Source organism: Panthera tigris, chromosome D1, assembly GCF_018350195.1.
Source record: "Panthera tigris isolate Pti1 chromosome D1, P.tigris_Pti1_mat1.1, whole genome shotgun sequence".
NCBI lineage: Eukaryota > Metazoa > Chordata > Mammalia > Carnivora > Felidae > Panthera > Panthera tigris.
The window spans coordinates 39,004,129-39,292,486 of record NC_056669.1 but is presented as its reverse complement, the minus strand read 5'-3'; the positions used below and the strand labels follow the sequence as shown (position 1 = coordinate 39,292,486).

The 288,358-nt window shown below is 42.9% G+C and overlaps 3 protein-coding genes, 2 long non-coding RNA genes and 2 pseudogenes across 9 annotated transcripts; 5 read left to right on the top strand and 2 right to left on the bottom strand.

Annotated features, from left to right (window-relative positions):
- Positions 1-25,022: 25,022 nt before the first annotated feature.
- Positions 25,023-27,687, top strand: LOC122231473 (annotated as a pseudogene).
- A 5,470-nt stretch (positions 27,688-33,157) lies between these two features.
- On the bottom strand, positions 33,158-33,999 carry LOC102955503 (annotated as a pseudogene).
- A 27,313-nt stretch (positions 34,000-61,312) lies between these two features.
- Positions 61,313-143,629, top strand: HEPHL1 (hephaestin like 1). Its single transcript, XM_007079029.3, has 20 exons — positions 61,313-61,482; positions 76,053-76,297; positions 83,431-83,643; positions 84,326-84,505; positions 87,054-87,308; positions 90,629-90,797; positions 93,558-93,697; positions 93,851-93,982; positions 95,830-96,041; positions 102,156-102,306; positions 105,396-105,608; positions 110,280-110,493; positions 115,476-115,615; positions 119,049-119,189; positions 122,776-122,882; positions 134,461-134,683; positions 136,210-136,349; positions 140,654-140,816; positions 141,513-141,575; positions 141,672-143,629. The coding sequence occupies exons 1-20, from the start codon at positions 61,313-61,315 to the stop codon at positions 141,872-141,874; spliced, it is 3,474 nt and encodes a 1,157-aa protein (XP_007079091.1). The 3' UTR covers positions 141,875-143,629.
- Positions 143,630-148,111: 4,482 nt separating this feature from the next.
- PANX1 (pannexin 1) lies at positions 148,112-193,198 on the top strand. The gene is made up of 5 exons (XM_007079030.2): positions 148,112-148,453; positions 175,958-176,097; positions 190,604-190,827; positions 191,904-192,562; positions 193,111-193,198. The coding sequence occupies exons 1-5, from the start codon at positions 148,273-148,275 to the stop codon at positions 193,188-193,190; spliced, it is 1,284 nt and encodes a 427-aa protein (XP_007079092.1). The 5' UTR covers positions 148,112-148,272; the 3' UTR covers positions 193,191-193,198.
- Positions 193,199-193,880: 682 nt separating this feature from the next.
- LOC122231122 lies at positions 193,881-198,772 on the bottom strand. The gene is made up of 3 exons (XR_006208282.1): positions 198,512-198,772; positions 195,026-197,894; positions 193,881-193,967 (listed from the first exon to the last, which is right to left on the bottom strand). It is a non-coding gene; the product is annotated as an uncharacterized LOC122231122 (long non-coding RNA).
- A 26,035-nt stretch (positions 198,773-224,807) lies between these two features.
- Positions 224,808-241,195, top strand: LOC122231205. The gene is made up of 3 exons (XR_006208398.1): positions 224,808-224,958; positions 238,064-238,213; positions 241,073-241,195. It is a non-coding gene; the product is annotated as an uncharacterized LOC122231205 (long non-coding RNA).
- A 10,554-nt stretch (positions 241,196-251,749) lies between these two features.
- On the top strand, positions 251,750-261,657 carry IZUMO1R (IZUMO1 receptor, JUNO). Of its 5 annotated transcripts, none has more exons than XM_042958583.1 (7): positions 251,750-251,832; positions 252,828-252,922; positions 258,206-258,349; positions 259,109-259,297; positions 260,186-260,321; positions 260,454-260,554; positions 261,302-261,657. In XM_042958583.1, the coding sequence occupies exons 3-7, from the start codon at positions 258,212-258,214 to the stop codon at positions 261,491-261,493; spliced, it is 756 nt and encodes a 251-aa protein (XP_042814517.1). In that variant the 5' UTR covers positions 251,750-251,832; positions 252,828-252,922; positions 258,206-258,211; the 3' UTR covers positions 261,494-261,657. The 5 variants fall into 5 exon arrangements, with proteins under 5 accessions (XP_042814517.1, XP_042814515.1, XP_042814519.1 ...); XM_042958581.1 differs by lacking the exon at positions 251,750-251,832 and adding an exon at positions 252,218-252,460; XM_042958585.1 differs by lacking the exon at positions 251,750-251,832 and adding an exon at positions 252,218-252,460 and having other exon boundaries at positions 260,454-261,384.
- Positions 261,658-288,358: the final 26,701 nt, after the last annotated feature.

Below are 288,358 nucleotides of genomic sequence, written 5' to 3'. Positions count from 1 at the left end.
TTTGTTCTCAGTTTTTAAGAGTCTCTTATGTTTTGGCTCCCTCTCTCACTAACCCTTTTTTTTTTTCTTTCCTTCCCCTCCCCTATGGTCTTCTGTTAAGTTTCTCAGGATCCACATAATAGTGAAAACATATGGTATCTGTCTTTCTCTGCCTGACTTATTTCACTTAGCATAACACTCTCCAGTTCCATCCACGTTGCTACAAAAGGACATATTTCATTCTTTCTCGTTGCCACGTACTATTCCATTGAGTATATAAACCACAATTTCTTTATCCATTCATCAGTTGATGGACATTTAGGCTCTTTCCATAATTTGGCTATTGTTGAAAGTGCTGCTATAAACATTGGCATACAAGTATCCCTATGCATCAGTACTCCTGTATCCCTTGGGTAAATTCCTAGCAGTGATATTGCTGGGTCTTAGGGTAGATCTAGTTTTTTTTTTTTTTTAATTTTTTTTTTTACATTTATTCATTTTTTAAGAGACAGAGACAGTACACAAGCGGGGGAGGGGCAGAGAGAGAGGGAGACACAGAATCTGAAGCAGGCTCCAGACTCTGAGCCATCAGCACAGAGTCCAAGGCGGGGCTCAAACCCACAAACTGGGGGATCATGACCTGAGCTGAAGTCGGACGCCCAACCGACTGAGCCACCCAGGCGCCTCCTATTTTTAATTTTTTGAGGAACCTCCACACTGTTTTCCAGAGCCGCTGCATGAGTTTGCATTCCCACCATCAGTGCAAGAGGGTTCCCGTTTCTCCACATCCTCGCCAACAGCTATAGTCTCCTGATTTGTTCATTTTAGCCACTCTGACTGGTGTAAGGTGGTATCTGAATGTGGTTTTGATTTGTATTTCCCTGATGAGGAGCAACATTGAGCATCTTTTCATGTGCCTGTTGGTCATCTGGATGTCTTCTTTAGAGAAGTGTCTATGCATGTCTTCTGCCCATTTCTTCACTGGATTATTTGTTTTTTGGGTGTGGAGTTGGTGAGTTCTTTATAGATTTTGGATACTAGCCCTTTGTCCGATATGTCATTTGCAAATTATCTTTTCCCATTCCATTGGTTGCCTTTTAGTTTTGTTAATTGTTTCCTTTGCAGTGCAGAAGCTTTTCATCTTCATGAGGTCCTAATAGTTCATTTTTGCTTTTAATTCCCTTGCCTCTGGAGATGTGTCAAGTAAGAAATTGTTGCGGCTGAGGTCAAAGAGGTTTTTTCCTGCTTTCTCCTCTAGGGTTTGAATGGTTTCCTGTCTCACATTCAGGTCCTTTATCCATTTTGAGTTTCTTTTTGTGTATGGTGTAAGAAAGTGGTCTAGTTTCATTCTTCTGAACGTTGCTGTCCAGTTCTCCCAGCACCATTTGTTAAAGAGACTGTTTTTATTCCATTGGATATTCTTTCCTGCTTTGTCAAAGATTAGTTGGCCATACATTTGTGGGTCCAATTCTGGGGTCTCTATTCTATTCCATTGGTCTGTGTCTGTTTTTGTGCCCATACCATACTGTCTTGATGATTACAGCTTTGTAGTAGAGGCTAAAGTCTGGGATAGTGATGCCTCCTGCTTTGTTTTTCTTCAATATTGCTTTGGCTATTCGGGGTCTTTTGTGGTTCCATACAAATTTTAGGATTGTTCCAGCTTTGAGAAGAATGCTGGTGCAATTTTGATTGATATTTCACTGAATGTGTGGATAGCTTTGGGTAGTATTGACATTTAACAGTATTTATTCTTCCAATCCACGAGCATGGAATGTTTTCCCATTTCTTTGTATCTTCTTCATATTCCTCCATAAGCTTTCTATAGTTTTCAGCATACAGATCTGTTACATCTTTGGTTAGGTTTATTCCTAGGTATTTTATGATTCTTGGTGCCATTGTGAATGGGATCAGTTTCTTTATTTGTCTTTCCGTTGCTTCATTATTAGTGTATAAGAATGGAACTGATTTCTGTACATTGATTTTGTACCCTGCGACTTTGCTGAATTCATGTATCAGTTCTAGCAGACTTTTGGTGGAATCTGTCAGGTTTTCCATGGATAATATCACGTCATCTGCAAAAAGTGAAAGCTTGACTTCATCTTTGCCAATTTTGATGCCTTTGATTTCCTTTTGTTGTCTGATTGCTGATGCTAGAACTTCCAATGCTATGTTAAACAACAGTGGTGAGAGTGGACATCCCTGTCGTTTTCCTGATCTCGGGGGGAAAAAACTCAGTTTTTCCCCATTGAGGATGATATTAGCTGTGGGCTTTTCATAAATGGCTTTGATGATGTTTAAGTATGTTCCTTCTATCCTGAGTTTCTCGAGGGTTTTTATTAAGAAAGGATACTGAATTTTGTCAAATGCCTTTTCTGCATCGATTTACATCATCATATGGTTCTTATCTTTTCTTTTATTAATGTGATGCATCGCATTGATTGATCTGCGAATGTTGAACCATCCCTGAAGCCAAAGAATGAATCCCACTTGATCATGGTGAATAATTCTTTTTATATGCTGTTGAGTTGAATTCAATTTGCTAGTATCTTATTGAGAATTTTTACATCCATATTCATCAGGAATATTGGCCTGTAGTTCTCTTTTTTTGCTGGGTTTCTGTCTGGTTTAGGAATCAAAGTAATGCTGGCTTCATAGAATGAGTCTGGAAGTTTTCCTTACCTTTCCATTTTTTGGAACAGCTTGAGAAATATAGGTATTATCTCTGCTTTAAATGTCTGGTAGAACTCCCCTGGGAAGCCATCTGGTCCTGGACTCTTATTTGTTGGGAGATTTTTGATAACTGATTCAATTTTTTCACTGGTTATGGTTCTGTTCAAGTTTTCTATTTCTTCCTGTTTGAGTTTTGGAAGTGTGTGGGTGCTTAGGAATTTGTCCATTTCTTCCAGGTTGTCCAGTTTGTTGGCATATAATTTTTCATAGTATTCCCTGATAATTGCTTGTATTTCTGAGGGATTGGTTATATTCCATTTTCATTCATGATTTTATCTATTTGGGTCATCTCCCTTTTCTTTTTGAGAAGCATGGCTAGAGGTTTATCAATTTTGTTTATTTTTTCAAAAACCAACTCTTGGTTTCATTGATCTGCTCTACCATTTTTTTAGGCTCTATATTGTTTATTTCTGCTCTGATCTTTATTATTTCTCTTCTTCTGAGGTTGGGGTGTCTTTGCTGCTCTGCTTCTATTTCCTTTAGGTGTGCTGTTAGATTTTGTATTTGGGATTTTTCTTGTTTCTTGAGATAGGCCTGGATTGCAATGTATTTTCCTCTCAGCACTGCCTTTGCCACATCTCAAAGTGTTTGGATTGTTGTATTTTCATTTTCATTTGTTTCCATATATTTTTAAATTTCTTCTCTAATTGCCTGGTTGACCCATTCATTCCATAGTAGAGTGTTCTTTAACCTCCATGCTTTTGGAGGTTTTCCAGTCTTTTTCCTGTGGTTGATTTCAAGTTACATAGCATTGTGGTCTGAAAGTGTGCATGGTATGATCTCAATTCTTTTATAGTTATGAAGGGCTGTTTTGTGACCCAGTATGTGATCTATCTTGAAGAATGTTCCATGAGCACTCGAGAACAAAGTACATTCTGTTGCTTTGGGATGAAGAGTTCTAAATACATCTGTCAGGTCCATCTGATCCAATATATGATTCAGGGCCCTTTTTTCTTTATTGATCCTGTGTCTAGATGATTTATCCATTACTGTAATTGGGGGCTCCCATATTTAGCACGTAGACATTTATAATTGTTAGCTCTTACTGATGGATAGACCCTTAATTATTATGTAATGCCCTTCATCTCCTGTTACAGCCTTTAATTTAAAGTCTAGTTTGTCTGATATAAGTATGGCTACTCCAGCTTTCTTTTGACTTCCAGTAGCATGATGGATAGTTCTCCATCCCCTCACTTTCAGTCTGAAGGTCTCCTCAGGTCTAACATGAGTCTTTTGTAGACAGTAAATAGATGGGTCCTGGTTTTTTATCCATTTTGATACCCTATGTCTTTTGGTTGGAGCATTTAGTCCATTTACATTCAGTGTTATTATTGGAAGATATGGGTTTAGAGTCATTTTGATGTCCGTAGGTTTCATGCTTGTAGTGATGTCTCTGGTACTTTGTGGTCCTTGCAACATTTCACTCACAGAGTCCCCCTTAGGATCTCCTATAGGGTTGGTTTAGTGGTGATGAATTCCTTCAGTTTTTTGTTTGTTTGGGAAGGCATTTATCTCTCCTTCTATTCTGAATGACAGACTTGCTGGATAAAGGATTCTCAGCAGCATATTTTTTTTCTGTTCATCCCATTGAAGATTTCCTGCCATTCCTTTCTGGCCTGCCAAGTTTCAGTAGAGAGATCAGTCACGAGTCTTATAGGTCTCCCTTTATATGTTAGAGCACGTTTATCTCTAGCTGCTTTCAGAATTTTCTCTTTATCCTTGTATTTTGCCAGTTTCACTATGATGGTGCAGAAGATCGATTCAAGTTATGTCTGAAGGGAGTTCTCTGTGCCTCTTGGATTTCAATGCCTTTTTCCTTCCCCAGATCAGGGAAGTTCTCAGCTATGATTTGTTCAAGTACACTTTCAGCCCCTTTCTCTCTCTCTTCCTCTTCTGGAATTCCTATGATATGGATATTGTTGCGTTTCATTACATCACTTAGTTCTCTATTTCTCCCCTCATACTCTTGGATTTTTTTATCTCTTTTTCTCAGCTTCCCCTTTTTCTATAATTTTATCTTCTAATTCACCTATTCTCTCCTCTGCCTCTTCAATCTGAGCTGTGGTCGCCTCCATTTTATTTTGCACCTCATTTATAGCACTTTTTTTTTGTTCCTCATGACTATTTCTTAGTCCCTTAATCTCTGTAGCAATGGATTCTCTGCTGTCCTCTATACTTTTTTCAAGCCCAGCAATTAATTTTATGACTAGTATTCTAAATTCTTGTTCTGTTATATTGCTTAAATCGTTTTTGATCAATTCGTTAGCTGTCGTTACTTCCTGGAGTTTCTTTTGAGGAGAATTCATCCGTTTTGTCATTTTGGATAGTCCCTGGAGTGGCATGGAACGGCGGTGCACTCCCCCTGTGCTATCCCGAGTAACTTATGTTGGTGGTCAGGGCCGCAGTCAGACCTGATGTCTGTCCCTAGCCCACCGCTGGGGCCACAGTCAGACTGATGTGTACCTTATCTTCCCCTCTCCAAGGGGCGGGACTCACTGTGGAGTGGTGTGGCCTCTGTCTGGGCTACTTGCACACTGCCAGGCTTGTGGTGCTGCTTTGATGGGATCTGTTGTATTAGCTGGGGTGGATCTGCAAGGTGCACAGGGGTGGGAGGGGCAGGCTTAGCTCACTTTGCCTTCGGTCTTCCCCTGAGGAAGGGGCCCTGCAGCACCAGGAGGGAGGCAGACCCGTCAGAGGGATGGATCCACAGAAGCACAGCGTTGGGTGTTTGCATGGCACAAGCAAGTTCGGTGCCGGGAACTGGTTCCCTTTGGGATTTCTTCTGGGGGATGGGTGAGGGAGATGGTGCTGGCCAGTGCCTTTGTTCCCCGCCAAGCTGAGCTCTGTCTTCCAGGGCTCAACACCTCTCCCTCCCGGTGTCCTCTTGCCCTCCTGCTCTCTGAGAGCAGAGCTGTTCACTTTTAACATTCCAGATGTTAAGTCCCGCTGGCTGTCAGGACTCACGCAGTCCAGCCCCTCCGCTTTTGCAAGCCAGACTTGGGGGCTCTGCCTTGCTGGGTGGGCTGCCCCTCCACTGCCCCGTCTCCCTCCTGCCAGTCTGTGGAGCACGCACTGCCTCTCCGCCCTTCCTACCCTCTTCTGTGGGTCTCTAGTCTACGCTTGGCTCCGGAGGATCCATTCTGCTAGTCTTCTGGCGGTTTTCTGGGTTATTTAGGCAGATGTGGGTGGAATCTAAGTGATCAGCAGGATGATGTGAGCTCAGCATCCTCCTACACCGCCATCTGCCCCTCTTCTTCCCACATTCTTTTCAAGTGCACATGGAATATTCTCCAGAATAGATCATGTATGTCACAAATCAGCCCTCAACAAGTACAAAAAGATTGAAATCATACCATTCATAATTTCAGACCAGAATACTAGGAAACTTGAAGTCAGCCACAAGAAAAAATTTGGAAAGACCACAAATACATGGAGGTTAAAGGGCATCCTACTAAAGAATGAATGGTTTAAGAAGGAAATTAAAGAATAAATTAAGAAGCATATGGAAGCAAATGGAAATGAAAACATAATGGTCCAAAACCTGTGGGATGCAGCAAAGTCAGTTCTAAGAAGAAGGAAGTATAGAAAAGTCTCAAATACACAACCTACCCTTGCACCTAAAGAAGCTAGACAAGGAACAGCAAATAAAGCCTAAAGCTATCAGAAGATGGGAAATAATAATGATTAGAGCAGACGTAAATGATATAGAAACAAACAAAAAACAGTAGAACAGATCAACAAAATAGGGAGTTTTTTGAAAGAATTAATAGAACTGATAAATCCTTAACCAGACTTATCAAAAAGAAAAGAGAAAGGACCCAATAAATAAAATCACAAATGAAAGAAGAGAGATCACAACCAACACCACAGAAATACAAACAGTTATAAGAGAATATTATGAAAAATTATATGCCAACAAACTGGGAAATTGGGAAGAAATGGACAAATTCCTAGAAACTTACAAACTACAAAAACTGAAACAGAAAGAGATAGAAAATTTGAACAGACCCATAACCAGCAAGGAAATTGAATCAGTAATCAAAAATCTCTCACCAAACCAAAGTCCATGGCCAGGTGGTTTCCCAGGGGAATTCCACCAGACATATAAAGAAGAGTTAATATCTATTCTTCTCAAATTGCTCCAACAAATAGAAATAGAAATAGAAGGAAAACCTCCAGACTCATTCTGCAAGGCCAGCATTACCTTAATTCTCAAACCAGACAAAGATCCCACTAAAAAGGAGAATTATAGGCCAATATCCCTGAATAACATGGATGCAAAAATTGTCAACAAGATACTAGCAAATCAAAATCCAAGAATACATTAAAAGAATTATTCACCACAATCAAGTGGGATTTATTCCTGGCCTCAGGGCTGGCTTAATATTTGCAAATCAATCAATGTGATAGACCACGTTAATAAAAGAAAGAATAAGAACTATATGGTCTTCTCAATAGATGCAGAAAAAGCATTTGACAAAATACAGTGGCCATTTTTGATAAAAACCCTCAACAAAGTAGGTATAGATGGAACATACATCAACATCATAAAGGCCACATATGAAAGGCCCACAGCTAATATCATCCTCAATGGGGAAAAACTGAGAACTTTTCCCTTACGGTCAGGACAAGACAGGGGTGTCCACGCTTACCATTACATTAATAATACTGGAAGTCTTCGCCTCAGCAATCAGACAACAAAAAGAAATAAAAGGCATCCAATTTGGCAAGGAAGAAGTCAAAATTTCACTATTTGCAGATGACATGATACTCTATGTAGAAAACCCTAAGGACTCCACTGAAAAATTACTAGAATTACTACATGAATTCAGCAAAGTCACAGGATATAAAAGCAACGTGCAGAAATTGGTTGCATTTCTATATACCAATAATGAAGCAGCAGAAAGAGAAATCAAGGAATTGATCTCATTTACAATTTGCACCGAAAACCATAAGATACTTAAGAATAAACCTAACCAAAGAGGTGAAAGATCTGTACTATGAAAAGTATAAAACATTTATAAAAGAAATTGAAGAGGACATAAAAAATATGGAAAAACATTCCATGCTCATGGATTGGAAGAACAGTGTTAAAATTTCTATACCACCCAAAGTAGTACATACATTTAATGCAATCCCTATCAAAATATCACCAGCATTTTTCACAGAGCTAGAACAAACAATCCTAAAATTTGTATGGAACCACAAAAGATAGCAACAGGCAGAAGAATGAAACTGAACCACTTTCTTACACCATACACAAAAATAAATTCAAAATGGATGAAAGACCTACATGTGAGACAGAAAACCATCAAACTCTTAGAGAAAAACACAGGCAGCAACCTCTTTGACTTTGGCAGTAGCAACTTCTTACTAGACATATCTCGGGCGGCAAGAGAAACAAAAGCAAAAATGAACTATTGGGACTTTATCAAGATAAAATTTCTGCAGAGTGAAGGAAATAATCAACCGAACTAAAAGGCAACCTACGAAATAAGAGAAGGTATTTGCAAATGACATATCAGATAAAGGGTTAGTATCCAAAATCTATAAAGAACTTATCAAACTCAACACCCAAAAAACAAATAACCCAGTTACGAAATGGGCAGAAGACATGAATAGACGTTTTTCCAAAGAAGATATCCGGATGGCTAACAGACACAAGAAAAGATGCTCAACATCACTCATCATCAGGGAAATATAAATCAAAACTACAATGAGATATCACTTCACACCTGTGAGAATGGCTAAAATTAACAACATAAGAAACAACAGGTGTTGGTGAGGATGTGGAGAAAGGGAAACATTCATGCACTGTTGGTGGGGATGCAAACTGGTACAGCCACTCTGGAAACAAGTATGGAGGTTCCTCAAAAAGTTAAAAATAGAACTACCTTATGACCCATCAATTGTATTACTAGGTATTTACCCCAAGGATACAAAAAGATTAAATTATTATCAACTATTAATGTCAACAATAGCCAAACTATGGACAGAGCCCAAGTGTCCATCGAGTGATGAATAGATAAAGAAGATGTGGTATATATATATAATGGAATTTTACTCGGTATTCAAAAAGAATGAAATCTTGCCATTTGCAACGATGTGGGTATAGCTAGAGTGTATTATGTTAAGCGAAATAAGTCACTCAGAGAAAGACAAGTACATTATTTCATTCATATGTGGAATTTAAGACACAAAACAGATGAACATAGGGGAAGGGAAGGATAAATAAGATAAAAGCAGAGAGAGAGAAACAAACCATAAGAGACTCTTAAAGATAGAGAACAAACTGAGGGTTGATGGAGGGAGGTGGGTGGGAGGTGGGCTAGATGGGTGATGGGTATTAAGGAGGGCACTTGTTAGGGTGAGCACTGGGTGTTGTATGTAAGTGATGAATCACTGAATTCTACTCCTCAAACCAATATTGCACTGTATGTTACGTAATTAGAATTTAAATGAAATTAAAAGAACTTACATGTTAACTGTGAATTAACAAAATGTTCTGCTCCTGTAACATTGGTTTTCAGTGATAAATAGAAAAGTTGCAACCTCGTCCTTCTGATATGGATACTTTCCAATTCAAGAACCGAATCATATTCTTCACATCAGTATATTCATCCAACTCTTAAGCAAAATGTTTGTGAGTATGCATGTGGGCTTGTCACTGTTGTCCCACAGGGGATGCTGTCGATGTCACCTGGTACAGGAATTTTATCATGAGCCCGTTTCCTCTTTAAGTATCACATTGTTTCTCCGAACTTTGGGGCTGGTTTTGGAAAAATTTTGGAAATATACGATTTACTCCTGTCGTGAGGAGCACAAATCTGAGCCAGGCGTCTGTAGGTTTTGTCTCTTCCCCAATGACTCAAATGACCAATTTATTTAAAAATAAGCCCACCGGGTTTTGTTTAAACATGAAACAAGAGCATCTAATGGCTTTGTATTTGAGAGGTTCCATAACAGACAGGACACTGGGCACCAGAGATGAGTGGATTACCCCATCATTAGATCAACTTTTCTGAAAGTAATGGTGGTATTTCACATAGGTAACTTCCTTGTTCAGCTGCTGTGGAAAATTGTCACATTCAGAGAGTCACTTATCCCAGTACAGAATCACAATTTGTATGTATACTAGCATCGTTTTCACTCTTTATGATTTTATTCTGAAATGCATTGTTGCTGTTCTTATTTTAATCCTGACTTTTGATACCTCAGGGAATCATATTTGAGGACGTGATCCAATTTCCGAATTGGAAGCATAATATAATACCGTAGTTAGAGTAAAAATGCGAATTTAGTAAACAGGAACAATAATCTGTGAATGATGTAAAGTGTGTAAAACTTTGCTTTGCGAGCATAATTCATTCCGGAAACACGCTTGTAATCCAAAGCACTTGTATATCAAGGTGAATTTCAAGAATCATCGGCTCAATTGTGATCATGTGACTTTTGGGGTCAGGTATTACGCGTATTGCAAGATATTGCTCATTTATCAAGTTAAAATTTATCAGAAATGTTTGCTTGTCTTACGGAACACTCGCAGAGCAAGTTACTCGCAGTCCAAGGTTGTACTGTACTTTAGCTGAGACAAGCCACCCCTTGTGGTGGCTCTAGTCACAGCAATACGGAGTCCTTAACTTATCGAAGGCTGTTCAAGTCCCCATTGCACCCCTGCACTCTTTCTGTTTCCTCTCTTTATGCCTTACCCTTCACGTTCCAGTTTTCCATTTCATACCCGACACTTTCTACTTCACGAGTATAATAATTAAAAAAAATTTTTTTTTTTACATTTATTTATTTTTGATAGAGAGAGACAGAGCACAAGTGGGGGAGGGGCAGAGAGAGAAGGAGACACAGAATCCGAAGCAGGCTCCAGGCTCCGAGATGTCAGCCCAGAGCCGACACAGGGTTCGAACTCACAGACCGCCACATCATGACCTGAGCCGAAGTCGGACGCTCAACAGACTGAGCCACCCAGGTGCCCCACAAGTAGAATAATTTTTATGACTATATTGCTTTTACCTACTCTCCCTACCCTCCATTTTATTGTTGTCGTGACTTTTGGTTGTATATATTATAAATCTCTCCTTACAATGTTATTAATTGTCACTTTTAAATAGTTTTTAAGGAACGTTCAAGACGAGGAAAAAACCACAGCATTTTATATTTACCCACAGTTTCTGCCATTCTTCTTTTCTTTCTGTAGAATCGAGTTTTTATCTGGTAGTATTTCCCCCAATCTGAGCAACAAGCTTTAGCATTCGTCAGACAGTCACATTGAAAGGGTAAACTGTGGTATGGGAAATTCCCTCAGCTAGCTTTCGTCTAAAAATGTCTTTATTTTATCCTCATTTTTGAAGGTGATTTTCACCGTGTGTGCTTCAGAGGTTGGGAAGAATGTTTCTGGCCTGGAATTTATGAGCAGCTTTTCTTCTGAGGCTGTATTAGCTCCCTGGTGTACTTCCAATAAAAAGCAAATTACAAAAAGTCCCAACAATGAGAACTGATGAGTTTGTGAGAGCACTTGTAAAGTAAAGACTGCTTTTGACACAGAGAAATGCTAAGTAATCTTTTAGATAGAATGCTAGCAGCTCTGCCTGGACAGATGTCTGCTTTAAAACCAAGGGGCCTTTATTGTAAAATGCTTTGGGCAAAGGAAGGCTTTGATGAAGGTGTGTTCCTTCTACAAATGACATGAAAGATGGCATGCCAGATGTGGTCTCACACCACATCACACGTAAAACAAGTCTGCAGGAAGAAGTATCGATACATGAAAACCCTATTCTCTGTCTATACACCTCTTTCATTAGGGCTCATTAGAGCCCGGGCTGTTCAGTCCTAAGCATTCACCAGCCACAGCGGAAAGTGGTGCTGGGCGCAGGCACACAGCTGTTCTGTGGAACGTACTAGTAGCTGGGGACACAAGGCCCGGGCCTGGGGCTGCTTGCACGAGAACTGTGGTGCAGAAGTCGGTGGCATCGACGAGAGCAGCAGCTAGACAGGACTTAAAGGCCCAAGGAATTAGGCAAGTGAGGGAAAGCGGGCAGGACTGACATTGCTATGGGAAATCTTTCCGGGAGAGCTGGATTTTGAGACCCATCTCCAAGGGGTAGACGCTGTAGGCCAGAGGAGTGAGGAGATTTAAGGAAGGAGTGCTCGAAAAGGAACAAAAGCATAACGACCCTGATATGAACTTGGAGAAACATTTGTTTGGCTCAAGCACAGATGGCACAGCAGGAAATGGGTACGAGATTGCAGAGGTACAGGCTGTCGGGAGGCGTGGGCTGCATGGGACTGACTCGTGGCTGGGAGCCGTGGCTACAAACGGAGAGGTTACAATCTGATGTGACAGGTAACCGGGGGGCACTCGGTGGAAAACTGGCATGTGAAAAACAGAGTTTGAGAAGGGACTTTCCAGCACAGAGAGATGGTGGAGCAAAGCTCGGAACCACGGGGGCGTTGGAGACTGACTAGGACACTGGAATCATTTTAGAGCTGTGCCATCCAGTAGAAATAGAATGCAGGCCACATACGGAATTGTAAATTTCCGACAGTCACGGCGAAAGAGTGAAAAAGAAAAAGTCAAGTTAGTGCAAATAATATGCTTTATCCTGATGGATTGAAAATGTGACGCGTCAACACGTAACCAATATACAGATTATCAGTCAATACACTACGGGACAGCTTTTGCATCCCCAGCCTTTGAATTCCAGCGTGCATTTAGGTTTATGGCACATCTCAATTTAGATCTTAAATTTTCATGGAAGTGTTTGATCCGTATTTAGATTTTATAAAAGTTACAGCTGAAAAGTTGATGGGCGTACTCAAGTTGTTCCAAACACATTTAAGCGTTTCCCAGTAACTGAATTGAATATCAGTTATGAAATTAAAATGAGTTAAAAGTAAATAAAAGTAAAAAAAAAAATTCAGTTCTTCCACTGCACCAGCCATATTTTTTTTAAGATTTATTTTGAGAGAGAAAGAAAGCATGAGTGGGGGAGGGGCAGAGACAGAGAGAGAGAGGGAGAGGGAGGGAGGGAGAATCCCAAGCAGGCTCTGCACTGCCAGCATGGAGACTGAGACCGGCTCGAACCCATGAACCATGAGACTATGACCTGAGCAGAAATCAAGAGTCAGATGCTTAACTGACTGAGCCACCCAGGCACCCCTGTACCAGCCTTATTTTAAGTGCTCAATAGCCTTATGTGGCTTGTGCCTACCCTACTGGACAGCCGAGGTGGACAGATCAGAGGCCTGATCACTGAGAGAGGACACAGAAGCACATTCCTGCCTGCCTGTCAGGGGCTCTGAAATAGAGAACATTAAACAGAGATTCAGAAAAGTGAGCTCAACAGAACTTGATCTGAGAACTCTCTCCCTTTTCTTCTTTTCTAATTCTTCTTCCCTTCCGACCCCTGTTTTTTTCTTCCCTTATATAACGATTAATCTCTGAAGTAGGCACAGAGAGTTGTCCCACAGTATTATAAAAGTCGAGATTTCTGACCTTGTGCTATGATTTCTGCGGAGAGCCTTGGTCACTGCTCTGTGAGAGGGCAATGGTCAGATCAAGACCCCACAGAAGGTGCCCCTGACTCTCATCTCGGTGAAGACAGGAGTGAGGGGTGGCCTTGACACCACCTGCAAGGCCATTCCCATCACTGGTGGGCCCAATTAAATCACTGTGCCACCTGGAGCTTCCCTAACTGGTTTCCAAACAGGCTTCATGTGTGAGATACATTTTTTACACCTCTTTAAAGATCTTTTTTAAAGTACAGTTTTGGGGGATCCCGGGTGGCTCAGTTGGTTAAGCAAATGACTTTGGCTCAGGTCACGTTCTCACAGTTTGTGAGTTCGAGCCCCACGCTGGGCTCTGTGCTGACAGCTCAGAGCCTGGAGCCTGCTTGGGATTCTGTGTCTCTCTCTCTCTCTCTCTCTCTCTCTCTCTCTCTCTGCCCCTCCCCCACTCACACTCTTTCTCTCTCAAAAATAAATAAACACACACACTAAAGTACAGTTTTGGATTTACAAAGAATAATTGAATAGGTAGTACATAGAGTTCCACGCATCCACCTCCCTCACCCCGCCACACCCCAGCATAGTTTCCCCTGTTCACATCTTGCATCAGTGTGGCAAGTTTGTTAAAATTAATAAACCAATATTAATACATTTTTCTTCACGGAAGTCCATAGTTCACATCAGGGTTCTCTTGGTGTTGGACACACTATGAGTTTTGACAAATACGTAACGATGTGTAGCCACCATTATGATATCGTACAGAATAGTTTCCCTGCCCTAAAAGTTCCCTGTGCTTCACTTATTTAAGAAATCAAAGGGGCGCCTGGGTGGCTCAGTCGGTTGGGCGTCCGACTTTGGCTCAGGTCATGATCTCGTGGTCCGTGAGTTCGAGCCCCGCGTCGGGCTCTGTGCTGACGGCTCAGAGCCTGGAGCCTGTTTCAGATTCTGTGTCTCCCTCTCTCTGACCCTCCCCTGTTCATGCTCTGTCTCTCCCTGTCTCAAAAATAAATAAATGTTAAAAAAAATTTAAAAAAAAGAAATCAAAAAGACAATAATATTTCACTACATATGAAAATTGTGTGAAACTCAAATTGCAATGTTCATGAGCAAAGTTTTATTGGGAAGCAGTCACACCCATTTGCTTACATATGATCTATGGCTGCATTGGCTCTACAGTAGAGTGGAGTAGTTATGGGGGGGGCACGTGGCCTGCAAAGCTGAAAATATTTACTATCTGGCCCTTTACAAAAAAAGTCTGCTGACCACTAATCTAGACGATAAGTTCTGGAAAGTTTGAATCGTCACCTCTCAGCACTTAGCAAGTGGATGTGAACCTAGTAGCTTTCTGCTCTAACCTGACTTTTTTAAGACAAAAATGTCCTGTCTGGAATGTTAGCAATTCTTACCACAGTCAATTTTCTCCCTAGAATCCCTTCTGCCATTTTGTTATGGGTCTTTATCACTTATGTCTGGATTTTTTTTTTTAAGGTGAATCTCTGACAAGAGGTGTTCATAAGTTGATATGTTCATAAGTCATAAAATTGTGGATCAAAGAATTTATTCATTTGCTCCTGTGGTGTCCTCCCTCCTCCCAACAAACATTCACTTCGTATTTGCTTTCTGTTGTGTGCAGTCCTGCTTCGTAAAGGTTAAAAAAAGGAGCCCCAGTCCTTAGGGAGGTCAGAAATGACGCCGGATAACAGATAAAATAACTCCAACACAGTGTGGTAAGTGCTGTAATAAGCTTCAGACACCAATAACAGAATCATAGGCCCAAGAATCAAAGAACCACCAATCATTTATTTAACAAATGTTTACCAGGTACCTGGTAAATACCAAGTACTGTGCTAAGTGTTGGGAATATTATGGGGGCAAGACATCTTAAAGAGCTCTTAGTCTACCTTATATTTATCATAAATATAGGAGGGATTTTTGAGGCCATGTGATGCAACCCTCTTATCTGATGAAAGAATCCTCGCGATAGCTATCTTGGCAAGTGTCACGGACATTAATGTGGTCTATTCCAGTGATAGGAAACTCATGGACTAATTTATGTCTGATGATAGACAATTATAAATGTTGGTCATTATGCTTTATTTGAGTGAAACTGTGCCTCGGTAGAAATTGTATGTTTCAGGGCTCAAAAGCACCTGCTGAAAAAATCTATTCTTTTAAAAATATTATTTTATTTTTTCATCATGATAAGTGTACCCTTTAATCCCTTCACCTATTTCGCCCATTCCCCACTCCCCTCCCCTCTGGTAACCATCAGCTTGTTCTCTATAGTTAGTTAAGAGTATTTCAGAGCACCTGGGTGGCTCAGTCGGTTAAGAGTCTGGCTATTGATTTTGGCTCAGATCATGATCTCACGGCTCATGAGTTTGAGCTCCAGGGAGGACTCTGTGCTGACAGTGGGGAGACAGCTTGGAATTCTCACTCTCTCTCTGCCCCTTCCCCACTTGTGCACGCCCCCCCCCCATCTCTCTCAAAATAAAATAAACATTAAAAAAAAAGACTGGGTGGCTCAGTTGGTTAAGCTTCCGACTTCGGCTCAGGTCATGATCTCACGGTTTGTGGGTTCAAGCCCTGCATAGGGCTCTGTGCTGACAGTTCATAGCTCGGAACTTGCTTCAGATTCTGTGTCTTCCTCTCTCTCTGCACCTCCCCCACTTGTGCTCTGTCTCTGTCTCTCTCTTTCAAAAACAAATAAACATTAAAAATTTTAGAAAAAGACTGTTTCTTGGTATGCATATGTGTGTCTCTCCTTTTTTTCCTTTGTTTTGTTTCTTCAAATCCACATATGACTGAAATCATGGTATTTGTCTTTCTCTGACTGACTTATTTCACTTACCATTGGACTCTCTAGCTCCATCCATGTCGTTGCAAAGAGCAAGATTTCATTCTTTTCATGGAGAGTAATATTCCATTGTGTGTGTGTGTGTGTGTATTACATTTTCTTCATCCATTCTTCTGTCGATGGACACTTACACTGCTTCCATATCTTGGCTATTGTAAATAATGCTGTTGTAAACATCGGGGTGCATATATCCCTTTGGATTAGTGTTTTGTACCCTTTGGGCAAATAGTAGTACAATTGCTGGGTCAAAAAGTAGTTCTATTTTTAACTTTTTGAGAACACTCCATGCTGTTTTCCAGAGTGGCTGCACCTATTTATGTTCTCACCAACAGTGCAGGAGTGTTCTTTTTTCTTCATATACTTGCTAACAACTGTTGTTTCTTATGTTGATTTTCGCCATTCTGACAAGTGTGAGGTGGTATCTCATTATGGTCTTGATTTGCGTTTCCCTGATAGTGAGTGATGTCGAGCATCTTTTCGTGTGTCTGTTAGCTATCTGGTTGTCTTCTTTGGAAGGATGTCTGTTCATGTCTTCTGTCCATTTTTAATTGGATTATTTGGATATGCTCTATCCAACAGACAGAGTATCCGACAGATATGTCTTTCAACAGATGGAATTTAATATAAGGAATTGGTTATAGAAAAGACGAAAGAGCTTAGAAGCCAAACATGAGATGAGACAATCCCATGATTAGTAACAGGATGTTTAGCTCCATCCCTAGGCCGAGCTCGACAACAGAACAAGGCAGCCTTGTCAGAGTGCGATGCTGGAACTGTGTGGCCGGAGTCAGAAGCCATTCAGAGGTGGGACCACAAGAAGTGACAGAAGCTGGGGTTCAGAGGAGACGACCACTGCCAGAAATGCCACCCAATGTAGACTGGAAAAGACACCATTATCTTGGTTTCTGCTCTCCTCTGCCAGGGAATCCAACTGGCCTCACCACCCAGAAGCCAGGAGACAAGGGAGTTTGTGAAATGCGGAGAACGGGTCTGAGAGCAAATCGGGAACTGGCCAGCTCCCTTAGCATTCCTCCTGCATGCTGCATGCTTACAAATGGTGCCGAGGGAGTGCCCCTGGGCTCAGTGGTGCCACAAAGCTTGTTCCAGTTTCCGCAAGGTACCTTTGCCCGTCCTTATCCAGTGACCCTCCTGTGCCAAGAGAGACAAGCCTGTGGAATGCCTGCACACTCTAAAGTCTCCAGAGTACAGGCTGGAATGACAACTGGCCACAGAAGGTATGAAGAAAGCTTTAGCCCAAGTTTTACCCCTAAGTCTATTAGCTCAGCAAGTTATTTAAGCAGTTGATCCACCAGGAGGATAAAAATGAATAAACACTCTCGTCTGCTTGCAGGAAAGCAATGAGACAATCTGTGTAGAGTCTGATACGTGCTCTATGTGCAGGGTATGGTAACTATTATCATTCATTTATTTACACACACACACTTAGTGCCTATCATGTGCCAAAGTCTGTTCTAGGGTAGATGTTGTGAATAAAGTGATAACCAAAAGACAAGATTCGTGTCCTCTTGGAGCTTACATTTTAGTGAATGTTAATACCTTTTTCTTTCACTCGAAAAAGAAAATGAATTTAGATTTGCTCTTCTCATCTCGCCTTGTTCACACATCGTTCAGTTGAAAGACTTATTGACACCTAGCACAAGGTGATGCCTACTCTCTGGGCGTGGGGAGGAGGGCATATGAATACGTTCTGAACCAACCAGTCAGACCACAAAATGGCCCTCACGTCCCAGAAATTGGTGCCTGGAAGTAGCCATGGGCAGACAGGTAGTAACTGAACATTCTTTCATAGACTCCACAGATGAGGCTAAGAATTTGCCCCCCCCTACACGTTGGTGTGGTGTACCCTTTGCTGCTCCACGATCCCACCAATCAGAACCATCAGCAAGCTCTGGGAGTTGGTTAGAAATGCAGAATTTCAGGCTCCAGCCTGGCTTTACTGAATCAGAACCTGCAATTTAACAAGATCCCCAGGTGATTTGTATGCACATTAAAGTTTGGGAAGCACTAGTGTAATTCATGAAGTTAAGACTTTGCTCAGCTGGTATCACAGGCTTCTATGTGGGATTTCTGATCGTGAGGCACAGTGTGCTGTTTTCTGGCGTGGAGAAATCTTTCTGGGTTCCCATGGAGTGAGCTCATCCTGCTTTACCTCTCAGACAAGCTAAGAAATTGGACAGCTGGAACATGTTCCTGGTACTTCCAACAGCAATGGAAAGAGAAAGAAAGAAAAAGAAAGAGAATGAGAGGAAGAAAGAGAGAGAAAGAAAGAAAGAGGGAAAGGGAAGAAGAAAGAAAAGAAAGAAAGGGAGAGAGAGAAGCAGGAGGAGGAAGAGGAAGGAGAGGAAGAAGAGGAGGAGGAAGGATGGAGGTAGGGAGGAAGAAAGAAGGGCCACGTTTACCTAGGAAGAGAGGGCTCTAAGCCAGAAATGCCCACACTGTCCAGGGGTGAATCTTACTGGGTAGCTGCACAGTTCTGACACCAGCCTTTCCTCTAAAGCTAATGTGGGCCCAGGATCTATGTATAAGCAACTTAAAACTGCCTCTCTCTTGCTGTCAGATTTGGGCAGTGGGCAATGGGTCAACTCTTAACAATCTTTGAAACAGTCAAACTCTGATTTTAATTCCTTCTTGCCTTCTCTGACAGCATGGAAATTACTATTTATTCCTAAAACTGAGCTTAAGTGCCAACTCTTCTGTGATTCCCTGAATATAAAGCTTACCCCAGGCCTTCAGTACCCTTCTAGACTGACCTTCCAGGGCATGAAGCTATGGTAACTCTTCCCTTGCCAGCCTCCTCTGCTCCCTCTTATAACTCAGGCTAGCCTCTTATCCTGGCTGCTCTTCCCAAGGAGTAAGGTGCCAACTAGATCATCAGATAAATGGGTCATGCTTCGATGCTGTGGGAGAGAATTAAGGGTGGTTCAGGTGTTTATACAGAGGCCTCCTTGAGTCCTTAATGAAGTCTACTAACTACTTGGAGGAAGGCTTCTGTCCAGGTAGAGAGAAGCAGTAAAAAGAGAAGCAGAGAACTTCCTGTGTATGCTTCTGGACAGCCATGTTGCCTGCATGCAGGGCTTTGTTACAGGCAAAATTAATTTGGCAAAGATGGGTTGTTTCTTAGCCTGGATCTCTGCCAGGCAACACGGGGCAATAATTCATTTATCCCATAGCTATGTGCATGAAGGGTGAAGAGATCCCTAAAAACTATAGCTTTCCAGCCAGGGATGGGTTGGGTGTTGCAGAGGGGGGCTGTGCACACATGTGGGTGCGTATTTCAAACCTTACGGGATGCACAGAAGGACAAATGGGCTTGTATATTTGGGGAAAGTTTCCTGGGTGTTTCCCAATCATTTACCCAATGATAACCACCTAAACCAATCAGTTTCTCTCGTTCATTGCGTGATTCGTTCATTCATACAGCAAACATATTATGATGCACACATACAGAGGTTAATAAAACAGTCCCTGTCTTCTGAGTGCTTACAGTCCTGCTTGCTTGGACCTCACCCATTTATGAATGAATTCAATTCTTGTCTGTCCTGCCTCCATCGCAGTCCTGCCCTGGGAAGACTCCGCGGTCCCCTTCTCTTGTTTCTAAATTCATAGACTTTATCTTATTTTTTTTAGCAGTTTTAAGTTTGCAAACAGTTGAGCACAGAGTATAGAGAGGCTCCCTCACTCCCCACCCAGCCTTCCTATCATTAACATCTTGTGTGCATTTGTTGCAAGGGATGAGCCAACATTGAAACATTATTACCTAAAATCCAGTTTGCATTAGGGTTCATTCCTGGCGAGCATCCTATGGGTTTGGACGAATGTATAATGACATATGTTCCCCATTACAGTATCATATAGAATAGATTCACTACTCTAAAAATCCCATCTGCAGCCCTTTTTCTCACCCACCCTGTTCTCCCGTCTGCCTCCATGCCTCCCCTGCCCACGCAATAATAAGGTAAGATTACACTCACTGGGATTGTAATCAAGGTGCAGAATATATTCAGGTTACCTTGTCCCGCCCCTGATTTACCAGCCAGACACCACTAAATCTTCCCCAAACTTGACAGGAAAGATGTGTCCTACCCAGATCTCTGCCTTTCCACCCTGCCTACCCAGTGGAAAGATCCTAAAGGAGATAGGAGGAGGCCATGTCTCTAGGCACAGAAAGTTACAAAGAATCCAGTCGGCTAACAAGACAATTTAATTTCCTGCTGAGCAGCCTCGGGGAATTTCCCAAGAAATGCCAGGATTTTAGAAATGGCTTTTCTTTAATCTGGATGACTCATTCCTCCGGAGCCAGCCCCAGTTCTTTAATGGTGCATTTTGCAGATGTAACTTTAGTGGTGCTACAACGTGTCTAATGAAGTGATAATTTATGGATGCGCAGAGTATACGAGGCAGCAGTGGGGGGGGGGGGCAGTTTAGCCAGTGCAGAAAGGAAGCCAAGGAATCAGCCCTGCCGAGAAGCTGCCCATGTCCCAGGTCCCACTGGCTTTGCCGCATGTTGGGTGCTGGGAAACCTGTGGCTGGGAACGACCCTGACAATGTATTTTATCCTTTATTTTTAGAATCATTGCTCCAGGAAGGCTGCAGGGCAGACGGTGGTCATTCCAGTTTGCAAGATTATATCTGAATCTGGGGGCAACAGGTTCAGTAGGGTTAGGAACTGTGAAGTTCCTCCTTAGGACACTGATCTTTGGAAAACAATGATAAAGTGACATTCCTCATGGAGGAATGATAAATGATAAGTGGGGTTTCCAGGAGGCCAGGACTGTCCCCAGTTCTCTCCCAAGGGCTCTTGATGATGCTTCTCCTCTATTCCAGATTGCAGTGAACTGCCATCTGATCCTGTCTGGCAACCTGTCACTCCTTACAGCCGGTGGTCCCGCCATCATGGAACTCTTCATAACCCTTTGTCCCTGTCTCCTTACTTGTCCATAGGCCCCACTAGACTGTATGCTCCCTTTTTACCCACCGAGGTCCGGACAGGCCACACAACAATGTCAGCAAAGTATACAGGTTACTGGTACCAATGAATGAACTGAATGGTCGTGGTGGCTCTCCATTAATGGCACCTCTGTGCTGTAAAACAGAAGCCCCTTTGCTGTTTGAAGTTCTTCCCTTTCCAGCATGTGCTCGTTCCATTTGGTCACCAAGTCCTATCAGTGTCAATCCTGAAACATCTCTGGAATCCTCTTTCTTTGTTTCTACTGAAGTTAAGACTCAGCATCTCTTGTCAAGGTTGCCAGATAAAATGCAGAATGCCCAGCTACATTTGAATGTTAAAGAAACCATAAATTTTTTTTTTAGTGTATGTCCTAAAAATTGCATATGACATACTTATGTTAACAAATTCATTGTTCATATACATCTCAAATGTAATTGGGTAGTCCTGTATTAAACTCTTTTTTGTTGTGACAAAATACCCACAAAATTTAGCCTTTTTAGCAATTTTCAAGTATACAATTCAGTGACATGAAGTGTATTCACAATGTCGTGCAGCCATCACCACTATGCATTTCCAGAACTTTTGCATCATCCCAAACAGAAACTGTACCCACTGTAAAAGAACTCCTCACCCCCCTCCCATATGCTCTAGTAACATCTACCATATTTTCTTTTATGAATCTGCCTCTTCTAGGTGCCTTATATCAGTGGAGCCATACGATATTTGTCTTTTTGTGTCTGTCTTACTTCACTTAGCATAATGTTTTTCAGGATCAGCCATGTTGTGGCATGTATCAGAATTTCATTCCTTTTCAAGGCTGAGTAATTCGATTTTATGTACCACATTTTGTTTATACCACCTACTGATGGACATCTGGGGTGTTTCACGTTCTTGTCTATTGTGAATAATGCTGCTGTGAACGTTGGAGATCATAACTACCTGGAGTAGTCTCAGCTGTAATTGTTTTTGGAATTCACTAGAAGTGGAATTACCCAGTAATTCTATGTTTAACTTTTTGGTGAACCATCAAACTGTTTCCACAGCAGCCACATTATTTTATATTTCCACCAGCAATACACAAGGATTCCAATTTCTCCACATGCTTGTCAACACTTGTTATTTTCTGTGCTTGAAAAAATTTATTTTTAGAATAGCCATCCTAATGAGCGTGAAGAAATACCCTGTTGTGTTTTTTTTCCATTTTATTTTATTGTTATTGTTTAAATTGTAGTAAGAACATTTAACATGAGATCTATTCTCAACATTCTATAAGTGCATAGGTCAGTATTGTTAACAATAGGCACAACGGGGGCGCCTGCGTGGCTCAGTCGGTTAAGTGTCCGACTCTTGATTTTGGCTCAGGTCATGATCTCACACTTCATGAAATCGAGCCCCGCATCAGGCTCTGTGCTGACAGCATGGAGCCTGCTTGGGATTTTCTCTCTACCTCTTCACTTGTACTCTCTCTCTCAAAAATAAACAAATAAACTTAAAAAAAAAACCTAATAGACACAATGTTGTACAGTGGATCTCTAGAACATATTCATCTTGCATAACTGAAACTTGGTATCTGTTGAATACCATCTCCCCATTTCCCCCTCCCGCCCCTGGCAACAACCATTCTACTCTCTGCTTCTGTGAGTTTGTTAATTTTAGATAACTCATCTAAGTGGAATCATGAGGTATTAGTCCTTCTGTGACTTATCTCACCTTACATGGTGTCGTCAAGGTTCATCTATATTGTCACATTTCACACAATTTCCTTCTTTTCAAAAGACTGAATAACATTCCATTGTATGTACATTGCCATATTTTCTTTATCCATCACGGATTTTAGGTTGTCTTGTCTATGGTGAATAATGCTGCAGTGAACATGGGAGTGCCAATATCTCTTCAAGATTCTAATTTCAATTCTTCTGGATAAATATGTAGAAGTGGGATTGCTGGATCATATGGTAGTCCTTCCTTCCTTCCCTCCCTCCTTCCTTTCTTCCTTCATTTCTTTCTTTCTTTCTTTCTTTCTTTCTTTCTTTCTTTCTTTCTTAATCCCCATGCTGTTTTTCATAGCAGTGGCAACATTTTATTTTCCCACTAACAGTGTGCAAGGGTTCCATTCTTATATCTTTGCCAATATGCATCTTTTTCTTTTCTTTTCTTTTCTTTTCTTTTCTTTTTTTTAAAATAATGGCCATCCTAACAGGTGTGGGATGATATCTCATTGTAGTTCTTATTTGTATTTCCCTGATGATGAATGGTTTTGAGTATCTTTTCCTGTGTCTGTTGGCTCTTTGTGTGTCTTCCTTGGAGAAATGTCTGTTCAAGTTCTTCGTCCATTAAAAAAATTTTTTTTAATGTTTTTAATTTATTTTTGAGACAGAGAGAGACAGAGCATGAGCAGGGGAGGGGCAGAGAGAGAGGGAGACACAGAATCTGAAGCAGGCTCCAGGCTCTGAGCTGTCAGCACAGAGCCTGATGCGGGGCTCGAACTCACGGACTGTGAGATCATAACCTGAGCTGAAGTCAGACACTTAACTGACTGAGCCACCCAGGCGCCCCTCTTTGTCCATTTTTTCTATTGTGTTATTTCTTTGCTCTTGAATTTTAGGGTTGCCTTATGTACTTTGGATATTAATCCCTTATCAGATATGTGGCTTGTAAATATTTTCTTCCATCATTTCCCCCCATGCTTCATTGTCATTTTGATTTGCATTTTCCAAATAGCTAGTGATGTTGAGCAGCTTTTCATGTGCTTTGAATGTTAGAAAAACAATAAATAAATTTATGGCCATCTATATGCCTTTTGTGGGGAACTTTAAGTCCTTTGCCCATTTTTGAATTTGTTGTTGTTGTTGTTGTTGAGTTGTAGGAATTCTCTGTATACTTTGGAAATTAATCCTTGGTACCGTATATCAGATATATGATCTGCAAATACTTTCTCCCACTTTATGGGTTGCCTTTTCAGGGCTCCTGTATTTTTATTTGCTAAATCTGGCAACTATGTGTGTGTGAGTCCATCTACCCCAGCGTTTCTCTCCTGGGGGTGATTTTAGCCTCAGGGACAATTGGAAGTGTCTGGAGATATTTTTGGGTGTTGCAGTGGGGGAAGAAGTGCCTCTGGCTGCTAGTGGATAGGGGCCAGGGATGCTGCCAAACATCTCACCATGCGCAGACAGTCCTCAGTAACAAAAAAACTATCCAATCCACAATGTCATGGTGCCGAAGCTGAGAAACTCTGTACACCTCTGCTTGTCAGCTCATCACTGTCCGGGATACTTGGAGTGGCAGCGTCAGTGATGATACTGCTCTCGCTGCTTTTCTCAGGGTCCTTTGAGACTTAGTTCTGCTGCTGTGGGTAGGGAAGGAGAAATTGGGACAGCAGAAGGAACCAGATCACCATGAGGAGTGTTTAGAAAAATACCCTGCTCACTTGTTCCATGGAGATATGATGGCTGTGAAACTTACTTCCTTGACTCTCAAGGACCAGATCAAGTTTTATTTCTGATAGGAAGCATCCCAGACAAAAGAAGTACAGTGCTTTCCCCTAACACATGGGGGATATGTTCCAAGACCCCCAGTGAATGCCTGAAATCACAAATAGTACTGAACGCTACCTATTCTGTTTTTATATAGATAGATATAGATATAGATATAGATATGATAAAGTTTAATTTATAAATTAGCCACAGTAAGAGGTTAACAATAGCTAATAATAAAATAGAACAATTATAATAACAATACGCTGGAATAAAAGTTATGTGAATGTGGTCTCTCCCTCTCTCTCGAAATATCTTATTGTCCCATACTCACCCTTCTTGTGATGATGTGAGGTGATCACATGCCTATGTGATGAGACAGAGCAAGGTGAATGTAGCGTTAGGTGACCTAACACCTGGTAACCTAGCGTTAGGCTACTATGGGCCTTCCGACAATAGTCAGAAGACGGATGGATCATCTCCTTCCAGACCACGAATGACTGCGGGTAAGTAAAACCGTGGATTACTACTACTGTATTTATTGAGCACCTGTTCTCTGCACCAGGTACCGTCATGGTCACTTTCATAAACAATTATCTAATTTAATTCTCACAATGATCTTGGGAAGTAGATATCTCTTCCCTTTTACATGTGAATAAATTTTTAGGAAGGTTATAACTTTATGTATTTATATTGGAGTGCATTTTTTCCCACCTTTGTACCCCCGTGCATAGCTTCTAGATTGGAGAATAGTAGAAACATAATGAACATTTGTCGAATAGGTGAAAGTTACATGGAGGAACAAGGCTTTGCCTTCCCAGTTCAAGTGTAGGCTCTTCGCGAGCTGGGATCATTTGCTATAATTTTAAAACTAGTTCCTTGACTGCTTCATGTGCTAGTAAGAATATCATGGGTGTATAAATACTTGGTTCTTTGAACTAAAATGAACTGAGTTCATTTGGGGCGCAAATTCATCTCTTTGGAACCTGAATGTTTGTCTTGTTCTATGGGCTTTCCATGGATTCATAGAATCCCAGAGCTGGAGGATACCTTGGAAGTCATTACAGCAGCCAGCCCGATGGTAGGAGATCCTCTTTAGCAGTGGTTCTCAAAGTGTGGCCCCTGGATTAGCAACACCAGCAGCACCTGCGAATTTGTTAGAAAAGCAAATTATCTGGCTCTGCCCTAAGCCTGCTGAATCAGAAGCTCTGGGATGGAGCTGAGCAATCTTGTGGCTTAAGAAGCTTTCCAGGTGTTTCTGAGGCAGAGGAGGTTTGAGAACTGCTCCATTGCAATCTTGGCGGTGTGGTCTCTTTCTTGGACACGCCTACTAATGAGTTTCACCATATTATCAGATTGTCATTCCATTTTCATGTCATTTTAATTGCTAGAAAATTTCTTTTTATTTTGAGCCCAAGTCTGCAGCGGATCCTACACGTTGCCTGCTTCTGTATCCTGGAGCTAAACAGAATGAGGATGAATACACTAAAATTTTCTCTATCCAGATGAAGATAGGTATCATTTATGAAATACAAATCTGGCATTAGAACAATGGGGGTAGGGTGGACAGCAACAGCCTCAGTTGCAACTCATCATGAGCGATTTGGAAAATGGCCCAATCCCCTAAGGACTGCCTAGGCTCAGATCAAGGCTCCAACAGCTCGGTCAGGATTAAATTACTGGCTTCAAAGCCTTTTCTTTCTTCTCTTCCATTTGATTCAGGTGTCTCTCTCTAACAAAGCAGTTCACGGGGATCTCTCAAGGGGATTTCCCCACCACCTGCCACAAACATGAAGCAATCAACCCTCAACCCTCGACTTTTCATAAACCTGAGCTTCACCTTCAAGCAGCCCAGAGAAACCTGTGTTGATGCGCTTCAACTCTGTCTTGTGGGGAATCTTGTATTCTTGCTGCTGGAAAGAATCCTACGGGTCATCTAGTACATCTTATAAACATAAAAACAGAGGCTCAGATGACCAAACTGGCACTTGGTCCTGGGATATCCGGCTCGAATCAGTTTTATTTTCAGGCTACCACTTATGATCATGATTTCCCAAAACAGCCTTACGCAGAAAATAATTCACACACACGCAGAAAATAATTCACTCAAAGTGTACTGCTGGGGTTGGATCCACAGCGCGAGCAGAGACCCTGGAGACCCTGGGCAGATACACAACCAGTGCCGGCCTAGTTACATTCACGCCCGCCCGGGGTGAGCCACAGGGGCCAAAGGCAGCCAGTCACCGCAGCCGCCACCAAGCGCCGCAGCAGCTCACAGCCACCTGCCTGCGGGCCCCGCCCCAACCTCCTGTCGCTGCCCAGGGAGCAGCGGCCCAGAAGGACTCACCCGGAGGCACCTACCGGGATAAGAAGGTCATTGCAAGGAAGGTTTTGGAAACAGTAAAATGGTTCGATGTAAGAAACAGACAAGGTTTCATGGACAGGAACGACACCAAGGAAGATGGATTTGTACCCCAGACGGCCACAAAGAAGAATGACTCCAGGAAGGACCTTCGCAGTGCAGCAATTGCACGGACTGTGGAGTTCGATGTTGTTGAAGAAGGGTGCGGAGGGAGTAAACGCTACAGGTCCTGGCGGAGCCCCAGGGCCAGGGAGGAAATATGCCAGGGGCGGGCCGCTCGCCACCGCGCGGGGTCCTCCCTACAATTGGCTGCGTAAGTGCCAGAACAGAGAGAGAGGGAAAGAAGGGGAGATGGGAGAGTGCTCCCGAAGGCCAGATCCCTCAGCACCCGCCCTTACTTGGGCCACGGTGCCCGCCTGACCTCAAGGAGACCCTATGGGCGGGCATCAACCGCTGTCCTCACTCCTCCCGTGCAGGGAGAAGGGATGGGGGTTGCCGACCTGGGGGGTGCAGGAGAACAAGGTAGACGCGTAAGACAGAGTATGGACGGGGGTAGAGACCGTGATTCCGTAGGAGTCCCCCGCGGCAAGGACGGCCTAGAGAGGAGGGCAATGAAGAAGGTTATGGAAAATCAAGGACCTGAGACCCAAGGTCAACAGACACCTAACGCCGATAGTACTGCGCCTTCGAATACCAACACAGACACCCAGGACACCCGAAACCACAAGATGGCAAAGAGACCAAAGCCGTCCATCCACCAGCTGAGAATGCGGCCTCTCCAGAGGGCGAGACTGAATAAATGCCAGCTTACCCTTTCTACTGTCAAGTTTAACTACCCAGCAAGAAGAAATGAATTTGAAATCCCAGCAATAATAAATGAAGGAGGGGTGCCTGGGTGGCTCAGTCGGTTGAGTGTCTGAGTTCGGCTGGGGACGTGATCTGGCTACTCGTGGGTTCAGCCCCAAGTTGGGCTCTGTGCTGACAGCTCAGAGCCTGGAGCCTGCTTGGATTCTGTCTCCCTCTCCCTCTGCCCCTCCCCTGCTCATGCTCTGTCTCTGTCTCTCTCTCTCTCTCTCTCTCTCTCAAGAATAAATAAACATTTAAAAATTAAAAGAAAAAGAAAAAGAAAGAAATGAACGAAAGATTGGAGCGGAAGACCTTAAATGCTTGCTTTTTACCTGTTGACCAGGTAGCTAGAACAGTCTGCATTATTTATGCAACATGGGTTTTTTTTTTACCTCAAGATGTATCTTTTTGCTAATGACAAATGTGTGGGGTTTTTTTTGTATTTGTTTCATTTTGTTTTAATTTTAATTTAATTTAATTTTATTTATTTAAAAAAATTTTTTTAATGTTTATTTATTTTTGAGAGAGACAGAGACAGAATGCGAGTAGGTTGGGGGAGAGAGAGAGGGAGACACAGAATCTGAAGCAGGCTCCGGGCTCCGAGCTGTCAGCACGCTGCCTGACGTGGGGCTCGAACTCAGGAGCTGTGAGATCATGACCTGAGTGAAGTCGTTTGCTCAACCGACTGAGCCACCCAGGTGCCCCTTAATTTTATTTTTTTTAATGTTTATTTTTTGAGAGACAGAGAGAGACAGAGCAAGAGTGGGGGAGGGGCAGAGAGAGAGGGAGACAGAATCTGAAGCAGGCTCCAGGCTCTGAGCTGTCAGCACAGAGCCCGAAGCAGGGCTGGAACTCACAGACTGTGAGATCATGACCTGAGCCACAAACCTTAAGGTCATGAGCCGAGCCTGAGCCCAAGTGGGAGCCACCCAGGAGCCCCAGTTTTGGGCTTTAAACCAGTTTAAAGTCTGGTTTTTCTCAATACACCTTTAAAGGTTTTAGTATTGTTTCATGTCTGGTGGAGTTGAGATTTTAAGAACCCTCATTTTTAAATTTTGTGATAAAAGCTTACAACTTGATTTTTTTTTTTCAAAAAAGTCAGCAAACAGCAAGCACCTGTTAATACAGGTCTTAAATAATAAACAAAAAGCCCCAAACTATTCAATGGTTTTTGACATATTACTTTATTATTTTTTAAAAAGTTGTAGTAAATAGATGTAACAAAATTTACTATTTTAACCATTCAAAAAACATTTTTTTTTTTGAGAAAGAGTGAGAGTGTGAGTGGTGGAGGGGCAGAGGAAGAGGGAGAGAGAGAATCCCAAGCAGGCTCCATCCCTGTGTGGAGCCGGGAGTTTGACCCCGGCGCTTGATCTCACTAGCTGATCATGACCTGAGCTGAAATCAAGAGTCCCACGCTTAACTGACCGAGCCAGGCAGATACCCGTATTTTAACCATTTTAAAGCGTAGAGTTCAGTGCATTAATTATATTTACAACGTATGCAACCATAACCACTCTTTCCAAAGCATTTGCATTACCCCAAACAGAAACTTGTAACCATTAAACGATAACTTCCCATTCCCCCTCCCTCAAGCTTTGATAACCTTTAGTCTAATTTTTGTTTCTATGAGTTTTCCTATTCTAGATATTTCATATAAATGGATCATACAGTATTTGTCCTTTTGTAACTGGCTTATTTCACTTCGCGTAATAGTTTCAAGGTTTATCCGTGTTACAGTATGTATCAAGACTTCATTTCTTTTAAATATTTCATTGTCTGCACTACCTTTTGTTTATTCATTTATTTGTTGGTGGACACTCGGGTTGTTTATACCTCTTGGCTATTGTGAGTAAAGCTGCAATGAACATTGGTGTACAAGTATCTGTTTGAGTCTGCTTTCAATTCCTTTGGATACAAACCCGGGAATGGAGACTAAAACAAGATTTTAGTGAAACACTTTTATTTTAAATTGGGAAACATTGTAAACATTGAGAAAAGTAGAGAAATGATAGGGATTACCAACACCCTATGAAGATAAAATAGATATTAATAGTCTACCATGTTTGGTTTAAATATTTTTTAAAAGAATCAAAACATTATAGAAATAGCAAAAGCCCTACCCCCTCATTCATTCCTTTTCCCTAGCATTACCACTTCTCTAACCACTGTCTCAAAGTTTCTGTGTATTCTTCCCATGCACTTTTGAAACAATTTGACTATATAAATTTTTGTGTGTAGGTATATAAATATAGAAAACAATATATGTTATAATTTGAGGTATTTAAAAATATGCATAAATGTTATAATGTTGCAATATTGTTTTACGTCTTTTTTCCCCCACTCAACATTGTGTTTGGGGCTTTATCCTTGTTGACACATTTGGTGCATTAATTTTAACTGCTGTATGATATTAAACAATATTTAATTAAATTTTAAAATATTCTGGGCTTTCCTTGTAACTGCTAAGTTTAACCTTCTCGTGTGTTTATTTTTATTATTCATATATGTAGATTTCTACTATCCTGTTTTGTTCTTTCTAATTTCTGTTTATTTTGAGTTTCTTTTCTGCCCCTTTCTTGTCTCCTATTAGATAAAATTTTCTTTGTTTCTGCTCTCTCCTCTATTGCTCCTTCTATTTCTTTTATTTTAGCAATTACCCTTAAATTTTTAATATGAATGCTAAACATAAATTCTACAATTGTTCAGTATCTCTTCTTTTGTCTCGAATAACACAAGGACAGTAAGTGGCTTTAACTGATTCCTCCCTCCCATTTTGTTTTATTGTTTGCTAGTATTTTAGTGCTATATTAAAAAAATACCTCCAAATTACTTTAATTAGTATTATTGTTGTTTTATTATTATTTCATTCAAACAATGCATGTTCAAATTGATCCTTTTTTCCTCTTAATTTTGCTTCTTACATCTCATTCTTTCTACCTGGATTCAGTTTTTTTATTGCAGAAGTGCATATGTTAGTAGTTCTTATTTGCCTGAAAATGTCTTTTTTTAAATTTTTTTTATTTATTTGAGAAAGACAAAGAGAGAGCATGGGGAAAGGGAGAGAGAGAGAGAGGGAGAATCACAAACAGACTCCACACTGTCAGCACAGAGCCTGATGCAGGGCTTGATCTCACAACCTGCTCACATCATTACCTGAGCAGAAATCAAGAGTTGGATACTTAACCAACTGAGCCACCCAGGTAGGTGCCCCTTGTTTGAAAATGTCTTTATCCTTATGTGATAGTTTAGCTGGAGCTAATAGTCTAGGTTAACAGGTATTTTTGTCTCAGTATTTTGGAGACATTTTTCTAGCCTCTGTTGATGTTATTAGGAAGTATGTTGTTAGTCTAATTACCATTTATGGTGACCTGTCTGTTCTCCCAGGCTACTTTTAGAATCTCCTTTATGTCTTTGATGTTTTATGATTTTGTTACCAATGGGAGATTCTGTGTTGTGTGAATAGAGGTCTTGGTTCTTGGATGCCCTATGCTAGAATAAAGGCATCCAGAAGGAAAGCAGCAAGCCCAAAGCAGTTTCTTTGGGACAGTATACTCTCAAGATGGGAGAGTAGGCAGGAAAAGAGGTGGCAACTTCCCTGAGGCTACAGGGGTCGTGGACAGGGTGGTAGAGGCTAGTGGAGGCTGCCTCCAATCATTTGGAGGGGGGGGGGCTCCTCCCACTGACTGGGGAGGAGTTTTTGACCCTACAAGGTTTGTACCAGAACATTATGGCAGCTTTTCCCCATGCAGAGAGGGAACTATAATTCAAAAGCATTATAATGAGCCTAGGGGTTACCCTGGGGCAGAGGTATAAGAGGAGGGGGCTTGTTCTGCACCTATGGTTCTTGATCTGTCAGCCCCGGGATACTGGAAGCCACAAGGCCAGGATGATGAGAGCCACAAAATCAGGATGTGCCCTGGGGGTTCTAATGTATAACCCATTTTTCCCCACCCTTGTCTCCAGCTCTAGTCTGACTGCCTACTCTATTAGTTTCAATACAATTGGCCAGGATATGGACTTCTAAAATTCTGTTTGGAAATGTAATGCTCTTTTTCTGGATTTATGTCTTTCATTAATTGAGGAAAACTTCAGCTATTGTAAGTCAAACGTTTTTATTTCTTTCCTTCTAGAACATCTACTAGATATATATTAGACCCTATCTTTCTATCCCAACCACTCTTTCATATTGTTCATTTCACTATCATTTTGTGCTGAATCTTGTAAATAATTTTTACTTCCAACTCTCTTATTCCTGTAAAATATTGACAAAAAGACTCTCTGAAGTTTAAAACCTTTTAAAAACATATAACTTCATATTGTTTTTATATCACTTGAGTAGAAGCTCCAGTGTAATGTAAACTGACTCTGCAAGAGACATAGTATAAAGGCGTGGTGTACATCATTGTCTCCCAAACAGCAAAGGGTAATGGACATGCTCTCAAATTCCAATACCTGTGCTAATCGTTACCCCAGTACATACACTGGTAGGCACCCTAGAGTTGGAGGAGTTTTCTGAGTGTAAACTTCAACAGCTTCTATTTTGTGTTTCATCTTATTTATTGTTTTCAAAACTTCCTGCATTTTAAATCTCTTTACAACTTTTCTTTATCCATAGCTAAACTTCCTTTTTTCTCTCCTTATCCTAAGCAATTAGATAACTGAACTATCGATGTCCACAAATCTAAAAATCAAACACAGAACTCTTCAGCCAGGTTGCATGAGATATATATTTAAACACATAAAATTCCCTAGTGCTTTGCGACTAATTTCATTTAATTTTTTATTTTAGAAAGAGGGAGAGTGCAAGTGAGGGGGAAAATAAGCTTTATCGTGAGGATATGCAGAACTTCCAATGTATTTTTAAATACAAGTAGAACTTAGCATAGCATTTTTTTATTTTGGGGTTCTTGTTTAATTTACAAAACAACAAGTATTCCAATTATTATCAATCATTTTAAAATACATTAAAAAGAACACAGAAACTGAAATCATCACCTGTTTTAAGATAGAATTTAGAGGGGCGCCTGGGTGGTTCAGTCGGTTGAGCATACAACTCTTGATTTTGGCTTAAGTCATGATCCCAGCATCCTGGGACTGAGCTCCGTGTCAATGGGGAAAGGGAGAGAGAGAGAATCCCAGACAGACTCCACACTGTCAGCACAGAGCCTGACACGCTCAGCGTGGAACCTGACACGGGGCTCAATCCCACGATCTTGGGATCATGACCTAAGCCAAAATCAAGAGTTGTATGCTCAACCAACTGAACCACCCAGGCACCCCTCTAAATTCTATCTTAAAACAGGTGATGATTTCAGTTTCTGTGTTCTTTTTAATGTATTTTGAAATGATTGATAATAATTGGAATACTTGTTTTGTGAATTAAACCAGAACCCCCAAATAAAAAAATGCTATGCTAAGTTCTACTTGTATTTAAAAATACACTGGAAATTCTGCATATCCTCATGATAAAGCTTATTTTCAATGCACAGTACTTCAATTTTGATGACATGGTTTTTTATGACACGTCCTTTTTCAGGCTGAGCACTCAAATGGGAAATTCCTGTAGATTTCCAAGTGGCCTTGGTGCCAGTGACGCATATTGCTTCCCTCCTAATGATGATGGATAACTTTCCTCGACATTTTTTCACCTGATAAGCATTCGGAGCATAATGCTAGTAACTAAGCTGAGGCAGCTGTGCTGCAAAATATCAAACACCGCGTCTGAAGATGAATCCTGTCAGCATAACTGAACAGCAGAGGTGCCAAAGAAGCTGCCAAAATCAACCGGGCTGCGATGTTTACTTTGCTGACGAACGTTGGCTTTAATTTCGCAGTGACACAGCAAGGGTTGAAAAACTTAGCAACTGTTCTCAGCATTGGAAGAATTCAATAGCAGACAAAAATATTGGTAGCCACCAATATTACATCTGTGACGTTATCACATAAGCAAGTGAAACTGGAGTGAGACTTGCATAGATCAAGCTAATATATAGGGTGCCACTGGGATTTTACCAGCAAGTGGACCAAGAACGTTTCCCAAATTGACTCACAATTGTCCCAATTTCAAGCAATAAATCCACCCAACAGATCAGTGAACGCAACTAACGCAAAAACTCCTCGGGCAACACCAAAATCTTCTCCAGTAATCCAAGAGCCCCAAACCGGGGCCAAGTTGATTCTCGTCATTGACAACATACATGGAATTGTCCGTGGGTTTTCTTACAGGCTTGGTGGTGCTTGCCAGGCCCCATCGTCTGCCTGGAGCCTCAGTGGCAGTTATGAGGACCACCTTTCTTGTGCCCAAGCAAAGGCCCCTCCCAGGGGATTAATATCTCTCATCTAGTTGACTTGTTTTCTCTTCGGGTGTCTAACACCAGGTGTCAGGTGTCTGCCTCATCCACTGTTTACAGCTTCAATGACTTTTTTTTTTAATTTTTAGAAATTCTATTAAAAAAAATATACCCATTGTTTTTCACAGTGACACCTTTTTATTAGGGTTTATTTCTTCATGAATTAATTTAAATATACTTATGTCCTATCTCTTAGATTTCAATCCCATTATCTCACGTTTTTAAAAGGGCTCAAATCCTGCTATTTACTGTCTGCTGACTTGGGCACGTGGTGATGTTCTCCTCATGTGTTTTGAAAATGTTGATTCTGAGCTCATCACTGATGAGCCTTGCTTGTTTTTCCTAAGAGAAATTCTTGTGGCCTGGCTTGGCCTCCCTCCAGAATTTTCCACTTAATTCTCTCAGAATTAAGTGAGCTATCACTGGCTTGGGATCAATTATTAGAATTCCTTGGCCTGGAGTTTCTGGGACCGTGAGAATAACCAAAAAGAAATACCCAAGAGAAAATCAAATACAAATCCTCATGAAATAAAGCTCCAGGTTTGCATATTCTTGACTGAAACTATTTTATTTTTTTTTTTCCTCACTTAGTTTCTAGGTGAAAACAGAGATATTCTTTGCTATCATTCAGTGCTGGTGGATGGATTTTGTTTTTCTAGTTCACCTTTTTACTGAGCCTTTTACTTGTAGACGATTCTGGCAGTGTGTATAGGCCTCAGTGCTAACTTCTATTCTTTGCAGGACCAAGAGCTCATTTTCAGGGCTCACCAGGTGGCAAAATCTAAGTGCCCAAGTTACTGAGTTCTAGCATCTTCCTCAGGAAGCCACAGGCTTTGTTCTCACTACTTACTATTCTCACTACTCTCCTTTATACCTTTCTCTTGTTACTGACATCTATATATTTCTTCCTTTTTCTTGTGAATTCATCTATGCATTTAAAATGCTATATTTTTGGTCATAAATACATTCAACAGTTTCCAGGGTAGAAGAGTGGAGGGTTTTCAGGTAGCTTACCTTTTTCTTCATATTGCCAGACTTGTAAGCCACTAGCAAGCTCCTTAATCCTTTGAACCTCAAGTCTCTCGCCTTTGAACCTCAAGTCTCTCACCTTTGAAATGGAGATAAAGATACCTATCTCAGCACCTTGCTCTGAGAGGGAGCTAAAACACCTGAATGCCTCATCTAGATTCTGGCATGTGAGAAGTACAAAATGGTCAAATAAGGTTCCTTTGCATCCTTGAACCCTAACACACTATGACTACTCTGCACAAGTAACCCAAGGAGAGATCTAGGGTCCTAAATACCAAGACCTCTGGAGGATTTATATTGATTCTGCTGCTGATACAGGAAGTATTTTGAAAAGATGTATTTTTAGTCCATTCTGGCAAGTAACAAATCAGAAGAGTTCTAGAAAGCCATTCTATTAGGCAGAGCTCAATGGTGAGAATAGACCAGGGACTACATCCAAGTGAGAATTTTTTTCTGTTCCTCTTCAAGCATTTCCAGGCTGATTTGTTCCTTGAGCCCTCAAGGCAGAAGGAGGTGTTTCTAGGCACTCTTAATCTTATCTATATACATTCCTTTATTCAAATTCAGCATTTAGGGGAGGGGAGGAAGAGGGTAGGCAATTATTGCCTAATTATGTTAATTGACATCAAAAACATTGTGCCAACATTATTAAAATTATAAATAAAAGAAAGAAGATATTCATACATAATCCTATGGTCCTAAAATATACTTTTAATTTTCCATGATCCTTTCTAATCCTTTTTCATTTGTGTAGATTTTAGATTCTTTTAATTATAGTATAGATATAATTTTACATCATGCTTTTTCTATCAGAAATATTTTTTATGTCATTCCTTACTCCTTATGTTTGTAATTCCTTAAATCTTTTTGTTGTGATAAAATATACATAACATAAAACTTTCCATTTTAACATTTTTAAGTGTACAATTAAGTAGCATTAGGTGTACCCATATTGTTGTACAAACATCACCACTGTCCATTTCCAGAACCTTTTCATCATCCCAAACGGAAACTCTGTAAAGCCCTGAAATGCATTACCCTTGTCCTCCATTCAAAGTAAAACTGTAGGTCAGGTGGGGTAGCTGGTTTCTGAGGTCTGCTCTCTACCATTACGGCCATCCAAAGTCTGCAGATAGGAAAGAAAGTTAAGGTTCCCTGACCATCCTGGCTCTCATTGTTCTTACTTCTCCACTCCCGAAGGAAGAAATGAGGGCAAAACAATTTTAGATTGATAATAAGTTTCCTATTATCCTGATGGACTGTACAGCATGTTACAAAAGTAACAGTGATTGGAAATAAACACAATAGAAACTAAAACAACAAAAAAACACATCAATGAAACCAAGATCTGGTCCTTTGAAACGATCAACCAAATAATTAAACCTTTAGTCAGACTTCTTAAAAAAAAAAAAAAAAGGAGACAGAGAGAGAGAGAGAGAGAGAGAGGGCCCAAATAATAAAATCAGAAATGAAAGAGGAGAAATAGGGGCACCCTGTGGCTCGGTCGGTTAAGCATCTGATGTGGCTCGGGTGATGATCTCCCAGTTCGTGAGTTGAGCCTTGGCGTCGGGCTCTGTGCTGACAGCTCAGATCCTGGAGCCTGGTTGGGATTCTGTAACTCCTTCTCTCTCTATCCCTCCCCTATTCACACTCTGTTTCTCTCTCTCTCTCAAAAAAATAAATAAATAAAACTTAAAAAAAAAAAAGAAAGAGGAGAAATAACAACCAACACCACAGAAATATAAAACATTATAAGAGAATATTATGAAAAATGATATACCAACAAATTAGACAACCTAGAAGAAACAGATAAAGTCCTAGAAACATATAACCTCTCAAAACTGAATCAGGAAGAAATAGAAATTTTGAACAGACCAATTTTCAGCAGTGAAATTGAATCAGTAGTCAAAAAAACTCCAAGCAAATAAAAGTCCAGGACCGGATGGCTTCACAAGTGAATTCTACCAAACATTTAAAGAAGAGTTAATACCTATTCTTCTCAAACTGTTCCACAAAGTAGAAAAGGAAGGAAAACTTCCTAATTCATTCTGTGAAGCTAGCATTCTCCCAACACTAAAAGCAGGTAAAAGAGAACTACAAAAATGGAGAACTACAGGTCAATATCTCTGATGAACATATGCAAAAATCCTCAACAAAATATTAGCAAAGCAAATCCAATGATACATTAGAAAAAATCATTCACCATAGTCAACTGGGATTTATCCCTGGGATGCAAGGGTCGTTCCATATTTGCAAGTCAATTAATATGATATATCACATCGACAAAAGAAGGGATAAAAACCATATGATCATTTCAATAGATGCAGACAAAGCATTTGACAAAGTACAACATCTATTCATGATGAAAACCCTCAACAGAGTAGGTTTAGAGGGAACATACCTCAACATAATAAAGGTCTTGTATGGGAAAACCACAGCTAACATCATACTCAATGGGGAAAAACTGAGGGCATTTACCCAGGGTCAGGAACAAGATATGGAGGTCCACTCTCACTACTATTGTTTAATGTAACACTGGAAGTCCTAGCCACAGCAATCAAACAAGAGGAAGGAATAAAAGGAATCCAAATCAGTAAAGAAGTAAAACATTCAGTATTTGCAGATGGCATGATACAATATATGGAAAACCCTAAAGACCACCAAAAAACTACTAGAACTGATAAATGAATTCAGTAAGTTGCAGGAAACAAAACCAATGTACAGAAATCCATGGAATCTTTTAAAATATAATTTATTGTCAAATTGGTTTCCATACAACACCCAGTGGTCATCCCAACAAGTGCCCTCCTCAATGCCCATCGCCCACTTTCTCCTACCCCCCATCAACCCTCAATTTGTTCTCAGTATCCAAGAGTCTCTTATGATTTGCCTTCTTCCTTCTCTGTAAATTTTTCCCCCTCCCCCTCCCCCATGGTCTTCTGTTAAGTTTCTCAAGATCCACATATGAGTGAAAACATATGGTATCTGTCTTTCTCTGCCTGACTTACTTCACTTAGCATAACACTCTCCACTTCCATCCACATTGCTGCAAATGGCCAAATTTCATTCTTTCTCATTGCCAAGTAGTTTTCCATTGTATATATAAACCACATCTCTTTATACATATATCAGCTGATGGACATTTAGGCTCTTTCCATAATTTGGCTATTGTTGAAAGTGCTGCTATAAACATTGGGGTACATATGCCCCTATGCATCAGTACTCCTGTATCCCTTCGGTAGATTCCTAGCAGTGCTATTTCTGGGTCATAAGGTAATTCTAGTTTTAATTTTTTGAGGAACCTCCACACTGTTTTCCAGAGCGGCTGCACGAGTTTGCATTCCCACCAACAGTATAAGAGGGTTCCCGTTTCTCCACATCCTTGCCAGCATCTATAGTCTCCTGATCTGCTCATTTTAGCCACTCTGACTGGCATGAGGTGGTATCTCAGTGTGGTTTTGATTTGTATTTCTCTGATGAGGAGCGACATTGAGCATCTTTTCATATGCCTGTTGGTCATCTGGATGTCTTCTTTAGAAAAGGGTCTATTCATGTCTTCTGCCCATTTCTTCACTGGATTATTTGTTTTTCAGGTGGAGTTTGCTGAGTTCTTTATAGATTTTGGATACAAGCCCTTTATCTGATATGTCATTTGCAAATATCTTTTCCCGTTCCGTCGGTTGCCTTTTAGTTTTGTTAATTGTTTCTTTTGCAGTGCAGAAGCTTTTTATCTTCATAAGGTCTCAATAGTTCATTTTTGCTTTTAATTCCCTTGCCTCTGGAGATGTGTCAAGTAAGAAATTGTTGCGGCTGAGGTCAAAGAGATTTTTTCCTGCTTTCTCCTCTAGGGTTTGGGTGGTTTCCTGTCTCACATTCAGGTCCTTTATCCATTTTGAGTTTATTTTTGTGAATGGTGTAAGAAAGTGGTCTAGCTTCATTCTTCTGCATGTTACTGTCCAGTTCTCCCAGCACCATTTGTTGAAGAGACTGTTTTTATTCCATTGGATATTCTTTCCTGCTTTGTCAAAGATTAGTTTGCCATACATTTGCGGGTCCAATTCTGGGGTCTCTATTCTATTCCATTGGTCTGTGTCTGTTTTTGTGCCCATACCATACTGTCTTGATGATTACAGCTTTGTAGTAGAGGCTAAAGTCTGGGATAGTGATGCCTCCTGCTTTGGTTTTCTTCAATATTGCTTTGGCTATTCGGGGTCTTTTGTGGTTCCATACAAATTTCAGGATTGTTCTAGCTTTGAGAAGAATGCTGGTGCAATTTTGATTGATATTTCACTGAATGTGTAGATAGCTTTGGGTAGTATTGACATTTAACAGTATTTATTCTTCCAATCCATGAGCATGGAATGTTTTTCCATTTCTTTGTATCTTCTTCAATTTCCTTCATAAGCTTTCTATAGTTTTCAGCATACAGATCTTTTACATCTTTGGTTAAGTTTATTCCTAGGTATTTTATGATTCTTGGTGCCATTGTGAATGGCATCAGATTCTTTATTTCTCTTTCTGTTGCTTTATTATTGGTGTATAAAAATCCAACCTATTTCTGTACATTGATTTTGTACCCTGTGACTTTGCTGAATTCATGTGTAAGTTCTAGCAGGCTTCTGGTGGAGTCTGTCGGGTTTTCCATGTAGAGTATCATGTCGTCTGCGAAAAGTGAAAGTTTGGCTTGATCTTTGATAATTCTTATGCCTTTTATTTCATTTTGTTGTCTGATTGCTGATACTAGGACTTCCAACACTATGTTAAACAACAACGGTGAGAGTGGACATCCCTGTCATGTTCCTGATCTCAGGGGGAAACTCTCAGTTTTTCCCCATTGAGGATGATATTAGCCGTGGGCTTTTCATAAATGACTTTTATGATGTTTAAGTATGTTCCTTCTACCCCGACTTTCTTGAGGGTTTTTATTAAGAAAGGATGCTGAATTTTGTCAAATGCTTTTTCTGCATCGATTGACAGGATCATATGGTTCTTATCTTTTCTTTTATTAATGAGATGTATCACATTGATTGATTTGCGAATATTGAACCTGCCTATAGCCCAGGAATGAATCCCACTTGATCATGGTGAATAATTCCTTTTATATGTTTTGGAATTCGATTTGCTAGTATCTTGTTGAGAATTTTCGCATCCATATTCATCAGGGATATTGACCTGTAGTTCTCTTTTTTTGCTGGGTCTCTGTCTGGTTTGGGAATCAAAGTAATTTTGGCTTCATAGAATTAGTCTGGAAGTTTTCCTTTCATTTCTATTTTTTGGAACAACTTGCAAAGATAGGTATTATCTCTGCTTTAAATGTCTGGTAGAATTCCCCAGAGAAGCCATATGGTCCAGGACTCTTATTTGTTGGGAGATTTTGATAATGGATTGAATTTCTTCACTAGTTATGGGTCTGTTCAAATTATCTATTTCTTCTTGTTTGAGTTTTGGTAGTGTATGGGTATTTAGGAATTTGTCCATTTCTTCCAGGTTGTCCAGTTTGTTGGCATATAATTTTTCATAGTATTCCCTGATAATTCTGGGAACATAATTCCCTTGTATTTCTGAGGGGTTTGTCATAATAAATCCATTCTCATTCATTATTTTATCTATTTGGATCCTCTCTCTTCTTTTTGAGGGGCTTGTCTAGAGGTTTATGAATTTTGTTTATTTTTTCAAAGAACCAACTCTTGATTTCATTGATCTGTTCTACTGTGGTTTTTGGATTCTATATTGTTTATTTCTGCTCTGATCCTTATTGTTTATCTTCTTTGGCTAGATTTGGGGTGTGTTTGCTGTTCTGCTTCTAGTTCCTTTAGGTGTGCTGTTAGATTTTGTACTTGGGATTTTTCTTGTTTCTTGAAATAGGCCTGGATTACAATGTATTTTCCTCTTAAGACTGCCTTTGCTGCATCCCAAAGGTTTTGGATTGTTGTATTTTCATTTTCATTTGTTTCCATATATTTTTAAATTTCTTCCCTAATTGCCTGGTTGACCCATTCATTCTTTATTAAGATGTTTTTTGGAGACTTTCCAGACTTTTTGTTGTGGTTGATTTCAAGTTTCATAGCATTGTTATCTGAAAGTGTACATGGTATGATCTCAATCTTTTTATACTTATTGAGGGCTGTTTTGTGACCCAGTATGTGATCTATTTTGGAGAGTATTCCATGTGCACTTGAGAAGAAAGTATATTCTGCTGCTTTGGGATGTAGAGTTCTAAATATATCTGTCAAGTCCATCTGGCCCAATGTATCATTCAGGGCCATTTTTTCTTTACTGATTCTCTGTCTAGATGATCTGTCCATTGTTGTAAGTGGAGTATTAAAGTCCCCTGCAATTACCACATTCTTATCAATAAGGTTGCTTATGTTTGTGATTCATTGTTTTATATATTTGGGGGCTCTCGTATTCGGCGCATAGACATTTATAATTGTTAGCTCTTCCTGATGGATAGACCCTGAAATTATTATATAATGCCCTTCTTCATCTCTTGTTACAGCCTTTAATTTAAAGTCTAGTTTGTCTGATATAAGTATGGCTACTTCAGCTTTCTTTTGACTTCCTGTAGCATGATGGATAGTTCTTCATCCCCTCACTTTCAATCTGAAGGTGTCCTCAGGTCTAAAATGGGTCTTTTGTAGACAGCAAATAGATGGGTCTTGTTTTGTTTTTTTTTTTATCCATTCTGATACCCTATGTCTTTTGGTTGGAGCATTTAGTCCATTTATATTCAGTGTTATTATTGAAAGATGTGGGTTTAGAGTCATTGTGACATCTGTAGTTTTCATGCTTGTAGTGATGTCTCTGGTACTTTGTGGTCCTTGCAACATTTCACTCACAGAGTTCCCTTTAGAATCTCTTGTAGGGCTGATTTAGTTGTGATGAATTCCTTTCAAGTTTTGTTTGGGATAACCTCTATCTCTCCTTCTTTTCTGAATGATAGGCTTGCTGGATAAAGGATTCTTGGCTGCATATTTTTCCCGTTCATCACATTGAAGATTTCCTGCCATTCCTTTCTGGCCTGCCAAGTTTCAGTAGATAGGTCTGCTACTATTCTTATGTGTCTACCTTTGTAAGTTAGAGCCTGTTTATCCTTAGCTGCTTTCAGAATTTTCTCTTTATCTTTGTATTTTGCCAGTTTATGATATATCATGCAAAAGATCAATTCAAGTTACGTTTGAAGGGAGTTCTTTGTACCTCTTGAATTTCAATGCCTGTTTCCTTCCCCAGGTTGGGGAAGTTCTCAGCTATGATTTGTTCAAGTATAACTTCAGCCCCTTTCTCTCTCTCTTCTTATGCAATTCCTATAATATGGATATTGTTCTGTTTGATGGAATCACTTAGTTCTCTAATTCTCCCCTCATGATCCTGGATTTTTTTTTTCTCTCTTTTTTTCAGCTTCCTCTTTTTCCATAATTTTATCTTCTAATTCACCTATTCTCCCCGTGCCTCTTCAATCTGCACTGTAGTCACCTCCATTTTATTTTGAACCTCATTTATAAAATTTTTTAATTCATTATGACTATTTTTTAGTCCCTTGATCTCTGCAGCAGTAGATGCTCTGCTGTCTTCTGTGCTTTTTTCAAGCCCAGCGATTAATCTTATGACCATTATTCTAAATTCTTGTTTAGTAATGTTGCTTATATCTGGTTTGATCAATTCTTTAGCTGTCACTTCTTCCTGGAATTTCTTTTGAGGAGAATTCTTCCATTTCATCATTTTGGCTAGTTTTCTGTCCCTTATGAGTTCTAAAAGCTTGTTATGTGCTCTGCGTCTGAGAACACTGTTATATTAAAGGGGGGTCATACACTGTCCAGGGTCTGGCCCTTCAGGAGGTATTTTTTTTTTTTGGAGAGTGTTACTTGTCTGTTGTTTTGACTTCAGTTACTGTATCTCCCTACTCATAGTGATGTTTTGGACCCTCCACCAGGTGTGCTTTGATTTGTTCCTTGAAGTAGCCCTGGAAAGGAAAACAAACAGACAAAGAGGAAACCAAAACATGCAAACACACAAACCAAGAAAACAAACAAACAAAGAAAAACAAAAAACCAAAAAACTAAAAACAATCCAAAAGCAAAAACCAGAAACACGAGCTACAAGCAAAGAACAGGGTAGAGGCAGTGCTGATGGAAGAGTGCATACAAAGAGAGAAATGACAGGGGCGGGAAAAGTAAAAAATAAACATTGACCAGGAAGAGAGACTAAAGGCCTAACCCAGAGAGAGAGAAAGGAAAATAAGGAAGGGGGCAGGAAAAAGAAATGAAGATAAAGTTACCCAGACAGAGAAATGATATGGCTTGGTTATTCCAGAGAGAGAAGGGAATGTAAAGAAGGAGGTGTAGAACATGTATCAAGAGAATGGATTAAATATGTCTGTTTAAACAAACCAATAACCACAGTAAATAGAGGGAAGAGATAAGAAGAAGAAATGGAAGGGAGAATATATCCAAATAATAAGAATAGTCCTACAGTTAATCCAGGCAATGCAACAGTGCTGGAATGGAGAAGGGGACTGTCTGGTTCTACAGTGTCTATCCAACTTCAGTAGATATGCAGTTACCCATGGAGAGGGGGGTGGTTTGGTGTAGGCTGGTCCCGCGTCCACTGCGGGCCCCACCGACCAATCCCTGAGGCCCTGCCTTGGTGGTGGTGGGGAGAAAAATGGCAACCCCCCAGTCTCTTCTCCACCACCCAGTGTCCCAAATCACTCCTTTGGAGCTGTCCTCACTGTGCTGCAGGCACAGATGAGGCTGTCTGTCTCACTCCACTGACTCCCTTGCCCCAGTGCTTGGCTGGGAATTAAACTCCCACTCCATATGCCCCGGTACTGGGAAAGCGCCTCCCGATATGTGGTCCCAGCTGGTTTTGTCCTGTGTTGCAGCACTTCAGGGGAGGGGACCGGTTTCTCCTGCTGTGGACTGTGCCCTTGATCTGCCACTGAACCTGGAGGTGGCTCCCCTCCTCCCCAGGTGCGCGAACAGAGCAGCCGGCCCCAGTCCAAAGATGGGATCTGCAGTTAGAGATCCTCCAACCTGCAGTTAGAGATGAGATCCCTCTCTGTCCTGGTCCAAGGTTTTTTCTCCTGTCCAGATACAGTCCAACACTTCCCCAGCCACTCTTTGTCTTCCCTTTGTCTCTCTGCAGAAGGGGATCCCTCCCCTTTGTGCCTACGAGGCCTGTTTTATCTCCCCCAGTTCGAAATCACCCACCTATGGCCCCTCAGATTGTCCCAGTTTCTCCCCGGTAGACTAGTCTCTTTTCCTCCCAGACTCTTGGGGTTCAAAGTCCTTTAGCTTCAGTCCTTCTTTGTTTGAGAGATGTGGGAAGTACGGATTCCCCTACTTCTCCCCCATGTTGACTCCAGTCCAATTACATACCAGAAATCTGTGGAATTTTTATGTACTAATAATGAAGCAAGAGAAAGAGAAATTAAGGAAGCAGTCTTGTTTACAATTGCACCAAAGATACTAAACTACCTAGGAATAAACATAACCAAGGAAGTGAAAGACCTGTACCTGAAAATTGTAAAACATTGATGAAAGATATTGACAATGATGCAAACAAGTGGAAAGATATTCCATGATCATGGATGAGAAGAATAAATATTGTTAAAATATCTGTACTATCCAAAGCAATCTACAGATTCAATGCAATCTCTCTCAAATTACCAAAACATTTTTCACAGAACTAGAACAAACAATTCTAAAATTTGTAGGGAACCACAAAAGACCCCAAATAGCCAAAAACAATCTTGAAAAAAGAAAAATAAAGCCTGAGGTATCACAATTCCAGATTTCAAGTTATACTACAAAGATGTAGTAATCAAAACTAACATGGTCCTGACACAAAAATAGGCACATAGATCAATGGAACAGAATAGAAAACCCAGAAACGAACCCACAACTATATGGTCAAGTAATCTTCAACAAAGCAGGAAAGAGTATGCAATGGGAAAAAGACAGTCTCTTCAATAAATGGTGTTGAGAGAACTGGGCAGCAACATGCAAAAGAATAAAACTGGACCAATTTCTTACACCATACACAAAAAGAAACTCAAAATGGTTAAAGACCTAAATGTGAGTCCTGAAACCATAAAAACCTAGAAGGAAGCATAGGCAGTAATTTCTTTGCCATTGGCTGTAGCAATATTTTTCTAGATATATATCCTGAGGCAAAGGAAATAAAAGCAAAAATAAGCTATTGGGACTATATCAAAATAAAAAACTTCTTCACAGTGAAGCAAACAACCAAGAAAACCAAAAGATAGCCCACTGAATGGGAGAAGATACTTGCAAATGACATCTCTGATAAAGGATTAGCATCCGAAATATATAAAGAACTGATACAGCTCAACACCAAAAAAACCAAATAACCTAATTAACATATGGGCAGAAGACGTGAATAGACATTTCTCCAAAGAAGACATACAGACGGCCAACAGACTCTTGAAAAGATGCTTAACATCATTCATCATCAGGGAAATGCAAATCAAAACCACAATGAGATATCACTTCACACCTGTCAGAATGACTAACATCAACAACACAAGAAACCACAGCGGTTAGAGAGGATGTGGAGAAATAGGAACCCTCATACACTGTTGATGAGAATGTAAACTTGTGCAGCTCCTGTGGAAAACAGTATGAGACTTCCTCAAAAATTTAAAAATGAGGCCTACTCTATGATCCAGTAATCACACTACCGGGTATTTACCTGAAGACTGAAACAAAACAAAACGAAACACTAATTCAAAGGGATTCATGCACCCTTATGTTTACTGCAGTATTATTTACAACTGTCAAGATATGGAAGCAGCCAGAGTGTTCATCGTTTGATGAATGGATAAAGAGGATGTGGTATATATATATTCAATGGAATATTATTCAGCCATAAAAAGACTGAAATCTTGTTATTTGCAATGACAGGGTTGGAGGTAAAGAGTATGATGCTAAGTGAAATAAGTCAGTCAGAAATGGACTCGTATGTGGAGTTTAAGAAACAACAAATGAGCAAAGGAAAAAAAAGAGACAAACCAAGAAACAAACTCTTAACTATGGAGAACAAACTGGTGGTTACCAGAGGGGAGGTGGTGGGGGGGATAGGCAAAATAGGTGATGGGGATTAAGGAGTGCACTTACCATGATGGGCACTAAGCAATGTCTAGAATTGTTGAATCACTGTATTATACACCTGCAACTAATATCACACTGTATGTTAATATACTGGAATTAAAATTAAAAACAATAAAAAAGTAACAGTGATTGAGACCATATAGCTTGCAGTTTAAGAGATTCATCAGTGCAGTAGAGTAATAGAAAATTCAGAAATTCAAAATTGTATAGAACTTTATAACATAGTAGAAACAGTATGACTGCAGGGAAAAGGATCATTATTCAATATGCTTTGTAGAACCTGGATCTCAGTAAGGAAGAGAATAAACTCAGAGCTATACCATAGAATAGACACTCAATAAGTCAAAGAACAAACTATTTAAAACAACCTGTCAAAAAAGGAGCTTGAAGGAAAAAATTCACGTAACTGAATACTATGGAAGACTGTCATGGGACAGCTTGAAGGTCCGTATCACTATGTTGCCTGACTACAGGGGCACCATTCATGTACAAAGTTCTGTGATAGCAGAAGATGTTGTAAGTACATATTGAAAAGAAAAGACATAGGTTGGGGAAATTTTATATCTGAATAAGTGTAAAAATTTTGTAGAAATGTATAATGTTCCCATTTGGATACTACTTTGAATGTAGTAAAAAATGAATAGATGTTTTGTTGCTGATGGAAAAGATGTTGTATCTTATCATGTGATAAAATGTCCATCCATGCTAGTGATTAAAAACAGACAAATAAAAACAACTCAGAGATACTATTATATCCCCATTAAAGTAACAAAACTAGTGATAAAATCCAATGATGACAAGGTTGGAAAGAAATAGTTTCATGAGAAATTGTATATTAGCCCGGTCTCTTTGGAGATCAGTGTGGTAATGCCCCTAAAAGGTTGTAAAGATGTTTATAAGTTTTGACCAGATAATTGCTTGCTGCCACAGGGAAGCACTTATTGTTTAAGGCCAAAGATGCTCATAAGAAAATCGATTATAAAAACATAAAGGATAATGAATAGGCATGTCTATAGCTGTTAAAAATGGCAAAAGCCTAGATGATGTAAAGTGAAAGATGAGAACGTGAATGATTGTTCTCTGCTGGCTACTATCATATAAAGCTATGTATGGACATTGATAGATATCAAGAGTTAGTTCAGTTTACAGAGTACTTGCTAGGAGGTATGCTAGGCTCTCAGAGACAGAGGAAAAAGACAGGCATAGATACCCAGGTAAGTGTGCAGATATTTTCATTGTAGTAAGCGATACCAAAATAAATGTAACAACTAGCATTTAGGGCATAGTTAATACGTCCCACGTATAATTCTAAGCACTTTACATAAACCTCAAGTAATTATCCTGATAACCCTTGAGGTGGAAACCATTCTTCTTTTACAGAGGAGGAAACAAAGATAAGAGAGGTTAGGTCCTGTGCCCAAGGTCGTATAGCTCTGAGAGAGGTCAGCCTAAGGTTTTGCCAGAGCTTCAAGGTGGAACAGCTAATCCAAGCTGGGGAAGACCAGAAGTGTTTCCGGAGAAGGTGATACGTGCTCTGAGTCCGGCAGGACAGGAAGACATGGGGCAAGGGCATTGCCAGCAGAGAAACTGAGTGAATCAAGGCAGAGAGGAGAGGCGGTGTGGCATGGTGCATCCATGGACTGCTGGCAAGGTGTATTGCTGGAACACAAGGTTTCATGGGAAGAGGGGCAGGTATCAGATGTGGGCATGCATCAAATCAGTAGGGCTTTATATGTTGTGATGAAAACTTTGGACTTAATTTTGTCGAATTTGACTTCAATGATGGAAGAGAAAAGTACTAGCATTTATTGCTTACTACCATGTGACAAACCCTCTTTTATGTGTTTGACAAGGGTTATTTCAACAGATCACATTCTTTCTACAAAACTTTCTGTGTTAATAAGAAACAGAGAGCACAGGTTATTTTCATCAGCCCAAAGGCTCTGTGACAACCTATCCCATTTCATGTTGACACCATAAGAAAGATACTGCCAGAATTAATGTTACAAAGTACTGTTTTAAATGGGAAAGTGATAAGAATAATGTCCATGTGTTATTTATACTAGATAAAAGCTTCATAAATATTATATTATTAACCTTAAAGTGACAGGAACAATTAACCAGAAACCAACATATCAGAACTACAAATCATCTTTTTTTAAAAAAAAGTTAATTTGTTTTGAGAGAGAGAGAGAGAGAGCAAGCAGGGGAGAGGCAGAGAGAGAGGGAGGGAGAGAATACCAAGCAGGTTCCATGCTGTCAGCCTCACTGAGAGGCTGGAACCCATGACTGTGAGATCATGACCTGAGCCAAAATCAAGAGTTGGGTGCTCAACCAACTGAGCTACCCAGAAGCCCCACAACTCATCTTTTTTAAAGGTATTTTTTCTATTTTTTTATTAAGTTTTTAATTCTAGCATAGTTAACAAATAGTGTCATATTAGTTTCAGGTATAGATTATATGATGATTCAATAATCTATACATTACTCAGTGCTCATCATGATAAGTGTACTCTTGAATCCCCATCACCTCTTTAGAAACATAAATCATCTTGCTCTCACCCTGTGATTCCAGTTTGGACCTTCCACCAGGTGTGTTTTAATTTGTTCATTGAAGTAACCCTGGAAAAAATGAAAAAGGGGGAGGGTGGAAGAAGGCTTACTCCATAGAAAGACAGAAATGACAGGGGCAGAAAAAAAAGACCAGGCAGAGAATCAAAGAAGCCATAGGTCCCACCAAGCTGCCTCCGTACACTCGTGGAGATGTTTCTGTCACTCTGTAGCCTGGATTCCTGGAGTTCCAAGGGTTCTGATCTCAATACTGCTGTGTTCCAGGGACCATGTTAATTCTGGTTCCCCTACTTCTCCGCCATCTTGGTTCTCCCCTCTGTGATTCCACTTTAAGGAGAAATAAGCAAAAGACAAAAAAAAAAGTTGCTTTAGACATATTAAGAGAAAAACCAACTTCTGAGTCAAGTCCTAAGGTCAACGAACATTCATTCTGACTCACTGTCTCTACCCTGCAGTGTGTACAATGAGGCCTGGTGTCCAGAGCAAAGACCACTGACCCTGCAGGATGGCAATTATCAATTCAGTTCATTGTGCTATACTTAATAAAGCAGGGGAATTTAACAGACAGTATAGAATAATTTTTGTATGGGGCCTTTCCAGGAGCTGGAGTTTTCTCCAGAACAAGGGAGTTCTTGAGCTGAGACATGAGATATGGAGTTTGTCAGGTAGATAAACAGGAAGGAAGTATATTCCAGTTTGGGGGCCCTGAAGCCCCACTGTACATGGTGGGTTTGCAGACATATAAAGAGTTTTCCACAGTGGAGGGTAAAGTTAGCAGGAGGTGTATGAGGCGGTGAGGCTGGTTTGTCCTCAGGGACCAGATTACCAAGGGCCTTGAAGAAGGTTGAACAGGATGGATCAGGATCAGATTCATGTAATCGAAAGACACCTGCAGAGGCAGAGTGGAGCCACCATGGAGGGGACAAGAAAAGCCCCGAGACCAGTGAAGACATGAGCCATCTCCAAGTATGAGATCACAGCTGTCTCAACTGTGGTTGTTGAAGTGAAGAGGAAAGGTAACAGTTGTTTAGGGAGATGGTAGTGGTGAGTGTGGCAGAAAGTGAGAGGAGGGTGTAAGAGGAATCCAGGTTTCTGGCCTAGGTCCCTAAGTGATGGCGGGACTTGTAGCTAATATGGAAGCAGGAGGAGCAGGATTGGGGGTTGAGATGTAAATCCTGGTAACACTAGTCCTAATTTCATACTTTAATAACTACAGGGACAGGTTATTCCTCCCAGTCCCTGGTGATGGAACAGCTCAAGTCAGATCAGTCCTTGACAGAACTGAGGGAGTCGTGGGCCTACCACATGGCAAGACACCATTTTCCATTTCTAAGAAGCAAAAATGGATCCCACTCACTTTTTTTCCTTTTTAAAAAATAATTATACAACTTCTATGTGACCATAGGCCTGTTGGAAAAATTCAAGTTTTGTAATTTTCCTTTGCTAGGTTTATCAGAATAAGTCAGCAGTCCTCAAACTTTTGAATTCAGGACTTCTTTATACTCTCAAAAATTATTAAAGACCCAAAAAAGCTATCATTATGTGGATTATATCTATTGATATTTACACATTAGAAATTAAAACAGAAATTTAAAAACAGTTAATTTATTTTAAATGAATAATAATAAATGTTAACATAATACCTACTAAATGTTAACATAAATAACATATTTTTAAAATGTTTATTTATTTTGAGAGAGAAAGAGCACATGCACATAAGCAGGGGCGGGGCAGAGAGCTGGGGAGAGAGAATCTCAAGCAGGCTTTGTGCTAAGAGCACAGAGCCTGATGCAGGGCTCAATCTCATGAATTGTGAGATCATGACCAGAGCTGAAATCAAGAGTTGGAGGCTTAACTGACTGAGCCAGCCAGGTGCTCCTAAATAACATATTTTTAAATAAAAATATATTTCCCCCCAAAATACCTAGCGAGAACAGAGGCATAGCTATATAGTTAGGCTAACTTGTTCAGAGACAGATTGATATTCTCATACATGCTTCTGCCTTCAATCTGTTGCTATATCACACATCATGCACCTCCATAGAACTTCCATACATACGTGACAGGATGAGAGTGATAAAAACATAGTCTCGACCTCACAGATGCCCTGAAAGGATCTCAGGGACCCCAGAGGCCCCTGGACTACACTTTGAGAATCACTGAACTAAGCACATTAAGGGAGGCATCACAGCTGAAGTGTAGTTGGGTTTCAGTGAGGTGCCTGGCGGTCTCAAGAGAGACATCTACCTTCCGACCACTCAGCTTCTCATTAAATTTAGCTCTGCCTTGGAGGAGCTTTGGGGCATTACATGAGTCATGCAGCTCTCTGTGCCTGGCTTGCACCACCTGTGAGATGAAGTGGTAAGACTAGAACATCTCCAAGGACTCTTCATGCTCTAAAATTCAATACATTTATAGGGCTGCCTGTAGCAGGTGCTCAGTACACATATTTTGAATAAATATGTGAAAAGTTGAATAAAGAAAGACTGCATGATGTTGTTGAAAGGACTTTGCGTTGGGTGGAAACTTGTACCAGAATTCAAGGGTCACAAACACACACACATTTTCCAGCCAAGTGTCCTGAACAGATGAAGTAAACAGATGCAAGACAGTGAGGAATGGTTAGATCTATGATTAACTGCAGGGCTCGTATCCTACTTAGATGAAATAAAGTTCAGAATTTGTAATAGGCACTATTCTAGACCAGCTACACAGGCTGGGTGTGGCCTGTGGGCTGTGGGTTATAACTTCTGAACCAGATGGTCACTTGGATTCCTCCTGATTTACTGGACCTCTTCCTGGAAGACCAGGTGCCTTGTGCCCCCTCCCTTTTTCCTCCCAATCTAAACCTATTCATGGGAAAGGACCTAATAAACTCATTCATCGAAGGCAACCTCAACCAGTGAGACCAATACCATGAGATATATTTACATGTTTACAGTGTTAGTCTTAAGCCAAAATCGGGAAGCTCTGATGGTGGAGTTGGAGCATCAATGATGAGACCAGAGCAGGGAGTCTTGGCCATGGTCCAGAATCCATGCTGCATGTGCCTACATGCCCCAACTTGGGAGCTGGAGCATTACCTATAAAGATCTTCTCTACAGAATCACTAGGTGCTTTGATCGTCAGAGACATTTCTCCTGGGAATCTATGTCCCAGGGAGGTCTCAGGTGAGGTATGCCTCACCTGGAGCCAGGGCCCTCCTTTCTAGTAGGAATTCACTTCCTGAAGCCACCCACACCCAGACATTTGCTACAGTTAACCAGCATCTTTGATGCCATATACTAGTGCTTCCTGAATAGGAATCTTCAGGTGGGGTTTTTCAGAAGTGTTGAGATGAGCAGTCTGCTACCTTCTCAGAAAACATGTTGGAAAGTGGATAAACCCCTTTCTGAGTGCCCTTCCCTGCTCCTCTGCATTCCATAGAGCCAGGTCACCAGAGGTATACTAAGGACAGCCCTACTGAACCATTACTGGAAGAACAATAGAAGGGTAGGTGAAGGTAAAGGGGCTTTTCCATCTCCTAAAAACGGGGGAATCTAGAGTCTGGATTGACTTTCAACCAATCAATCCTATATAGCAGCTTGATTTGCCAAATGCCTTCACACAGATATCACTCTGAAACCCTCGGGCTTCAGACAAGAGAATTCTAAGTCTCTAAGACTTCTTTGGTCGGTAATGATTCAGGGAGTTGGTGTTTTCTCCACTGGTATAAATCAAGACCATCACAACCAAGATTATTATAAAACGAGCCTCAAGGGTCAGGGAGGACCCACCTATTTTAAGAGAGTATTGGACACACACAAAAATTCTAGGTCCCTCAAAAGAATCCTGAGACTTTTGTTGCAATGGAATCTGTTACCAACCACTCAGCTAATTGTCAGACCATTGTCTTCTTAGTTTATGAATTGTGCACACACAGGCAGTCTCAAGAATATTTAGAGATTAACTTACAACAGAGCTGGCCATGAGATCTGAGCATGGAGGACAGCAGGGCACAGTTATGATGTCACAGAGATGGTGAAGGATAATCCCTGACATGGAAAGAGACAGGGAGTGGGTCTCTACCAGCTCTTTGCTCTTGGTTTCCTCTTTGAATGAATTACCTTAAAGGGCCTAGAAGTGTCACTGAGATGTTATGAAAAAACCCTAAGTCTAGACCACAACGGCCAGATTGTTCCACTCCACTCCCCGACACACACACACACACACACACACACACACACACACTTGGAGCTGAGGGAGAACTGAACCCAGTATTTCCTTAGACCTGGCAACAGAATCCCTGCTCTGAGCCCTGGCCCTTAGGAAGTTCCTTGTTTTCGAGAGACTTCCTCAAAGGTGGTTTCCCTCTGGTGTCTGAGACTGTCTGGGCCTAGCAGTGCCATCTGGACAGGGCACCTTGAGCCCAGACAGGAACCTACATAGACTTTGGTCTGTGGTCCCATATCACCCCTTTGGGTGTCTCCAACCCTCTAGCTTATGCATGGGGTTGACCAGATGCCACCACGGGCTCTAGGATTTGCTTTTACACAGTTATCCCATGTGGCCTGGTGGGCAGATTGCTCCTGTTGGCAGATGTGACATTTCTTTTGTGGGATTGTGTAAGATTGGCTTCCAGAAGGGTGCTAACACTCCAGTTCTTCATATTGACTTCCTCCCTACCCTGCCACACACACCCGAGGGGCAGCCCTGTGTGAACCCATCCATACATCAAAGAGGCACTAGGGGATTGAATCATCTCCTCCATCTGTGTTTGTTTGTGTGAAAAAAGGGGAAGACAGTGGAGTCTGAGGAGAGAGCAAAGGGAAGTCCATTTCCTCTGCTTTTCCTTTGACTGTATCTGTGATTGAAGGCTGGCTTTCTTGACTCTCTGACAGCAGGGGTTTGTCTCAGGCCTGTGGGAAGTGAGGTATCATCTGGTACTTCCCTAGTGGAGGAAGAAATGAGGCCCTGAAAGTGAAAGTTCCCACTGGGCAGGTATGTGGCCCATTAACTTTCCTCCCAGAACTCAACCAAAGTGTCTCTTAGGTCTGACATTGGGTTTTTTATTGTTGTTGTTGTTTTGTTTTTTATGATGGCAGTGGGTGCAGCTTCTAGGGATGGGACTTCGATATGCTCTATTCCACCCTATAAAATATAAGCATGCTTCAAGAACAAGCTACTAGGCCACCTCCCCAAGCACCTCACACACCTCCTGGGTGCGGTCCTGATATGCTCCCCACACTATTTGTACTGAATTGAACTTGAACCTCACTGAACTGAACACAATATTTAGTTAATATTTTGAATTAGTATTTTAAAACTTACTTCTTTTTTATATTCTGTCTCCCTCACTAGAGTATAAACTGGTTGAGGGCAGCAACCTTGCATGTCTCATTTCTAGTTGACTAGAACAGTTAACAAGGCAGATGCTCAGTAAATATTTTCAAATGGTTGAATGAATGATGTTATCACTGGACTTTTGTGGACTAATTGTCCATGTACATTCTATACCCTATTCTGTTTAAATTCTTAGGTGGTGTCTATATATGAAGGAACTTCTCATATATTGCTAATGTTTCTTTCCTTGAAATGGTCTGCTGACCTTGCCTTAACTTTCAGCCCAGTGCAGTCCCACTAACATCTATTGAGTTTGGCTGTCTGGAATGGAAGCTTCTGAAACAGGCAGACTGAGGAGGGTTTGAATCCTGGCTCTGCTATTTTCTACTTATGTGCCCTTGGACAAGTTATTCACCTTACCAAACCTTGGTTTCTCCATCTGAAATACAAGGACAAAAATATCTACCTCAGGGAGTATCATGGTATGATAGATCTTACTGCTCAGTAAGTGAGCACACTGCCTACCATATTGGAAATACTACAGCTGTTAATACTGTTTTCTCCTCATTGCCTACTGCTAACCACTGGTCTGTGCTAACCACTGAGGATGCAGAGATGAACAAGATGCCTTTTAAAGCTCCCAATCCAGACAAGAAGAGGCCTGAGCAGCAGACCGGGGCATGAGGGTGAGGCAGGACTGGCTTTCAGGCCTCAGAGCTTGGAGCAGAGGCATGAGTGAAAGATAGCACTGTGGGAGGGAGGCAGCAAAGAGAGGGGGAAGGCCAAAACCCCAGCCTAGGTGAGTCAATGGTCCAGAAAGGATGGGTGGGGTGAGACTGTTGGAAGAGTGAGTGCAGAGGCTGGGCACCCTGGTGGTGGGGGGGGGGCAGGTGGAGGCTGGAGCTAGTCCCTGAGCTGCAGGTTCTTTCCTTGATACCTCATGTGTAGTGTGAGAGAGGTATTAAGGGCTGGTTGGACATTGCTGTCTAGGAGTTTAGAGACTAGTAAGGAAGACCGACACGTAAGCAAACAATATTACAAACAGTGTTATTAGAATATTGTATGCGCGCCGTGTCCAGAGGAAGCACATCGGAGGGAGTGGCTTATGCTGTGGCCTGGGAGGGAAGGCGTGGTGCTTGTGGCAGCAACCAAGGAAGTCTTCAGAGACAAAGAGCTTAGGAGGATTTGGAGGATGAGAAAGAATTCAGTGGGGGTGAGAAGTGGAGTTGCTGGAGGGTCGGGATCTAAGATGGGGGAATGAAGCAGAATGGTATATGTCTGGGTGTTTTCAATGTTCTGTAACAAATTAGGACTTTACCTGGGCTGTCGGGGGTGCATGGATGGGGCTGGAGGCGCATCTTGGGATCCTTTTCCAATGGACAGGTTGGGCTCATGTTTCCTTACAGAGAAAGGGTCCCACTCGGTATGAAGCAGGCCACCATGATCGCTGGGGCACCCCCCCTCCTGTTCTCAGTCTGAGTGAACTGGGTAGGAATACTGGCTTCGGAGTCTCACAGAACTCTGCTGTTCACCAGCTGTGGGGCACTGAGCAAATCATCTCACCTTTCTAACCTTAGAGTTTCCTCATTTGGAAAACAGGGATGAAAATGGTGCACCCTTAATGGGGTTGTTTTAATAATTAAATAATTTAATATTAATTTTAATTAATTTTTAATTTAATTTTTTTAATTTAAAATTTAAAAATTTTTAAAAAATTTTTAATGTAATTTTTAATTAAATATTAATATTTAATAATTAAATGAGATGGTGCATGGAGAGGGCTTTGTATGGAAACCACTGCACAATACACCTGGGGTACATATCGGTAAGCATCCAATCATTCATTCACCCATGCATTGGTTCATTTAACAGCAGACACAGGGAACACAAATACGAACAAGGCCCAGTCCCTGCCCATAAGGAGCCCGTGCTGAGTATTTATGTGGGAAGGCAGACGAACAAACAGGTGATTACCATGTGTGTGATAAGTGCAATGGCAGAGGCACCCACAGAGTCTTGACAGAAGCACAAATGAAGGCACACTCGTTGCCATGATCACGATCATCATCAGAGCATGGATGAAGTGTTGAGGAGAGGTCCCAGTCCCCAGGAGTCAGATCAGGACCAGCCTTGAAAGTCAAGTCAAAGCTGCCAGCCTTATCCTGAAGGCCACAGGAGCAAACTGAAAAATCTGAAGTGGTGGGGGGATGTGCTGCTATCTGCATTCAGGAAGGTCACTCTGGCCTCAGGGAGAATGGTTAGGAAGCTATAGAATTCCAGGTGAGAAATAATGAGGTGCCGTCCAGGAACTGAGGGTCCTGATGAGGCCCGAGAGCCACAACCTGGCAGGGGAGTAAGACTGATGGGAATTTTCAATCCGAGTTTAGGATATCAAGAATCACTTAAGGAATATTTAATGTAGTTCCCAAAACACACACAAAGCCAGAGAAGGACAGGTATCATATGTTTTCACTCATATGTGGATCCTGAGAAACTTTAACAGAAGACCATGGGGGAAGGGGAGGGGGAAAACTAGTTACAAACAGAGAGGGAGGGAGGGAGGCAAACCATGAGACTCTTAAATACAGAAAACAAACTGAGGGTGGATGGGAGGGTGGGGGAGAGGGGAAATGGGCATTGAGGAGAACACTTGTTGGAATGAGCACTGGGTGTTGTTTGTAAGCCAATTTGACAGTAAATTATATTAATAAAAAATACATTTTCCATTGTCATATTGTAACTGGTTTATTTATAGAAATTTATAGAAAAAAATATTTATAGAAAAAAAATAAAGAGTGGGATAGCCAACTTTGTCTTTGACCCTTTATTATTTAAAATGACACCTCAGCTAAGGCTAGCTAGAATACTATTTCTCTGAATTGGTTTCTCCCATGAACGGTTTTGTTGTTTGAATATCCTGTACTCTGTTTCAGAGAAATCTGATTTGATGCAAGACTATATTTCTCTTCTATCAATGCATGCCATCAAATTGGCCGTATCTCAAACCTGGTGAATGTATTGAGGAAATAATGGACTGTCATCTCACACAGTCAATGCTCTATAAACACTGGGTTTCTCTGCTTTATTTATGTATGATTTGTGTCCAAGGGAGTTGAAAATACGTGTCAGTGTTATCACTCACAGATTTCCTAATCAAACGCCAGACACTGCCCACCACGTCTTGTATTTAACTTCGGGTTCTCAGAAATGAGTGTTATAGGAACACTGCATTCACTTACACCAGTTACTTCCCTTTCTTCTAGCTCTTATGCAATTTAGTTCCTTGCTGAGCATCTTCGTTGTCCCAGGGTAAAGAAGAATTTCAGAGTGTTTTCCAGATGCGACTTCACTGCTTTCGGTAAACTGTTTCCCTGTCTCTTTTGCCCCTCAGGAACCACACTCTTAGCTCCAGACAGATTGAATGCCCCGGTCCGCTGCCGGAACTCTGGGGCTTCGGGTCTCTTGTATCCTCTGTCAAGCCTTGGTGTGAATCAGAAGTTAGGTGATGCCTTCTTCAGGGATTCAATCGCATGCATTCAGTGTCCCAGGTAGGAAAGTTAACTCTTTTGTGTTTTTGATCCGTGCCATTTATACCTCTATTTCTTCTGCCCACCCCCACCCCCCCCGCAAATTGGGGTGGACTATATCCTAATGAATTTTTTGATGCCACATCAAGCCTGTTTGACCTAAAATAATCTGCTTCTGGGGTGCCTGAGTGGCTCGGTTCGTTGAGCATCTGACTCTTGATTTCGGCTTGGGTTATGATCTCAGGGTTGTGAGAGCGAGTCCTGCATTGGGCTCTGTGCTGGGCATGGAGCCTGCTTGGGGTTCTCTCTCTGCCTCTACCACTTATGCCAAAGAAAGAAAGAAAGAAAGAAAGAAAGAAAGAAAGAAAGAAAGAAAAAGAAGGAAGGAAGGAAAGAAGGAAGGAAGGAAGGAAGGAAGGAAGGAAAGAAAGAAGGAAGGAAGGAAAGAAGGAAGGAAAGAAGGAAGGAAGGAAGGAAGCAAGGAAGGAAGGAAGGAAAGAAAGAAGGAAGGAAGGAAGGAAGGAAGGAAAGAAGGAAGGAAAGAAGGAAGGAAGGAAGGAAGGAAGGAAAGAAAGAAAGAAGGAAGGAAGGAAGGAAGGAAAGAAGGAAGGAAAGAAGGAAGGAAGGAAGGAAAGAAAGAAAGAAAGAAAGAAAGAAAGAAAGGGAGAAAGGAAGGAAGGAAGAAACAAAGAAAAATAATCTGCTTCTCTAGGGTATAAACACAAAGATATTTGGCCCAAGACATATCCAGATTCCAAGAACTCCTGAAGCCCGATTTCTCTTGAGGCCATGCTCAGACTCACCCTCCTTCCTCTGTAGTAGCTATTAGTGACAAACTCACGCAAAGCTTCCAAATGCATATTGAAGAGTAGATTTCAGTTAAAGGGAAATGTGCTATGGCAATTACTCTGTAAGTGTCTTAACGTAAAAACAAATCAATATGGCCAAGATGTTAAGAGTCTGGTTATGAAACAGAATACTCAGCATGTATTTTATCAGCTAATATGGATGTTAATTCAAAACTCATGCTGCAGCACATCTCTGAGGTATCTATAATTTAAAGAAAAGGGACTCTCTTACTTGAGGCTTGTGGGAGATATGGTGGATGGGACTCCTGGGAAGAAAGCAGAAGATTGGAGATAGCATCCTGTCATCACAGAGGCTGAGGGAGTCTCTCTTAAGGGGGTGTGGATGGGGAAGAACGAATTGAACATTTATTGCACACCTACTCTATGCTGGAGCCATGATAGGAACTTTGCAGACATCTTTTTAAATATATATATATTTAACATAGATTGTCTTTTTTAGAGTGGTTGTAGGTTCACAGAAATGTTGAGCAGAAGGTACAGAGCTTTCCTACACATGCTTAGCTTTCCCTATTATCCACATCCCCCACCATCATGGTTCAGTTGTTATAACTGATGAATCACATTGACACATCACCCAAAGTCCATAGTTTACATTAGGGTTCACGCTGGGTGTTGTGCTTTCTATGGGTTTAGACAAATGTATAATGACATGGATCTATCATTATAATATCTTATAGAATATGTTCTTATATTCTATAATATTATATACATAATATAGTATATAATATAAATTATATAATATAATAATTCTTATATTTTATAATATTCTTATAGAATATTAGCTTGTTTCCTTTTAATGCTGCATAATATTCCAGTGTTGGGATGTGCCATAGTTTATTTACTTACTAACCTACTGAAGGACATCTTGGTTGCTTCCAAGGTTGGACGATTATGAATAAAGCTGTTGTAAACATTCATGTGAAGGTTTTTGTATGGACATAAGTTTTCAGGTCCTTTGGGTAAATATCCAAGAGCATAACTGCTGTGTCATATGGGAAGAGGTTTTGTTTGTTTGTTTTATTGAGGTCTAATTGACAAATAAACCTGTAAGATATTTAATGTGTGCTGTATATTTAGGTTTTTTAAAAAAATCTTTTTGAGTTTCTTGGGATTCGTTTTGTGGCCTATTCATGTACTCAATTCTGGAGAATGTTCCATTCGTATGTTTAGTTCCGTAAGAAAATGCCAAAATGTCTTCCCAAGTGGCCGTATCATTCTGCATTCCCACCAGCAATGAATGAGTGTTCTTGTTGCTTCACACGCAGCATTTGGTGTAGTCAGTGTTCCAGATTTTGGCCATTCTAATAGTTGCGTAGTGGTATCTCATTGTTGCTTTAATTTGCATTTCCCTGAGAGCATGTGATGTGGAGCATCTTTTCCTATGCTTATTTTCCATCTGTATATCTTTTCTGATGGGGTGTCTCTTGAGACCTTTTACCCGTTTTTTAAATCAGGTTGTTTGTTTTCTTGTTGCTGAGTTTTTAAAAGTTTTTGTATATGTTGGATAACAGTCGTTTATCAGTTGTCTTTTGCCAAAATATTTCCTAGTCTGGAGTTTCTGTTCTCATTCACTTAGCAGCAACTTTCACAGAGCAGGAATTTTTACTTTTTGAGTCTAGCTCAGCAGTTGTTTCATGCACTATGCCTCTGGTGTTGTATTGAAAAGCTCATCATCAAACCCAAGATCATCTAGATTTGCTGCTCTGTCATCCTTTACATCTCCTTAACAGTCCCTCCATCCCTGTTTTACTTAGAGAGGCTTAGAGAGGGCGAGTGATTCTTCAATGCCACTATGTGCTGGGACTGGATTCAAACACAGGTCTGCTAATCTCAAAGCCAAGCCAGAAGGCTGTCTTCTTATTCCATGGCTGCTGCCTCTAGAGCAAGTCTCCATGGCGATCAGATTGGCCCTCCTCCAGGGTTGGACAAGGTCTCTGTCAAGATTCTAGGTCACAGATTAGAGCACACAGAAGAGTAAGCCTTTTTGACTCAAACACCTGCTACAGAATTTTATCTTCATGTGCCTGAACGGTATTCCTCCTGCAGCATTTTCATTCATCCTTACAAAGGCAGCTCACTGAGGGTGATGACCTCTAAAATTTTAGCTGAACTGAGTAATTGAGCTCCTCATTTTTGCTGGTAAGATTTGAGAGAATTTGGGGGAGATGGTGCATGACCAAATGGAGAATTAGTGAGGTTTTACAATGTTGTTATAAACTTTATGATGTGAGTTGATTGTTTCATGTAGCCTCATAAAACAAGTTGGAGATGGCGGAGGGGGATTACATCACTCCCTCTGCCCTCCCATCAGAGATGAAGCTTTCTTTAGTGCTCAGGAACTTTCCTGATGGTCCACTCAGGCCAGCCCAGTTTTCAGATTTTAATATGTTCCTATAATAGGTGTGGAGAAAAAACGAGGAAGAAGGGAGGAAACCCATTAGCCCAACTTGTTGCACTCCCATTCCTGGCAAAGATGAATGACTAATGTCACAGCCGTGCACCAAAACTTACAGAAACAGGCCTGTTTGGCTTGGGTGCTAAATAAATAAGCCAGCTACACATTTCTTGGATGGCAGGCAAACGTTTTGTCATCATCGAACTCCCCTCATTGTTCGCGCGACTTACACAAGTTGTCAGTCTCTGTCCCAACCCCAAGCCACCTGAGGGGGAGGAGCTGGGCCTCGTTCATTCCTTATTTATAATTAGCTTCAAGTGAGGGGGAGGGACAGGCAGGGCTGCCTCCTGTGCAGGCTGCTTGCCTGAGTTACATCCACAAATGCCTCGGAAGCAGCAGGCTGACTGCGTCTTTCTCTTCACATTCCTGGGTCTGTCTGGGCTGGTTGGTGCAGTTACCAGAACATACCACATTGGGATTGTGGAAGAATACTGGAACTATGTGCCCCAAGGAAAGAACGTTATTACTGGGGAAAGTTTTTCAGAAGACAAGTGAGTAAAGTTGGGGTTCCCGTAGACTCCTAGGTTTGGCTTTTTTCTTGCCTCTGCATGGAGGTTATAGTCCTTGGGTGGTTATAATGGGGAGGGGTTGATCTAAACTAAGTGAAGGGGTTTTGTGTTGGTCTGGAGGGCCCTCACAAGGGTGGGCATGTAATGTAGACATTCTTAGCCCTACCTATTTGTTGAGCTGTCTATTCACAGCCTTCTCTGTGCAGCACTCGCTACACAACCAGGCGTTTTCAATAATGGCTCACTCTATAAAAGGACCATTTTCGCTGAGCACTACTAGGGACTTCCAGGGGGTTCTGGGCTCAGTATGTTAAAAAAAAAAATTAACAGCAACCCTTGGGATGAGCATTTGAGAACTTTTACGAATTCTTTACCGTTAAAACAGTGTTTTCTAAGTTTTTATTTTTGGAATGAAGACTGGAGATAAGTAAAATATGCCAGAGGTAGTTATGTTTTGTTTTTCTTTTGCAACATTTAAAAGAGGGGCTGGGGCGCCTGGGTGGCTCAGTCGGTTGAGCGTCCCACTTCGGCTCAGGTCACGATCTTGCGGTCCGTGAGTTCGAGCCCCGCGTCGGGCTCTGGGCTGATGGCTCAGAGCCTGGAGCCTGCTTCCGATTCTGTGTCTCCCTCTCTCTCTGACCCTCCCCCGTTCATGCTCTGTCTCTCTCTGTCTCAAAAATAAATAAACTTAAAAAAAATTTTTTTTAAAGAGGGGCAGTTACAATAGATTTGGCTGGTATTTTAAGAGTTTCCCTGAGGCTTTTAGAAATGGCTTTTTCACTGGTGAAAGGTTTGTTACAGCCACCTCAGAGAAATATTCTAGTCCCCAGGCCTGTGGCATAGCTGCGTAAGATGGTAACAGAGTGTTGTATTTCTCTGGTTTTTAATTTTTTTGCAGAAAATAGCCCTCGCCCTTCCTTTCTCTCTCAAGGTCCAGTGTCTTATATCTCTTATTTGTTCCCCGGAGCTCCCTCTGAAATTAGCTCCTGGCTTTAGGAGCTGTAATTCATACTTTCAACTTCGTGGTTCTTGGAACATCTTATGAGATGTTCTGGCAACCACTGTTGGATATACAGACATACTGGCTTCTTTCTGATAGGCAGAGCTCAGTACGCTCAACATGCAAGTTCTACTTTCTAAGGATGAAGTTAGTTGCTAACATTCAGGAATACCATGGGGTCTCCCAACAAGTCTTTAAGGCTTGAGGAAAGACCTCCCAACAAGGCTCCCAACAAGGCTCCCTGCCTTGAGGAAAGACCAAAGAGCCAGTTGGCTTAGACACACATCTTCCGGGTTTTCTAACAATACAAAGGGGGCCTAGTCATGTTTGGTTGGAGAAGGGTAAAACTCATGCCAGCCAGGCTGCCGAGAAAGGATCTTCCTAAAGCCTTGAAACAGGAAACTTCATGTCCAGGGGGCTGTTTCCACAGAGAGCTCTTGACTTCCTTCAATCTCATATCTGCTGACCATTGGTTGTGGTAGTGTTTACTGTGACAAATGGATATGGGAGTGAGAGGTTACCCTAACTGCCAGTAACCTTTCCCAAAATAGAGCTCTGCTGTCCTCAAAAAGAACTCAATAGGAAATCGTCATTGTGAGCGGCTATTGAACATGAGACTGTTCAAGACGTGTACAGTGAGAGTAGTGAATATAGTCTTTAAGCATGATGTGATATTGGATTGCCTTTCTACATGGTTGAGTAAAAAGCTTAGAAGTCTACCTTTCTCCTAAAATGTCAGCAGAACTGTTTGTGAGCATTTATTCTGACAGTGGAATTTCACCAGAGACTGACTTTCTTTCTTTCTTTCTTTCTTTCTTTCTTTCTTTCTTTCTTCTCTTTTAATTTATTTTTGAGAGAGAGAGAGAAACAGAGTACTAGTGGGGGAGGGGCAGAGAGAGAGGGAGACACAGAATCTGAAGCAGGCTCTGGGTTGGCAGCATAGAGCCCAATGCAGAGCTCGAACTCAGAAACTGTGAGATCATGACCTGAGACGAAGTTGGACGCTTAACCAACTGAGCCACCCAGGTGCCCCTCACCAGAGACTTTCAATTCATTATTGCTTGCAAATGTTATTATTCCCATTTTACAAACTGAGAACTGAGGTTCCGAGGTTAAGTATTGTTGGAGTTTACAGAGTGAAGGCAGCACCAAACTCAACATTGCTCCAGAGCTCGTTTTTTTTTTTTTACCATACAACCTGCTTCTTGGTAAAGGTAATCCTCTCCCGCTGAATTAAACTCAGCTTTGATGGCAGCCGGGGATTCCAGCAGAAGGAACTTTCTAGAAAGTCCCAGTTCTTACCAAAGGTAGGTTTAGTCCCATGGGTTACTCTTCCCAGAGAGATATTGAAATGATCACTGGTCTCGGTGGCCAAACTGGTTACCTGGGTTCATTCAAAAACCCAAAGTACTTTAAATACCCAAATACTGCAATGCTATTTCCACTAAAGCGGAGTGCGGGAAGACGTTAGGGACTCTGTTGATCATTTCAGCCAGAAGATGGTGCTTTGAAGAACATACCATAAAGCGTTTGAAAATAATTATGGTGAAAAAGAAAAAAAATAAGGCATGGCTAAGTCATGGTTCGGTATCAGTTTAGAGTGGGGTGGTTTAACAAATGCTGTGGCCCCCCAGGAGAGGACTCTTGCCCTTCAGGCACAGCTGGCTTTCTAGACGTCATGCCGAAGTCCCCAGATATATCCTTCTCATGGGTAAAGGGGTGGTGTTTGTGCAGGGCGGCTTCCTGATGCTTAAGGGGGAGCCTGGGTTACACAGTGTATACCGGCTTTTATTAGCAATCATGTCCAGAGGCCACCGGTGTGACAGGTGGCCCAGGGCAAGCCCCTGACAGGGAACACTTGGAGTGGGCTGCTGACTCTTGCTTGAAGAACACAGGACACATGTCATGATTCACATGTGTCACAGCTGCCACAGGTGTCACGTGTGAAGATGCCACAATTGTGGGACATAGGGAGTTCAGTACACGTATTCTATTTTGTGCCATTTCCCCAGAAGCAAGGAGTCATCTTGGATACTGTGACCATGCCTCTCACTCAGCCTCCTGCACTTCTGAGGACAGTCTGCTGTTGAAGATATTCAGATCCAGACAAATGCCTGATATTTAGGGGTCCAGGAGAGCCAGGGGTCTAGGTCCCACTTTGAGTGGAAGGATTCTGACATAGGAATCAGGAGACCTCACTTCCAGTCCTTGCTCTGCCCCCAACTTGCTGTGAAACCTTGAACATCTCACATCATCTCTCTGAACATCAATTTCCCTAATTTGTATAACCAGGTAGTTGAACTATAATCCCTAAAATCACTTGAGAAGCGTAATTGTAAGGAATCAAAAATAATTTTTGAAACCGAATGAGAAACATCTTACTTGGCTCACTGGTTCTAGAAAGATTTTCCCAATGATGAAAGAGAGAAGATTTGCATACATTCAGTCTAGGAATCAGAGTTGGAGAAGGTCTGAGAGTGCGGATGTGTGACAAATTTTGAAATATTGTATATTTTTATTTCTCTATCTATTTTCCCCCTGTTCTTTAAGAACTATCTTCACTTTTTTATGCAAAAATATTTCCCTGCAACCCTGGCTTATTCTGATCTGTTTCCTTCCTCACCGTTCACGGAGCTTGGTGTCTTTCTTAAGCCTGGGACACAGCGTTTTCTTCTCCCTGCATTGCTGTGTGGGTGTTTGAGGTACGCTGGTCACCTCTGCAGCTGAAAGAAAAGTGCCACGATGGCTCAGAGGAAGGCCTAGAGTATATGTAATAATGCCCCTCACCCACACAGAGCTTTGCTGGTGACAGTGATTTATGGAGGACTGAACACAAGGCTATTCCTGTGGAATCATTAAAGTAAAAACTAACCCCTTTGTCAATTTAGTTATTGGGTTGCTTGATCTTTGATTACGAGGATGGGGAAAATTAGGGGGATAGAATGGTGAGTGCCAAAGTTTCAGTGATGTGAAAAAAGCTTGGAAACCAAAATTAGGCAGCGCCAAGAGCCTAATAAATCCTGATTCATAAGGATAAAATAGTAAATACACTGACATCATTTTTTCCAAGACTCCATAGAAGTCAGATGGTACAATTTCACTTCCCTTCTTGGTACTTCTGCTTAATCATAGAGTTCAGAAATACAACAGAGACTGTAAGCACTAATATTTTCTAGAAAGCACAAAATTTAGGAGTTATATTCTATTTAGAAATATTTTATCCAGATGAATATATTTCCCCTGTTCCCCTTTGGGCCTAATGGGGACACCGGGCTCCTTTGATTTGCCTGGGGATGGTGTCAGCATTTGATCCATTCGTGCCCGTCCTGTTCGGGCTCATAAAGCGCTTAATTAAGGTGTACCTGTGCTTCGGTGGTAAAGCCTTGTCTTTAATGGAACCAGAGTGGGGTCACCTTATTTAAAGCTGCAATTCTCACCAAAGACCTCATTAGGCAACCAACACACATGCAGGATTTTTCTTCCCAGTAACGTGGGGGTTTTCATGGGTGCTAACTCACAGGCAGAACCCATCCTTGGCCATGAATGAGGTTGACCACTGCTCAAACCCCATCCAAGTTAGTTAGCATATAGTGCAATAATGATTTCAGGAGCAGATTTCAGTGATTCATCCTCTACATATAACACCCAGGGCTCATCCCAACAAGTGTCCTCCTTAATGCCCCTTACCCATTTAGCCCATCCCTCCACCCACAACCCCTCCAGCAACCCTGAGTTGGTTCTGTATATTGAAGAGTCTCTTATGTTTTGCCCCCTGCCTGTTTTTATATTATTTTTGCTTCCCTTGTGTTCATCTGTTTTGTATCTTAAATTCCATGTGAGTGAAGCCATATGATATTTGTCTCTCTCTGACTGACTGATTTCGCTTAGCATAATACACTTTAGTTCCATCCACGTTGTTGTAAATGGCAAGATTTCATTCTTTTTGATTGCCGAGTAATACTCCATTGTATATAGATACCACATCTTCTTTATCCATTCATCTGTCGATGGACATTTGCGCTCCTTCCATACTTTGGCTATTGTTGATAGTGCTGCTGTAAACATTTGAATGCATGTGCCCCTTCGAAACAGCACACCTGTATCCCATGGATATATACCTAGCAGTGCAATTGCTGGATCGTTGGGTAGTTCCATTTTTAACTTTCTGAGGAACCTCCATACTGTTTTCCAGAGTGGCTGCACCAGTTTGCATTCCCACCAGCAGTGCAAAAGAGATCCTCTTTCTCCACATCCTCGCCAGCATCTGTTGTTGCCTGAGTTATTAATGTTGGTCATCCTGACAGGTGTGAGGTGGTATCTCATTGCGGTTTTGATTTGTATTTCTCTGATGATGAGTGATGTCGAACATTTTTTCATGCGTCTGTTAGCCATCTGGATAACCCATGATCCTTAGCGTGTGACTTGATTCCTTAAGGTAGTTCATGGTCACAGTATGGCTGCTGGAACTCCAGCCCTCATGTCTATGTTCCAGGAAGGAAGAGAGGAAGGGAAAAGGTAAAAAGGGCACAATTCCTGCTGCATTATCCTATTAGCCCTTTAAAGGGCTCTCATGGAAACCCCAGACAGTCAGTTCTATGTACATCTCACTGGATACCCAAAGCCACAAAGGGGGGTCATAAATACAGGCTTTTAGTTTTGTGTTTTTCTTTCTGAGTGAAAGCAGACTTTGATTCTGTTACTCAGAAGGAGGGGAGCATAAACATTGCAAGGCAGCAGGCAGTCCCTGCCAACCTTCCCTTACCCCATTTCTCCCTGTTTCCTTCCCATCCATCACAAACACCCTCTTGGTCCCCCTCTGCCTTTTCCCACCTTCAGATAGGGGGGTTCCAAGGCCTGGTTAGTGGGATTTAAGAGAACTCACAGACAATATAGTTGCTAACCGTCACTGCGCCCTCACTAGGTTCCAGGCATTATCATAAAAGGTTTTTATGCCATGCAGTGGGGTGACCGATGTCCTGTCTCAGGTCAGGGGGATCAGGAGTCCCAGGGTGGGTTTCCCTAGCCAAGTGTAGTCCAGCAGTGGTCTAACAGAGATGCCAAGGCAGCCTGGCTGGCTGGGGAAGTGTGCTCCGGCATCACCTGGCAAGCTTACAGTTCTTGTTTCACCAACAGAGTAAGTATCTGAATCTCTCCTTGCCTCAACATGCTCATCAGTAAAATGGGGATAATGATAGCACTTGCTTTGGGGGTATACGAGTTCCCTGTGGCTGCTGTAACAAATTATCACAAACTAGGCGGCTTAAAACAACAGAAACGTGTTCTATCCTACTTCTGGAGGCAGAAGTCTGAAATAAAGATGTTGGCAGGGACACACTCCCTCTGGAGGCTGAAAAGAGAATCCATTTACTGACTTTTCCAGCTTCTGGTAGGAGCTGCTGGTGATCCTTGGTTGTGCCAAGGTGCCATGGCTCCGGCTTCTGCCTTCCTTTTCCTATCACTTTCTCTATGTGTGTCTCATCTTTCTCCTCATCTCAAAATCCTTAACTTGATCATATCTGCAAAGACTCTTTTTCTGAATAAGGGAATCAGGACTGGGACTTGTCTCTGGAAGCCATTATCAGCCCACTCTGGGGAGGAGGGGATCAGGAGGCTCAGATGACATAGGATCCGTGAATGTGCTCAGAAGCGGTGCCTGGCACTGTGGGTTTGCGTGCAAGAAATGCTAGCCATCATGGTAGCTCTCCTATCTTGAGGGGTCTCTGGAGAGCAGGAGTTTTGTGGGAAAGAGACTGAAAACGGTCACGTTTCCCTCTTTCTAATTAGAGCTTTGCCATAACTCCCACCGACTGAGCACCCCCCTCTCCCAGATCCTCTGCAGGGGGCTCCATATCGCCTCCTTTTCTCCTCATGATGGCTCTGTCATGGTCACCAGTTTTCAGCCAAGGAAACCGGGGTTCAGAGAAGTTGCTTCCCCAAGATCTCACAGCATCGAGTAGGGACGCTGGGATTCAAGTCTCCTCTCTTTTCCCTTTACTGCAGAAATCTGTTTTTAGCCCACCTGTGTGTGTTTTGAGGGGCTTCTGGGGACATGAAGTGGGAGAAGGAAGAACTCAGGACTTGAGTGGTGCCAGGGGAACCAGGGTGAGAGACTGTGTAGAGGAACGCATTGATTGGATGGCTTAAAATACATTAATTAGGGAGGGCGTGGCTGCATCCAAGTGTAAATGCGCATGGTCACCATCATCACCCTTCCTTTGCCAAGTAGCACTTGCCCCAATCTGATCCTGTTTTCTCAATGTCCCTTCTCAAGCTCAGGCAACAACGTTGCTCGTCCTTCTTGGGATCATCACGGTCTCCCGCACGTTTGCTCTAACCACACCCCCTGCTGCTGCTCTGACCACACCCCCCCCTTCACCCCATCTCCCCTCCACACACTCACACCTGCAGGGTCTATATGGTGCAGCTGTCAATATAGAAAACTGGGGGTTGCTATTTACTCTCCTATCTACGTTTTGGCTTCCCAGCCAGATGGTAAACCTCTTGAATGCAGAGACTGACATTCACACATCTTTGCCCCAGTTTCTAGTGTAGTGTCCCATTTAAAACGGAGGTTTATGGGGCGCCTGGGTGGCTCAGTCGGTTGAGCGTCCGACTTCAGCCCGGGTCACGATCTCGCGGTCCGCGAGTTCGAGCCCCGCGTCGGACTCTGGGCTGATGGCTCAGAGCCTGGAGCTTGCTTCCGATTCTGTGTCTCCTTCTCTCTCTGCCCCTCCCCCGTTCATGCTCTGTCTCTCTCTGTCTCAAAAATAAACAAAAAACGTTAAAAAAATTTAAAAAAAATAAAATAAAACGGAGGTTTAACAATTGCTCAGTAGTTGAATGGATGGGGGAAAAATCTGACTGAAAGATCCAGGTTGTCAGGGACAGAGGTGCTGGTGAGGTGCACATATGCTGTGAGCTACCAACTCCTCAGAATCTAACCTGGAAGCCCATCTCTGCACCGGTTAGATGGTTCTCGAAGTCAGGTTCCTTCTCACAGTGGTTAATCTCACCTGCTCCTGGAAGGCGTCTCCCTTCACGGTATTACCTGTGGCCTTGGCAATGTCAATGTTCTACATGCTCATTTTGTCTTTCAAGCAGTTGCTCATGAGAAATTTTCCAGCCCAACTGGATTTTTTCACAGCATAAAATACATACCTCCTCAGTTTGAGTCAAAACGTCAGAATGTTGGTTAGGGATGAGCCTGAGCGGTAGTGATTGCTCAGTCCCTCACTGTAGGGCCATCTTGCGGCTACACTGTAAATCATACAAAGTCCACGAGCACAGACGTTCCAACTAGTGCTCTCTAGCTGTGTCAGAGGCTGCTTTCTGTGGACGGCTTCCTTGAGGTCACCTTCTTTTGTTTCTTGGGCAAGGGTTGTACCTTCCCAGACTCATGCGTGATGGAGCTTCTGTCCCACTATTACGAATGTATAATGCGTTCTTAGCAGCCACTTGCTGCAGAGGCATTAAAAAGACTGATTTCACTGACTTTCATGTCTCCCTATTTTCTCCTCTTTGGCTGATTCCTATGGTTTCAAACAGTTATTATGTTCTAGTTTCAAATAGCTGCTATGGTTTTTGTTTTGTACTGAGTACTACAGAGACGTGATTTCCCAACTTGTCTGCACATTCAGAACTGCATGGGTTAGAATCGGACAGGTTGTGCCATAGCAACAAACAGCCCCCAGATCTCAGGGGCTTAACCCCACAGAGGCACATTTCTCACCCACTCGGCTTCATACAGGGCCATATGGCTCCAGGACAACTGTCCTCCTGGGACAAGTAATAAGCGGGGCTGCATGGATCTCGAGGCTTCATTATCTTCACTGTAAGCTTTTCCTACAGCAGAGGAAGTGAGGGGGTATTGCAATGGCAATTAAATTCCCTGGCCCAGAAATGACACATGCCACTTCCACTCACAGCCATTTGCCAAAATCTCGTGGCCCCACCTATCTGCAAAGGCTCTTTGCTCTCCCCTTCTGCTGGGAGGAAAGAAGAATCAGAATGGGTAAGCACTGGAAAGTTCCGCCGTAAGAATCGTTCAGTGAACTTAGGAAAAATAAAGGTGCCACGCCAGAAAGTGTGATTCGGTTGCCCTGAAGTGGGGCCTGGGGGCCCGAGTTTTTGGCAAACGTCCCAAATAATTCTGAGACAGCTGATACATGGCTGGACATCGGGGAACTACTGCTTTAGAAAACCTGATCCTGTCTCAGGGTGACTATCGGCTCCCTATGTGGGAAGACTGACACGTCCAGGAATGTGCAAAGCAAGTCAATACATACAAGTCAGTGCTAAAATATGCAGCATATGTAATAGGTACTGTGGGAAGTCAACAAACATTCGCCCTCCTTCCGATATGCTTGCCTCTTGTTTGGGTGGCTCCGCCAGACACCTCGCGCCTGCTCAGGAACTCTTGCTCAGCACGCATTTGCGTGTGTGAGAGCGCGCATGCGTGCCCGCGCAGGCTGGGAGCCAAGAGTAGAGAAGCGGGGAGAATCAGACGTCCGTCTTTCCCTGCAGACCCTGCTGGAGAGACAGGGCCCTCCCTATGAACGACCTTTTTATAGCCTCTTCCCCAACAGGCTGAGCCTACAGAGGACGCCAGTGATTCCATATCTAATCCTTCCTCTGTCGTTGCCTTCCTGGGTGGTCCAGTGTAAGCTATAAAGCCAGGTAACTCTCCTTCTCTGGGGCCAATTAGCCAGCCTGAGGATGACTCAGTTCTCCCCCGCTTCTTTCTCCTCCTCCTCCTCCTGAACAGCCTATTCAATTAGGACTTGTATTCAGCTGCTGGTTAACAGAAGCCCGAAAAACGCTCAAATGTATTTTTTGGTTTACTCAAGAGAAAGCCAGAGGTTGGCAATCTTCAGGGTCCCAGATGCCTTTGACTTTTCACTTGCCCTTCTGTAGGGTGTGACCTTCTTCCCCATTCTGTCAAGATGGCTGCCGAAGCTCGTCATCGTATCTTCATTTCAGGCAGGAAAAAGGGGAAGAGCAAACAACTGCGAGGGTCTGCGCCAGAGGAGTCCAGAAGAAGGATCATAGAATGACACATGCATACATCTCATTGGCTAGAACTGTGTCACATGACCATCCAAGCTGCAAGTGAGGCTGGGAAATCTAAGGGCTCCTATCCCCAAAGCCCCAGTGTCAGGCTCCCCAGACTTTTTATCCTATTCCCCTGCACAGGGAAATAGGCTTCTGCCTCACGGAACAGAAGAGGGTTGAACGCCTGCTTACGGGCAGACACACACAGGCTCGGTAGATACACAGAAGACCGAGTGTTTACACACGGGGTCTGTGCCCAAGTTCTCAGTCTCGATGCCTGAGCGAGGACTTGTCAAGCCAGAGAGGTTGGGCAGTGACTGCCTTCCCTCCAACTCAGGCTGCAGGCGCTGTGCTCCCTGCTCAGGGCGCCAGTACCCACCCCCCCCAACGTGGAGGAGAACTCACTTGAAGAACAACACCCCTTGTGGTGGCAGCTATGTTTTCAGAGGGAGAAGCCACATGAGAAGAGAAGTTTGGCTTCTCAGTTGCCTAACAGCCTGGACCCTCTCTTCTAAATAAGATGTGAGCTTGTTTTTTTAATTAAAGTTTTTTTTTTTTTTAATTTTTCTAATGTTTATTTATTCTTGAGGCAGAGACAGAACGCGAACAGGGGAGGGGCAGAGAGAGAGGGAGACACAGAATCTGAAACAGGCTCCAGGCTTTGAGCTGTCAGCACAGAGCCCGACGTGGGGCTCAAACCCACGAACTGTGAGATCATGACCTGAGCCAAAGTCAGCTGCTCAACTGACTGAGCCACCCAGGCGCTCCGATGTGAGCTTGTTTTTATTATGAAAGTAAATAAAAGGTATAGAGTCAAACACGCCCAAGTACCGAAGAGGGTGAGTAAACTCATTCCTTCCCACTCCTGTCTGTGGCCTCAGCCCATGGCCCAGCGGTTACACTTTTAGGGTTTCCGTGGCTACTTTCCAAATGTTTTCTTTGCATATGTGTAAATGTGCATATTGTTTAAAAAAAACACAGAAATGGGATCATACTTTATGTGCTGATCTGCAATTTGCTTTTTTCATGTAGTATCTTGGAGACTGTGCCATATTGCCCCCTGTAGAACCTCCTCATTCTGTTGTCTGGCCATGTGGTCTGAATATGCTATAGTTTATTTAACCAGTCACCAGTTGAAGAACATTTTGGTCTTTCCAGGCTTTTGCTACCAAAATCACTGTGGTAATACTCCAATCCTTTTGTCAGGATTCCTACCTTGTTAGTCCCATTATTTAGGTGCTGAACCTGGCAGGTTGGGGATATAAAGAGCCTTTGCTGTCTCTGGGAAGACTAGTCCCCTGGTCCCTGGCTCCTCAGAGGGGAGCCTAAATCCATGGATTTCCCCTCTGTCCTAGGGACTTCCCACCTACTGACTCCACACTAAGGGCAGGGCAGGGTTGACACATGTGGGTGCCTGGCCAGGCTAGTAATCTGGTGCTCTGGGAAAATAAATAATATTGGGGCTCCTTCAACAGATACTTCCTCAACTCTTATTTGGAGGCAAGGCTGAGTGCGGAGGAGAAGGGAAGGTGGCCTGGTGGTGGCAGTTCATACCATCCCCTTGGTCACCAGGAGAAGGAACCCACTCTCCAGGTCACTGGAGCAATCCTTCTCGGAAGGGATTTCGGTGACCACCCGCTACTATGTGCACACATCCCCGGGGGCTCCTTCTTTCCACCTCACAAACCCCATCTGAAGCAGCTGATTCTTTCTGACCATATACAGTACTCACCACCCAGAGAAGTTCTAGAAGTTGCAATTCTCTCCACTTCCAATGTCATTTCCAGTTAATTTTATCCCTCTGGCAATGCCTTCAGCTCTACAGTGATGTGGCAATGCCCTTTAGAGCTGAGGCCTAGCTGCTCCACCCCTTAATTTGGCTTGGCTGAGAACTCTGGGAAGTTCCCTTCTTCCAAGGCCAAGACCAGTCTCTTTAAAAGGGGCTTTATTGGGGTGCCTGGGTGGTTCAGTCGGTTAATCGTCTGACTTCAGCTCAGGTCATGAACTCATGTTTTGTGAGTTCAAGCCCCTTGTCAGACTCTATGCTGACAGCTCAGAGCCTGGAGCCTGCTTCAGATTCTACGCCTCCCTCATTCTCTGTTCCTCCCCTGCTCATACTCTGTCTCTGTCTCTGTCTCTCTCTCTCTCAAAAGTAAAGATTTTTAAAAATTTTATTAAAAAAACAAAAAGGAGGGCTTTATTGCTGACAGGTGTGACCATGGTCTGTGATCTGGAGTAAGCTGGATGTCCTAGCTGGTTAGAACAAGGAAGTAATGACGCTGTGAAGAAAATGCTATTTATTTATTTATTTACTTATTTGAGTCGGTGGGGTGGGGGCGGGGGAGGAGATGGGCAGAGAGAGAGAGAGAGAGAGAGAGAGAGAGAGAGAGACAATCCCATGGGGCTCAATCCCATGACCCTAAGATCATGATCTGAACTGAAATCAAGGGTCAGATGCTCAACTGACTGAGCCACCCAGACGCCCCAAGAAATTGCTTTTAATCTGACTGGAAAACCATGCTATGTTCTGTTTAAATGCTTTTGTTTTAAATTTTGTTGTGCTGTAAGGATCAGCTTATACATTACAAAAAAGTAAGATGGCTGTTTGTCAGTAGGTCCTTAGGAGAAAGAAAACAGTCTTTGGAGGACAGGTCAGCAAACCAAATCTCATAAGGTCACAGGTTGGATTTCAGAGATATTCACTGGATATTTTCTGGTGTCCACAAACTCTGCCCTGGACCCAGCCATTATTGGATAGAATGTATTCTGTATTTTGGCTGCAAAGGGACCTGAGAAACAAACAATGAGGAGCTCATTCCCTCACTATTGCTACTACAAGAGAACAACTCGGTGTATGTTCTGCCAGTAGTGATAGAATTCTGTCATCCGGTTGTAGAGAAGGCCACACCCGAAGACCCCAAAGTATCCCGTTACCTGGCAGTCTGTGTAGAGCAAAGAGAGCAACCAAGTATGCCTCCAACCCCACATCCACGGTACACATCCCGAGGGGTTCATTCTTCCACCTGCTTGAACTCAACCTTGACTTTTTCCCCTAAGCAGTCACTACCAATCAATCAGATTTGGTGCACAAGTTAAAACCTATTTGCCATCCCTGGCCTGGAGAATACTCAAAGTCAAGTATGGCCACATACCCTTTTCTGCAAATGTAGTTTGCAAAATTATCCCAGTTTTAATCTGCCAATCTGGGGGCAAATTCAAGGCTTTTCTTTTTCTTTATTCCAAAGCCACTAAGCACCAACGCTTCTTAGGCAATTACTAAGCATTACAATAAAAAAAGGTATTTGAAGGATTTTTGTCTTCAATTAGCTCACAAACCAGAGATGTGCGTATCTTACTGTGACACGTTTTTGGCAAGTGTGTGATTCGTGCATGAACAGAGCACTGTGCGTGTCCAGAAGGGGAAAGGAGGAAGAGTTGCAACTGATTCGGAAGGGTGCTTGACAGGTAGAGAGTAGGAAATAGCATCCAGACGCGGGGAAAGAATGTGTGCAAGTCTTGGAATGCTGGAAAGGATACAGTGCATTTTGAGGAGGCTGAACGTGAGGCCTGGCAGAAGTGTGAGGTCAGGGGAGGTAGGCAATGAGGAAATGAGGAAATGAGGCCGGGGAAGAAAGCTGGGCTGGATGTACCAAAGAACACTGCTCCTGCTTTGACTTGAGCCACTGGATCCCTGTCCCCTGCTTGACCCAGACACCCTCTCCTCCATCTACCTACACCCCTATCTGCTGCTCCATGGTGGGCTGGATGCCTGGCTGCTTGACACGCTGATATCTGGCTCCATCATCCTGAAGAGCCTGCAGGGTGGGCAAAGCTACCATTCATACCTGAGACTGCTGGACAGCTTTGTGGTAGGAGCTGCTTAGGAGCTTCGTATCTGAGTCACTGGTATGCAAACACTGGGTAATCTCTTTGAGGAAATGAGGACGGAACCCTGAAAATATCTTGTGTCTTTGGCTTTTTGATCTATAGTGCTTTCCCCAACCTTAATGAAGCAAACAAATCCATTAGTCAATACTGAGACTCTCAGACCTGGTGTGACTCCATCAACTCAATTGGTACTTAATCACATACTGCTGTATGTCATTACCTAATTTTTCCATTAGGTCATACACTCTTTTGTATCCCTCCATAGCACACAGCAAGGTGCTGGGAACATGGTCAATACATACTTAGTGTTTGTTAAAAGAAAATTGAAGGGGAACGTGTTGAACCCAAAGGGGCAAATGGACAGCGTGATTTTAGAGCATTTTGGTTTAGTTTGGTTGTGAATATTATTTGTGTCTTTTGGCTTGTCAGTCTCTAGCCTCAGTTTCCTCAAAAGTAACTTAAAGATAATCTCACCATCTCTACAGAGTTTAGAGGGTTGTGTCCAACACCATATAAGAAATCATACACTCAAGTACTTTATGAACTGTTAAAATAAGCTATGAGGATTTCTCTTTTAATGTTAATTATAAAATATTTTCTTTCTTATTTTTAGACTTGCAACCTTATTTCTCGAAAGAGGGCCCAACAGGATAGGTAGTCTTTACAAAAAGGCTGTCTATAGACATTACACAGATGAGACCTATTCCACGGAGATCCCGAAACCTCCCTGGCTTGGATTCCTGGGCCCTATCTTGAGGGCTGAAGTGGGTGATGTGATTGTCATTCATTTAAAGAACTTTGCTTCCCGACCATACTCTTTGCATCCACACGGCGTTTTCTACAACAAAGATTCAGAAGGTAAATATCAATCCTGTATCATTGGTGTCTTGTCTGTATTCCATAAATAAGGGAACTGTCCATTTCAGTTAAAGGGATCTAAGAGACAATGATCACACGTGTTCATTTGTCTTTTCCCGTCTCCTCTCTCCCCATCTCCATCTGTTCCCCCTGATGTAGAAGACTTCGACAACACTATCAACCACCTTGACCTAATGGACATCTATAGAACATCTCATCCACTGACTAAAGAATGCATCTTCACAAGAGCATATGGAACACTCCTCAGGGTAGACGATAGACTTAAAAGAAATCTAAATAAGTTTTAAAGAACTGATAGAATGCAAAGTATATTCTCTGATGGAATTAAATTTGATACAATCAGTAAAAGAAATTTTGCAAATTCTTACAAATATTTGGAAATAAACAGTATACTTCTAAATAATCCATAGGTCAAAGAATAAATCACAAGATGGATTGTAAAATATTTTGAAGTGAATAAAAATGGAGATAAACCCTACCAAAATTTATGGTATACAGCTAAAGAAGTATTGAAAAGGAAATTTAGAGATTTAATCACTTATGTCAAGAGAAAAGAAAAGTCTCAAAACAATGACACAAGCTTCCACCTTAAGAAGCTAGAAAAGGAAGAGGAAACAAAACCTAAAGCCAGCAGAAAGAAGGGAATAATAAGGATTGGAGCAGAAATTCATGGAAGAAAAAAAAACAGAAAAATAATATAAAATACATTAAGCCAGAAGTTGGTTCCTTGAAAAAGATTAATAAAATTGAGAAAACTTTATCTAGCCTGATGAAGAGAGCACAAATTACCAAAATCAGGAATGAAAGATAGGACATCACTGTGACCTTACAAAAATTAAAAGGATTGTAAAGGAGGATTATAAACAATATAATGGCAAAATATTAGACAACTTAGATAAAATTGACAACTTCCTAGAAAGACAAAATTTACCCCAACTGACTTAAGAATAAATTAAAAATTTGAACAGACCTACAAAATGTAAAGAAATGGAATTAGCAATTAAAAATCTTTCCTCAAAGAAAAACCCAGGCTCAGATGGTTTCATTTCTAAATTCCATCAAATACTGTAATAATAGTAATAGTGAGAATCCTTTACAAAATCTTTCAGGAAACAGAAGAATACTTCCAAATTCATCCTATGAGGCAAACATTATCTTGATGCTAAAGCCAGATACATACATCACAAGAAAACTACAGACCAATATTCCTCATGAATGTAGATACAAAAATTCTTAACAAAATTTTAGCAAACTGACATCAACAACATATAAAGAGAATTATACACCATGGCCAAATGGAATTTATCCTGTGATCGCAAGGTTGGTTTATTACTAAAAAATAAATGAGTGTAATACAACATATTAATAGCATAAAGGACAAAAACCATATGATCATCTCAAAAGGTGCAGAAAGGCATTTAACAAAATCTAGTACTTATCAGTTAAAAACTTCCAACTAGAAACAGATAGGAACTTCCTCATCCTGTTAAAGGTTATCTAAGAAAAACCCACAGGTAACATCATGGTTAATGGAAGGGATACTGAATGCTTTCTTCATAAGATTGTGAACAAGGTGAGAATGTCTGCTCTCACCACCATTATTAAACATTGTCCTGAAGATTCTAGCAAATGATAGACAGGTCTTCTAGCAACAAACTCAGTCTTTGTTTATCTAGAACATCTTTACTTTCCCTTCCTTTTTTTAAAGAGATAGTTTGCTGGATAGGGTATTCTCAGCTGGCATTTCCCACCCCCTCACCCCAACACTTTGAGTTTATCTTCCCACTGTCTTCTCATCTTCCAATATTCAGATGGGAAGTCAACTGTTAATCATGTTGATGCTCCCCTGTATGTGATGAGTCATTTTTCTCTTGTTTTTAACGTTACATCTTTGCCTTTTTTTCCCCTAACAATTTGATGACAATGTGTCTGTGTATGGATTCTTTGTATTTATTCTACTTGTGGTTCATTATGCTTCTTTGATGTGTAGATGAATGTTTTTCATCAAATTTGAAAAACTTCAGGCCATTATTTCTTAAGAACAGGTTTTTGTTTGTTTTTTGTTTTTTGTTGTTTTGTTTTATTTTTGTTCTGTTTTGTTTTTTTCCTGTCCTCTTTTCTGTCTTTTCTCCTTTGGTGGACTACTACTATGCATATGTTAATACATTTGGTGTTGATCCACAGGCCTCTGAGGTTCTGTTTATTTTCTTCAATCTTTCCCTCCTCCTCTTTTTCAGACAGGATAATTCTGTTGATCTATCTTCCAGTTCATTGATTCTTTTGCCATCTTAAATCTGTTGTTGAGCCCCTCTAGTAAATGTTTTATATCATTTATTGTACTTTTCAATTTTCTATCTCCTTGAGGATGTTTTCCATTTGTTGAATCATTTTGTCCTACTTTTCTTTAATTATTTAAACATAGTTTCTTTTAATTGCTTGAACATTTTTATAATAGCTGCTTTAAAATCTTTATCTGCTAAATTTAACATCTAGAGGCACTTAGAGATAGTTTCTATTGGCTCCTTTTCCCCCTGAGAATGGGTCACATTTTCTTGTTTCTTTTATTTTGTTGTTGCTATTGAAAACTGGAAATTTTTGAGAATATATTGAAGCAACTCTGGATTGGGATCCCTCCCTCATCCAAGGTTGTTTTTCCTGTTTGTTTGCTTTATTATTGAGTAACTTATCTGGACTAAATTTGTGATATCTGTCTTCCCTATAGCGTGAGGCCACCAAAATTTCTGCTTTCTTTTTTCTTGTATTTATTTTTAAGGCTGGTTGCTAAGGGTCACCTCTACATCTGCTTAGCTTTGAAGTCAGAAAGTTATTGGACAGAGGTTGTGGTTAAGCATCAGTAAATCTTCAGTTCTCTGCCATTGAAATTGTGGGTGGATAGAAAACCCATTCAAAGTTGTGATGGTTTTTGTCTGCCTTGGATTTTAGTTTTTGCTGGGCTCTTTGCTTCTCCTCTTTACAAGCACATAGCATTAGAGTCAGCCAGGAGTATGTGTATAAACATGTGCAACAATTTTTCAAGTGCAAACATTGCTGGGTACTTTGATTTGATTTCCAGAGCACTGAAATGGTCATTTTTCTCCATTTCTTTCAACTTTATGATTACTTTTGGGGGAGAGGATCGGCTATCTCACTCTCTTCTAATGAATTTTTCTCTTGGCTATAGTTGCACGCCTGCTAGTCTTTTTTTTTTCTTTAAGTTTATTATTTTTTTTGAGAGAGAGAGAAAGACGGAAGAGCAGAGAGAGAGAGGTAAAGAGAGGATCCCAAGCAGACTTTTTGTTGTCATCATGGAACTTGATGTGGAGCTCCAACTCATGAACTGTGAAATCATAACCTGAGCCAAAATCAAGAGTCAGACCTTTAACTGATTGAGCCACCCAGGCGCCCTGCAAGCCTGGTAGTCTTGAAGTCCCTGCTCAGTTCAACTTAGTGTTTACTGTGAACTAGACCCAGTGCTGGATACTGGGGCTATAAAAATGAGTAAATACACACTTGTTGCTTCCAAGATATCCATCTGGGGAGAGGTAGAGGATGAACTCAGAAGAAGTAGGTAGGTGGGACTAACATTGATTAAGCAATTACTAATATGCCAATGCCTATGCTAGAGCTCTTACATGCGTTATCTCACTTAATAATAGAATTAACTAGTGCTTTCTTGATCTCCATATGAATATAGTTAAGTATCAGGACTATTTACAAACAAATTTTATTTTTATCTTTTTAATTCAGAGAAGAATAGAGAAGGGGAAAATATCTTACATTCTGATTTCCTACATATCCACTAAAATGAGTTCAAAATAAAAAATTAAACAAAAAATAGTATGTGAACATGGTTAGAAAATTTTAAGAGTACAGAGAAGTATGAAAAGTAAAAATTCCTCCTACTTGTCTCTTACCTGAAAAATGATCGCTTTAAAAAATGTCTTATGGGGCACCTGGGTGGCTCAGTTGGTTAAGTGTCTGACTTGGGCTCAGGTCATGATCTCACGGTTTGTGAGTTTGAGGCCGGCATCGGGCTCTGTGCTGACAGCTCAGAGCCTGGAGCCTGCTTCAGATTCCATGTCTCATTCTCTCTCTGCCCACACCCCCCCACCCCGCCCCAGAGTCTCTCTCTGTCTCTCTCTGTCTCTCAAAAATAAATAAATGTAAAATTTTTTTTTAAATTAAAAAAATTAAAATGTCTTATAAATTTATCTTAGAAAATTTTCTATATATATATTTGTGTGTGTGTGTGTGTGGTTATGTGTGTATGTGTGTGGTTATGTGTTTATTTGTACAAAAGAGATTATACTATCAGGCTGCTATGTATTTCCTGTTTTTCATTTTTCACTTCATCTTGGAGAGTTTCTCATATCATCACACATAGAAAGACATCCTTTTAGCACTTGTGCAATATTCCATTGTGTGAATGGACCAGTTTGGTATTGACGATTACTTAGGTTGCTTTCCGTTTGGGGTTGATACCTGCACATTCCCCAATGAATATTCCAGTTCCAGTGTACAATATATTCCAGTGAGTTTTATTTGTTTTTTAATGTTCATTTATTTTTAAGAGAGAGACAGAGCATGAGCAAGGGAGGGGCAGACGGAGAGGGAGACACAGAATCCAAAGCAGGCTCCAGGCTCTGAACTGTCAGCACAGAGCCCAATGTAGGGCTTGAGCTCACAAACCAAGAGATCATGACCTGAGCCGAAGTCAGATGCCTAACGGATTGAGCCACCCAGGCACCCCTATTCCAGTGTATTTTCAAAAACATTTTCAAGGATATTTCAGGGGTAAATTCCTAAAAGTAAATTGCTGGTTATACTCATATTCCTTCTTTCCTTCCTCTCTGCTTTCCTTCCTTCCTTCCTTCCTTCCTTCCTTCCTTCCTTCTTTCCTTCCTTCCTTCCTTCTTTCCTTCCTTCCTTTTTCTTTCTTTCTTCCTTCCTTCCTCTTTCTTTCTTTCTTTCTTTCTTTCTTTCTTTCTTTCTTCCTCTTGCTCTCTGTCTTTCTCTCTTTCTTTCTTTCTTTCTTTCTTTCTTTCTTTCTTTCTATGGGAACTGGCAAGTTGTCCTCCAAAAAATTGCACATTTACACTTCCACCATTTGTTTATGAGCTGGCCTGTTAACTCCTACAACTTCACCAGTCCTCAATATTCTCAAATCTGATGGGTGAAAACTTGTATATAATAATTTCTAAAAACTCACACAGTCTCAAGTGCATAAAACCAAATGAATGTTTTAAAAATACTCTTATATTGTTAATGTTACCACTGCTCAAAACCTTTGCCAAATCAAAATCCCTTCCTGGGGATAACCTTCAGAACAACTTAATAAGCTACCCCCTCCCAAATCACTTTTTACTTTATATTCATGGTTTATTTTGCATCCCAAATGATCTTCCTCATCTTGAGTGCTGACACCAAGGATTTGCTTGGGGACTCTAGCCCCTCCTTTCAATAATAGTCATCAACACCTCCCAGTGATAATAAGCAAAAAGAAAGTACGTTAAATAAATTGTGAATATACAAATCTCTGGGAAAATTTCTACTGATATTGATTTGTATCATATAATCAAAGCAAAATGGGTGCTCTCAGTTGAAGTTTCTAGACAAGTCCACCACCCTCCCATCCTCCCCCAGCTACTGACCTTCAGTAAATTCAGAAGCTTCCAAGCCATGCATTTTGTTCACAGGGCTTTGGTGTATGGTGTATACTCATGCCACTCATTCATTATTTCATTCAACAGATGTTTGATACTGAGCACCCACTATACCAAGCACTGAGGTACATCTTGAATATAAAATTATGAGCATAAGTAAACTTGGTTTGCATGGGAATTACAGTCTAACATGAGAGACACGTATCTATCAAACATTACAGACACAGTATTATCCATGTATAATTAAAAACATGGGCAAGTGCTATGAATAAATAATAGCTGATATTTACTGAATGCTTACTATATATGAGGGGCTGTGATAAATGTTTTGTAGATCACATGTCATGTAAGCCTCAACAACTCTATGCCATAAGGAGAATTATCATCCTCTTACAAATAAGAAGCTAAGATTCATAGAAGAGAAGGAAATTGCCTAAATCACAGCTAAGAAGTGAGAGAAAGAAGATTTGTTTTCAGGCAGTCTAGCTTCAATGGCTGTGAACTTAATCACTGGCTATTCCGCCATTCTCTGGCTATTCACATTCTCTTTATGTGAATGCATTTTAGAAAACTGACCTAGTCCAGCGAGTTCAGGATTGCAAGTTTGTTGAATGAATTGGTGAACAAATGAAAGAATGAAGAATGAACTTGGAATGTGTCCGCACCCATGTCCTTCTGGGCCCTTCACCTTCCAGCCTTCTTCTCAGTGCCGTCCAGTTCCTCCCCATCCTTCCAGGCCCCTACCTGCTATCCAGGTGGTTATCAAACTAGCTTTAGCAGTGGACTTGCCTTCATTGAAAAATCTTGTGCCATGTTAGTTTATATAACAGAGGAAGGGAATGCCATGCCCATTTGCCCCTACCCGCTCTGTGGTAGACCCCCACCCCCACCTAGCTGAGCCCAAAATTTCATTCAACACATCACTCTATTTTACTCTCCAGTTGTCCTATATGATAACGATTCCTATTCTGGTCTGCTAAACAGAACCGTAGGCTCTCTGGAGAAAAGATGAATGTCTTACTCTTCCTTCCTATCTTTTATGAGACCTCAAACAAGTGCTGAATCAGTAATAAGTGCCCAAGAATTTCATTATTTCTTCCGCCCTTTCTCCTTTCCTTCTTGAGGTGATGTTAAATGGAGTGGATTCAAATCTTCCTGATTGGTACAAGAGGACCATCAGAAGGGGTCCTTATGAACATTTATTGAGCGTCTGGTTTTGTTTTGTTGCTTTGTATACATTGTGTCATCTAGTTTTCACATTCCTATGGGGTCGATATCCCCATTCTAGCTTTCCTGATAGGAAACCAAGGCACTGAGAATTTAAGTAACTTGCCTCAATCCCACAGGAAATACATTTTTATTCATATGTGTTTGATTCCAAAGCTCCGGCCCCGTCCGCTATAGCATGTGATCTCTGTATTTTAAGTACGTTTTATCTTTTCTTGGAAGGAGCTCTATACCCAGATGGAACATCTGGAAGGAATAAGGATGATGATATGGTTCCTCCTGGCAAAAACTACACCTATGTCTGGCCAGTGAGAGAAGAATATGCCCCTGCTCCAGCGGATGCCAACTGCCTGACCTGGGTGTACCATTCGCACATCGACGCTCCTAAGGACATCTGCTCTGGGTTAATTGGCCCACTGCTAGTGTGCAAGGAAGGTAAAGAGAGCCCCCTCCAACACACACACACACACACACACACACACACACACACACACAGAGAAGCCTATTCCCAGAGGTGTTGAAAAGTGTATCTAAATTTCAGGTCTTGTTTTGCCCACCTGCCTTGCTGTGTATGGAATGTGCCTTTTCTTCCAAGCTTTCTGTAGGATTCGGGAAATTCTTCTAACATAGAAGGTCAATCTGATGCCACAGCAGGGACAATAATTCAGACTTCAAGCATCATAGCCTTCTGAAACTTGCATGCTTTTCTTTTTCAAACAACAGGGATATTCCCTATTGAGAGCCATTCAGGCCACCCTGACACCACACGTAGGCAAGTGAAAAATGTAGCCCAATGAACATGGGTGCTTTTATTTTGTTATTTCAACTGCTTGATCATTTTGTGATTTTGTTCGCTATTGCTGTCAGTAAAGCTGACTCCCTTTAGGAGCAAGATTTTCAAGTCTGTGGTTGTGAAGACTTCTGTTTTATGACTTTTCTCTTCAGGCTCTGTCATTTCTATTAAAATCCTTTGCTGCTTTCATGTTGTGGTTACTTCTGTACATGTAAATCTTGATGAACCTTTACACTTACCTGGTACCATTGGCAAGAAACAAAACTCAACTTGATCTAATCCACTTTGAACTTTTTTCTCTACTCTTTTAAATGTCCCCGACAGGTATCCTGAATAAATATTCAGGAACAAGGACAGATGTGGACCGAGAGTTCATTATAATGTTTACTCTGGTGGATGAGAACCAAAGCTGGTACCTTGATGAAAATATCAGACATTTCTGCACTGACCCTGATTCAGTTGACAAAAAAGATGCTGTTTTCCAAAGAAGTAACAAAATGCATGGTGAGTATTTCCTGTGTTGTCACGTATGTACCAAATACCTTTTGTGTATCTGCTACTATGAGGGATGCAAAAACACAGAAGTGTCCAACCTGGTTTTCTAGGATTTATAGCTCAGGGATAAGAGTGATTAGAAAGTGATATGAAACACAATACATGTCAGATCCTAAAACAATGTGAGAAGGGAGAAAGCGATAGTTATAAGCTAAATTGGGTATGACAAAGCTATGATATAGAAAATGGAAGGATAAATGTTCTAATTAAGAAAGAATCAGGAGGTGAGCCTAGAGAGGATGGATGGGTTTATACTGATGGGAGAAAGGAGAATGAATCATCATCATATAACAATCCTGTGGTTTGCAACCTTCTGCATTTATCCAGTAACCATTTTCTGAGTGGCTGCCAAGTTCAAGAACTATGCTATATGCTGTGTTTAAATACACACTGCTGAATCTGTTATGTTTCCCAGACATTCTTTCAGTCAACATCTATTGAGCATTCACGATGTGCCAGACCCTGTATTTGTTGAAAATAATGAATCTCTATAGTTACGCTGGCCATTGAGACAGAACACGTACCCATTTCTGTTTTGCAGAGCAGTGGCTTAATACAGAATTTTAGGACTTGGGGATTATTAAGTAGTCTCATTCCACTGTTTTCCCAGAGAGTTCTAGTGAACGGAAAGAACATCTTCAATGTAAACAAACTCTCCATGTCATTCATTGATAAATTTCCTCCATATTTGCTTGTCTGTCTCCCAGAGTCATCCTAACCAAGGCAGCATCAATGTAGTCATAAAATCATAGGAGAGAGGGAAGGAGCTGACAACCATCTGACCTCCCCCATTTTACAGATGAAGAAACTGAGGTCAAGGGACCATCAATGACTTGCCTGAGGTCAAAGTGGTGATTAGTGCCAGAGTTGCCTGACAGAACCTGAGAGAGAAGTCCCATAGCAAATAAATTTTAATTTGGTTGTGTTTGATTCCAAAGTGTGCAGAAGTGTGAGTGTCCCTGTTCTGACTGTTTCCATTGCATCACACACCCTCTCTTTTCTTCCTAGTGCTATTTCAGCCACCTTGTGTGATGTGGATGTTGGGCAAATATTTTAGGAAGGAAGAAGTAATGGAGAGAAGGAGGGAGGCAGCGAAAGAAACGAAGGATGGAATAAACAAAGACTTAAATTCAAATCATTGCTGTGTCCAGTCAACTTGTACCCCTATTCCTTACAAAATGGTAGCGATAATCTCAAATCTTGCTGAAAACTACTAACCGTGATGGTTTACGACTCAGCTGTCCACATAATTCTTACTCTTTCAAATGAAAATGTCCAACAAAAGAGAATGAACCGCATAAGCAAATACAGACTATATTTAAAATAAAATCCATCCTGGGTGCAGAAGTAGGTGTTTGTAAACAAGCAGTCCTTCTTCAAGCTGGTAAAGGAGACCCAATGATAGAAAACAGAAAAACTTAAAAAACAACAAAAAAAATGCTTAACCAATATAAGATTTATTGAAACATTTATTTAAATTTACTAAAATTATTCAGAATCAATTGTGCTGCCTTAATCATCATTATCTTAGTAACAGTTGCTTCTTAACTCAGTTTGAATTTAGGAAGTGATGTTGTGAGGGACGCCTGGGTGGCTCAGTCGGTTAAGCGTCTGACTCTTGGTTGTGACTCAGGTCATGATCTCACAGTTCATGGGGTTCTCTCTCTCTGCCCCTCCCCTGCTTACTCTCTCTCTCTCTCCCTCACTCTCTTTCTCTCAGAATAAATGAATAAACCCTTAAAAAATAAAAAATTCCTAAAAAAAAAAAAAGAAGAAGAAGAAGAAGTGATGTTATGACTCTTTAAAACCCTGAATCAAGTTTTCTTCCGCTCTTGGTCAAGTCCTTGCTGCCATTCAGATGATTTGAAAGAGTGGATCTTGGACTTCCAGTGTCGGCTCAATCAGTAAGATTCTGCCCCAGCAAGACCTAGTAAAAACACTGGTTTTTCTCCCTCATTTTAAAGTAACAAAACTTTAAGGTAACATGTCTTATAGGTCCCTTCTAGTCAGCTCCTTTTCTTTTCCTTCTTGTTGCAAGCTTTGGTTACTCAAGTTAAGTAGCTACTAGGTGCCAGCTTTTCTGCCAGGTCCTGACAGCTGTGAAATGAGTAAGACAGAGTTTCAGGAAACAGAGCCCTGTAGGGAAGTCAGGTATGAAAAGGAAGGATCTCGGCAGGAGATGGCGGAGCCATCCTGAAAGGCTGAGCAGCGCTCCGTTTACTCCTGACCTGGGTGCTGTGTTCACATAGCAGCTCCAAGGCTGTTTCCACGTGTGCTCATCTCCACTTTTGCTGAGCGCTTTTCTCTTGAAAAACCTAATACCTTTCATTCCTTTCTGGGACTATGTGAAAGGAGCCGTGCTTTTCTGCACAAAAACCTTGCAAACCGATGACCAGTGCTAACTCTTCAGCTGTGCCGGCATATGTGTTACCATTGTTTCTGGCCCTGCTCGCCTCTACAGGGGAGTCTCTCCCACCAGTGTGATTCTGTGTTTCAGCCCTCAATGGATACCTCTTTGGAAACTTCCCGGAGCCTGATATGTGTGTTGGTGAATCGGTGTCCTGGCACCTATTCGGGATGGGGAATGAGATCGACATCCATTCCATCTATTTTTATGGTAACACCTTCGTCAGCAGAGGGCATCGGACTGATGTCGTCAACCTGTTCCCAGCCACTTTCCTGACAACGGAAATGATAGTCGAGAATCCTGGGAAGTGGATGATAACCTGCCAAGTTAGTGATCACCTGCAAGGTAAAAAGGACAAGGACCAGCGTGTAGATGCTGAGAGTTGTACAACTGCACCACACAGTCAATGGTGTTCACTCAGTGCCTGCTGCTAGACAGATTCTTGCATTACATTTAATTCAATATGGAATACATAGGAATGCACATGCTCATTTATTTGCCATCCTGTCACCAGGTATTTAGTGATCACCTCTCTATGAGACAGCTGGGAGGTGAATGCAAGAAATGGTAAGACTTTCAAGGAGCCTATAGTCTAGTAGCTAGACTTAGACATTTACAAAATGAAAAAAATTTTGAGGGAGAAAAATAAAGGTTCTTTGTGCACAACAGTCAATTCTCTGGAACAATCAGAGAGACTTCCTGAGGAGTCGGCTTCTAGTCTGAGTCTTGAAATATGGGCAGGAATTGAACAGACGAAGAAGGGGAGGAAGGCTTTCCAAGTAGAGGAAGCAACACGAACCAGGAAAATACATGTTCTATATGAGCAACTCTACATAAAATGATAACATTTTACCATTGGAAAGAAGTGTATAGATAATCTGGACCCATCCACCATCCAATTCTTGAATTTCTTTTGGGACTTCTCTTTTAAGTAATCATAGCAGCCCATTTCATCTCTGGGCCACTCTGTTAGAATGTTCTTCCTTACACTGAGACAAGATCCAATGATACTTGCTAAATCCTAGCATAGGTGCATGATAGAATATTTTTTTGACTTTAATGCCTGGATAATGACTTAGCCTTGGTCCCTTGGGACCACATAGAATCGGTCTCTATTCAGTTGGAACACAGGCTTATGCCAGAGGAGTGATAGGAGAGAAGCCCACGGAGGCAGAGCCCAGTGGGAGGAGCTTTGAATGGCAAACTGAAGGAAGCAAGGCTGTGTCTGGAAGGCCACAGGGAGTGCTTCCAGATCCTTTGGCACATCAGTGACATAATCAGTGCAGCAATTTAGGAAGATAAATATGATACCTGTGCACAGAAAGGAGTTGGTGGAGAGATTCTGGCCCCTGGATGTTAGTTAACAAGCATGGTAACAATAGAGTTATGACATAGAAAAGGTCTGGCCTAAGATAGTGAAAACAGAATAGAAAAAAAAAGTGTCAATGGAAGAGACACAGAAGAAATAATGTGTAATTATCGACGAACTATACACAGTCACCAGCAGGTACAGGGATGAGACTCTCCAGGGCAGGCTTTGATGACATATTTTTGTTCCCGTCCACCTTATCTTGCTGCTGTCAGCCTCAAGCAGCTAATCTTAACATTAGTCAGCTGGATTATTCCAATTCAATTCAATTCAACAGATATAGAATTAATCAGTTAGTATGTGCCAGATACTGTTCTGGGAAGACACAGATTATGAAGACAAGATTGCTATTCTTATTTTCTCTCAGTTTCATTGAGGTATAATTGACACATAGGAATAGTATCTATTTAAGATGTGCAACTTGATGTTTTGATATATGCATACATTGTGAACTGATCACCATACTCAAGCTAGTTAATATATCCATGACCACGCATAGTTAGCTGTGTGTGTGTGTGTGTGTGTGTGTGTGTGTGTGTGTTAGGAATACTTAAGATCTCAAAGAGTACAAAGTTTCAGTTATGCAAGATGAATGAGTTCTGGAGACCTAATGTACAGCATGGTGACTATGGTCAATACTGTACTCGAAATTTCCTAAGAAGGTAGATATTAAGAGTTCTTACCACAAGATGCCTATTCTTAAATGTTATATCTGGGGAGAAACTAATTTTAAAATCAAGGTATTAGCAGCCATTTGAGACTAATAAGATTACTAAGCTTGGCCAGTGGTTGTGGACATAAGCTGGTGTTTGTACATTACTGAAATTTGATATTTTCTAAATTGTCCAAACCCTCAAAAAAAAGTTATTGTAAAAAATTAGAAAATACATTTAATTTTTTATTTTATTTTTTATTTATCTTAAAAAAATTTTTTTAACGTTTATTTATTTTTGAGACAGAGAGAGACAGAGCATGAACGGAGGAGGGTCAGAGAGAGGGAGACACAGAATCTGAAACAGACTCCGGGCTCCAAGCTGTCAGCACAGAGCCCAACGCGGGGCTTGAACTCACAGACTGTGAGATCATGACCCGAGCTGAAGTCGGACGGTCAACCGACTGAGCCACCCAGGCGCCCCTACATTTAATTTTTTAAAAGTTTATTTACTTATTTTGATAGAGGGAGAAAGAGAGAAAGAGAAAGGGAGAGAGAGAACAGTGGGGGAGGGGCAGAGAGAGAGGAGAGAGAAAATCCTAAGCAGGAGGCTCCGTGCTGTCTGCACAGAGCCCGAGGCAAGGCTCCATCTCACAAACCATGAGATCATGACCTGAGCTGAAATCAAGAGTCAAGCATTCAACCGACTGAGCCACCCAGGTGCTCCAGAAAATACATTTAATTTTTAATAACAGTAATCCTGTCTTAGGATAACGGTATCACATTTTGAGGAATATTCTCCCTATTTTCTAGACTTTTATACATAAATGCATGTTATTTATAAAATGAAATTAATCTATTAACACTGTCTTTTATCTTACTTTTCCCACTTATCAATGTAACAGAAATATATTTCCATGTCAGTCAATAGAGACCTACTTCATCATTGTATATCCTCCCTGTGTCCTTTCAAGGGAGATTACAATTTACCTAACCAATACCCCAATGCTTAACATTTGAATCCCCCCTTTTTTGTTTTTATAAACTATACTAAAAACCAGGAATTTATAGATATATTACACCTTTGTCTGACATATATTTAGGAAAACTCTTAGACTTGGAATTCTTGGGTAAAAGTGTTTGATTTCTCTCTTAAAGCTATGGACGGACATACATTGCCAAATTCTCTTTTATTCTTCACCCTTAGTGTGTGAAGATTCCCCTCCTCCCATTCATCTGCCAACACTGAGAATTATTAGTTTTTCTAATCTTTACCAATCTGATAAATGAACAAGAGTGACGCTTGATTACTATTAAGGTTGAACTTTTTTTTCATGTGTTTATAGTTAGATAGTATTTACAGAGATTTTGTGAATAATATGTTGATGTCCCTGGCCCACTTTCCATTAGGATATTTACTTTTTTCTTTCTCATTTGTCAAATATATTTACATATTGATCTGTCATCCTGTGCATTAAAATATCTCCCAACCCACCATTTACCCTTTACTTTTAACTTTGTTAAGGTCCTATTTTCTGTACAACAGTTTTAAATGTTTATGAAGTCAAAGCTATCAGTCTTTTCCTGTCTGATTTCTTATGTGAGCATTTATAGCCCGGCTTGTGGTTTTCCTCTGTTCTGCAGCTGGCATGCTGGGGCAGTACAATGTTGGTAACTGCAAAGGTGGTATTTCTCATCCCAGGATGACGGGTCAACAGAGGCGCTACTTTATAGCAGCTGAAAAAATTCTTTGGGATTATGCTCCTCAAGGCTATAACAAATTCAATGGTCTTCCCCTAAATGCCTCCGGCAGGTAAGCTCTCTTTGCTGGCATTTCTAAGACTCTCATAAGAGAGGCACCTGTTAGACTTTTCCCTGTGACCTCATTTATATACACAGGAGTTCTGAGCCTCGTAATGTACATATTGCTGAGAATTGGCAGAGTATTTATTGTTTCATGATTTGCTGGCTAAATCAGCACTAGGTTCATTCATTCATTCATGAAGCATTTCTTGAGCACCTACTGTGTGCAAACTGCAATGCTAAGTGCCATAAGAAGTACTAAGCTGACAGAGAGTAGAATAAGGCCTCTGCACATATGGAAGAGAGAGTTTTGAAGAGAGAAGAAGACAGGACCCTCTCTCACTGGAGGTGAACTGGCCAAGGAAAGTTATCCTTTCTGGTTCAAGGACAGCCTGATAGGTTATGACTTCTCTACCCAGAATGTGCTTGTCCTACCTATCCAGCAAAATGTTACTTTTTCTTCAAATTCTAATGTCACTTCCTAAGTGAAGCCTCTCCTGACTCCTGAGTCATTAGTAATCATTTTCGCTCCCAGAGCATGTAGTATTTTTCAAATTGAATCTAACAATTCATTAAGTGGATGTGGACTCCTGTGACTTGTTATTATAGAATTCTGTGTAATGGTGTCTGTGAAAGCATTTAAAATATATGGTATGATACAAGAATGATTTTTATTACCCTATGATCTCTTTTATGTCCGAGGGATTGTTTTTAAAATTTTCTTTCTGGGGCGCCTGGGTGGCGCAGTCGGTTGAGCGTCCGACTTCAGCCAGGTCACGATCTCGCGGTCCGTGAGTTCGAGCCCCGCGTCGGGCTCTGGGCTGATGGCTCGGAGCCTGGAGCCTGTTTCCGATTCTGTGTCTCCCTCTCTCTCTGCCCCTCCCCCGTTCATGCTCTGTCTCTCTCTGTCCCAAAAATAAATTTAAAAAGTTGAAAAAAAAAAAAATTTAAAATTTTCTTTCTGATTGATAAGACACCCTTTGTTTCTTTCATTGTAAATTTCACTCATTCATTCTTCCACCAAACCAAGGCACCTGACCCCAGCCTAAAGAATTTGTGTGCATCATTTATGAACGTGTTCGATATCAAAACTCTCTTTTGACCAGTATTTCTCCATAAACAGAATGAGAATTAGCACTAAGGATTCTGTCTTAGAAGCCTTCCAGGATTCTGAAGCACCTTACAAAATATAAAATATTGAATTATATTTAACTGATATTTAATGTGATATATGAAAGCACAACATAAAAAGCTATGGGAGAGTTGCAGGGAGGTGCCTAAGACAGTGTTCCCACTCTCAGGTCGGAAAGAAACTGCATGCACAGGAGAAGAGAAGTAACTTTGCAAATTACAAATAAGATTAAGATGAGTTGTCCAGACAAGTGAGTTCTCTGGGCATTTAGAGAGCACTAAGATAGCCAGGGAACCCTTCACAGAGTCAATGGAACTTAAGCAGGGTCCTAAAGAATAACAGAATTCATGAAAGTGAATAGTAAAGAGAGAAATTTTATTTTATTTTTAATGTTTATTTTTGATAGAGAGAGAGAGAGAGAGCAAGGGAGGGGCAGAGAGAGAGAGGGAGACACAGAATCCAAAGCAGGCTCTGAGCTGTCAGCACAGAGGCTGACATGGGATCCGAACCCACAAACTGTGAGATCATGACCTGAGCCGAAGTCAGAAGCTTAACTGGCTGAGCCACCCAGGCGCCCCGAAAGAGAGATATTTTAGATGCAGGGGTTAGTTAGATCAAAGTGACTGGAGCGAATATTTGCATAGAGCCATAGGAAGAGAACTGGGTAAACTGGATCTCAACTGCATAGGGCCCATCATCCTTTTGAACTTGATCTGATTGGCATTTGCATGTGAGTGAAGATGCTGGAGCAGGTAAATGACCGTGAATATTACCATCTTGGGGATTAATATTATAGTCGTGTGTATGTCGAAGGGAAACTCCGAGTGAGCCAATGGAAGAGGGAGGGTGCCAAGAGCACAGTCGGAGCTCCGTGTAATGTTGCCAACACAAGGCGACGAGGGCAGGTACTGGGGTTGCAGCAGTGGGAAGAAAGGAAAGGAAAAGATGCCAAAAGGGCACAGAAAGGAAGGAAGCAGCAAAAGGCTACAAAATAAGGGTGAACAAGATAAGGGGATGAGGCAGAGAAAGAGGACAAAGTCAGCCCGTGTGACTCCAAGAGCGAAGGCACCATTGGCAGAAATAAGGTGTCTAGGACAGTGCTAGTCAGAATGTACGTTACTGTATTTCACATTTGGAATTTGGCTTTTCATGTATGTCGTTCGTACGATAACTCCGCCAGCGAAGCTATTTGATGAACTAGACACTTCATTCCTTGATCATGCCAGATATGAAAGAGCTTACTATATGCAAGACTATTCATACTGACATCAGCAAGAGGTATAGAGGGATACTTACTCTGCAAAGAAACCAGTTAGCTCTTTACTTTGTAGGACATCATTCTGGGACTCTGACGCCGGTAAGTAAGGAGTTCACCTGTGCTTTCTTCGGTTGCTGGACCTCCGGGGAAGAAAGTACAGTGGCTGAGAGAGGAATGAGCTTGACCACCATCCAGCCCCCCGGAGACTTTCAAAGCTGGCTAATTATCCCTGGGAACTTAGTTGAAGACGGTTCTGTCTTTCCTGGGGAGATACCTGGGTGGGTGGACGAGCTAAGGACAATCAAAGGGAGCTCCATAATTAAGGCATCTGGTGCATATGTAGAGATGTGCTCTCAGCCAGGTTCCTATTCTTTACACAGTGACTCCGAGCTCTACTTCACACAAGGGGACAACAGAATTGGAGGAAAATATTGGAAGGCTCAGTATATGGAGTATGTTGATGCAACTTTTACTCGAAGAAAGAGACTCTCTGAGGCAGAAGCCCATCTTGGAATTCTTGGTAGAATAAAACCATCTGTCATGTTTTGAATGGGGGGAGATGCTTTAGTGGGGCATATATGTCTATGTGGAATGACTCTTCCTCTCCTGCCTATATTCACTTCTCTCTGCCTCTTTTCATCCTCTTCTCCCTCCTCCTCTTGATATTTTTCAGGCCCCGTCATCAGGGCTGAGGTGGGTGATACCCTGTTAGTGACCTTTGCCAACAAAGCCGACAAAGTCTACAGCATTTTGCCTCATGGCGTCATCTATGACAAGGCCTCTGATGCAGCCCCAAACGTCGATGGTGAGTCTCAGCCTGGCCTCTGGGAGGAAAGAAGATGAGTAAACAGAGGACTTAGAAGTGGGTAGATTTGGTTCAAGTCCTGGTCCCTTTCCTTACCGGCCCTGTGAGCTTGTGCCATCATTTAAACTTTCTGAACTTTATTCTTCTCCCCTACTGAGGCAGGTAGTGACACTCACCTCACAGGGCTTCAGGACGAGCTGGAGAGAATTCAGGGCAGGGTCTGCCCCACAGTAGGCACTTAGGAGATGTTGATGCCTTTCCTTCTCTTTCAGCAATGTAATAAATCTCAATGTGGGCTATGTTCACAGTCACCCTAAGATGGAGAGATTTTTAGCCACGGGTTGTGGGGATTCTGTGGGTGAAGGCTGAGGAAAAAATCCGATTTCCAATGTTTGGTTGTCTTCAAAATCTTACACATGGTCTTTGTTCTGTCTCTGTTGACAAATATTTATTAAAACCAGTCTTTTATGCCTACCATCATATATGGCCTCTCCTCATTACACAGGAGGTAATAGAGACTCTACATATAAGAAAGGCAGTTTCTGCCCAGTGGCTGCAGGAACTATCTTCCACTCATGATATTGCTCTTGGGAAACTCCTGATATCTTTGGAAGCCTTCCCCATTATGGCAACAGACATCATGAGTTCGGGGATACTTCTTTGTGCCCAATGATGGGGCTAGGCCCAGTCCAGAGCAGGTGTGAGGTGATGGGGAGGGAACAGAGAAGGAAAGAATGGAGGGAGAATTCCCCCTCCTCAGACCCATCATCACTCTCCCCACCTGGAGCATCATCTCTTGTACCTGCACTTCCTTGGTCAAATGGTCACAAGCACTGTGTGTGTGTGTGTGTGTGTGTGTGTGTGTGTGTGTGTGTATGCGCGCACCCAGAAAGAACACCAGTGATAGCCCAAATGTCTATATTTTCTATTGTTTAACTTAGCAAACTGATTGGGCGCCTTTTTGCAAAACTCTGAACAATATGCAGAGAGTTTCTGACCTCAGTCTAGCTGGAGAGACTCAACGTGTTCATTTAGCAATATAGTATACAGGTCGAGTGCAAAGTCTTGGGAACCAGACAGTGCTGAGTTTGAATCCCAGATCTGTCACTCATCAGCCTTGTCACCTTGAGTATTCACCTACCTCCTCTATCTTATGATTATGTGGGGTTATTTTCTAGTTCAACCTTCTAGATTTCAAATTCTATTTTTTTAAAGATTTTTTTTGCATTTCCTTTTTTTTAGTGTTTATTTATTTTTGAGAGAGAGAGAGGCGGGGGGCAGAGAGAGAGAGGGAGACAGAATCCCAAGCAGGCTCCCTGCTGTCAGCACAGAGCCCTATGTGCAGCTCCAGCTCACAAAGCTGTGAGATCATGACCTGAGCCGAAATCAAGAGTCAGACGCTTAACCTACTGAGCCACCCAGGCACCTCAAGATTTCCAACTCTTTAAAGTGAGGTCTCTTGCTTAGCTTTCTGGGATATCCTCGTAGTGCCAACTTTAATATATTCCACATACAAAGGCGCTCAATGATATTTTATAGATTTACATTTAATTGTGAAATAGGCAACTGTCATTCTTTTAATATTTGCTAAACCTAGTATTTGAGTAAGAAATAACATCTATGAAGGTACTAAATGTAATCTCTGAAGAAGATCACCCTTTGATCCAAACTTCTCTCTCATAAAACATCGGACCGTGGCAGTGGTCTCCCTGGTAGCATACACACGTGGGAACAACTGTCCTTCTACAAAATACATCATCAGAGAGAGACCCAGGGCTGGAAGACCCAGTCCAACAAGTTTAATGTCGTTGGCTCTGGCTTTGAGTAACTTTCATTTACCTCCTCAGGATTTCTGAAACCAGGGGCACATGTTAAGCCGGGTGAAACCTTCACGTACAAATGGACGGTGCCTGAAAGTGTAAGCCCGACAGCCAGTGATCCCCCCTGTCTGACCTACCTTTACTTCTCAGCGGTTAAGCCAATCCAGGACACCAGCTCTGGCCTTGTGGGGCCCTTGCTAGTCTGTAAAAAGGGCGTTCTCAATGCTGATGGGACACAGGTAGGCCATCAAAGATCACCAAGTTCTTCTCAGGGTTGTATGTGGGAGACACCAGGAATATGGCTAGGGATTAAATAGTAATAAAGGGTCAGGTACGAAAAGCAGTGTTTCCTCCACCCTCTTAATGTTGATTTCTACATAATGAGTAATTTATTTTATTTTTTTGTAAATTTAAGATCTGAACTTAAATTTAATGTAATCTTAATGTGAAGTTAAGATCTAAAACTTACAGATGCCCACCCAGAAACCCAGGATTTCTGCTCGTTGTGGATGGGATTCAGTGGGTCCCTTTCCCTGTGCATTGTTTTGATTCTAGAATCTTCGGAGGTCCACATGGAATGTGAATTGGGGCCCTTTCTTCTTGGACGAGGCTTCTCAGACTTGGCCACGTGGGGAACCTTTTAAACATCTCTTATTCAGGCACTCCAGACCAATTAAATCAGAATCTGCAGGGGCTCTCCAATGTGTAACCGAGGCTGAGAACCACTGTAACTCACCGCTGTAAGCCGAAAGTTAATCGTTAGGATCGAAGGCACAAGAAAGCATGTAGATAAATTCTTACAAGTCCCACCTTTGAGGCTCCCCTGGTTGCACTGACTAGTGTGGCACAGCACAACACTTCAAGCTATGTCTACATGATATTAAACACACTGATGAGAAGAGGCAAATCTAATCATGTCACCATTGTGGTTTACTTCACCAATCAGAAATAGCAAGACTATTTATTTAAGTGGTGTATTATATGATGTTTGGCATTGTAAGCACCCACTTCTGGACTCAACGGGATTTCTAGGTAGAGGACACAAAGTGTCTCGGTCCGCCTCAGACTTGTACTTCCCTGCACAAAGTTCCAACCCTAGAAATGTCTATTAGAGGCTGTGTCCCTGGCCCTCGGAATTGGCCCTCGGTAACGCACGTGCAATAAGACTGAATACAGTTGCACTGTACAACAAGAATCATATAGGGCAAAGCAGAATGACTATCCCTATTTTTTAACTAAGATGTTTATTTATTTATTTGGAGAGACAGAGAGAGAGCATGCATGCGTGCACAAGCGGGGGAGGGGCAGAGAGAGAGGGAGAGAGCGAATCTCAAGCAGGCTCCGAGTTCAGCACGGAGCCCAAAACAGGTCTCGCTCTCACAACCGTGAGATCATGACCCGAGCCGAAATCAAGAGTTGGCAGTTTAACCGACTAAGCCACCCAGTGCCCTAACGATCCCTATTTTAAAGCCGAAGAAACTGAGGCTCAGAGACAGTGAGTGACATCCCAAGAGACACCCCTAGTAAGTAGTGAAACTCGGCAGTAGAACGCGGGACTTTGAGCTTCCAACTTTGTTTGTGGTTTTGTTTTTGTTTTTTTTCCAAGACACCACCCTGCTTCCTCTAGCTCAATACCTGAGCCCAGGAAATTGAGTGCCAAAAAACTTGTGTAAGGAGGCCCTGATTTTCCCCCAACTGCATCTATTTAATGGTGGCTTGAATGCTTGCTAGAAGCACCTTATGGTACGTGGGGGGGTGTTGCCTGAGCCAACACCATTCGTGGCCAATCCATTTCCACCAAGTTCATGAAAAAATTAACCGTAACCCGAAATATTCCCTACTTGGGATTTGGCCGAGCGAGGAATCCATTTGGCCAGACAGAAAGTTATTTTCAACGCAAAAAATACTTAGGAAACACATACTGAACCAGGCCCTCTATAGGTAAAAGCTTAAGTCTCTTCCAGGTAGGTAGGTAGAGAACATAAAAGGTGTTTTCATCTCTTTCCAGTAAATTCTCCCAGAGGTGAATGGTTGTCACAGAATCTAACCAGGTGCTATAGGGCCCTTTCTAACATTTATGACCTTCTGCAACAGCCACTTAAACTCCCTGTTTGTCTATCCAGCCGTTTATACCGCCCTTATATTTTTTTATTTTGAATAATTCAGTTTCAGATTTATGTAAAAGTTGCAAAGAAAAAAAACCCACAAAGAATTCCCATATATCCTTCGCCCAGATTGCCCAAATGTAAACATTTTATCTAATTTGCTTTCTTAGCCTTCTCTTTATTTTTCTGGGTTTTGTTCCCCTAAACTATTTGAGGTAGGTTATAGATATGACATCTCTTCAATGTGTTTCCTAAAAGCAAAGTCACTTTCGGACATAAACACAATGTAATTATCCAAGTCAGGAAATTAACCTTAATACTGTACTATTATCAAAGTTGAGTACCCTTTAAAATTTTTCTGTCTTTATCCTTTATAATAAAAGGAAAACATGTTTTTCCTCGACCAGGCTCTGGTCTACATCATGCATCATTGCTTCAAGCCCCTCTTTCTCCTGTGATCGGTTTCATCACAGGGAAGCAAGTGTGACTTTTTTTCTTTAAAAAAAATTTTTTTAATGTTTATTTTTGAGAGAGAGAGAGTGTGTGAGTTGGGGAGGTACAGAGAGAGAGGGAGACACAGAACTCAAAGCAGGCCCCAGGCTCCGAACTGTCAGCACAGAGCCTGACACGGGGCTCGAACTCACAGACTCACGGACCGTGCGATCATGACCGGAGCCAAAGTCGGTCGCTCAACCGACTGAGCCACCCAGGCGCCCCACAAGTGTGACTTTTCTAAAATGCAAACAAGATCACGTAATATCCATGTTAAACACCCTCCAGTGACTTCCTATCACGCTTGGCATAAAAATCTACATTTCTTAGCCTAGACTATGTCCCCCGGCCTCCAACTCCTTTGATGTATCTCACACACTCCCTCATGCCTACTTATACTCCATCCACATAAGCCTTCCTGTTCCTTGAACAGGCCAAGCTTATCTTTGGCTTAGGGCCTCCTCACTAGGCTCCCTCTGCCTGACATGCCTTCTTCTGACCTTTGCGTGGCTGGCTCTTCCTGTCACCTCCTTAGAAGAGTCTTCCCTGATCACCAAGCTAAAGTCATATGCTATCACATGACCCGATTTTAATATCACTTACCCCCAGAGGACATTTTCTTTGTTTACTTTTGATGTGTTATAGAACGTTTCTCCTCACAAGAATGTGAGTACCACAGAGCAGGAGACTTGTCTGTCTTATCTTCCTTTCCCAGAACAATGCCTGGTGCATTGTTGACACTCGACCAATATTATGGTTGATGAATGAAATACAGAGTAAGCATTCTCATCTTCAAAGTCGTTATTAAGAAGTTTAGTTAACAGAAAGGGCCACATTACACACACACTCAAACACTCCATGTGTGGCCTGCAAATAGACACTAAAAATTCCAGGACAAGCTTATTTGCCAAACTCCCCACATCCACGTTTTAAACACTCAGAGTTGTGTGAAGGACCATGGTTCAGACATCCCAGCTTCCCTACTGCTGTGGGAACCTAAAACATAGTGATGTTAAGTGCTTTTCACAGAATAGCCTTGTGCTGCAGATGCTAGCCATCACTCAGGTACATTCCATGCACGAGTGCAGGTTGGATTAATCCAAGTTCTCCGAAGAAACAGAACCATAAGGATGTGTATGTAGACAGAAGCAGACTTATTATAAGGAGTTTGCTCACATGATTATGGGGGCTGACAAGTTCCAGGACCTGCAGGGAGAGTCGGCAAGCAAGAGACCCAGGAGACACAAAAGTCCAGAGGGCTCAAAGCCTTTGGAAGAGCCTCTGTTTGAGTTTGAGTCTGAAGGCAGAAAAAAGTCAATGTTCCACTTCAAAGACAGGAAGGATTCTCTTTTACTTGTGGGAGGGTCAGATTTTTTTGTTGTATTGAGTCTTTCAACTGATTGGATGTGGCCTACCCACATTGGAGAGGGCGGATGTGCTTTGCTCGTCTACCATTTAAATGTTAACCTCATCCAAATACACCTTCATAGAAACACCCAGAATAATGCTTGACCTAATATTTGGGCACCTATGGCCCAGTCAGGTTGACACATAAAATGAACCTTCACGTGGGTTATCACCATGTGGTATCACCTACTTTCTAACCTTTTCCTGGGTTAATTTCCCACCCTCATAGACCTACTTACCTTCCAACTGACTCTCAGGTGATGAGGTTCTTCAGCTCAATGCCTTTCAGTCATTCCTTCTTGTCTTACGGACAGTTGCAATCGCAGCTAATAGTCACAATTAACATTGAACACTTAGTATCTGCCAGATGTTGTCTTGAGTGCTTTACCTATATTATCTATTTTAACCTTCACACACACACACACACACACACACAACCCCAGGAAGTGGAGACTACTCTTATTCTCATTTTTCAAATGAAGGAATTAGAGCTGAGAGAGAATAAATCACTTGCCCCAGTTTTCACAATGGATGTGCAGAATAACATTAGCACCCATAGCCCATAGTCTTTTAAAATATCTTTGACCTCTTCTTTCCCTCCAATTCTTCATATTTTCCTTTAAATATTGCAAGCCTACATCATTTCTTTTCATATCCCATGATCTTAAACTACTGCCTGCTAAAACACCATGTGATAAAAGCAGTAGGTGCATATAAGATATGGTGTGAGAATAAAGCAAAGGGCACCCACATCTCTGATGATGCATTAGGAAAGCATCACAGAGGTGGGACAGCTAAACTGGCTCTTGAGGTTGGATTGGGGTGGCATACCTTTAAGTTGAAGGGATGCATGCACGAAGGACAGAGGCCTACGGAACACAGCAAGTTCAGATCGCTGCAAGGGACTTGGCCTCACTTTTGTCAAAGTGCCGAGAGGGAAGGGCTAAGAGCAGGTAAGCAAGAACGAGATCACTGTGAGTTTAGACTGTATTGTCCAGTTTCAGAAGGAGAGAGATGTGATCTGTGGCAGTTCTGGGGATTCCTCCAGAGCAGGCAGCGGGTTAAAGGGTGAGTTGGAGGGGAGTACATTAGACATAGGAAGATGGTTGAGGGACATAAAATACAGTCACCTCTCTGGTTCAGCTTTAAAGAAAAGCATATTTCGGCAATGCAGGATGTTGTGTGTTGTGTGACATGCTCGGACAGATAGATTAGGAATATACATAGTGGGCAGTAATCCATGGTGCCCTCCATTTCAACTTACATTAACATAATTTAGCAAAGTCTGATGGGTTATGTGAATTCATTATTTCACTCAAAAACATGTAGAGTGCCTGCTTTTCCAGAAATTATTTTATTTTATTTTATTTTATTTTATTTCATTTTATTTTATTAAGTTTATTTATTTTGAGAGACAGATGACGCAGGGGAGGGGCAGAGAGAAAGGGAAACAGAGAATCTCAAGCAGGTTGCATGCTGTCAGCACAGAGCCCAACACAGGGCTTGAACTCGTGAACCACGAGATCATGCCCCAAGCCAAGACCAAGAGTGGAATGCTTAACCATCTGAGCCATCCAGGCTTCTCTCTAGGCATTTTTTTAAAAGCCAGGGACACAGAGAGGAACCCAAAACTTCCCTACTCTCACAAAGCTACAATGCAATGGGACAACACTAAAAAAATGTAAGTTCACAACTGAAATATAATTTCAGGTGGAGTTAAGTACTATAAAGAAGAGTGAGTTGGGGGTAAGTGAAGTGAGTTTGCAGGCAGGGTGGGTGCTAGGTGACTGTTTTAGACAGGGTGGTCAGGAAAGGGTACTCGAGGAGGTGACATTCGTGCAGAGAACTGAATGGAGTAAGGGAGTGAGCCAGGAAAGACCTGGGAGAACCTTCTAGGCAATGGGAACAGCACATGAAAAGTCCCTGAGGCAGGAGTGAAGTTGGTGTGTTCACAGAAGAGCAAAAGGCCAGGGTGGCTGGAGTAAATGAGGGGCGAGTACAAGGAGATGAAATCAGAGAGAGAGACAGCCCAGGGCATGCAGGCCCTGGGAAGGAGAATAAGATAGTGATGACCAGACTGAAAATAGGAGTCCCACAGTGTAGGGAAGCTTCTGAGCAAGGACCTATTTCCTCTGAGCAGATCTCATGGGGAGGGATAAGGATATAAACAGAAAGATGAAACGTTAGGGTGTAAAATGAATTGATCAGAATCATGCTCAGAATCCTGATTTACAAAATGACCCAACTCACGTTGGTCCTGATTTATTTGTGTTCACGTTGAAAGTGAAATAGAGATTAGAATTCCTCCAAGCTGTACTCTTTATACAGTTATGTTCTTCTTCTCTTTAGAGAGGAATCGACAAGGAATTTTATCTACTATTTACAGTCTTTGATGAGAATCTGAGCAGGTATCTTGATGAAAACATTCAGAGGTTTACATGGCGTCCCTTCAGTGTTGACAAAGAAGACAAAGATTTTGTGAAGTCCAACCGAATGCATGGTATGAAAAGTGTCCTTCTCTTCTCTAAGGATTTGAAGTGAAAATATTTGGAATGTTTTAACTATCTTGATTTTGGTTTCTTGGACATTGTTCTTGGTCAAGAGTAAATTGTTTCATGACTTCATCTCACAAGGTCTGGTGAAACCTCCTACCTCCCGGGGACGTTGTGCAACCTAATTAATACTTCTGAAATACTTCATCAGCTTTAGATGAAGCAACACAAAATATGAACCAGCAAAGACTGCAGTACTTTATAAATGTAGAAAATGACTGACAAAATGCCCTCCCTTGGGTTCATAATAACATCATTGAGGCTAATGATCCAAGTGATAATTGGAGATAATCATTAAACAACAAAGTGTCTCTTATCAAGTTGCATGAAGAACTGTCTAAACTGATAATGTGTAAAATACTAGCGAATTCCCACCCCAGATCTTATTTAAAAGGAATTACTTAATTCTCCTCTCTTTCTTATATCAGTTGTAACAGTGGCAAACCACCTCATAATTGGCGTGACTAACACAGGAGTCTTGTTAGTTTTAGGCACACTACCCTAGATGGCAGAATAGTGAGCGAGAGCCCAATCCCAAATAACTATGAGAGCGTGCAGTCAAAAAGGAGCTGAAAGCAAGCATTGTAAGATAACACGTGCTAAATTGCTTGTTTTAGGACCAAGGACAACATCTATTTATTGTTTTCAAAACATTATAGGAGAATAACAAAATAGACCCTAATCTCCTTTCCCTACAAGGAGGTCAAGAAAGTCCAAGGTTCCAAGTGACCCACAGCAACCAGCTCACAGACTCCTATGGTCCTGGATACTCCATGCCAACAGTCTCCTCTTGGACCAATGGAAAGCATAGAGTAACGCATTTTCAATACCATTTTCTACAAAATGTTTGTTATAACTGAATCATGAAATTTGTTTCCCACCCTCCTAGCAGCCAAAAAATAAAAATAAAAAAGAAGAAGAAGAAAGTAGAATGAGGAAACATAACAATTCCTTAGTGGAGAAGCTAAGTCGCAAAAGAAACTTATCCTAAGAGAGGCCCTTAGGATAAAGGATAAAGAGAAAAGATAAAACAACCCAACAGACCACATCACATCCAGCTCCATCCTGATTTGGCAATGTAATATACACTTTCATATTTTCGACATGGAGAGTACGTCATCTTTAAAACAAAATGCAAGGAAAACAATGTATTTTAATTTAAATTTTACATTAATTATGAATTAAATTCTATCTCCAGTCTTGCTTGCATGGAGTATGAGAGAAAATGACGGCAACAATACCAAAGAAAAAGTGCCTCTCGTGTTACCCAGTGCCTTGCATTACACCTATTATGTGGTCTATATGAAAAGATGTGGACCTCCTTTCCTAGAGGGCATCCTCAACGGCTTGTGAGCTATCCTTGGGGGTCTTTTCTGATGAAAAAGAGGCATACCTACAGTAGTTCTTGGGTTAGTCAACAAATATCATCTGGGTTAGGGGACAAGTCTACACGAGAAGGCAGAACAGTATAACTTCTTTACCAGACCTTACCATGGGCTTTGACTACCTTTATCTGACACTATAACCAGCAATGACATCATTCTTTCAATAAATTTTTAGAGTACTGTTAAACAAGCAAACAAACAAAGGTGTTTGTTGAATGCATGAATGAATGTTCCAGAAAGAGAGAATTTAAACTAGAGTTCCAAGGCAAGAGAAGATTCTCTATGGGCCAGTCAAGGACTAAATCATTAGTACCCCAATTTACAATATCACTTTAACATTCAATAGGCAGGATTTACATAATTTATTTGCAAAGGTATTATCAAAGATTTTTTTTCAGAAAATGCAATGTTCTCAAAGCATCCTTCTTAGATTTTCTGCTAATAATCTCAGATATTTGAGTAAAATTACCAAGCACCATTGGTTCTGCAGACACAGAAATAAAAAGCAATTTTATCTGGCAATGGGATTATAACAGAAGGTCACTTATGTGCGTGATAGTTGTTCTTTCCTACTATGGGCATTTAGTAAGAAGTGGGAGAGGATAGAATCTTTATCTCTCTACAGGGCATCACGCATAAGACATGTGTAGTCACCCTTAAACAATGCTATTCAGTTAATGCATTCATCCCACACAGAGTGGGGTTCATCCCACACAGATGTGGTTTCTAAATTCTTTTCAAGACACTGCTCCAGGGAGCCACTATCAATGGATTGAGGTTGATATAAAAGAGAAAAACACTTTTCATTTCTGGAGATTCAGAAGATCTTCATATCTAAGTAACCATTATTCAAAGTTCCTTCAGTTATTTTGCTGAGGCAGGGAAATAAAACTTACCAAAAGGCAAAATTATTTAATCAAAGGCTAGCCTCTTATAGACTTAGCGTCCTTCTCCCTCCCCCCCTCAAAACAATCCCTCTTCACTGACCAGACGTGCAAATACAATGTCAATCAATTGCAAATCTTTCAAATGACGCCAGTTCCATGAAATCAGTAATGAGATGTCTGATAACTTCTGGAATCAAATGTAAATCCATTGGTAAATGAAGATCTGATGAAATTAAGTGAATTAATGACCGAAGAAGAGACACTTAAGGGAGATAACAGAATAAGAACCTCAAAAGAAAGTGATTTTCAAATCACGAGCTTTGGGGAAAATGGCGAAGTCCATAAATATTTTCACAAGGATGATGCTCTTTATAATCTGCAAAACTAAAATGTGAAATGAAGGATATTGTATTACGCTGTCAAACAATTTTGTCAGAAAAACTTATGCCAGAAAACAACCTGATTTATTCCTTATTGATTCTTAGGGTTTGTGCCCTTGTTGTACATTGTTATACATAATATTTTCACAATTTTAGTATATTTTCATTATTCATTGTTCCTCTTAGTCTCCATTTTGGATTGAGTCACTGTGTGACTTTTCTCTAGTGTGTTTACTCTCTGGTAGTAAGGATCTTCTGTAAATAGTTTGAACTTGAGCAATTGAACAGACTGCCCCCACACACTGATAATCTTGTACTAAAATGGTGTGTTTTCTGTATCTATAAAATCGTACTGGGCTCTGACTATCTTTTTCCTTTCATTTAGCTATTAATGGCTATATGTATGGCAACCAGCCAGGCCTAAGCATGTGCAAAAAGGATAGAGTTTCCTGGCATATGATTGGAATGGGCACTGACACTGATATGCACGGAGTTTATTTTCAAGGGAACACCATCCACCTACGAGGAACTCATCGTGACACCCTGGCCCTGTTTCCCCATACCTCCACAACGGTGTTCATGCAGCCAGACCATGCAGGTAAACTCGGCAGGGCCACCGCAGGTGACCAAATTACTGTCTTCAGGCGTATACCCTTAGTGTCCTCCCCTGGAATAAACTGGTTGAATTTGGGCACTTCAGAGGATGTAGCAAGACATACAGTCTTGGTTACAATCAGATAATCCTAACTATTTTATTCCAAACACACAGTACAAAGGACAGAGGAGAAGCATCTAAAACGACATAAAGCATCTAAAATGTCACAAAGAAGAAGTCCCCTAAATGACCTTGCCACACAAATCTTAGGAGAATGCTCTTGATTCATTCCTAGGAATGATTCAGCCCCAAGAAAGAGGGTATTTCTTGTTCTCCTAAAGCACAGACATTTTAGTTGCTGCTCTGAAGCATCTACCAGGTATAGACAGCCCAGTGGATGCTTCCAGGTGATAGACATGACCTTCTTTAGAGACTGATAAGTTACTTGGAGACTTCTCCATTTTCATTCTGTTGGGCACCATTAGTTTCCCTGGAGGGTAAGCTGCACTGGGTCAGAAGTCCACCGAGGGCCCATTGAAGGGCCAGTACTCATCCCTTCTCTTAGACATTTCCAAGCTAATTGGATAATTGGGGCATTTTTATAAGAGATTCAGAGCAACACATGGCTCGTTTGAAAAATAAGATAGCCAGTGCCATGGGCATTCAAAATGTTTCTCCAACCCAACTTTTTCATTAGTCTTAAAACGAAACCAATATACTACCCAAGATGAGTACTTGTTGGCTCTGTCTTCTTTATGAATTAGTGTCTACTTTGCTTCGCACTAGAAGTACAGTTTAGATGCCTCTCAGTGTCATTGGTTAAACACTTAGGGCTTGTGCTTCAAAACTTTTGCCCAAGAACTGCCTGAAATTAGGAGTTCCATAACCCGTGCATTATAGACTTTGAGAATTTAACCTTTCTACATTAGTATAATTGATCATAACTATGAATTCGTCTACATTAGTATAATTGATCATAACTATGAATTCATAACTATGAATCACCCAAACCAAGGAATGCCTTGAGCACAATGATTTTTGTTTTTGTTTTTTAAATATGCTCTTCGACACTGAAGATGGGAGAGGAGGGAAACAGCCAGATTTAATCCACAGAAATAGAAACTGGCATTCAAAGCTGCAGTTGGCTGCAATAATTTTAGAGACTTGGTTAATTATTCTAATGCTTTGGTATTACACGTGTGCCCTAGGAGCTTCCAAATTGCTTATGACAATGTTTTCCAGTTTATGTTTCGTGGTGAGTATAAATCTGTGACTGCTTAACAGCTTGGTCATTTGGCCAAAATATGAGTAGACCCTAGGCTTCGACTCAAATTTTTTTGTCTTTGTTCTTTTTTCTAAAAACCACTTTACTGAGATATGACTGATACATAAAAAGTTGTTGATATTTAATATATACAAATCAATGAGTTCGTTAGGCGTCTTGTCATGTGTCTGTTGGCCATCTATATGTCTTCTTTGGAGAAATGTCTATTCATGGACATTTTTTAATTGGATCATTTGTTTTTTGAGTATTGAGTTGTATCAGTTCATTATATTTTCTGGATACTAACCCTTTATTGGATATGCCATTTGCAAATATTTCTCTCATTCAATAGGTTGCCTTTTAGTTTTGTTGATTGCGTCTTTCACTGTGCAGAAACTTTTTATTGTAATGTAGTCCCAATAGTTTATTTTTGCTTTTACTTCCCTTCCCTCAGGAGACATATCTAGAAAAATGTTGCTATGGCCGATGTCAGAAAGATTACTGCCTGTGCTCTCTCTCCAAGAATTCTAATGGGTTCAGGTCTCACATTTAAGCCTTTAATCCATTTTGAATTTATTTTTGTGTATGGTGGAAGACAGTGGCCCAGTTTCATTCTTTTGCATGTAGCTGCACCAGTTTTCCCAACACCATTTGTTGAAGAGACTTTTTCCCATTGTGTATTAATTCCTCCCTTGTTGAGGATTAATTGACATGATTAATTGTTGAGGATAATTGATATAATTGATACAATTAATATAATTGTGGGTTCATTTCTGGGGTTTTCATTCAATTCCATGATCTATGTGTCTCTTTTTATGCCAGTACCATACTGTTTTAATTACTACTGGTTTGTAATACAACTTGAAATCTGGAATTGAGATCCCTCCAGTTTTTTCTTTTTCATGATTGCTTTGGCTTTTTGAGGTCTTTTGCGGTTTCATACAAATTTTAGGATCGTTCGTTCTTGTTTTGTGAAAAATGCTATTGGTATTTTGATGGAGATTACATTAAATGTGTAGATTGCTTTGGGTAGTATAGACATTTTAACAATATTTGTTCTTCCAACCCATGAGCATGGAATGTCTTTTCATCTCTTTGCGTCATCTTGAATTTCTTTCATCACTGTCTTATAGTTTTCAAGTACATGTCTTTCACCTTGTTAGTTAAGTTTAGTTTTAGATAGTTACTGTTTTGGGTGCAATCGTAAATGGGATTGTTTTCTTCATTTCCCTTTCTGCTGCTTCAATATCAGTGTATAGAAATGCAACAGATTTCTTCACATTGATTTTGTATCCTGCGACTTTACTGAATTCATTTATCAGTTCTAGTAGTTTTGGGGGGGAGTCTTTACAGTTTGCAAATTAAAACCACCATGAGATGTCACTTCACACCTGTCAGAATGGCTAAAATCAAAAACATAACAAACAATAAGTGTTGGTGAATGTATGGAGAAAAAGGAACTCTTGTGCACTGATGGTGGAATGCAAACTGGTATAGACACTGTGGAAGACAGTCTGGAGGTTCCTCAAAAAATTAAAGCTAGAACTACTCTATGATCCAGGAATTGCACTACTGGGTGTTTCCCGCCCCCCCCCCCACCACCACAAAACACACAATTCAACGGGATACATGCACCCTGATGTTTATTGCAGCATTATTTACAACAGCCAAACTATGGAAGCAGCCCAGGTGTTTATGAAAAGATGAATATATAAAGAAGATGTGGTATATATGTACAATGGAATATTATTCAGTCATAAAAAGAATGAAATCTTATCATCTGTAACAACAAGGATGGAACTAGACAGTATAAGGCTAAGAGAAACAAGTCAGAGAAAGACAAATACCATCTGATTTCACTCATATGTGGAACTTAAAAAACAGAACAAATAAAGGGGTTCTGGGTGGCTCGGTTAAACGTCTGACTTCGGCTCAAGTCATGATCTCACGGATTGTGAGTTCGAGCCCCGTGTCAGGCTCTGTGCTGACAGCTCAGAGCCTGGAACCTGCTTTGGATTCTGTGTCTCCCTCTCTCTCTGCCCCTCCCCGCTTGTGCTCTGTCTCTCACTATCTCTCAAAAATGAATAAATGTAAAAAAAAATAATAATAATAAAAAAAGAAAACAAATGAGCAAAGGAAATAAAGGAAGAGAGAGAGAGAGAGGGACAAACCAAGAAACAGATTCTTAACTACAGAGAGCAAACTGATGGTTACGAGAGGGGATGAAAAATAAGTAAAATGATAAAAAAATAAAAGAAACATATATTTATGCATAAAAAAAAAACAGATTACTGGGGCGGGAGGTAAGTATATATACATCTGTGAAACCATCGCCACAACCAAGGCCTTCAATTCCTCTTTGTTCTTAGAGAAGATAACTCCTCGGCTAGTGAAGAACATAATGAACCATGAATAGCAGGCTGCCTGCCAAACAACACGTGCAAAGGGAGCTCTTTCCATGTCTACCTTCAGAGCGTCTTCTGTGTGATTCCCCAAAGACCCTTCCTCATGAGGTCCTTGTCAGTGCTGGGGGGCTTGAGTACCCACTGAACCAATGGGTTTTGCTCATCCTCAAGGGGTAATTAGTGAAACTAATCCCTGATCACTCGCCTCTAAGAACAGTGTCTACCAAAGGAAGGGAAGGTTTATTGATGCAGCAATTCCACTGACAGTTAATATCTTCCAATATTTTTGTTTCATGTGATTTTATGGTGAATTCAATTAAGATGTATCTACCTGATGCCAATCTAGAAAATTCAGTTTATAAAGTTACATAATTCTCAGACATGCTTGTTGGCATTATGTAGGGCAATCTGGCCGATTTTTTTTTCTTTTCGTCTGGCATGATGGAGACCTGCCATTGGTCATGAGAACCTCCTTTGCTCAAAGGCCTGACGAAGTAATAATACACCTGGCTTTAATAATAGTACCTTACCTGTATATTGCACTGTATATAGTTTATGAAATATTTTAGGGCATAATACATGATTTCAGAAATGTGCCCCTATTTGAACTTTGTTTAGAATATTAATGATACAGGTTATTAGTTCATTTTAAACTGGACCAGGCTAAGATAATCGTACCCATCAGTGATTTTCCAGGGGCAACTATCTTCTAACAGGTGTATACAATAGGGAAGACCCAGAGAAATCATTTCTCGGTAGCAACTTTGCAAGTTTTAATTTTCCATTACCAATGAATCTCAGATGGTATCTTTCCCCTGGTAAGTAAATATATTCAACGTACTTTATTCCCCCTTGGAGTCTGGCTTTAAAATACCATATAAAATTGACATTTTAAGAATTCACCTTACCATTTATTTATTTGGGAATAAAATGCTGTAGCTGGTGAGCGAACCGAAATCGAAAGCATGGAGCGCCGCACACAACGCCAAGCGATTTCTGTTTCAGGTATTTTCAGGGTGTTTTGCTCCACCTTGCACCACTTCATGAGAGGCATGAATCAGATATATGAGGTCAACAGCTGTGGCAACAAGGACCCTTCTGAGCAGCCGTACGGGATGATAAGAACCTTTTACATCGCCGCTGAAGAGGTAGAATGGGATTATGCCCCTAACAAAAACTGGGAGTTCGAAAAGCAGCACTTGGACGCAGGAGGGGAAAGGTACCACGGGCGAAGCCGTCAAGTCTCTTGGGTGGGATTGCACACACTCGGTAGACGTTTAGCAAATGTGAACACCTAAACACGCCCTGCTTCTGTCTGCACTATTTTGGCAGACAGCGGCTTTTACTAGGGGCACAAAAGAGGAGGGAAGCTGCCAGGGCCTCATCCCGGGAGGGGAGCCTGAAGGAAGTCATTTGCACCCCCATCCCCACCCCCGCAGGCTCCGCGCATCCCCACCCACGGTGCGGTGCCGGTTGCAAGCGTGGCTGTCCCAAGAATGCATGTGCCTTTGAGAGAGCGCCTAGCGTGAAAGAAGGCCTTAGGGAAAGAGGCAGATCCCAGTGATGTGGGACTGTGAAGACGAAATGGTAGGGAGGGAGGGAGGCAGAGGCGGGTGCGCAGTGGGGTGAGCAGATGGGCTGCTCTAGATTGAGGAGCGTGGGGAAAGAGCTTCCATCTGGATGGGGAGTGGGTCGGAGGCATTGCCTTGGCAGAGATCCTGGAATTGGGGGAGGGAGGAGCTGGTCTCTCTACTAGGCCCTGTACCCAGAAGGTCCCCAAGACTGACCCTCCCGTGAGAGCGCTGTCTGCGGAAGCTGAACACCAAAGAGTCGGCAAGGCTGTGAGCCCTGGCCCCCCACCCACCCTAAGTATCCTTCACTTCCCACTGGGATGTACTGGGGTAGAGCCATGCAAGGTATAGAGGCATCTGCTGGGCACTGACCTGCAGACTCCACCCCGAAGTTCATACCCTCCACTAAACAACTTGCTGCTTAGGTTATTTATTCCCTGTCCCCATATACAGACCAGGAGACTCAGGGCACAGAGGTAAGACTAACCCCTAGTCATTGACACTGGAATTGAACAAAGACCAATCTGTGTTCTCACCACCAAGCATGTTAATTTCCATGTCTTTGTTCCTCTTTGTTGTTTATTATCAGACCCCCTCCCCCATACTAATTCTCTTTAGTCGTGTCCCACACAGACTCGTCTATGCCCAAATGTTCCTAATCTTAACATGTCTTTTTTCTCGTCTTACTTGTTGGCCTGTTTTGAGGGTTTAGACACCCGGAAAAGAGAGTGTAACAGCATCACCTCATGGATAAATGAAGAAACAAAATGCCTCTTCCACTTAAAAAAGATTTGCCTCAGGGACAGGGCGGTTTAAAATGTATTCCACGACTCAGCAACCCACTTATTAAACCAGACACTCCTCTCCTGCAAAGCCAGTGCCGCCAATACAAGCTAAAGACTAATACTGGTGCATTGGAAAATGAAATGAACTGTAATTCAGCCTTTTCTAAAGTGATTATTTTTACTAAAAGGCTGCTATAACTGAAGAAATAGTTGTATGATAACTCTGTTGTATGTATATTGTGTGTATAGTCTTAGCCCTTATACTCTTCGTCTTCCATGACTTTCTTGAGACTCAGTGTAATTTGTGTCTTCAGACCCCATCTCTCTGGGCTGGCAGGAAGCTCTAGTCTCAGTCTTCCAGGATTGTCTCCAGGTGACGTAGAGAGATAAAGCGTGCCGGGTGTGTCTGTACCCTGCCCTGCCACTCTGGATATTGCCCATAAATCACTAAAAACAAAGCCGATTGAGAGCATGTTCACATATTCAAAGTACAACAGATCTGTAGATAAAAATTCAGTAGACATTGAAATGACCAGTTCCTGTCGTGGCACGTCTGTGGCACCCCTGCGGATCGAAGCCCAGGGACAAATGTCCTTTCTGCCCCCCAGTAGCTATGCCTCTGCTCGTTGAGCCAAAGCCATGGCATGGAGACACCCAGCTTTCAAACCACCTCTCAGTATGGGTTATCCCCGAGACATTTATTGTCCGGGTTAGACCAGACCCTCTGCCTCAGATGTCTTTCCCAGAGCTTCCTAAGAAAGCACCGAGAAGCCCTCGGGATCCCAGAAAAGCAACCAGTGGGACCATCAGCACAATGCCAGGGTTTGTGCAGTGGGAGAGAATTCGAAAACAGAGATTAAGTTGTTATAGAGAAAAAACCTTGTATTCCCAGTACTCGTGAGCTTGTGGACTGATACGCATTTAATTTAACCACCCTGGGACTTGAGATAGTGACTGCCATTTCTTGAGCACCCACCATATGCCAGGCATTTGCTAGGGTTTTTACAAACCCTATCTGATAAAGACCCTTAGGGTATACTTGACCCATTTGCTCAGCTTTGGCCCAGCATGTCACATGACGTCCCAGCAAGATGGTGATAGAGCATGCGCTTCCCTGGTGCTCAGTATGTGTCTGGCATAGTGCTTTACAGATCCTAACCCATGTAATCCTCACAGCAATCTGGGAGACGGATGCTTTATTATCATCCCACTCCGCAGAAGAGGAAAGCCGAGAAACAGTAAAGCTACGGCTCCAGAGGCATTTCTGTCACTACCACGTGTGTCATTAGGACTTCTGGAAAATAAAAGTAGGAGAAAAATTCTCTTGCCTCGGAAAGCATATGGTCTAGGTCAAAGATATAGGTGCCTTTGTTAAGTACCTGCTGTCTGCTAGGCATTGTACAAAGTACGAGTGAAACAGTGCTGATAAGGGCAGGCCAGGTCCTTCCCCATACAGACTTCATGGTTCGTGGGGCAGACATTAGAACAAGCATCCTGAGTGAGGCAATCACTGTGAGAGGAGAGGTGCAGGGCACAGGGGGAGCTCACGGCAGGCGCACATGGCCCCACCTGGGGGAGAGAGGGAGAGAGGTGGTCAAGGAGGGAGTAGTCTTTGTCCTGGGACTTGAGGAATAGGCCAGTCAAAGAGGAGGCAAGAGTGTTCTTGGCACAAGGAATAACACATGGAAGGCCCGGAGGTGGGGAGGGCATGTGGAGCTCAAGAGAGAATGTTTAGGATGACCAGAGCGTAGAGTGCGTGGGTGCCAGTGACGAGAAACGAGGCCTGAGACGTTGGCAGAGGCAGACAGCAAAGGGATGTGAGAGCTAATTTGAGGAATTTGGCAGTGGGAAGCCATCATCAGGTTTTCCACAAGGACTCACTTGGTGGAATTTTTAGGTTAGGGTCACTCTGCGTGTAGAGTAGAGGATGGAGGGAAGGGGGAAGCGTGGGTGGCAGGGAGAGTGATTAAGAACAACTCCAGTTAATACGGGTAAGTGACCTAGCGGGCTTAGGTTGGAGTGCAGGTAGTTTAATAGAGGGAAATGGAAGGCTGGGAGACATACTCTATTTTGTAGATAAAACTGATAGATTTTTTTCTGTCTTTTTGTGATGATGTATCTTGGTGATGGATTAAATATATGGTTGATCCTCATTGTTTGCAGATTCCATATTTGTAAATTTGCCTAGTTACTGAAATTTATTTGTAACACCCAAACCAATTTTTGTGGTGCTGTTGTGGTCCTTCATAGGTATGCATAAAGCAGCAAAGAGTTTGTGTCTCCCAATGCGCACATTTCCAGCTGAGGTCAAACAAACAAAACATCCCTCTGTCTTCACTGTCTTGTTTCAGCTTTCACACTGTAAACAAGCATCCTCTTTGTGGTATATTTAGTGCCTGTGTGTGTGTGTGTGTGTGTGTGTGTGTGCGCTTTTCGTTGGTGACTTAGCTGTTTAAAATGGCCCCCAGGGTAAGTGCAAGAAGGCTGCAATGTGTCTTACAGAGGAAATACATGTGTTAGATAAGCTGCCTTCAGGTGTGACTTATAGTGCTAGTGGCCATGAGTTCAAAGTTAATGAATCAGCAGTATATATTAAATAAGATGTCTTGAAACAGAAGCACACATAGAACAAGGGTATTTATCAATCTGTTGATGAAAGTATTGGGACCAGAGGTCTGAAGAAACTTTTTTGCCGGCGAGGTGGATTTTCCTCTACCGTTCAAATTCTTCTGGCTGGCCTAAAAATTAAATTGACATGAGACAGATGAACAGGAGAAAATCAAATTTACTTACATAGGGAGAATCCACATAGACATGAGAGATTCCAAAGACAGTGAGGCCAAAGGAGATATATATGTCATTCTGAAGGAAGGAGAAGGAAGTAGGGGTCTGGGACTTCAAAGAGAAGGAAAGCAATTCATAGGAAGATGAAAAAGAGTACATGTTAGGTAAACAAATGTTGATTGGGCCACTCAGAAACAATGGGACAGAGAGAAGAATTTTAACAGGCTTTGCTAAATTCCTCTCTGTCTCCCACCCCTAGTTCGTTTTATAAGATAGTTACCTTCTGTAATAGCCCCTTCCTGGAGGGGGTCCTCTACCTAAATTCTTCTGGGCAGTTAGAGGGAAAGTCAGAGCTTTTTCCTGAATCTTTTGGGTCTTGATTGCTTTCAACTCAACATAATCTACATGCCAAAGTGGCACGTCTTGGGGCAATTCGTTCTGAACACCTGCAAAACATAACCTTATGTTTCCCCTAGGGACAATGGTTTAGTGTTCATTATTTCAGTATTCAAAGTGGCTTTCTAGAACATGACTCCTGTGACTACCAAGAATCAACTATGCCTATACTTGTATATGAGTATGTGCATAATATACAACCCAGAGTCTTTCTTGAGATCTTTAAGGTGGAAAAGTAGAACAAGGTATGGAATGATATAAATGGAATCTGAAGGAATTCAGGGTAATAGAGTGTGAGCATGTGCATGTGTGCATGCACATGCATGCGTGTGAGCTTAGTTAGTCCCAGGAAGAGGAGTACCACCTCAAGGGGCCCTTAGGAGTCTCCAACTAAGGCTGGCCGCAGTCAGCACCCAGCAAAGCTTTGGAACAATGGTTCCCAAGAAGTAAGACCTGGGCCAGTCAGAACCCCCTGCGGTGCTTTCAAATACAGATTCCTGGCTCCACTCCCAGAGAGCCTGGTGCAAAAGTTGAGCTCCACTGGGAGATTCTGATGGCAGCCAGGTGTGGGAAACGGTGCTCCCGAGTACCCCTGAATCACTCAGGAGCACCCAAGGTTTTTCTACCTTCTGACAACTTTAATTTCTGCTGCTTCTGATTTATAGACATGGAGATATATTTATGAACCACACCGAAAACTGGATTGGCTCTCAGTACAAGAAAGTGGTTTACAGAGAATACACCGATGGGGAATTTGTGGAGATCAAGGCCCGGCCGCCACGAGAGAAGCACTTGGAACTGCTGGGTATGACACAGATCGCAGCCATGCGCTGCCAGCCCCAAGGCACGTGACCATGTACACATACGCTGTCACACTTAGACCTGAGAAGGGACAGCAGGGACAGAGTGGCCCGAGTGCATTCACCCAAGTGTGACATCTTCCTGCCCTCCCATTGTCAGGGAGCATGCTCTGTACTCAGCTCATTCAAAGGAGAGTCAACCGGATAACACGCAAACACGAGTCCATATCGTCAGCAGTCTAACCAGCATCTGTTGCCCTGAAATTCCTTTCCCATCCCTCTGCTGAGCCAGGACATTTTAATTGGAATAATGTGATGCCTCAGATGAGCAAGCAGAGTATTTGCATAGCTTCTTCAAGGGCCTGGATCATCTATGCACAGGGCCATACGAACACACCATAAAAACAACTCCAGCAAAGGGCGCCTGGGTGGCTCAGTCATTTGAACGTCTGACTCTTGATCTCAGCTCAGGTCATGATCTCATGGTTTGTGGGATCAAACCCTGCATCAGGCTCTGTGCTGACAGCACGGAGCCTACTTGGGATTCTCTCTCTCCCTCTCTCTTTCTCAAAATAAATAAATAAACATTAAGAAAATAATTCAAGCCAATGAGAAACTCCTTGCATAAGAGGAGTGCTAAGGGTAGAAGGCCTGGTTTGAGCTCAGGAGGCCCTGAATGTGGCCATCTCAGAACCTACTGTGCCTGTCTGATACCCTGGGCTGCCTGACCTGGGGATCAGATAAGCTCTTCCTTCCTGCTTTCCTTCCCCACTTTCACCTGGGAGTCACCAAACCTGACCCCATCATGAATATGAGATCTTTAGGCAGAAGGCTAATCTAGATGGCTTTCTGAAATCGGTTCCCTTTTTTTTTTTTTCTGTTCTCATTTTCATTTTTTTATTTCAAAAAATTTTTAATGTTTATTTTCAAGAGAGAGAGAGAGAGAGAGAAACAGAGCACAAGTGGGTGAAGGGCAGAGAGAGAGGGAGACACAGAATCCAAAGCAGGCTCCAGGCTCCGAGCTCTCAGCACAGGGCCCGACACAGGGCACCTTGAGATCACCACCTGAGCTGAAGTTGGATGCTTAACCAACTGAGCCACCCAAGCACCCCTCTGTTCCCATATTTAAATGCACAAGGTGACTTGTATAAATAATATGAGTTTACACAGTGCTTCTTAATATTAAAAAAGGCACCAGAACAGCTAGCTTGATAAATTATTAGATGCCCCATCCACCTTACCTGCACCCTCCCTGCATTGACATGCAAGCTTATCACACTAAGAGTCAACCCAGTGGGAACATTCCTTCTTTTGAGCTGTGTTTGTCATATGAACTCCAGAAAAAAGGTGCTGGTCCTGCCAAGGGTGGGGTGGTTTGCCCCTCAAAAAGCCCCGGTTTGGGTCTACTCAGTAAAATGACACAAAGGAGGGACTCTGTCAGAGGCAAGCCCAGTGGTACTTCCCCTCAGGAGAGCACAAGACCCATCCACTCATTTTCTGCATTTTCAGGGACAGGCCTGTGCTCCTGAAGTTCCAAAGGGCACAGGGCAGGCAACAGGCACACCTTTGCTCCTTACCACTCCCTGGGACCTATCAGGCCCCGAATCAGAAGACATTCACCCTTACCAGTACAGCAAAGCAGGTGCAATTGAAGTGGCAATGAGTCACAAATAAGGATTTTAGTACATGTGTGCACGTGCACCTATCTGTAACTATGCCCAAGTATGCTGTTTAAAAGCATGCATTCTTTTCTAGCTCTATCATAAAAATAAAAGAGCGTTTTTCCATACACTTCCTGATTCATACTCAGTATTTCCCTCCAAAGATCATAATAGTCCAACAAATTTGATTTAAATTTTTTTTTAAAATTTTTTTAATGTTTTATTATTTATTTTTGAGACAGAGAGAGACAGAGCATGAATGGGGGAGGGTCAGAGAGAGAGGGATACACAGAATCTGAAGCAGGCTCCAGGCTCTGAGCTGTCAGCACAGAGCCTGACGCGGGGCTCGAACTCACAGACCATGAGATCATGACCTGAGCCGAAGTCAGACGCTCAACCAACTGAGCCACCCAGGCGCCCCTTAAATTTTTTTTTAATGTTTATTTATTTTTGAGAGAGAGAGAGAGAGAGAGAGAGAGAGAGAGAGGGAGAGTGCATGAACGGGGGAGGGGCAGAGAGAGAGGGAGACACAGAATCTGAAACAGGCTCCAGGCTCCGAGCTGTCAGCAGAGCCCAATGTGCGGCTTGAACCCACAGACCACGAGATTATGAGCTGAGTGGAAGTTGGAGGCTTAACTGACTGAGTCGTCCAGGCACCCCAGTCCAACAAATTTTAGGCTGATTTAACACTTCAGTGGCCTTTCTCAGAAAAGCAATTGTGACCATCAGTAAAGACTGGATGGGTATATTCAGACTCCCTACCATGGGTGTGTCTTTCTATGATGTGGACTGCCATGGGCACCCAAGAATGCAAATAAATCCCTGAGGGCCATAGGACCAGGTCTAAGGTGACTCCCAAATGGGAGTCTGTTCCATCCTTCTCGAAGCAGTGTCACATGACCCCGGTGTGTCTGGTGCTCTGTCAGGGGGGTGCCTGCACTGAGCAAGCTGCATTTGTGCCACTGTTGAGGCACGGAGAGGTGAGGGGCACCCGGCATGGGCGAGGGCTATCCCACGGTCATGCTGGTCCAGCAGGGTGTGGGCCGATTCCCAGTGGCACACAGGAGGGTTGCTTCTCACAGAAATGTGTGTGCATGAGTGCTGAGGAGCACACATCTCCTCAAGGTATCCAAACGCTGGGACACAGCACTGGACGTGCATTAATGAAATCACTGTATTGATCATAGATCAGCACGTGGATGTTTTAGTTTTGCTCTTGTCTTTCAGATCCCTTTTATACACAATATTTCTTTGGATCCTCATGATGGTGATGATTATTAATGTATCCATTTACCAGCAAATGAGCGATTTCAGACTTACCAAAGGTTACATACAACTGGAAAGCCACCATATCATGTGGATATGGCTTTTCCTGGAGATTATGTCTCAGCAGTAGTAAAATTGGCAGCATTTATTTATTGAGTACTTACTGTGTTTCAGTGCACTGAGATAAGCGCTTTACGTACATTATCTTATTTAATCCTTACGATAGGTGTTATTAAACCCGTTTCGTAGGTGAGGAAATTGAGAGTCAGGCAGGTTACTTGACTTACCCAAGACCTCTCTAATAAGTGAAGGAAGCAGGATTTGAACCCAGGTTGGTCCAATTGCCAAATAGTACTTGAGTATTTAATGTTACGTGTATTGCCCTCCAAAGGAAGTGCACTAATGAAGAAGGTAACCTTTGTTTTATTTGGCCAAATACCATCTACATTTATATTACAACAATGTTGGAAAGAACAACGATAATGCACACAGGCCTGTGTTTTGCCTTTAGGCCCAATGGTTCATGCCGAGGTGGGTGACTCCATCCTGGTCATATTTAAGAACAAAGCTAAGCGGCCCTACTCCATCTCAGCCCATGGTATTGAAGACATGGAGAGTGGGAATCAACTCCAAGTGCCCATCACAAAGCCAGGTAAGTTACACCAGACATCTGCTCCATGCTGATAAGGACACTGGACTCAACTCTCTTCTGATCTTTGAAGGGTCTTGGAAAGTTCATGTTAGTGTCAATATGTTCCAGCCATCACCTAGTCACTCCCAATATGAGATCATCATTCATCTAATGACCAAGTGGTTATGGTGTTTCCAGGGCTCTGTTTGGGACCTAAAAGTGTAGTAAGACATAATAATAGCTAACACGTATTGAATGTTCATCTTTGGCCAGGTGCTGTGCCTTATATATTTTTTAAAAAAACTAATAATCTCATTTTCTAGCAAGGTAGACACTAACATATGTCATGGACTCTGATACCATTGGTTGTAATATCCATCATCATTTTATCTGTTACTAAAAAAAAAGAAAAAACACACTGCCAATTAAACTTTAACGTGCCACTGATTTGAAGATGCATCTTGATTTCAGTTATGTGAGAATGTGAAAAATGCACATTCTATAACTGAGGAAATATGCTATTGTCACGTCCACTTAACAGATGACTAAAACACAGAGGGGTGAGCTTGACCAGGTCATATATTAGTAATGGCAGGACCTCAATCTGTTGGATTTCAGAACCTATGCGCTTAACCATATATTTCTCTTGTGATGCTTAAAATGAGTTTGGAAGAAAAACAAGACAAGCAAGATGAATTATTTCAGTAGTAATGCAGACTATACATAATGAAATTCTAACTGGTAGAGAGTTTCAAGAATGTATCTGGGAGTGTTTATAAAAATTTCAGAGAAGGAAAATCCATGAAGATCGATTGATTGATTCAGAGAAAATAGAGAAAGCCTTATAAAATAGGTAGAACTCCAGTTGAGTTTTAAAATATGCATTGAAGGGAGAGAAGATCTCATAATTAAAAGAACCATACATTTACACAGTTGGAATGTGGTTGTAGTAAATGTTAAGAGCCTCTGTGACCTTCGGTTATGACATTGAGAGCAATCATAGGTGTAATTACAGGGGAATTATATGCCACTTTACTTATGTATATATATGAATAATACTAAATACTATAGTAATTACAATAAAAGTCATATAAGCCTTGGAAAAAATTAAAGATGCATAGAAGGAAGAAAAGAAAACACTCTAATGCATCACCAGAAGACGTTAGCAAGATACTCTTACATGGATGGGGTTGGGGGGAGGAAATCTTCACTGGACACAATCCCAAACTCTCCTGCCTCTCCACACCCCACCCTACTCCCCAATTCAGGAGCCTGTGTTTTACTGCTTTAAGAAGTCTCCATGAATGTTCTAAATGTCTATCTATAGGGAGATACTTAAATTTTGGAATCCCCTTACAGTGAACTATTCAGCCATTAAATGGATGTGAAGGTTTTAATGACATGAGAAAAACCTGTGGTATCATATTAAGCAAAATACAAGTATGGAAAAAAGGTTAAAAAGGAAATAAGCCAAAATGTTAATAATGGTTGTACATTTTGGGTAGTATTTTAAGTAATAGTTAGGGTGATACTCTTCTATTTCTTCACATTGTTTGTACTTTCTTCATTTTCTGTAATGGATGTCTTGCTTTTATGAAGAGGGCAATAGTTTTATTTATTTATTTATTTATTTATTTATCTATCTATGTTAAGTTTATTTATTTTGAGAGAGAGAGAAAGTGCGAATGGGGGAAGGGCAGAGAGAGAGGAGACAGCGATTATCCCAAGCAGTCTCTGAGCTTTCAGCACAGAGCCTGATGTGGCGCTCGAACCCAAGAACTGTGAGATCGTGACCTGAGCTAAAGTCAAATGCCAACTGAGCCACCCAAGCACCCCTGAGGGAAATGGTTTTAAATGGGTCAAAAAAGCAGTGAAAATTACTCATTTTTGATGGTTAAAAGCAACTCAGGAGGGAGGAAGAAAAGTGCCAATCAGGCATGGGTAGGCAGTCTGATAGGGCTGTTGGGCCTGCTGGGTGAGCCCTCACAGGCTGCTGTGCCCTAATGGTGAGGACTAGTAAGGGACATAGCTCTTCTGTGCTGACTAGACTTCTAAGCATCCTTGATGGGGTTATGGGGTTAGAGAGAAGAATGATTAGAACATGGCAGAGAAGCATTTTTCTCACTGAAACTCTGAGGGGAGAATCTCTATAAGGGATCCCTCTCTGATTCTATAAGGATCTCTGACAAGCCTGAAAATCTTGGGAGAGTCCAGAGATTAGGGGTAGGAGCAAGAAACTAATTTGGTGCACGAAATCCAGGCAAATTGGAGAAGAATGGTTATTCTAGGCATGCCTGAGATAAGGAAAGCAAACTAGTGCCTTAAGAAAAGTAAGCAGCCCCCTCTCAGATTTCTCCTCCTCCTTCTTCTTCAAGATGCCACTCAACAAACATGCACAGAACGTCCTCTTTTTGTTTAGAGCTGCACCCCCCACTGGGGCGAACAATGAATCATTCCAACTTTAATAACACCACCCCTTAGCTATTTGCATTTAGGAAGCTAAATATCAGCTGTTTATCTCACAATTAACAAGGCAGGGGGGCTATTATGAAAGGTAATGGAAACCAGACCTAAAATTATATTGCTAACCTACTGGTGTATTTGCAAACACCAGTGTTTAAACACACACCACTGGTGTTTAACCTTGTGGCTCACATTCAGCTATAGGTTGTATGTACTGATGGGGTGGGGATGGGACCTAGATAGTTCAAAAGGAGATAATGATTTAAATGTCGTTTTTATTTGAGACGTTTACAATGTGATTATCTTGCTAATTTATGTGAGTTTATTACTTCTCTGCAAGGCTCTGGGTCAGCCACAGGGGATGCATAGATGTAGTCCCTGGCATACGTTTGTTATTAGTATACATACAAATAAACATTTATTAACTGCCTTCAATGTGACACACTAACCTAGGTATTTAATTTTATTTAACCTTCACAACAATCTGAAAAATGGATGACTAACCCACTTTACAAATAAGGAGACTAAAGGTCAATGAAGTCAAGTAGCTTGTCAAAGGTTAGATAAATAGGAAGTGATAGGGTTGAGACTTGGAACTAAGTCTCTCTGATTCTCTCTGGTTCTAAATAGGTCCTGCTTATCTGCACATTAGAATCACCTGAGAATCTTTAAAAAAAATACTGATGCCCTTGTCCTAGGCCCCGGATACTCTAATTTCATTGGTTTGTAATGAGATCTCAGCAGTTAAGAGTTTACTCCCTGGTGATTCAATCAGAAATCAAGGCTGAGTCCTACAGTAACTCAAGTGTGCTCAAGCATAGCTCTTGTGAGGGAGATATGGAATTTGAGGAGAAAAAACAGTGAAAAATAAAATAAGTCTTTATGCCTTGAATAAACATCAGTTGATAATATATAGGGCAAATTGGAAAGAAAGCTATAGTCTGAAATGAAAAATCTGCCATTTTGAGAATAGAGAAACTCAAGATGTGAGTTTAATTGGAGCATTTCTAATGAATGAGTAATTCTCCCCAGTAATAAATATTAACCAAAGTACATAAAGATCTGTTTGTTATTTCTTTAGGTAAAACATCTGGAACAGAAGTAACACTAGTAAATTCTTTCTATTACTTCTCATTTGTTTCAGGAGAAATAAAAACTTACAGGTGGAATGTCCCTAAAAGGTCTGGTCCAGGACCAAATGACCCAAATTGTATTCCGTGGGTTTACTATTCAACAGCAAACTTTGTGAAGGTAAGATGAAGGGGGCAACCAAAATGCTTAAAGTAATATGACTTTAAACCGATTATTCAAGTTATCACAACTCTGGTGGGTATATGTGTAATGGCCAACAGCAGGGATCTCAAACTATGGCCATGCACATTTGTGAACATTGTTTATGGTTGAGTTGAATAGTATTAAGAAAACAAAATTCAACTGAATAAATTTTAAAGATCTAATTAGCTTTATTCAACAATTCATGGGCAGCATCCCATCTAGCAGATAGAAAGGACGTTTGAAGAAGTGTACAAAAATGAGAGACTTTTACAGGCAGAAGGAGCCAAAACAAGGAGGTTGCTGGCAAAAAGGAGATTGTCTGTGGCAAGGTCACCTTCCTTTGAGGAATAGCAGGGGTCTCACTACTGCTAATGAGGTAATTCCAGATTGACTAGTTTAAGATTCTGCTCCTGGGAGAGATTGAAACTTTAGTTAACCTAGGAATTAAGCCTTAGTTTGGTGATGTGGGCTTAGCACAAGTGACTCTATTTTGGACCTGTTGTCTCTCTTTCTCTCTCCCTCTCTCTTTAACAATTCCCCCGTTTTGATCAGACTCTCATCTTAATTGAGAGATGTGATCAAAATTTAAGGCATTAGCACCTCTCCCAGCTACTGCTCTGAAGCTCCCACAATTTTTGTTCATCTTCTGTGTGGTATTCACAGGTCATGATGCTTTTTGTTGAATCTTTGTGGTATTTATGGGACACAACTTTAGGTTCACATTTCTTAAATTGGTCATTTTCTTCATTCTTTTTCTGTGTTCTAGTCTCAGTGAGATCATTTGCTTGTTTAGCAGCTATGAAAATGCATTTCAAGCTTTTGAAGGAATACAGTGCACCAGGGAGACGACTGTGATTATTATAAGCAGAATAATCCCCCATATCTGGTGTGCACTTTGGAACCATGATCTCCAAGGCCCAAACCAATCAAAGTCAAATAAGTCAAAGAAAGACCAGGTTGAAGGAGTCACTTTCTAAAGCCAAGTGGCTTGTTCAGTGGTTTCGTGTATCTGAGTTTCAACTTCCCAGAAATGTTATCCAGGTTCAAGTGGTGTTGGCCACAGCAAAGGCACCTCCTTGTTCAGCTAAAAGATAATAAAAGGCTATCATATGATCAAGTACAACGTTGGCCTTGCAAAGATGCATACTGTTAGCGAGATCTTCTTGTGATTGGGGCAGATCTGATTTACATAATCATAAGAATGTAGGGGTGCAAATGTACTATGATTTGCATAGGTATTTGTGTTTAACTGAGCAAAGTACAGTTACAACTGGAGAAAGGTAAAAATGGGATACTGGGTATTCTGGCCATAAAAGTTGGACTTTGTAAGTGCACTCCTAAGTGGTGGTGGTGGGGGGGGTGTCAATAGAGAATAGAAGAAAAATTGGTTGGAGGGAGGATCACCGGGTCTTTAGCATCATGGATTTTGAGGACAAATCTAGCAGTCTGAAAGGTTTCTGTCTCCCCTCCCCCCGCCATTTAGCAAGAGCCTGAGAGATATAGATGATGGTGTTATCTTTCCAGGCCAATGCCAGAGTATAGGAAGGAAAGAGAAGAAGGAAGGGTTTCATGTTTAGTTAAAGCATGCAGCTTTGGTGTGGCATCTTGGATGGAAGCAGTTTATCACAATGTAGGCTATTTCTTTTCCTAGTCAATTTGATTTGGAAATCTCTAGCATTTCTACAGGAACAGATATCAGGTGTTGGAGCCTTTTTCAGCTTTGAGATGTGTATTCGAGGTCTAGTTTCACAAAAGTGTCAATGGTCAGGAGCACTTGATAAGGCCTTTTCTATGAGTCTCACTCCTACAAAAATATCAGAGTAAATAATAACTCTCTGTGAATGATAAAAGTCTTCAAAATTGTCCATGGTTAAAGATCTGATGAGAGTTCATTATAATGGAATTCATAAGGAAGTTTGGCTATTTCATTTTAAAATAATACATGGAATTATGACTGATAAAATTATACTAGGATATATCAAATTTCTAGGAATTTAATCAATTTCTAGAACATTTATAATATATATCCATATGAATATAAAAAAGGCTTAATATTACTTCTTATTTCACAATGTTTCCCATGTAATTTAACCCATCAAATACACTTAATTACTTTAACATCTCTCTTTCAATAAGGGGAGAGAACAAATTTTTTGAGATGTCCCAGGACCCTCTTAAAATATCCCCAAAGTTGGTTCAAGGTCAAAAAGGCTTAATTTAGGATTTGATTTTTGGGAGGTTTCTGAAAAATATCAAAAGATTTAAAAACACTTGGTCAAAGAGGATCATAGGTCTCTGTGAAACAATAAATAGTTATCCGCTTAACCATAGTGACAGAGACTTCACAAGGTTAAATAGTGAGGGTTAAATACACAAATACAGAAGGTTAAATAGTTCTAAAAATATCTTTGCTCTTCTAGTAGAGAAGACTCAGCTCTTTCAAGGAATTGAAGACTTGATAAAGACAACATGAAATACAGAAAATTATTTTGATAAGATAGAATCTTTGTTTTCTAGGCAGATTATGTAATCTGGGTAAAAAGAGAAAACTATACACACACCTTTTATTATCTCTTATCAAGAGTATATCAATAATCCAAGAAAATTTTATCACTTTAACAGAGAGGAAACAAAATTCTAACTTTATACCAGTGTACTGTCTTTTAAAAGGATAATGAACATACTATTAGTTTCAGGGGTACAACATACTGATTCAACACTTCTGTATATTACTCAATGCTCACCACAATAAATGTCAGTCACTATCTGTCACCATATAATATTATTACAATATTATTGACAATATTTCCTATGCTGTACTTTTCATCGCCTAGACGTATTTATGTTAGAACTGGAAGTCTGTGCTTCATAATTCCCTTTACCTATGTCACCCATCCACCCACCCACCGCCTCTCTGGCAACCACTAGTTTAACTTGGTTTGGAGTTAACTTGGTTTTGCTTGTTCTTTGTTTCTTTATTCATCGTTTTTTTTTTTTTTTTTTTTTTTGGCTTTTTACATTCTACATATAAATGAAATCATATGGAATTTTAATTTCTTTTGTTGATTGCACTCAGCGTAATACCCTCTAGGGCCATCCACGTTGTCACAAATGGCACAGTCTCACAAATTCTTTTTATAGGCTGAGTCATAGTCCGTTGTATTCCTCTTCATTTGCTTCCATATCTTAACTATTGTGAATACACTGCAATAAATATAAGGATGCATATATCTTTTCGAATTAGTTTGTATTTTCCTTGGGTATTACCTAGATGTGGAATTACTGGATCATATGGTTTGTCTATATTTAAGTTTTTGAGGGATTTCCTTACTGTTTTCCACAGAGGCTGTGGAAATTTACATTCCCACCATCAGTGCAAGAGGGTTCCTTTTTCTCCACATCCTCACCAACATTGCTATCTTTTTTATCTTTTTGATTCTAGCCATTCTGACTATTGTAAGGTGTTATCTCATTGTGTGTTTTTTTTAATGTTTATTTTATTTTTGAGAGAGAGAGAGAGAGAGAGAGAGAGAGCAAGTGGGGGAGGGGCAGAGAGAGGAAGATACAGAATCCAAAGCAGGCAGGAGGCTCCAAGCTGTCAGCACAGAGCCCGACCTGGGGCTTGAACCCATGAACCATGAGATCATGACCTGAGCAGAAGTTGAACGCTCAACTGACTGAGCCACCCAGGTGCCCCTCATTGTGGTTTTGATTTGCATTTCCCTGATGACTAGTGATTTTGAGCATTTTTTTTATGTGTCTGTAGGCCATCTGTATATATTTTTGGAAAAATGTGTACTCAAATCCTCTGCCCATTTTTAAATTTGGTTACTTGTTTTTTTGGTGTTGGGGTGTATAAGTTCTTTATATATTTGTAATATAACCCCTTATTCAAAAATCGTTTGCAAGTATCTTCTCCCATTTAGTGGGTTGCCTTTCCATTTTGTGACTGGTTTCATTCATTGTGTAAAAGCTTTTTATTTTGGTGTGATCTCAGTTGTTTATTTTTTTGCCTTTGTACCCCTTGCCTGAGGAGACATATCTAGAAAAAAGTTGCTAAGACTGATGTCAAAGAGTTTCCTACTGAGAGGGAGAGAGAGAGAGAGAGAGAGAGAGAGAGAGAGAGAGATTCCTACCCTGTTTTCTTCTAGGGGTTTTATGGTTTCAAGTCTCACATTTAGGTCTTTAATCCATTTCAGTTAATTTTTGTGTATGGTGTAAGAAAGTGGCCCAGTTTCATTCTTTGCATGTGGCGGTCCAGTTTTCCCAGCACCAGTTATTGAAGAGACTGTCTTTTCCCCATTGTATATTCTTGCCTCCTTTGATATAGATTAACTGACCATATAATCACGGATTTATGTCAAGTATCTCTATTCTGTTCTATTGATCTCTGTGTCTATATGTGTGCCATTACCATATTATTTTTGTTACTACAGGTTTGTAGCATATCATGAAATCTGGTATTGTTGATACCTACTGTTTTGTTCTTTTTCAACATTGCTTTGACAGTTTGCAGTCTTTCATGGTTACATACAAATTTTAGTGTTATTTATTCTAGTTCTGTAAAAAATGCTGTTGGTATTTTGATAGTGATTGCACTGAATCTGTAGATTGCTTTGGGTAATATGGACATTTTAACAATATTTGTTCCTCCAACCCACGAACATGGAATATCTTTCCCCTTGTCTGTGTCATATTCAGTTTCTTTTGTCAATGTTTTATAGTTTTCAGAGTACAGATCTTAACTTCCTTAGTTAGGTTTATTCTTAAGTATTTTACTCTTTTTGGTGCAATTGTAAATGGAATTGTTTTCTCAATTTCTCTTTCTGCTACTTCATTATTAGTGTAGAAATGCAACAGATTTATGTATGTTAATTTCATATTCTGCAATTTTGCTGAATTCATTTATCAGTTCTAATAGTTCTTTGGTGGAGTCTTTAAGGTTTCCTATATATAGATTACTCACCTTATTTCTATGGCTAGGATCTGGTACTATGTTGAATAGAAGTGGGTAGAGTGGATATTTTTGTTTTGTTCCTGATCTTAAGTGAAAATTCTCCATTTTTCACTATTAGGGATAATGTTAGCTGTGGGTTTTTCATATATCACCTTTATTATGTTGAGATACATAAAATTGCTTTGTTGAGAGTTTTTATCAAAAATGAATGTTGTATCTTATCAAATGCTTTTCTCCATCTATTGAGATGATCATATGGTTTTTATCCTTTCTCTTGTAATATGATGTATCACATTGATTTCAAATATCGAATTACCCTTGTATCCCTGGAATAAATCACGCTTGATTGTGGGGAATGTTTTTAAGTGTACTGTTGAATTCTGTTTGCTAATATGTTGTTGAGGATTTTTGTATTTATGTTCATCATAGATATTGGCCTGTGGCTTTGGGACTTTGTTTTGTTTTGGTGTGGTTTGGTAGTGTCTTTGTGTGGTTTTGGTATCAGGGTGACATATTGACCTTGCCCACCTGCAAGCCCATGGCAGTCTCAGACAGGCCCCTCAATAGCCTAGGGACCAAACCCTGCCCTGTACATCCACAGCAGGTCATTGCAGCTCACTGCCCTGAAAGCAAACATGTCTCTGCCACAACAATAGGAAGCACAAAACTCACATACGAAACATCCCTGTATCACATGGTTCTGGTGATGGGAGGACAAAGTGTTACAGGACATTACAGTACATCTTTTACAAAGGCCACCATTTTCAAGAGCAGGAGATGTGGTTGACCTCTCCATTACACAGAAACACAGAGAGTTAGACAACATGAAGGGACAGAGGAATAGGTCCCAAATGAAAGAATAAGACACAATCATAGCAAAAGAGCTAAATGAAATGGAGATAAACAACATGCTTAATAAAGAATTCAAACCAATGGTCATAAAGATACTGGACTTAAGAGTGGATGAACTCAATGAACACTTCAACAAAGAGATAGAAAATACAAAAATGAACCAGTCAGACATGAAAAATTCAATAACTTAAATAAAAAGAAATACACTACAGAGAATCAACAGCAGATTACAAGATGCAGAAGAATGGATTAGTGATCTGGAAGACAGGGTAATGGAAAGCAATCAAGCAGAAAAATAAAATAAATAAAATAGAAAGAATAGTAAAAAATGAGGATAGGTTAAGGGACCTCAGCGACAACATCAAGCATAATACCATTCACATTTTAGGGATCCCAAAGAAGAAAAAGGGGAGGAGAAAACTTATTGAAAGAAATAAGAGCTGAAAACTTCCCTAATCTGGGAAACAGACATCCTGAACCAGGAAGCACAGAGGGCCTCTGATAAGATTAACCCAAGGAGGTCCACACCAAGACATATAATAATTAAAATGGCAAAAAGTAATGATAGAGAATTTTCAAAGCAGCAAGAGAAAAGAAAACAGTTACATACAGGGGAAACCCTATAAGGTTAAACAAATCTTTGAAATGTAGCCATACCAGTTTTTGACAGGAAGTTTATAGCAATACCTCAAGAAATAAGAAATATCTGAAATAATCTAGCCTTACACCTAAACGAGCTAGAAAAAGAAGAACAAAGCCCAACACTAGTAGAATAAAGAAAATAATAAAGATCAAAGCAGAAGTAAGTGAAATAAACACACACACACACACACACACACACACACACACACACAAAACAATAGAAAAGATCAATGAAACCTGGAGCTAGTTCTTTGAAAAGATCAACAAGATTGATAAAACTTTAGCCAGACACATTAAGAAGAAAAAAAAGAGAGAGGACTCAAATAAAATCCGAAATGAAAAAGGGGAAATAACACCTAACACCACAGAAATACAAAGGATTATAGGGAGAATACCATAAAAAATTATATGCCAACAAATTGGACAACCTAGAAGAAATGGATAAATTCCTAGAAAGATAAAATCTTTCAAAACTGAATCAGGAAAAAATGGAAAAATTTAACAGACCAATTACTAGTAATGAAATTTAATTGGTAATCTAAAAACTCCCAAGTAACAAAAGTCCAGGACCAGATGGCTTTGCAGGTGAGTTAAATGATACATTTAAAGATTTAATATGTATTTTTCTTAAACTATTCCAAAAATAGAAGAGGAAGGAAAACTTCCAAATTCATTCAACAAGGCCAGCATTATCCATATATCAGTATACTTTTGATATTAAAATGTTTTTTTTACCAAGTTTATTAGTCTTAGCCAGCTTGACTCACATAAAATTTCCTTCCCAAGATTCCCTTTTACAAACCTTCTACAACTTCCTTTTTCAAATCCAAATTTTGTCCTTTGTTTTTTCTCTTCCTTATTTTGAAATAACCAGCCTCGCTTTAGGACAAAATTAGTTTCCTTTCCCTCAACAAAAATGCATCTCCATTTCTCATATCTTCTTTTACCAAAAGCACCACAGCCTAGTTTCTTTGTGAACGGAGTTGTTGCCTTTATTGTTTCTAGTAGCTTACGCATATTGAATTTTTAAACATTAAACACCTTAATTTCTAGTGAAAGTAAATAATTGTTAGCTTTTACGTTGGTATTTTGTGGTTTGGCAAATTTAAAATACATTTCATACAACACCCAGAAACCAATTTGACAATAAATTTCATATTAAAAAAATAATAAAATAAAATACATTTCATAACTTGTAGCAATATATTCTTCCGCATAGTAAATTTGTTAACGTGGCATAAAACTTGTTTACTAATAGACCTCAATTTCTGGGCCAGTGTTTTGGTGATGGACCCCTCGGAGGGTATAGTGAGGAAGGCCTAGGAATTGTTTTAGATACCTTTTGTATCTTTGTTTTTTCATTGGCCTTTTGCAAGGAAAATTTTTTTAATGTTTTCTTTATTTTTGAGAGAGAGAGAGAGACAGAGACAGAGCATGAGCTGGAGAGGGCAGAGAGAGAGAGAGAGAGAGAGAGAGAGAATCCAAAGCAGGTTCCAGGCTCCGAGCTGTCAGCACAGAGCCCAGTGCAGGACTTGAGCTCACAAACCATGAGATCATGATCTGAGCTGAAGTCGGACACTTAAGCAATTGAGCCACCCGGGTGCCCCTTGCAAGGAAAATTTTAATGAAGCTATTTTGGAATCTTAAAGCCTTTTGGAAGCTTTTACACACCAAATAAAATAAGTATCCCTTTCTGTTTGCTTGATTTGGAAACCCTTGTTTTTAAGTGAACTTCTTAAATAAATTATTTTGTCTCGTTGGAATGTTCCCCATAATGGCCATTATAATTCTAGGTTGTCTTTAGTTAGATTTTGCCATTTTGTTAATATTTATAGCTTCTGGGAAATAGTTCTAAGACATAAAATAAGCAGGTGTGCCAGAAGGTGGCATGCTCAACTCTTTGGAATTTGAGGACCCCATTTTTTTTAAGCTAAGCTTTTGGGTCTCTTGGAGCCAAACTAATACCTATGGGGGATGTGCCACTGGGTTGGGGATTATGTGGTGTTTTACAGAGTACCTCTGTGCACAGACATTTTCTTAAGTTGGTGAGTGACCTAGTGTCAATCTAACCCATTGCATGACCAACTTATCCTACCACAGGAGTCTTAGAGTTAGGTAACAGATGTTGTAACAGCTTTTACATGCTCAACCCATGCCCACCGATTTTGTAGCTTTTGGCTTCCAATTTTCCATTAGCAACAGACTTTACCTACACAAAGCAAGTAAAACAAAATTGTATTTTGGACGCTGTGCGGTTTTTAAGTTGGATCCAGTCTGATTCCAGCCAATAACCACCAGCAATTACAAATGTGGAATTTGGGGTCTGAACCAAGGGCTGGAGATTCCAATCATATGGGGAACTGTAGAAAGCTGATTAGATTGGTAACTTGACACAGAGAGTGGAACTCAGAACCACGAAAAACTTTCCTACAGTCCTCAGAAACGGCAATAAAGACAGAATTCAAAGGGTTTGCAGGTACCATGCCTGTGTTTCTCATTGTCCCTGATGCCAGCAGGAATGTACTTTGGATTCCATCACGGCTACCAATGCTCTTAAAAAACAAAACTCAATTGACTACATTTTAGAGTTCCTATTAGCTTTATTCAGTGTCTCATGAATCAAGCAGCATCCCATCTGGCAGATAGAAGAGAGTGCCAAAGAGCTGCACAAAATGACTTTCATAGGCAGAGGGGGGTGGGATAAAGAGGTTTCTAGTAAAGAGTGGATTGTTTGTGTCAAGGTCACCTTCATTTAGGGGTGATGGCAGAAGTCTATGAGGCAGATTACCTCACTAGTGATGACCATGTCATTCCAGATTAAGATTCCACTCCTGGGAGAGGCTGAAATTGTATGGGCTTAGCACAAGTGATTCCATTTGGAGCCTATTGTCTCTGTTAACAGTGGCTGTGACCGAAACAGTATGGCCAACAAAGTAAAAAGTATTTACCATCTGGTGCTTTACCAAAAAAGTTTGCCAACCCTTATCTAAAATATAGCTTACACACACACACACACACACACACATGAAATCCCAACGTTTCAGTTGCCAAATTTAGAACTTACAAGGTAGCTGGAAGCAAAAGAGAATTTGTAAATAGATAACTATAAAATAAAAATATGTATTAATGGAGTTTATATCACGGATTTTGGTGTGTGAAATCTATCATTTTTAAGGCATTACCATGTTATTATCTGGACTCAGGAAGGAAAGCACACTCCAAACATAATAACCAAAACCATAAACTATTTGAATAATAAATAAACTAAAGATTCAATATTGAATTCAAGTCAAATATGTATATATAAAACAACTAGTCTCGAACTTTAGGTCGCAAGTCAAAATCCAAACTAAAGGCGTATCTGACATATAATGAAGCATTGCCCAGTATTTAAAAAAGGTGAAGGAGGGCGCCTGGGTGGCGCAGTCGGTTGAGCGTCCGACTTCAGCCAGGTCACGATCTCGCGGTCCGTGAGTTCGAGCCCCGCGTCGGGCTCTGGGCTGATGGCTCGGAGCCTGGAGCCTGTTTCCGATTCTGTGTCTCCCTCTCTCTCTGCCCCTCCCCCGTTCATGCTCTGTCTGTCTCTCTCTGTCCCAAAAATAAATAAAAAACGTTGAAAAAAAAATTTAAAAAAAAAAAAAAAAAAAAAAAGGTGAAGGATTATCTAACCTTCCTCTAAAATATTAGATGGCTGCATTAGCATCCTTGAGTTGTACTGGACAGTGCAAGAGTTCAGGAGAGAAATACAAGACATTTGAAAAAATAAAGTTATATATTGGAATTATGGGAAACCCACATTTGTTTATTCCTTTGTGCATCCTGATAAATATTTATTGAGCACTTGCAATATGCAAATGGACCTACCAAGTTCTGTGAGGGATGCAAATATCCTTATCTTGAAGGAATTTATCATCTTTAGGGAAAATAATACATGTGCACACCCATAATTATAATACAACTCGGAATCTGGTGAGTTCAGTAGGAGTACAGAGCTATATAGGAGACATTGGAAAGGGAGTCTAAGAAGAGAGAACATTATGAGCAAAGTTGAAAATAGGAAAATAAAAGGTATGTTTGGAAAATGTTGAGCATCCTATTGGCTATCATATAAGGTAGGAAAGGAAAGCAGTTTGGGGATTATAAGATAGAAAAATCCATTGGTGGAGCACATGAGGGGCTTACAGCCCTGTCAAGGATTTGTATTTTATGCAGTAGGAATATCATGGGAAAATCACTGATGACTGGTAGATATGGGGGTGATGAGAGTAAGCTGATGGTGCTCAAAAAGATAGGCAGCAGGTGAGGTGAGCCAGAGACCACAGAGGAACTGATTTCTAATCCAGGGTGACACATTAAGATCCTACACTAGATGGATGGCAGATGGAATGGAAAGAAAGTCACAGAAAGGAGAAGCATTGTGAAGGGAAAAGAAACATAAGATTTGACAGCAAGCGAGATGGGACAACGTGAGAAAGAAGTAAGAATTAAACACTGAAATGAAGTTTTCTGACTTAAATGACAGGAAATAGCATAGTACTGTCAACAGAAATAGAGAGTTCCAGAGAAGGAAATGGTCTGAGGGAAATAATAAAATCCACTATAAAAATGCTCAGCAGATTGAATTGTTGCAGGAAGTACATCCAGATGGAATATCTAAATAGGCAGTTGGACATGTGGGAGTTTTCACTGGAAAGAAAGCTTAGGGGCTGAACAATTTGACGTGGAGGTCATCCATGGTCCCATATAATTTTCTAATTATGCTGTTCACTTTTACCCATAGAAAATGGACTATAAGCATCTGCATGTAGCCTCACTTGAAAAGCAAACAAGAAAATAAAAATAAGAATTAATTTATTCAACAAATATTTGAGTATTTTCTATGTACTAGACACTGGACTATGCTCTGGAGACTCAGTGATGATGGAAGGACACAGCCTCAGCCCTCAAAGAGGTCACTCTGTAGTTCATCTTTAGGAACACTCAAGGCTTCTTAATACTTATTTTGTGGCCAATAGTCTTTTCACAATGACTCTCGTACAAGCATGCAATCTGTATTATTAAACTATGTAAAGGCTCTTCTAATTCAGTTTATTTTTCTTTCAGGATACATATAGCGGTTTGATGGGTCCTCTGATTATTTGCAGAGAAGGGGTATTGAATGAAAAGGGAAGAAGAAGCGATGTTGATTATGAATTTGCTCTCCTGTTTTTGGTATTTAATGAGAATGAATCCTGGTATCTGGATGACAATATTAAGAAGTATCTCAATAAAGATCCACGAGATTTTAAGCACACTGACGATTTTGAAGAGAGCAACAAAATGCATGGTACACCAGAGGTTTAAAAAGAAACCCTTGCTGAGATAAACTCATAGAAATTCCTATAACTGTAGGAAGTCCCCAGCCTCCTTCTCTGAACCTTTCCCATTCCCAGGGGCACCTAGACTGAGGAAAGTCCTCCAAAACTTTCCTTCAGAGGGAATGAACTAAGCCATTGGTTGATTGCCAGCAAGGTCCAGTGAGACTCTGGACCAATTGTTTAGGGAGCTCTGTCTCTGAAGGCTGGAATCCCTAAACTATAAGCCTATAAAGTAATTCTTAAAAAATGAATCATCACTTATTGGTGTATTTCTATAAGAATACACAATGACATCTAGCTAATCAAAGTTAAGGGTGTGATTTAACTGTTGCTGGGACATGAAGCACCATGATCAAGTTTCTGTTTTAAAGTGTCTATGTTATTTATTTAATTCTATGTAATTTAAGGTGTTTTTTTAATGTATGTTTGTTTATTTATTTATTTATTTATTTATTTATTTAGAGGGAGGGAGAGGGAGAGGGAGAGAGAAAGAGACAGAACGCAAGTGGAGGAGGGGCAGAGAGAGAGGGAGACAATCTGAAGCAGGTTCCAGGCTCTGAGCTGTCAGCACAGAACTCACGAACTGCAAAATCATGACCTGAGCTGAAGTCAGATGCTTAACCAACTGAGCCACCCAGGTGCCCCAGTAGTTTCGTTGTTTTTTTGTTTGTTTGTTTGTTTGTTTTTTAAGAGAGTAATATGTTGACACATCCACACACTCTGTCTAAGATCTACCTCTGACCAAACGTATACAAAAAGAGGGCTGGCCTGAGATCACAAAATCAGTTCATTGATAACATTGATTAGAATATAGTAGGCTGATTTCTGATTCGGCTACTCTTTCTCCTATAGTCTTGCTTCCCTTTCCCCAAAATTTCTTAGTATGCTCTCTATTTTTAATAAATGTACCTCATTTGGTTGTGCCATGGTGCACAGAATAAAAAGTTAGTAGAAAGAGTGAGAGTTTCCATCATGTCAATCCAGCTTGAGTTTGCTTTGGACATTGTTAGGTCATGGGCTCAGCCCATGTGAAGCTTTCCTTCTTTTGGAAATTCAGGTATTCTTAGGGACTTGCCCTAAACTCGTTCTCAGAAAGCGAAGTATTAAAGAAATGGCTCTTAATTCATTCAATTTTGATTTATATAAACTTGATTCTCTGTGCTTTAGTTCACTCATCTATAGACTGGTATAAGTAATGGCTGCCTCACAAATGAGCCTCTAACCCTCTCCATAAAGAGAATATGCCAAACAAACAAGCAACCAAACAGCACACATTGCTACCCAAGACGTAGCTTTTAAAAATTAACTACTACTTCCCTTTTCTGTCTCTCTTCTATAAGGATTTCTTAGTAATCTGAGTTTTGGGTCTAGAATGGTGGGGACATGTTTATCAGGTAGATGAAAATATTGGTAACCTAAAGATCTTGAACCATTTCTAAAACCAGATTAAGTACTGACCAGTAATTGAAGGCTATTTTGTTTTTCACCTTCCTAGCTATCAATGGAAAGATTTTTGGGAATCTCCATGGTCTTATCATGAATGAAGATACAATGACAAACTGGTATCTGTTGGGACTGGGAAGTGAAGTGGACATACATACCATCCATTATCATGCTGAGAGCTTTCTTTTCAAAGTAAGTATAAGGAATATGCTTTGGGGAAGACTTTTTGAACTAAAAGATTCAATTTTTCACTGTGAACAAAGAGAGTTATTTGGCACTAAGGCTTGTGAGGTTCATATTAGAGATTGGAACAGAATAATGTGAGCCCGTCATTGGGTGAGCTCGAGCCCCACATTGGGCGAGCTCAAGGTAAGCAGGAGTCCTGCTTTGGGTAAGCTTGAGCTTCACTTACCTTTCTCTCTCTAGCCCCCCTCCCCGCAATTTCTCTCTCTCTGCCCCTCGTGGGAGTCTCTCTGTCTCTCTGCCCCTTGCTCACCTGTGCCCCCCCACTCTCTCTCAAAAATAAACAAACAAATAAGTAAGTAAGTTATCCCAAGTGCTTAGTGAAATCTATAAGGAAATAGAATAGAAAAGAATCATCACATCCAATCTGTGGAAGTAACTGCATTGGTCCTTTTCTAGTTATACAGGAAGGAATAAATAGTATATTTAATAAAACATCTATTTTTCCCCTCTGTATATTTATTTAACATAGTTTAAGATACCAAGTATTAGTCTACAGTGATTACAGTTTTACATCTTAAATGGCTATCCTGCTTTTCAGAACTTGGCTTTTTCAACTCACATGTTAAAAAATGTATGAAAAATTTATAGAATTCAATAAAATTGTAAAAATTGTAAAAATTCAAAAAAATTGTAAAAATTTACAATAAAATTGTAAAAGTTGTAAAAAAATGTAAAAATTATAGAATTCAATAAAATTGCAATTATTTTGGATTATGTCTGTAAACTTTTAAAATTCAGTATAATTTACTTTGAGTAAAAGTCCCTGTTTTGGAAAGCACATACAGTAGTGTCATCTTAAAATATAGGACGTCTCCATCACCCCCTAAAATGTTCGTGTTGCATTTTCTGGAGCCAGCTACTTCTGACTGATTTATTTCCATCTCTCTCGTTTTGCCTTCACGGAAATGTCATATAAATACCACCCATAGCACTTTGAATCTGGCCTGTCGCACTTGGCGTAGGCATTTGAACTGCATCCGTCTCGTGTGCATCAATTATGTGTTCTAATTGATTGTCGAGTAGGAGTCCAGTGGATGAATATACTGCGGTTTGCTAATTCGTTTCCCTATTTAGGGACATTTGGGTCTTTTCTGCGTTGGGGTCATTACAAGTAAAGTCATTATAAATATTTGTGTATGTATCTTCCTGTGAACCTAAGGTTTCATTTCCCGTGAGAAAATGCCTTGGAGTTGGATTGCTAGACCATGTGATACGTGTACACTTAACTTGATGAGGAACTGCCAAAATACTTCCACAGAGGCAGTGCCACTTTGCATTCCCACCAGAAAAGTATGAGAGCATCACCCGTGCCATATCCATGTCTGTACTTGGGGTCTTCCATTTTTATTCATTTTTTTCTTCACCATCCTATTAAGTAAATAGTGGTATCTCGTGTTTTATTTACATTTTCCTAATGGCTAATGATATTGAGCATCTTTTCATGGGCTTATTTACCATCTGCCATCCATAAACCTTCTTTGGTGAAGTGTCCACATTTTATGCCCATTTTTTAATTTCATTGTTTGTTTCCTTATCGTTGAGTTTGACGGATTTATATGTACACATACTCTACCCGCTATGCAATTGCAAATATTTGCTCCCAGTTTGTGGCTTATCTTTTCATTTCCTTAGTGTTATCTTTCAAAGAACATAGATTATTATTTTTTAATGTTTATTTATTTTTGAGAGAGAGAAAGAGAAAGAGAGTGTAAGCAGAGGAGGGGCAGAGAGAGAGAGGGAGACAGAATTAGAAGTAGGCTCCCAGTTGTCAGCACAGAGCCCGATGCGGGGCTCGAACTCACGAACCAACAGATCATGACCTGAGCCCAAGTTGGACGCTTAACTGACTGAGCCACCCAGGTGCCCCAAAGAACATAAATTCTTAATTCTGATGAAGTACAATTTATTTTTTTTCTTTTATGCATCATGCTTTTGGTGTCATATCTGAGAAGTCTTTGCTTAACTCAAGGTTACGAGGATTTTCTTCTAGCAGTTTTATAGTTTTAGGCTTTACATTTAGACCTCTGATCCATTTTAACGTTCATATACAGTCAAGGTTTAATTTTTGTATATGGATATCCAGTCATTCCATCACCATTCATTGAAAAGGCCACTGTGTCAAACTCATATCGATTGTATATATGTGGGTGTGTTCGGGGACTGTCTATTCTGTTACATTGATCTACGTCTCTGTCCTTTCTTGAATACCACCCTGTCTTCATTACGTTAGTATGATAGCCAGTCTTGAAATCAGGTGGTGATTATTTTAGCTATTCTAGACCTTTGCCTTCCCATGTAAATTTTAGAAACAGCCTACTGATTCCTATTAAAAAATCCCACTGCAATTTTGATTGGAATTGCATTGAATCTGTACATTGGCTTGAGAATTGATATCTTAACAATATTGAGTCTTCCAATCGTGAACGTGACGTACCTCTCCATTTACTTAGATCTTCTTTGATTTCTTTCTTCAGTGTTTTGTAGTTTCAGCATACAGATCTTGCACATATTTTGTTGGATTATTGCCTGAGTAATATCATAGGTTTTGGTGATAGTGTAAGTGGTATTGTCTTTATTTCAATTTTTAATTGTTCATTGCCAATATACAGAAATATAATTGATTTTTGTATAATCGACTTTGTATCCTGCAACTTTGCTAAACAGTTCTAGTAGCTTTTTTGTAGATTTGGGGGTGATGGTTTCCTGCATAAACAATCTTCTTTTCTGTGAATAGAGATGGTTTTATTTCTTTATTTTCCATTTGTATACTTTTTATTTCTTTTCTTCCTTTATTGTACTGGCTAGGACCTCTAGGATAATGTTGCATATGATTAGTGATGGGGGGAAAGGATTCGGTCATTCATCATTAAATATAAAGTTATCTGTAGGGGTTTTTTTTTGTCCAATAGATCCTATTAACAAGTGGAAGAAGTTTCCTTCTAATCTTAGTTTGCTGATGGTTTTTATCATGAACAGATGGTAAATTCTATCAAATGCTTTTTCTGCATCTATTGAGATGGTCACATTTTTCTTCTTTAGTCTGTGAATTATTTTCTTTAGTACATTGGTGATTTACATAGATTGATTTTCAAGTTTTTGAAACAGTTTTCAATCTCAGGATTGTCATAATGCATTATCCTTTTTATATATTGTTGGATTCAAGTTGCTAGTGTTTTTTTTTAAAGGATTTTACATTTATTTTCATGAAGAATATTGGTTGTAGCTTTCTCTTCTAGTAAAGTATTTGTATGATTTGGGTATCAGGGTAATGCCGGCCTCATAAAATTAGTTAGAAGTGATCTATCCTCTTCTATTTTCTGGAAGGGTTTGTTTAGAATTGGTATTATTTCTGTCTTAAATGTTTGGTAGAATTTGCTAATGAAGTCATATGGACCTGGAATTTTAACTTGTTGGAAAGTCTTAATGTAATTTCAGTTTCTTTAACAGATAATCTGAATAGTGACGTGAGGCAGTTTTCATCTTAAGGAATTTGTTCATACCACCTAAGTTGTAGAATCACAGACAGTTATTCATAATATTCCTTTATTATCCTTTTTAATGTCTGTAAGGTCTTAGTGATGTCCCCCCTCTTTCATTCCTAGTATTTGTAATCTGTGGGCTTTTTTTTCTTGGTCTGTTTGTCTACGAGTTTGTATTCGTTTTTTATTCCTGTATAACAAATTACTCCAAAACTTAGTGGCCTAAAACAACAAACACTAACTCACAATTTTTGGGGTCAGAAATCTGGGAGTAGTTTCACTAGTTGGTTCTGATTCAGCATTGCTCATGAGGCTGCAATCAAGATGTCAGCTGGAGTTGCAGTCATCAGGTTTGACCGGGACTGGAGAACCCACTTCCAAAGTCACTCACAGGGCTGTTGACTGAAGGTTTCAGTTCCTCACCACGTGGGTACGGCACAGGAGCTGACTTCCCCCAGGCTGAGTGATCCAAGAGAAGGGAGCAAGAGAGAGGGTCTAAATCTTTTGGAGGTAGAATGCCATCACTTCTGGCGCACACAGCTGGTCTCACAGACCGACTCTCACACACCGTAGAAGGGGACTACAAAGGTTATGAATATCAGGACGGAGGGATCATTGGGGGCCATTGTGGAGAATGGTTACCACGAGGTTTATCACTCTTACTGACCTGTTCAAAGAACCAGCTTTTGCTTTCTTTGATTTACCTCTATTATTTTTCTATTCTCAATTTTATTGCCCTCTGCTCTTATCTTTATTACCTTCTTTCCACAGATAGATAAATCTTACCGAGAAGATGTGTATGATCTGTTTCCTGGGACATTCCAAACCATTGAGCTGTTTGCAGATCACCCAGGGACATGGCTGTTACACTGTCATGTGTCTGACCACATCCACGCTGGCATGGAAACAACTTACACGGTCCTTCGGAACATAGGTACTGTTTTCTGTCAGTGATGATGGGTGATAGCACCGGGCTTCCTGTACGCCCTGAAAATAGGGGGCACTAGACCCCCCAAGAGCTCAGAGTCAAGTAAGAGAAACAGACATATAAATAGTAACTATAAGGAGTGCCTGGGTGGTTCAGTCGGTTAAGCATCTGACTTCAGCTCAGGTCATGATCTCACAGATCGTGAGTTCCAGCCCCACCTCGGGCTCTGCACCGACAGCTCAGAGCCTGAAGCCTGCTTCCGATTCTGTGTCTCCTCTCTCTCTGCCCCTCCCCCGTTTGCACTCTGTCTGTCTGTCTGTCTCTCATATATAAATAAATACATAAATAGTAACTATAATAGAATGCGATACATGCCAAAATAGAGTACAGAGGACAGGTTCAGTGGCAGCAGTAGGAGGTAATGGTTTGTAGTTGGGGGGGGGGGGGGATGAGCAAACATTCTAGAGGCTATAATGCTTCAGCTGGATCTTAATGGGTGGGCAGAAGCTTGAAAGGTAGATGGGGTAAGAACAGCATGTGCACTGGTGTGAAGTAGAAGAGGGAGAATTTCAGAAAGACTTGCGGATACAAATGGGATAAAATCCTCATTGGTACAATGAAATAACTCTTGAAATAACTCACGCCATGAAAAGAATCTACTTCCGTTGTTTACAAAACAATCACCTTGTCTTCTTTGTGCAGACAACAGGATCCCTTACTCCACCAAGTCTCCGTCTGGAGCAGCGTCCACAGTGCCCCCCAACGGTAATGATACCCTCCCCGAATCCTGCATGTGAGTGGTCGGTGTTCCCTCCCTGGGCAAAGGCAGAGGACTGACGCCTCAACTCTTCTTGTTCACAGAAGAACCTGGCAAGGAGCAGCTCTATTTCTTTGGCAAGAATCTGGGTCCTAGGGGAGCCAAAGCAGCCTTGGTCATCCTCTTCATCATCGGCCTCCTCCTCCTGGCCTCCACAGTGGTTCTCTCCCTCAGTCTGCACTCTGCAAGGAGGCGGGCAGTGTACCAGGAAGTCCAGTCCTGCGCACTCCCCACGGATGCTCTGTGACCCAGCTGGCCTTCCTCAGCCGGGAAACTGGACAAGATATCGTTCATCGAGAAAGGTTTACATTATTCCTGGATCAGGCTCTGATCGTCCGGAACACAAAGCAATTTGCTTTTACTTATTTATTTTTTAATGGGCTGTGAATAATCCTCAGGTATGAAAAACAGAAAGGAGAATAGGTGTGACTGAGAAAACACACTCGGTCTGTTCTCTGAATGAATTTGCTGAAGTGGGGAAACCCTCTGAAAGGGATCTTTATTTTCCATTTCTCATAATTCTTAGATTAGACAGTGCTTCCTCAGCTAACCATCCCAAGTTTCCAGAAGGACGACCTTGGGAAAAGAGTCATAAGTCCTCAGACATCTAACGGGAGTAGCACTGATTTTTCAACACTGTTATGTAAGCCGCTTCTCTTAGTCGTTCCAGGGAAAATAACTTTCTGAGGAGTTCACGAAAATGTCTAACTCAGTGTCTGCTGATAGAATTTGATCAGATGAAGTTTTGGGGAGGCTTTTTGCCAGCTCTCCTGGCCTTTTCCACTTGAATATAAACAGCCTGTGCAGTTTGCCACAGAAGGCAAAGTTATCAGCATTTTAAAAAAATAATTGCTGCTGTTTTTATGCAAACCTATAGAGATACTTTAATGTTTACACCTCACTTACATGTTTTTACAATGTTTCCATTGTAACTTTTTTTTTTTTTCCAAAAATCATCTAGAGAATTTGTACTTATAGTTGAGAATGTGGAGGGCTGGAAGCTGTAAAATCACAGGCTAGGTTCTCCTGTGATGAGACAGAGACTCCCTAAAAGGTGAGTGAGAGATTCTACGAGGGAGGGAAACTTTGCAGAAGGCGAGTCTTGACTTGAGCTCTGAGTCTGATTTTTCATTCACCTAGCAGGATCTTCTGCATCTTCTAGGAAATAAAAACTGCCTCATCATGTGAAAAACACCAGAAAGAATTCATCAGTGCAGCTGACTGGTTGCGAAAAGAGATCTTAAAACATTCTTGATTCCATGCCTCTTAAAGACATAGCCCTTTGTGGGAGGAGAAAACGAAAGAAAGAAAAGAAAAGGCTAGAAAAAGAGAATACCAGTGGGAAGTTTTTAATCAGTAAATCAGCTTTGAAGATATGCATTACAGTTTTCAGAAAGGCTCAAATGTAAAATTAAAATATCAGCAGCTAAAGTCAACCCATTACAAGGCAATCCATACTCTCTGTATGCCTGCCTAAACATTAGGTTAAGATTGATAAAAGCAACTTTGCTTATGACTAGACTGAGACATTGCCCTTAGCTCAAGGTGCCCTGCGATGCCAGTGTCAATGCCAGATGAGTGATATCAATATATCTGCTTTAGCAGATCATTTGGATGTCCAGGTGAACGAGCAGGACCTAAAAAAAAATACTCTGGTGGCGGGATATTTCATACTTTCTCATCTTCATCTTGGTGAGGGGAAACGGGTAATTTGATAGAAGCTATAGTCTTGTATCAGACAGGATGCGAATGCTAGTAGTTGTTTGCTCGAATGTCATATCGAACAGCGTACCCAAAGGATTTTGAATTCCAGCCTGCTAACCACTGATAATGTGATTTTGTAGTGCGTGCTCTACAGTTTTCATCCGTGTGTAGGCTGTATACTTTCATAATCATAATTATGATACATGCCTTATTTATAACTCATCTAGATAACAAATTAGTTATTTTTTCCTTTTCTCTTAGTCTATTTTTTTAAATGAAAATGAAACCACAGAGTAGTTTGATCATACATACCATTTCTCTTTTTAATAAAGTTTCCCAGATTATAAGACGGCTATTTGCATTTTTTTTCACTAAATACTACCAATCCCTGGACTTGGCATAGGAGATTGGTTAAAAGAGAACTATCTCTTAGATTTAGCAATTATCTTAGTTATACATGCTAAAGGAAATGAAACAAAAATAACAATATATTTCCAGGAATAATAGGACTCCCCCCCCAAACATTGTTACCTGAAATGTACCATACGGGGGTCCTTTGAGAAAATCAGTTACATTTAGATACATCTCCTCTTACAATGCAGGACGTGTCCTTGCTCCTGGCAGGGCCCCTCTCTCACTTGGCTCTGGACCTCACCATTCTTACTTGCTCAAGGACTTCATTCCCTCAATATTTTGTTTTCTCTCTGAGAGGAAGTCGTCAACGGTACCCACCACTGAAAGTAGAAAACAGAGGGCTGTTGTCCTCAATTTCATAACCTAGTTTCTCTGTTCCCTCCGTAGCAGAACTTGCAACCTGTAACCACCTCACCTCCCGCTGTCCTCAACTTATTCCAGGGGCTTCCAATCCAGTGTGCCTTGCTCCCACATCCCAATATGCTGTTGTCAAAGCAACAACCATGATGCCATTTCCAGTGGCTTCTTCCCCATCTTTATTGCCCTCCACCTCTCCGCAACAGTCAGTCGACAGCTCCTTCCTTCTTAACACACTCTGGTCCCTTGGCTCTTCAACATGAACCCCCACCAGCCTTCCTTCTTCAATTGTTCTTCCTTCTCAGGCTCTTGCTAGTTCCTTCTCTCCCTTATAACTTAAGTGTTAGCATGCCTCGGGGCTGGACACTGGACCCTCTTCTCTCTTTTGCCCTCTAGGGTAGGCTGACTAATGTCCTCAAAGATTTTGTGTCCTAATCCCTGAACCTGTGTTGCCTTCTATGGCAAAAAGGACTTTGCAGGTATGAATAAGTTAAGGATTCTGAGACAGACTACCTAGATTGGCCATAAATAAAATCACAGTGTCCTTCTAAAAGGGAAGCAGAGGGAGATTTGACTATAGAAGAAGGCAATGTGACAACTGGAGCAGGACACTATGCTGCTGGCATTGGAGAGAGAGGAAGGGGCCACAAACCAACGAATGCTGCTCTAAAACCGGGGAAAGGCAAGGGAACAAATTCTCCCCCAGAGCCTCCAGAGGGATCTTGGCCCTGCTGGCACCTTTTGTTCCAGTGAGCATGATTCTGGATTTAAGAGCTCCAGAACTCTTAGAGACTAAATGTGAGCCATCAAGTTTGTGGCAATTTGTTATAGCCTTCTCCATACCTTATTTTATGTATCTTCATGAATCTGAGAACCATCTTTATGCTAGAAAATTAAAAATGTGTTTGGGCTGCAGGCCACAAATCCTGCTCAAGCAGGATCACTGCGGCAGTCTCCTAACCAGCCTCTCCACTGTCACTGTTGTCCCTTCCAACCGCTCCAACAGCTGCAGTGGTGTTCTTCCAGATCTGATCATGTCACTTCCCTGGGGAATACCCTTTGGTGTCTTTCCATTTCACTTTTAATTATATCCAAACTCCTTACCTTGGTCTAAGGCCCAGCCTGATTCGGCCCGTGCCCACCTCTCCAACTTCATCTCCAACTCTTCCCTGATCTTTTATCAGGTCTTGTGCCCTGCTAGTTCTTTCCTGCCTCAGGACCTTTGCACAGGTTGCTTTCTATGCCTGGAATACTCTTCCATTCCCCTCCCTCTCTTTCCTAGCTCATCTGTGAGCTCCCCTGACTGCCCTCTCTAAAGCAGATCTCTCCTCTTGTTATTTCCTATCTCCACTGTTTTCCACTGGAGCAGGGGTGGGGGCAGGGCAGGCGGGGAAGAAGATGTGTCATTCAATCCCAAAATGTACCTTACACTTAGAAACAAAGCAATGTCATCAAAACTAAGGAGAGTCTAAGAAACCGTCATAGCTAAGAGGAGCTAAGGAGACAAAGAAACATAATGTGGTATCCTAGATGGGATCCTACAACAGAAAAAGGATCCTAGGTAAACATTAAGGAGATACGAATAAATTAGATTTTCACTAATATTAACACGTCATACTAATATGTTCACGGGAGGGGGAAATGGACGCAGGAAGGAGTGGGGGTAGATGGGAACTCCCTGTACCATCTGTTCAATTTTTCTGTAAATCTAACACTATTCTACAAATTAAAGTCTATTTTTTTATTGAAAAGCAGTGTTACACACACTCGTGTGACACCTTAAACAGTAAATTGATAAATGGTTAAACGAATACTGTTAAATTGTAATTGTGATTATCATTAGAAAGGAAAAATAGGGGTGCCTCGGTAGCTCAGTCGGTTAAGCGTCGGACTTCGGCTCAGGTCATGATCTCGTGGTTCATGAGTTTGAGCTCTGCCTTGGGCTGTGTGCTGACTGCTTGCAGCCTGGAGCCTGCTTTGGATTCTGTGTCTCCCTCTCTCTCTCTGCCCTTCCCTTACTCGTGCTCTTTCTCTCAAAAATAAATAAAACATTTAAAACAAAGAAGGAAAAATAGAGGGTACAAATAACAGAATATTCCCATAGCATCCATCAATCGCCAGGCACTGTTCTTGGCACTTTACATGTGTTAACGCATTTGATTCTTAGCACAATCCAAAGACGCGTAACACTTTACAGATGAGAAAACGGAGGCACAGGAGGATGGGCTGACTTTCCAAGGCCCACAGCTAGCTACCAGTAGTGCCAGCATAACAAGAATATACAACAAAGGGCCTAATTCAGTTTAATTTACTCAGGGAAGACTTTCCTAAGGCAATGACATCCAGCTGAGGTGAGGAGGGTGCGTAAGGCCAAGCAAAGAGGCTACAATGGCGGTGTCTGGGGCAGGGAAAGGCTTGGAGGAGGCCAGGGGCTTGGCCAACTTGGAAGACTTTAGGGGAAAGTGTGAAGTTTGGGGAGGCAGGCAATGGCCACGCTAAGAAACAGGGATTTTATCCTAAACCCATTGTACACTTTAAGCGCGGGGGGTGGGGGAGACGTGATCAGATTGGGTCTTTTAAAAGTTCCCTCTGGCAGCTGTGGGAGCAAAGTGGCTCCCACACCTAGGGGATATACTCCTGTATGTGGTAAGGAGATAGGGTGGTGGCCTGGATTCCAGTGTTGGAAATGCAGGTGCAGAAAAACCATCAGATTTTCTATATTTAGGAGAGAAGCGCCCAGTGAATTCGGAAATTGGTTATGGCAGCTGGAGAAATGGAAACGTGAGAGGTGGTGCTCGAGGTTTCTGGCTTGGTGGATGGTGGGGCATTCCGCCAGATGGGGAAGACGGGAGTTCCGGTTGAGAGGAAGGGGGGTGGGCTGCAGTCCTGGCCGTGAGAAGTCTGAGGTCCTGTGAGCCATCCAAGAGCAGAGTTGCGCAAACTGTTCGATGAGCGCTCAGAGGACAGGCCAGGGTGGAGATCTGCTGGAGGGACCTGAGGGCACACGGAGGAGGCCTGCACGGACCTGCCCAGGAACAAAGGGCAGAGAAGGCAGCCCAGGCTAGCCCAGCCCAGCCCGAGGAGCCCTCTCGCTTAAAGGTCCTGTCAGCTCCTAATGTTGCCCGCTAGAGCATCTCCTCGTGTCTACCTCTGCTCCTGCTGACTTCCCGTAAGCGGTTCGGGAGCAGCCGTCCCCAGCCCCACACCCGTTCATTTGCGGACAGCCCGAAGCTGGCTCCCATCCCGAGGCTGTGACTGGGAAGGCTGGAGGCAAAGCGCGGACCGGGCAGCAATAAGGGAAGCGGGAGGCTCCGGCTCACCACGGACCTCGCGCCTCCCCTCGCGCCCAGCCCCTGGAAGGGTCCAGAGTCCCCTCTTCTCTACACCTCTTATGGAAGCCGTTGCTCTTTGAAGCCTTTGCGGCTCCTTTTAACCCGATTCCACCGTGTAGGAGTGTTGCGAGTGGGGCGTCAAGGGGGACCATCCTGTCTCCAGGGTGAGGGGTCGCTTTCAGAAATGATTTCAAAACTCCCGGTCCGGGAAGAGGGGAAGGACGAGGCCGAGAGGGGCCGAGCATTTCCCGAGGTCCCGCCCCGGGGGAAGACCCCTCGGCAGAGGTGCGTCCCGGGGTCGCGCGCAGGCTGCCCGCGTCACCGCGGTTTCCGGCAACTCCACGCCCCCGGCATCTCTGGCTCCCCGGTAGTTCCGGAAGAGCGCGGCGCAGCGAGCGAGCGAGCGAGCGCGCTAGCCGGCCCGGGGCGGCTTCTGCCTCCGGAGCGGGGCGGAGGGGTCGCGGGAAGGAGGAGAGAGTTTCTCGCGCCTGCGGAGGCGGGGCGGCGCGGAGCCCAGGCGGCGCGCGCATCCCGGGGGCCTGCGCGGGCCGAGCGCTCGGGGGCGGGCCTGCGCCCGAGCGAGCGCGAGAGCTCCTGCGCCCGGGCGCACGGCGCGAGCTGCGGCGGCGGCGCTGTGGCTCGCTGGGAGCCGGGCGCCTGCAGACACAAAGGCTGGTGGGTTGTATGAGCAACCGGGGAGCCGGCAAAGGGAAACCGAAAGCCGGGGGCGCGGCAGGTGACGGTGAAGGCGCCGCGCAGTCCTCCTAACCCTCCAGACGTCGGCGGTATCGGCGCCTGCACTCCTGCGCCAGTGGGGCCGAACCCGCGCGCCTCAGCCATGGCTATCGCCCACCTGGCCACCGAGTACGTGTTCTCGGACTTCTTGCTGAAGGAGCCCTCGGAGCCCAAGTTCAAGGGGCTGCGGCTGGAGCTGGCAGTGGATAAAATGGTCACGTGCATCGCGGTGGGGCTGCCCCTGCTGCTCATTTCGCTGGCCTTCGCGCAGGAAATCTCGATCGGTAAGGCCAGAGGGGCGGGGAGGGGCGGGTCGGCCTGGCCGGCGCTCTCCGAGGTGCCGGGGTCTGGCGGAAAGTGATTTTACTGCGCGCCCCTGGCAGTCCTGGAGGCTGCGATGGATTGAACGTTGGGAAGAAAGGTAGCCCCAGTTTTATTCTTTGTCCACGTGGTTCATTTATACCCCTGTGGATCCTGCTTGCATCCCTACTGCTCAGTTCTTCTCTCTGCTCCCCACTGATCCCGACAGCGGCTTAGTGTTCATGTCCCACACTTAGGACCGCCGCCCTTGCCATCAGATTTGTCGAACGGCCTCCTGTCTCCTTCCCGTACCCCTACATTTGTGCAGTTACCTAAAATTTTGTAGCAGAGAAGTTCCTGAGTGGCTGGATAGAGGATAAGTACTCCATGAAAAGTGTGTGCGCTTTTCATTACCTGACATTTAGTTGATCCTTACTGAGACTTTGGCTTTACAGGGTTGTTGTGAATCATGGGAGAGAACTGCACTTGGCAGATGTCAGAGGGATACCAGAATTCTTCATGGTTTGGGCAGGATTACATGGCCAATGAGAGTCTGGTCTTCCTCAGATGTTCTGACTTAACACCATCAAAAAAGATGCTTATGAGTCAACAGGAAGTCAGTGTATGACAGCTAGAGACTGTTCAGTGAGGGAGAAGAGAGACCCGTGGGACTGGGCCTTGGGGAAAGCTTATGTGAGAAATTGTGCTGGTCCTGAGCTCTGGGGCATGGGTGGGAATTGAATAAGCAGAGGTGAGACCTTTGCCAAGATTATGAGATCGCAGAGAATGTTGCATGTTCCTGGAAGGAGAGAGGCAGGAAGGTTAGTCACAGTTCTTGGGATATGAGCATGAATATGGGTCCAGGTCAGTTAGAACAGAAGAGTACAGACTTGATGGTTTCAAAAGTGCAAAGTTACTGTTTGAGCAGAGGATGGACCCGTTGAAAACAGTCCTTAATAAGCCTGATGGTAACATGTAGGGTCTGTGAAGGGAGTTGGAGCTAGGGAGGCCGGATGCCAGAAGCTGGGGCATTGTTTAAGGTCCTGCGCTTGGGTGGGGGCCAGGACTTGAAGGGAAAGGATGGGAAGGGTGACTTAAAAGAGATCAAGGAGCAGTAAGCGGCACTTGGGTACCTAGTTTTTAATGGGCCATGAAGGGAAGAGACTGACCAGAGTTGTTGTAAAGGCTGCAGGCCCGAGTGATTGGAAATGGTGGTTGATTAGGAAAGGGTTGTGGTGAGCTTGACTTTGTGATCTACAGCACTAAGTCGTTAAACTTGGCAGGAAATTGCCAAATTCATTGTGGAAAATAAGTGTTCACCTTGTCTTTGGGCAGGCATAGTCATGGGGTATCCTTCCACTTTCCAGATGGCCAGGAGTTGGGGAGTTCCAATAGAAAGGAAAACCAGCAAGTAGCTTGGGTCCTGGAGATAATCTCTCCCTTCAGCAGGTGTTCCTTGAGTACCAGCTGTGGGCTGGACCAAGGACCCAGGAGTAAAGGATGCATGGTCCCTGTCATGGAGAAGCAACAGTCTTGGGCATCTATCTGATGCCAGGAGGGAGGAGTTGGTTACTCTCTGTGATCAAACTTAATGTCTACCCTGCATATTAGAGGGATTCTGAAGGCAGCTGCACTGGAAGCACTCTCGACACATCCAAGTCGATGGGCTGCCTGAGAGGCATTTGGTTGGCATTGGAAGTGGGCTTACCCAGCAGGAGCCTGACCTATGCTATGTGCACAGCACTGCTGTGTGCTGAGTGGGACATGAAAGGACTTTGAGGCATGGTCTTCTTCCCGTCCGCCTGGGCACTGGAACAAGAGTTTACCGTCCGCCTGGGCGCTAGAACAGACATGCTGACAGGTGCCATTCAGCAGCGTGTGACTCAGTGACAGGACAGTGTCGCGCTCTGAGCACCAAGCAGGTGAAGGCTGGCAGGGACTGGGGTGAAGCTGTGGAGAGACCCCCATTCTTCTCAAGGGCTTCAGGACTTCCAGGGAGAGGACAGGCATGTGGGATGAAGCCAGCAGGACTAGGGAAGACCTGTCAGTACTCATAGATGAAGCCAGAAAGAAAGACATTAGATAGGAGAAGAGAGGTAACATAAATTAATGCATGGAGTTGGTATAGCGGGGTCATGTCAGGCAGCATTGATTTTTGGGTAATGTCGGCTTTTGTGTAAAAGCAAAAACAAGCAGAGCAATTAAGGAGAACAATAACAAAGAAAGAGAGTAGTAATTTAACATGTTTATTTATTTTTTACTGTTGAGAGAAAGCGAGCGCATGGGCAGGGGAGGGGCAGAGGGAGACGGAGAGAGAGAATCCCAAGCAGGCTCTGCTCTGTCCCACAAACCATGAAGTCATGACCTGAGCCAAAACCGAGTCAGATGCTCAAGTGACTAAGCCACCCATTCTCTCAAAGAATGAATAAATAAACTTAAAAAAATTTTTTTTAATCCTCTTTTTTTTTTTTAACATTTTATTTATTTTTGAGAGACAGAGACAGAGCGTGAGTGGGGGAAGGGCAGAGAGAGAGAGAGAGACACAGAATCCAAAGCAGGCCCCAGGCTCTGAGCTAACAGCACAGAGCCTGACACGGGGCTCGAACCCACAAACCCCAAGATCATGACCTGAGCCGAAGTCGGACACTTAACCGACTGAGCCACCCAGGTGCCCCCCCAAAATCCTCTTAAGCATAAAATAAATTTTATTTTCCAGTTTCTGAAAACTAAATTTTCCATTAACTGATTTCTACAAAACAGGATGCAGATTGTAACTGGGTGACAATTTTTACTTTAAGAAAACATTTTTACTTTAAAGAAAAGATTCTAATAAATCTGAAAATTTGCACAGACTTTTTAGAATTAAAAAAGTGTATGCATATGGAAGCAGAGTGTTGAGGACTGGAGAATGTCCTCGTGATAAACCATATTAGGCTTTGTATTAAAGGCTTCTCCTTAGTCTTTGGCCCATTTTCTCACTAGTTCAGCCCACCGGGCTCCTCTCAGAAAAAAAGGGACAGACCCTGCCCAGGCCACAGGGACCCGCCGGTGGGGCAGTGAACGACCTTTATTTAGGCCCTGCTGGGTGCTGGCACAAGGGCTGCAGACAGAGTCCCCTCCACAGAGATTTTGGCCCCTTCACTTCCCATGGGCCCTGATGAGGGGCTGCTTGCAGGGATGAGGATTGCTGCAGGGGTGGGGAGCAACAAGGGACTCCACCTTGCTATTTGCCCACAAGGTGTGGGTCATCATAGAAGCAATGAGGTGCAGCCGAGCAGAGAGGGGCTGGTGCCCATGGTCAAGGTAAAGGGAACTCCGGTAGCGCCTGTAGCGGCCTGAGGCTGGGACTGCTTACTGATCCTGACTGCCCCGTGATGGAGAGAAGTACAAGCAGAAACATTCTGGAAGGAGTTGCTAGGGGACTTCTTAACCCCTGAGTTGTGGTTGGGAGCATTTTGAAGGCTTTTGGATAGTGAGCCACTGACTGTTGAACTGATGTAAGAATTAGATAACTCCTGGTCTGGTTGGGCCCGATGCTTCTACTCCGCTCTCCTGAAACACTCCAGGCCCTGCTCCCCAGAGGGTAAGTTGGGCATGGAGAAGAACAACCACTCAATTTTACATCACCTGGCGCGCAGCAGAAGACGGTCTAAATGTAATTGTGACCGGACTGGGACGATCACGTGGTGGGAGCCCGTCAAGGCAGAACGGACGCTCTGTTTGACCAGCCCTCACTTTTTCTCTCTCCGAGTCTGGCGTTATGTCTTGTACGCCACAGGCGCTCAGTCAAAATGTGGTGAAGGAAATGCTGGAGCACGTTCAGGATGCTCTGGGGTCCTCTCTTGGACTGCAGCTGGGCTGAGGGGGAGCAGGGGCATTCCGGGAAAGGGGAAGGATGGAAGAAGGGAAGCCAGGTTCACATACCAAGGTCAGGCCAGAGGTTGCAGTTGGCAGGTCCTACCCGGTGCCTGGAATTCACCAGCTAGAAGCGTGGGGTCCCTAGTATGGAGAGGGAGATTCCCAGTCGCCGGGATTCCCAGGTCTTTTAAAAATCCAAGTCATGCCTTGTCATGGTTTCCTTCCTGACGTCTGCCCCAGATAATAGCATTGACGGATGTGGGTTATCAAGAGACAGAGCCAAGTTGCCTCACTTGACTTAGAAGTCTAGGTTATATTCCAGGTGCCTCCAGTTCCCTTCTGCAGTGTTCTGGGGCAGGGAGGGAGCTGTGTTTGTAATGTTGAAGGGCTCTACCTCTACTGTGTAGGGCGGATGAATGTCATTCCCTGTGGCTCAGAGAACACACACGTCACCAGTGTGGAAGCTGCAGGGAGACAAAGTTCTGGGCCACAGAAGGCCCCTCATTCTTTTTTTTTTTTTTTTTTTCATTTTCTTAATATAATGTATTGTCAAGTTGGCTAACATACAGAGTATACGGTGTGCTCTTGGTTTTGGGGGTAGATTCCCATGATTCTTTGCTCACATACAACACCCAGTGCTCATCCCAACAAGTGCCCTCCTCAGTGCCTAACACACCTGTTTTCAGAGAGAGTTTAGGAAACATGTGGGTGACAACTCTGTGTAGAATACAAACGTAAGTAGACTACATGGCCTTTAAGCTCAGATTCTGAGTATGTATCCAAACTATTGAAGAAAAGTGCTACCTTTCAACGTGAATGGGATTATGTTCTTGGGAGTCTTTTGACAGGGTCTGCGGTGCCCTTGGCTTAGGGCTGTTCAGGGCGTGATGCTGAGATACTCTTCCTCAGGGACCGCTCTGATTCTCTGGTGCCGTAATCTGGCACGTTAGGCAGCCCTGGGAGAGGAGAGCTCCCGTCTGCTGCCAGGATATGCTGCTTGCCCTGAGCCCAGCTGGCTGGAGCACATGAGCCGCGGGGACAGCCAGCAGGCCCTTGGGAAGGGGTGTTTTGTCTGCCCTTCCCTCCCTGCTGCCCTCCCAGTGAACCCACGGTTCTGGACAAAGGGGTTTGGTCTCTCCGGGCTGGCTCCACTCTGTGGCTGTTTCTACAGGGCACTGCTTCCAGTAAGCAGTGGGGAGGCTGCCAACGAGTACAAATTTTTCAGGGTGAATTTTGTCTTAACTGTTGTATTTTTATTGTACGAATAGTACCTAAATACATTGTCACGGTAAATAATGCGTAAACCTCCTCCATCATGTGCCGGAGGTAATCGCCACGGACACCTGGTACAGCCATAAAGCGCTTTCTCTCATTAGTACAACAGGTGTATGCATTCTTTTGAAAACAAATTGAGTCATGTGTAGTGGTTTGCTTTTCCCCACATAGTATGTTTTGGAGAGCATTCCATGTTAGTACATAGGCATTGCCTTACTATTAGTCTTTAACTCAAGTGTAGTTAACTTACAGTGTTAATATTAGTCTCACGTATACACTGTAATTACTCAACTCTTCCATATGTTACTCAGTGCTCATCACGACAAGTGTCCCCTTTTCCTCTTTACCTGTTTCACCCATTTCCCCCTCTTGAAACCATCAGTTTGTTGTCTGTATTTAAGAGTGTACTTTGGGGTACCCAGGTGGCTCAGTTGGTTAAGCATCTGGCTCTTGATTTCAGCTCAGGTCATGATCTCGTGGTTTATGGGATCAAGTCCTGGATCCTGCTCCGTGCTGACAGCATGGAGCCTGGTTGGGATTCTCTTCTCTCTAACCCTCCCCTGCTTGTGCAAGCACTCTCTCTCAAAATAAATAAATAAACATTTTTTTAAAAGTATATTTGTCTCTTTTTTTCTTTATTTCTTAACTTTTACATATGAATGAAATCATGGGGTATTTGTCTTTGCCTCCATCCATGTTCTTACAGAACATAGTATATCCTTATCATAATTCATCTGAGCACTCTCTGAATGATGCACATCTAGGTTCTTTCAAAATTTCTTATATTAAATTTTTTTTATGATTATTTGTTTTTGACAGAGAGACAGAACATGAGTGGGGGGTGGGGAGGTGGGGGGAGAGAGGGAGACACAGAATCTGAAACAGGCTTCAGGCTCTGAGCTGTCAGCACAGAGCCTGACGCGGGGCTTGAACTCACAGACTGCGAGATCATGACCTGAGCCGAAGTCAGACGCTCAACCGATTGAGCCACTCAGCCACCCCAAAATTTCTTCTATTAATTAAACACAAGGTTTGTTTGTACATAAGTCTTTGTAAATACGCCCCTCCTCTCTACATTGAAAGAAGAAACCAGTATCACTTTCCAGGATGAAATCATTTTCCAGGATAGTTGTGCATTCCTGTGTTCTTACTGCAAGTACAAAACAAATAAGAGCCTCCACCACTACCTCCCTCTAAATGTGAGTCTATCAGAAGATTGGAAGAGGCATTTTGATGTGCTTCCAGCTTTAAGAAAGAAATAGCCTGTTTCAGGAGTAAAATTATAATAGTCAGTGGGCTTCCTGATGTGTTCTCATAGCATCTATAAGTTTCCTTCCTAGCACTTAACCACAAGTTACAGTTAGGTAATTTGTGTAAGTATTTGTTAAATACTGTCTCCCCCTAATACTGTAAGTTCACTGAGGGCAGGAACCACCTGTCCTCTCTGATGACTGCTCCATCCATAGCCTCCAACATAAAACTTGATACATAGCAGGCGTTTAACAGAGTGTGTGAAGGAATAGAATGAGCAGGGATGTCAGAAGGATTGCATCTCTGTAAAAATGGAATTTTATGTATCTTGGAAGAGTTAGTGTTAAAAAATTGTCATAAAAATATTTGAAAACTGTATATTATCATTAGAACTGACTAGAATAACAATAATAGAGCAAGGAATTGAACTGAGAGATGAAAAGCAAACATTTAGTAATAATGAGATTGGTTTTTAAAACAACTAGAACTTGCCCAGGCAGCATTTGTTCTGTTTTATTCTTTTTATTTATTTATTTATTTTCTGAGTATAGTTGATACACAATGTTACATTAGTTTCAGGTGTACAAGCTAGTGATTCAACATCTCTATGTGTTACGTTATGCTCACCTCAAGTGTAACTCCCATCTGTCACCATACAGTGCTATCACAGTATTGCTGACTATATTGCATATGCTGTGCCTTCTCTTCCCATGACTTACTCATTCCATAAGTGGTACCCCTATCTCCCACTCCCCTTCACCAATTTGGCCAGTCCCCCCATGCCCCCTCCTCTCTGGCAACCATCAGTTTGTTTTACATATTTGTAGGCATGGTTCTGCTTTTCATGTATTTGTTTTCACTTATTCATTTGTTTTGTTTATTAGATTCTGCACCTGAGTGAAATCATATGGTATTTGTCTTTCTCGGTCCGACTTATTTCACTTGGCATAATACCCTCTAGTTCCATCTATGGATTGTCATAAATGGCAAGATCTCATCCTTTTTTGTGGCTGCATAATATTCTGTGTGTGTGTGTGTATGTATGTACATTTTTATACATTCATCTATTAATGTATACTTAGGTTGCTTCCATATTTTAGCTATTATAAATCATGCTGTGATAAACATAAGGTGCCTTTATCTTTTCAAATTAGTGTTTTTGTTTTCTTTGGGTAAATACCCAGTAGTGGAATTATTGAATCATATGGTATTTCTATTTTTGGTTTTTTGAAGAACCTCCTAGTGTTTTCCACAGTGGCTATATCATTTTTACAGGGGGAAAAAGACAGTGTCTTCAATAAATGATGCTGGGAAAACTGGACAGCTACATGCAAAAGAATGAAACTGGCCCACTTTCTAATACCATACACAAAAATAAGCTCAAATTGGATTAAAGACCTAAATGTGAGACCTGAAGCCATAAAAAACCTTGAAGAGAACATAAGTAGTGATTTTTTTGACGTCAGCCATAGCAACATTTTTCTAGACAGGCCTCCTAAGGCAAGGGAAATGAAAGCAAAAATCAACTGTTGGGATTACATCAGAGTAAAAAGCTTCTGCACAGCCAAGGAAACCACCAACAAAACAAAAGGCAGCCTACTGAGTTGGAGAAGATGGTTGCAAATGATATATCCAATAAGGGGTTATACTACCAAAAATACATAAAGAACTCATACAACTCAACACCAAAACAAAACAAAAAGACCAGTCTGATTAAAAATAGGCAGAAGACATGAACATTTTTCCAAAGAAAGATGTACAGACATCCAACAGACACATGAAAAGATGCCCAACATCACTCATCAGGGAAATGCAAATCAAAACTACAATGAGCACCTCACACCGGTCAGAATGGCTAAAATAAAAAAAATAAAAATAAAAATAAAAAAAACAAACAAGAAATAACAAGTTGGTGAGGATGCAGAGAAAAAGGAACCCTCATCTGCTTTTGGTGGGAAGGCCTTCTTTCTGTTTCTGTTTCAGTGCACAATGTTCCCTGACTTGAAGAGTCCCAGTAAATTAGATCCATATTTGATTATTTACTCCTCCCTTTCTGTGTCTCCCCATTCCTACCCCAAGAAGAAAAAGGAAGGAAAGAAAATGAAACTTGAGGTGGGGGAAGTCTATTCTTTCGAAATAGATGGAACTCCCATCCCTAGCAAAAACTGAAAATACATCTTGGACCTTTGGCAGATTCCAAGTTTGGATCGGCAGCATCCTTTTTAAAAACCATGCAAACACCACCTTTCTGCTGCAGATTGCTCCCTTGGATTGCTTTTGTCTCAAACCCCTAACTGAGGCAGTGAGTTTGGTCCAGAGTGGAGAAGGGTAGGCAGTTTGAGGCCCATGCCCACTGGGCCCTGGCTGAGTGAGGAGGGCAGCGTGGGGACATAGGTGGCCAGGGGTGGGGGAGGAGGGACCTACAGAGAACCCATGTGCTACCGAGGCAAGCCTGGCTCTGTGTGGGATACAACGGGCATGATGGGAAAGGGGTTTTCATTCTTATGTATTTTTTATTCATCCTCTCTAAAGCTCGTACTCCTTTATATATGTGTGTGTGTCTGATTGTAAAGATAGGGCTTACTGTAGAAAATACGGGAAGTGCAGAAGAGAAACTGGTAGTAATTCTACCACCAGTGTTAGCCACTGTTACATCTTGGTGTATTTTATGCCTTGGCTTTTTATATATACATAGCTGACAGCTTCTACTTAAAAAAAAACAATCAAACACTAATTCAGAGCCATTTTGCCATATTCTTTTTTTTTTTTTTAAGTTTGTTTATTTTGAGAGAGACCGAACACTTAAGCATGGGAGGGGCAGAGAAAGGGAGAGAGAGAATCCCAAGCAGGCTCTGCATTGTCAGCACAGAGCCCAAGACGGGGCTCAAATCCATGAACTGTGAGATCAAGACCTGAGCCGGAGTTAAGAGCTAGACACTTAACCACCTGAGCCACCCAGGTGCCCCATTTTGCCATATTCTTAAACTTGATGTTTGGTGGCTACCAAACTGGATGTTGAATAGGAATATCAAAATTTAACCCTTGCACAACATTTTTGCTAATATAAATAGCATTGTGCAGAATACACCCGAACACAAACCTCTTCACTATAAAGATTTCAGTATTTCAACAAATTGTGTACGTCTCATTATGAGGCCAAAGTGTGTGCAGACAGTTTCAGGACTGGTTGGCATGGCAGCTTGCCCTCCGGAAGGATGGTCCCTGCTGCTTCCACCAGCAGTGAGGAGAGTACCCTCCTCATCGCCGCCAGCAGCATGTAGCGATGGTCCCTGACAGTTTAGTAGACGGATACAAGTACACCATTGTTTTAGGTCACATTTATTCAATTACTATGTTGAACATTTTTCCATAGGTATTTTTTACCATTTATATAGTTCTGTGACTCGTTCTTGTCTTTTGCTTATCTTTCAGAGGGGATGTTGGTTTCTTCTTTTTTTTTTTTTTTTTAATTTTTTTGAGGTTTATTTATTTTGAGAGAGAGAGAGCGCATGTGCATGCTGGAGCAAGGGAGGTGTAGAGAGGGAGACAGAGGATCCCAAGCAGGCTCAGTGCAGAGCCTGACTCGGGGCTCAATCCCACAAACTGTGAGATCATGACCTGAGCCGAAATCAAGAGTCAGACATTTAACTGAAGGAGCCACGCAGGTGCCCCAGGATGTTGAGGTCTCAATGGATTTTATGAACTCTATGGGTAACATAGTTTCAGGTATTTTTTGGCTCTCTTTTATTGCAGGTATCTTCCTTTCAGTTGTCTGTGACCTTTGAATTGTGGCTGTGGTTCATTTTGATGAGCAGCAGTTGTTTTAAGTTGTCAAACTGCCCATTTTTTTAATTTCTTTAATTCTGTAATGATGAGATTGATATAGCTCCTCCTTACAGCACTTAAATAACCATCTCCTTTTTCTTCTTTATCTTCAGTGATCTTATTTATTAACCTTTACCCCTTCAGTCTGTTTTGTTCTTTTGATGGTGGAAGTCAAGACTGTAGCTAATTCCCCCATTTATTCCCCCATGTCATTTATTGAGGAACCTATTCTTTACTCATCAATCTATGGTGGTTTTCTTACTACAAACTCTTATGTAAGTGAGCCTGTTTTCGGGCTATGTGTATCGTCCCTCTGGTCTATTCTTGTAAAACACCAGACCTTTCTGTTATTGCTTTCGTACTGGCTTGTTTCTAGGTGCAAGGAGATACGTGTGTCAATTAAGTAACTGCAATCATGGAATATTAGAATCATGAGCTAAGAAACCAGTGCAAAGCTCAGCAGTTGAAGCAACAGACTTGCCTAGGGCAGATCGTTGCATCTTTAGGAGAAAAATTCTTCACACCGTATTAAATATTTAAAATGTTATTGGGTTACAGGAAGAGGATCATTATCAGCTGGTCCTTATTGGGAACTTGTCAGGTTATCTCAACTATTGGACATTTTGTTTTGATAGTTGCAAGAACCAGTCTATTGCTACATTTTGGGGTGTCATCAAGGTTACTTTCCATATTTTGATCACTGCTATTCCTCTGTCTTTGGGAAACAGATTATGAATGGGCTTTGAGAAGAATTACGATTTCCAAGTTGGTTTGGAAAGTGGTGAATATTCCAGGAGGAAGTATGAATAAGCTGTACATGACCTCAGTGCTTCAGCTGATGAGACAGGCTGTGGGCATGAGGCTGTCCTGAGATGCTCCCTGCCCCAGTGCCAGTAGGTCTCACCACCTGCTGCTGATAGGATAGTGGAGGGAGTTTCCCAGATTTCCCAAATTCGAATTTGCCACGTCTGTAAGTATGTGTGTTTGTGTGTGTCTATGTTAAAGTTCAGACAGTAAGAGAAAATTAAAGCCCTGCCCTTGCTCACTCCCCAGAGGTAACTAACTACCATTACTGTGTACTGTTAGTGTTTTGTGCTGCTCTGTGTTCCCGTGGAAAAAAAACATGATTTTATTTGCATTTCGTTATTATTAAATTTTTAAAGTTTTTTTGAGAGAGAGTGAGTGAGGGAGGGGCAGAGAAGAGAGAGGGAGACATAGAATCTGAAGCAGGCTCCAGGCTTCGAACTGTCAGCACAGAGTCTGATGGGGGACTCGAACTCACGGACCATGAGATCGTGACCTGAGCTGAAGTCAGATGCTTAACCGACTGAGCCACCCAGGCGCTGCCGTTATTATTAAATCTTTAAGAAAATGTTATGCCACGTATTAATAGTGTGCAATTTGCTCACTTATCTGCAGTGTGTCCTGGAGATATTTTCACGTTGGTGCACGTAGATGTATCTGCCTCACTGTTTTTGGTGGGGCATCATTTTCTGTAGTCTGACTACACCCCAGTTCATTCAACTATTCTGTTAAGGGACATGGAAGTTCATTCTGCATTTTCCTACTATACACAGTGGCTCAGTGAACATCCTTGGATGTGCTTCCTCATGCAAAATGTGTTTCTCTAGATCAGTGGTTAGTGGTTCTCAAACTTTTTGGTCTCATGACATTTCACACTCTTAAGTCTTATTGAAGATTTCAAAGAACTTTTGTTTGTGGATTGTGTCTGTCAGTATTTATCATGTTAAAAATTAAAACAAATTGTGAAAACATGAACTTAAAATAATAAGAAGCCCATTACATGTCATATTGTCATATATTTTCATTAAAATGTGTTATTTTTTCACATATGTGTGAAACATATATATTTTCATTTAAAAAACTTCAAAAACAAAAATCTTATAAGAAGCGTAGCGTTTTCCATTTTTGCCAGATCTCCTTATTGTCTAGCTTAATGGAAGACCACTGCATTCTCACATCTGCTTTTCATCATTATGTGGCAATATCCCATGTCCGTAGCCTCTGGAAACTCACTATCTGAACTCATAAAAGAATGAGAGTAAGAAGGCAAATAAAGCTGATTGTGAAAGCAGGCTTAACATCACAATCTTCTTGAAAGATTCTCAGGTTCCAGACCACACTTTGAGAACCATTGCTCCAGGGTCAGACTTGAGGGTGGAGTTGGAAGTTCAAGGGTCACAAGGTATGCACATTCCAAATATAAAAGCTACTTCCGGTTGCTCTCAGAAGTGTTAACTCACACGCATCAGGGATGTAGGGGAGCAGCCCGCTTCCCCACTTCTTTACTGATACTTAATATTTTCGGAGTTTTATATTTGCCATTCTCTTGGAAACGGCATCTCACTGTTTCAGTTAGTAGTCCCCTATTTGCACTGGGATTTCACAAGACGTGGCTCTGGGGTCTGGCTATGACACTTAGAGGTGTGCTAGGGGCTGCTCATTGTTTCCAGCCACTTACTGTTGCGTTTTGGCCTCAGGTATTTGATCCTAGAGAGACCATCAGGTCTCAGCTCTTTATCATTGCTTTATGAAATCTCCTCCAACCCCAGTCTATCTTGACTATTTTTTTTTTTTAAGCGAAAGTTTCCCTGCTTAATCTTAGTCAATGAGCAAAACTAGCACATGCCTACTAGGAAATGTAAGGATGTCTTTTATTTTATTTTATTTTGTTTTATTGTATTGTATTTTATTTTTATTTATTATTTTTTTAAATTTTTATTTATTTTTTTTAATTTTTTAAAAATTTTTTATTTTTAACGTTTATTTATTTTTGAGACAGAGAGAGACACAGCATGAACGGGGGAGGGTCAGAGAGAGAGGGAGACACAGAATCTGAAACAGGCTCCGGCCTCTGAGCTGTCAGCACAGATCCTGACGCGGGGCTCGAGCTCACAGACCGCAAGATCATGACCTGAGCTGAAGTCGAACGCTTAACTGACTGAGCCACCCAGGCGCCCCAAATTTTTATTTTTTTAAATATAATGTCAATTTGGCTAACATGCAGTGTGTACAGTGTGCTCTTGGTTTTGGGGGTAGATTACCACGATTCATCGCTTACGTGCAACACCCAGTGCTCCTCCCAACAGGTGCCTCCTCAATGCCCATCACCCATTTTCCCCTCTCCCCGTCCCCCCCCCCGCCATCAACCCTCAGTTTGTTCTCAGTATCCAAGAGCCTCTTATGGTTTGCCTCCCTCCCTCTCAGTTTGTAACTATTTTTTCCCCTTCCATTCCCCCATGGTCTTCTGTTAAGTTTCTCAAGTTCCACATGGGTGAAAACATATAATATCTGTCTTTCTCTGACTTATTTCACTTAGCATAATACCCTCCAGTTCCATCCACAGTGCTGCAAATGGCAGGATTTCATTCTTTCTCATTGCCAAGTAGTATTCCATTGTATATATAAACCACATCTTCTTTATCCATTCATCAGTTGATGGACATTTGGGCTCTTTCCATACTTTGGCTATTGTTGAAAGTGCTGCTATGAATTGGGGTACATGTGCCCCTATGAATCAGCACTCCTGAATCCTTTGGATAAATTCCTAACAGCGCTATTGCTGGGTCATAGAGTAGTTCTATTTTTAATTTTTTGAGGAACCTCCACACTGTTTTCCAGAGCAGCTGCACCAGTTTGCATTCCCACCAACAGCGCAAGAGGGTTCCCGTTTCTCCACATCCTCACAAGTGTCTGTTGTTTCCTGAGTTGTTAATTTTAACCATTCTGACAGGTGTGAAGTGTTATCTCAGTGTGGTTTTGATTTGTATTTCCCTGATGATGAATGACATTGAGCATTTTTTCATGTGTGTCGGCCATCTGGATGTCTTCTTTGGAAAAGTGTCTCTTCATGTCTTTTGCCCATTTCTTCACTGGATTATTTGTTTTTCGGGTGTTGAGTTTGGTAAGTTCTTTATAGATTGTGGATACTAACCCTTTATCTGATATGTCATTTGCAAATTTCTTTTCCCGTTCCGTCAGTTGCCTTTTAGTTTTGTTGATTGTTTCCTTTGCAGTGCAGAAGCTTTTTATCTTGATGAGGTCCCAATAGTTCATTTTTGCTTTTAATTTTCATGACTTTGGAGATGTGCACAGCAAGAAATTGCTGCAGTTGAGGTCAAAGAGGTTGTTGCCTGCTTTCTCCTCTAGGGTTTTGATGGTTTCCTGTCTCACATTTAGGTCTTTCATTGTAAGGATGTCTTTTAAAAAAGTCTTTTGGGGGCACCTGGGTGGCTCAGTCAGTTGAGCTTCCAACTTCGGCTCAGGTCATGATCTCACGGTTTGTGGGTTCGAGCCCCGCATCGGGCTCTGTGCTGACAGCTCAGAGCCTGGAGCCTGCTTCCGATTCTGTGTCTCCTTCTCTCTCTCTGCCCCTCCCCCGCTCATGCTCTGTCTCTTAAAAATAAATAAATGTTAATAAATAAATAAGTCTTTTGCATCTCCTGGGTGGCTCAGTTGGTTGAGCATATGACTCTTAATTTTGGCTTAGGTCATGATCCCAGAGTCATGAGATCAAGCCTGTGTTGGGCTCCACACTGGGCATGGAGCCTGCTTGAGAGTCTGTCTCTCCCACTCTGTCCCTCTCCCCTGCTCATGCCCTCTCTCTCACACTCTCTTAAAAAACAAAACAAAACAAAAAACAACAAAGCTCTTTAAGTGTTAACATCTGCTGCACATTTGATGATCATGCATAAGGGTTCTTAAAATTTCAAAAAGCACAGAGAGAGACGTTCTGTACCCTTTCTTGGTGAGGTTCCCCTCTTCTTTGACCAGGTTGTGTTTGCAAAACAGAAAATGATATCTATCAAATGAGAGAATAGATGGAAAGAGGCCTGAAGCATGGTTTGTATTCAGTACGTGCTGGTTGACGCTGAAGCTAGTGTATGTTAAGCTTTTGCAACCTGGGCGTGCTTTGCAGTATTGTGATGAGCCAATACAGCTGAGATGAGAGGCTTTGCTTCTTCCCAGCTCTCCCTCATACTCAGGCACCACTCAGGGGCTGGAGGCTCAACTCTGGATGAGTCTGGGTGACAGTAACTTGCCTCCTTTCCCTTCGCCAGTGTCCCTTACAGGAAGGAGAGTCTGATGATTGTGAAAATCTTCTTCCTAATAAGGCTTCATTCCTTCTAAGTCTCTGTAAACTCTCTAAGCCTTTATGCTTTCAGTTTTCTCTGCTACACACACCAAAGTGAATAGTGGGACAGAAAACGGATGCTCTGGGGCTGTCTGGGTGGTTCAGTCGGTTAAGTGTCCGACTTCAGCTCAGGTCACGATCTCATGATTTGTGGGTTCGAGCCCTGCATTGGGCTCTGTGCTGACGGCTCAGAGCCTGGAGCCTGCTTCAGATTCTGTGTCTCAGTCTCTCTACCCTTCACTTGCACTCTCTCTCTCTCAAAAATAAACAAACATGAAAAAAGAAAAAAGGATGTGCTGTAAAGAACAGAAGGAACACTTGTGACACTTACTGCTTCCCACTGAGGAACAGCTGTGTGGGGCATGTGGGCCCAAAAGGCATCTCGCCTTAGAATCTGTTTCAACCCTTGTAACGTGAGGACATTGGGCTAAAATTAGTTACTGGATGCACACCAGTCCCCTTCTGACTCTGGCCTGCGGTTCCCGCTGTGCCTTACTGTTCTTTTCCACCCCTCATCTCCATTTGTTCATGTTCTTATTCATTTGGCCCTTCACTGAGCACCTCACTGTGCACTAGGACCTAGCAGTGAAGAAGGCCGGGAGCTTGCAGCCTGGCGGGGGAGACAGCGCCCCGGGAATTGCTGTGAGCAGTATTTTGGAGCAAGGGCCCTGGTGGGGAGCCTCACCCCATCCGGGACACTGGAGATGGCTTTAGGAAGAGCGGTCCATCAGCCTGTGTGGAGCCTCTTAGGGGAGAGCAGACATGGTTTCTTGAGAGAAGCAGAAGAGAGTCAGTGTTACTGGGGCCTGTTGAACAGGGGGAAGAGGCCGGGAGCAAGACCTGGGAGGGGTGGGCAGGGGCCCCATCAAGGAGCGCCTGTGGCATTCGGATTTTAGCTTATCCAGCGCAGTCAGAGGGCTCTTAGCTAAATGGGACATAATCACAGCCACGTTTTAAAACCTCACCCGGGTACGCTGCAAAAATGGATTGCAGTTGTGGAGAGACTAATTAGGGGCTCCTGCAGTGCAGTTCGGGCTGACGATCTCTGTGCACTTTGAGGATGGGGACTGTTACAGGTGTCTTGGACTCCGCCACGATATTCTGTATGGGGCGGATACCTTATCACAGTTTCCCAGGAGCCATCGTGGGGAACTCCGTGAGCACATGGGAGCTCTCCTGCTCCTGGGGTGTTGGAGCTGACCTGGGAAGGACCCAAGCCAGTCCCATTGGGCAGCTCTGCTCTGGGGTTTTGTGGTCACTTCCGCAGCCTGGCCTGGCACTGGACGGTGAGGAAGGAGTGGGCCGGGCCTGGTGTGGAAGCCTGATGTCCTGGGTGGGGCTGGCAGTTGGCGCTCAGCACCAGGCCGAGCAGGCGGCCCTGTTGTGGGCCTGTGAGAAGCTGCAGCTCTGGAAGGGCCCTGGAGGGGGGCAGCTGAAGGGGCTGGGGTCCTGCAGGGAAATGCCACTTCCCTCTGCGCCTGGACAGTTGCTCCCAATGCCTGCCTTCCTCTGCTGTCTTTAGGACCAGTATTAACAGCTACTGAGGTGCATGTATACACACACACACACACACACACACACACACATGTTATGAAGGCTCTACTTTTCTAGAGCATTGTTAAGTTCAGAGCAAAACTGAGGGGAGGTACAGAGATTTGCTAAATACTCCCTGCCCCTACACAGGCATGGCCTTCCCCATTATCAACATCCCCCGCAAGAGTTGTACATTCTGTGGGCTGAAACCGTGAAAATGACCTGTATCCATCATTATGGTATCATACAGAATATTTTCACTGCCCTAAAAATCCTCTGTGCTCTGCTTATTCGACCCCTACCCCCACACCCCTGGCAACCACTGATCTTTTTACAGTCTTTAGAGTTTGGTCTTTTCCACAGTGTCATAGAGTTGGAACCGTATGGTATGTAGCCTTTTCAGATTGGCTTCTTTCACTTAGTCATATACACTTATCGTTTCTCCATGACTTTTTGTAGCTTACTGGCTCATTTCGCTTTAAATTTTTTTTTAAATGTTTATTTAGTTTTGAGAGAGAGACAGAGACAGAGTGTGAGCAGGCAAGGGGTAGAGAGAGAGGGAGACACAGAATCAGAAGCAGGCTCCAGGCTTCAAGCTGTCAGCACAGAGCCCGACATGGGACTCGAACTCACAAACCACGAGATCATGACCTGAGGCAAAGTCCGACACTCAACTGAGCCACCCAGGCTCCCCAGCTCATTTCTCTTTAGTGTTGAGTATCCCATTGTCTTGAGGTAGCACGGTTTATCTGAAGGACGTCATGGTTGCTTCCAAATTTTGGCAATTATGAGTAAAGCTGCTGTAAACCTCCATGTGCAGGTTTTTGTGTAGACATGAGTTTTCAAGTCCTTTGGGCAAATACTAAGGAGCAGGATTACTGGATCATGTGGTAAAAGCATGTTTAGTTTCTTAAGAACCTGCCCGAACGTCTTCCGGAGTGGCTCTACTATATCGCATTCCCAGTCACAACGAATGAGTGTTCCTATTGCCCCAAGTGTTGTCAGTGTTCCAGATTTTGGCCATTCTAACAGGCACGTACTGGTACCTTCTTTTCATCTGCATTTCTCTGATGACACATGAGACTCTCTTCATGTACTCGTTTCCCATCTGCTTGTCTTCTTTAGTGAGGTGTTTGCTAAGGTCTTTGGCCATTTTTAATTGAGTTGTTTGTTTTCTTATGTTGAGTTTTAAGAGTTCTTTGTATATTTTGAGTAACAGTTGTCTCTCACCTGAACCCAGCATATACTGACTCCACCTGTGTGTCAGGTCCTTTCAGCACCGTGTTTTCCCGGCAGCAGTCCTTCCAGACAGTTCCATTTGTTTTTCACTTTTGAGAGACTGTGGGATAGCCATTAAGATGCGAGTTTTGGAGCCGGACCGCCTGGGTTCCGATCCCGGCAGGCGACATACCCACTGTGAGACCTGAGGCAAGTTGCATAATTTCTGTGTCCCACAGTTTCCTCATCAGTAAATTGGGTAAGAGTAGAGCCTGTCTCATGGGGTGGTGACAGTGAAAGGGACTAGCACAGCGAGCACCAGACCAGGGTCTAGGACAGGGCAGGCACTCTGGAAAGACTGGCTGCTGAGCCGACAGATGAGGAACTGAGGCGGGCAGAGGTCAGATCACCAGCCCGGGGGCATGTGGAGCTGGCCTGGTAAGCAGCTCCGTCCTGAAGCCTGTGTACTCTGCCCTCCCCCAGTCTTGTGAGCTGGGAGCAGTGCAGACAGAGCAGGCTAGCTCGTGCCCCAGCACAGAAGCTGCTCACTTATGCTGGGGCTTGGGTCCCGCCGCTGTGGGATCACCCTCCCCACCGCTTGCACTCTTGCTGGGGAGGCCACTTGCTCTGCTGCAGCCATGACCAGCCCCACCCCAGCCCTGCAGGTCACCAGGGCTGCAACTGTGGGGCTGACGGCCCCAAGGACATTGAAACCCCTCCCCCCACCAAGCCCTCCCTGCCAGCACTACAGGATCGAGTCTGCAGGGCTGTCCTTTACGTGATCCCCAGATGGACCCTGTGTCCCGGGTGCAGTGGTCTGCTCCCCTTCATAATGCGCCGCAAACTCTAAAGGCTCCAGGTGTCTGCTTGGGCTGGTTCCCCAGCTGGGTCCTCCTCCCTTCAGACAGAAACACCTGCCAGGGCTCAGCCATCACCCTGATGCACTTTGTCTTGTCTGTTATCACTGGTGGCTCTGTTCTTGGCCTCCTCTACTGGACTGTAAGCTCTTCGAGGACAGGGACCATGTCGTCTTTATCTTTGAGTCCCTTGTGTGCCCCATACACCATGTGCGCAGTAGACGCCCAGTGAATCTCTATTGGGTTGAGCTTAGCACCACTGAGTTCTGAGTACCTTCGGGAGAACATCTGTGCTGTGTTGCCCTGTGATAGACACAGGAAGAACAGAGCTCCTGGGGAGGGTAGGTGTCCTTGGCACCTTGGCTGTCTCTGATATGCTGCTGGCACAAAGGCCCTGTGCCATTAAATACCTAGCTCTGATGAACTCGGATGTCTCTTTTCTTTTTTGAGGCTTCTGGAGAAAAGTGTTTGCCGTGTAATCCACAATGTCTTGGAATGAGTGTCTTTGTATTTGCAAATGAGTCTTGTGACCGGTTATCTGAATAATGGTAACAGTTGTTGTGAGTTGTTTTCATTTTATTGGAGTCACTAACTTTGATTCATTACCAGATTTAGACACTCAAAGCCTTATCCTACACAATAGAGCTCCTTTGTTGCCAGAACTCCAAAAGCTAGCTTTTACAAGCCATCATTGAGGGGGAGATGATGCAAAAGGACTTAACAAAGCTGTCTGGTCTCCGGCTGTGGCCCCATTAAATCTAAGATCCCAGTTATCCAAGGCAGACTTTCACGGTACGTATGTTCAAGAGTTGTGGGAGATAAGACAAATGTGTAAACCAGTTAATAAAGGTGAAATTCAAATAATTATAAGTGCACTGAAGAAAATAATACAGGATGTGACTGAGGAGCCCCGTATCCCCATTGCTTACCGTGGAGTCTGATGCATAGACATAAAACTGACAGCTGCTGCTTATTGAGTTCTGACGGTATGCTGGCACTGTGGCAAGCATTTCTGTGAGGCTTTGCCAATGAGAAAAATCAGGTTCTCAGAGGTTAAGTGACTTGTTAGTAAAAGAGAAAACCCAACGGCTCTTCGATATCGTGAGATCTTTATAAAAGCAATATTCAGGAATAAAGATTCCAGAACCTTTCCCCCCCACCCTAAAGATTTACCTAACTTTTCCCTTCAGGCTAAAATGCCTTCCCCCTATCCAGTTGGACTTCCATATTTCTTTCCACACAGGTTGTCCTCTGTGTCAGGGACGACTGGCTGGATGGTAATTTTCTTCTAAGCTCTTTATACTTAAAAGTGTTAAATTGCCCCTTGGCCTTAAGTGTCTGTTCATCGGACGTTTTTTCTTAAGCTGACTTCATGCCCCTGACCTCCTTGTTTGGACAGCATCCATTTCTCGTGTTCACACAATTTTGAAATTGTGTGTCTCCCTGCTGCCCTCTTACAGTGCAGAAATCCAGGCTGCATTTCCTTTCGTGGAGGTGTGGCAGGTCTGGGACTGCTAAGGAACTTATTCCTGGCTCTTACATGTCGTATTCCTGCTGGGATGGTTTGATGACACAGTTTATTTGATCTGGCCCTTCCCTTCCATGGGTCCAGCCTCCGTCCCTACTGAGTAAACTCCACGCCAGAGATAAAGACTCATATGTGCCACCGACTGAGCCAGCCAGATGCCTGGCACTGTGGGTTTTGATGACACTTTCTTATCAGCTTGGGCCCGGAGCTCAGGACCAGACTGCTGGGGAGCTGAGGCTCGTCCTTTCCTGCTTCTTCTTGTGTCATTGGCTGGCCTGGCATTGCACAGCACCTACCCTTCTGCACTCCACCCTGCCTCCATGCCCTGCCTCCACCTTCTCTCCTACCTGGTCACTCATTCCCAGGGTGTCATCACCCTGGGGGAAGAGCAGGGACTTGGGATCGTGTCGCATCTGCACCAAGTGTTAGCCGTCTGACTTTGGAAGTTACTCTGAGCCTTATTTCTTCATCTGACAAATAGGACCAGATGACAACTAGTCCGTAGGTTCTTTCATTGGATTGAACAAGAGCATCTAATAATTCCTATTTAATTGTAGTATTTAATAAATGACCCATTTTCCTTTAGTAAGTGATTCTGTGATGGGAAGTAGCTTGTATGTGATCAGTACGTGAGGGAATACCAGTATGGGGGAGTCACATTGGTTTTCATGCCTTGGCGAGTACATGGTACCCATTCACCCCATGCTCTTCCTCTGGGCTCCGTTTGGTCACGTGCCGTGTTTCAGAAGTGCTGTCGGGCAGTTCTGTCTGGTCTTTCTCCATTTTCCTTTCTCTTCTTGTGCACATAACCCAGCAACCTTCTTCACATACCCTTTCATCGCACTAGTATGTTTTTATCAGGATTGTTGCTGTTTGGTTAGTACTCTAGGTACAGATCTTGTGTGATTTTCTAGAACGGTACTATTTTTTTTTTCACACGTGAATGGCATTATAGCAGAGATGCTTGTGTTGATTTCTTTGTTCTGCCTTCCATCTGGCCTTTTGCACTGCGCTTCATTTCATGGAACCAATCCTTTAGCCTGGACCTGGCTAGGACCTACAAGAAATCAAAGACAGTTCAGCCAGGGGCACCTGGATGACTCAGTTGGTTAAGCGTCCGACTTCGGCTCAGGTCATGATCTCACAGCTTGTGAGTTCGAGCCCTGTGTGGGGCTCTGTGCTGACAGCCGGGAGCCTGGAGCCCGCTTCGGATTCTGGAGCCCTCTCTCTCTCTCTCTCTGCTCCTCCTCCACTCCCGCTTTGTGTCTCTCGCTCTCAAAAGTAAATAAGCATTAAAAAAAATTTTTTTTAAACAAAGACAATGCAGGCAGTTGCGTACTGTGACTGTTTTTTGTTTTTGTTTTATTTTGTTTTTTCTTTAGAGAGAGAGAGCATGAGCAGGGGAGGGGCAGAGAGAGAGGGGGACAGAGATTCCAAAGTGGGCTCTGTGCTAACAGCAGCAAGCCCGATGAGGGACTTGAACCCACCAATTGTGAGATCATGACCTGAGCTGAAGTCAGATACTCAACCAGCTGAGCCCCCGTGTCTTTTCATGTGTGCCCCTGTGACTGTTTTTTCGTGTTGTTTTCACCTGCACTGTTGTGGTACATGCCTGACTGGTGTCCGCTTCTATTCTTGACCCTGGATGCGCGGTTGTTGACATCGCATCTAGAGTAACCCTTTAAAATGAAAATCAGAATATATGTTTGCATTAAAAATTCTGAAAGTTATTCTGTGTGAATTTTAGGATTGAGGAAATGAATATGTGGATATATTTGGGATCTAGGGTTCTCACTGTAAGAGAAAATACAGATGTGGACTGGGGGAAGGGCAGTGGTGTTAAATTGGAATTTTCAGTATAAAGTCCGTCTCTCTCTCTCACACACACATGTACAGATTGGTTTCCTAGCTGTGTCTGCCAAAGGAGGCTAGGAGCAACGGCATCCCTGAGCAGTGGGCACATCTGGCTTCCATATCCTGGGTTTACAAATTCCGTTACCTACTAAAAGGAACTGGGGCTCCCTGAAGAGAGAATTCTTAAACTTATTCCCCACAGGGAGCATGGCAGAAGGACACAGGAGCTAGTTGGAAACATTTTGAGTGTCAAAATAAGTAACAGCAACCAGATCATAAACTATTGAAAAACAAAAGACCATATGAGTCCATATTGATACTAAAAAGCATAAATTGGGGGAAGGGGAAGTTCCTTGTTATTGTAAAATGCTAACTGTTACAAATGCAGAGGGAAGGATAAAGTTGGAAAACTCCATCTGCGACCCCAGTTGAAGTGTCTGATTCACCCCTGGGTGAAAGTTTGTTGGGGACCAAATACTTACACAGTCAGAGGACACAGACAACTTGTTTCTCAGGAAAAAAAGGCACTTTTACGGCAAAGCCCTGACAGCAGCTTAACCGAGTAACCGTCATATGTGACATCACTTGTCCTGGAGGAAACCGATGTTAGGTGCCTTCCCAGGCTGTCCTGCAAGGGACCCCCAACCCTTCTGTAGGAGACCTGCCTGTAATGCACAGTCTGGGTTGGAGCATGAAAAGACAAGCAGATGAACACACATTAGGGATCATCACACAAAACAGAGGGCCTGTGGTCTTTGCCCCCATGAGGGTCACAAATAACAGAGGAAGGCTGTGGAACCCTTCTACGACAGGGTGACTGAAGAGACGTGACATCTGGATGCATGCTGTATGGTGCAGGATTGGATCCTGATTGGAGGAGGGGAAAGTTGCTGCATAAGATAGTTTAGAAAATCCGAACATAGATAGCAGTATTGTATTTTTTTAAAAAATGGATAATTGCACTGGGTTCTATAGGAATGTCTTGTTCTTAGAATCACCCACTCCTGAGAGGAAAGGGTCGTGACCTCTGCAACTTACTCTCGGGTGGTTCGGGAAGAAAAATAAACGTATGTATTATATATACATGTATAGATGGAGAGAGCAGAATGTTAACAATGGTTGAATCCAAATGCCAGAGTATTTGGGATTTCACTGCAATACTCTTTTTTTTTTATGCCGATACTGTATTTCCTGCACGTTTACAGATTTTATGTAATTTTTCCACTTGTACAGCTCTCTTCAGAGCTGTAACTGACATATAATAATTGTGTAAATTTAAGGTACAACATAATGATTTGACATATGTATGTATTGCAAAATGATGACCACAGTACTTTTAGTTAACGTTCATCACCCTACTTAGTCTTTTTTCTTACGATGAGAACTTTTAAGATTTTATTAGCAGCTTTTGAATATATGGTACAGTGTTGTAGTTTTAACTGTAGTCACTATGCCATGTATTACATCCTCGAACTTACTTATCTTCAAACTAGAAGTTTGTGCCCTTTGACCACCTTCACCCACTTCCTCTGGCAAGTGGGTGAAGAGTTCCACCTCTGGCAACTACCAAACTCTTCTCTGTTTCCGTGAGTTTGGTTTTGCTAGAGAAAACATAGAAGTAAGATCATACAGTACTTGTCTTTCTCTGACTTCTTTCACTTACCATAATGCCCTCAAGGTCCATCCATGGTGCAAATGGCAGGATTTCCTTCCCTTTTTTTTTTTTTTTTTTTTAATACTTTATTTGTTTTTGAGAGAGAGAGAGAGAGAGAGACAGAGCAGAGTGGTGGAGGGGCAGAGAGAGGGGAAGACATAGAATCTGAAGCAGGCTCCAGGCTCTGAGCTGTCAGCACAGAGCCCGACACGGGGTTCAAACCTAGGAACCGTGAGATCATGACCTGACCCGAAGTCGGAGGCTTAACCAACTGAGCCACCCAGGCACCCTGAGGATTTCCTTCCTTTATAAGACTGAACATTATAACTTCTCCGTAGGTCTGAAAAAAAAAATCTAAATAAAATGCTTAATTAAAAAAAAAAAAAGATGAGGTAAATGCAACAAAATGTCAATATTGTTTTAAACTCCTGGGTGTCTGTTATATTATTTTCTGTAATTTTATGTATGTTTACGTTAATCTCTGATGATAAAAAAGTTTCAAAATAAAATATTTAGGTACATTGAGTACTACTTGCCTCTTTACTAGAACACTGAGTTCTTTTTATGCCTTTTTTGCCCTGGTACCCAGGTTATGGGAATTTTTTTACTCACTGGACAATCGTCAGGTTTATACAAGCTCTTCTTCCCTGTGGTGTAGACTTTCGGGGTTCCCCACCACAGGAAAGAAACCCTTCTCGTTACTCCCACCCTTCTGTCCCAGCTTGGCTCCTGCTGTTCCCTGACTCTTGACTTCCTGTATTTCTCATTTCTGGCCTGGGAATACCCTTCGGGGCTCGATGTGTTTCTTTTCCTGGATTTGTCTTGACCCTTCCCAGAAAGCTCTGCCCCTCTGGTCTCTCAGAAGAACCACTTGGCCCAAGTCGCTTCCATTCCAACAGAGCCCTGGCTCCTGGGACCCCCTCTAGCATGGCCTGGTTGGAGTGACTGGCCCAGAGAGGAGTGTTTTAAGAGACTGAGAGATTAAAGTTCTGGTGTTACCAGTTACTAGCTTGGATAGAGATTACTTTGAGCTTTTGGTTTTATCTACGGTAAAATGAAGATAAGATACCGTTTTCTCCCTCCCTCTCTCTTTCTCTCCGATTTGGTCATGAGGTTTAAATGAGGCAAGGGTTTAAGGACCGCCTGTATCCTGTGAATATGGGTTGTCTGTTGTCTTTTTTTCTGACCTTCCATTCCAGATGAAAAACATTTTGAGCTCAGCACATCCTCAATTTCCGTCTCTCTAGACTCAATTATATTTTCTTTCTTCCTCTTTTGCAAAAGCTTTGGTATGAAGTTTACTTATTTATGCTCTGGCAGTTTCCACCGGTGCCTTGGGGGAGGTTTTTGAGGTCCCAAGACAGGACCTGAAACACATTATCCTATAGAAAGAATGTTACTACATGCTGGCTGTGTGCACTGCCAGGACCATACCTAAGAAATACAAGGAAGGACCAGACAGGTTTTCATGAAATCCTGATAGCACTGTCCTTTTGCATGAGAAAGTATCTGGAGAGAGGATACCAAGCAAGCAACGCATCAGAAACCATCCATTTATAACCTGAGATCAGTAAGCCTTGGTGGATGGGGACTTCCTAGGCAGCGTTTAGCAAAGTCATGCTAATGCAAGAGCTGTGTGACGTTATCCCTACGGCCCAGCACTGTTCTGACCACTCTGTTTTTATAAAATGCAAGAACTGAAGTTCAGTGGGCTATGAGAATTGAAAGCTCCTTGAAATGTGTGACCTACCCCCAACTCATACTTAAGCCATTCCTAGCTGGCAAGAACATACCCTATCGTTGGACACTCTCTGATGGTATGTGACTTTTCACTGTGATGTCCTCCAAGGGCTCTTGCTGAAAAGTCCTTTCTTGATGTCTGTGGGTATAAAAATACCCAATGAAGTGGGGGTGCTCTGACCTCGTTGTACCTCCTCCACCACAAGATTTTGCTCCCCGGACAACATCCCCGTCACTGCCTTCTCCTGCCACAAGCGTAAAGCCCACCCCCTCCCCAGAGGGAGGTGACGCTTTGAGGCTTTTTATGTTTCAGGGACTAGGCAAGTCCACCCCAGTATCTTCCTGCCACTCCTTTCCCCTCTTTCCAGGGTGGGCATGCCCCCACTCTTTAAAGCAACAACAGAACCTGCTAGTTACTTCATACAGAAGAATGCAATACTTCCTGAGTAACTCCTGGGAACCAGGCAGCCTACTGAGAATATAGACATTAATGTCATCGTCCGTTTGGAGAGCCTTGGCTTTGGAAGGTGAAGTGACCTGAGGTCACCCAGCTGTGAGTGACAGAGTTGGGTTTGAATAGAACAGCATCAGAGCCCGAGCACCTAGCACCTCTCACACTGTGCAAGGTGTGGAGGACAGTGTGCCTGCTCTCGGCTTGAGATACACGCTCCCACATGTGCCAGATGGGGGCCCGGGAGTAGGACCCAGGTTTCCTGCCACCCTGCCCCACACCCATCCCTCCGTTAGCGGGTTTGCTCTCTCTTCCTTGGGCTGTACTTTTACCTGTGCCTTCTTTCTTCTTGGAGGAGACGGAAAACTGCTGATTTGCCATCCAGTGACCTATCACCAAAAGTTCCTTCAGCCTTCCCTTCATCAGGGTAGAAGTCCTGGCTTCTCTGTTCTAAAGGACTCTTTTTCTAGTCCAGTTTTCTTTCTTTTTAAAAAAAATGTTTTTAATGTTTATTTTTGAGAGAGAGACAGAGCATGAGGAGGGAGGGGCAGAGAGAGAGAGAGAGAGAGAGACAGAATCTGAAGCAGGCTTCAGGCTCTGAGTGCTCAGCACAAAGCCCAAGGCGGGGCTTGAACTCACGAACCACGAGATCATGACCTGAGCCGAAGTCAGAAGCTTAACCGGCTGAGCCACCTGGGCACCCCATCTTTTTCTTATTTTTTTTAATGTTTATTTATTTTTGAGAGAGAGTGAGAGCACATGCCTGAGCAGGAGAGGGGCAGAGAGAGAGGGAGACAGAAGAACCAAAGCAGGCTCTGTGCTGTCAGTAGTGAGCCTGACACAGGGCTCGAACTCAAGAACCGGGAGATCATGACCTAAGCCGAAGTCAGGTGCTCGGCCAACTGAGGCACCCAGGCACCTTTTGCCCAGTTTTCTGATAGACCCTCCCCGCTCCTCTGTAACCCCTCCCCTTCACTCAAACCTCACCCAAATTCAGCCAGCCTTGCTATGCTTTTAGCCCTGGTTCTTTTCCTGCCCACTTTTTCTTTTTATGGTGGTTTCACTTTCAAGAGCTTTCTCCAGCTGAGCCCAAGCTACCATCATGACCAGCGTCGGCCAAAAATCTCTCAAATACTCAGCTTTAATATGAATCTGGTTTTGGTTCTGACCTTGTGGTGCATTGCTCTGTGACTGCTACCACTGAGAGACCTGAGGCTGGAGGGTGGGGGGTGGGGTGGTCCAGATACTGCTCACACATTTATTTAGCGCTGTCTCTTTTTGCTTCTCAGGTACCCAGATAAGCTGTTTCTCCCCAAGTTCCTTCTCCTGGCGTCAGGCTGCCTTCGTGGATTCTTACTGTTGGGCTGCTGTTCAGCAGAAGGACTCCTTGCAGGGCAATTCTGGACACCTTCCACTGTGGCTGCATAAGGTAACTGGGGATGTTTTCTCACCCGATAGCCTTGTAGACGTGGGAACCGAGGCCCAGAGAGGCTGTGCCACGCAGTCACACAGATGCGCATGGCCAGCCAGCAGCCCTGTGACTCGGATCATACAAGCCTGGCACTTTAAATTTGGTCAGAAGAACTCAGAAACCTCAGAGATTACTTGGTTCGGCACCTTCACTAGCAGATGCAGAAACTGAGGCACTTTTTGGATTTTCGCGCCATAACGGCGGGCATGTTGTGTCATGTTTCTACCCTTACTGCCCAGTGGCGTCTGATGCAGAGTAGGCTCTCGGTGCCTTTTGAATTGCCTGGGTGAGCGATGTTAGATAGGGGCAGAGCCAGGACTCAAACCTAGCCCTGGCCCGCGCCTTTTCCACTGCTCCCAGGGTCCCTTGGGGAAAGTGGCGGCCAACATCCAATTTGGTTTCTTCTCGCCAGTGTGTTGCTGGAGCATCGGGAAGCCTAGTGATGACTCCTTCTGGGGGTGTTGGCTGCGACAGAGCTGCTGGGATCTATTCCTTGGCGGTTTGACAGGTCCATATTCCGCAAGGAAGGGGAGACATGCTACACAGGGGACTCCAGTGTCCTAAGAGAAGAGGCCCCATCAGGAGCTCCCTGGTCAGGGAGTGATGGAGTTGGGGGGTAACATGGGGTATGGGAGGTGAGGAACCGGCGCCGGAGTCAGCGGGTTTGTGCAGAACGTTCTTTGTGTCACAACACGGCTCGAGTAGGTCTTCTCCATGCGTGTGAAAGTAGGACTGTGTATCAGCCCGTCATCATTTTCAACCACTGGTTCTGCCATCCATCATGAAAACAAAAAGAATGTTTGTGTTTCTTCTGGTGTTCTCCTCCACTGAGGAAAGAGTGCTGCTTTAGTTTCTGAAAAGCCAAAGGCTGAAAAGTTTGACTCTGGCCTTGACCTATTGCTGAACACTCCGCATCCTTTTTAAAAAAAGAACAATTTAAGTCCTTTGCTATGACTCAGGCCTCATCCCCTCGTGTTAATTTATTGTGTGCCACCAGGCAGAGTGATGCCTACAATGGCTGCTTTCTTCTTTGGGGTTGGGCTTTTCTCTTTGACTTTTAGCCTTAGCGCTAGCTGGGTCCTCGTCAACACTGTAGGTCTTACTAGCCAGGCCAGCAAATAATAAAGATATTCGATAGGAATGGGCACAGTTCCAGAAGCTGAACAGCCTTGTCTGCACGTCAGAATCCATGCTGTTTTAACGTGGGTCTCTGTGTTGTGATGCTCTTAGGGGAAGGGAGGGTGTGCCAGGCTGGGCACTGACAGAGCCGCAGAAGAAGAATGTATCATCTGGCGTGTCCAGCGTATGTTAGGGATGTTAGAGACTGTGAAACTTTGAAAGTGGGAAGAAACAAGGGTTTTGATGCAGTCTAAGGTGAAGGACACCTAGAGAGACAAGCCGAGGACTCAGGACTAGTTGCTGACCACAGTCAGGTCCCTGGCCATCCACTGCCCCTGCCGTGTAGGAGGAGAAGCCCTGTAGAGTGGTGTGGGCAGCCAAGCCCCCGGGGTCCAGTGTTAGTGAGACACTAAGGAGCTTTCTGGTGGTAGTAGGCTAGCTTGTTTGAATGGAAGTTTGGCTGAGAGACTTTTCCAGATCCACAGGGCTTGGGGCAAAAATTAAGAGTTGACACAGCCAAGTTGAAAGGAGCTTGGTCAACACACCCCAGGCTCGAGAGCCCATTGCTAGGGAGTAAGGGGTGATCCTAAATTAGACCAGCCCTCATGGGGACCAGCGTCCTGGTTTGAATCACTTTCAGTACTGACTGAATGAGGAGATACGGGGACTGTCAGCATCTCGAGTCTGCCCACCAGCCAGCAGCAAAAATAAATCTTTGCCAGAAGTAGGTAACTTCATCCAGAGCCTCAAACTCTTGTCTGGTTTTTCACGTGTAGTTTCAGCAGCTGATACACAGGAAAACCAAGAGAAAAATCAGAACTAGAAACAGACCCACAGGATATCCAGTTGATAAATTGATCAGATACCCTATTTATTTATTTATTTATTTATTTATTTATAATTTTTTTATTATGAAATTTATTGTCAAATTGGTTTCCATACAACACCCAGTGCTCATCCCAACAGGTGCCCTCCTCAATGTCCATCACCCACCCTCCCCCCACGCGCCCTATCAACCCTCAGTTTATTCTCAGTTTTTAAGAGTCTCTTATGGTTTGGCTCCCTCCCTAACTTTTTTCTTTCCTTCCCCTCCTCCACGGTCTTCTGTTAAGTTTCTCAGGATCCACATAAGAGCAGATACCCCATTTGAATAATCACTAATACTATAGTATTAGTATTAATACTAATGATATGGAGAATTTCAAGAGAGTGGAAATTCTTTTTTTTAAATATGAAATTTATTGTCAAGTTCGTTTCCATACAACACCCAGTGCTCATCCCAAAAGGTGCCCTCCTCAATACCCATCACCCCCCCTTCCCTCCCTCCCATCCCCCATCAACCCTCAGTTTGTTCTCAGTTTTAAGAGTCTCTTATGCTTTGGCTCCCTCCCTCTCTAACCTTTTTTTTTTTTTTCTTCCCCTTCCCCATGGACTTCTGTTAAGTTTCTCAGGATCCACATAAGAGTGAAAACATATGGTATCTGCTTCTCTCTGTATGACTTATTTCACTTAGCATAACACTCTCCAGTTCCACCCACTTTGCTACAAAAGGCCATATTTCGTTCTTTCTCATTGCCAAGTAGTATTCCACTGTATATATAAACCACAACTTCTTTATCCATTCATCAGTTGATGGACATTTAGGCTCTTTCCATAATTTGGCTATTGTTGAAAGTGCTGCTATAAACATTGGGGTACAAGTGCCCCTCTGCATCAGCACTCCTGTATCCCTTGGGTAAATTCCTAGCAGTGCTATTGCTGGGTCATAGGGTAGGTCTATTTTTAATTTTCTGAGGAACCTCCACACTGCTTTCCAGAGCGGCTGCACCAGTTTGCATTCCCACCAACAGTGCAAGAGGGTTCCCGTTTCTCCACATCCTCGCCAGCATCTCTAGTCTCCTGATTTGCTCCTTTTAGCCAGAGAGTGAAAATTCTTGACCTGAAAACAGTAAATGACAATTGATTTTAGCTGACATTCACTGACGTCCTGCCTACCGTATACTAGAATGTATGTGTGGCATCAGAGAGCCACACATGATGCGGCCCCTTCCTCAGGAAGCTCCCTGTTTGGTGGGGAAGACAGATATGTAAGGAAGACACTGAGAAGGAGTATTCCAGAAGCGAGATGGGAAAAGAAGAGTGTGGTTATCATGGAAGCCTGGGGGAGAGTGTTCTTGGACAGAGCAGTGAACTCTGTTCAGTGCCCTTGCAGAGGGGACGGTGCAGTAGGAGTGAAACAGGCTTACTGGCGTGGGTGAATCATTAGTGCCCCCGGCAGAGGTGATTTTAGTGAAGAAGTGGGTGCCAGATGGCAGTGGGTGAATGGTGAGGGTGAGGAGGTGAAGATGATGGTGGTAGATAATTCCTTCAGATTTTTTCCCCCAGAAAATCTCTCTCTCTGGGAAAAGGAGGAGAGAGCAATAAGCTGGGTGGTAGCTGGAGGGAAGGTTTGGGAGCCTCTGGGAGATTGTATAATATGAGAGAGTTTGGCACACATTCAGATACCAACGGCAGTAAGAAAGTGGACTGGCTGCACCAATGGTGCACTGGCTGGGGAGGGCCTGTGGCACCTTCTGGCAGAGGGGAGGGCGCCGGCTTGTCCTGTTGGGGGGCAGCAGGGCCTCGATTGACTCTACAGGGTAAGCCCAGGTTATAGAGGACCTTTGAAAACTTAACAGGTGTGTGTAGGCTAAGTGCTGGAAACAGTGAGAGCCACTGCAGTTCCTTGATCGGGGAATATGGTGTTTCCAGGAGACAATTGTCAGAGATGGAGTGCAGGAGGGAAAGGAGGCAGGGAGGGAGCCGCCTAGCAGGCAGACTGAGGCTTTTGATCAGGAGACAGAAAAGAAGGGGAGCTGTTGGCATGAGAAAGGGAAAGAACAATCTAAAAGCAACATAGGTGTTTTGTTGTTGGCTGGAGGACCACAGTGAAGGACAGTCACAGGTGACATCCGTGTTTAGACCAGGGATCAGTGAGCTTTTCTGTGAAGGGCCACACGGTCCATTATCTCATCAAGGCAGGTCTGGCAGTCACTCTGTGGAGATGCAGATGCATCTGTGGCCGCATTGGGCTCGTGGGAGCGTTTTGCTGTCCCGCGGGCTCAGGGGATAGCATTGGGGGTGGTGGGAAGTACAAAGATTCTGGGCATCTTGGAAGACGTGCCAGTGGGACACAGAGGACAAGGGAAAGGTCAGAGTCATGGACACGGCACGCCCAAGGATTTAGGCAGTGGGTGAAGAAGGTGAGGCCATTCGCCCCTTTGAAGAAGTCTGGGGAGGGAGAAGGTTTTGGAGGAAAGCCAAACGGTTCTGCACACATGCAGTCAGAGCTGCTCGGTGAGCGGCACGATGTTAGGTGGGCCGTGGGCCGTGGTGTCCCGGGGTCCAAGGCAAGAGGGGTGTGGAGGCACCCGCGGCAGTGTGTCGGAGGGAGGTGGTGGTCAACACTGGGGTTTCCTAGGGCGTGCGTGCAGACAGGGCACTGTCTGAGGGGGAGGAGGAGGAGTTGGCCGAGGAGTCCCAGCCGCGGCTGGTGGGGAAAACGTGAAGGCTGTGCGCTGCACGAAGGAAAGCCAGGAGGTCCTGTGAGGAAGGCCTGTGTCAACATAGTACCGTGTCAGGTGCTGCCAGGGGATGGAGATGAAGTCTTCATTTGGGTGGGGGTGTGACCTGAATTGTATCCCCTAAAAGATCTGTTGATGTCCTAACGCCTGTCCCCTCGAATGGGCCCTTTGGTGGAAATAGGCTTGTTGCAGGTGGAATCAGTCGAGGTGAGGCCCTGCCAGAGTAAGGTGGGCCCCTCGTCCAGTATGGCTGGTGTCTTCCTGATTGGGGGACATTTGGACGCAGACACACACAAAGGGGAGAGATGCGAGACACCGGGGACAAGATGGCGTGTGACGCAGAGGCCTAGAGCAGAGCTATGGTGCCGTGAGCCAAGAACCCTGATTCCACTTTCTGCAAGAGACGGGCACGGGTCGTTCCCCAGAGGCTCTGGTGGGAGCAAGACCTGCCAATACCTTGATTTCAGACATCCGGCTACCCGGACTCTGAGAGACAACGTTGTTGTCTAAACCATCCAGCCCGTGGGACGTGGTTAGGGCAGCCCTAGGGAGCTGGTGCAGGTGGTTAGAGAAATTGGAACTCCGGCCTCATTGGAGGGGAAATAAAAGCTATGTCAGATTTGAATGTCCATGTGGCTTTGTTAGCCAAGCCAGATTCTGTGATCGCAGCTGCTTTATTTTCACATTGAATTCGTCTTCAGCTTTTTTCTTTTAATTGTGGTCAAATACACACCACAGAAAATGTACCTTCCTAACCCCTGTTAGGTGTGCAGTTGGCCAGCACGGAGTACGTTCGCCATGTTGTGCAACCATTGCCAAGATCCATCTGAACTTTCTCAGCTTCCCAAACCGGAACCCTGTGCCCCTTCGATACCGACTCCCTGCTTTTCCCTTCCGCCAGCTCCTGGCAACCACCATTCTACTTTCTGAGTCTTATCTCCTCTTCCAGGCACCTCAGATAGCCACGGTCACGCAGTCTGTGTGCTTTTACATCTGGATGGTTTCACTCAGCATGTCTCCAAAGTTCACTCATATGGTAGCATGATCAGAACACCCTGCCTTTTTAAGGCTGCATAATATTCCATCGTGTGTGTGTGTGTGTGTGTGTGTGTGTGAGTGTGTATGCGCCATGCTGTGTGTGTCCACGCATCCAGCCATGGGTGCTTACCTTTCTTGCACCTTGTGACAATTGCAATGAATGCTGCCCTGAACATGGGGGTACAGACACCTGTCCGAGTCCCTGCTTGCAGCTCCTGTGAGTATATACCCAGATGTGGAGTTGCCAGATTCTTTCTCAAGTTTAGAACATCTTTCCTGGTGGCTTTCTCTTGGCTTCTCCACATTTAGCCGACTCCTGATTGCTAAGCCGGCAGGCACCCTGTGAGCCAGGCTCCCCATCTCCTGAAGGGCCAGAGCAGTCGATGCCGTGTGCAAGGCCCCATGGCCAGGTGGTGGCAAAGCACAGGACCGCCTTCAGACTACAGGTGTTTCTCACATGTGAGAAGGTGAAGGTTTAATTTGTATGGCTTCAGAGTGTGCACTCTAACCTGGGGGTGGCTACCAGTGGCTGAACTTTGGCTCGACACAGAAAGGGAGTTTCTGGCAGAAGGGCTGTCCAGCAGGGGTCCCACCCGCTGGTGGCACCAGGGAGGTCTTTGGTTCCAGGTGGGCACGAAGGTGTGTGTCTTCTCTCCATGTCTTTATTCCTTACCCCTGCTGCGCTTCCTTCATGTAAAATCCCTCCTGAGCTATTCTTGACACCTGGCTACGTCATTCCCCACCTCCCCCTCATTGCTGTCATCTTCTGTCACCCCCATTTGTTCACGACTGCGGTAGTGGCTCATAGACATTCTCGTCCCAGGAGAACTCTGTCCTCCCCGAAGGTGCATCCAGTATCCCATCCACTGTCTGATCTCCAAGGACTCTGACCCCCTCTCCATATGTCCACCTTATCCTGTGGCCGCCTCACTCATTACCTGGAACTAAAGAGGGGACCCCACTCCCTGCCCCCACTTCCTACCTTCTGAAGTCCTGCCTTTCTGACTCTGTCATTTCCCCAAACAAACCCCCCCCAGAGTCCCTACAAAATGTCTGTATTTCTTTCAAAAGACAAACTACTCTGGCTTCCAAGCTTCTCTCTGCCACTGGGCCCTGTGAACCATCCCAGCCTCACTTCTGGGCCCATCCCCACCATCCCTGGGCCCCCGGGACCCTGACTTCCTGTAGCTCTCACCTTTCCTGGCTGTTTCACACGCATCTTCCGTTGATCCCTCCTCCCCTCTAATCTGGCCACCTCCTATTGTATGATTATGCTCTCAGCTTCCACCTGGAAGTTTCCTCTGGATCTCTAGATGGAGGCTTCTTGCTTTCAGGGCCAGGCGGGTCAATGCGAAGTCTCCAGGAATAAGACCATGAGGCCACTGTGTGGACAGTAGACCACACACCCTGCCTAAAAGCAGTCAGATCCTAAAAATGGGGTGTTAACCAACAAAACATCGGCTGCACCACACACACCCTGGTCAAGACTGTGCACTCCCAGAGCAGTCTGTGCTTTTCCTGCAGTCACCATGGGACGCAGCAATTACTTGCCTGAAGTCTACTTAATTGATTCTTTATTTCTTTTTATTTAAAATTATTTTTAACATTTATTTATTACAGAACAGGGGGAGGTGGGTAGAGAGAGGGAGACAGAGGATGCAAAGTGGGTTCCGCGCTGTGAGCACAGAGCCTGATGTGGAACTCGAACCCATGAACCGTGCGATCAGGACCCGAGCCAAAATCAAGAGTCAGTCACTTGACTGATCCACCCAGGTGCCCTGATCCTTTATTTCTAAGACTGCAGGTTCCATGCACGTAGAGACCATGCCCGTGTCCCTCATCAGTGCACTCTGGGACAGCATAGCCCATAATGGGTGCTCAAATCACATGTGTGGAAGGGAGGAGGAGAGTGAGGCGGTTTCTATGTGTTGTTCAGAACCGGAGTTCATTCTCCAGGAGCATTCTGAGTCCAGGGCGAGAGGCTTAGAGGCACCGGGTTTATGTGAACACTTCTCAATTCAGTTCTGATGCCAGACTTCAAACCAGGAGACCCAAATTCCCCCCAAAGAAATGAGTCAATGTAATCTTTAAGTGTACATCAGTGTAGTGTGTGGTCCTGGTATAATTAATGCTGTACTTTCTTTCTCCCCAGCTGTTTATTCCATGTCTCCTTTCCTCTTCCTCCCCCTACTCTCTCCTACTCCATTTCTTTCCGGTGGCCTCCAGTACCTCTGAGGAAATAGATTTGTGGAAATGAGTGTGCTTTCAGGGGGGACCAGCAGGTGGTGCTGTAGGACCTCCAGGACTGTTTGATAACTGGCCTTTTCTTTTTCTTTCTTACTGCTTTCTTGCTTTCTTTTTTTTTCTTTCTCTCTTTCTTTCAGTGCTCTTTTCTCTTTGTTCAAGTTCATAATGTAGGCAAACCGTTAGGCAAGATTTTTTCAGAAACAGGAAAGCAGGGTTTTGACTGAAAAAAAAAAAAGCAACAGAACGCGAAAATAAAATTAATAGAATGGACAAATCTTTATTACCTTTAAGTGGATTCACAGAAACTTAGTTTAGAAGGGTCCTCTGAGGCTCCCAGACCAGAGGTTTCCAAGCCTTAGCATTATCTAGGAGGGGTAGAGGGGGGTGAAAATTTAGGATCCTGAGGGCCAGGAATATGGTTTTCATCAGCTTCCCAGGAGATTCAGATACTGCTGGCCCAACTTGGGCTCCCGTGTGGGTACCCCTCATCTAGACCAGTGTTTCCCAAATTCTGTGTGCATGAAAATCACCTGCAGAACTTGTTGAAATGTTGACTCAGGTTCAGTAGGTCTGACAGGGCCTGCATTTTTCCTTTCTAACAAATTCTCAGGTGATACTGATGTTGCTGGTCTGTGGACCATTCTTTGAGAAGCAAGGATCAGGAGCAAGGGATTGACAAAATGGCCTAAACGCTCCAGCCAAATCCAGCCCATCGATCACCTGTTTCTGCAAATAGTTTTATTGGAACACAGCCACGCCCATTCCTTTACACATTACCTATGTCTGGTTTCACGTATGCAACAGAGGTCATATAGCTCACAAACATTTACTATCTGGCCCTTTGCCCGCCCCTAATCTAAAATTCTAAAGCCCTCCCAGATGATTCATTGAAAGGGAACTCCCTGCCTCACAGGACAGTTCATTCCATGTTCATACAGATCTTTAGGAAGGTTTTTCCTTGCTTCCTTGTGACTTGGTATTAATTCTGTTGTCAGGAGTCTCTTTCTACTTCCACGCCTAAGTGCTTTGCTCACCATCCTGTCTTCCCTAGGTCTCTCCTGTGTTAGGCCCCTCCTAGAATGTCATGAACCATGAAGCCCACTGCCTTGGGTGTCTTCCCAAGAGCGCAGAATAGAGTGGTGTACCACCTCCTTCTCTGTCCTCTGTAAGCTGCTCATGGAATGCATTGCATTGGCCTTCTGGGTAGACCTTCACTCGTGACTTCCTACATTTGGGATTATTTTTAACGTGGGTTTCTCTCTGGGGCGCCTGGGTGACTCAGTCGGTTAAGCCTCTGACTCTTGATTTCAGCTTCAGTCATGATCACATGGTTCATGGGATCTAGCCCTGCGCTGGGCTCTGTGCTAACAGCACAGGATTGTCTCTCTTCCTCTCTCTCTGCCCCTCCCCTTGCACGCTCTCTCTCACATTCTCTCTTTCTCAAAAGAGTAAACTGGAAAAAAAAGTGGGCTATTATCTGAAAAACATGCAAACAAGAGCAGACATCTTTTGTGTCTCTTTTTACATCACTTCCCCAGTGCAATTTGTTCTTGGTTTACCTGCTTCCTACTTTCTGACCATTCCTTCCCATGTCTTCCAGGGTTCTCTTTTTGCCCGACCCTAATGTTAGGATCCCATGTCCCTCTCTTATTCTCTTGTCTCCTTCTACACATTCTCCTTGGATGATCTCGGTCACTCTTGGCTTCAACCATCTATATGCTACAAAATCCTCAATTGTAAGGTTGGCTGGAGTTTTTCCTTTTATTTTCAGTTACTTACTCTCCACTAGGATTAGAGTTCTGGGGTGTGAGTAGCTTATGTTCATAATTTCTTATCTTCTTGGGTCTGCCTCCCACCTCACTCCCCTCTGCTTGGAATCTGTTCCTTCTTGCTTCTTTATTGCAACTAATGGTACTATCCCCCACACCCTTGCATAAGCTAGAAATGTAGAATTAGCCTCTGTTCTTCCCTCTTGCATCCCTCACTTCCAGGTAGGCACTGAAATGTCCGCCTCTTGCTTTTGATAGGTCTTAAACCTGTCTTCCCCTCTCCCCATGGCTGCTGCCTCAGTTCAGTGCGTATCACTTCCCGCCTCTCCGTCGCAGCAACCAACTGCCTTGTCTCTCTGCCCTCCGGTGTGTTCCCTTCTCCACGGCTGAAGGAATCTTTCCAAAATAAATTTTCCTCATGCCCCCCACCAGTGGCTTCCCATTGTGTATGATGTGGGAAGGTGAGGGCCTTGTAATTTAGTTCCTGCTTACCCTGCATATGAGTCTCCTAGGACCACTGTAACAAATTACCACAAACTCAGTAGTTTGGAACAGCGGAACTTCCTTCTCTCATATTTCTGGAGACCAGGAGTTGGAAATGAAGGTGTCAGCACCGTGGGGTCCTTCTTGGGGGCTCAGAGGGAGAGTCGTGTGCCTCTCTTCTAGTGGCTGGTGGTGGCCAGCCATCTGTGGCGTTCCTTGGCTTGTAGATGCATCACTCCAGTCTCCCCTGTGTGTCTCTGTGTCTTAAAATGGTCTTCTTAGAGGGACATCGGTCACTGGATTAGGTCCCACTCTGATATAGCACAGCCTCATTTTAACTAATTAGATCCGCAAAGTCTCTATTTCCAAACAAGGTCACATTCTGAGTTCCGAGTGGACATGAGTTTGGCGGGGAGGGACCCCATTCAACCCTAGTACCTTCTTCCAGCCTCAGCTCTTACTGTGTCCTCACCGTGGGCTCGCTCATTTGCTTTGGTGCCCTCGACGGGTAGGAATTCACTTGGCAGAAAAAGAGACAGAATTCCATGCAGAGGAAGGAGTGTGTCTGAAGGGCCACGAGAAGGTGAAATCTGAGCTGGGTCTTAATATACTTATGGAATTATTTTGGGGGTTTTTGTTGTTGTTCTTAGTGCCTCACAGTACTTGAAGATGTAGCTCAGATGTCACCTCTTTTATGAAGCCTTCCCTGAGCTCCCCAAGGACATTTCAAGTTGCTCGGTACTTAGTACCTGTGTATTTAGTGGCCTTCACTTTCATGTTTTGTTTAATCGTTAGCTTGTATTCCCATCTGGCCTATGTGGTCCTGGAGCAGACTGTGCATTTTGTCTGTAGGGGCCAAGCTTCCAGCCCAGATCTGGTTTTCCGGAGCGGGAGGTGGTTTGCCTTTTGTTTTTAAAGATTTTATTTCTTTAAGTAATCTCTACACCCAATGTGGGGCTCGAACTCATACCCGAGATCAAGAGTCACGTGCTCCACTGATTGAGCCAGCCGGGTGCCCCCAGCCCAGATGCTTTTGAAAGAAATTACCCATCTGCATTTAATCCCGTAAGAAGCGATCACATACATGTCAGGGGAGGAGATGGTCAGTCCTAACTGGATGCTTCTTCGCCTTAGAGGAGGTCAGGGTGACTCGAATGTGGAAGGAGGCTGTACCAGAGCCTCTCCACACTTCCTTCCATCTGGAGCTTCTGTTGTTCTAACTACAACCCCTTCCAGAAACAACGCAAACTTTTAAGGCACACAGACTGGGCATTGTGCTTCCTTTTGGTTCCGCGTGGTCTCGAGAAGCTTCACTGTCACTGGAAGGGCTCGGTGTTAACATGAACCACATTAACGGACCCGTGGCCTTGAGAGATGCTCGGTGTCTCGGACCTCACTGGGAGCAGACAAAGCTTATGGACAAAGCCATTCCCACCCAGCAGATGCACTCGTAAATCTTGGCAGTTTTTCCATGTTCCTTACGTGGACAAAAGGATTTTAAAGACTGTAATTTAATGCTGTTTTGGATTCCTGTTTCTGTTGAATCGATTTTAATACCACCTTGTTACAGAGTCACATTTTCCTTTTTGATGAAAACGAAAAAGAGGTTTCACTGTGGGGAAAACCAAGGAGTGGGCCATTCAACTACATTCCTTACAGAGGTGATCAAGGTACAGGGATATTGGAAGAGAAAGCAAACACCCTGTATGTAAATACCCTTAAACATTCATTTTTTCCAATTACAATGAGCTATGTTGATCTATTCATTGGTACTAATTCTTGTACCACCTAGGCGTGTTGGGAAAATTGCCACAGATTGTAAACAGGCACTTTTTAACTCAGAAGAACAGTTTGTGGTAAAATTCTATTAATTCAAATTGCCTAGAAACAAAAGTGACTTATAAAACTACTCCGCAGCCCCAAATTAGAGATCGTGTTCCCTCTGTAGTTTCCAAAGAAAATGCCAGGTTCTCTTGGTCTTGGGAGCAGCACTGACTCTATATCACACGGTTACATTTTTATCCCATTTTTACCCCCCTTTGGAGTAGGCAAGGATTGAAGGAACAGAGCTTCTCACCGCAGCCAGCTACAAATTATGTAGCCAAAATTCATGGAATCGCAGCCTGTCACGGTTGTCATTCTGTAGCGGCCCTTTGCACATGGGTGAATCATTTTGAGAAACCCCATCCCATGCCCAGTACAGACTGAAGTGCCTGTACCGGTGAAGGGGCTTTGCAGAGTTTCAGAGGCGTTGTGCCATCGCTGTCTTTCCTGTGGGGCGGGAATTCCGAGCGTGGGCTCCAAGGTGGTGGCAGGGAACCCGGGAACGAGGGTAGGAAGACACGTCACAGCTTTATTTTTTATGCATCTCTTGAGTAAAACTTAACCTCAGAAAACATGTACCATGGAAGCAACGATCCATCATGGTATTTGTGGACTCTGTGATTCTGTCACAGATCTCTTCACCACTTCAGAGTTGGCGGTACAGCACGGGTTAGGTCCTACTTAATGTGTTAATAAGCACACACAAATTTGTTTAATATTCTGATAACTATATCCATATCACCCATTTCTTCTGTGAACTTTTAGGTGCTACTTTATGTGTTAGTTTTAAATGAAAAGCATGGAAAACATGAAAAACCAGGAAAGACCTTAGAAATTGTCACAGAATCAAGGAGACGAGGGAGGCACGATGCCTCAATGTCACGGATAGACCCCGAACTGGATCTCTGAACAGAAAGAAGACAATAATGGGAACACTGGAGAAATCCAAGTGAAAGTCTGAAATTTGGTCAATGATGGTTTCTTAGTGTTGACAAGTGTACCACGGAAATGTAAAGTGGTAACAGCAGGAAAACCAGATGAGTGTTACTTGAGAACGCTCCGTACATCTGATTTTACAGTGAGAGTCACGGTGTTGGGCCAGCTGCCTGCCCCTAGAGATCTGTGGGGTGGGACTTCTGTGTCACCTCAAGGCCATCACTGTCACAACTCTGAGGCAATTGGAGACCAAGCCAAAGATCGGGAGAAATTTTCCAGAGAAATAAAATAATTTGCAGCGTATTCCAGTGGGAAAGGCATGGCCGTGGGTTCACTTTGTCCTCTGTGGCTAGGAACTGTTCTGGGCTTCCTCTTCCCCTTTGAGAGTAAAGCCATCGATAAAGGCCTTATCAGGGTCCATGCGAGGACTAAAGATCACGTGCCCACCAGGTGGCCCTTCTGTTGGTTTTAGCTGGTGTGCTGTCGTGCATTTTACATGCCAGGCACCACGCTAAACACTTTTCATAAACTACCTAATTTAGTCTTCATAATACCTGTATCACACAACCATTTCATTCCGAGAGTGAGAGGCTCAGTGACCTCAGTAGCCAAGAACGCTTAAGCTGGACTAAATCTCAGGTCCGTGCTAACTGCGGTACATGGTGTTCCTTTATCTTCTCTCAGGGCTAAGCCTTTCCTAAGGCTGGATGGACCTGGTGACCGGGTGCTTTTTGCTTTCTCTGACTTCTGAACCCCTCTGTGTTTGTTTTGCGCGTACATCCACATCCAGATGCTCTCCGCATGTCTGTTGCCCGTCATGGTTGGCTTGTCTGGACTTGAGATTACTCCACTGGAAAATGAGGGTGTTGGGCGGTCCTCAGGAGTGTCCGGCATGGAAGGCCTATCCTGCATTCTGTGAATTTTAACGGCTTATTCCAGCTGTTTAATAGGGGTGACTATTGGATCACTGAAGCCACAATTTTTCTAATTCGTATTGGATAAAGTCTGCATTCCTGGGTCATTCTCCCAAATTCTAGAGAGAGGAGAAAGAAAAGAGCTCTAAGATTAGTGACCTCCTAACACCATGGCAATGAAAAACAACCCAAAAACCACCAGAGACCACTGTGACATTTATCTGTTCCCTAATTGGGATTTTACTGAGGGATTACTCTAAAGCACGTGGGAGTAATTTTATTTTTTTGTTCCCTTCCGTGATTAGGGCGGAGGCACCACGCGTCACCGTGTAGTTGCCAGTTATTTCAAATTGAAGTCTTTTGAAGGGGGGAAAAAAGGTAGTTACCGCTGTTAAGTAGCTGGGCAGGTGAATTCAGCCAAAAATGGTTACGAGGTAATGAGCCCTATTTCTGAAATTGACATGCGCGTGCACATTGTCTCAAAGTGAGAAAAGTGAGAGCAGCACTGGTACACTTTGTTTACTTAAGTGGGGCACCTGTTGAACCCATGATTTGCTCTCTTGTTTTCCAGTTTTTCCCCTACATCCTGCTCCTGGTTGCCATCCTCCTGTACCTGCCCTCCCTGTTCTGGCGTTTTGCAGCAGCTCCTCATCTTTGCTCAGATTTGAAGTTTATCATGGAAGAACTTGACAAAGTATACAACCGCTCCATTAAAGCCGCAAAGAGCGTGTGTGATCAGGACATGAGAGACGGTGCTGGCCCAGTTCTGGGTGTTAATGAGAACACAGGACAAAGGTAAGTCAGGCTCCGGCTTGTTTCTCGTCAGGCTTTGGGGTGTGAGGTCTCAGCCCTTCTCCTGCCCGTCTGGGCTTAGGGTTCGCACTGTACTAGATGGGGGGCGGTCATCCACCTACAGACAGCCTGTGGGAGCCTGGAAGGCCCACTTCCCCCGAATCTCACCCCCACCTGCCTGCCTCCGCACCTGTCCTCACATCAGGAGGCTTTCCCTTTTTGCGGGCAATGCCGCCGTCTCGTGGTCTGGAAGGCAGATGTAGGTAGGGTAACAGGTTAAGGCGCTACGTACTTGCTTGCTTTGACCTGCTCCTCAGTGGAGAAGCACAGAGGATTATGGGGCTGCTGAGCTTGGAGAACCGGGGTGAGAAAAATGGGCAATGAGTAGGCAGTGCATCGCCTGTTGCACAGTCTTCTCTGGTTCTTGTCATTAACAATGGTGATCGTATTTATAGCTAATATTCCTGATACCACATTGAGCTCTCCTAGTACATTAGCTCATTTAACCCTCAGAATGTCATTACAACTAACTGCATTTATTTACTGCCCCCCCCCCCTTTTCCCCAGATAAAAACATTCTCCCATAGCTACCAGTGGGAGAGCTGGGACCTGACCCTGGTCTGTCCGTCTGGAGCCTGACCCCCCCCCTTGCCCTAGGAGCTGGCTGCCTCCTGCCCCTCCCCTGTAGGAGGCGCGCATGTTCTGGTTGGGCTGGAAAGTCTTCTTTATTCTGCACACTTGAGAAAACTGTAGTGTTTTTTTTGTTTGTTTTTTTTAAAGTAGTAGAATCAGTCAACATTTAGCATTTACTGAGTGCCAGGCACTTTAAGGATTTACAATTATAACTCATTTAATGAACCAGACCTTTAAAACGTTAAGGGGGAGAGCATTTTATTGTTTCTTTTCTTTTTTTTTTTTTTAAACAGGATTTTATTCCCTGATACCCCAGCGAAGTTATAGGTAAAGTAGGGAGGGAGGAAAGGTGTTTGAGATTTTTAGTGTGATATTGCTCTGTGTGTACGTCTTTAACATTTGATCTTCGTAAGGGTTGAAGTTTTTATTCTCCCCCCCCCCTTTAGTTTGTGGGAGATCTCTGAAAGCCACTTCAAGTACCCAATTGTGGAGCAGTACTTGAAGACGAAGAAACACTGTAACAATTTGATCGTCAAGTACGTCAGCTGCCGGTTGCTGACCCTCAGCATAATACTGTTAGCGTGCATCTACCTGGGCTATTACTTCAGCCTCTCCTCCCTCTCAGATGAGTTTGTCTGCAGCATCAAGTCGGGGATCCTGAGAAATGACACCACCATCCCCGATCGGTTTCAGTGCAAGCTCGTCGCCGTCGGCATCTTCCAGCTGCTCAGCTTTATCAACCTCATGGTGTACATCCTGTTGGCTCCCGTGGTTGTCTACACGCTCTGTGTTCCGTCCCGACAGAAGACGGACATTCTCAAAGTGTACGAAATCCTGCCCACTTTCGAAGTCCTGCGTTTCAAGTCTGAAGGGTACAACGACCTGAGTCTCTACAATCTTTTCCTGGAGGAGAACATAAGTGAGCTCAAGTCCTACAAGTGTCTGAAGGTGCTGGAGAACATCAAAAGCAGCAGCCAGGGTGTCGACCCAATGCTTCTCCTCACGAACCTTGGCCTGATCAAGATGGACGTTGTCGACGGCAGAGGACCTGAGACTGTGGAGATGATGGCACAGGAGGAGGAGGACCCGACAGCAGAGCTCAAAGGTAGGGTTAGCTCTCAGGGCAGAGGCTGAGGAAGCCCACGGAACACCCAGGCGGCCGGCCTCCGCGAACCGTCCCGTCTTTACCCCGGCCGGCGTCCCTAAACCATTCTCCTGTGTGGTCTTAGGTGAGACCCCTCCCCTACTGGGTGATGGAGGGAGAGAACTGGTGCTGCCTCAGATCTCCACAGGAAGGTGTGCCTCTTCCAGACCGTTCTCTCCTCCTTTTCCTCCTCACGCTGTCTCCTGTGCTGCCTCTTGCTCAGGCATTCCTGCTTGCTGTCATGCTCGCTCATGCTTGTCCCGTTCTGCTGCTTCTGTCCCTGCACCTCTGAGCCTCTTGCCTGTCGTTCTCCACCTCCTTTCAAAGAGACTGAAAGTTCACTGATTTAGTTGTGGCGCTGACCTAGCTTCACTGTGCTCTGAAATTTGGCTCAGAAGCAAAAGCCGGTAAGGCAAAGAACGCTGAGATTTCTAGAAGGGAAAGTAATTCCTGCTGTGGCTTCCTGCTGTGTGACTTCTGCCATCAATATTTGTTTTCCATTTTGACAGATTTGAATGCACCCAGTGAAACTAAAGTAAGCAATGGAGGGAAGGATGCTCGGCAGAGACTTCTGGATTCTTCTTGCTGAAGGTTTTTTCCTTTCAACTTGAGATCTGTGACTTCTGTGAGGTGGGATTTGTAACGGCTGAAGCACTCGGTCGGGTTTCCAGCTGGTTTGCAGCCAGTGCTTCTTGGTAGAGACACTGAGCGTGTCTTATCGAGTCCCTGATGAAAATTACGGTCAACAGAATGGTGTGGAAGTAAGGTTCATGGACTTCCAACGAGAGGCACCATGGAGATAAGTGAACCACAGCAAGTGTTGATGTGTAAGTCCTCATCGAATGGAAAGTGGAAAGGCTCATCAAAGAGTCATAGCCCTTTGAGTGCCTCAGAGGGACACCTTTCTGTGGAGATAGTGCAGTGAGACTCAGAGCTACCAGCAAGGACTTTGGGAGGCCTTATTTTTAATTTGTTTTAGGAAAAAATAATAAATTGTCAGGATACAATTTTAATCTGAGTCTCCTCTGTGTTAATAACTGTTGGACAAGAGAAACATCCACCGACCCACAGGCAGTCCTGCTCCCGGTGGTGTCCTAACCTGGGGACGGTGCTGGTGTCTCTTCACACTGCTGCTTGTCACCCTGGCTAACTGAAATCGCTGACCGTGGTTTGTCGCACTGTGCTGGGAAGGGCTGCGGGCCCATGCACTGCTCTGACTGGAGACTTGGTGAACGAGATGCGTGCAAAGGATACTTCCTTGTGACTTCTGTACAGGAAAAGAATGCCGCTAAAAGGGCGCCGTGGGGAAATCTGCACATGCACAGCAACTCAGTTTTCCAAGGGGTTTTCTGCAGGTAACCCTCTGCTGTCAAAAGAATCGAAACAGGATGTTACTTAAACGAGCGGAACACAGAATGCTTAAAACGAGGGACATTTTGCTTATTACGATCAGAACATATAAATGACATCTGCCATATGGCGTGCTTGGAGCCAGAACAACTTAGCGGTTTGTTTTATTTACACTGGAGCATATCTTTTAAAAATTCATTTTAATTTAGAAGTGTATGGTATCAAATTTGAGGCCATTTGGGAAGGACGTTCTGGTTTTGATGGAGAATTATAGACTACATGTTAAAAACGGGTATATAACACCCAAGCATTATTTCATAAACATTTAAGTCCGATTCAGAATATGTAAAAAAAAACTTTTCCCTTTCTAACCATGTAAGTGGGTCCTAACTATGTTTACATTTTATACAAAATTCTTTAAAACTGTATCTATGGATCTCCCTGTGTTTGTTCTTAGGAAGTTAACACATTTCTAAAGTAAATAATCCTCAGGAACCTAAAGTTTACGTTTGACTCTTAGCGATAGTTGTTTAATATAATTACTGTTTTTTGAAAAACAAAAGTTACATAAGCTGAGAATATTCTGAGAATATTCTAGTCTCTCTCCAGAGTATTCACAGAAGTGGATTTTACCTGTGCCTCTGTGATGGTTTCTGAGATGGAAAGCTAATAATAAGTATTAAGGATGCAATCAGTGCTTTAAATTATTCTTATTACATGATATTTATTACCATTGAGTTACAGTGTGATTTAGAAATGGTAGTCACCTAAATATCCCATTTTCCCTCATTTTTATATCACTGTGTGTGTGTGTTCACTGTTCACAGTTCTCCTCACTGGTTTCTTTTTATACTCGGAAAAGATTTCTGAGAGGTATTTTTCTATCATATACTTCCCCCGCCCCCACAAAAGCTTCATCTTCTCTATAGGCTGCCCCTTATTTGTATTTTGAAGAAGTAAAAGTGGATCCATTATCTTAGGAAAACAGCAGCTCCGTAAGCCCTGGCACACGTAATCCTTTCATCAGGATTATGGTTGGAGTCCTTGACCTCTGTTCCTTTTTGCCGTTCCTACCTGCTGAGCTCCAGTGGGGTCTGCGATGTCCCAGGCTAGTCCTGCTAGTCACTGATGGTGTGGCTGTGATGAATAAGGCACAGCTTTGAGGAGTTCACAGTCTAGTCAGAGGCCGCAAAGGCAGAGGCAGGTACAAAAAAAGAGCAGCCACAATAAAGGCCCTTCCAGAAAACTTCCAGCAAACGCTCTGTGTTCTGGGTGGATGCCATATTGTTTTCCTCTCTGCCGTAGCCTCTGTAGCCGGTGGTTTTAAGAATCTGGTTGCAGTTTTTCCCAGAGCTTCTTTAGCCACGAGTACTCCAGTCTGAAGCTTGGACAAAACGATAAGATAGCAATTTTGAGTAGTAGGAGCTCCACTGGCCTTTTGCACCTTACCTTGCGGGGGAGGGCAAGCCTGTGGTGGACATGGAGTTGCCCGTGAACGACAGTCGTGGAGCTAAGGGGCTGATGTGGATGCCCGGTCATACATTCTGGCTTGGGAAAAAGTGTTATCAAGAAAGTTAACTCGTTCATCTCCTGTGAGTTGCTGGCTTACAGGACTACTTTTGAGGGTCCCATTTTCTGAGGGTAAGAGTCATTTAAAAGGGGACAGACCGATCCTAAATGAGTACCCCAGGGTCACTGACTTTGTTTCCGGCTCACGTCTTCCTAGTAAAGCACCAGCTGGGCCTCGAACGGATCATTCTGAAAGCAGTATCCAGCCACGTGTTTGCTTTTACCACATGGAAGGCAGAGACTTCCCATCTTAAGACGGGAATGCAGACATTCTTAAGCCTCCAGGAAGTTACAGACCCCTTACCAATACTTTTAAAGCTACGAACCCTTTCCTCTGGGATGCACACAACACTAAATACACCTTCAGGGGCCATCGTCGTCCACGAAGCTGTGCTCTTGTGGCTGGAGACCAAGGCGCACGGCACAGAACGGAGGCCCCTTTGCCCACGTGGAAAGCTGCTGCGTGTTTACTTAGTGAAATCGTGTTTGGCACTCTTGAGCATGCTCTACCTTTTGAGGAATGGATTTCATTTTGTAGAGTCAGGCTGAAAAAGTCAACTAAGAGAGTGCGTGTGGCTGGCAGTGGCCCGGAGCGACCCCTGTCCGGCTTCTCTAGAGTGTGGGTGAGGGTGAGCACAGCCCTTGTCAAATGCTTTGTCCTCCTTTGTAGCTGTGCTGTGAAAATGCTAGAACTTCCAGCTGTGCGGCAGGGCTTGCTGCACGTCTGTGTTTCGCTCGTAGAAGCTACCTGTTCACTGAGCATCCTCTCCTATCCAACATTGAGCGGAGGTGGGCTGGGGGCGCTGCCGGCCTCCGTCCTGTGACAGGGAGTTCTGCTCCTGGGGGTGGATTGCCGCATGCGTTTTAAACTGTGTTCGCGTTGGTTTATTTTGCTTATTGTCAGTCCCAGTTGATAGAATATCTACAATGATGGGAGTTGTTATCTAGTGCTGTATCACAGGCTCCTACCACAGCGACTGGCTGGAGTGTAATGGACATTGTGTAAATATTTGGTGAACACATGAACACACTGTTAGGAGAAGTCCTAGTTTGTTGGCAACTGTGTTGATTTAAAAGGCAAACCGTCCTCGGCAGGAGACGAGAGGGGAGACTCAGCCTCACGGTGGAGAGAGGAATATTTCTGTAAATGACTAGGGCTCTACATGTAAGTAATGACAGTCCTTGGCTTTTTACTGTGACGTTGTGACCACTTTCCAAGTTCAGTACAAGTTCAGTGTTGCCTTGCAGTGATGAAAAAAATTTTTTTTTGAAATTGAAGTTTTAAAGCCCCTGATCTCTGTTATTTCCCAGACCGACCTCTTGAAAAGGAACATTGATTGAAATGCGCAATTGCCAGTAATTAGGGGTTCTTCTGAGGGCGTGGAGATGAAGTGGCTCCTTCTGGGCGATCGTTGGCCGTTTGGTCCTGTTATTCACAAGTGATGTGAAACCTTTAAAAAAGATTGGCAAAGATGATATTGTGTCATTTGTGGAACATAATAGATGTTAATTCGTGATTGCTTTGTTCAGCCTGCTGGAAATGAAATGTATTGTTTCAGTGTTCTCTCTTTAGCTGTAAAAATACTGTCACTGAAAGCATGTGTTTGATCCGTGATTGTTCTTCAAGTTCTTGAAAGTGACAAGAGTTTCTAATGCTTTGAGTGCTCTCCCCTGCCCACCAGAGGAGGAAAGTCCTTGTAGAATTCGACAGTGTCACCAGTGTTCCCTACAAAGGATGAAGCCATCAATTCCTGTTTACAAGTCGGAGTTTTTTAAAAGCACCATAATTACAGCCTAATGGGGTTGTGTAAAGCGGTGCTCTAGGTGTAATTCACATTCTTTTCAACGACCAAACATCTCCAGAACTTTTAAAGAGAGACACGCATGCTCTTTTTGCTGTATCATTTGGTAAGAACGATCACTTTCTGTTCCACAAGGCTCAAAGGATGACAGCGTATCATGGTTAGAAAACGGTCCTTAAAAAAAGCACAAGAACCTGGAAACTCTCCAGTTTGGTGGCTATCACTGTTACATTTTTGTATTTCCACGTAAGCCGCCTGTCCAAGTTCTGCCTTCTGATCCAGCCGGCCTCCCTTTAGGGAGGGATGAAAGGTGGAAAATCAAGGCTGCTGTGTAGGGAAGGGTGAAGCACTGTTTTGGTTCTGCACTGTTATGCCCACCTAAATAAAACTACTCTCAGCAGTGAAAAATGTGTCTTCCTGCTTCTTGCCTTCTCTTCAAGGAAGACGGGCCCTGAAATGCGTGGGGAGGCCCATATTCCTCTCTGCTGGACACATGAGATTCACTAGGTACTCTCCACAAGCCGGCTGGCAGCAACCGAAGAAGAAAGTCCTCGATTAAGGGCCCACGGATCCTGCAATTTCCACAGCAGAAATCACATGCACTCTGTTGCCTAGAATCGAGTCCCAGGTCCTGCCCACTAAGGGGGAGGAGATTGTACAGGCGTAACCACTGGGGAGAATCATAGGGCCATCTTGGGAGGTTCTCCTAAATCCCAGCCCCTCTGTCTCTGAGCTTGCTATACAACCTCGACATCTGTCTGAGGCCTCCCTCCATTCCCAGAGCTATCTTCGAGCCTCTGACCCCCTCTTTCCTGAATTTCTCTTATAGTCTTTCCCTAAGCATTTTCTACATTCCTCTCAAGACTGTTGAGAATACAAATCCGGTCATGCCAGCCCTCCCCACCTCACCCCCACCATTTTAAATCCCTTGAGAGTCTTCACGGATTTGGGGATAAAGAACACACTTCTGCTTCTTCAGGCTCATCTCTACCACCGTCCCTCCCGTCTCGGATGCAGCCTCATGTCCTGCTCCTTAAAGGACCCTCTTCTTCCTCAGGCGCTCTTCCCTGTCCCCACCCCCTCTTCCCTTCTGTTCAAAAGTCAGCTCTGTGTCAGTGGGAACACCAAATGGTGCAGCCACTATGGAAAACAGTATGTCAGGTCCTCAAAAAATTAAGCATAGAATTACCATCTGATCCAGCCAGCAACCCCACTTCCGGACCCGTAGTAGCTCAGGCTGCCATAACAAAACCCCAGAGGCTGGTGGCTTACACAACAGAATTACTATCTTATGAGAAGGGACCCTCTTTCTGGAGGCTAGACATCCAAGGTGGAGGTTCCAGCCAATTCAGTGTCTGGTGAGAACTCTTCCTGGCTCGCACACAGCTGCCTTCTTGCCACGTCCACACGTGCCTTTCCTTGGTGTATGTGGTGATTGGGGTGGAGCTGGGGTGAGGGTGGGGACATATGTCTCTTTTCTAAGGCTACTAGTCCTATGGTGTTAGGACCCCACCCTTATGAGCTCATAATTATCTCCTCAGGACCTTATCTCCAAATACAGTAGCATTGGGGGGCTAGGGTTTCAACATATGAATGGGTGGGGGCGGGAGCAGAGGGAGAAGAACTGTCCAGTCTGTGCACTAACATGTTAAGGCGACAACAGGGTCTTTGTCATGTCTGTGTGGAAATTAGGAAACCTTGATTTTTATAACCAAACTAGATCTTGTGACATGCAATTATACCTTGAGAGAGCTGCCTGTAGGCAGGTATATTCCTTCCCCTTTTTGCACATGATCCCCTGTGAGCTAACAAGCTTTGGAGTTCTTCAGAGCAATCTGGAAAACTGCCTGCTGGGCTATACAGTCCTCGGTAAGACAAGGAACAAAAAGCCCTTACTAACCTACTTTGAGGTTGACTTTTTTTTCAGTCAGCAAGTCCAAAGCAGGGTATATAACTCAGAGAACTGAAATTCGGGTCTTTTTTGAGAGAGAGTGAGAGCACAAACAGTAGAGGGAGTAGGGAGAGAGAATCTTACACAGGCGCCAGATTCAGCACACAGCCCAACTCAGTGCTTGATCTCATGACCCTGAGATGATGATCTGAACCCAAGCCAAGAGACGCTTAACTGACTGAGCCACCAAGGTGCCCCTGAAATTGGGCTCTTGAAGAACTATTTGTACATCTGTGTTACAGCACCATTATTCACAATAGCCAAAATATGGAAGCAACCAAAATGTCCATCGGTGGATGAACCGATAACGGAATCATTTATATACAGACCCTCCTTAAAAAAGGAAGCAATTTCTGATACATGGTGCAACATGGATGAACCTTGAAGACATCATACTCAGTGAAACGAGTCGATCACAAAAAGACAACCTCATAGGATTCTACTTCTATGCATTACCTAGAGCAGTGAGATTCACAGAAATAGAGTAGAATGGGGTTTTCCAGGGCCTGGGGAGAGGGGACAAGAGAGTGTTGTTTAAAGGCTACAGAGTTCAGTTTTGCAAAATGGGAAGAGTGCCAGAGACTGGAGAGTGGTTATACAACAAGGGGAATGTACTTATCACTACTGAAATGTACACGTAAGAGTGGTTAAGGTGCTAAATGTTATGTTACGTGCATTTTACCGCAGTAAGAAAAATGCTCCAGCATCCACTGCAGGCATCCCTCTGTGACCCCCCACTCCTCTTAAACCGCACGGCTCCCCCCGCTGAGCTCAGATCACACATTTTGGCTTAGTGCAAGGCAGGACTGCCTGTCTCCCACTGTTGGAACGGTGCCTTCCTGTCCCTGATTCCTGGCACCTGGCCCGCAGCCTAGGAATTTTTCATACCCTCATATCCCCCATGATGTCTCCCGGGAATGCCCAGTGCAGACAGACGAAAGCCTCAAATGAGAAGGGATGCTCCCCTGGCCCATCATTGGTCTCGGCACTGCTCCCTCCGGTTTGCCCAATTCAAGGTGTCCAAGGACAAGGCATCTTCTGTTTCCTTCTCCCACTTCAGTGACTGAGGGCTTAACTGGGGCCTTTCTGAAACACTTTTTTTTTTTTTTTAACATTTACTTTTGAGAGAGAGAGAGAGACAGAGAGAGAACAAGCAGGGGAGAGACAGAGAAAAAGAATCCTAAGCAGGCTCTGCACTGTCAGCGCAGAACATGACTTGAGCTGAAACCAAGAGTCGGATGCTTAACTGACTGAGCCACCCAGGAGCCCCTCTAGGGCACTTTTAAGGAGCTTTCCTGGTTGGTGATTTCACCATCCGCACCCATGCCAATTTATGTCATTTCATTTTCCAGGGGTTCTAACATACTTCGCAGGTAAAATTAAATTTCCTTCCAACCTGCAGCCCATTGACACATACTTGAGGTAAACACAGACTGTAACATTTCTCCAGGAACTCCCTGCTGTCTTAACGTGAATGCTTTGTTGGAGGGAAAAACCACCTTAGCTCGACAATAGCTCTGCCTCCAGTTTCCTGTGAATCTTCTGTAGCATATGAAAATCTCTTTGGAAACTTCCTTTTTGCCTTTACCTCCCCAAGTCCACAGTATATAACCAGCCATTCTTCACAACCCCAGTGCAGCTCTTTCTGCCCATGGGTCCTGTCCCCATGCTTTAAGAAAGTCACCTCTTTGCACCAAAGACATCTTCAAGAATTCCTTCTTGACCATCAGCTCCAAACCCCACCATCACCCCGAAACCTCATCACAACCACCCCCACCGCCCGGGGATGAGGGCAGGGGGATGGGAGAGAGGTTGGGCTGCAGACTGCCGACTTGAGTCAGCAGCTCTGTGCCCTTCCTGCTAAAACTGAATTACAGTGAACAGCAGAACGGACAATTTGTTGATTCAAATCCCACCCCTTCCCCCTTCAAATAACATCAGTGTCCTAGGTTCCCCTTCTTGAAAATGAGATGAGAAAATGAGAAGGAACACGTAAATGCTCCTTTGTGGTCTAGCGACTGCAGACGCCTCAGGGAAAGGAGACGCAAGTCAAATCCAGTGAATGAAAGGACTCTCGCAAGAGTCCTGTTTGATTGTTTCAACGTGGCTTTTCAGATGCGAGGGAAAGGAAAACCAGAGAAACTAAAATGTTGTCAAAAATCATTTCTAAATCCCCAGAACTGTGATTCACATTACCCTGAGGAAGCAGAGTCCCTCAGAACCAGAGCTTCCATGGAAACTTCAGGAATGTAAAAGGGACTGTTCTGATGGTGATTTCAGAGGTAAAGATTTTAACATTCCTCTCTTTTGCTCATTTTGAATATGGAAACTGCTACCAAGGAAGCACTGTTAAGCAGAGAGGCCCTGGAGGCTCTTTACCATCTTTTAAAGTACTCTATAAATAATATCATCTCTTGAGATAAGGAAGATCATTTAAGAGAAATTACCCAAAACTACGGCTGCTACAAAAGGGAGCAGAAAAAAGAGTCAGCATTAGAATAAGCATGGGCTAGATAGGCTGTCCAACAGAATATGAGAGCCACATCATTTAGAATTTCCTAGTAGCCACATAAAAAAGTAAAAGGAGGGGTGCCTGGGTGGCTCAGTCAGTGAAGCGTCCGACTTCCCTTAGGTCACAGTCTCACGGGTCGTGGGTTCGAGCCCCACATTGGGCTCTGTGCTGACAGCTCAGAGTCTGGAGCCTGTTTTGGATTCTGTGTCTCCCTCTCTCTCTGTCCCTCCCCTGCTCACGCTCTGTCTCTGTCTCAAAAAAAATACCAAAAAAAAAAAATGTAAAAGGAGACTGGTGAAATTAATGTTAATTATTTCAACCCAATATACCAAAAATATAATTTCAATATATAATATAAAACATATTGAGACATACATTTTTTTGTACTAAGTCTTAGAACTACCAGCCATATATTTTACACTTACAACATATGTCATGTCAGACTAGCCTCATTTAAAGTGCTCAGTGGTCACACGTGGCCAGTGGCTACCATATTGGACAGGGTAGGTCAAAACAGAATGCTGTGCCCACATCTTTGCTCCTACTCAAAGGCTTGTACTTTAAATTTAATGGTGCCTTTGCCAGTGTCTTTCTTCTGGCCTGGGGTTCTCTCTTCTTGAAGCCTAGCTCCTTTCTGAAAGATTATCTGACCTTCTCAGAAGGGCGCGTGTCCTCTGCTTGAAACTCAACAAGTCAGTGAATACTTACACCACCCGCTTGCGAAGAGTTGTGCATCAGATACCTCCCTCTGAAGCAGCTTTAATCTGGAGAGTTGGTGGCTGCTTCCCCAGCCGCTCTCGCTCTCTCTTGCCTTGTTTTGTTTGTTGCGACTTGTCCTCGTTCGCCTCAAATGAGCCATAGACCTGTTAAATTCAGGCATCTGGTCTCAGTGTCTCCACGGTGCGCCTCCCCACGCCAACCTCCGCGTAGCAAATGCCAAGCACAGCTAGAAGAAACGAGATGGGGAAAGTTAAGTCTGTGGGTGAAGAAGCGTTCCGTTCCTCTGAGAGCAAACTGCGGGTGCTCAGGGTCATTCCTTCTCCTCCAACCAAAGCCTTGATGAACCTGGGCCAAGAGATGTAATAAAAGTGCACAGCAGAGGCCCTCCAAAAATGTCTGCCCACCAGTGAGCTAAGGCATAGACTTTCACCACCCAGGTGGAAAAAAACAAATCCTGCATGTGTTCCCTTGGCAGGATCAGGCACTGAAGCTCTGAAGAGAGAACTTCGAAGTCAGCGAGTAGAGAACAACTTGGGACTATAATGGGCTGGCTTATGGCGGCTCCCTTTCCACACCCAAAGCCCTTGGTAGACAGAGAAGCTCACAGTTCCGAGGTCAGAGTGTTGTTGAAAACCAACTCTCATATTTTGCAGCCAAAATGGAACCCCAAGAGAGAATGTGGAATAAAGAGGAGCATTAGCTCTCTTGCTTTGCTGGGCAAAAGAGGCTGCCGCCCGCTGAGGCCTTTAAAAACTGCAAGCTGGGTGGGAGGAAGGGGCTGGTGGGTTTTATAGGGAAATAACCGGATCTTGCCACTTTCAACAGGAATTGTGTACCTCCTGCCAGCCTCTTTCGTTACGTTTTCCAGGTGGTACCGGGTTCCTGAAGCAAAAGGCTAAGAAGGGAGGAGGGGAGTTTTGCAGAAGAGAGGAAAAGATTGCTCAGTTGCAGCTTCGTGAAGCATTAGTGCAGCCATATTGATTTTTGTTCAACTCTATGCTTTTAAGCGGTTTCAAGAGAAATGAATCAAATTTTTACTCTCCTACTAAGAGCTATCTATATGACCTCCAGGAGCTTCAGGTTTCTCTTCTGTAGAATGGGATAATAATATCTCATAGGCTTTCTGAACTTTTATTTGGAAGTACTTACAGACCCACAGGAAACTGTAAAATTAGAACAGAAAGGTCTCCTTTACCCTTCACCCAGCCTTCCCCAATGGTAACATCTTACAAATTATAGTATGATATCAAAACCAGGAAATGGACATTGGTACAATCTACATGCTTTATTCAGATTTCATCAGTTTTACGTGCACTCATTTGTGTGTGTGTGTGTGTGTATGTGTGTGTGCCTAGTTGGTACAATTTCTCACCTGCATAGATCTGTGTGACCACAATCAATCAAGATACAGACTGGTTTTTTAAAGTTTGTTTATTTTATTTTGAGAGTGAGTGAGAGACAGCAAGTGCATGCAAACAGGGGAGGGGCAGAGAGAGAAGAGGGAGAGAGAATCCCAAGAAGGTTCCTCAATGTCAGCACAGAGCTGACTCCATCTCACAGACCATGAGATCACAGACGCAAGGCTCCATCTCACAGACCATGAGATCAAGAGTCAGACACTTAACCAACTGAGCCATCCAGGCACCCCAGAACTGTTTTATATCTACAAAAGGATTCCACGCTTCTCCTTTATAGTCAGGCCCCCACCCACACTTCCCCAATCCCTAGCAACCACTAATCTATTCTCTACCTCTATAATTTTGTCATTTCTAGAATGCTTATATAAGTAGAATCATACAGAATATAACCCTTGGAAATGGCGTTTTTTTTCACTCAGCATCATGCCCTGGAGATCCATTCATGTGGCTGCATGTATCAATAGCTTATTCCTTTTTTACTGAAGAGTTTTCCATACAAGCTAGTTTTGAGGATCCCACAGAACTGCACAAAGGCAAGTCACGAGCACAGTGCTCAGCAAACATTAGGTCTTTCCTGGAAGCTGATTCTGAGCTCTTGCTGAAGATCAACACCAGCCTGGGGCAGTGATTCACCCTGCCCATGAATTTACACTCTCCCTCAGTGTGTCTCCCCATTGTATACAGCCTTGTGGTCAGAGCTTGTCTGGTCCACTCCTTCCTTGCAGGGTGGAGGGTAGTACGACGCAGAGAGAGAGGAGGCCAAGTACGAGACGCCAGGTCATGCATTCAGGGTTCCTTCCACTGTACTGTGCCTGCTCCCCAGCCCACAGCCTATGGCAGGTGGTTAATCCCGCACTTGGCCGGGGGCAGGCTGTGTACAGCGCGTCAGCTGGGAAACTGGGCTCCTCACCAAGTCAATGAGTCACCCCTGAGCACTGATTGAGTTGGGGCAGGGAGCCAACGATTGTCAGTTTTCCCCTAGATACAAAGCTCCGGGGTGGGGGGGAGCCTTCAAAACTTCAAACGCAACTTAACTGCAAGATGAGGTTGGCATTCATTCATTCAACAAAGGCTTTTCAAACTCCTACTGTAACAGATGACGGATATAAAGTTGAGCAAACCAGTAGGCTTTGGTCTTCATGGAGTCTCCTGGGAATTTGGGTGGGGGGGGGGGTCGGGGTGCTGGGGGAGGCTGAAAAAGACGAAGTCTTTGTTTCCATCCATCATTTCACTTCTCCTAGCTGTCTGCTCGGTGTGGGGCTCAGACTAAATAGCCTCTGAAGTCTAACATCTTTGCTTCTGGGATCAATACTGTCACGCTCTAGATCCTTGGAACCTGGACAGAAGAAGAAAGGAATTAGTATTTGTTGAGTACCTGTATGCCAGGCATTTAAAAATATACCTTATCTTCACAATCTAGTGAGAATGTTCCCTTAGTTTGGGGATGATGGATGTAATCAAGTGGTTTAAGGGAACGGCTGCTTAAGGCAAGCTGCCCGAGTCCTGTCTGACCTCTGTATGACCTTGGCCCCTTACTCCTCTAGTCCTTTGTCTCCTCATCTATTATATCTGTATCATCATGGGGTTTCGACGAGGATCAAAGGCATCTAAATAAAGGCACTCAACATTGTGCCGGCACATGGAAAACATTTAATTCTTGTTTAAAAAAAAAAAGTCAAGTTCACAAAGTAAACCATATTTGAAAACTAGAAAACCCCCAACTCATGAAAAGGCAGGCAGCCTGGCGCACTGCAAAAGCTCAATTTGAGTTTTGATCAGAAAATCTGATTCAGTGCCTTAGCTCTAAAATTACAAGAGGTGTCTGGGAAAGTCATTTAAAATGTTCTTCCTTGTGCCAAAGTTCACCTTTCAGGACTGTTGTGAAAATTCAAGGATATTATGCACCTGGCACCGAATAGAGCTCAGAAATAATGGCTATTTGTCTTACCTCAAATAGAAACCCACTAATGACAGCTAAGGACAAGGGAAGCCCCTTGAATGTTTTCATAGAACCCAACGGCGGGGCACTTGGCTGGGAAGGTATCTGGAAAGGTCGTTGCTAAGACAGGAAAACCTTCACTGTTTCCAAGAGCAGCTGGATACTTGATCCCGGGGTTTCGTGCCTGGGCCCCACACGAGTGGCAGCAGAGAGGTGGGACTGTGAGGGTGGCTTGGGGATTTTCGGAACTACTCAGGAGTGTCCCTGAGTCAGCGAGCCAGATGGGCCCTGTGGGTGTGAACCTGCCAGCATTTGGAGCAGATGCTGGAGAAGTTTCCCTGGGGACCCCCAGCCCCCTGCCTTTGTGCTGACAGGCCAGCGTGGGTGTCAGCGCCCCTGTTCCCACGGGAGGGCACCGGGCACCCCTTCCAAGCCTGGAGCAGCGAGGAGTGAGGCCCCAGGCTGGCCGGCCCCTCCTTCCGTTCCTCCCCATTTCTTCCTTTTGTTTCCAGCCCCCGCCCAGGGCCTTGCTCTGCCCACTTAATGCTTTTAGGACTGAATCATTCAGGAAGAGGAAGAGTGTCATAATTTTCTGACACGTATTTTTCTAGCAACCTGTAACATTTCAGTCAAGCATTACTGGCTTGGGAGGAATTCTTTTTCAAGTGCATTTAAAGAGGGCTCAGAGGGTGGGCTCTCCAGCTGGCAGGCTGGCTCCCAGTGTGGTTTTGGTGCTTGACTTCAGGGCTCCTCAGCCTCCTGATGATTCAATATTCAGCTGAAAACTGGGGATAGTATCACCTACCTCAGAAGACCCTTGTGAGGTTCAAATGAGGGAAGACATACAAAGAGCTACGGTGCCTGGCACAAGTGAAGTCCCTTAGCTCTCCTTCCTTGATTTGACTCCCTTTGCTTGCTGTACAACGTAACCCTCCGTCAGCCGGTACTACGTTTTCAGGCTCTTGGTGGTTGCCTCACAATGGGAATCTATCCAGTTTACGGACGCTGAAAGGAGCCTGGTGAATTTAGGCTTTTGATGCTTCTAGAATCCATACTCAAAGAAGTCTCGGCTTATCCTCTCAGTCCCTCAGCTTCCTCATGTATAAAATGGGGACCATAATAGAATTGTTGAGAAGACCTATTGAGTAACATAGGTAGAGCACAGAGGCCCCGCGGAAACCCACACCCTATGGCAGATGTAATTATTCCCAATGTCACGGCTAAATCAGATAACATATACAAAGTGCTTGGGCCAGCGGATGTGCAGGATAGATTAGCCATTGCTCCCATAATCAGTATTACGTCCATCCTTAAGAAACTAACTTTGGATTTGAGTGTGCCCAAATCCCATACCCCCAAAAAGAATCGTTTTTGCTGTGGATAGATTCATGTGCATTTTTGCCTTGTACAAGAACTGAAGGTACTCAGGAGAGTGTTTGCCTCACGGCCCATTGTCAATTCCAGAAGGTTCTATTTGGACGAACTGCTTGGCTTCAGAAAGACACACGGATTGCAGGCAGGCACCCCATGTGCACAGTTAATGGGGCCTATTAAAACAGTGAACCACTAAAACGTAATGCAAAAGGTCTGCTGGGATTCACCCAGAGTTGTATAGGGCCTTCAAGTCCGAACTTCCCGTAGAAATCACTTTTGGTGACCCCAACATGACCCATTGGAAGGACGTGATGAAGATAAAATTCAGGCAGTTCTGAACAAGAGCCAGGGGACACTGGGTGCTACAAGCTATTGTGTCAGCTTTTAAAACATATGTTGCCATAAAATGAACATAACATCCAGAAGCAATCTTGCCAGAAGTCGGGAATTATCCACAGGGGGAAAAACTTGCAAGTTGTTTGACAAGAGAAGATATCGTAAATCTCTTTCGTTGTCAGAATCGCTGTGTGGCCCCAGGCCAGACCCCAGTTTCTGTAGTGCCAGGGGCAGAGCAGGTGGAAACTGATGGTGGAGGAAACCCTGTATGGACCTGGAGCCAACCTGGGGTCACGTGCGCTCATAATTCAGAGGCTGAGGTTCAGGGTGAGGCATGTAGGCAATAATCAGGAGGACCCAAGCTCTCCAGCGGTGGTCAGAAGCAACCATCCTAAACCAGATGGCATGGCAACTTCTCACCTAGGGATTTTCTAGAGCTGTCCTCTTCCTGTCAATTCACAGAAACGTGACAGCATCTCAACACGTCCTGGCCTGAGCTGAGCACAGTCTTCCATTTGTAGTAGGAAACAACAGAGGTCCAGTAGGGTTATTAATTCTCATGATCTGAAAACCAATGAGCTTGTAACCTTTAAAGTTTGTCCCTTTCTCAGTCTCATCAACAGTTTTGCGTTTAACACTGCGAAATAACACAGCCATGCGTCCATTCACTCAACAAATATGTGTTACTACTAAATGCCTTCCTTCTTTAAATGTCACCACTTCGTCTCCATTCCCATGTGGCGACACCCTCCTCTTCCATTCGTCTTGTAACTACTTCTTTTGCTGCCCAGGAAATTTACAGCAAGAGCTATGGTATAATTTGCACAATATCTACGATCCGCAAGGTGGGCTATGTGGGTTTTTACATCTTCATTTCCTTTTACACGAGGTGATAAACCAGAGAGCTGAATTTGAAGGTTTGGTGATGGCGTGCTGAATACAAATGAACAGCCTGTGTCCAGAGCCTGGAGGTTGGATCCCCATTAGACACTTCAAACCAACATCAGAAACAGGCTGCTCCGTCCGCCACCTCCTTTACCCCAGCTATTCTTCCCCACTTCCCAACAGGCATAAGCTCTTTTAATTCTCTCTAGATCCCCTTCAATCCCTTGTCTGCCTGGAGTGAGTAAAAAGAACAGGGGAAAATGTGGACAGTTGAAGCTGTGGTTCTCAAAGTGTAATCCCCAGATCAGCAGCAGCACCAGGGAGCCGGTAGAAATGCAAACCCCCAATCCCCACACCAGACCTACTGAATCAGAAACTCAGTGGGGGTGGAGGGGCAGCTATCTTAACCAACTATCTTTTTAATGTTTATTTTTGAGAGAGAGAGAGAGAGAGCGAGCACACACACAGGAGAGGGGCAGAGAGAGACACACACACAGAATCCAAAGCAGGCTCCAGGCTCTGAGCTGTCTGATGTGGGGCTTGAACCCAACAAACCATGAGATCATGACCTGAGCCGACGTCTGAAGCTTAATCGACTGAGCCACCCAGGCACCCCTTAACCAACTTTTTTTTAAAGTTTATTTATTTATTTTGGGAGAGAGAGACAGAAAGTGGGAGAGGGGCAGAGAGAGGGCTGGAGGGAGGGGGAGAGAGGGAGAAGGAGAGGGAGAGAGGGAGGGAGGGAGGGAGGGAGGGAGGGAGGGAGGGAGGGAGGGAGGGAGAGGGAGAGGGAGAGGGAGAGGGAGAGGGAGAGGGAGAGGGAGAGGGAGAGGGAGAGGGAGAGGGAGAGGGAGAGGGAGAGGGAGAGGGAGAGGGAGAGGGAGAGGGAGAGGGAGAGGGAGAGGGAGAGGGAGAGGGAGAGGGAGAGGGAGAGGGAGAGAGAGAATCCTAAGCAGGCTCTGCACCATCAGTGTAGAGCCCGATGTGGGGCTCAAATTCACGAATCATGAGATTATGACCTGAGCCAAAAGCAAGAACTATACTGAACCACCCAGGCGCCCCATAACCAACTATTTTAACAACCATCAAGATGATCCCAAAGCTTGAGAACAACTGATTCAAACCATCACATAGAATGAAAGGCATCAACTTTTGGTCATAAACTAAGCACCTATATAAAGTATCTTTTAACCCAGCCTAAGCTGATAAGGATTCCTTGAGAGCACTCCCAGCCGCTTACCACTGCCTTTGTTCTGCCTTCTCGCTTTTCAGGGGCTCCCAGAAAAGGGAATTCCTACAAAGAGAGAATATCAGTCCTGTTGTCCATATTCTCACTCCTCCCACTTAGCAGTGTCTTTGGAGACACCAAGATCAAGGCTCTCTGTGTGTGCCCCTTCAGTGTTTCTACATCTCTGGTGAAATGAAAATGTTTCTTCCCACAAAAAGATTAGGATACATTTCATATTAAGAGTGAAGCCTGTAAGAGGTACCTGGGTGGCTCAGTCAGTTAAGCACCAACTTCGGCTTGGGTCATGATCTCACCGTTCCCAAGTTCGAGCCCTGCTTCTGGCTGTGCTGACAGCTCAAAGCCTGCTGTGGATTCTGGGTCTCCCTCTCTTTCTCTGCCCCTTCCCCATTCATGCTCTGTCTCTCTCAAAAATAAAGATTAAAAAAAATTTTTTTTAAAGAGTGTAGTTTTAAAAAAATTTGCTTGGAGGGGCACCTGGGTGGCTCAGTCAGTTGAGCGTCCATCTTCAGTTCAGGTCATGATCTTGAGGTTCGTGGGTTCAAACCCCACATGGGGCTCACTGCTGTCAGCATGGAGCCTGCTTCGGATCCTCTGTCCCCCTCTCTCTCTGCCCCTCCCCTGCTCACAATTGATCAAAAATGAGTGAACATTTAAAATTTTTTTTTAAATATTTAAAAATCTACTTGGAATGGTTACAATTAACAACTCAGGCAATGACAGATATTGGCAAGGATGCAGAGAAAGAGGAATGCTTTTGCACTGCTGGTGGGAATGAAAACTGGTGCAGCCACTCTGGAAAACAGTATGAAGTTTCCTCAAAAAATTAAAAATAAAACTACCCTATGACCCAGTAATTGCACTACTAGGTATTTATCCAAGGGATACAGGTGTGTTGTTTTGAAGGGGAACATGAACCCCAATGTTTATAGCAGCATTATTGACAATAGCCAAAGTATGGAAAGAGCCCAATGTCCATCAATGGATGAATGGATAAAGAAGAAGTGGTGTATGTATGTGTGTGTGTATGTGTGTGTGCGTGTGTGTGTGTACACACACACACACACACAATGGAGTATCACTCGGCAATCGAGAAGAATGAAATCTTGCCATTTGCAATGACATGGATGGAACTAGAGTGTATTATGCTAAGCAAAAGTGGTCAGATAAAGACAAATATATGACTTCACTCATATGAGGAATTTAAGATACAAAACTGATGAACATAAGGGAAAGGAAGCAAAAACAATAGAAAAAAGGGAAGGGGACAAAACACAAGAGACTCTTAAATATAGAGAACTGAGGTTGCTGGAGGGGTGCTGGAGGGTTGGGGGGGACGGACTAAATGAGCAAGAGGCATTAAGGAGGACACTCACTGGGATGAGTACTGGGTGTTATATGTTGGGGAGGAGTCACTGGCATCTACTCCTGAAATCATCATTATACTATATCCTAACTAACTTGGATGTAAATTAAAAAGTAAATTAAAAAAATCTGCTTGGAGATATTGCATGATCATGTCATGAGAAATTAATTGAGGGGGAAGGAATGACACACAATATAAACACAAGGCAGCTGAATGGTTAAATGTACACCCACCTGTGTCTTTGCCAGGGGTCCACTACATCCTGGGAGATCTCAAAGTTCAGTCCAGGTCAGGCCCTTACATGGCCCCACTTGTCTAACTTTCTTCTCCACATGATTTCAGAAGCAAAACTAGTTCAGGGGCAGGGCCTGGAGGTTGAGTCTGGCTGCCTGCAACCACCGGAGGGTCAACAGAAGCGAGAATCCAGGAAGTGAGGCAGAGAGCTCTTCAGGCAACAACAAAGCTTGTTCTCAAATACATGCTCAAATAACTGCAACTGCATGAAACCACAGGGGTTGTTTATCTCTTGTTTGTTTGAAACATAAAAATAACCACAAGTTGGGGGGCGCCTGGGTGGCTCAGTCGGTTAAGCACCCGACTTCGGCTCAGGTCATGATTTCACAGCTGGTAAGTTCGAGCCCTGCGTCACGCTCTGAGCTGTCAGCACAGAGCCTGGAACCTGCTTCAGATTCTGTGTCTCCCTCTCTCTCTCTGCCACTCCCCTGCTCGTACTCTGTCTCTTTCTTTCTCTCTTAAAAATAAGTAAACGTGAAAAAATTTGTTTTAATAACCACAATTTTTAAATGTCAAGAGGGAGAGAAACAAATCTATCATTTCAAAAGCCTAACCTAATGGCTACTGTAGGTTTTTGCATGAGATTTTCAGTCTTGGGCCGTTTGCACTCTGTGCTGAAGTATGCCTTGTGTTTTGCGGGTGGTCTTTTTTCTTAATGTCATCATTAATGTATTTTCTCCAGGTTGTTGCCAGGCAAACACTGCAATCTAACCAGAAGGTTGCCTAGAACCATAGAACATCAGAGCTATATAGGACTCTGGAGGTCGTCTTCTCCAGGAATTCTTAGTTAGTTCTTCATAGATGCTTTGTGCCACACCTGAAATTATTTGCAGAATTTTACCATAAACATGTACACCTTGCTAGGGATAATAATATCTGTTTTTCATCTGATCCTCCATGGCTTAGACCCCCCAAATGTGATCCATTCTTTCCACAAGGGTCACTGTGTACAGCCCTTCAGGCTGTTCCTTGCACAACTCTGGGTGGGAGATTCACCCACTCAGGGTATAACACCCTGTAGAAATGTGCAGTGCACAATCTGTATACACATGGATGATGGACCTGCATTCTATTCTATACTCATTTTATGCTTGGCACCAAAGAGCAGAGATGTGATTTGCCCTTTCCTTCCTTCCATAGCTCCTTGCAGATAATTCTTTCATCACTGAGATTATACTGAAATGACTTTAGGAAGTATGTTTAATTCTAGGATTCAGTATTAAGAAATCCACTGTTGCACCTGTTGTCATGTTTTCCAATGTCAGTTTTATTACTAATAAAACCAACATTTTATTCTACCTGAGCCTGACTCCTTTTTAAAAAACTTTTTTAAATGTTTATTTATTTTTGAGAGAGAGAGAGCGAACAGAGGAGGGGCAGAGAGAGAGGGAGACACAGAATCTGAAGTGGGCTCCAGGCTCCGAGCTGTCAGCACAGAGCCTGATGCGGGTCTCGAACTCACCGACTGTGAGATCATGACCTGAGCCGAAGTCAGAGGCTTAACTGACTAAGCCACCCAGGTGCCCCCTGACTACTTTTTATTTTGCAGTTGTTTCCCAAACTCAGGTAGACAAGAAGGATGCTCTTTATTGTCCCCTAAATCTTCTTTTTAAGTTATTTTTTTCTCGTGGAAATAATTCTTTTTTTTTTAATTTTATTTTAGACAGAGAGTGAGTGAGCAGGGGAGAGGAGCAGAGGGAGAGAATCAAGGAGGCTCCACTTTCAGCCCAGAGCCTGACATGGGGCTTGATCCCATGAACCTGGGATCATGACCTGAGCTCAAATCAAGAGTTGGACGCTCAGCCAACTGAGCCACCCAAGACCCTGTCCCTTAAATCTTAAGCATGTTCATGAAGAGTCAATCAACAATTCATGAATAAAAGAAGTAAAAAAAAATAGCTGTACAAGGCAGTGAGGACTAAGGACCCAATGAAAAATTAATTCCTTCTGTAATTCTAGCTGCTAGAAATAGTTCCCTTAAGGGTATTTTCATACTTTGCTGTTTCTCTATTTAGAAGCCTCAGTTCCCTCTTCTATTAAATTTTGCAAGGGATTCTATGAATTTTAATGATCAATAGCTGATCCTCATGGTTCTCAAAACACAATTACATGAGTTGATGTCTCAACAGGAAGAACAGGTGTCATCTCCATTTTACACAAAGAGAAAAATATAAGACTAGAGAGACGGTATGACTACACTTTGTGAGTGGCACAGCTGGGCCTCAGCCAAGGTATGTCTGGCTTGGAATTCATCACACTAAGACCCCATTCCAGGCAGTGTGATAGACAACACAAATGATCACCAACATCTAGTTCTCCTCTACTTCTAGGCAAACAGAGGATTGTGCTTCCCTTAGAGTTGGACATGGTTGTTTATATTGGCTAGTTATGACCAGTAATGAGAAAAGGGATTGGTGTCACTTTTGCACCAAAGCATTTAATTCTTGGTGGCCAACTCATCAGCTCTCCTTCTTTCCCTGTTACAACTTCCAAGGCATAGAAGCAAGTTGTTATATGGAGGTGCCATATGATCAAAGCAGCCTAGAATGATAAGACAACAAATGGAAGATATTTGCTCTGGTGAGCCACCTGATCCTGTAGCTGACTTTTCAGGAGCAAGAACTTAACTTGTACTGTGGGCAGTCAAGAAGATTTGGGGATTGTTTGTTATCACAGCATAACCTAGCCTACCCTAATTAATACCAACAGACTCCCTATGGGACTGGTCTTCTCTCCGTTACAGCTCAGGCTGGTGCTCTGAGAGACACGTGAAACCATGCTCAAATGTACTTCCCTCCTCAAATTCAGCAATCTCTTTTGTATCTGGAGCCTTCAGCTACCACATTTTAAACCATGGATACGGCAGAAGATATAGCTCAGAGGAGGAGAGTTGGGAAGGGGCAGATTCCTGCATGGTTGAGGGGAGACATCCCCTCAGGTGTAGTACATGCTGTGGGCTGGGTCGTATATGAGTTTCCCATGATTGACTGTAGTGGCCTAATGAGATGAGGTCAAGATCATCATCCCAAGACCACAAGGAAAGGAAAAGATCAAAGTAGCAAATGAGGGTCAAGTAAGAGAAAAGGGTCAACCTGGCTGGGAGCTGATTCAGCACCACAGACAGATCCCGTGGGCCTATTCTGATTATTTTTCCCAGGCAGCTCAGTCTTCAGTTAGCCCTGCCTTTGAAGTGTCCTTGTAGGTTCCAAATGCCCAGCTCTTCCCAAGTAAGAGCTTGTCATGCCCTAGACCAGGGACCATGTCCTTATTCATCCAACACAGTGCTCCCAACTTATTTTTCTCCATTGTATATGATGCATGAGAATATTTACCTGGCATCCTGGGATAAATGCTTGGGGCTGCTTCTGGCTAGAGGTGGCAAACATGTGAGCTCCAGCTATCCTAGGCCCTGCCTTATGGTATCCTACCACACTTGTAATATCCTCCTGGGAAGTTCTGATCCAGTGATCACTCCTTACCCTCTACTTGTCAGGGACTCGGCTAGGTCTTCTAGGTGACCTTTGGGCCAAGCTAGGTCTGGGTCTTCCATCACTTGATCCTGGCTCCTTTGGACCCTCTTCCCAAATCTTACTATGCTCATAGCCAGGCCAGAGGTCCAGAAGACTAAGGCAAAGCACCTGGGACTCCCCACTCCCTCCTACACTCATTTATTCATTTGGCACATATCAAGCACCTGCCATATATTAGGTTGATAATTACCTCTGAGAATACAGTGGAGAACAAGATGGATATGGTCCTGCTCTCCCATAGCTTACAGTCCATTAGGGGAATCTATTAACCAGCACTTATAAGAAAGTCTGATTAGTATTATGATGGGGACATACACAGATGCTATGGATTGCCCAGCTGAGGAAACTAACTTGGAGGATGGGTGAGTTCAGGGAGGACTTTCGACAAGTTTCGGTCCCCTTTTGAACTATGCCTTAATATGTATCTAACTATACGTAACTGTGGGGATCTAATGGACGGCATGAAGTATGGATTTCCCATGACTTTAAATTCCGCCAACATTTTCCAGGCACTATGTTGGATGTTCACCCTTGAATTACCTAACAACAACACTGAGGGAAGGGTTTTGTCTTTCTAATTTTCTGTGCAGCCTAGAGAGGCCCCACGGCTAGTTTACAACGGACTCACATGCTGGACTCTTTTCCATGCTACACTGAGCCTATGGGAGCTCCATTTGCCCTCTGTCCTGCTTCTGAGAACACATACCTCAGCATTCTGAGAGCTCAGGTCCTTCTGCCCTTGAAGTCTTCTGTGGAGAAGCAGTATTCAAGTTAGCTACAACTTCCTCAAGGTGTTTGGTTGCTTCAAAGAAGTGTTCACTGCGTGTGTGAGTGGTAATAGGACTGCTCTCGTGGCCCCTTGATGTAAGAAGGTGGCAAATGTCCCTGCAACCCGTCACCAAGGATTTCCTTCCACCAGGTGAAAGTGTCCTTGTGGAAACAGAACAGTGATCCTCACATCACTCCAGCCAGAGGCACAGACAGGAGCAGAGGCAGCATGAAATCCCCGGGACACACCCCTGTCCTGTCTTATTGTGAAGGAGATTTGGCTCTTTCTTATTGTGATTTTCACTCCAGACTTGATGGCTCTAGCTGTGTTCCTGCCAGAGTTGCCCATCTTCCTCTACGTTTAAAAATGAGATACCTGGGCGCCTGGGTGGCTCAGTCTGTTGAGCGTCCGACTTCAGCTCAGGTCACGATCTCTTGGTCCGTGAGTTTGAGCCCCATGTCGGGCTCTGGGCTGATGGCTCAGAGCCTGGAGCCTGCTTCCGATTCTGTGTCTCCCTCTCTCTCTACCCCTCCCCCGTTCATGCTCGGTCTCTGTCTCAAAAATAAATAAACGTTAAAAAAAATGAAAAAAAAATAAAAAATAAAAGAAAAATGAGATACCTGTTTACCTCTTTTTTTTTTTTTTATGGGTTACTGTCAGGCAACGATTCTCAAACTCAGGGACCACAAGTGTCCAGAGGAGCACCCACAGATAGACCTCAGCTAGTTTTACTGCATATAATGTGAAAAGGTCTGTGCTTTCCTTGAAGGCAGAACTTCAGTTAGTCTTTCTCTTCTCACCTCAAGTGAACATGACCTCAGGCCTTTGCTCCCACTATTTTCTCAACCCATGATGTCTTCTCTCTTGCTGACTGCCTGGCCAACAGTAGCATGTTTTCCAAATCTCTGCTCTACCTCCTTTATGAGTCCCTCCTTGACCACGCTCCTCTGCAAGGTAGAACTTATCTTCTTACTCTAGGACTCTACTGTGTGCTGCACACACATCTATTATAGCATCCATGATGTTCTGTCACAACTCATTCTTCATAGGGTGCAGGTTGGCCACCCAGCAAATACTTGTTGGATGAGCTCAGGTGTTCCTGTGGAAAGAGCCCTGAAGCCAGAAGGCCTGGACTTTGGTAAGTGTGTGGGTTTGACTAAGTCATCGCACAGCCCTACGTCTCATTTTTATCTTCTCTAAAATGCACAAGTTGGAGCTGATAAGGTGGAAGGCAACTTCCTGCTCTAAATTTCTATTTAGAAGTAAAAATGGAAAGACCACTGTGATGGTCTTTTGTAGGGTTGACTTGGCTAGTCTACAGCCCCTACTTACTCAAACACAAATCAAGGTATTGCTGTGATGGTATTTTGGAGATGTGATTAATGTCCATAATCAGTTGATTATCACAGATAATAGGTGGGCCTGGTTCAATCATTTGAAACGCCTTAAGAGCAGAGCTGAAGCTCTCTTAAAAAAGTAATTCTGCCTGTGGACTCCAGTATCAGCTCATGCCTGAGAATGCCAGCCTGCCTTTTCTGATGACCTACCCTCTACATTTCTAACTTGCTTATGCAGTCCTCACAGTTGTTTAAGCTAATTCCTTGCAGTAACTCTTACTATGTATCTCTTATTGGTTCTGTTACTCTGGTTGAACTCTGACTGACATAGCTTTATACTCATGGAAACCCCAGTCAAAACCCCAGGTCTACTACTTATTAGTTGTGTGATCTTAGGAAAGATACTAAATGGCTCTGGGCCTCTGCTTTCTTATCTATAAAATGAGAGAAATAACTACTTCATAGTTAATAATAAAAGCTATTCTTATTTATGTGTTTTAGAGCACTACAATGTTTGGTACTTTCTATGTTTCAGCTTCTCTGAGAAGCACTTAACATATATGATCTCATTTAATCATCTATAAACCCTTATATGATTAAATGACATAATGCATGTAAATGATGATAAACACAGCCATACCATATACATTTAAGATGCTTAATAAGAGTTAATTCTGACTTTTCCTTTCCTTTACAAACATTTTTTTTTTCATTTCAGAGAGCATTCCAGGAGAGGGGGGCAGAGGGACAGAGAGAGAGAATCTTAAGCAGGCTCTACACTCAGCACAGAGCCCAACATGTGGCTCAATCCCACAACCCTGGGATCATGACCTGAGCTGAAATGAAGAGTCAGACACTCAAGCGACTGAGCCACCCAGGCGTCCCTATGTATATAATATTTCTAAATGGTAAGCTGTCATAAGGCAGATCCATTCTTTGTATCTATTCTCATGAGGCTTTACAGTGATGGGGAAGGGGATGAGAGTGGGAAGACAGATCTGAACTGGGCAATTGGTAAAAATAAATACGCTGTAACTGTAAGGGATTTTTTTTTTTTTTTACCCCACTGGTCTGTACCATTAAAAAGTTCTGGAAACAATGGTTTTGACCATGTATATGACTTAAAGAAAACAAGCTATGGGATTAAAAGACAATTAACTTCGTTGACCCACTCTCATCTCCAGATTGGTTTGCAGATACATCCCTCTGAACATTAAATTGCCCTGGAATTCTAGTACTTTTTGTATGAGGATTTATGAAGATGGTCTATATGCATCAGAGAGGAAGAGGAGATCACCCCTCACTCCATGGAAAAAAGTGAGGTGACCAGAAATGTCATGAAGTCAAATTAGAAAATATCAGCTCTCTGGATTAATCACAGACTTGTTTCACTCTGTAAATCAGATTAAAAAGTACGGTACCTAAAACACTACCTGGATGCACAGGGCTGGATTAGGATTTGTGAAGATATAGGTATATAGACATAGAAGTCCCTGTGTGCCAGAAAGAAGTTTCCTCCGTTCTAGGAACTCCATGCCATTTAATATAATCAACCTCACTTATTCACCCTGGCCCAGTCACTGAGCAGATACAGGCCTACCCACCGCCTCATCTTCATGCTCAAGCATAAAGGAAGAGGAAGAAGCAAAGTCGGTAGTAAATGGGGCACTTGTGAGTGGGGAAGAAGGTGCTTAGATACATAGCCTCGGAAAGTAGTGCCTGGAATAAGGGGTGGATTGTTAAGTAGGTGCATGGGAGAAAATGTGTAAGCACAGAAGCGAAGGATTAGACAATCATCCATGAATGCAAGTTTCCACGCTAAGTCCCAGTTTCCATGTTGCCCTGGCTCTTGCCCCAGGTCTACAACCCCTTATAATCGGCCATACTGATGTCCATTCCACCAGTATGCAGCCTCTGTTGTGCCCTTTTCCCAAGCCAGTCCTGACTGATGTGGGAATATATTTTTTAATTGTTTACTACAGAAAACAAACATATAGATAGAAGTAGAGAGAATAGTATTACGGATCCACGTACCCACTCCCCAGCTTCAACAATTTTCAATTCATGGCTGATCTTGTTTCATTTATATTCCCACATACTTCTTTCTCATTCCATGAATAATTTTGAAGAAAATTCCGGACGACATATCATTTCATTCACAAATATTTCAGTACGTATCTCTAAAACATAAGGACTCTAAAAAATAACTAATATATTTATCAAGCCTAAATATTCATCATAATTCCTTAATAACAGTAAGTATTCTGCCAATGAATCATCTTTTTGTTAATTTGGCGTGCTTGAGTCAGATTCCAACTAAGACCCGTTCGTGGTTATTTAATTTTATATCTTACAAGTCTCCTTGACTCAGCAATACCCTCCCACCTCCTTTTTCCCTCCACTTGCAATTATTTGTTGAAGAGAACAAGCTGCTCATCCTGTAGAGTTTCTCACAGTCTTGATTTTGCTGATTGCATCCGTATGGTGTCATTTACAGAAATGGTATTTACAGAACACAGTCTGGGTACTAGGGTATTCAGTTCCTACTGATGGACATTTGGTCCTTCTAGTCTTAGTGCAGGAGGGTTCCTCTGACCTCATGTGTGGCATATAGCATTAGTTCCCCCCCTTAACAGCCATGAAACCAATATGGTTTTCCTATTTTTCCTTTTCTGCCACTCATTCACTCTGTGGAAAAATCAGTAACTACCTGATATTTAAGAAGCAAAATAGAATAGCTGTTAAGAACACATATTCTGGAGCCAGCCTTCCTGGTTTTAGATCCTAGCTTTGTTATTTACTAGTTCTCTGGACTCTCTATACCTAGGTTTTCTAATCCCTAAAAGAGTAGTGGCCATAACACAACTTAAATGGCATTATTTTTGAATGAATTAATATACGTAAAGCATTTCAATAATGGCAGGTACATATTAAGCATGTATAAACACTTGCCATTAATATTTGCAGTGGGCATTGTACATGTGCAAACACGGGTACTTCAGCATGTAATTCAACTCAAACTAACTTAACAAAAAAAAAATAGGACTTACAGAATTACAAAGCTTGCAGTAGTCATGGGGAAGTGATAGAATAAAGGGGTGAGGTGTAAGAGCTAAGGACTTACTCAGAAACTGGAGTAGAGGACACAAGGCTCCTTACCCTACATATCACTGTTCAATTCTCCTTCTGTCTTGTCCTCACTCTTTTTCCTTCAGATAGGTTGGTATCAGGGAATTAGGCTGCTGCAGCCAAAAATCAATGTTCTTTCAGCTCAGAATCCAAGAAAAAATGGCTACCCTTTCCCTTCCAATCCAGAGAATTTAATGAAGCACTCTGATGGCTGACCTTGAATCATATGTTCATCTTTGGGCTAATCCAGGGCTTTGAAGGAGTATCGAATTATGGTTTGCCCTGGGTGGGTCACATGCCTACCCCTGTGAATGGGGGAAATCATAAGTAAAGCCTACCAGGACCACACAGAGTGAGGAAGAGATCCCCAAAGGAAAAGACACCCCCTTAAGAAGGGAGAAATGAAAGCATACTGGAGATATAAAAACAATAACCGCCAGAGCTAACTGCAAAGAAAATACAATATGGTGTCCACTTTCAAGGAACTTGGATCCTAGTAGGAGAAGAGGCATAACAGATAAATTAATCATGCCATTATTAAGCAACTATTCCATGTCATGGACCACGTGGTGGCGGTACAGGAAGGAGTGAGAGACACCCTCTTTCTCAGCAGCTGGTCTAATAGAAGTATCTTGCTTTCCCTATTGTGTTCCTGAATGCCTAATGCTCACTCTAGTATTTGAAATGCAGCAAGCAAACTGGGCGCAGAGATTTCATGCCAGACTCCAGAGGAATGAAACACAGGTACTCATTTCTAATTTGGGAAGGAGCTTGTCTGGGCAGTCTTTCTTCTTCTTTTTACAAACCCTTTAATTATATCATAGAAGTCACATTTACTGGGGGGAGGGGCTAGGACTTCCTATCGTTTGGGAGAGACATGCAACTTGTAACAAGCTTCATCTCATTTTGAAGAGATTTGAAGTAACTTACAACAGTGAATGAAAGTGGAATGTCCCACGCATCTCATCAGCTTGATAGCATGAGGAGGTTACGTGCACACCAGCATTAATCTCCTATCTACAACGGCAGCCTCTCCCTACCTGATTATGGGCAACTTCCAAAACCAGACCAGACAACAATAAACCTAAGAGCGCTTTCTGAGAGGTTTCCCCAACAGGGAGGAGGACCATGTTCTCACTCTTGAGCCGCATCTTATTGTCTCTGTGGCCGGTGACACCCTGAGAGTACTGGCCACTGGTACACTCCCTGCATTTCTATGGCCAACGCTGTGGTTTGTGGCCATGGAAAGGATTTAGGTCCTTGTCCTAAATGGTTGCACCTTTTTACAAAGTTGTCCTGAGCCCATCCCAGCAGCCTGGGGCCCTGCGTATTTCCACGGAGGCTTCTATCGAGGCTGGGGCCAGACTACACCACTCCCTCCATGGGTATCATTTCTGACTGTCGTCCTTACACTAGGGCACACAGCTCTCTCATCCATTGTTGCCCCTTTCTCCTCCGAACCACACAGAACTGCAAAATCCTTTTCTATCATTTTATGAAATTAGATCCCCAAAGATCCGAGAACAAATCTGTAAGAGCCTGAACAAACAACCAGACTTTGAACCTTGGGGTGAGCTTACCCCGAAAGCGGGAGCCCAAAAGCATCTGCTTCATATGCAAGTCCATCTTTCCAAAATAAATAAAGAAACCCAAGAAAGGGGGAAATAAATGTAGATTTATTACAAAAAAATAAATAGAAGGCCAGAAGAAAAAGATTATACGTAGAAGCACACACTGTACAGTTGTGCAGCTGAGCTTTGCAGTAGCTAAAGTGAAGACAGAAAAAGAATCCGCGAGAAGGTTCAGAATTTCATCGGAAATAAATAAATCCAGTAGTTCAGGAGGAGTATGGCTTGGTCTGGCGGTGTTCTGGAGTCTTTACTTCAGTTAACTTTACGTTTTGGTTTGCTGCTTTGTCTATCAAGTCCCCTTCCCTTTCCTCTGGGGACACAGACCACATTCCCCAGCTCTCTTGCTGTCAGGTGTGGCCGTGTGACTGAGCTCCAGCCAAGGAAATATGGCCAGAAGTGCTGTGTGTCATTTCTGGGAAGACTCTGATAAGAAGCAGGTCTACCTCTCCTATAGTTTCTGTCCCCATCTACCAGTTGAACAGGAAAAACTCTGCCCCCCATGAGGAGAGTGGATCACGAGCTGGATAGAGACTGGGTCCCCAAGTGCTGGTGTGGAAGGCTGCTAAGCCATGCCACTCACAGCAGACTGAGCCATAGGGAGAGGTAACACAATCAGTATTAAGCCACTGAGACTGCAGCGTTTATCTGTTAGAGCAGCTGATGTCACCATGCCCAAAATATATGGGCTAACACTGGCCTCCCTTGTCTTAAACTTCTCTTCCACCCACTCTCCCCGATGCCCCAACAAACATTCCAAAATTTCATCTGCAACCTCTCCCAGCACAATAGAAGATATTCTATCAGGGGAGGGCTCAAAGCCACTTAGATTGACTCTGAGCCCTCGGATGATCTTTCTTCTCCTGGATCTCTATGCCCTGTACCTAATATCACCCTGTCCCTTGCAATCTGACAACTGTCCATTCTTCATACCAGAAGAGACCAAAGGACATGGGATTTGGGAAATTCTGCATTCTCTCTGCACTGGCCACACTGCAACATCTGAGAGTTGTTGTTTCCTGTGATGACAAAACACCAAGCATGCGTCCCTCCTGCTGAGTCGCAGAACAGGCCATGTGGCACACTGTCCAGAACTGCAGGTCCCCACAGCCCTCTTAGAAGAGCCAGGGGGCATGAAGGGTGGAGAGGGGTCAACCCCAGCCAGTCAGGTCTTTCAGTAAGTTAGGCGTTGGCCTGGAAAGAGGTCCACAGGCATGCTGATAGAGCTGATGGAGTCCTGACTGTCACACCATTAGTACTCTGAAGGACTCGGGTACTATCATTTTCTTGGAGGTCATGTTGACATAACATTCCCATGGTAATTGGCCTTGCAAAATTCACTGGTCAAAATGTTCATTTCCTGAGCAGAGATTGCAATTAATAGCCAATCAGTGAAGCCAATCACTCAGCACATCTACGTCAAAATTTGAAGAGTTCTGAGTGGCTCCATCACTTGGGCACTTGCTAAAATCTAGAAGAAATATTGGTCTGGACGACATAATGCCTGGGTTTCAACTGATCCAACAATAGCCACCACTTACAGGGTACTTGCTGTGTCCCAGATCATTCTGGGCACTCTGTATGCAGCATTTCAAACATCTCCTTTGAAACAGGGTATCATTTGCATGCCCATGTATTTGAGAGATAACCTCATTTCACAGAAAAATACAACTGTCTACTGTACACACAACTGTAGGCTAGTCCCTCCTGGAAATAGATCGGGACTTTGATTTTGAGTTTAAAATCTTTTTGTGGAAGTGAAATTTTTCGGAAATAATTTGAGAATCCTATAAAATAGCATACGCAGCTAGCCTTTTTTCTGCTCAAAGCTAGATGGGGACTGAAGGTTCTGTAGAGAAAAAGGGGTGTGTGGGGGGTGGGGAGAGTCATGTCAGCCTGAGACGTAAGGCCAGGGTTGCAGGGTAAAACCAGCTCTGTTACCAGGGGTCTGGATGGACAAACACTAGTTGCTGAGGGGGAGGACGGCCAGCACTGAGGTGCGGGTGGGGAGGTAGAGTACAGAGCACCTTGGGAGAGAAGAGACAAGGCGCTCAAGAAGAAGCTGAGGACGGCCTGTTTTCATTCTGTTGGGCAGCTGCCCCAGAGATGCCCTCAGAGCAGTGACTCTGACCCACAAACCGTGGCAATAAGCCTGGGAAGCCAAACCATCAGCTAGCAACCAGTCAATGAAATCAAATCACAACCTCTGTAGCAATAGGCCCCGATCAGATTTGATCAGTAACTGATGGCTTCGCTAAGTTTTGCCCTCACTTCCGACTCAGGATCACCCAGACATGGCCAGATATGTTCCCCTCACCAATTACGCAGGACGCTCAGCTCTGGTTATCCCACCTCCTGCTTCCCCATGCAAACTGCCTCCAATAGGCGCACACCTGACGCTTGCCCTTTTTTCTCACTATAAAGCTTTTTCACTCCCTCGCTGCCTTTGAGTCTCTGCCCAAATGCAAGTGATGGGGGCTGACTCTACCGTTAGAGCAAGTCCTGAATAAATAGCCTTTACCTGTCCTCATGTGGGTGGTCTTTGTTTATTTCCATGCAACTAAGCAAGGAGGAAAGAACAGGAATTAAAAATCAGACTGAATGACTGAATGACGAAGTCCACCAGCAGAAAAATGAATCCGTGGTGATGGAAATAAGAAAGCGGTTGTCAGGGTGTGTGTGGGGGGGGGGGGATGGCAGGAGTGGGGTGAATTCACTAAAAAGGGTCATTAGACGCTTTCTAAGATGATGGAAATGGTCTGTCTTATTTTGAGTGATGGTTACATGGTGTATTAAGTTGTCAAAACTCATTGACTTAAATCCTTAAGATTTAAAGTGCATTAAACTGTACTAACATTATTACTTGTGGCAGGCTGCCTTTAGGAGGGTCCTCAATTCCTGGTATTCACACCCTTGTGCAGTGCCCTCCCCTGGTGTGTGGGCCAGACCTAATGACCAACTTCCCACAAACAGGTACAGCACAAGTGACAGTTTATCACTTCTGAGGTTGGGTTATGAGAAACTGTGGCTTTCAGGATACTCTGTCTTTCTCTTGCTCTCACTCTGGGAGAGGCTGGCTGGTCTGCTGTGAACTTACCCTAAGGAGAGGGCAACATGGCAAGGAACTTAGCTTCCGACACACAGCCAGTAAGGACCCCGGGGCCTGGCAACAGCCAATAAACTTGAAGCAGATCCTTCTCTGGTAAGCCTTGCTGTTATCTTGATTGCAGCCTTGGAAAAGACCCGGAATCAGAACCACCCATCTACACTGTGCCTGGATTCCTTGGCCACAGAAACTGTGAGATCATAAATATTTATAATTTTAAGCTACTAAGTTTTGGGGTAATTTGTTATGCAATAATAGATAATGAATACAAAGATGGAATCTGTTCTATATCAATTAAAAAAAAACCAAGCACTTGTTAAAAAGGAAGGGAATGGGGGCGCCTGGGTGGCTCAGTCGTTTGAGCATCCGACTTTGGCTCAAGTCATGATCTCATGATTCGTGGGTTCAAGCCCCACATCAGGTTCTGTGCTGACAGATCAGAGCCTGGAGCCTGCTTCAGATTCTGTGTCTCCCTCTCTCTCTATGCCCATCCCTCGCTCGTGCTGTCTCAAAAACAAATAAATATAAAAAAAATTTAAAAGGAAGGGAAGCACAGTACCTGGTAATACATGCCTCTGTTCTTTTCCTAGCTCAGGGACTCTGCTCTGTCCACCATGATCTACCCAAGTCTTTCCCCGGAAAGCTTCTTCCAGAAGATAAGTTTCCTCAGTATAAAAATAAGTAGGACATACAGACACATCCATGGAAGATCTCCTCTAAGGCACAGGGAGAGAGATTCTCCACATGCTGTTACAGGAACATTCCTAGCTCTGAGGTGCACATGGAATTCAAACATGCTGATACCCAGACAGGTTCATGGAGGGAAGGAGGTGACAGAAGGGGCTATCTCTTCCCTCAGATGCACGGTCTTCACCATGCAGCTCCTCCTCACATCTTCCCCTCTCATAGAGAGCCTCCCTGGCCAGGACTGCCTCTGTCAGGGGGATAGCAGAGGGAGCGTGGGCTCTGACAGCACACAGATCTGGACTCAGGTCCAGCCCCATGAGCGGGGGAGGGGGGGAGCTTTAGTGCACTGAGGAAGCTCAGGACGTGCCACTTGGTATAGTGATTATTTTGAGCTCAAGTCACTTGAAAAATAATACGTGCAGAGAGATACTTTTCTCTGTACACCCTTATCTGCCTAAAGACAGAGCCTCCAACAGGAACTCAACTGTTATAAATCCCCTCCCCTGGGGTTCCATCAACCAGAGGAGATGGACCCCTTTCACAGGAAAGGAGATTAGAAGTAGATGCCACATCCAGGCCAACTTTGTCACAAACCGTCATATCTCCCCCACCTATTTTGCTCGGTGGCCCATTCATCTTCCCTAGAAACCACTCACTCACCTCCCACTTCCCTTATTCAGATGGCATGTCAATTCTGAAATCTCACCACGTCTGGGGGCATTCACTTTTCTGTGTATGACATCCCTCTGCACATAATACTGAAAATGAATAATTGTATATTCCTTTTCTCCCAGACCTAGACGAGGACAGTAGAGGGAAAGTCTTTCCTTCCCTGCAACACCATGACTCCTTTCTGGCCTCAAGAACCTCATCTATAAAATTAAGATAACTCCTACCTTGAGGAATGATCGTAAAAATTAGCGACAGACACCAACATGGATGAACCTCAAATGTACTGGCCTGAGAGAAAACAGCCAGATTCAAAGGCTACATAATATGACATGCTGGAAAGCGCAAAACCATAAGGGCAGAAAACAGATCAGAGGTGAGAGGGTGGGAAGAGGGGAGGGCCACAAAGTGGCACCAGAGAATTCAAGGGGGGCGGTGACACCGCTGTTCTATATCTCAATTATACTGATGGCTGCATGACTGTATGTGTCAAAATGCACAGAACTGCACATAAAATTGATGAATTTTATTGTACGTAACTTGTACCTCAATACACCTGCTTTGAAAAATAGGGGCAAAGTAAAAGGCACAGACACAATAATTCTCTCGTTCTAGCCCACTGCCCAGGCTGGGGTCACAGCCTCTAAGACTGCCCACTGACTCCTCTCTGCCTTGGGGAGTTTGTCATTTTGGGGCACACAGACTTAGCCCTGGGAAGAGTGGTATCAGGACCACTCAAAGATGGCACCCTGTCCTGTTCCATCAGCTAACAGGGGAACATTAAGAGTCAGCCATTTTCATCTATCATTAGCCTCTATACAAATTCATGTATGTTTTTTACTCCAAACCAGCAAACAGGATGTTGACACAACCAAAGAGCAATGCCTACAAATCAGACATATATGTTATATGTAAGCTGCTAACAAACTATTGAATTCACCCACCCTCCTTTGCACCAGCAAGGTAAAGAGCGGAAATGTGAGTTTTTAATCAAATCAGAAAATGAGAACCAAAATATGGCAATGGTGCCTGTTAATCTCCTCTAAGTTTCCACAAGGATGGGCCCAGCCAGAAGCCTTCATTTCAATGGAAGATACAAATGGTTAGTTTGGATAAAAGAAAACGAAACCAGGGCAGGGAAGGGAGTGGCTACATCCTGAGCAAGACTGAATTCCGAGGTTGGTCAGTCGAAGGGCAGCTTGAGAGCTCGGAAGGCAAAGCCTTGGGTTACCAAGCCCTGGCAAAAGGATCTTACAGTCTGGAGGGCTGGTAAGAAACCTGGATGTCCAACTTCTTTAGGCCTCAGGGATTCCAGAGAAATCCAGCGAGACTCGTGTGGGTGGGCCAAGGCAAAAGCACAGGCAGGAGAAAATAGGGAGGGGATTCCACGCCCAGCAGGAAGTGGTTCCTGATACCCCGGAAGTACACTCTCCTCTGCAGGCATCTGTCTCCACTGTACCACAGATCAGGATATAGTAATAGGCTGCTTACTTGCTGTCTCCACCACTGGATTCCTTGTTAAGAGGAAGGGTGTATGGAACTCATCATTGTATTAATAGCTTCTAGCTCTGTGCCCAGCCCTTCTGGCAGCAAGTACAACAGGAACAGCTAACTCTCATATAATAACAACAACTAACACACGTTGCACTCTGAGTGTGTCATGTGTACTCTAAATTCTTCACATCTATTAACTCAATTTTTTTTAATGTTTATTTGTTTTTGAGAGAGACAGAGACAGAGACTGAGTGGGGGAAGGGCAGAGAGAAAGGGGGACACAGAATCTGAAGCAGGCTCCAGGCTCTGAGCTGTCAGCACAGAGTCCAATGTGGGGCTTGAACCCCTGAACCGCAAGCTCATGACCTGAGCCAAAGCTGGACGCTTAACCAACTGAGCCACCCAGGCACCCCACATCTATTCACTTTTAAAATTCTCAATGTTGGAGAAACTTAACAGAAGACCATGGGGGAGGGGAAGGGGGAAAAAAGTTACAGAGAGGGAAGGAGGCAAACCATAAGAGACTCTTAAAAACTGAGAATAAACTGAGGGTTGATGGGGGGTGGGAGGGAGGGGAAAGTGGGTGATGGGCATTGAGGAGGGCACCTGTTGGGATGAGCACTGGGTGTTGTATGGAAACCAATTTGACAATAAATTTCATGTTAAAAAAAAAAAAAGAAGGAACATAACAAATGACACAAGAGAAAAACAATTCTCAGTGTTAATATTATATTTTATAGATAAGGAAACTAAGGCACAGAGAGTTCAAGATGCTTGTCCTAGGCTATACCACTGGTAAATGGCAGAGCTGGGCTGTCTACTCCAGAGTGTATTTTTGGCCTTCTAATAATGTACTTGGTAAAGATCTGCTGACTGAACAGGCCAAGGCTCTGTCCTTGCCCTCTTCTCTCAGACTCTTTCTCCGTGGCCTCATCTACCTCTTCAGTTCCTAATATTACATCTCTGCAGCCTAATCTCTCTCTTCAGCCTACTTCCGAACACTAAAGACATCTCTGCCTTTAAATGTTTATGGTTTAGTCAAGAGACAGATACATAATCAATACCAGTAAATCATTCACCTACCGGTACCACCCTACCTCTCTACCTCCTCTCTCTCTCTCTTTTTACGTGTGCACACACATGAATCCCCAAAGTCCATCCCCTACTCCCTTCTCCTTGGTAGGATATAACTGACAAGAAGGGGTATGTCTTACAGTTAACCTACTGAATAGCTGAGTTGGTTACTCAACACCAGTTTTCTGTTTCTACTACCAGCTCCTCAGCACACAGAACAATGGGTAGGTAGCAGCATTTTCCGCCAGCGTGAAACCTGAGACCTGCTCTACAAGGAAGAGTCTGCATGGAGAGGCCAGGGCTCTCGGGTGGGAGTCTGCTGCCCACCTCAGGGTAAATTTCTCTTCATTTATCTGCAAAGATGGAGATGGGGGTGAGGGGCGACCCTGCCTGTCTGCTTCCAACAAACATAGTAATTCACTCAATGTACTCTACACAAGTACACAGAGCTCACAGACAACCCTTTTCACTTGGGAACATATGCACTGGAGAAATGGCAGAGGAAGCCTCTGCCAGCATCTCTGTTAACTGACCCAATCTTTCCTAAATACAAAAGGAAACCCAGGATCGTAAGCTTTATGAAAAAAAAAAAATCAATAGGTTAAAAGCGGAGAGTAGATGAGAAAACAAAACAAGAAACTCGTTCAAAACAAATTCTAAAAAAGAAAAAATCGGACTTTAGAGGAAACAGAATACTCAAGAAAAGAGGGAAAATGTAAAAGTTTTTATTAATATGATCAGATATTTGAGAAGCTATTACATCAATGGAACATGAATAGGCTGCTAATACAGAGGACATTGAGAAAATAATTGATTGGAAATTAAAAATGTGATTTCTGCAATAAAAATTTAAAAGTAGGAGCTCAATGATAAAATTAAGGAAACTGTCAAGAACATGGAACAACAGGGACACCTGGGTGGCTCATTTGTTGGGCATCTGACTCTTGATTTCAGCTCAGGTCATGATCTCAAAGTTCGTGAGTTTGATTCCCGTGTCTGGCTGTGCACTGACGGTGCAGAGTTTGCTTGGGATTCTTTCTCTCTCTCTCCCCCCCCCCGCCCCTTCTCTCTCTTTCTAAACAAACAAACAAACAAACAAACAAACAAACAAACATTAAAAAGACATGGAATGAAAGAAAAAGGATACAAAACATGAGAGAAAAGACACAAAGCATCAAACCAGGCATCCAGGTGTCCAACATCCATCCCAGAAAAACTGAATCCAGTACATGAAAGAGGACATAATTGAGAAATAAAAAAATATATAAATTTTCCAGATTCCCCCCCAAAACTTCACACCTTCAGAATGAAATGTGTTCCCCCAAAGCTAGAAGAAGAATGAAAAAAGATATGTACACAAATACATCAGTATAAAATTTCACTAAGAATAGATACTCTTAAAAGCCACCACTAAAAAAAAGTAAAGCACACATAAAGTTGGTCAACTACAAAGGGACAAAAATTAGATTGACTGCCAACATTGTAGCATTGATATTGGAAATTACAATATGATCTAGCAGCACCTGGGAAATATTGAGAAAATGACACTATGCCCACTGGCTTGGCTGTCCCAAAGGATGGATGGAGAGAGGCAAGAGACACAGGCAGACATCCGGATCCTTCCGTGTAGTTAGAAGATACAATTACAGCCATACAGAGCACAGAGCAGCAGCACACCCAGTCAGAGTGCAAAACCTCTGGCTTTCACATCTCCCTGAAGGCTCACAGCCGCTGCTGTCCTACCTGGCTCAGGTAAGCATTCCATTCAAGAAGCTGTTTGGGGTGTGTGTGCATGTGTGTGTGTTTAATGTTTATTTATTTATTTTTGAGAGAGAAAGAGAGAGAGAGGGAGACAGAAAATCTGAAGGACAGAGCCCATTATGGGGTTTGAACTCATGAACTATGAGAACCTGAGCCGAAACTGAGAGTCAGATGCATAACCAACTGGTCCACCCAGCTGCCCCCGGTGTGTTTTTGTATCGAATCCTTATCCACACTCTGCCAGCCCAATAGGAGCAAGTAACTGATTACAACTCCAGCCTGTTCCAGAACGTTCACTGCGAGACAGGATGAATCCGAGGTTAGTCTCCCAAAGTCAGTCTCCTAGGCATCCTGCCCTCCAGCAGATCTACATGTGAGGGTCCCTTGAAGCCATTTCCTGCGCAGTCAGTCACCATGGGGACCAAATTCATTTCAGAACTACAAGAGGTCAAAGAGTTTATCTCTCATAGTCTTGCTGAGAAAATAATGACTTGGGAATTTATTCCGAAATTGAAAAATGAAGCTAAAAAAAGAAGAATTTAAGAACAATGTGGATTGGAGGATTGTCTACAATAACAGAAAGATTTATTCCATGGAAACAACGAAAAGGCGAATCAGATGACAATTGTACAGGGAGTTTATAAAACAGTTGGCCCAAATTAGAAACTGAAGTCAAAGGACTTAAGATGAATATCTCCAAGAAAAAAAAAAAAAAAGATTTCACTCATCAGATAGTATTAAAAACCTAGAAATATCCAGGAATTAAAAAGGCATTTATTTCTCTCAACAAGAAACAAGGAAACAATTAGAAACTCCAAGGAAAGCAAACAAGCAAATGTGAGAAAAATCCCAGTGCAAAGACAGAGAGCAAACTAAAATGGCATGGTTTTGAGCAAGGCTGGAACATGAGAGAATTTAATTGCTCCATGGGCTCGAATATTCTTTGAACCGAGCAGGATTAGTGACATAGGATTTCACTGTATTTGGTTCTACAGTAAGTGAAAAATATATAACTATCATATGGGTGGTGATGTTTTATTTTTTAGAGTCAATCTGTAGACAAAACATGAGATATAATTATAGGCACACAAAAGAATGCAAACAGCTGAACTTTGCAAAAATGGTAGTCTGCAACTGACAAGGAAAAAGTGGAAGATGTTGCATCAGCTCTGACTGCTCCTCCTGCAGGGACCATCTCAAGTTTACTGAACTGAAATTTGAGTATATTGTGTAGTTCACTCTACAGTGACTTACCACACGCCCTCCACACGCTACACATTGCCCTGGGTCTTGAGAGACGATGCTGAGCATGTCTACAGTGCTGACAGGCAGGTTTCCTGCCCTTGGGGAGCAGGTCATGGGACACTGTGGAGGGAGAGTGCAAGTGACAGAAAGTTGCCATCTTTGACGGCAGGCAAAGAATGTAAGACTCCTTGACAATTATGGTAAAAGCCAAACAAAAAATAAAGTTAGAAATGGTTAAAAGCACTTGCCTCTAGAAAGTAAGACTGGTTGGTGGGGCAGTGGAGTTTAAGAAATGAGTTTTTTTACTTGACTCAATTTGCACTACTTTGAACATTGCCTTATAAGTATAAGGTTTATTTTAATCATAATTTTTTTTTTTAAAAAACTGTAATAATGCTACTTCTAACCGGCACGGTCAGAGTGGCTCACACTAAGTGCAAATGTTGCATAAAAGACCTGATGTCAGGGCTTCGGGATCCTGAATTTTGTGCAAAGAGTGTGAAATGGTGCAGCTGGGAGCCATTTTCTTCAATATACACTGAGAAGATTTTGGTCCTATAATTGTGCATCTGGATATTTTAATAGCGGTATGATATAAAATAAGCCTCTAGAAATATACTGTGTTGCCCTTTCTGCTTTTTTTATTGCTGTAAGTTGACTTTTAATTTTTTAAGTAGTATATAAATATTTTAGAAGGTGCTGTGAAAAAGTGCTTAAGAAAGTACACACTTGGGGCACCTGGGTGGCTCCGTTGGTTAAACAACCAGCTTTGGCTCAGGTCACGATCTCGTAGTTCATGAGTTCAAGCCCTGCATGGGCTCTCTTATCAGCTCAGAGCCCACCTCTGATCCTGTCTCCCTCTCTCTCTGCCCCTGCCCCACTTGCTCTCCCTCTCTCTCTCTGAAAATAAACATTAAAAAAAAAAAAGTGCATACTTGTCTATACACAAAAAACATGTTTGAGTGGTTCAACCCCTCTTATAGCCCATATCTAATAGTATGTTGGGATCTAACCATCGTGGGCAACAATGATCCCTGAAAAGATGTGTCCAGAGGTCTGTTTTGCCTGATCCCTTCCAATCTCTTTCGTCATTCTCTCCCAGACTACCTGAAGCTGCCCCTCCATAGCTCTAGAACTCTGGGAGCAGGAAAGTCATGGGGAAAGATGGAGGGTGGAAGGGGGTCCACTTCAGAATGGGGTGGGGTGAGAAAGAACGAGGGGCACTGTGAAAGATCAGCTCTGATCTGGAAGGGACTCTGAGGAGGCATTAGGTTAGAGGTGAGCAGTGAGGGGCAGAGAAGAACAGATCTGCCTGTAAGGCAGGAGAGGGTGTGGGAGCAGTAGGAGAGCTGGTGTGGAGTTTAGGGCAGTGAACAGAGTGGCTCCAAATGGACTGGAAGGAAGGCCTGCAAGGCAGGGATGTGGTGAAGGAAAAGTGAGAGCAACACAGCCAAGCCCTTGTGGTGAGAAATGAACTGCCATAGACATTGCTCAGGAAAGGTGGGCATCCCAGGGCCTGCCTGGGAAGGACACGTGGTCTATCTTAGGTGCTTTGGCCGTGTGGTCTCGGGTCCAAGCCCACCCAGGGACTCGGTGACATAGAATGGAGAATTTGTTTAATGAACCCAGAGCCATAAAGAATCTGATCAACAAAGCATAAAAATCACTCAGGGACTACCCCTACCTCAGTTGTGTCCAGTTGGGGGTCTGTTCTGTGGCCTACTTCCCATCAGCCTCTGCTCTCATCCTTAGAGCAGGTGTACATGAGCACTCATTTCTGCCTCCACCTCCAGTCTGTCCTGGGACGCGGGTCTGGGTCACAGCTCCTGGACACTGAAGAAACACAGAGGGAGAATGTGTCTGTACTTGACCACCTGAATCAGAGCCCTATGCTCTCAGAAAAAGGCAGTGCCTCCCCCTGACCTACATTTTCAGGACTCGCGTTCTTAACCCGCCATCGAGGGTGGTGACAGCTGCCAAGCACAGTTAATTCTAGACCTGTCACCAATCCTCTTCCCTGAAGGGCTCGAACACAAAGAACCATGAGCCATTATTGCCTTCTTTCTGCTGTGTAGGAAGAAACTACGACTGATTCCTTTCACCCTGAGCTTCCTGAGAGTCGGAGTCACATGCCATGGGCTTTGGAAACACTGACCTAGGCTTGAGTTCCAACGTCACCATTTTCTAGCTGTGCAGCTTGCAAATTTTAACTCGTCTGAGCTATAATTTTTTTAAGTTAACAACTCGATATTAATAATTACCTCATTGTATTATATGGAGGATTAAGTGAAATAATATGCATAAAGTACCTAATTCAGAGTCTGGCACGTTGTACTCATCTTTGTTCTCCCATGTCTAGACATAGGTGGTGTTGAAAGTATCCTTGCCCTCATTTCCTGGCAAAAAAGTGGGACTGCAGGACCCAGCTGTCTCCCATACCCCCTGAGTCAGGTCCACACCCTGTTGTCACTGCCTGCACGTTCTCAGGTATGGTTTTCAGGCAGATCCTCCCTTCTTTCTGTTTATATATCATATAAGCATGCTGCAAACAAGAGGCTGTCTCTGGTTCTTGTCACATCCGTGTTGAGTTGCCATGCTCCCCGACTCTGTGCAGAGGGTGTAGCTGGCTGTCCAATGCCTACTAAGTCAGCGTTAAGGCTGGGTCTCAGTCCAGTCCCTGGGCTAGCTTCCCAGGGCTACTCTAGGCAGCCAACCCAGCAGACCTTGCACACCAAAACCTCAATCCCAGCTTCTCCTTTTCTGAGTTCATCCCATGTGGGCAACTGTCTCCTTCAGCTGCGGGAAAAACTCCCAGATATGAGAACAAATGAGTCTGCAGGGTCATTCTGGCCTCTTACTGGATATCAGCAGCCCAGATTCAGAAAGACCTGGGCTTTCCCAGCAAAGGTTCTGGGAAGCCTGCTTTTTCCTCTTTTCTTCTCTTTTCTTGTGTTACTCTATTTTTTAGAGATCCTAGCTGTTGAAAAACATACTTTCTATCAACCACGCTGACAATTTCAACACAAGATAGTGGTTGAGAAGACAGGCTTTAAATTTGGATAGAACTAGAGGTGAATTTCATACCACAATTTATGAGCTGTGTGACCTTGAGCTAGTTACTTTAATCTATCTTCTCATCCCAAACTGAAACTGATAGTATCTATATCATGTATTTCATCATTTGGTTGCAAGTGAAGAAATCGGACTCAGTGGTTTAAAAAAAAAGGAATAGTTTCTCTCACCTAGCAAGAGCTCTGGAAGTGGTGACTGTGTAGTTTCAGCACCTCAATAACATCTCCCAGATTCTTTTGGCCTTTATTTCATCCTTATTGCCTCATGTTTATAAAATGGCTGTTGTGGCTCCAGATATCACATTTATATCAAGGTACCCATATCTTTCCTTTTAACAGGAAAATAGAAGGCTTCGCAGTAGTCTTTGTTCTGGACTTTCCTTTAGATCCTATTAGCCAGAACTGGGAGATATGGCAATTCATAGCAAGGGAGCTGGGAAATTGGGGAATATTATTGGCTTAGACCAAACAGAATTCATATATTGGAGCTGGGCACATTGCAGCTCAGGGGGAAAAAAGTCAGGGTTTAGTTACCTAATGTGATACTGTGATTTATTATAAGAAATACATATTTGGTCTTTGTCCCCATTTCTGGCACACAACTCAAAACCCTTGGAATTTCCTGTGTTGAGAGTTTATCACTCTTTGTTATGTTACTGAGGCAACTTTTGGAAAACACCTCAGGATGGGGGCTGGCCAATGGAGCCTATCTTGCCATGGTTGCTCCATGGTTGCCAATGGGGCCTGATTTTGATTAAAGGGTTAGAACTTTCACTCCTCACCCCTCTCCCAGTCCCCACCTCCCTGCCCCCCACCCTGACCTCAGGGGAGGGGAGACAGGCTGGAGGTGGAATCAATCGCAATGGCCAATAATTTAATCAGCCATGCCTATGTAATGAAGCCTCCATAAAAACCCAAGAGTACAGGGTTCAGAGACTTTCAGGGTTGATGAACATGTGGACATCAGGAGACACCGGGAGAATGGTGTGCCTGGGGAGGACACGGGAGTTCTGCACTCTGCTCACACACCTTGCTCTATGCATCTCTCCCACCTGGCTTTTCCGGAGTTATATCCTTTCATAATAAAGTGGTAATACAGTAAATAAAATGTTTCTCTGAGTTCTGTTAGCCAATCTGGCAAATCCACCAAACCCAAGAAGAGAGTCCTAGGAATCACTGATTTATAGCCAGTTGGTCAGAAGCACAGGTAACCTGGCCATGTAACTGGCATCTGAAGTGGGGGGGGGGATAGTGGGAGGGGGGACTCATGGTGAGGGGGGGGGGCTCATGGTGAGGGTAGTCATATGGGACTGAACACTTAACCTGTGAGATCCAAACTATATCCAGGCAGATGGTGATAGAACTGAGTTGAATTGTTGGACGCCCAGTTGGTGTCCCCAGAGAAGTGCGGGTGCAGGTAACCCACATTGGAATGGAGTCTCAGAACCATTTTCCCAAGCAAGAGGTAGGTATGGCTAAAGGGCAAGTAACCAGAGAAGTCTGACTTGACACAGGCTTGTGGTATTAAATTTAAGAATATTTGTAGGGTCGCCTGGGTGGCTTAGTCATTTGAGCATCTGACTCTTGGTTTCAACTCAAATCATGATCTAACAGTTCATGGGTTCGAGCCCTGTGTTGGGCTCCATGCCAACAGTGCGGAGCCTGCTTGGAATTCTGTCCCTCTCTGACCCTCCCCCACTTGTGTGTGCATGCGCGTGCTCTCTCTCTCTCTCTCTCAAAATAAATAAATACGCTTAAAAATTGTTTAAAAAAAGAATATTTATAAAGTGCCTAGTGCAGTGTCAGACTTATAAGTAGTGTTTAATACATTATACCCATCATTATCAATAAAATATAAATTGTTGGGGGGCCTGAGCGGCTCAGTCAGTTGAGTTGCACTGACAGTGCAGAGGCTGCTTGGGATTCTCTCTCTCTCTCTCTCTCTCTGCCCCTCCCTAGCTTGTTCTCACTCTCTTAAAATAAATCAATAAAAACTTTAAATATATATATATATATATATATATATATATATATATATATATATATATATATAGCCAAAGTTGGTTGATCATGCCCTATAGATAATTAAATATAGTAGTTAGAAAGTGATAAAATTGATAGCACAACTCAGCTGTACTGATTTCTGCGTGTCCCCTACCCCCACCAGCATAGGACTTATTCTCATTCATTCTTTCAGGCACAAATATCAAGTACCAACTTTGCATCAGGTGTAAGGCCAGGTACAGGCAATAATCCCTCTCCCTGACTCCCTAAGCCTCAGAAATTTAATTCCCATACCTTTTGTGCTCATGTTCTCTGGCTGGAACCCCAGGTCCAAGCTCCTGCAGACCCCTGGATCTTCCCTTTCCCCGCCAAAGTCAGAAACCACAAGAATGGTTTCAACTTAAGGGCAGCACGGTAATTCGTGCCACATCCACACCTTCCTTTTTGGATTTTGAGATTCCCCAGAACATAAATGCGAATGAAGCAGACACCCAAAGAGCTAGCAGGGAACTCTTCACAAAGCGCACACTTTTCACGAGCACCAAAACCGGGAGCTTCCCCAGATTCTGTCGACGCCTTATGACTGAATTCAAACGTTTGTCCAGCAAGGGCTGTTCATAAGCAGACCTTCTGTGCTGGACCCCAAGAACACGTTCCAGAGCACATCCTCAGTTTCATCAGCAGTGAGGTCCTCAAAGCGGGCCTCATCCTCCATTAATAATGGGGTTAGAACCCATAACGCGGCTGTTCGCAGTGCCAGGCCCTGTTCTAGGCACTTTATATACATTCTCTCATTTAATCTTCCTGCACTGCCAGATGGGTACTATTATCTCTAGTTTACAGTTGAGCAAACTGAGGCCCAGAAAGGGTAATTTACCTGAGGTCACACAGCGAGTTGATGGCAAAGCCACAGCTGAAACCCGAGCCTCCAATATCTAATCCCAAATACTGCCTCTGGGGCTATATGGCCCCTCATTACATGCATTCTCTGGAATAATGTTCCTGCTTCGAATCTTTTTTTTGCCATCTGAGTGGAAGTTTTCTAGAGAAAGATAGTATTCCTTAAGCTAGGAGTGTGGATTTCGGCCACCTGTATTTTCTATAATCGCATTTCTAGAAATGACCAAATTGCTTTTTCTTTCCCTTCCTGTACCTCACCACCAGCACCTCCATTTTGCTCTCCTTTTTTGCCACAGAAGAAGCTATGGGAGGTAGCGTTAGAATGAGCTTGACGACGGAATTGCAAAGAATCAATGAAGTGCTGTCCACCCCATCTAAACCGTCTCTACAGGAAGAGACCCTGCCAGTACCAAGGACGCATCTGGGAGAGTATTGTGGAGAGAGAGGTAAGAATAAGGATGGGAATTGCCAATAGGCTGAAAAACGACCTATTTAAATCTGGTAAATATTGGGAAGAAGAGAAATGAAACACATCCTGAAATGGAGATGGGCAGACCCCTGTTTCCCTTTACTTCGTTCCTGATGCAGAGATTACACAACAGCAGCATGACCTCGCTTGGAGCCTGGGCCAGTGCCATGTGGAGAGAGGGAGGGGAACCAATTCACTGTGTCCTATGCTCAGCTGAACCGTTGCTACCTACTTGGTCTGACCAAACTTCAAGCACAGCCTCCTTTCCCTTCCAGTGCACTAGGAAACTGAAGGGAAGCCCCTATACCAGGTGACTCCTGAAAGATTTCTGAAATTGTACCCTGCACACTGTCTCATCCCGTTGTGCTTTACGCCAATACTGTGTCAGAAAACCAGGGCTCACCTCAAGGTCAACACAGAACAGAAATACCCAGCAGATATGCTAACACTCTCTAGCCTCACGCAGAAGTTCGCTCTATCATGAAATTTGAATCCAAGAGTTCTTGCAAGAAAATTTGGCCCTGCTGCTGCTGCAGGTCCCAGTGTTCCTGTGACAGTCCTCCAGTCTTTCTGGAAATCAGGGCCATCGTTGTTTCTTATCAGGACATTGCCAGAACCTGCTGGTGTAACATCAGCTTTCTCTAAGACAGACAGATGGGTTCCTGCTGTTCCCTCCTGGAGAAGGGAAGTGAAAGGGCAGATCTATGAAGTGCAGCGTATTTTGGACAGAATCACAAAGCCCAAAAAGCACAGTCACAAGTGGAGAATTCTCTTTCTGGTGGGTGGAGGAGGGAGGAGGGGGCAGTGTACAATGACTGCCCATATTCTTCATTTGGAAGAGACTAAAATAAGTAGACATAGGTGTTCGGGTGAAGTAGGATAAACTGAGTGCCAAAGACAGAAAACATGACTGGTTCATTCCATCATCAATGATTCACTTATACAGTCATTCACTTCTCATCCATTCATGTATTCATTTCACATTCATGATTATGTACTGGACATAGCCCTAGAGAGAAGGCAGAGAAAGACCCAAGGATGTAATCCCCCTGCTTTGTGGTAAGGGCTAAAGGAGTCCACGAAGGGTTCACCATCGAGTTGCTCTTTCCTCTTTTTCTCTTACTCACATCCTGCAAAGGTTTGATTTTTAATAATTTGCCTAAGCTTTACTGATCCACTCTCCAGAGCTCTAGAAACACTATCTAGAGTACCATTGAAACAAAAATGATGAAAATGATAATAGACAACACTTACTGAGTACTTTTTGTATGTGAAGTAATGTTCTAAGCATTTTAAGTAGATTACCTTATTTATACCTTATAAGAGTATGACAAGCTGGGTACTATTAATATGCTTGTTTTCCAGATAAGAAAGCTGAGGTATAAAGAAATTCATCAACTTGTCAATGCCACACCACAAATAAGAGGAAGAACTGGGATTTGGATGAAGGCAGTCTAGCTCCAAAGCTTCCCTTTTAGCCATTACTCTATCTGTATAATGGATGAAGTGTTTGACCTCAGAGAAAATTTCAAGTATATGTAGTTTTCTTTGCTGACTTGAATCATATAATTTTAAACATCCAATAGTGGTTGCTAGTGGAAACTATTGGAATCCTGTTCAGTATTAAGCCCAGTCATTAACTAGCCACTCTTGAAGCCCGGCTGTGTTTAGCCCTCCCCCAGCAGGGAAGAAACAAATTTTACTGAGAAGGTGTCAAAGTCACACAACTAGTGAACCATGGGGCCAAGGTTCAAGCCTGTGCCTAGCACATGGCCTTCAACAAATATTTGTTGAGCAGTGAATAAATGAATGCATAAAGAAAATGAAAACGCGAGCAAGCAGGCAGGCAGGCAGGGCTGTATAGCCCAAAAGTTCATGCTCCATCCTTTGTACTGGTGGTTTTAAATTGTGTGCCACAAAGGCCTCAGGTAATGTGAGGAGGGGTAGTGTGGAATAGCTAGCTACCTGTGAGACTGGAGCCCCAGGCCTCCTATCCCTGCTCCAATCAGAGAATCTCTGCCTCTATATGTGTTAGGTACTGGAGGGCAGGTGTCACCAAAAATAGTAGGGAGACCCAAGTATCTATCCCTCCACTGAAGAAAACATTAAGCTGGCAAAAATAATCAGAATGAGGAATGTAATTAAAAAAAAAAAAGATTTGCAAAAACCAGGGAAGTGCTTAATGAAGCAGCTGCTGCTAATTTTAGTAAAAGCATGTGGCATTTTTCTTGCCCACCTACGATCCCCTCCATTCCCTAGCTTGGCCCATGGACATGTTGATGGTTAACTCCCATTCCTCGTGGTTCGGTTTGCTGATGCCAGAGGGGCAATTCAAACTTTGTTATCAAAGAACTGTAGTTGTGCATTTTGACCTGTCGGTTCCCTGACTCACTTGCTCAGAGGCTGCCTTTGTTTTGACCCTCTCGGAATTTTCTCAGGGATGGAATGGCCTTTTGGGCAGCATTTGTTGAAAGGATGTAAAGGCATTTTACTACTGATAGTCACCTGGGGCAAAGGATGGAGAATGGGACAAGCAGCTGACAGACCAAAAATTTGGGAAAGAGTAGCCTGAGGAGGAAGATAACTAAGGTAAAAGGCTTGGAAGGGTTTCCAGGTAAGCCAGGGAATCTGGAGGTCAATATGCATGCCCAAGTCTGAATATATATACTCAGAAAAAGTGAGGTGATCTGATCTTTGGGTTCTTTGTGAGAGTTAAGACAGTTGTAGATGGTCTGGCTAAGCACTGAAGGACTGTAGTTCACAAACAATCTGCAAAGACTGCAAATACCACAAAGTCTTTTCTGTTTTGTTTTCTTTTTGGTTCCAAACACTTAAGGAAATATCTCTCAGGTTCCTGGATGAATGCTGAGATAATGGAAGCGAGACTTGCATGACCACAGATGACAAGAAATGTATGCAAAATCATTTGGAAAAGTCACTAAATAAGGAGATGATTGTAACTCACAATAAGAAACAATAGCACATCATGGGAAGGGGAAAGAATATGATTTCTGGAGTTATCACTTTATAATACTCAAAATGTCAAGTTTTCAACAAAAATTTAGCAGCACGCCAAGAAACAGGAAACTATGGTGCATTCACAGGAAAAAGAAAGTAAAGTGACAGAAATGGTCTCTGAGGAAGCCCAGACAGACAGATTATCTTGAAGATGCTCAAGTCAACTATCTTGAAGATGTTCAAAGAACTAAAGGAAACCAGGAGAATGATGTCTCAACAAATAGAGAATATCAATCAATAATAAAATGAACCAAATAAAAATTCTGGAGCTTGAAAGTACAATAGCTAAAATGAAAAATTCACTAGAGATGTTCAGCAGAAGATCCGACAGGAAGGAGAATCGGGTAACTTGGAGATTGGTCCATTAAAATTATCCAGTCTGAAAAGCATAAAGAAAAAAGAAAGAAGAAAAGTGAACAGACCTAAAGGGACATGTGGGACATCATCAAAAGTACCAACATGCACACTATGGGAATCTCAGACAGGAGAGGAAAGAGAGAAAGAGGCAAAAAAAAAAAAAAAAAAAAAAAAAAATTGAAGAATTAATGTCCCAAGAGTCCCAAACTGATAAAAAACATGAATCTACACCTCCAAAACGTTCAATGAGGCTCAGGTAGGATAAAGTCAAAGGCATCCACACTGAGATACATTGTTAATCCAATTGTCAAAAGACAAATATAGTCTTGAAAGCAGCAACAGAGAAGCAACTAGTCATGTGCAAAGGATCCTCAATATAATAACAGCTCGTTTCTCATCAGAAACCACAGAGGCCAGAGGACAATGGGGTAACATATTTAAAGTAGTGAGAAAAAGAAAAAGAAACCCTCTCACCCAATAATTCTATGCCTGGCAAAAGTATCCTCCAAAAGTGAAAGAGAAATTAAGATATTCACAGATGAACAAAAACTGAGGGAGTTTATTGCTAGTTGACCTGCCTTAGAGGGTATACCAAAGGGAGTCTTTCAGAATGAAATGAAAGGACACTAGACAGTAACTCGCCATATGAAGAAATGAAGAACATCAGCAAAGGTAACTACCTAGGCAAATATGAAAACCAGTATTACTGTATTTTTTGGTTTGTAATTCCTCTTTTCTTTCCTATATGATTTAAAATACAAATGCTGTGGATATTATTTCATTTTATGGAATCACTAAGTTCTTTGTCTCCCCTCATTGTCTAATAATTTCCTCTCCCTCTCTTTAAGCTTCATTATTTTCCACAATTTTATGTTCCATATCACCTATTCTCTCTTCTTCTTCTTCTTCAATTCCCATTGTGACTGTATCCAGTCAGTATTACATCTTAGTTATAGCATTTTTTTAAATTTCAGCCTGACTATTTTAGGTCTTTGACCTCTGAAGCAATGTTTCTCTGGTGTCTTCTATACTTTTTTCAAGGCCAGCTATTAGTCTTATGACTGCTGTTCTAAATTCTTGTTCATATATATTGCTTATAACTGTTTTGATCAAGTCCCTTGGCTGTGATTTCTTCTTGACCTTTCTTTTGGGGAGAATTCCTCGGTCTTGTCATATTGGCTAAGTTTCTGTCCTTTGCATGTTTTAAAATCTTGTTATGTTTCCTGCATCTGAGAGTACTACTATATTAAAAAGGGCCATACACTGTCCAGGGCTGGCACTTTAGGAAGTGTTTCTGGTGTGTGCTGTGTGCACTCTGCTGTTGAGTTTTGAATATTCTTTCTCACTGGTCAGTGCTCTGCAGAGTTCCTCTTGCAGTGGGGAGTGTTTAGACCTTTAACTAACCAGATATAAATAACATAACTGATCAAGAATTTAGAATAATAGTCATAAAATTAATCACTGGGCCTGAAAAAAGCATAGAAGACAGCAGAGAATCTATTGCTGCAGAGATCAAGGGACTAAACAATAGTCGTGATGAATTAAAAAATGTTATAAATGAAGTGCAAAATAAAATGGAGGTGACCACAGTGCCGATTGAAGAGGCAGAGGGGAGATTAGGTCAATTAGAAGATAAAATTATGGAAAAAGAGAAAGCTGAAAAAAATAGAGATAAAACAATCCATGATCACGAGGGGGAGAATTAGAGAACTAAGTGATTCAAACAGAACGCTATCTGTTATCATAGGAATTCCAGAAGAAGAGAGAGAGAGAGAAAGGGGCTGAAGGTGTTCTTGAACAAATCATAGCTGAGAAAACTTCCCTGATCTGGGGAAGGAAACAGGCATTGAAATCCAAGAGACACAGAGAACTCCCTTCAGACGTAACTTGAATCGATCTTCTGCGTATCAGAGAAATTGGCAAAATACAAGGATAAAGAGAGAATTCTGAAAGCAGCTAAGGATAAACAAGCCTTAACATACAAAGGTAGACACATAAGGGTAGTAGCAGACCTATCTACTGAAACTTGGCACGACAAAAAGGAATGGCAGGAAATCTTCAATGTGATGAAGAGAAAAAATATGCAGCCGAGAATCCTTTATCCAGCAAGACTGTCATTCAGAATAGGAGAGATAAAGATTTTCCCAAAGAAACAAAAACTGAAGGAATTCATCACCACTAAACCAGCCCTACAAAAGATCCTAAGGGGGATTCTGTGAGTGAAATGTTGCAAGGACCACAAAATACCAGAGACATCACTACAAGCATGAAACCTACAGATAACACAATGACTCTAAACCCATATCTTTCGATAATAACACTGAATGTAAGTGGACTAAATGCTCCAACCAAAAGACATAGGGTATCAGAATGGATTAAAAAAAAAAAAACAAGACCCATCTATTTGCTGTCTATAAGAGACTCATTTTAGACCTGAGGACACCTTCAGATGGAAAGTGAGGGGATGGAGAACTATCTATCATGCTACACAAGAGAAAGCTGGAGTAGCCATACTTATATCAGACAAACTAGACTTTAAATTAAAGCCTGTAACAAGAGATGAAGAAGGGCATTATATAATAATTACAGGGTCTATCCATCAGGAAGAGCCAACAATTATAAATGTCTATGCACTGAATACAGGAGCCCCCAAATATATAAAACAATGAATCACAAACATAAGCAACCTTATTGATAAGAATGTGGTAATTGCAGGGGACTTTAATATTCCACTTACAACAATGGATAGATCGTCTAGACAGAGAATCAGTAAAGAAACAATGGCCTTGAATGATACATTGGATCAGATGGACTTGACACATATATTTAGAACTCTTCATCCCAAAGCAACAGAATACACTTTCTTCTCAAGTGTGCATGGAACATTCTCCAAGATAGATCACATACTGGGTCACAAAACAGCCCTTAATAAGTATAAAAGAATTGAGATCATACCATGTACACTTTCAGATAACAATGCTATGAAACTTGAAAGCAACCACAGGAAAAAGTCTGGAAAATCTCCAAAAGCATGGAGGTTAAAGAACATCTTACTAAAGAATTAATGGGTCAACCAGGCAATTACAGAAGAAATTAAAAAATATATGGCAACAAATGAAAATGAAAATACAACAATCCAAACACTTTGGGATGCAGCGAAGGCAGTCCTGAGAGGAAAATACAGTGCAATCCAGGCCTATCTCAAGAAACAAGAAAAATCCCAAATGCAAAATCTAACAGCACACCTAAAGGAACTAGAAGCAGAACAGCAAAGACATCCCAAACCCAGGAGAAGAAGAAAGATAAATAATAAAAATCAGAGCAGAAATAAACAATATAGTATCCAAAAAACAGTAGAGCATATCAATGAAACCAAGAGTTGGTTTTTTGAAAACAAAAAACAAAAAACAAAATTGATAAACCTCTAGCCAGGCTTCTCAAAAAGAAAAGGGAGATGACCCAAATAGATAAAATCATGAATGAAAGTGGAATTATTACAACCAATCCCTTAGAAATATAAGCAATTATCAGGGAATACTATGAAAAATTATATGCCAACAAACTGGACAACCTGGAAGAAATGGACAAATTCCTAAGCACCCACACACTTCCAAAACTCAAACAGGAAGAAATAGAAAACTTGAACAGACCATAACCAGTGAAGAAATTGAGTCAGTTATCAAAAATCTCCCAACAAAGAAGAGTCCAGGACCAGATGGCTTCCCTGGGGAATTCTACCAGACATTTAAAGCAGAGATAATACCTATCTTTCTCAAGCTGTTCCAAAAAAATAGAAAGGGAAGGAAAACTTCCAGACTCATTCTATGAAGCCAGCATTACTTTGATTCCCAAACCAGACAGAGACCCAGCAAAAAAAGAGAACTACAGGCCAATATCCCTGATGAATATGGATGCAAAAATCTTCAACAAGATATTAGCAAATCAAATTTAACAGCATATAAAAAGAATTATTCACCATGATCAAGTGGGATTCATTCCTGCGCTTCAGGGCTGGTTCAATATTCACAAATCAATCAATGTGATACATCACATTAATAAAAGAAGAGATAAGAACCATATGATCCTGTCAATAGATACAGAAAAAATATTTGACAAAATTCAGCATCCTTTCTTAATTAAAACCCTCAAGAAAGTCGGGATAGAAGGAAAATACTTAAACAGCATAAAAGCCATTTATGAAAAGCCCACAGCTGGGGCACCTGGGTGGCTTAGTCGGTTGAGCGTCTAACTTTGGCTCAGGTCATGGTCTCATGGTTCATGAGTTTGAGCCCCACATCAGGCTCTGTGCTGTTAGCTCAGAGCCTGGAGCCTGCTTTAGATTCTGTGTCTCCCTCTCTCTCTGCCTCTGCTCTGCCCACACTCTGTCTCTGTCTCTCAAAAAAAGTGAATAAACATTTAAAAAATATTAAAAAAAAAAAGCCCATAGCTAATATCATCTTCAATGGGGAAAAACTGAGAGCTTTCCCCTGAGATCAGGAACACAACAGGGATGCCCACTCTCAGCACTGTTGTTTAACATAGTGTTGGAAGTCCAAGCATCAGCAATCAGACAACAAAATGAAATCAAAAGCATCAAAATTGGCAAAGATGAAGTCAAACTTTCACTTTTTGCAGACAATATGATATTCTACATGGAAAACCAGACAGACTCCACCAAAAGTCTACTAGAGCTGATACATGAATTCAGCAAATTTGCAGGGTACAAAATTAATGTACGGAAATTGGTTGCATTTTTATATACCAATAATGAAACAACAGAAAGAAAAATAAAGAAACTAATCCCATTCACAATTGCACCAAGAATCACAAAATACCTAGGAATAAACCTAACCAAAGATGTAAAAGATCTTTATGCTGAAAACTATATAAAGCTTATGAATTGAAGAAGATACAAAGAAATGGAAAAACATTCCATGCTCATGGATTGGAAGAATAAATATTGTTAAAATGTCAATACTACCCAAGGCAATCTACACATTCAATGCAATCCCAATCAAAATTGCACCAGCATTCTTCTCAAAGCTAGAACAAATAATCCTAAAATTTGTATGGAACCACAAAAGACCCCGAATAGCCAAAGTAATATTGAAGAAGAAAACCAAAGCGGGAAGCATCACAATCCCAGACTTTAGCCTCTACTACAAAGCTGTAATCATCAAGACAGTATGGTATGGGCACAAAAACAGACACATAGGCCAATGGAATAGAATAGAGACTCCAGAATTGAACACACAAACGTATGGCCAACTAATCTTTGACAAAGCAGGAAAGAGTATCCAATGGAAAAAAGACAGTCTCTTTAACAAATGGTGCTGGGAGAACTGGACAGCAACATGCAGAAGAATGAAACTAGACCACTTTCTTACACCATACACAAAAATAAACTCAAAATGGATAAAGGACCTGAATGTGAGACAGGAAACCATCCAAACCCTAGAGGAGAAGCAGACAAAGACCTCTTTGACCTCAGCTGCAGCAATTTCTTGCTGGACACATCTCCAAAGGCAAGGGAATTAAAAGCAAAAATGAACTATTGGGACCTCATCAAGATAAAAAGCTTCTGCACTGCAAAGGAAACAATCAACAAAACTAAAAGGCAACGAATGGATTGGCAAAGTTATTTGCAAATGACATATTGGATAAAGGGCTAGTATCCAAAATCTATAAAGAACTCACCAAACTCCACACCCAAAAAACAAATAATCCAGTGAAGAAATGGGAAGAAGACATGAATAGACACTTTTCTAAAGAAGACATCCAGATGACCAACAGGCACATGAAAAGATGCTCAATGTCACTCCTCATCAGGGAAATACAAATCAAAACCACACTGAGATGCCACCTCATGCCAGTCAGAGTAGCTAAAATGAACAAATCAGGAGACTATAGAAGGCTGGCAAGGATATGGAGAAATGGGAACCCTCTTGCACTGTTGGTAGGAATGCAAACTGGTGCAGCTGCTCTGGAAAACAGTGTGGAGCTTCCTCAAAAAATTAAAAATAGATCTACCCTATGACCCAGCAATAGCACTGCTAGGAATTTACCCAAGAGATACAGGAGTGCATAGGGGTACATGTACCTCAATGTTTATAGCAGCACTCTCAACAATAGCCAAATTATGGAAAGAGCCTAAATGTCCATCAACTGACAAATGGATAAAGAAGGTGTGGTTTATATATACAATGGAATACTACTCGGCAATGAGAAAGAATGAAATCTGGCCATTTGTAGCAATGTCAGTGGAACTGGAGGGTATTACACTAAGTGAAATAAGTCAGGCAGAGAAAGACAGATACCATATGTTTTCACTCATATGTGGATCCTGAGAAACTTAACAGAAGACCATGGGGGAGGAGAAAGGGGGAAAAAAAGAGAGAGGCAGGGAGGCAAACCATAAGAGACTCTTAAATACTGAGAACAAACTGAGGGTTGGTGGGGGGGTGGGGGAGAGGAAAAAGTGGGTGATGGGCATTGAGGAGGGCACTTGTTGGGATGAGCACTGGATGTTGTATGGAAACCAATTTGACAATAAATTACATTTAATATAAAAAAAAAAAGAAATGAGAGGAAATCAAAATGGCACACAAGAGAAAAAACAAAAGAAGAATTTAGAAGTTCTCTGGCTCATCCTGCCAAAAGAAGCAAAGATTGTCTTTCACTGGGTCTGACATGTAGCCCATGGGCAAAATGAGGCTACTCCAAACAGAAATTCAGCCCATATAAGGCTTTTACCCAAAATATAATATAAATGTGAAGCATTATCTAAGTAATAGGTATGACCCAGGAGCTTGATATGGTCTGAGCACCTTCCCCACTATTGCTACTGTGAAACTGATGCCTGTTGCCACATAGCAGCCCAGGACTTCCCTATGTGTGATCAGCAAAGCACTCATGCCACGATGTTTGTGGTTATAACACACACAAGGACTGCTGTGGTCAAATATGTTTAGAAATACTGGGTTAAGAGGAGTTCAAGAAATGTCTTTATTGCAGGACACCTTGTTGTTATATATCATGCATATAGACTGAGTCCTCAGGAGGTGGTGATAGCATGAATACTTCCCCAATTTTTTATGAAAGAATCTGTTATTTGGGAGACGGGGGCTTCAGGGAACATCCTTTAGGAAAGAGTTAAACATAGTATGGAGGTTTTCTATACCTCACGTTCTTCATGACCACAGATGGGGCGATGGCATTTAGGGTTGCTGTGTAATAACCTGAGTGACATACCTGGCCCAGTGCCTGAGCAAGCACTTAATACTTTGCAGATTTGATTATAAGATCTAAGTGCCAAGGAATAATTCAATAGACTTTTTTGTCCTGTTTAATGTCAAACAGGAGAACACAGATTTTGAAGCTAGATAGACCTAGACTCAAATCCTTATTTCTCACTGCTAATTATGGATTTTAATAAGTTCTACAAAACACCTGCACAGCCACATCTAGGTTAGTGTTACTGAATAACAGGGGATACTAACCCAGACAAGATGACATATAGAACTGACTATCACAGTCTTCTCTTGTCAGCTTGGCACTCACACACATCTTAAACCATACTTAATCTCCAAGTAAAGACAATAAAGTCATACTACCATATGATACAGTTATGTCAAATACAACCAGTAAAATGCTAATCCATTCCAAGGAGAGTTAAGATCCTTGGGTGATATTTACTCTTCTCCTTTGATATCCTATAATTTAAATACTGTGATATAAAATTAACTATTACAGGGCACCTGGGTGGCTCAGTCAGTTAAGTGTCTGACTTCAGCTCAGGTCATAAGCTTGCTGTTTGGGAGTTTGAGCCCCACATCGGTCTCTCTGCTGTCAGCACACAGCCTGCTTTGGATCCTCTGTCCCCCTCTATCTCTGCCCCTCCCCTGCTTGTGCTGTCTCTCCCAAAATAAATAAACTTTAAATAAATAAAATTAACTATTACTAATATATCTTAGGTTAGATGATAAGGAGATAAGAGCTTAAACAACTTGTATAACCTGTCTGAGGTCATCTGTAAAACGGGTTTATAATACCTATGCAGGGTTATTTGCTAATTCATTCAGCAATCATTTGGACTAATCAGTACAAACTGTGTAGTATACAGTATTGAATTACACATGGTTTTTGCCCCTGACTAGCACATAAGACAATGAGATAAGGTCTATCAAGAGTTTGGGCCTAGACCAGAGTAATACTTGAGAAACTTTAGCTGACTTCCCCTTTCTCCAGGAATGGGAAAGGCACAGTTCTCAGAATAACCAATGGTAGATGGTGTCTCCTCACTCCACCTAAAGGGACCATTCATCCTGCAGTAGAAAACCCAGGAAACTTCTTCTGAATCCAAAGAAATCACCATGCCAGGGAATTTGGAGGAGATCGAGAGTTTCCACATTTCTGTGGATATGTGCAGTGCTCTGTGTTTAAGGACAATGCACTAAGATGACTCATAGTTCCTCTTAAGCCCCAGTGTCCATAGCAACCAGACATTCCACAGGCTTTGATTAAAAACAAAAACAAACAAAAAAACAGAATCATCAACTCAGGTATGAGGAGACGTTTAGCAATTAAAATCTAGTTTCGTAAACTATTTGAATATTTACAATCATTAACATTTTTCCAGAGTATTAAGTCTTCAGTAAACATCATACATTTAAGAGCTCCTCATAATGTTATATCATAATGGTTTAGAATAGGGGTCATGGAAGAATCAGAAAATTCACTTTTCTAGAAATGCCAACTGCTTCATCATTGTTTTACCGGAAGGCAATTTACCCACAGTCTCTTGCAAAATTGATTTTTCCCATCTCTACCTTGTCATTTGTAGGCACAAGGGCATGAGGAGTCAAATATTTGCCAACTTCAAATGATCCACTTTCTACCACTTTCTTTCCAATAAACAACAGAACACATGATGGACCTTCCAATCCTTCTGTGCATTTTCTCAGACATTTTCAATGTAAGACCAAGACATACAGACCAAAACAAACCTAGAATATTTATATTTGTTTGTGTATTTCCTTTAGTCTGTGAAATATAAGCTGATCCAATTCCATTCTTTGAATTTGAAATTATGTACATGCCTTAGAGAAAAACAATTCACCAGCCACAATAGCCCAAGCTTATGGTTAACAGAGCTGTGGGGAGTCAAGAAGATGGGTAAGACAAGACCAAAACAATTTTAAAAAAAGATGGACATCCACAAGCCTGTACACCACATACACATAACTCTTATAATTCTTACCACAAAAATTCTGAGGCTTCCTAGAATTTGTCCTGGTACACTTCTTAGTAAAAATGAATCATGGAAGAGAATCCTTCTTACCAAGGGGTAAGCATGTGTAGAGACCTGAGAAAGAGTGACCACAGAATGTTGAAAGTATTAAAGATAGTTCAGTTTAGCTGGGGCTTGGGACCCCTGTCTCTTTTAAGGCTAACACCAGCATTGGCTCACGTCCCATAGATTGTTGGGGGGGGGGCAGCTGGAGGGAGAGTACAGTGGTGCTAAGAGTCATGATCTAAGCAGCCATGCCTGGACAGGACCTCAAAATCATCTAAACCATACGTATTATAACCATGTAAATTTGTCCCAATCTAAACGAACATATTTAGGAATGTTTCAAGATCCTCTGAGAAGAGCTACACATAGGTCTGTGCTTTCCCAGACAAATTTTCAATTTTAAATACAGTAGGCAGGTGGGATGAAACATCCAAGGGATGGGTGCTGGAAATTGGACCTGAGGAAACAGCACTGTCCCCAGGCTCAAAAAGACTGGATTCTACATACAAGTTCAGGCCCCTGTGGATCGTCAGATGTGGCACATACCACTCACTCATTTATTCAAACATTTGGAGGCTCTTACATACACCATAAACTATGCTGGAGGCTAGTAGCCAAAGAAGGAGACAAAGTCCTCACCCTCAGGGAACTCCAAATCTACATAGGGAGGCAAGCAATGCAGAAGATTATGCTACCTTGTAATCCCCTTCTTGGATAGTGTGGCGTCATAATAGAGGTATTTTTAGACCAATACTAAAAAATAGTATGGAAACCTATGGGAGTCCACAGAAGGGACCCTAACCTAGGGAGGGGCAAAGGCAGGCTTCCTAGAGGTGATGCTGCTTGAGTGGAGCCCTAAGAGAAGAGTACTTGGGTGAAGAAGCCGGGAAAGGTCATTCCTGGCAGATGGAGCTGTAGGTGCTAAGGTACAGGGCAGGGGCAAATTCAGATAGCAGCAAGGATTTCAGCATGGCAAGTGTGTCCGGTGAGGATGGGATTGGGAGGAAGAGGAACTTCCGCAGTAGCCAATTGCCAGGCCATGAAGAATTCTGTGTGTCATGTTAAAGGATTCGCATGAGGTGGGAGAGGAAAAATAGTCCAGGATAACTCCAGGACCATGACCTGGATGACTAGAGGGAGAGGGTCCCAGTAACCAAGAAAGAAAAGCAGATTGAATGAAGAGCTAAGAACAACCAGGTTATATTGAGTATAAGGCGCCTGTTGGAAATCCAAGTAAAATACTCCTGGAGATAGATCAGTAGACACCCTCACATATCTGCCATTCTACAGGTCAGGACTGGAGAAAGATTTAAGAGTCACCTGCAGAGAGGAGACAGATCACTGAAGCTACACTGGGGGTAAGGTTGCACAGAGAGAGTATGGACAGTAGAAAGAAAAGAGGCCCAAGGAGAGCGTTCAAAAAAACCCACTTAAATGGCAGATGGAGGAAATAGAGCCTACCAAGGAGACAGAGAAGGGACAAGTTGAGATGTTGGAGGGAAACCAGAACACAGAGGAGCCCTGGGAATCAAGGAGGAGATGAGCTTTAAGAAGGTAGGAGGGATTCTGTTGGCCAAAGGCAGCTGAGAGGTCAACTAGGATAGAACAATTTGGAGGTTGTTAGTGAAGTTGGCAAGAGTGGATGCCATGGGATGGCAAGCAGAAGCTGAACACCAATGGTTCATAAATGAATGTGAGGTGACACAAAGAAGCCACAATGAACACACACAGGTGTGTTTTTAGGAAGCAAGCCTGGGAAGAGAGAGAGAGAGAGAGAGAGGTTTGTAGCTGGGGTGAAACTTCAGGTCAAGAGATATTTGTGGGGAGGGATGCCAGGAGGATTGAGAGAGACAATGTATTGATTTCAGCTGCACATTTTAAAACTGCAAACCTTAGTTATTTCTTAAAACCTATCTCCCAGCCGCCCGGCAGCAGCCTGGTTTGATGTCACAGTGAGACGCTGGCACTGGGGAAACCGTGTTGAAGGGAAAAGAATCCAGCAGCCTGAGAAGAGAAGTAAGTAGGCGAGTAAAGACATTTGTTCTTTGTGACATACCTTTCTTCCAACTCCGATTTTCAGCTAATCACTTTCTGGTGGGACTTTGATGTTTTTCTGTTTCAACCTACTTGGACTCTCTTCAACACTGACAGGCTTCACACTCATTTCCTTTTGTGGTGGCTAGACCTAGAAAGTGGTCTCTTCACATGGTGATGAAAGGGCACTGACGCACTGAGATCTCGCAGAACTCACCAGAAACTGTAGATGTTCCCAGGTGGAAGTCGGAGGGGGAGGGAGGCCAGAAGGGGGAGAGAAGGGAGAGAAAGAGGATGGTGAGGAGAGAAGACAGGGAACAGAAAATGAGAGGTCATTTTAAACTCCAGGTAAGGATGGAATAAAGGAAGGGAGGGAAGACGGAAGGGCAAGGAGAGAGGATAGGTCAGGTTAACCTAGGGAAGCGCGTGGATAGTTTTATTCTATGCAGGTATTTTCTGCCCATTTCCTCAGCAAACATGTATTGACTAGTCACTCTGGGCCAGGCACTGTGTTTGGCACTGTGAGTACTCCTGTGGTAAATTCCACGTCGGTGACAAGCATAAAACCCCAAGAGAACAATTCACCAATCCTGGGGGGAACCACACAAGTTCCCTGAGTAGCCATCTGTCCTCTGAGCTAAAGGGCCAGTAGGAGTTACCAGTCACAGAGAGTGAGCTCTGAGAGAACAGCCAGGCAAAGGAGAGTGATGGGAAGTTAGGGATGTTGAGGGGTGAGGATTGCCTGCAAGGCAGGTGAGAGAAAGGACCACGGGTTAGCATGGAAAAGTAAATAGGGACCAAATTAAACAGGGTTCTTGTGACATGTTAAGGTTGGGACTTACCTTAAGCCTAGAAGGGTTTTAAACATGGGAGTAGCTTAATCTTTACCTTCTTAAAAAAAAAAAAGTTTATTTATTGTGTGTGTGTGTGTGTGTGTGTGTGTGAGAGAGAGAGAGAGAGAGAGAGAGAGAGAGAGAGAGCACGAGCACCAGCAAGAGAGGGAAAAAGAATCCCAAGTAGACTCCGAGGTATCAGCACAGAGCTGGACACAGGGCTCGAACTCACAAACCCAGATGACCTGAACCTAAGAGTCAGACACTTAACCAACTGAACCAACCAGGTGCCCCTAATCATCTTTACATTAAAAAAAAAATAATTTGAAGCGAAAAAACTTGCAGGCAAATATTGAACTCTGGTTAATGATAAGGATGCACAAATTATTTAGGAGGATGTTGGTGACCAAAAGGAAGACTGATGGATGACCAGAAGGCTAGCTAGATGTGGGACAAATATAGCAAAAGGGTAATGACAAAATCAAAGTTGTGGTTATATGGGGGGTTCACTGTAAAATTCTCTCAACTTTCCTTATGTCTGAAAACTTTCATAGTAAAATACTGGGAAATTAGATCACTCTGGCTGCTGCTTGGATAAAGGTTTTGGAAAGGGGCAAGGGAGCCAGTTAGTAATTGAGGAAAGGCGTGGTCACAGCCCAGGAATTGGGAAGAACCAGGGATAAAAGAATTTGAATTGAAGAGATCCTTTGGGAGGGGGGCGCTTGGGTGGCTCAGTTGGTTAAGTGTTCAACTCTTGATTTTGACTCAGATCATGATCTCACAGTTCGTGGGATGGAGCCCATGCTCTGCGCTGATATCACAGAGCCTGCTTAGCATTCTCTCTCTCTCCTTGTCTCTCTGCCCTTCCCCTGCTTATGCTCTCCCTTTCTCTCTCCCTCTCTCTCTCTCTCTCTCTGTTTTAATTAAAGAAAAAATTTTTTAAGATACTCAGGAAGCTAAATCAACAGTTTGGTGATGGAAAGGATGTGGAGGGAAGGAGGACTAGAGGTAAACAAACCTGCCTTAGCCACACACCAATTAAGCGTCAAGTCAAAGATGGCCAATAGATTTTGGGGTGAAAAGAAGAACTCATGAGGCCCATTAAGAACTCTGAATCACCAATGTCCCCTTCAGCTGGCCTCTGACTTCAGATTCTCACCAGGAGATTCCTGGCATGAATTCTTGCCTTCTTAGTCTGCTCTCAGAACTCAGTGGAGCTGGGCACCTTGGGTGACCTCACAAGCGGGGGTGGGAGGGACCCGGAGAGGGACTCTTACTCTGCATGCGTGGTGGCCTGCTCAGGGCTGGGCCATCCTGCCCAGCTCTCCCTCCCATCAGACCTCTCTGAGAGCTGCTTTCTGAGAGCTGCTCTGCTCTCATCAATTTAAGTGTTCTGTTTTGTTTCTTTAGAGCAAAATTGTTTGGGGTCAGCAGCTTTCAATGGCTTCATCCACAGCCAGCCTTAATTTATCAGCTTTCAGTTACAAAACAGATTTCTCTGGAAGACTCAATCACAATAGAGCAAAAATGAGTTTTCTTCAAGGGCTGCTAACTGCCTCTTTGCTGGAGCAGATGTTGGCCTGATGGTTCTCCGAGAGGCAGCCTCCATAATCCCTCCCTCCCCCGGCACCTGCGCAGACTGTAATTTTAGCTCATTTCCTACAGCCTTGTCCTAGAGACTGTTAGCGAGCCCCTCCTCGTCCTCCTTGCCTCCACGTGAAGAATGTTTATCAGAGGACCTGTTTTACATTTCAGTAATTACTCCTGCGCTTCATTCCTGGATTCTTCATTCTTCATTCTTCATTCCTGGACGTCCCTGGCACGTCCACAGTTTACAGCAAACTCAGTGTTAAACCCCAACGCTCTTTCCTCCTCAAGGCTTACTGCCCGTGAGTGTTTGTCAGGACTTGAACAGGACAGGCCTGTCTGCTCTGCCCCTGCTGAGTGGACGCTGGTGGAAAGAGACCCAGGCTTCAGAAATGCAGTTCCTATTTGGTATCGGACCCTGAAAGGGGGACTCCTAACTCTGCTTAAGGCAGGGACTCGGGAGGCTGGGCCGGTAACCATCACTGTTCCCAAATAAAGCTGGCACAGGTCTCCCAACACACAATCTGATGGTGGCATTTGACTCTTTAAAACACAGACTTCGCTTGAGACCTGGATGGCACCTACCCCTTCAGTCTTGGAGGCTGCCCCCGTCAGCTGGTCCTTAGGCATCAGATATGGGGTGTTGACCTGAGTTCGGATCCTAGCTCTCCCACTCCCCAGCTGAGCCTCAGCCTCCCCACAGTTAAATCAAGGAGGGCATTCAGCTTGGGGGTCGTTTCTAGGGGCTTTGTTTCCCTCAAAGATAAAAACGCTTTTATTGTTCTCATTTCCTATGTGTTGGTAACATGTCAGTCACTTTGGCTGCTTGTCCCTTGGAGAGGGGACTGGGTTCAAGAAACAGGCAAGGGGAGGGGCTCCTTTTCCAGCATTTTCATTACCTTTGAGACTCTCCCAAGAGTCCTGTCCCAGTTTCCCAGCCTCTCCTTGTTAAGAAGGACTTCCTTGTGTGCATCATCACTGTTGAGGACAGTTGCAGAATATTTCACAGGACAGGGTCTCTGCATGCTAAGGGAGACAGTTCTGTGGGCTGTGGAGGGACTTTTTTGGTTTTGTTGGTTTGGGCTTTGGTCACACCTTTAAATTCTTGGGTCTCCAAGGCCCCACTTTATCTCTGGGTCACTGTGCTGCCGTGCCTGTTCCCTGGCAGGAGCCTTAGCTCCTGTGGGCTGACAGAGGTCACTGTTACTCAAGCCACCAGAGGGTGCATCCCAGGTACCTGAGCTGACAAAGGGGCAGGCGGAGCTGCAGAACGGGGCGAGAAACACTACACAGGAGAAAGGAAAAGAATTAAAGCCGCTAAGACTTACTCTGTGCCAGGCACGATGCCAAGTCCGTATGGTGTATTTTCTCTTTCACTGCGTTCCCCCAGCAATCTCTGTTATAAAACGGCCCTCTATACAGATAGGAAAACTTAGAGAGTTTGGCATTTCCTCCATGTCATCCAGCTGGCAAGGAGCAGAGCCAAGAGCGGAAGTCAGTAGCCGACCAGAGCCCAGGAGCCTACCCACTACCTGGTCTCTGCTTCTCTGAGTAAGTGAAAGCCTCAGGCTCCAACCACAGAAGACCCCTTCACCTCGGTGAGGTGGATGTGTTTAACCGGAGCCACCTGGAGCTCTGTATTTGCACCTGGGCTGGTAGGAAGTGGAGTGGGTGATAAATGAGCAAGATGGCAGCCTCCAGTCTCTGGAGGTGGGAGGGAGCGGCTCCTGCTATGAAAGTAAGTATGAAGAAAGCACTGGAAGGAGGAGCATCTTTCCTCTAATTCCCCTGATGCACCAGATTCTTTAAAGATACAGGATGGCTGCAGCTATGCCTGAGACTGGAGGGGGGTAGCCGCAGATTTGGACTTGAGGGTAGGCTTGGAAAGCGGGACGGGGTCTCCATCCCCAGCCTGCTTGATGCTCTAAACTCAGGTGAGGCCAGAGGTTTTCAATTTCACTCTGATGGGTCCGTGGTCCCTCTTGCAAGGCCTGGGGGACTGTGGGAGCCAAGGGGTCCTGGGTGGGTGAAGGCTGAGGGAGCCCTGTTTCCCAAAGTGTTGGGCACTTGAGACAGGGTGCTCTTCTGCCTTTCTTCTTTTTGTCTCTCGCTTCCTTCCCTCACATTACCAGCACTGCCCAGAACAGAGTGGAAAACACAGTGCTCAACAAACACCAAGGGAAAAGTCAGCCTTCTCACTCCTGTGGTGAGGACCTGACTTTGGGTGCACAAGGCCGGCACATCTGACTGCCTGGGCATGCTCCCTGGCTCTGAGGTGCCCGCAAGTCCGCTGGGTGTCCAGGCTCCTGCTCAGGAGGGTTGGTGATGGGTTGGAGCTGGTGGAGGCAGAAGGGCTGCCATCACGGCTGGCTCTCGATGGTGTAAGGATTGCACTTGTCCCACTACCATGTCCCACCATGCCCTCTGTCCCCTGTAGAATCTGGTGATTTGCTCTGTTCTTCACCCAGAATTAAAGCTCTGAATTCCAGCCCGTATGTCATGGAGTTGGAAAGTCTGCCTTGGAAGGGGAGGGACCAAGAAAAGCTCCCCAGAGCAGGCTGGAGCCATTTCACCAGACCCTCCCTTACCTCAGGGCTGGCCTCTTCCTGGTATTTCACTCACGTGTCTGTGCATCCGTTGGGGGTGGGTGTCAGAACTCTCAGGTTTGTTTCACCTGCCCTGACGTTTTATGATGCTGCCTCAGATAGAGGTCCTAGGGGCAGCCAGAGTGTCATGATCACTTGAGGGAGGGAGCTTTGAAACCCATACTCACTCCCTGGGAGAGTAGAGAGAATGGAGCGGGCGTCCTGTCTATCACACAAGCAGGTGGGTCTCCTCTCTGCAGTAGGCCATGGGACGGTGGTGGCAGCTCGTGTTACGGCTGTGGACAGTCGTGCCCATCTGGGCTGGTGACGAGCTGCTCGATGTCTGCATGAACACCAAACACCACAAGCGAGAGCCTGGCCCAGAAGACCAGCTCTACGATGAGGTACAAAGGCCAGACCTTGCCTGGGGACGGGAGTGAGGCTGCTTTGGCAGATCAGGGAAGGGACACAAATGCCAAGATGGCTTCTGAACCATCACCAACCCTCACTCATTTGGTTCCTTATGTTGGGATTTGGGCAAAGACCACTGGAGGGACACTTTGGCCTTTTGAGATCATAACTGTTGAGTGCTTCCACATCCCCATACCTGAGCTGCCCGGCCACTTGGGGGACAGGGGCAGGGGCAGATAGTGATCCAAGAGGCCCATCACTGGTTCAGCATACATTCAAACAAACCAGGTCCCCCTTCTTTAGCCTTCCTACCCATAGGCACCGGGGAGACCTATGACTCAGGTGACTCCTCCCCAGACCCCTAGAGGCAACTGACAGGGGCACGGGAGGAGTCGTGGAGCTGATTTTTACCTATAAGCTCTTCTCAACTCTAGTGCCCTCCCATCCGGCAGCCGCACACTCCTCTGGGTCTCGTGGGGTTCCTCTGCTGCCTTTAGGAGCTGAGATCCTGGAAACCCTGTTTCTAGGGAATGGCAGCAGCCTGTGGCAGGGAGATTGGTGTGCAGGAGCCCTTTGGCTACAAATATTGACATATTATCACCATTGCTTCTAGATGGGCATTGCTGGCCTGAAGTCCTCCCATTTGCCCAGGCCCTCTTCTAGGGGACATTTTTACCTCTCTGCCCTGGACACTCCTCCATCTCCTGCCTCTTATCCAACCCCCTGCCTTTTGCTTCTTCTTCCACCTTCAGTGCACCCCCTGGAAAGACAATGCCTGCTGCACGGCCAGCACAAGCTGGGAAGCCCACCTTGATGTGTCCCTGCTTTACAACTTCAGCTTGATTCACTGTGGGTTGATGATGCCAGGCTGTGAGAAGCACTTCATCCAGGCTATCTGCTTCTATGAGTGCTCCCCAAACCTGGGACCTTGGATCCGGAAGGTTAGAAGGCTGGGCTGGGGAGGCAGGAGGCACATCCACACAGTGCCCTGTTACTAAGAGCCTGAGGTCCACGATGCTAGCAGGAGCAGGACACGCTGTCCCCCTACGGACCAGAGCAGAGTCAGAAGCCGGGTTGGGGAAAAAAGTGGAGAGAAAGCCACCTCTGGGTCCCAAAGAGCAGCATAGGGGAGCACAAATGAGAACTTTAGGATAAGGGACGACACTAAAACCTTGGGATGCAAGCATAATTCATTCTGGAAACTTGCTTGCCATCCAAAGCACTTGTATATCAAAGTGAATTTCAAGAACCATTGGCTCAGCTGTGATCATGTGACATTCTGTGTCATGTACTACTCATATTGCAAGGCATCACTCATTTATCAAGTTAAAATTTATTAGAAACATTTCCTTGTCTTGCGGAACACTCGCAGAACAAGTTACTCGCAATCCAAGGTTTTGCTGCCTTTGAATCCCATCTCCTATATGTAGGAAGCTGTGTAGCTGGGGCCAAACCATTTAGCCTCCTTAGCCTCATTGTTCTCATTGGTTTTCTTTTTTTTTTTTTTAAGTTTATTTATTTATTTAGAGGTGGGGGGAGGGGCAGAGAGAAGCCCAAGCAGGCTCTGTGCTGTCAGTGCAGAGTCCGATGCAGGGCTCTCTCCCATGAACCATGAGATCATGACCTGAGCCAAAATCATGAGTTGGACGCTTAACCGATGAGCCACCCAGGCGCCCCTCATTGTGCTCATTTGTAAAGGAATGCTTACAGACTTCCTAGGAGTCTGTACCATATCTTCCAACGGTAACCGGCAGAGTACCATTGTAGCTACTGATCATCTCTGGATCCTGGCTATTAGCATTCTTGTCTCTTGCTATGCCTGCACCCAGATGGACTTGGCTGGACCAGGAGAGCGAATCCTGGATGTGCCACTCTGCCAGGAGGACTGCGAGCAGTGGTGGGAAGACTGTCGCACATCTTACACGTGCAAGTCCAACTGGCACGGCGACTGGGACTGGAGTCGGGGTGAGTGGTGCTTGACAGGGCCCCCACCTGGCAGCAAGCGCCAGCTCCCTATGCTCCCCTAGGGCAAAGGATGGGGACGTGAGGGTGGGAATCTTGGGAGGTAACTTTGTGCCTCGATTTACCCCCTCCCAGGGAAGAACCGCTGCCCTGCGAGGGCTGTCTGTCACCCCTTCCCCCATTACTTCCCCACCCCTGCTGACCTGTGCGAGAAGATTTGGAGCAACTCATTCAAGGCAAGCCCTGAGGGCAGGAACAGTGGGCGGTGCCTGCAGAAGTGGTTTGAGCCCACCCAGGACAACCCCAATGTGGCCGTGGCCCGCCTCTTTGCCAGCACTGCCCCACCCTGGGAAGTCTCCTACAGTCTCCTGGCCTTCTCTCTGTACCTGTCATTCCTATCCTAAAAGCCCCTTCTCCCTCCCACACTCCTATGCCCTCCCCAGCCCCCCCAGCTATGGGTCAGGCCAGCCGTGGCAGCCTCCTTCCTTGGGTCCTTCCTTTAATGGAGCGGCACAGGCCACGGGTTTGGTAGGGACGCTGAGGCTGCCAGAGCTGGTGCCCAAGCCGTGAACTCTCGGAGCTAGGCCCCCCCCCTCCACCTCTCTGCTCTGCTTTCAGAGGCTGGGAGAGTCAATGTGACCTGCCCCCTCCCGCCTTTATGGCTGGCTGGAGTCGGGGTCTCTGAGGTGGGACTCCAGGCCTCTCTCCTCCAGTGCATGCCCACCCCCTTCCCTGGCAGAGCGAATGGTGCTCCCAATAGAACAGCAGCTGCCCTTTCTCTCTGTGGGACCCACTCTCTCCTAGCTCTATGGTCAGGGAGTCAATGTCCAAGAGGGAGTCCGTTTGCCTCCTGCACTGAAGTCTCAACGTTGGTTGCTACTTAACTAATAACCATTAGCTGCTAGACATGTGCTTGGCCCTCTCCAATCCTCGCAACACCTCCTGGGGGGGAAGACTCACAACCTCTTTTGCTTTTGGAGCAGTACAGCCTACAAAAGACCCAAAGCCAGGGTAAGGACTACCCAGACCATCGTCTTTACTGTGGATGCAAGGCTGAAGCCACTGCCTCCATTGCTTTAGGCGTCTCCTGTCCTGATGAACCCCAGAATCACAACAGGCTGCTCTGGAAATTCAGAAGCCAGAGCTCTAATCCAGTTCTACAACTTTCTATGTGACTTTTGGCAGGTCCTTTGGCCTTTCTTTAAGACTGTCTCTGCTTCCCTCTCCCCTGAGACAAATGAGGGAATTGGACCCCCTTGATTTTAACTTACAAAAAGAAAGAGGAAAAAGCCAATGCCGGGGTGCCTGGGTGGCTTAGTCGGTTAAGCGGCAGACTCTGGATTGCAGCTCAGGTCCTGATCTCACGGTTCGTGGGATCAAGCCCCGTGTCAGGCCCTGCAATGACTGTGCAGAGCCTGCTTGGATTTCTCCCTCTCCATCTCTCTCTGCCCCTCCCCTGCTTGCTTGCCATCTCTCAAAATAAATTAAAAAAAAAAAAAAATCCAGTGCCATTGTTTGTGGGGATCTAGTCTGTGCCTCTCAGGCAGTGCCAGCCCCTAAAGAATAAGAGTCAGAACTGAACTCAAGAAGGGGCACCGGGGCAGCCTTCATGTCCTCTCTGGAAGTGGACTGGTGGCCAACTTGCCCACTTGGCACCTTCTGGAGCCTGAAGCCCAGCAGCTTCTCAGCACAGATGGTGCCTTCCCTACAACCTTTTCTTTGACAAAGGTTTCTAATAGGTCTGCATCTGAGGTAGTTGATTTTGCTGACGATTACTCATTCTCACCACACACCAGCAAGCCCTGCTGGTCCATTAAACTCTACCCCCATTCCTCCCACGCCTCCCCTGACTGTGCTCCTTCACTGAGCAGAACCTCTTACAGGCAGGGCACTCGTGTTCTAACACCAATGAGGACGGTCCTCCTCCTACGTGAGGTGCTCAGAGTCTGGAGTAGGAGACTGATGCTAGCAATGGAGACCAAGCAAGAACAGGGCCTGGGCTGGGGGTCCTCACGAAGGGGGTGCTGTCTGAGCCCCAGTGAAAAGGGTCACTTCGTTAAGAGCAGGAAATAAAAGGGGCGCCTGGGTGGCTCAGTCCATTGAGCCTCTGACCCTGGCTCAGGTCATGGTCTTGCTGTTCATTGGTTCAAACCCCATTCGGGCTCTACGCTGACAGCTCAGAGCCTGGAGCCTGCTTCCGATTCTGTTTCCCTCTCTCTCTGCCCCTCCCCCATTTGTGCCCTCTCTCTCTCTCTCTCTCGCTCTCTCTCTCTCTCTCTCTCTGACTCTCTCAAAAATAAATAAGCATTAAAAAGAAAAAACCTAGGAAAAAATTGCTGAATGAAAATCAGGCGGTCCCTAAAGCACTTAACTATCTGAAGCAGGAATTTCACTTGCTCTGAGATGAGTCAATAAATTGTGGCTTCAAAAACACATCTAGGTAAAGTTTCTTAAGAACTGAGGACTGGGGGCACCTGGGTGGCTCCATCGGTTAAGCGTCCAACTTTGCCTCATGTCATCTCATGGTTTGTGAGTTCGAGCCTGCATCAGGGTCTCTGCTGTCAGCATGGAGCCTGCTTCGGATCCTCTGCTCCCCTCTCTCTGCCCCTCCCTTTCTCACTCTCTCAAAAATGAATAAACATCTAAAGAAAAAACCTGAGGACTGAATGAAGTGTCTGAGGGTATGTGTGTGGTAATAAAGCTGAGAGTTTAATGACTTTTTATTTTTAACGTTTATTCATTTCTGAGAGACAGAGATAGAGGGCAAGCAGGGGAGGGGCAGAGAGAGAGGGAGACACAGAATCCGAAGCAGGCTCCAGGCTCTGAGCTGTCAGCACAAAGCACAGTGCAGGTTCGAACCCACAAACTGTGAGATCATGACCTGAGCCAAAGTTGGACACTTAACCAACTTAGCCACCCAGGCACCCCAAGTTTAATGACTTCTTAAAAAAGATTTTTGGGTAAAAATATAAAAATAAAGTAGGGTTAAAACTGAGACAGCCAAAACAAGACTAGTCCTGGGAACCCTAATAACTGTTGGTATATATTGATCACTTACTCTGTGCCTGGGGCTCTGTTAAGCTACTAACATGTATTAGCTGATCTGATGGCTCCAAAAGCTTTGAGAGCCACACTCATACCCATCCTTCTTTCCTTTTTTTAAATGTTTATTTATTTTGAGAGAGGGAGAGACAGAATATGAGCAGGGGAGGGGCTGAGAGTGAGGGAAACACAGAATCCAAAGCAGGCTCCAGGTTCTGAGCTGTCAGCACAGAGCCCGTCTCAGGGCTTGAACCCATGAATCATAAGATCACGACCCTGCCGAAATCGAATGCTCAACAGACTGAGCCACCCAGGTGCCCCCCATCTTTTAAATTAGGTCAGACATATGTGGGTTTGAAACCAGGTAAGTCTGACGCCACAATCTCAGCTCATGAGGCTTATACAGAATACCCTGGCAAGTGGGGCTGGAGCAAATGTGGGGAATGGAGGGAGAGGGGAAGGGCACAGGCTATGGCAGGTTATGAGCAGGAAATGGGGACTAAGCTTCCTCCCCATAAGTGGTTAGAAGAGTAATAATTTTCAGTAGTGGAATGGAATGATCAGATTTGCAGTTAACTGATTTGCTTTAATCAGAGTGATCTATGCATGTGGCTAAAACACAGGTCAAAGGATCTCTAACACAGAACCACACAGCCCCAGCCAACCAGTCCCTTGGTACCCACTTTGGAACCATTTCTGGATTTAAACCTATGAAGAAGTTCCAAATGTGGCTTATCTTTTCTGCCACACAGGCTACCTTTTTGCTGTGTGGTTAGTTTCTTAATCCTCCAATCTTTTTAATTTTGGAAATTCACTTTTAATTTCCAGGAGATTTTTTTTTTTATTCCCTTGTTCTTCATAGCCTGCTGTTTTTGGTTTTATGGATGTAATATCTTCTCAACTCTCACTGAAGATCTAATCAGAATTTTTGTTAAGTCTTTTTTTTTTTTTTTTTTTTCCCCTAGTGTCTGAATGACCTATTTCCTCCAAGGGCAATCTGTTCTGTTTCTCTTAATCTTCCCCTGTGTGCTGCTGGTTCTTTCTATGTCTGGTGACCTTGGCTGTGTATCCATATTTAAGAATGACAGGCTGGGTTCATTTTTCTAGCTAGCTGGTATAGGTGTCCTGTGGTTATATCTGTGCCTCTTCTTGCCCCTGAAGAGCAAAGCTGATGGGGAGTTCTGGGTATATGGGGGAAGGCTTATTGGCTAGCAGGCACCTTCTGCATATGGAAGTAAATGAGAACAAGCAAATCTATTTGGTCAGAGCTTGCTGTAATGAGGCAGTCAGTCACCATCACTTGAGTTCTGGCAGACACCCAAAAGCTTTGAAGGGGAAAACTTCAGGTATGCCCTAATGGAGGCTGTTGGCATGGGGAAGCTGTAGGCAGGCTAACCGGAAGTGCGGTATCCTAGGTGGTTGGTTAATAATGTGTATTTGGCTTTCTCTGGTTGATCCTCCATTGGAAACAGGGATAAAAAGTAGGAAAGCTGTCACTCATTAATCAAATCCTGCCTGTTGGGGCCAAGTGTTAATTGGGTAATTGGCTGGCTTCCTGGGCTGGTTGTTAAAATAGCGGCCTAACTTCCTGTAAGTTTAATTTAGACAGCAGGTTGGCTTTCTGAGCTGCTTGCTGCAGATAATGGGTTGAAACTCTATATACACCCAACCGTTGTCCATTTATATATGTAGTCTATCAAGAGTGAGTTGGCAGGAGCTATATTGGAGTGCAGACCCCTCAAATACTGGAATAAAGATGGTTCTCTTTGGGATGTCAATACCATGTATTTCATGATACATGAAATCTCAGCATTATCCAGAATTTAACTTTTCAGGGAAGACTCCCTCCGGGGGTTAAAGTTGGGTTACCTTAGCTCCAGAACTGAGCAGAAGACAGAAGGCTTTTTCTCACTGCCCCCTATGCCTGCCAGCTCTGCCCATAAGAGCTCATCGTCCTTCCAGAAATGAGCTCCTCTTTCCACTTCAGCTGCCTCTTCCAACACCACTGTGCCCTTTGTGTGTTTCCATATGTTCTTTAGCTTCTAAACATTTATTTATTTATAAAAATTTATTTGAGAGGGAGAGAGAGAGAGAGAGAGCACTAGCAGGGGAGAGGGACAGAGGGAGAAAGAGAGAGTCTTAAGCAAGCTCCATACTCAGCATCCCATGATGCTGGGATCATGACCTGAGCCAAAATCAAGAGCCGAACACTCAACCGACTGAACCACCAGGTGCCTCTATCTTCTAAATATTTTTTGAAATCTCTTGTTCACTGATGGTCTCCTTCACACTCTTTAGCAAAGGAACACTTAGAAATGAATATCTTTGTGAGATCCTAGTAATTCATTCTACCTTCTGTAATGAGAAACTGCAGATTAAAAAAAGATCTCATTATATAAAGAGAAGATTAAAAGGGGGCCAAACTGGAGACAAAGAGGCTGAGGACAACATATAGGATGAAATTTATAGGAGGGGAATGACATAAGAAATGCATATGGTAGGAACTTAATTGTGAGTAGAGCTCTAGGAGGCATTAAGTCAGGCTATAGGAGAGACCAGTGAATCAGAATATGGCAGATTCAGAAACAATTAGGAAAATAGAACCTATGGAAATTGGGATCACACTTTTGTATACAGTGCCACAAAATACATAAAAGATGAAGGGTGGGGGAGAGAGAACTATCACAAAGGAAGCAACAGCCTTTGAAAACTCAACTCTGATGCTCCCATTTGTAAGAGGTACTTTCCCTAGTCTAGATTATACCAGGTCTTGGGTGGAGGACATTCCTTCTACCGGATGCAACCCATTCACTTTTCCACATGGAAACATTAAATCTTGTTCAAGTCCTTTCTCAGAGAATGCTGGGAAGTTCTAGGTAGCCAGTGAAAAACAATGTGTATGCTTCCCTTACTTTAAGATTCCTTTTTGAATAACTTTCCTGAATAGGACTTCATACAGAAGTGTGGAATTCACAGCAGCCTGACATGAATACACTGGGATCAGACCACCTCTGCTGCCAATAAAAGAATGCTGAGCACCCCTTCTGTTCCTCTTCAACCATGTCCTTGTCCACTCCTTTTCCCACCCCATCCTCACTGACACCCTCCACAAAAATTACTGTTTTCTTAGGTATTTCCCACTGTCCCATTGCTTTTTTTGTGGGGAAAGGCAGGAGGATACAGATTTGGAGATTATTCTGGTGTCCAAGGCAGGTGTCTCTCACATTAGATCACATTCCCCAGCTCCAGCCCGTGAGACAGCTTGAGTGTCCAGTCTCTTCTTGCACCTCAGAGGGGCAGTATTCCTGCCAACAAAACCAATCACTTGTTTGCATTTTCCACTTTTCCTTCTGTTCTGCTCACATCCATCCTCAGATTTACCCTCCCACAGAACCAGAAAGCACTTTTAGTAGTGCTTTTGCTACAAACGGACCAAATAGAAAACTCTGGAGGAAGAGAGAGGACTTCCCAGACAGGAGAGGCTGATGATAGGCTTGAAGATGCTGGTGAGATGTCAGCATAGAGCTGTTTATCAGACAATGACTTGGGGTACATAAGAGAGGTCAGAGCTAGAGAAAAGAATTTTGGAATCACTTCTCTGGAAGTGTTATTTGACACTTTGGAAGTAGACATGTTTTCTAAGAAAAAATGTAGACAAAAAAAACAAAAAGCTTGCAGAGAATCTCTAACTTACCTACAGTTTGGAGGTGACTGGGAAAATGGAGCTAGTCAAGTTGCAGGAAAGCAGAAACTAGGGGTAGAAGAGAAATGAAAAGAACTATATCTCAAAGGGGCAATATAAAATTCTGAGTTGCCATCCAAATGCAAATTAATTCATAAAAAACTATTGAGTTATTACTCTATGCTGGACACTGTGCTGGTCCTGGGGACTGAGGGACTGAGTAACAATGAATAATAACTAGACTATAAATATAGGGCTCTGCCCCATAACCTGTAACAATCAGCCCAGGAAGCCAGCTACTTCCTGCAGGAAGCAGTCAAAGAAGTCAAACTACTATCCATAACAACCAGTCCAGGAAGCCAAATAATAACCCCTCTAATAATCATCCCCAAATGGCCAGGACTTAATTAATTACTGACAACTTCTCTATTTTTGCTCCCCATTTCCAACTTAGGACCAATTGGAGAAAGCCAAATGTGTATTCCTAACCAATCTCATGCAATGCCTCATTTCTGCTTGGCCACTTAAGCTTCCCCATGCCAATAGCATCAAATCAGGACATACCCAAATCCTTTTCTTTTTTCCATTCTTCTGCCTGTCTTTGAGTCTGTCTTTGAGTTTGTCTTTGTCTTCTGCCAAAATCCAACTGATGGTGACTGACACTCTTGCAAGTTTGAATAAATAGTCTGTGCTTGTACTCATTTGGTTGGTCTTCATTGATTTTCATGGATAAAATAATGAGTGAGGCAAACATGATTCCTGTCCTCATGGAAATGATATAGTAGTGAGGAATACAGTAAAAATATGAGTAAACAATAATAAATAAATACAAATGAGATAATCATTTGGAAGGAACCATACAAGGGACTCAGAGAGGATTGATTGAGGTGGCTAATTTGGATAAGGTAGCTATTTTATTTTTATTATTTTTTTCATGTGTTAACTTATTTAACTTTAATTAATTAAGAGAGAGCTACGATTATTATCCAGAATTTACATATGAATAAATGGAGGCAAGGAGAGATCAAGAAACTTGTCCAAGTTTACACAGTCAGTGACAGGTGCAAATCCAGGCAATTTACTTCCAGAATCCATGCATTAATCATTAAATTCCATTGACAATGTATAAGACAGATAAGATAGCTATTTTAAAGGAGTAGGCAGCTTAAGGAACATTTTAAGGATTGAGGTGCATGTTTGTAGAATAAATGAAAAGTGTTATGGGTGGTAAAGTTAAAAGAGAGCTGAAGAGCTGAGGGAATGAGTTCAAAGATGGGTGGGTGATCCATGGCATAAATGCAAAGGTTGACCTTGGCAAGGAGTTGAGATACTTTTTTCATTGAGACAGAAAAAGGGAGAAAATATGAAAAAGTGACTTCAGAATTAAAATATTTCAAATATAAACCACTGACTCAATTAACATTAAGACTTTGCCATCTGTTGGGAGTTTAGAAACCCAGACTACTGGGCTAGTGGGAGCATTCTGGCCAAAGCATGGAGCCTGGGCAGCTGCTCCTTACAGCCAGCTTTCCAAATTCACAGCCCAGGCAGTTTGTCTATCTTAGCCATATGGTTATTGTAAATTTTCCAGAGGATTAATATCTCCCCAAGGGTGATATTCAAAAAACTGAAACAGGATTATTTTCAGGGTGAGGACATTTTATGAATAAAGTGACTTAGAGTTAGTACCAGCAATGAAAAATAAAAAAAAAAAATTAATTCATCCTGGCCTTTTCTGAGCTCTACATTGTGTCTGCAGAGACAGAAGCCGTTTCTGATCCCAGAACAGTTTCTGATTGTGAAGCTGCTGGTCTCGGGTCCTTTGTTTCCCGCTTCACAGAGGAGAACTCTCGAACTTAATGGGCTCTGATTACTTTGAATTAAAGGTGAGCTTTAAAAGGAAGGAGTATTTTTCCCTGGGGTGGATCCTGGTGCCTTAGCAGAGAACTCCCAAAAGCTGGATCATAGGGTCCCTAGGTGGCTCAGTTGGTTAAGTGTCTGATTTCGGCTCAGGTCATATCTCAGTTTGTGAGTTCAAGCCCCACATCAGGTTCTTTGTGACAGTGCAGAGCCCCCTTGGGATTCTCTCTCTCTCCCTCTCTCTCTGCCCCTTCCTCATGCTCTCTTCTTCTAAACAAATAAACTTAAAATCTGGATCATAGATGAGAACAAAAAAAGGCAATGAGAAGGGGACCATTTCTCCCCAATGGTTAGGTTTAGAGTTTAACCTCCATGAACACCAGCCAAATGTGGTTTTTGGCCCTCTAAGATCATCAAAATAGCCATAGCAAAACATTAAATAATATATGTTGCTATGTTTTCATTATTAAGTAAAAGGTATAATATCACCCAGTTCTTAATCCATTGGTCTTAGTCCCTCCAGGGAGACTCAGAGGTGGGGTAGAAATATTTGTCTTACACATTACTTAATTTTAAAAACTAATGGAAAAATTGATGATGTGTGAAAGTAATGAGTGAGATGGAAATATGGGTGAATATTTTTATAATTTTAGTAGAAGAACTTTCTCAAGCCTAGAGCTATGAAAGATTAATAATAGAGTTACTATAATTTTTTAGAAGGCACAATAGAAAGGAAAGGAAAAGGGATTTTTAAAACACTGTAAACAAAGGTAAAAGACAAATGAAAAATAGAGGGAAACGTCTACAATACACATATGTATAGATGTTAATAATTTTAATACAATGATAGTTTTAAAAAATCAATATAAAAATATGACTACTCCAATTGAAATATGGGCAAATGATTTGTATAAGCAATTCACATTTAGAATAAAATCTCAACTCCTTACAGGAGTTTACAGGCCTCCTTTGGCCTTATAGGTTCCATGGATCTGTCACTGCCTACCTCTCTGACCTCAGCTCCTGACTTTCTCTCCTACTTACTATTCTCTAGCCACATGGGATTTCTTCGAGTCTTGAAATAGACTAAACTCCTTCCTGCCTCAGAATATTTGCACTTATTGTTTCCTATTCCTCTTATGAGTTTGCCCCATATCTTTGCATACCTAAATCTTTCTCATAATTGGGTATTCAAATATCACATCTTCAGAGAAGCCTTCTGCAATGACCCAGTATATACAGCATCACATCATCTTATTTTTGTATAGCTTGTGTCACCATCTGAAGTTGCATGTGTGTGCTGTCTTCAACTCCCATTTGAAGGCAAGCTCCCTGAGAGGAGAGCCCCCTATCTCTTGTTTGTTGCACTATCCCTAGCGTATAGAATGCTCCCTGGTGCATAGCAGGTGCTATGTAGAGCAGGAGCTAAAATGACTAACACAATTAAGAAAAATAAGAACACATGATCCATTAACATGAACAAAGGCTTGATTCCATAGGTAATCAAAGAAATGCAAATGAAAAAAATAGGAACTTTTATCACCATTTAGATTGACAATAATCAAAAAGAATATGCTACTGTCTGCTGATGGAAATGTAAATTGGTAGACATTTTGTGGAAGGTAAATTGGTAAAATCCAATAAGTTTAAATTTTTAAATCTTTTGAGCCACAATTCTATGAAGAGTCCTAGGAAAAGATCACTTCTGCTTCAGACCCAAATGATAAAACCTTAAATCTAAGATGCTCATTGAACTGCCAGCACAAGAAACATGAAGATAGAACCAAAACAAATAATACCAAAATTGCTCAAAACTTGGATACAGAGAAAATCTTAAAACAGCCAGAGAAATAAAAGAGTAAATATATTCATACAAAATGAAAGATGACAGCATATTTCTTATGGTAAACAATGAAAGTGAGGTGATAATGGAGAACATCTTCAAAGTGCTGAAAAAAACTGTCAACCTATAATTCTATACCTGGAAAAAGTATCTGTTTGGGGCTGAACTGTGCCCACCTCCAAATTTGTATGTTGAAATCCTAACTTCCCAGTAGCTCAGAATGTCACTGTATTTGGAGATAGGACTTTTAAGAGGTAATTAAAATAAAATAAAGTCGTATGTGTGGGCCCTAATCCAGTATGACTGGCGTCCTTGTAATACCTTATAATAAGAGATTAAGGGGGTGCCTGGGTGGCTCAGTTTGTAAAGTGTCCAACACTTGATCTCAGCTCAGGTCACGATCTCTCAGTTTGTGAGATTGAGCCTTGCTTGGTATTCTCTCTCCCTTGCTCTGACACTCCCCCACTCACACATTCTCTCTCTCTCTCTCTCTCTCTCTCTCTCTCTATATATATATATATATATATATATATATATATATCTCAAAATAAAAAAAAATAAGAGAATAGGACACAGATGCAGTCTGAGAGCTAACAATGTGAGGACATAGAAGGCAGCCATCCACAAGCCAAACAGAGAGGCTTCAGAAGAAACCTAACCTGTGAATACCCTGATCTTTAATTTTTGGCCTCCAGAACTCAAGGGAAATACATTTCTGTTGTTTAAGAAACCCAGTCTGGGTATTTTGTTATGGCAACCCTAGAAAGCTAATATGATATCTTTTAAAAATGAAAACAGGGGCCCCTGGGTGGCTCAGTCGGTTGAGCGTCCGTCTTCGGCTCAGGTCACGATCTTGCGGTCCGTGAGTTCGAGCCCCGCGTCAGGCTCTGGGCTGATGCTCAGAGCCTGGAGCCTGCTTCCGATTCTGTGTCTCCCTCTCTCTCTACCCCTCCCCCGTTCATGCTCTGTCTCTCTCTGTCTCAAAAATAAATAAATGTTAAAAAAAATTAAAAAAAATTTAAAACTATCTTCTAAAAAAAATGAAAACAAAATACTTTTACAAAATATCTTTTAGAAAAATCTGAAAGAATTCATTACTAGCAGACCCATACAATAAGAAATGTTAAATAAGCAGAAGAAAATGAGGATAGATCAAAATATAGATCTTCACAAAGGAGTGAGGAACATTGGAAAGATTTACTACATGAGTAGATATGTAAGAGCTTTAAAAATTATTTAAATCTCCTTAAAATATTATGTAGTGGGGGAGAAATGGCAGTGTGTTACTGTAAGGTTCTTATACCATAGTAAAGTGGTATAATATGACTTTAATGATTCTGAACCCAATTTCAATGTGTTTGTGTGGAGTTTTCCCCATATCACTAAGAAATTCTACAACACCAGCTGGATGTTCTATAATCAACTCAATTCTGACACTATCTACCTGGAGATAGTCCTACAAGACTGCCCCCAACATACATACATTTGAGATGCCATTCACAAGCCCAGGTTATCACCTACACTTCTGTTCAGCTGGTCATAGATTGGAGGTTCCAATGACTCCCTTCTTCAGTTCCACTAATTTGCTATTGTGGCTCACAGGATTCAGAGAAATATTTACTTACCAGATTACCAGTTTATTATAAAGGGATATAATTTAGGAACAACCGGATGGAAGAAATGCACAGGCAAGGTATGGAGAAAGGGTGAGTTTCCTTCCCACTCTCCCTGAATCTCTACATGTTCACCAACCTAGAAATTCGCCAAATCCTGTCCTTTTTTTTTTTTTAATGCACGTTTCATTATATACGCGTGATTAATTAAATAATTGGCCATTGGTGACTTAATTCAATCTCCAGCCCCTCTCCCCTCCCTGGAAGTAAGGTGGTGAGATTCAAAGTTCCAACCAGCCAGTCACCTGGGTGACTCAACTGGCAACCAGCCTGTATTCTTAGATGACTTATGGGCTTTCTAAAAGTCAACCTAATTAACATACCAAAAACACCTTTATCACTCTCATCACTTAGGGTATTCCAAGGGTTTTAGGAGCTCTATACCAGAAATGAGGATGAAACCAACTATATATTTCTTTCTTTTTAATTCAACAATTAATAAACATAAAAATAAATAACATTAATAAAATATCAATTGAAGTAACCTGATCATCTTATTACATAACACTTGGAAAGTTCTTAATTCTGATTTTTATGTCATACTATATATTCAAACATAGAAAAAAAACCTCAAAAATCACTTTAATAACTTAAAACAATATTAACACAAAAAATCATGTTAAACCTTTGAGTTATTTTCAATAACTTTCTTCTTCTTTCATAAAATGTGTATATGTTTTCATTATGGTAGACCTAAAAAAAGAACTAAGAATTCAAGCAATACCTCATTTTAGAGCTAGCTGAATAATTTCAAAAAGGTTTAATAATTCCTACTCATTATATCAAGGCATATGGGAATAATGAGCAGTGCTAGACATCTAAATTCCTTCGACTTTGCTCCATCCAAATATTCTCAGTTTATTTACTTTCCTTTTCCCTGATGGTTATAGATTTCCTTGCTTTCTCAACTAAAAAGCTTACCCAGCGCTAACTTTTCTAGCTTGTGTTTTTAATCATATTCTTTTTTAGCTGTTCTATTAGGCTTCAAAAAGTTCAAACCTCCCATAATTTAAAACCACCACCAAATACTACCATTAATAATAAATCTGCACCCCCCATTTTTCCTTTGTCCTCTAAAGGCAGTGCTCTCAAAGCCAGCCCTTTATTTAGGATATCTTTCTACCTGGAATGTCTTCCATACTGCCACTCATCAAGGCTCATCCTAAATATAACCTTCTCTCTTATTTGGTCATATATTCTTTCATAAAGGATGTTCACACTAATCATAGCAACCTAAAAATTCATGTTTAGCTCATTTTTTGGTACTTTTCCCTTTTTTAAATTTAAATTTTAGGGGCACCTGGGTGGCTCAGTCCGTTAAGCATCTGACTTTGGCTCAGGTCATGATCTCATGGCTCATGAGTTTAAGCCCCACTTCAGGCTCTGTGCTGACAGCTCAGAGCCTGGAGCCTGCTTCGGATTCTGTGTCTCCTTCTCACTCTCTGCCCCTCTCCCACTCACACTCTGTTTCTCTCTCTCAAAAAAAATAAACATTAAAATTTTTTTAAAATAAAATAAAATTTTAATTTTAGTTAGCTAACATGCAGTGCAATATTGGCTTCAGGAATAGAATTCAGTGATTCATCACTTACATACAACACCCAGTGCTCATCACAAGTGCCCTCCATAGTACCCATCACCCATCTAGCCCATGTCTCACCACCTCCCTCCATCAACCCATAATTTGTTCTCTATCATTAAGAGTCTCTTGTGGTTTGTTTCCCTCTCTTCTCTTTTTTCACCATTCCCATATGGTCACCTGTTTTGCTTCTTAAATTCCACATATGAGTGAAATCATATGGTATTTCTCTTTCTCTGATTGAGTTATATTGCTTAGCATGATACATCCTAGCTCCATCTACATCATTGCAAATGGCAAGATTTCATTCTGTTCAATAGCTGAATAATATTCTATTGTGTATGTATGCCACATCTTCTTTATCCATTCATCAGTCAATGGACATTTGGGCTCTCTCCATAGTTTGGGTATTGTTGATCATGCTGCAATAAACATTGGGGTGCATGTAACCCCTTCAAAAGGTACTTTTGTATCCTTTGAGTAAGTACCTAATAGTGCAATTGCTGGATCATAGGGTAGTTCTATTTTTAAATTTTGAGGAACCTCCATGCTGTTCTCCAGAGCGGCTGCATCAGTTTGCATTCCCACCAACAGTGCAAGAGGGTTCCCCTTTCTCCACATCCTTGCCAACACCTGTTGTTTCTTGTGTTGTTGATTTTAGCCATCTGACAGGTGTGAGATGGTATCTCAGTGTGGTTTTGATTTGTATTTCCCTGATGATTAGTGATATTGAGCATCTTTTCATGTGTCTGCTGGCCATCTTGATGTCTTCTTTGGACAAGACCAACTATAAATTTCTTATTTAAAAATCATAATATCACAGACTTTAAGGTAATCTGTGATAAGTTAAATATATATAATACAAACACTAAAACAACCACCAAAATAACACATAAAAAAACAGTTCTAGCTATTTACAAAGTAAATAAATGGGATCATAAAAAATAATCCAAAATATGGCACACAAAAGGAAAAAAGAAACAAAGTACAGATGGCACAAATAGAAAACAGTAAGATGGTAGACTTAAATCTCATCATATAACTAATCATATTAAATATAAATGATCAAACATTCTAGTTGAAAGGCAGAGATTGTCTGGTTTTGATTAAAAAAAGAAAGAAGACCCAACCATATACAAGAAATATACTTTAAATGTAAACACACAAATAAATAAAAAGTAAAATAAAGGTATATCATGTTAATGCTATGCAAAAGAAATCTGTATGATATATTAATATCAGACAAAGTAGATTTCACAACAGAGTATTACCAGGGACAAAGGAGTTCATTTTATAATGGTAAAGGTTTAATTCATCATGAGGACATAACAATCCACACAAATGCTTGTATACAGAATAACAGAGCTATAAAACACATTAAGCAAAAACTGATAGAACTGCAAGAAGTAGACAAATTCATAACCTTAGTCAAAGATGTCAATCACCTATCTCAATAATTATTGCAACATGTAGATAGAAAATGAATAAAGATATAGAAGACTTGAAGATATTGAGAAGTCTCAATATATTTAAAAGTATTATTAATACCATATTTTTTCTAAGATCACAATAGAATTAAACTGGAAATCAATTATGATCTCTGGAAAAATTCCAAATATTAGGAAACTAACCGGTGCGTTTTTAAATAATGGATCAAAGAAGAAATCAAAATGGAAATTAGACATTACTTTAAACTGAATGAAAATAAACACAACATACTAAAAATTCATAAGATGCTGGTAAAGCAATACCTAGGGTGATAGTCATAACACCAAATATTTATACTAAAAAACACTAAAAGTCTCAAATCAATAACTTCAGCTTCCACATTAAGAAACTATTTTTTAAAAGATCAAATTAAACTCGAAGTAAGCAGATGAAAGGAAATAATAAAGAGCAAATGCAAAGATCAATGAAATAGAAAACAAAAGAATAACAGAGAAAAATCAATGAAATAAAAAGCTGGTTCTTTCAGATGATCAATAAATTGAAACTCTCTAGCCAGATTTATAAGGGAAAAAAAAAAGAAATACACAAATTGCCAATATCAGGAATTAGAGAAGTAACATCACTCTAGAATCTATAGATATTAAAAGCATAATAAAGGACAAGCATAATAAGTAAACAACATTATGCTAGTAAAGTCAACAACTTAGATAAAATAAAATTCCTTGAAAGACACAAACTATCAAGAAGATACAAAACATGAGAAGAAATAATCTAAGTAGTCCTATATCTATCAGAAAAATAAACTTATAGTTAAAAAACATTCCCATAAAGAAAACTCTAGGTCCAAATGGCTTGGCTGATGAATCATACCAAACATTTAAAGAAGTCATACCACCTCTACACAAACTCTTTCAGAAATTTAAAGAAAAAATATTTTAAAACATATCCATTTTGTTATTATTTTATTTTAAAGAGAGAGAGTGAGCAAGTGGGGGAGAGGGGCAAAGTGAGAGAGAGAGAGAATCCTAAGCAGTGTGGATCCCACAACCCTGGGATCATGACCTGAGCTGAAATCAAGAGTCAGATGTTCAACTGAGCCATCCATATACCCCAACACATCCATTTACCTTAATAATATATTATGTATAATTCTAATCAATACCCTTTCATTAACACATAACATGTACATGGGGGTAATAGAGCTCTGAAGAGACAACAAAGAAAAGTGGAGTTTGATGAAGAAGAAACGGGAGAAGATCCCAGACAAAGAGCTCTGCTACACAGGATAGAAGAGGATGCTCGTAAGGGAGAGTTCCTCTCTCCAGATGCTCTCAACAACCCAGGAGCAAGAAACATTGCCTATGTTTCACTGAGGTTATACTAATATTTCCAGAGCACTACTGAGTAACAATTGTAGCCAATAGCAATGTTTCACTCTATATCAGCATCTACTACCATTTATTGAGGATCATCCATATGCTGGGTTCTATGCTGGAAATCTCTGTGAGTGATATTTCTTCCTATCCTTACAACCACCCTCTGTTTTAGGAACACCATCAAGTACAGCACACTCCTGCCAGGGTTCTGAGTTTTTTCACCAGTCAGGAGAAGCACAAGATGAAATAATGGAAGGCAAAGAAACCATGAGAAGAATCAGATTAGATTTATCCATTGATGTAACCCATATGGCAAGCTCCTCCTTTCTTTCTTCCACAAATGATGTCTCTAATAACCTTTCTGGAAGGGAGAAATAGGCAGCAGTGAGGGGCGGGGAACAGGGATAGAATCCATCTTACTATGTCTCCAACTGGGCCATCATCCTCAGGGCATATCCTCATCACTTTGTGGTCTATAATGAAGTTGTTTCCTCAGCCTAGTAGATGAGCTCTGGTAATAACTCTTTTTCTATATTCCCACCTTCCTTTCATTGAATTCTGATGAAAAGTTATGCCAATCTTTATTGCTAAATCCACATGGGGTTGGAAAGGAATGATGAAAAAAATCGATTGCCTTTTCCCTGATCCAAGTTTCAGTTCTTTGAATAAAAGAATAAAGCTTTATTGTCCAGAGCTTCTAAATATATGCCAATTTCCAACTTTTCCTTCTCTTTTCTTCTCATAGACCTTTCTCTTTTAAGCCACAAATACCTCTGTCTGACTCTCCCTTCAGAATAACCAATCCCTAGTACCCATGTTGGGCATTAGAAACCCATAACTGCAGGCATTTGATAAGTGAAAATGGCTTTATCTGATTTAGCAGAACTGTTGGCTGAACTCTGGTCTTACCATCTTCTGGCTCTGCTAGGAAGTAAGGAAGTGGGAGAGGGAGCTTTGGGGCAGTGGAATGTTGGAAAGATAGAAAAACAGGGGGGAATTTTTCCACTCTGAGTTGCAGCTATTTTTTTCCCTCAAAGCCATCTGAAATGAAACATATTTTACCACCACGAGGACTCATTTCCTTCTTCAGACTTTCCTATCTCCCATTAGAGAAGTTCAAATTCCTTCTTTTGGCCTATGTCTTAGAAAACAGTAACACAGCTATGAATAGAGACTGCCCCTTTCCACCCTGGTTAAAGCTGTTCTGCAGCATTCTCACACTGTCTGAGAATTAGGGCTCCATAACTTCATTTTGAACCCATGTTTCTCTTTTGAGTACTGGAGTGAAAAGAAAGTACAGTTTTGATTCTCAATCAATACCACCTCTCAATCTGGATAAATTAAAGGCTCCAGCCAACAAGCAATTAATCACAAGATAACCTACAGTGAATGCTAACATATAGAGTGGAGAAGGGAGAAGATAACTGGTTATTAGCCACCTGTGTTACTGCTCCTACTGTTTCTGCAGGAACATTTAGAACATCTTGGTCCTATAGGTAGGAGGGAATGGAACACATATGAATGGAGGAAAAGGTTGCATGGAAATAAATGAAGATTACCTAAATGAGAACAAACAGAAGCTATTTATTCAGAGCTTGCTATAACAGAGGAGTCAGCCACCATCATTTGCCATTTGGTAGAGATTCAAAGGCAAGCAGGAAGCTTTACAGTAAAAAAAAAAAAAAAGGCATGAGGATAGCCTCATAAGCTCTGATTGGAGTTTGTTAGCGTAAGGAGCTGGATGCCAGCTAATTAGAAGTGGAACATGTTATATAATTGATTTGGAAAGCATATTTGGCTTTTAAGCTTGGTCTTGAGTTGAAAATAGGGGCAAAAAATCAGGAAACTGGCAAGGTCAGTTGGGAAATGGTGGAGTGGAAAGACCCTATGCTCACCTCATCCCATGGATACAACTAAATAACATTCGCATAAGCATAAACAACCCAGAAAATGACCTGAAGACTGGCAGAACAAATTCCACAACTAAAGGTAGAGAAGAAGCCACACTGAAGAAGGTGGAAAGAGTGAAGATGTGGTCTGGGAGTGAAAGGGACCATGGCCAACCATGGGGGGATGGAGCTGGTGGTGCAGAGAAGGGTGAAAAACAGACTTTCACACCAGGGAGTCCACAGATGAATAGGGAGGATGAACCCCCATAATATTTGCCTTTGAAAGTGAGAGGGGCCAAATCTCATGAGTTCTTACAATCAGCAGGACATAAAGCCTGGAATTTTAAAAATCAGTGGCTCTGCTCTGGGAGAACCTAGTAGGTGTTAGGAAGCAGAATCCCCCTGCCCTTAAAGAACCAGCATGACAAACAGCTCTTGCAGATATAGTGTAGAACCAGTACTTTGAAGAATGCCAGGGGCAGACAGGAGGGAAAAAGACTTGCCCATCTCAGAGCATGGCCTGGAGAGGCAAGGATCATGGAAGAGCCCTCCAGGAACAACGGAGCTAACAGGCGCAATTTCCCTCCCCACGCCCCATCTGTGGAACCAACACTGCCCCAACATTTGTTACCTAACTTGCTTACACCAAGTCCCAACCCCTGCAAGTTGAGAATAGTCTTAGGGAACTCAGTGAATCCATCAAGGTTAATACATTCCCATTATAGAGGTCTCAGAAGAAGAAGAGAGAAAAAGGAACAGAAAATTTATGTGAAGAAATAATAGCTGAAAACTTCCCTAATCTGGAGAAGGAAATAGATAGCCAGATCCAGGATGCACAGAGATCCCCACAAAAACTCAATACACCAAGACACATAGTAATCAAAATGGCAAAAAAGTAGTGATAAAAAAATTTTTTTAGGAGCGCCTGGCTGGCTCAGTTGGAAGAGCTTGTGACTCTCAATATTGGGGTTGTGAGTTCAAGCCCCACACTGGGTGTAGATACTACTTAAACAAAACAAAATGGCACCTGGGTGGCCCAGTCAGTTGGGCATCTGACTTTGGCTCAGGTCATGATCTCGCAGTTCATGAGTTTAAGCCCCACATGGGGTTCTGTGCTGACAGCTCAGAGCCTGGAGCTTGTTTTGGATTCTGTGTCTCACTCTCTGCCTCTGCACCACTCGCACTCTATCTGTCTCTCCCTCTCTCAAAAAATGAATAAACATTAAAAAAAAAAAGAAAAAAAAGTAAAAGTAGCCACAGAAAAGACAGTTGCATACAAGGGAAACCCCATAAGTCTGTCATCAGATTTTCCAACAGAAACTTTGCAGGCCAGGAGGGATTGGCAAGATACATTCAAAGTGCTGAAACAAAAGTCCAGGACCAGATGGCTTCACAGGTGAATTCTACTAAACATTTAAAGAAGAGATAATTCCTATTCTCAAGCTTTTCCAAAGAATACAAGAGAATGGAAAACTTCCAAATTTATTCTATGAAGCCAGTATCACCCTGATACCAAAACCAGATAAAGACACCACAAAAAAAGAAAACTACAGGCTAATATCTCTCATGAACATAGAAGCAAAATCCTCAACAAAATATTAGGAAACCAAATCCAACAATACATTACAAAAAATATACCAGCGTCAAGTGGGATTTATTCCCAGGATGCAAGCGTGGTTCAATATTCACAAAACAGTCAACACGATACATCACATCAATACTAGAGAGGATAAAAACCATATGATCATTTCATTAGATGCAGAAAAAGCATTTGACAAAGTACAACATTCATTCATGATAAAAACCCTCAAAAAGGAGGTCTAGAGGGGAAATACCTCAACATAATAAAGGTTATATATGAAAAACCCACAGCCAACATTATACTCAATGGTGAAAAACTGAGAGCTTTTTCCCTAAGGTCAGGAACAAGACAAGGATGTCCAATCTCACCACTTTTATTCAACATAGCACTGGAAGTCCTAGCCACAGTCATCAGACACCATAATGAAATAAAGGGCATCCAAATTGGTAAGGAAGATGTAAAACTGCCATTATTTGCAGATGACATAATACTATATATAGAAAACCCAAAAGACTCCATCAAAAACTACTAGAACTGATAAATGAATTCAGTAAAGTTGCAGGATATAAAATAAATGTACAGAAATCTGTTGCATTCCTATACACTAATAATGAAGCAGCAGAAAGAGAAATTAAAAAACAATCCCATTTACAATTGCACCAAAACCAATAAATTATCTAGGAATAAACTTAACCAAAGAAGTCAAAGACCTGTACTCTGAAAACTATAAAACACTGATGAAAAAAATTCAAGACAATGCAAAGAACTAGAAAAATATTTCATGCTCATGAGTTGGAAGAAAAAATATTATTAAAATGTCTATACCGTCCAAAGAAATCTACAGATTTAATGCAATCTCTATCAAAATACCATCAGCATTTGTCACAGAACTAGAATGATCCTAAAATTTGTATGAAACCAATAAGGCCCCAAACAGCCAAAGCAATCTTGAAAAAGAAAAAACTGGGGGTATCACAGTACCAGATTTTAAGTTATATTACAAGGTAGTAGTAATTAAAACAGTATGGTATTGACATAAAAATAGACATAGAGAGCAATGACATAGAACATAAAACCCATAAATAAACCCACAAGTATGTGGTCAATCAATCTTCAACAAAAGAAGAATGAATATACAGTGGGGAAAAGACAGTCTCTTCAACAAGTAGTGCTGGGACAACTGGACAGCCGTTTGCAAAGGAATGAAACTGGACCACTATCTTTCACCATACCCCAAGATAAATTCAAAATAGATTAAAGACCTACATGTGAGATCTGAACCAAAAAAAATCCTTGAAGAGAGCACTATTGGCCATAATAACATTTTTCTAGATATGTCTCCTGAGGCAAGGGAAATAAGAGCAAAAATAAACTACTGGGGCTGCATAAAAATAAAATGTTTCTGCACAGTGATGGAAACAATAAAACTGAAAGGCAACCTACTGAATGGAAGAAGATATTTGCAAATGACCATATCTGATAAAGGATTAGTATAGAAAACATATAAAGAACTGATACAACTCAATACCCAAAAACAAATAATTCAAAAAAAAAATAAGCAGAAGACATGAAAGACATTTGTCCAAAGAAGACATCCAGATGGCCAAGGAACACATGAAAAGATGCTTAACATCACTCATCATCAGGGAAATGCAAGTAAAAACTACAACAAGAAATCACCTTACACCTGTCAGAATGGTTAAAATCAACAACACAAGAAACAACAGATGTTGGCGAGGATGTGGAGAAAAAGGAACCCTCCTGCACTGTTGGTAGGAATGCAAAGTGATGCAGCCACTGTGGAAAAGAGTGTGGAGGTTCCTCAAAAAGTTAAAAATAGAACTACCCTATGATCCAGCCATCGACTACTGGGTATTTACCCAAAGAATGTGAAAACATGAATTCAAAGGGATACATGCACTCCTATGTTTATAGCAGCATTATTCACAATAGCCAAACTATGGAAGCAGCCCAAGTGTACATCAATTTGATGAATGAATAAAGAAGATGTAATATATTACTCAGAAAAATATTACTAAGCCATAAAAAAGAATGAAATCTTGCCATTTGCAATGATATGGATGGAGTTACAGAGTATAATGCTAAGTGAAGTAAGTCAGCCAAAGAAAGACCAATACCATATGATTTCACTCATATGTGAAATTTATGAAACAAAACAACTGAGTGAAGAAAAAAGAGGGAAATAGACAGACCAAGAGACAAACCCAACCATAGAGAACAAACCGATGGTTACCAGACAGGCAGTGAGTTGGGGGATGGGTGCGATAGGGATGGGGATTAAGTACACTTACCATGATGAAATGAAATGAAGTGAAGTGAAGTGAAGTGAAGTGAAGTGAAATGAAATGAAATGAAATGAAATGAAATGAAATGAAATGAAAAAAAATCAGGAAGCTGACAATTATTGACCAGGTCCTGACCATTCTGGGACAATTGCTGCAGAGGTTGTGGTTTAGCTTCTAGGCTGGTTATTACAGACTTCTTTTGTAATATATGGTCTGGTCATTGTCCATGTATGTATTTAGTCTCTCCATGCTTAACCACCATTTTTGGTCTGATTTCCTATAGCTACTCAGGAGACAGACTTTATGTCCTCAGGTCCTGGACCTCTGTGGAGGATTCCTATCATCAACTTTGTGTAGTTATTTACTGCTGTGTAATAAATTACCCCCCAAAAATTGTGGCTTAAAACAATATTCATTATCACAGTTTCTTTGGGTCAAGAATCCAGGTGTGGCTTAGCTGGTCCTCTGGTTTAGGGTCTCTTACAAGTATGCAATTAAGGTATCACCTGTGTCTTAGTCTATTAGGGTTGCTATATCAGGATACCACGGACTGTATGGCTTATAAACAACAGGAATTTATTTTTCACAGTTCCAGAGGCTGAGAAGTCCGAGATCAAGGTACAAACCCAAGATCATTTGATGTCTGGTAAGAATGTGCTCTCTGAGACAAATATCATATGACTTCACTCATAGGAGGAATTTAAGACACAAAACAGATGAACATAAGGGAAGGGAAGCAAAACTAATATAAAAACAAGGAGGGGGAAAACAAAGAGACTCTTAAATAGAACAAACTGAGGAGTGCTGGAGGGATTGTGGTGGTGGGGATGGGCCAAATGGGTAAGGGGCATTAAGGAAGACATTTGTTGAGATGAGCACTGTGTGTTATACATAGGGGATGAATCACTGGAATCTACTCCTGAAATCATTATGGCACTATATGCTAACTAACTTGGATGTAAATTAAAAATACATTAAAAAAAAAAAAAAAAGAAAGAATGTGCTTTCTGGTTCATAGACTTAAATCTTTTTGCTGTAACTTCACGTGGCAGAAGGGGTGAAGGATCTTTCTGGAGTCTCTTTTATAAGGGTACTAATCCCATTCATGAGTGGTCCATGATCTAATTACCTCCCAGAATCCCCACCTACTAATACCATTGCATTGGAGGTTTAGATTTCAGCATATAAATTTGGAGGGGAGAGGATACAAATATTCAATCCTTAGCATCCCAGTTCTGTAGTCATCTTAAGCATCAACTAGGGAAAGATCCACTTCCAAGTCCACTCTCAACAATCCTGCTCACTTGGTTGTTGGCAGGATTCAGTTTTTTTGAGGCCTTATTGGACTGAGGGCTTCAGTTCCTCACCAGCTGTGGGCCAGCGGCGACTTTCAGTTTCTTGCCCCTTGTTTCTCTCCATGGGTCTCTGTAGCCCACAACATGGCAGTTTCTTTCATCAGAGCCAGGAAACCAAAAAGAGCCAGAGATAGAGAATGTGAGCAAGACAGAAGTCAGAGTCTTTTGCAACCTAATCTTAGAAGTGACATCCAACTTCTTTTGCCATATATTCTATTCATTAGAAGTGTCAACCTTAAATTGTCGGGAGGCAACAGTTAAGCAAAAGCATTTATTTGGGATCAAAGAATTGCAGTTCAGGATTTGGGTAGCAACCCAAACAGCAAAAGTCAGGGGCTTTTAAAGACAAAAAAAGGGAATGCTTGTATAAGTTGTTTACAAAGACTTTTGATTGGTGTTGGCAGCAGAAAACTAATCTTGGCCAAATATAATTGGTTGCTAAGGCTATCACTAAGCAAAAGTTTGCTACTGTAGCAAGTGGCAAGCCTTCTTGCCTGCAGAGTTCTTGGAGTATTTGCACTTTGGCCCTGTTCAAAAGTTCATGGTTCCACCGGTAAGGATATGCATAAGGCCACCTCCTTAATGGCCTCCCAGCTCCACTTTAAACTCTCTTGACATAGGGGTGCCTGGGTGGCTCGGTTGGTTTTGTCCAACTCTTGATTTCCGCTTAGGTCATGATCCTGTAGTTGGTGAGTTGAGCCCCTAGTCGGGCTCTGTGCTGATGGTGCAGAGCCTGAGTGGGATTCTCTGTCTCCCTCTCTCTCTGCCCCTCCCTCACGCACTCTCTTTCTCTCTCAAAAATAAACATTTAAAAAAATTAAAAATAAAATAAAATCCCTTGACATAAATGACTCCCATTTTATTTGACCTTTCTCAGAAGCAAAGTACGAGGTCCAGCTTACACTCAAGGATGGGGATGATGCAAGAGAGTGAGTATCAGGAGTGGGGATCATTGAGGGCCATCTTGCAAGCTATCACAAAACTCTGTCAAATCAAAATCAGATCCAGACTAGTAAGAGACTTCATTAGTAGGGATCATTGCAAGAGTGGGGAAGGATTATTGCAGTAAGGAGAACATTGATGGAAAGATCAGCAAACATCTCAAGTTTGGGAAAAGTTTTCTTCTATAAAGTAGAGAATACAAGGCTATGGGATGAAAGGAACCAATGTATGCATGGTTGTGTGGCAGTTCAGAGAATGTCTTACCCTGAGGCTGGCCTCTTTTCCAAGAGGACCCTTAAGGAAAGGCTATATGCTGGCCAAAGCTGAGGGTGGGCCAAGGTTCAATCCCCTGAGAGAACCAGAGAACTGTATCCTGGGTTCAGTTAACAGCATTTTGTTCCTATTGATCAGTGGGGACAAAAACAGTTCATCCAATCATTGATGAGGCCAAGAATGGGAATTTGGATAATGAAAAGGCTACCCAGGAGCCTTATCTAACCCATATGGGAAGGGTACTTCTTTGCAGTAAGCCATTTCCTGGAACACAAAGGGCAAGGAGATTCCTTAAGCTTCCCTGTTTTCCCTGCTCAGCTCAAATTCAACAACATCATTTTCATTCCTATCCCTCTTGCTTCCAGCATGGGGGCGCTTCCACAGAAGCTGACCATCCTTGGTTTGGCTCTGCATCCCAGTTTTTCACCCAGTGGGCTGCCTTGGGCAGGATGAGGAAGAAGAGGGGCAAGAAGAGGAAAGGAAAGAATAGAAAACATTTACTAAGCAGTTGGAGGTGTCAGCAGTGTCCTAAATGCTTTCTCCACATTATCTCATAAACTTTCCATTTAGCCACTTCTGGTTCCTTCCCATTCCTTCCCTCAGGCCCCACCCTTGACACCCCCTCCCCCCCCCTCCAGTCATGAACTCAAATTGCCCCGCACTACTCAAGATGCACTTGCCATTCACATGTTTCACTGCATTACTATTATTTATAAATAATTCCTAGACTGCAGGCTGAGTGACCCCTTCACTTTTGTGAGTTCCCTGGCATTCCATTTTTTATCTGTAAAAACTGGGACTGGAGAAGTGAACACTGTGTTGGGTTTACAGAATCTTAGATTTTGTGTTTCTCAGGTGACCACAAACCACTGGAAAACAGCCAAGCAAAGTCTCAAATCCACCTCAGAGAAGGAAACTTTCCCAACAATAGTACTTACCAGGATCTTCTCTTTGTAACAGAATCTTCTGCAACATTCCGCCAAGGCCACACCTCCTCTGATCCCACCACAAATAGAGCTCCCTCCATCCCATAACAAACCCTTCTAATACCTGGCTGCTTAAGGAACGTCTTATCTTCTTTCCACAGAATTCTAGAACTCCTTGACATTCAAATAACTTCCTAGCTTCTCCAGCCATTCCCAATTTCCTGGCATCTACCATAGTATTTCGAATTCAACGTATCCAACAATGGAAGCCATTTCCTATAAGGAGGCCCAGAAAACACTGAGGATTAGAGGAAATACTGATTTGCCACAAAGGAAGGTAATTATATAAACAAAGCTAAGAGCTGCTTGGCCTTGAGGAGAATGACTCACACAACCTACAAAATCACTTGTTAGAATACAGAAGTGGAAAGTAAGCATACACTAAACCCTTCTGTTTTTTAGAGCAGTAAAAATCTATTGTGTTAGGAAATAGGCTTCTATAAAGATTAGCCCTTAGCTTCTACAACATCGGTATAGGCAAACCTTTTTTCATTGTGCTTTGCAAATAAACTGCGTTCTTTACAAACTGAAGGTTTGTGGCAACCCTGTGTCAAGTCAAGTCTATTGGCACCATTTTTCTAATGGCATTTCCTTACTTTGTGCCTCTGTGTCACATTTTGGTAATTCTCATAATTTTTCAAAGTTTTTCATTATTATATTTGTAATGGTGATCTGTGATCAGTGATCTTGGGTATGTTGGAATTATTTGGGGGCACCACAAACCTTGCCCATATAAGACGGTGAATTTAACTGATAAGTGTCGGGAGTGTTCTGAAAGCCCCACCAACCAGTCCTTCCCTGCTTATACCTCACCTCTCTCCCCTCTCCTTGGGCTTCCCTATTCCCCGAGACACAACAATATTGATTTAGGCCAGTTAATAACCTCAAAATGGCCTCTCAGTATTCGAGTGAAAGGAAGAGTCGATTGATAATGGCAGATTTCATTGTTGTCTTATTTTAAGAAATTGCCACCGCCACCCCAGCCTTCAAAAACAACCACCTGATCAGTCAGCAGCCATCAACAATGAGGCAAGATCTTCCACCAGCAAAAAGATTATAACTCACTGAAAGCTCAGATGATTGTTAGCATTTTATAGCAATAAGGGTATTTTTATTTTACTTTATTTTATTTTATTTTATTTTATTTTATTTTATTTTATTTTATTTTATTTTATCTTATTTTATTTTATTGAGAGCAAATGAAAATGCATGAGTGGGCAAGAGGGAGAGAGAGAGAGAATCCCAAGCAGGTTTCACACTCAGCGTGGAGCCAAATGTGAGGTTTGATCCCACGACTCTGGAATCATGATCTGAGCCAAAATCAAGAGCTGGACGCTCAACAGAATGAGCTACCCAGGAGCCCCACAATAAAGGTGTTTTTAAAAATTTTTTTTAATTTTTTTAAAGTTTATTATTTTTAAGAGAGAGAGACAGACAGAGAGCAAGCAGGGAAGGGGCAGAGAGAGAGGGAAACACAGAATCAGAAGCAGGCTTCAGGCTCTGAGCTCTCAGCACAGAGCCCAAAGTGGGGGTCAAACTCACAGACCACAAGATCATGACCTGAGCTGCAGTCAGCCACCCAACCGACTGAGCCACTCAGACGCCCCAAGGTGTTTTTAAATTAAGGTATGTACATTGGTTTTTTTTTAGACATAATGCTATTGCACACTAAATAGACTATAATATGGTGTCAACATTAACTTTTATATACACCAGGAAACCAAAAAATGCATTCGACTCACTTTATTGTAATAATTGCTTTTTTGTGGTGGTCTGGAACCAAGCCTGCAATATCTCAAAGGTATGCCTGTACACAGTAACAAATGTATTATTGTCTCCATTTTTGTGAATGAGATTACCAAGTCGGGGAGCATGCTGAAGTTTACAGAGCATGCAGAGCGGCAGAGTGGTTTACAAATAAGCCCCATTCCAAAAAGTATGCAATGAGCTCACATGCCCTGAGTTCTTCTACTTACCCTCCCCTACCCCCCGAGTCCTGGAAGGCATGACTATATTTAACAATTATTTGTGCAACTTACACAGTGCTTTGTACATTATCAGTCTTCAGTAAGTATTTAGAATTCTGAACCTATGAAAACCTAGTTGAAAATGGCTTCAAATGCACATAACAGAAAATCCTAGTAACAGGAGCTCGGGTAAATAGGGCCTTGTTTTACTCATATAACAGTGTCTTACATAGAGG

Bases quoted from the DNA above. Each gene is read 5' to 3' on its own strand.
- HEPHL1 (XM_007079029.3), top strand. From the start codon at position 61,313: ATGCCTCGGAAGCAGCAGGCTGACTGCGTCTTTCTCTTCACATTCCTG. The intron at 102,307-105,395 runs GTATGAAAAGTG...CCTTTCATTTAG, and splicing joins GAAGTCCAACCGAATGCATG to CTATTAATGGCTATATGTAT. The intron at 105,609-110,279 runs GTAAACTCGGCA...TTTCTGTTTCAG, and splicing joins CATGCAGCCAGACCATGCAG to GTATTTTCAGGGTGTTTTGC.
- PANX1 (XM_007079030.2), top strand. From the start codon at position 148,273: ATGGCTATCGCCCACCTGGCCACCGAGTACGTGTTCTCGGACTTCTTG. The intron at 176,098-190,603 runs GTAACTGGGGAT...CTTGTTTTCCAG, and splicing joins TTCCACTGTGGCTGCATAAG to TTTTTCCCCTACATCCTGCT. The intron at 190,828-191,903 runs GTAAGTCAGGCT...CCCCCCCTTTAG, and splicing joins AATGAGAACACAGGACAAAG to TTTGTGGGAGATCTCTGAAA.
- IZUMO1R (XM_042958583.1), top strand. From the start codon at position 258,212: ATGGGACGGTGGTGGCAGCTCGTGTTACGGCTGTGGACAGTCGTGCCC. The intron at 258,350-259,108 runs GTACAAAGGCCA...TTCCACCTTCAG, and splicing joins AAGACCAGCTCTACGATGAG to TGCACCCCCTGGAAAGACAA. The intron at 260,322-260,453 runs GTGAGTGGTGCT...ACCCCCTCCCAG, and splicing joins CGACTGGGACTGGAGTCGGG to GGAAGAACCGCTGCCCTGCG.